General features: G+C 46.2%; 2 protein-coding genes across 11 annotated transcripts; one reads left to right on the forward strand and one right to left on the reverse strand.

Annotated features, from left to right (window-relative positions):
- Nucleotides 1-6656: 6656 nt before the first annotated feature.
- On the reverse strand, nucleotides 6657-108770 carry FER1L5 (fer-1 like family member 5). 3 transcript variants are annotated; one of them, XM_082229648.1, is made up of 53 exons: nucleotides 107945-108770; nucleotides 105306-105361; nucleotides 100202-100293; nucleotides 97512-97620; nucleotides 95744-95828; nucleotides 94935-95062; nucleotides 93478-93606; nucleotides 90100-90162; nucleotides 86244-86294; nucleotides 85011-85041; nucleotides 83653-83768; nucleotides 81868-81991; nucleotides 79925-80001; nucleotides 77628-77696; nucleotides 76797-76840; nucleotides 76387-76469; nucleotides 74687-74793; nucleotides 73964-74077; nucleotides 72669-72846; nucleotides 71007-71131; nucleotides 68926-69026; nucleotides 67954-68143; nucleotides 66672-66827; nucleotides 65699-65830; nucleotides 64369-64532; nucleotides 62841-62955; nucleotides 61540-61642; nucleotides 61263-61426; nucleotides 58569-58742; nucleotides 57751-57895; nucleotides 51217-51294; nucleotides 43927-44087; nucleotides 41776-41937; nucleotides 40598-40696; nucleotides 40053-40214; nucleotides 38983-39148; nucleotides 37686-37711; nucleotides 36434-36493; nucleotides 35649-35759; nucleotides 28959-29081; nucleotides 28181-28336; nucleotides 27926-28017; nucleotides 26679-26849; nucleotides 25933-26081; nucleotides 24913-25052; nucleotides 22743-22831; nucleotides 22190-22285; nucleotides 16560-16701; nucleotides 12408-12507; nucleotides 11110-11321; nucleotides 10329-10438; nucleotides 9219-9366; nucleotides 6657-7887 (listed from the first exon to the last, which is right to left on the reverse strand). In XM_082229648.1, exons 1-53 carry the CDS (start codon nucleotides 108027-108029, stop codon nucleotides 7054-7056), a joined length of 6897 nt encoding a protein of 2298 aa, XP_082085774.1. In that variant the 5' UTR covers nucleotides 108030-108770; the 3' UTR covers nucleotides 6657-7053. The 3 variants fall into 3 exon arrangements, with proteins under 3 accessions (XP_082085774.1, XP_082085773.1, XP_082085775.1); XM_082229647.1 differs by having other exon boundaries at nucleotides 43906-44087; XM_082229649.1 differs by lacking the exon at nucleotides 28959-29081 and having other exon boundaries at nucleotides 43906-44087.
- A 13407-nt stretch (nucleotides 108771-122177) lies between these two features.
- On the forward strand, nucleotides 122178-217753 carry LOC309536219 (neuropeptide FF receptor 1-like). Of its 8 annotated transcripts, none has more exons than XM_082230212.1 (6): nucleotides 122178-122347; nucleotides 204638-204762; nucleotides 204845-204914; nucleotides 213726-214055; nucleotides 215250-215349; nucleotides 216806-217753. In XM_082230212.1, the coding sequence occupies exons 2-6, from the start codon at nucleotides 204760-204762 to the stop codon at nucleotides 217692-217694; spliced, it is 1392 nt and encodes a 463-aa protein (XP_082086338.1). In that variant the 5' UTR covers nucleotides 122178-122347; nucleotides 204638-204759; the 3' UTR covers nucleotides 217695-217753. The 8 variants fall into 8 exon arrangements, with proteins under 8 accessions (XP_082086338.1, XP_082086342.1, XP_082086337.1 ...); XM_082230211.1 differs by lacking the exon at nucleotides 122178-122347 and adding an exon at nucleotides 122543-123137; XM_082230214.1 differs by lacking the exon at nucleotides 122178-122347 and adding an exon at nucleotides 210656-210871 and having other exon boundaries at nucleotides 204571-204762.
- The last annotated feature ends 19474 nt before the right edge of the window (nucleotides 217754-237227 follow it).

A 237227-nucleotide genomic window follows, 5' to 3' on the forward strand; every position in this document is an offset into this window, starting at 1 on the left:
ACATCCCATCGCCGCTCGCTTCGGCCGGCCTACTGGGCTGTCGCAGGCGGAAGGCCTGCGCATGCGCGAGGTTTTCACGCCTTCGGGATTCCCTTCACGCCTTCCTCCTCCCGGGGCCTTGAGAGCGCGGGAAGCGGCAGCGCGAGACCGGCCGTTGAGCCTGGCAGGTATTGCGCTTGCCAAGGCAGTCATGCAGATCATCCTTTATTATCCTTTTTAAAAGTTGCATGTGGGATTGTGGCATTGTGCAAAATGCATGAATAAATCTTTCATGGAAATGGGCAGTGACACAAATCCGTAGTCATCCAGGAGGTTCTGTAAAGCAGGCAGCAGTTGGGTTTGTTTGGGCGGACAGTCTCTTCCCATACTATGAAAGAAAATGGATAGTCAGCACAAGGAAAGCCAAGGCCAGGTGAAATAAGGATCACCTGGGAAATACAGAGAACTGGACTATCAGGAAATTATTGAAATCCTAATCACAGTGTCCCACATAACCTTTGTGGAGCTTTAAATAGATTTTATTTTATTTTATTTTATTTATTGCAATGCATTGCATTGCAAACCACTCTGTGGGGATTTCTTTATCCCGAAAGGCAGCCTAAATACTTTAATAAATAATAAATCAATTCATTATAAATGAAATTGAATTTAGATTCACAGTATAAGCAGTATAAGCACAATTTAAATCAGACTCATGCCAGCTACATTACTGCCCTGGAGATGTTTGGGTTGAAAGGTAGAATACTAATTCAATTAACAACGCCAACAACAACCTTTTTACAGGCCTATGTCAAGGGCGCAGCACCTCCTTTTAAGTATGTGAATCCGTTACGTTTACATGGATATTTCCCCAGCTTCTAATAACATTTGCTCTCTTCTCTCATAGGATTTTCCCATAGGATTTACTTTCTTTGTGTTTATTTGATTCCTATTAAAGAGAATTACTTTATATATAGTCAATATAGGCGCAGAGTTAAATTTTTAAACATTTTCTAATGGTGTGCCTCGAGATTTTTTTCATGAAACAGTGTGCCTTTGCCCAAAAAAGGTTGGGAAACACTGGACTAGAGGTCCCCCACTTCTCTCCTGTTTCCCCTTTAACTAGGACAAGTTTATGAACATAATATTTATTGCAGTTAATACAAAAGGTCAGTTGCATCAGAGATAGAGACAAGCCCATGTTTATCGCTAAATAGAAAAGGCTCCTGAAAAGCAATATAATTTGTTAACTAAATTGGGATGAGGTAACATGCAAACCAATAAGACACTTAGGCTCTCGCAAAATCCTGAGCTTTTCTTTTTAAGCATTGGCCTTTTCTGAGTTTTTGGCTTATTTGACTCCATCTTGGGGATCTTCTAAGCAGCTGGCTCATAACTTTTCACATTCCATTTTAAACTTATGTGTTAAAGAAAAAAAAACAGGTGTAGTGAATTATGAAAAATTTAACTCTGCGCCCACGGCACACCAGGCAACGTCTCGCGGCACACACCGGTTGGGAAACACTGCTCTAGGAGAGCCTTAAAGAAAAAAACCATGTGCGCTGCCCTGAATAATTGTGGGGTGGAGGCACATTGTGACCTTGCCCCCAAATGTCTCTGGTCCATGTTGTCTGCAGGGATCCTGGGCTAGATTGCTCTTTTGACCCGATCCCACTTGCCCTACCTGCAGGGAACACTTCTCATGAGGGAGCCTTTGGAGTATGCAGAGTGGTGAGCTTGACTTCATTATAAAAATGGATCCTTTGTGGAAAGAAGAAGAAACCACATGGGGGGGGGAGTCTTGTTACAAGGATGATTTTGAGAGTTGCTGTGCTAAGCAGCATCATCTCGTAATAAGTTTTTTTTTTTAATAAAAAAAACTTTCACTGTTTTAACAGCCTTCAGAGCTGGGATATGAAGTACAAATATTCCCTAGCTCATAAAGATTGGTAAAGTTGCTCAAAAGCAACTAGTGGATATTTGGGAACTGGTCTGAGGAACTCACAGGGATCTTGTGTTCTTCTCATTGGGGATGTGTTTTAAATCTTGCTGCTATCTGTCACAAGCTGCTTTTCAGAAACAGGCTGTAATTTTATAGGGTCCTTAATATAAACAAGTGAATGTATTTCTTATTGTTTAGGGAGGCACTTGGTGGTGGTCACATGAGACAACAGCAATTCTGTATTGGCCTGTATTGGTCTTGCAAGCCAAACTATGGCTTAACACAGTTACGCAGGCTGTGCAAGAAGAGCTTTGATCCTCTCTGATTCTGTTGATGCTGTGCTGTGCTGAGTGAATCCATAGTTTGGCATAGTGTGTTGTCAGATTTAACTCTCTCCTGGCTAACCACAAGCTGTAACCACGGTTTACCCTATGGTTTGCAGCTTATGGTTTGTCCAGGTGTGCTTAGCTGGGCAAAGCCTATCAGCAACGTGACCAGGCAGGCGCACAGTGGTTCGCAGAACCTGCATGCGCACACCCTTGTGCTAAGCCATGTTTTGGATTACCAGGCTGCACCTGATAGCAGCTCACCAAGGTGAGGTGCAGCTTCAGGCCCAAGACTCAACAGATCTTTGTGCAACCGGAGGAGTAATCAAGGGGGAGTCTCCCTGGTTGCCTCAAGTGGCAGTTGTGATAGTGAGCAGTGGAAGGAGGAAGAAGATGGCATGCTTTTCCCATTGTTTCAATAAGAGTTCTGGATTAGTGACAGTGGATCCCTAAGGGGTGAGACCTGCCACAAAGGCTCAAGTGGGTTGTGCAGTTTACTTCTATATCCGTGTTGCAACCTCCACAAACGATGGTAGAACTAGGGTTGCCATATTTCAAAAAGTAAAAACCAGGACACCCCAAAAGTTGAGCTTTTTTCATTTTTACAAAAACACAAAAACCCCGAGATTTTTCAATTGACTTACCTAAGATCCAGCAGGACAAAGCACCACCTTTAGGAAATTCCCCCCAGACATTAATTCCACCTTTGAAATCCTGGTAATGTCCAGGAAGACCTGGATGTGTGGCAGCCCTAGGGAGATCACATGCTCTGCATGCAGGAAGCATTGGATCAATTCCTGGCACCTCTAGTTTTTTAAAACAAAATGCTGCTTTAAGGCTTTGGAGAAACACTTCATTGGGTGGGCAGACTTCAAGCTTCCAGGATCTATTTTGTTTTAATTGGACTCCCCAAGATTCACCACCTGCACTAAGTGGAAGACTAGTGGCTTTAAGAGCTGGGTGCACTTGTATGAACAGGGTGCCTTTTGCTCACTGCACAGTGCAGTAATTTGAATTTAGTAACAAAAGTGAGCTTCTGGGTCTTGTGACCCACAAACTCCAAGTGTTCTTGAATTCAGTGGCCTAATTTGTAGTGAAGCAGCCTTTTGCATTTGTTGCTATTGCTAAAGGATTGAGAAGCAAACACTTGCCAAACCGCCCAGAGATCTACTCCCCCCCCCGCCCCCAGCCTAGACAGACTAATGCTCAGCCTTGGTATGAGGCAGAATTGGGGGAGTGTGTGAGCCTCCAGAAGCTGCTCCAACAATGCCAAGCGCCTTTCTGTACTTTGGTCCTGGGTGGTGGGCTTTTCATGTTGGTTCTAGAGCATCAAGCAAAGCAGGACACGAGGGACGCCAGTACCTTCCTTGCTAAAGGAAAACACCCACTGCAGTTTTTTTAATGTGGGGGCTTCACTTTCACTGGCGCCCAAATGCTGTGCTTCAGCAGGGTCGGCATTTGGCTGTGGGGCAGCTGCTGAGTTAGTGGCTGCAGGAGGACCCTTCCTCTTTCTGAAGAGAAGTTTCCTACATCAGCCTTTGCCAACATGGTGTGCCCTTTGGATATTTTGGCTGACATCCCTCATCAGCTCCAAACAGCATGGCTGGCGCTGATAGTAGATCTAGGCTCAAGGATCTACTGAACACCTGCTTGGTGAAGGCTGTTTGAAATAGTGATGAAGCAATATTGTAGCCAGGAAGCATTGCTTCTTTCAAAGCCCCCCCCCCCCCCTTTTGCCTGATCTGGTAAAAAGATTGTATGCTCGTCTGCCTTTTTCTCTGTATTTGTTTTTGTGTCTTGACAATAAACACAGATGCCGAAGGCTCTTTGCCGCTGTATGCATTGGTGGCTTCATTTAGTTCTCTTTTACTCTATCACAGTTGGGATCTCTAAACAGCTCACAGAATGAAGAATGAGATGTTAAAATACAAAAAGCCCAGTAATTAAAAATGCAGCAACTTGTAACATATAAATTTCACTTTCCAGTGGAGGAAAAATAAAACTAGTTAGCAGCTTGGACGATCAAACAAGCAGAACTCTAATGTTAAAAGAGCACAGATCTGTTTTATTTCCAAGTGTAAGTTGTTTACAAGGCTTGGGTGGATAAAAGGATCTTCATCTGGTGCCGAAAAGAGCAAAGAAGATGCCAGATGTGAGGCTATTTTGAAGCTGAAGGGCTGATCCCTTTGTGAGGGCCATGCGCCTCACTTCACTAGAGTGTTGGCACATGGAACAAGGGCTTTGAGGAGGATATTATGGTTTGGGTAAGTGTATGCAGGAGAATGTGATGTTCTGGCTAACCTTTATGCTGTTTAGGGCTTTGAACCAGGCCTGGAAGCAGCCTGGCATCCAGTGTGGCTGATCAGGTACTGGCATAAGATTGAACAGCTCCTCCTGAAGAAGCCAGAGGCCTTTCTCCTGGGCATGGTCGGCCAATTGGTGCTAAAGAAGGATAGAACCTTTTTTTTATGTTGCATACATAAAAAAAGTTCTATCCTTTAGCACCAATTGGCCGAACATGCCCAGGAGAAAGGCCTCTGGTTTCTTCAGGAAGGTATATTTAAATACCTTTTTCATTTCATTATAAATCATCTCCCAGAATGTCTAAAGCCTTGGGCATGTCCACCAAAGGTGAAAGAATGTACCTTCAGTCTCATTACATTTCCAACATTTATTATCGGGCAAATGGTAGATTTTTTGAAGCTTAACTGGTGTCATGTACCACCTATAAGTCATTTTCATTAAATTTTCTCTTAAGGCATTACATGCCGTAAATTTCATACCTGTGGTCCATAACCGTTCCCAGTCAGCCATCATTATGTTATGTCCAACATCTTGTGCCCATTTAATCATAACTGATTTCACCGTTTCATCCTGAGTGTTCCATTTCTCTCTCATTCATAGTTAAATTTTTCTCTAGAACCTTGGTTTTCATCTTATTCAACTTAAAACCTGCAACCTGTCCAAATTCTTGAGTCAGCTCCAACATTCCAAATTATTTTAAACAGCACTCAGTGTAACCTTGAATATAACAGCAGCAGGTAAATGTTTGCTTAAACAGAAGCCCATAAAGAAGCTGTCCAGAGTGGCTGGGGAAGTCCAGCCAGGTGGGTGGGGTATAAATAATAAATTATTATTATGTCTGCATCAGAGCCAGTCTGTAAACATTGCTCAATCTCAGATACAAATTCATGTAAATATGTTTCAGTAACAAGTATCACCTACCTGTCTTGTATGTTCCATCTGACAAGAGCAGTGAAGAGCAGGTAGGACTCATCAACCTGGGAATCTAGAAGCAGGAAAACTGATCCTGAACCTCCGCTGCTTTGCAGAACATCTTTGGGAGAAGAAAAGGCTCAGGAGTAAACCCTACGCAAATCTGGAGTCCCTAAGTCAGTTGAATGGTGCCTCGTACGCCGCCTTTCAGCAGCTCCTGCAGCCAAGCTGGTGCCAAACATCTTGCTCTTCTTGGGCCCCATCAGTGAGGCTGAGAGTATCACTTTGTCTTGCACCTTGGGGAGGTGACACTGGTGCTACTAATGCAATGGTTTGAACTCATCCCTGGAAGCACACTCCATTGTCTCTTGAGACACACAGATGCGGTCTGTGAGCGTGGTGGTGTAGGGGATCGGGTGTTGGCCTAGGGCCTGGGAGACCAGGGTCCAAATCCCCACCCAGCCATGAAGCCCGATGTTGGGCCAGTCACCTACCATCTCTCAGCCCAAGCCACGTTACGGGTTGTGGTGAGGATAATACAGGGAGAGGGAGAGCAAAATGTGACACCTTGAGCTCCTGAGAGGAAAGGGGGATTATTAAACAAACAAAAACAAACAAACAATAAATAGCTGCCTGCCCTCCAGTGCTGTAGAGGGAAGGAAAAGTCAGCTACCGGAATGAGGCATGTATGGACTTTCACCTCAGGCAGGAGGATGTCTCAGGCAGGTTTTTATGAGTGCAGAGGACCCTTCAGATAACCTGGTCCCAAACTAAGGTTTAAAGGTCAGTGGCAACACCTTAAACTGGGGTCAGAAGCAAATAGGTAAGCAACATAACTGGTGCAAACAGGTCCCGTGTGATCCAAGCATTTTAGCTCCCACATATGCCACCAAATAAAGTTTCTGAACTGTCTTCAAGGGTTACTCCATGTGATGCTCATTGCAGTAATCTAACCCCATCCTGTAGCACTGAAGCAAGGCATGCCTTCTCTTTAGTAAGGCCACAAATGTTGTTAGCAAGACATGGCTGAAGATGTTGCTCCACCCCAAAGAGTGCCAAGCCAATGACGCCCCCCCCACCGCAAGCTGCTTGCCTGACCCTTTAGGGGGAGTGCAGCCCCGCCCAAGCCAGTTGCACACCCCACAGGATTGCTCAGCAAATACCAACAATCCCACTTCTAGAAGCAGCGAGACTTAGGGCTTAACTTTTATTTTTTTTATGGGAATATTATAGTCTGTGAGAGTGAAATATGCTAAAATATATGGTGATGGATGGGCGGGAATTGAGCATAAGTCTGTTTGGATAGTCTGTTTCTACAGTGGTGCTTTACTCCCTGCTTCCCCACCCCAAGCTAGTTTTATTCAGTGATTCTGCTGTAAATTTGTGGTTGGGATCAGAAAGCCTTCATAATTGTAGGAAGGCAAAGATTAGGTGAGGATTGTCTGATGTAGGCTTATGATTTAGAAGCAGCTATGCTCCATTTTTGCCAGATATCTGGAGGCAAGATGGAGCATGAACAGAGTGGTCCTCTGGTGCAAGACATTATAAGCAACAGCATTTGGAGACATAATTTGCTTCCACTGCAGCTAACTACCAGGTGCGCCTCTTTTTGCGAATCAGTGGTGGCTTCTTGGGAGTGGATGGTTGCTTCTTGGGAGCTTTGGGTGGTTTCGTGGGAGCTGGAGGTGATTTTTTGGGAGCTTTGGGTGGTTTCTTGGGAACTGGAGGTGATTTTTTGGGAACTGGAGGTGATTTTTTGGGAGCTTTGGGTAGTTTCTTGGGAGCTTTGGGTGGTTTCTTGGGAGCTTTGGGTGGTTTCTTGGGAGCTGGAGTTGGTTTTTTGGGAACTGGAGGTGATTCCTTGGGAGTTTTGGGTGGTTTCTTGGGAGCTTTGGATGGTTTCTTGGGAGCTGGAGTTGGTTTTTTGGGAACTGGAGGTGATTTTGGAGGAACTGGAGGTGATTTTTTGGGAGCTTTGGGTAGTTTCTTGGGAGCCTTGGGTGATTTCTTGGGAGCTTTGGGTGGTTTCTTGGGAGCTTTGGGTGGTTTCTTGGGAGCTGGAGTTGGTTTTTTAGGAACTGGAGGTGATTCCTTGGGAGTTTTGGGTGGTTTCTTGGGAGTTTTGGGTGGCTTCTTTGGAGCTGGTTTCTTGGGAGTTTTGGGTGGTTTCTTGGAAGCTTTAGGTGGTTTCTTGGTAGTGGGAGGTTTGAGAGTAGTGGGTGTTTCCTCGGGAGTTGTGAGTAGATTTTGGGGAGTGGGTGGCAACTTATTGGGAGATGGGAGTGGTCTCTCAGCAACTGGAGGCAGTGTTTCAGGAGCTTCTTCAGGTGGCCTCTCAAGAGTTTCCTTCTTCTTTGGAGGCATTTGGTATATTATGGAGCGTCTCCCTCCCATCGGATTGATTATCTTCATTGCCAGGTAGCCCTGAAGGGGGAAAAACAGGTAATAGCATCCCACCCAACTGTCCAAATTTTACTGGGATATCATGGATTTACAGAAGCCACCTTGGCTTCTGAAAGTAATCCCATTTGTCCCATTTTGGGCACAGTATTATGGCTTCTGCCTGTGGCCCAGGCCACTATCTTTTCCAGAAGCATGGTGATGATGTGCTTCTGGCATGCTGTAGCCTCCGTTTCTACCACCCCATGGCCTTTGCCTGCAGCCACAGGCCGCAGTTGGCAGTGTGGGGAGAGGGACAGATGACCAAGGTAAGGTGGGAGGGGGGCAAGTGTTGGTGGCAGGATGGGGGGGGGGGGAGGCTGATGTCCCAAATTCCTCTCGGGAAATGTTGCCACATCAAGCAAAACTGTATTCTCAGAACAATGGACCACAACGGGCTTTCATTGCCTCCAGAGGCCCATTCCTACCGGCAGATGAGACCAGGTTTCAGACAAGCTGGAGCAGCTTTCCTGGACAATTACTTGAGGACACAGTGGAGGCCATGCCCTTGATACCACATGGGAGGTGTGATTATGCACTTTAATCGCTGCTTGCTAGCCCTTGGAACAAGATCTATACCACCAGCACTGTAGCAGTCATCTAGCCTGTTTCATTGCACACAACTCCGTAGAATACCGGGAGTATTCACCTGCTCTGTCCACCAGAAAGTGCCCCAGAGCATTCAGGAATCCACCAGAATCCGTTGCTCTCAGAGGGTGGAACACCTTGATTGCAGAGAGGGATAGCTGCTATGAGTCCAACCTTCATCAGGACGTGGTCCAACCATAATGATGGAATGACATACCCATTTCCAGATCACTTTTCATCCCTTTTGGAGCAAAGACCAAGTCAAGAGTAGGTCCTTTGTGCATTGGGTTGAAGATGACCTGAGACAGCACCATGGTTGCCATGGAATCCTGAACCAATGACCCAACAGCAGCATTGGCGTGAAAGTTGGTGTCACCCAGAATTATCGGGATTCCATCACACACTGCTCATGACTACCTCACCCAGCTTGGTCAGGGAGGATGTTGTTGGTGCTAGTACACCAACAGCACCCCTAAGTCTCTAAATCCAACAGCAGCCCTAAATCTCTAAGCCCAAACATGAGATGCAGGCCCTGTAGTCCTGCTCTAAGACAGAGAGATTTCCCACTGAGGACGAATGAAGCCTGGTGAACTACAGCAGCCCCACTCCCAGACAGTCTAGCCTGGATTGATGCTGCACCTAGTGGGGCAGAGCTGGGCAAGATCTAGCAAGGTATGTGGCTAAGCCCAAGCTGCCTGATCCCCTTTGTTCTTCCTGAGCAGACTCACAGGAGCTGCGTAGATGAAGGCTGCAAACAGCAGAATCACCAGCACACAGCAAAGGAAAATTAAGAGCTTCCATTTGCTCTTCTGCCACACAACGAAGTGGATGCTCTTCAGCGGGGCTGTAAACCACAGGAAAGAAGTCTCCGGCCTCCTGGTCACGGGGAGAAGGAAGGGGCAAGAAAAGTTAAGCAGATGTTGCCTACAGCAGCTGTCTCCATCTTCCCTGGCTTAAGAACATGGGGAGGTGACGTACACTGAGTTAGACTGTTGGCCCACCTAGTTCGATATGGTATACATCAGGACCTCTGGGACTCCAGATGTTGCTTAACTACAACTCCCATAATACCTGCCCATTAGCCACATTTGCCTGGGGTGTGGGAGTTGTACTTCAGCAACACCTGGAAGGCCAAAGGTTCCCTGCAACTGTTCGACGCCGACTGGCAGCAGCTCTCTAGGGTTTCAGGCAGGGGGTGCCCCCAGCAGGGGTGCCAGCTTGAATAAAACAACAATTTTAAAGTCAAAGACACAAAACAGTTATAAACAGTTACATGTGTAAAAACAATGCAAACATATACAAACTACACCATGTCGTTTCTATATGTTTGCATATAAAAACGGGATACCAAGCAGTATCCAGAACATCTTAACATTGCTCTTGTGGAAAATTCAAAGCGTGGCTGCACCTAGGCCTAGGTGCCCAGTGCTGCTTAGAGCGGTACCAGTACAGCTAGGAAAGGTCCTCAGGGCCCACACAGATGCCAGGCAGGCATGGGCACGGAGAGTGCCAGAGGGCACAGTGCTCAGAGCAGGCTAGCCAAACTGGGTGCATGTGGCTTAATTGGTGTAGCTCTCATACAGAAGCCTCCCAGCCACCAAATCTTTGGAAACATGCTCTGCCACAGCCTTTGCCAATCTAGTGCTCTCCAGATGTTTTGGACTGCAGTTCTCATCAGCCCCAGCCAAGCACAGGGCTGATGGGAGCTATAGCTCCAAACACCTGCAAGGTACTAGATTGGCAAAGGCTTCCTTCTTGACACAATGACATCTCCTTCCCCATTTCTACCTCCCCAGTAGTTCATGCAGCCGGGGGGGACCCAGGCGCTGCAGTCTTACTCTGGTGGCTTCAGAACTGGGTTCATGTTGGGCTCCTCTCTTCCTTTCCCAGCTGGCCGCTCTTCAGCCTCCTTTTCTGTCAGCAGCTCCAAGGACATTTCCACCTTGCCCTAAGAGAACGAGAGAGGATGGGCAGAGGGGTTTCCAGGGTGGTATTCAACGGAAAAGAGCAACGACTCAAAATTGCCAAGTGTAACTTCTACTTTCTCCCCACTCCCAACTGACTGGAGAAACCTGTGGATCAGATTTAGGTGGTGGTGGGGAGGGCAGGGAATGGGGGTGTTAAATTGCATAGCTGAAAGTCATTACATTAGTGTAACTCCTCAACTGAATACCCAATGTATGCATATTTTTCAATATATGGGGGTGGTTCTTCTGTTCATTGGGGTATCTTCTCTTCCAGCAATTGCATAGAGCGGTGTGTCTGTAGTGCCACCATTCTTAATTTGGCATCTCCTGTTAGTCCTGTTCAAGGCATGCCCAGCCTTGAATACTTGGAGGGAAGGAAATGTGGAGAATGGGACACATGGTACCTTTGGAAAACCTTTTGCTACAGCAGAGCTGGGAAGGGTTAGAAAAGGCCCAGAACAAGACAGGCAGAGCTGAGAGCCCTCCAGCCCCATGGCTGTTTTTCACAGACCAAAACTTCTGAAAGGCTGGCTTAGGAGGTCATGAAATGAACTCCTCCCCTCCCCTCCGTTCTATTTGCTATTCTTAGCCCCCAGACCCAAGTCCCAACATGCAGAGGTGTGGTCGACCTGGCACATGATGCCTTACGGACCGAGACGCGAGGCTTGTCTTTCTCAAAGACGATGCAGGGCCACCACCCCCTCATTTCCCTCTGCTTGAACAGGGAGACAGGTTTCCGTTTGCGGCGATGGAAAAAAGAGGTGGAGGTGGCGGCACCGGTGTCCTCCAGCAGCATCTTCACGGTGCAGTCGCGGGGGCGCTTGGCGGGTTGAGGCATGCTGTTCAGGTTCAGCTCCAGGATTCCTGCAAGTGGAACCGGGTGCTCAGTCCCCATGCTTTGTGAAGGGCAGGGACAGATGGCATGTTTGGTGGCAGGGGAACCTCAGGCCTGGGGGGAAATGCAGCCCTCCATCTGGACTCTCTTCAGGCCGCATCCTGGCCACAGCCACACTCCCCAGGCCACACCCTGCACCCTCCATGAGTGTTTTTGCCTGGTGTCAGGAGCAAACCAACAATAAATCACACTGTGCAAGTTGAAGCTAACTTTTTATTTGGAAGAACATGATCTGCACAGACTTGGTGGCGTATCAAGCCTAAAGAGCACAGCAGCCCATCCCTGGTAGGTCTTGCCCCATAGTTCAGTTGCCAAGACTGAAAGTCCACCCGTACCCCCCCCCCCATTGAGTACCCTCCTCTCCAAGGTTTTTCTCAAGCATTTAGAGACTCTGCCTGCATGCAGCCAACCTCTCTTCCACCCTTTTCATGCATCTTCTGCTTCTGGGAGACCAGGCGGGAGAAGAGCTTATCTCAGCAGAAGGGAGAGACCCCTTTGCTTCTTCAGCAACCTGACTTCTCTGCCTCTTGGCCTCCCTCCTCTCCTGCTGCAGCTCTTGCCTCTGATTCTGGACTTCTGTCTGCCATAGACTCCCTCCAGCTCACTAAGCCCTGTTACCTCTCCAGCTCCCCCCCCTCCAGTCTTCTCCCTCATCTCCCTCTGACCACCCATCGCTGTCCCACCACCCCTCCCTGGGCTCTGAGCCTTCTTCCCTTGGAGGTTCCCTCAGATGGCTCCTCCCACTGCGTCCAACCAGTCCATGATACCTGACTAGAATGCAACTAGTTTCTTTGTTAATGCTTCTTGCATCTCTGGGTGGAGCATAGTGTGCATGTGTGCATGTGCACAGGGAACCTCGCCGACTGTACAAGGCAAAATCCAAAGCTATGGCTTTGCCCACAGTTGGCTCTGGCCCTGCCTGCCACTTGCATGTGGCCCCTGGGAGGCTGCCCAGAAGGGAAAGCGGTCCTCAGGGTGAAGAAGCTTCCCCACCCTGAAATAGGACATGGGGTGAAAAGCCTTGTCTTGCCCCCCAGGTTCAGGATTCTTTTTACCTATAAAGTCGTCAGCTGAGAACTTGTCATTGTCCCAGATCTGGATGATGAGCTTGGGGGGCACTTTCTGCATGGTCTCGTCAAGGCTCCAGAAATGTTGCTGCAAACAGGGTAGAAGAAGGGCTGTTGAAATGGGAGATGCAGGACAGGCGTCAAGGCAGACCTGCTCAAGTCAGGACCAGCTCCACCACACTTGGGAGCTGGCGCCGAGGCTGTGGGGCAGGAGCACAGAGGAGGGCAAGCAAGACAACCAGGGGTTGGAAAGCAAGCCTTATGAGGAACGGTTGAGGGAACTGGGCATGCATAGCCTGGTAAAGAAGAGAGTGAAAGGAGATATGATAGCCATCTATCTAAAGGGCTGTCACATGGAAGGGGGAACAGGCTTGTTTTCTCTGACTCTGGAGGGTAGGTCTCAAACCAATGGCTTCAAGTGACAAGAAAGGAGATCTTGACTAAGCATCAGGAAACACTTTCTGACAGTAAGAGCTGTTTGACCGTGGAACTGTCTCCCTTGGGAGGTGGAGGACTCTCCTTCCTTAGAGGTGTTTAAGCCAAGGTGGATGACCACCTGTCATGTATAATCTCGTTGAGATTCCTGCATTGCAGAGGGTTGGACTAGATGGCCCTCAATGTCCCTCCCAACTCTACAATTCTGTGATTCTATAATTAACAGCATGAAACTGCTTTCCAGAGAAAGGAGTGTGGTAAAACACTTGACACTAGGTGGCAGCACCAACTTGGAGTATTATTTTCAAGTTTATTAGCTAGATAAGCCGGCCAGTTGCTCCAGGGCTATTCACTGGAGGAAGCACATTGGGCCCCCTGACTATTTTCACAGAAATTTAGATGAACCATCATTAAGCTAACCAGGGACATGGATCATATTCCTGGTGATGAAGCAAGTTTTTAGTTGCAACAAAAACGACCGCTGTGTGTTGGGCTGGGATGACACTAAAAATTCACAAGTGACAAGCCAAATAACCAACAACAACAGTATTAAAGTAAACTGATGAAATGGGGAGGGAATTGTTTCAAGATGAAGCAACAAGGGGGAAATGTGCATTGTGAAAAATTACCTAAGGCCCATGCCGCTGCTGCTGCTGCTGCTGCTGCCAGATTTCAATCTGTGGCCTGGGACTATTGGGAAAGAAGGAATTGGCAACAGCAACCAGAATGGAATTTTACTTTTGATGATATGTGCAGCGCACAATGTTGTTATTACCAACACACTCGTTCAACAACAACAACAAAAAATTTAAAACATCTTGGAGGCATCCTTGGTGAAACCACTGGCACCTCTTAGACTATGTTATTGTCCGTGCTAAAGATCGCCATGATGTGCTCCTTAGCAGAGCTATGACGAGCGCCGGCGACTGCTGGACAGATCACTGACTAATACGCTCCACGATGGCTATTAAGATTATACCTCAACGCTGGCTTCAAGGAAGGAAGCCAAGGCACAAAATGAACACTCAAGCCCTTCAAGATCCCATTAAGCGGGACTGCTTCCAGACAACTCTTAAGGACCATCTGCTTTCAGAATTCCCTGATAACATTGAGGAACACTGGACCAAGCTAAAAACATCCATTGTTGCCGCCTGTGAACAAACTATCGGATACCAAACCGAAACACCAAGATTGGTTTGATGAGAATGACAGTGAGATTGAACGCATGTTTGAAAAGAAAAGGAAGGCCTTTCAAATCTGGCCAAGAGATAGAAACTGTGCCACTAAGAAAAAAACCTATGCCAACGCTAAGGCTCGCGGATTAAAAAAAAAAAAAAAGCTCAGGAGATCCAGCACTTAGCCGACACTCATGATACACAGAGTTTCTTTAAAGCCACAAAGACCATCTATGGGGAGACTTCCGGGTTAGCGCCATCGGCAATGGCGGAGTTCCTCTGACCGAGAGGAACCCACTCTGTGAAAATCGGGTCTTGCCGCCGCAGCGAAGGCAGAGACCCCTTAAAAATCCCAGGCGGAGGAAGCCTGGGAACGTGGGATTCGGCTGACACCAACAGCGCTTCCCCTACTCGCAGGGAAACCCTTTTTCGGGGATCCGAAACGACGTGGGGTGAGCGGCGCGGTGTTTTGAATCGACCGCTACTTTTACGGAGTGAAGCCGCACAGCTGTTGCAGGAGAGCACTTTTTCCTGTGGACAATTGGACTCTAAACAAGTACCCGTGAGTAGAACGGAAAATTGGATTACGAAACATTTTAATTTGGCACTGAAGTGGGAAGGTTCTAAACAGGAAGTCCGCCTTCCGCTTTTGTAAGTAGACTGAAGCAAAAATTTTACAAGCTAAAGTCCAGAAAGTCGTATATAAAGGACTAAATTTCCTTCAGTTATAACCACCAAAACCCCTCTTGGAAGTAGGAGAAGAGGGGGGGGAATTTTAGATTGTTCAAGCCTGCAGGAAAGAGAGTAAAGAAAGATAAATTTCCACCGTCTCAAACCTGGGAACGGGGTGGCAGAGACAGAAATTTTTGGGGAAGTTCATTGACTGTGAATGGAACATCTTTTGACAGATAGTTAAAAAAGAGAAACAAATTGATTCCAATGTTGCCTTTTGCATTCAAAAGAAACAAAATATTTGAAAAATGAAAGTAATTTTCTTTTGTTGGACCTGCTTTCAAAAGATGGATACAAATAGAAACTGTTTCCTCTAGAGGGAGCTTGTTAAACTGTTGCTGGAGTCGATCTGGGGATTTCACAGCTGTGGAGATTAACCACCTATGACCCCACTGTGGAAGGACGTGTGGATCCAGAATTGGCCTCCACAGTCACTTACGGACTCATTGTTAAAACCGTGTTCATGGAAGACAATCCTACTCGGCTACCAGGGATCGCTGAAGAAGGAGAAGGAGGAGAAGAAGGAGAAGGAGGAGAAGGAGGAGAAGAAGGAGGAGAAGGAGGAGGAGGAGGAGCTTTCAACATAAAGTGCTTTGTGGGACTGGAGCATCCCCAGAGACAGAGCCCCTGTGTTTCACGAGGCAGCTCCAGATTCTCAGCAGCAGCTAATGGGAAAGATCCCCTGTCTGCCAGGGAACCCAGAGAGCTCTTGCCACTCAGTGCAGATCAGGGTTGAGGAGCCTTTTTCAATTCAAGGGCCAAATTCCTTAAAAATCAGTCTGTGTTTTTTTTTTTTTTGGGGGGGGGGGTTAGACTATGTCACATGAAAGCCAATGTTATTATCCCACACTTTCCAGGGCATTTTCCTGTCACTTCCTTTATTGCAAAAAGTCTGATCTTTTGGGGGAAGTGGTTTTATTTACTTATTTGTTGCATGGGACCTCCTAACCAGCTGTGATTGCTGCTACATGACTGAAACCCACTAGAAAATAGCAGCAGCCTGGAAGTGCCCCGCATCTGAGAACTATAAGTGCTATTAAATTTACGTGGACTAAGTGTGCCAGAATATGAATGAGCGTATCCATTAAAATGATGTGTGCACCACAGAGAGCCGTGTGCCTGTCAATGTGCCTCTGATTATCCTCCAGCAGATGATATGCAGAGAGAGGTTTTCTGTGAACCACCCTGAGACCTCCAGGTATAGGGCAGTATATAAATTTAAGAAATAATAATATAATCATAATCTCTTGAGTTGGATTTGCCAGATGGAGGATAGGAAGGCTTTGCTGGTTGTCCATACACAACCCTCCTTCATTCATTCATTCATTCATTCAAGTTTAACAAAATTTATGTACTACTTAGTCAAAACAAATAATAATAATCAAAGCAGTTTGCATAAATGAATATAAAATATTCACAAGAAAACACCAATAAAATAAACTGATTTTAAAAGCAAATAGAAATATTAAAATGTTAAAATGGGAGAAAAAAACTACATACTGTAAATTTTCATATCTGTCTAGGCGTGGCCTGCGCCCAAAGGATTTTTTAAAGGAGGCATCAACAAGAGAGCAGCAAAGGTGCCTGCAGAGAGTTCCAAAGAACAGGTGCTGCCACACATTAAGAGATTGATTCCTTGCAAGTGCAGAGCAGGCCTGATATGTCAATTGTAAAGACGCCAGTTCTGGCGGCCCACGTGGTGGAGGGCGCTCCTATGGGGTAAGGTAAGCTTTGAGGAAGCCAAGGCCACTTCCCCTTTTCTAAATTGGAGCAATGCTCTGTTTCAGTTTCCACCTACCTTCTTGGTGAGAACGCAGACCTGCTCCATGGGCAGGTACTCCAAGGTAAACACAAAGCGCCAGTTGAAGTTGCCTTCTCCTGTCAGGGACCTGTAATGGATATCTGTCTTCTGCTTGTCCTCCTCCAGGCCATCCATCCACCTGGAACCAGGGCAAAGGAGATGCTGGAGTTGCTCATAGGAACTCTTTTGCCCCATCCCAGATTCTAGGGCACACTTGGGTACATTGGCAATGAAAAGCTGCATCATCTAGTCCCGCTGGCAGCTTTGGGAGAGATGTCCCTCTTCCTCCATGACCCTTAGGCAAGGGACAGGCGGGAGCTGAATGCAGAGCAAAAAGTCCAGGTTCCCCTGACATCTCTGCTGCTGGAGTGTATCATCCAGCCCAATCTTCCCCAACCTGAGGCCTTCTGAATCTTTTGGACTCCAACTCCCATCAGCCTCAGCAACACAAGGCCATACAGGCTGGTGATGATGGGAGTTGCATTCCAGAACATCTAGAGGACACTAGGTTGGCAAAGGCTACTTTCACCCCTTTAAGGTGCCAGAAAACCCATCTTTTATTTCTTGCATCAGACTATTGCATTAGACTAAAGGGTTTTCTTGTGTGTGTGTTTCTTGTGGCTGATCAGCTGCTCTCCCTGTGCAAAGGTCAGAGGGGGCAGAGTTTCTGTTGAGTTTGATCCATCTTTTAGATTTAGGGGAGCTAGTCTCAAATGTTTGTTGGGGGAGACCTAGGTTTTTTTGGGTGGGTTATTTGTCCTGTCTTCACACTTTTTAAGATGGAGGACCACTGTAGCCACCCCCAACGACACGTTTTCAAGATGGAGGGTGAGGGAACAGCTGCAGTCGCCTGCAGTTCCTGTGCAATGTTTGCCATCTTGCCAAAGGTTGCAGGCAGCTTTACCTGCGGCAATTGTATGTTGATTGCCCTCTTAGAAGACAAAGCCCATCAACTGGAGGAACGTGTAGCTACACTCCAAAGAATTAGAGAGCTGGAGCTCTTCTTGGAAGCAACAGAGAACACCGTCTCCACCAAAGAGGAGACAGGGGACACCCATGAGAAGGAGGCTAGTTCACCAACACAGGTGCCAGATATATGGAGAAACGTGACTCAAAGAAGTAGGAGGCCCAGGGTTCGCTCTGATTGTTTAGAAATGCACAGTCGCTTTGAAGTCCTCTCCCCTAGCATGGAAGACGAAGAACAGACTCCATTTGAGGATCTCTCCCTCATTACAGTCGATCAGATATATGAAGACGGGCAGCAAAGTCAGTCCTCAGGGAATGTGCAGGCGACCTTGGAACGGACAGCTCATGGAAGAACCCCGACCAAACCTAAGAGGAGGTGTGTAGTGGTGATAGGGGATTCCCTACTGAGGGGAACAGAAGCAGTGATCTGTGGGCCTGACAAGATGTCTCGGGAGGTGTGCTGTCTCCCCGGGGCTAAGATCCAAGATGTAACTGAACGACTGCAAGGAATCATAAAACTCACTGACAAATACCCCTTCCTCTTGGTTCATGTGGGAGCCAATGACACTGCAAGCAATAGCCTCCAGAAGATCAAGAGACTACGAGGCTCTGGGCAGGAAATTGAAGCAATTAAATGCACAAATTGTCATCTCATCTGTCCTCCCAGTTGAACGACGTGGCCCAGGGAGAGAGGGAAAAATAGTGGAAGTGAACAGCTGGCTTCGCAAATGGTGTGAACAGGAACGGTTTGGATTCTTAGATCACGGACTGCAGTTTCTTGAAGATGGACATTGTTCAATACAATCTATTTCAGAGAAACAGACCAGACAAGAAAGGAGGAGGAGTGGCGTTATATGTCAGGGATGTTGTCAGGGGTTCAGGAGCAGAGGCAAGGGCAAGGGAGGAAACAGAGAGCGAGGGGGAGGAGGCAGAGGAAAAGATGAGTGATGACGACGACCCGAGATCTCCGAGTCTTTCCAGTGAATCAGAAGATTCACAGAAAGGAGCACCAGTGGCCAGGGCAAGGGGGGAGCCTAGGGGGACATCCCAGGAAGATAGAGCCAGAGGGGACTCAGAGGGGAGCAGTTGGAAATCGGGACCAGCGTCACCGCCAGAGAGCAGGGAAGAGGAAGGGCGCCAGGGATCAAGCGCTGGCAGCTCACAACAGGAGGGAGGGCACGAGTCAGGAGTGGCCACACCTCCATCAGGGAGCGAAGAAATGGTCAGACGGAAAGTGGAAGGTTGGGCGCGCACGCCAAGTTCAAATGCACAGGAAAGTGACGCAGTAGGCAGCCCGGAGAGGGAGCCAGGTCCTAAAGCCCGGCGCAAGGAGACAGGAGGGTCCGGGGGGTCGGCGTCAGAGGAATCCCGGAAGGAAGAGACCCCAGGGGGCAGAGGGACCCAGAGGAGAACAGTCAGGCGGAAAAGGTGGAGCAGGGCTAGGATATTAAGTTGGTGCGCAAGGGGCGGAGACTCAGACGGAGCTTCGCCGATCTAGCTATTAGACGTAGAGTTGCACGCAGCAGCTTGAGAATGGAAACTGTAACTCAATAAAGACTTTTACTTAATGATCGCTGGCTAGCGTGATCCTCTGTGAGCTAGGATCTGGAAGCAGCTCTGACAGATGTGTATACCTGTGAAGAGATCCAAGACTTAGAACCTCAAAGCCAAAGTGAGAGCATTTGGGTCAAAATTAAGGGAGAGAAGAATAACAGAGACCTCATTGTGGGAGTTTACTATAGATCCCCAAGCCAAATGGAGGACATAGATGATGCCTTCCTGGAACAGATGGCCAAGCATGCAAAAGGAAGGGAGATAGCAGTAATGGGGGACTTCAATTACCCGGATATTTGTTGGATGTCAAACTCAGCCAAGAGCATAAGGTCAAACAGATTCCTCACTGGCCTTGCAGACAACTTCATTGTCCAGAAAGTGGGAGAAGCAACAAGAGGAACAGCCATTTTAGATCTGGTCCTAATCAATGTTGATGACCTGGTTAGTGGGGTAGAAGTGGAAGGATCATTAAGCGCGAGTGATCATGCTCTTCTGAAGTTTACTATACAGCGGAAAGGAGCAGCCAAGTATACTAGGACTCAACTTCTTGACTTTAAGAAAGCCGACTTCATAAAACTTAGGGAAGTGCTGGGTGAGATCCCATGGACAGTAATACTAAAAGGAAAGGGAGTTCATGATGGCTGGGAGTTTGTTAAGAGGGAGATAGTAAAAGCACAACTTGAGGCAATATAAATGAGACGGAAACATGGAAGGTGCCTAAAGAAGCCAGGGTGGCTATCTAAAGAACCTTTAACTGAGTTAAGATTAAAAAAGGATGTGTATAAAAAATGGAAAAGGGGGGAAACCACCAAAGAGGAATTCAAACAAAGAGCCAGCACGTGTAGACACAAAGTCAGAAAAGCTAAAGCACAGCATGAACTCAGGCTTGCTAGAGAGGTTAAAAGCAACAAAAAAGGCTTTTATGGGTATGTCCGTAGCAAAAGGAAGAACAAAGAAACAGTGGGGTCACTCAGAGGAGAAGATGGTGAAATGCAAACAGGGGACACAGAAAGGGCTGAACTCCTCAATGCCTTCTTTGCCTCAGTCTTCTCCGATAAAGAAAACAATGCCCGACCTGAAGAATTTGGAGCAAATGATTCAGCAGAGGAAACACAGCCGAGAATAACTAAGGAGATAGTACAAGAATACTTGGCTAGTTTAGATGTATTCAAGTCTCCAGGGCCAGATGAACTGCATCCAAGAGTATTAAAAGAACTGGCAGATGTGATCTCAGAACCACTGGCAGTCATCTTTGAGAATTCCTGGAAAACAGGCGAAGTCCCGGCAGACTGGAGGAGGGCAAATGTTGTCCCTATTTTCAAAAAGGGGAAAAGAGAGGACCCAAATAATTATCTCCCAGTCAGTCTGACATCAATACCAGGGAAGATTCTGGAGCAGATCATTAAGCAAACAGTCTGTGTGCACCTAGAAAGGAATGCTGTGATCACCAATAGTCAGCATGGATTTCTGAAAAATAAGTCATGTCAGACTAACCTGATCTCGTTTTTTGACAGAATTACAAGCCTGGTAGATGAAGGGAACGCAGTGGATGTATCCTTCTTGATTTCAGCAAGGCATTTGACAAGGTGCCCCATGATATTCTTGTAAAGAAGCTGGTAAAATGCGGTCTTGACTCTGCTACCACTCGGTGGATTTGTAACTGGCTGACTGACCGAACCCAAAGGGTGCTCATCAATGGTTCCTCTTCATCCTGGAGAAGAGTGACTAGTGGGGTGCCACAGGGTTCTGTCTTGGGCCCGGTCTTATTCAACATCTTTATCAACGACTTGGATGATGGACTCAAGGGCATCCTGATCAAATTTGCAGATGACACCAAACTGGGAGGTGTGGCTAACACCCCACAGGACAGGATCACACCTCAAAACGACCTTGACAGATTAGAGAACTGGGCCAAAACAAACAAGATGAACTTTAACAGGGAGAAATGTAAAGTATTGCACTTGGGCAAAAAAATATATGAGAGGCACAAATACAAGATGGGTGACACCTGGCTTGAGAGCAGTACATGTGAAAAGGATTTAGGAGTCTTGGTTGATCACAAACTTGACATGAGCCAACAGTGTGATGCAGCAGCTAAAAAAGCCAATGCAATTCTGGGCTGCATCAATAGGAGTATAGCATTTAGATCAAGGGAAGTAATAGTGCCACTGTATTCTGCTCTGGTCAGACCTCACCTGGAGTACTGTGTCCAGTTCTGGGCACCACAGTTCAAGAAGGACACTGACAAACTGGAACGTGTCCAGAGGAGGGCAACCAAAATGATCAAAGGCCTGGAAACGATGCCTTATGAGGAACGGCTAAGGGAGCTGGGCATGTTTAGCATGGAGAAGAGGAGGTTAAGGGGTGATATGATAGCCATGTTCAAATATATAAAAGGATGTCACATAGAGGAGGGAGAAAGGTTGTTTTCTGCTGCTCCAGAGAAGCGGACACGGAGCAATGGATCCAAACTACAAGAAAGAGGATTCCACCTAAACATTAGGAAGAACTTCCTGACAGTAAGAGCTGTTTGACAGTGGAATTTGCTGCCAAGGAGTGTGGTGGAGGCTTCTACTTTGGAGGTCTTTAAGCAGAGGCTTGACAACCATATGTCAGGAGTGCTCTGATGGTGTTTCCTGCTTGGCAGGGGGTTGGACTCGATGGCCCTTGTGGTCTCTTCCAACTCTATGATTCTATGATTCTATTGGGGCAACCCTTTCTGAAGGCTGATGGGAGTTGCAGTTCAGCTACAAATGTGGCAGAGGAGCAAAGGTTCTCTATACCAGGAGAAGGAGTAAGTTCTGATGCAGAAGCACCAGCCTAATCTTTAGCTACTAGTCTCTCCTTTGTGAACTTCTGCTTCATTTGATTGTTGTGAACCACCTTGGTTCTTTGGGGAAAAGCAACACAATTGATGAATGAATTAATGAGTGGTTTTGTTATGCAAATGGGGCTATAACAGTTTGGGAATCATGGCGCTGACACCTCAAAGGAAATATGGCTAGGGCTGGTAGATAGCTCTCCATCTGCAAATAAGACCAGTTGTTGGTCACTTGCCACCACAGGAGTTGGGCTGCCATAAACCTTCTGCCTCTGTTCTCTCGTACCCTTTCACATAGATGTCACTCATCCTGTCTCCAAAAATGTTGGTGTCTTCCAGATCCACGTCTTTGGTGTTCCAGATGATGCAGCGAAGTTCGTGCCTACAGAGGAGACGAACAGGAGAGTCTTGGTGCTACTGGAAGGGTGCTTTAAGGGATTCCTCTTCCTGCTATATACAAGAACAGGGCAGGCTAACAAGGACTTTTACAGGAAAACTTTCTGTGCAACCCCGCTCTAGTCCAGTGTGGAGATGCCAGTGGGGTCTGGAGCTGGAACCTTCTGAATGCAAAGCAAATGCTCTGGCATTGAGTTGCAGCCCTTCCCTAAGAGCAGGGGCGCCACCAGTAGATGCCTTTGTGAACCAGCTTCCCCCTTGTGTCATGCTCTGGGATTAGAAACAATGACAAGTATGCAACAGCGGACACGGGGTGGTCAGATCCAGCATCCACGTCCACCTGCACCCTGACACTCATTCAACCATCCTGAAAATGTGGTACGCGGGTGCAAATAGTTCTGGGTCTTCAAAAGGGTTGGGGTGGTTGTGTTTGGTGCACCTACTTCTTGGGCTTCCTTGGGGTGATGTCAAAAGGAGGTCCTGGCTCACCTATGTTTTCTGGGAAGATGTCGACCCACATCTGCACTTTCCCCTGGATATGAAGAGAGGCACATTCTTAATGTTTTTCAGTTGGTACTTCAGTGATGTACATAAAGTATAGTCACAAAACAGACAGTGAACATAACAAGAGATAAAAAACAACAACCACATCCTCCTCCCTATGCCGGAAACCAGGCAAGTAATTGTAATCTCATGTATACTCACTGTTGCCTATTTCATTCATTTTCTCTGCTGTTCTTGCAGGGACCTTACAGAGCATATTGCCAGGATAATGTCACCATTTTAACTGGCCAGAAGAGACTGAGATGTCCAAGGACAAAGTTAGGAGCGGAAACATAACAATGACATCTGGATTTGTGCTGATGCTGGTGACAAGGTGTTTTGTAAACCTGATATGTTGGCCTATGTAATAAACTGCCACCAAACAGCCTGCAATGCAGCTGGTTTCTTTTTCCCTTTCAGGATTGCTACATCACATCTTATTTCTTCAGCAATTGCTAACTTCCAGACTTTCTTAAGCCACAATTCTAGTTCAATGCCCTGCGGGGTCCTCCAGGTTTTGGGCTATAGGCTACAAGTTTTATAAAGGAGTCTGCAAATTCAGACCTGCAGGCAAGAAGGCTGGACTTTCTTTCCAATTCCAGTGTGTGCCACTCTGCTTCAAAAGGCAGGTTCCATTTCATCTACCAGCACCTATTTAGGATATTATAGTACTTCAGCTTGTCTGAAATGTCTCCTGGGGGTCAGTGCCAAACTTATCCTTGCCTCCTGCAGCCAAATCAGGAGGAAATGGGTCTGGGGCAGGAGTATTTAGGGTAACATCTACTACACTGAAACCAGCTTTCAACTCTCACCCAAAGAACCCTGGGAATTGTAGTTCTGTTGGATGACGGATTTCTCACAAAACTATAATTTAGAGTAATCCATGACATATACTGGGTTCAACCAGATGTAGATTTTCTTGGGCACCATTAAAATTGCTGGTTGTGAGGCAAAATGGCCTGGGACCATCTTGGCTGAAGGATCAAGTTCTCCTGCACAAACCAACCCAAGTCTTGAGATCTTCTTGAAAGGTCCCCATCTCAGTCCTGCCTAAGGTATCTAGATAGCATCTAAACATACTGTCTAAGGCATGTTTGGCAAGGGTGAAATGAGAGGCCTTCCTCACTCACTGGCTGGGCCTTACCTCTGGGATTCTCTCCATAGGGTCTCTGCAGAAGACCTATTTATCAGGCATCCATCCTGATCCTCCTGCACAAAGCTTATGTGGACATTTGGTTTTGGTTTGTCAAGCTGCCTTGGCTTTTTAAATGCATGGCTTACTTTAATATCCTTTAACAGGGCAGTTCTTGTTGGTTTCACCTGTTCTTATTTTATCATCACACACTTTAAAAAATGGGTTTATAGCAATTTTAAAAATCATAACCATCATCACTTGGTAAGCCACTTTGAATGCTTTGCATAGAATGGTTGGATATATATTGCAATTATAATAAATGAACAGTAAGTTGGACCTGCAGGAAAATCTTGCTTCTGTTCAGATTTCCAGCCAGCCACCCCTTTTACAGGATACTATTCTTTTCTGTCCCTCCATCAACTCCCAGCATTCTGGGGTTTAGCCAACCAACTTCTACTCAGTGTGACCCATTGAAATTAATGAACATAATGAACATGCCTATTAATTTCAATGGGTCTGTGTTGAGTACGACTGGCATTGGACACAGTCTTTGCCCGCTGAGCATGCTCAGTCCTTATTGTGTTGTTTTGGAGACTCCTTGCCCCTGATCCTTGGGATTAAGCTCTCTTCTGAGTGGATGGTACTGTTTGGGCTACGTAAGTGTCAGCACTTGGAGAATGAGTTTGCTGTAGTTTTATGTAGGATAAATGAACATGTCAGCCAAGTGTGTAGCTGCTCTAAGCTTCCCACCTGTGAAGGGGAGCCAGACTACAGGGGCAAACAGTGAAGCTTCTCTCTTCCAGCAACCACCAAATGTGTAGGCTCAGCAGCATCTAACTTGGCACCCTCCAGCAGTTCTCAGGGATGGTGGGAGCTGCAGTTCACAGCAACTGGCTACTCCTGGTGCAGTGGGGAAATGGAGGCAGGGAATTTACCTGCTGGATCCCGGGATTGGTAGCGCTGTAGATGCCACGAGTCTCCACGTGTTCAGGCACCAGCCCACAGGTGTGGAGGAGATGGAGAGCCATGCGCTCTTTTGGAGGCCCCAGGAAGCCATGTGAAGGTAGTTTGGTCTCTGGAAGGGGAATGTCAAGTACAATAGAATCAGCACTTATTCAGCCAAATGTATCACAGACTTCCATGCAGGGCAAAGGGGGCCACAATTACAAATAAAATTCTGCTCTAAGGCAGCCTGTGTTCTACTATTTATACGCATTGTGCATCATGAGCACATTTGCAGAGTGCTTCTTCTGGGGGAGCATTTTTCCTTACATTATGCTCTTCCTACAAACCTTTGTGGGGATTTACTGGGTGGGGATTTATAGGATTTATTACTACTACTACTACTACTACTACTACTACTATCACCACCATCATTATTATCTTTGTTTGTTTATTGTGATTTTATGTTGTGACCACCCTGAGGCCTGTGGGTATAAGGCAGTATACTAATAATAATAATAATAATAATAATAATAATAATAATAATAATAATTTGTTGCTTGGTGAATGTCAGACAAACCATGGTTAAGGACAGGTGCTGGGTTCACACATAACGCCAAATTATAAATAAAACAAACCATGGGCTGAAAGCCACCAAATATCCATGGCTTCAGATCATGCTTTGTTGACAATAAACAAACCATTTTGTGATGTCATTGGGCAGGGTTCACACATAATGCTAAGGCATAGCGTAACAAACTATAGTTTAATTAATCTTCCTTTAGCATTAAATATGTGCCAAACCATTGCTCCCACACCCAGAGAGGACAGGTGAGCAGGAAGCGACAACGAGGAGGAGGAACAGCAAGCCAGAGCTTCAAAGGATTGGCAGTGGGCTCCCTTTTAGCAGGTGCTTAGTGATGCCAGTGGCAGGTGATGACCTCGGGCTCAACCTTCAGAGCAGCTCAAGCCCCCTTCTCTCTTGCTCCGTGGGAATATTTTGAAGTACTTACCAAAGTCAGACAGCTGATAAATCTTGCTTCGGAAAGTGGCTCTGCTGCCATCTTCACTTATATCCGGCTGAGGTATGTTCTTGGTCCGAGCATAATTCTCCAAGAGTTGGCTTGGAAGAAGCTGGTCTCGCCACTGGGTGGGGCCACATCTGTGTGGGAAAGGAGTGATCGGGAGGTCAAGCGGCATCTGCAGGGGGTGCTACCTGAGGGATGTAGTTTCTCCTAGACTGCAGAAAATCTTTATTTCATGAACTGGTTTAATGCCCTAAAAAATGCTAAAGGGCAATGATTTTTCTTCTCTGTTGGGTAGAAAGATTAGCTAACTGTTCATTTTCATTTCACCTACTTCATTCCTATCTCTGGAAAAGTAAATAGAGACTTTAAAGAGAAGGAACTTGTTAAGCTAATATTAATATTGCTTGCTAAAATGGTAAGATGAATACATAGTGGAAATATTTCTGGAGCTCCAGAGCAGTTATATTGTGGATGACAGAGAGAAGACAAACGTGACCTAAAAACCGAGTGCTTTGTTGATGAAACATTGATATGTAGCTTACGAAATGACCACTGGCAGTTCATTAGTTAAGCCTGGTGCTCCTGCCCTGCCAGGGGATGTGGGAATGGCACTGCTGTTGGGGAAGGCATCTCTGTGGGGCTGCCCCCTTGAACTGGCTACTCCCAGCTCTTGCAGCAAAACCATGAGTCCAAAAGGCACCCACTTAACACCTATGCTCATTGCTACTTACACACAGTAGGACTGTGGAAGGCCACAGTTGGCTCCATAGCGGGACAGGATCCGGTCCTCCAGGTCAATGGTGGTGTCTCCAATTACATCATCAGGGGAAAACATGTCAAAGTCATAGAATGAGATCTTCAACTCCTTTTCTGTTGGGATGTCGCACATAATCTCAAACATCCTGTGGCGGTCAAGGAAAAGAGTAGAGGAATAAATATGTATGTATGCCACTATTGCGGCCCGCGTTTTGTTAGACCCAAAATGGAAAATGAGCGAGGTCCCAACTAAAGAAGAATGGAAACTTAAGCTGATGGAATATGTGCAGCTTGCGGACCTAACATAGAAAAAGAGAACAAGAAGAACATACATTTAGAGAAGATTCGAAAATATTTATTGAATATATGGGGGGAAATTGTGTACACTTGAAAACGTTGGCAGCATTAAGATAAATTCAACAGTGTAAATAAGTTTTGATGGATGTAATAATGGAATATTGAATGGTTTATAGTTTATGTAAAATATGTAGGGACACGGGTGGCGCTGTGGGTTAAACCACAGAGCCTAGGACTTGCTGATCAGAAGGTCGGTGGTTCGAATCCCCGCAACGGGGTGAGCTCCCGTTGCTTGGTCCCCGCTCCTGCCAACCTAGCAGTTCAAAAGCATGTCAAAGTGCAAGTAGATAAATAGGTACTGCTGTGGCGGGAAGGTAAACGGCGTTTCAATGCACTGCTCTGGTTCACCAGAAGCGGCTTAGTCATGCTGGCCACATGACCCGGAAGCTGCATGCTGGCTCCCTGGGCCAATAAAGCGAGATGGGCGCCGCAACCCCAGAGTCGGTCACGACTGGACCTAATGGTCAGGGGTCCCTTTACCTTTAAAATATGTAGGGATTTATGGTATGCAAAATGAACCATAAAAGAAGAAGAGAAGTCATTGATATTTTAAGGATGTTTAAATGAGTATTTAAAATTGTAAAACAGAAAATTTAATAAAAATTATATATTAAAAAACGGAAAAGAGGAGAGGAAATAATCCCTTTCCCTTCCCACCTCTGAATGCTTGTTGTGCTCTGTACATTCCAAGGATAAGTCATGGTAGGAGTGCACCTGTCTCTTAACAACCCTCTCCTATCCCAGTAGCTTCCTGCCCTGTCCTGCCCTGTACCAGAGGTGGGGACAGGACAGCATCCGCAGGATGTGCACAACGAGATTAGCCTTAGCAGGCAGAGGCTCTGAGGGAGAAGTGTGCCAGACCTACCTCCCAAAGACGGGCTCCAGAGTGTTGGGAATATATTCCTCCCTCTCTCCAACCTTTTTCTTCCCGACCTTGATTTTGATGTAGGGGTCACACTGTAAGGGGACACAGTTCAATGCAGAATGTTAGGAGACCAGACCCTCAAACAGGGTCCAGCCACACCTGCTGTAGAGGAAGCCTCCTATCACATAACACAGGGAAGCCCAGAGCAGGAAGCGAGAACCGCAGGCAAGCAAAGAACACAGCTCTTGTGATTACCAGACCATTGTTGTCCTTTGGCTCTAGGTTAAAGGCTCGGATGATGTAAATCCGGACCAGACATGACTCGCAGACGTTGTCGGGAAGTTCCTGGAATTGGCGTGGAGGGGGTGGGACATTGGGATCTTCTGGTAAAGGATAGATCCGGAAAAGTCCCTGCCGGAGAAAGCACTGTTTCATTTAGTTACCAGCTCCACTGCCCCCACCCCAGAAGTAGCAGCTGGCAAGGCCACATTGTTCTCCTGGCTGCCCAATGCTCATTGCTCTGTGCTGCTGTGCCTGTTCCATGCTGAGTGCCCTGCTCTTGGCAAGGGGTGCAAGGTGTTGGGAAGCTGGGAGAGCAATGCAGCCCCACCTACACCCCCCCCAGCCACTACTGCCTGGAAAGGCTTCAAGAATACAGCTTGTTGTTGCTCGAAGCTGCCATAATCTCTCCCCTGATTTCCTGCTTCTCATGCAGATGCCAAGAGACCAAGAAGCCTTGCACAAAGAAAACTGGACTCTAGTCCATGAAAGTGTACACCACGACAATTTGTTAGTCTTTAAGGTGCCAAAGACGTTGTGCTGCTTTTGCTGCAACACTGGCTAGTCAGGCTTCTCCTGGGGGATGAAACCCACATGCAAAACCTGGCAACTCTGCTTCTGAAGACTATATGTGGTTTAATATACACCTGAAGCAGAGTGGGAAGTCAGTCTCCTGAAAACAGTCTCCAGGGTGGAATTTCTGTGGATTTTTATAGATGGCTAGAAAGCAGGGCCACTTGGGGCAGGCCCTCACCTTGAACTGACCCCCCACTCTGGGGTCGTCATCTTTCACCAGCCCTCGGTGCAGCTGAAAGGTCTGGCAGAAATCCTGTAGGCCATGGAATTCAGGCACTTCTTCCAGTTCACAGCTATACATCTGGGAGAAGGAGACACAGACGTTGGCTTAGCACCTTGGCTGGGCTCCCTGCAGCGTGTGCACCTGCTCAGTGGTTCAGCCATCTTTCTCCAGGCATTGAGTTAAATTCATTTTCTTACATTTAAGAACATCAGAATGTAAGAGCCTTCTGGTTTGTTTTTTTTAAATAATATTTATTACTTTTCCAACAATTTAAACACTACAAACAACAACAACAATACAATACCAAAACACTACATAACACTTAACACATTAAACTAACAAAACAAAACAAAAAACCCATCAAACGACATTGAACAACATCAAATCAACATCAAACAATTTCAATATCTTATCTTTCATTCACTTATTTCAACGACCTCCTCACACCTCCCTTTTTGTATTCCACTTCTGTTAATTGTTTCAGCAATTCCTTTCCATCTTCCTCTGTTTTCTATCCTATAATTATCTTAACACATTCTAACCTTATTTTTTCCTTTAATATACTATTAATCTATTTATACTTAATTCCTTATAACATTTCTACTAAAGCCAAGTAACTTCATTCCAACATTCTTCTAACATTCATTAATTTTACAGTATTTCAGTAAATAATCTTTAAACTTTTTCCAGTCTTCTTCCACCGATTCTTCTCCCTGGTCTCGGATTCGGCCAGTCATTTCCACCAGTTCCATATAGTCCATCAACTTCATCTGCCATTCTTCCCGGGTGGGTAAATCTTGTGTCTTCCAGTACTTCGCGATAAGTATTCTTGCTGCTGCTGTTGCATACATAAAAAAAGTTCTATCCTTCTTTGGCACCATTTGGCCGACCATGCCCAGGAGAAAGGCCTCTGGTTTCTTCAGAAAAGTATATTTGAATATTTTTTTCATTTCGTTATAAATCATCTCCCAGAATGTCTTAATCCCTGGGCATGTCCACCAAAGGTCAAAGAATGTACCTTCAGTCTCATTACATCTCCAACATTTATTATCGTGCAAATGGTAAATTTTTGCAAGCTTGACTGGTGTCATGTACCACCTATAAATCATTTTCATTAAATTTTCTCTTAGGGCATTACATGCCATGAATTTCATACCTGTGGTCCATAATTGTTCCCAGTCAGCCACCATTATGTTATGTCCAACATCTTGTGCCCATTTAATCATAGCTGATTTCACCATTTCATTCTGAGTGTTCCATTTGAACAGCAAGTTATACATTCTTGACAAATTCTTGATTTTTGGATCTAACAAGTCTGTTTCCAATTTTGATTTTTCCACCTGGAAACCAACTTTTTTGTCCAATTTGTATGCCTCCATTATTTGGTAATAATGGAGCCAATCTCACATTTTGTTTTTCAATTTTTCAAAGCTCTGCAATTTTATTCTGTCTCCATCTTGTTCCAGAATTTCCCAATATTTCGGCCATTTGGCCTCCATAATGAGTTTTTTCTGTGCCTTGGCTTCCATTGGTGACAACCATCTTGGGGTTTTCTTTTCTAACAAATCCTTATATCTTATTCAAACATTAAACAATGCTTTCCTAACAATGTGATTTTTAAACGCTTTTTGTGCTTTTACCTTATCGTACCACATATATGCATGTCAACCAAATGCATTGTTGAAACCTTCTAAATCCAACACTTCAGTGTTTTCAAGAAGCAGCCATTCTCTCAGCCAGCAAAAAGCGGCTGATTCATAATAAAGTTTAAGGTCTGGCATGGCAAATCCACCTCTTTCTTTGGCATCAGTTAATATCTTGCATTTTATTCGAGGCTTCTTGCCCTGCCAAACAAATTTGGAAATATCTTTCTGTCACTTCTTGAAACAATCCATCTTATCCAAAATTTGCAATGTTTGAAACAAAAACAACATTCTTGGCAACACATTCATTTTTATCACAGCAATTCGGCCTAACAATGATAACTTCAAATTTGTCCATATTTCTAAGTCCTTTTTCACTTCAGTCCAACATTTTTCATAATTATCCTTAAATAAGTTCACATTTTTGGCAGTCATGTTAACCCCTAAATATTTCACTTTCTTAACCAATGTTAGTCCTGTCTCCTCCTGAATCTTCTCTCTTTCATTCACAGTTAAGTTTTTCTCTAGTACTAGGTTCTGGCTCCTGTAGAGTCAATACTAAGTCATCAGCAAATGCTTTCAGTTTGTACTGTTTAGTTCCCACTTGTATACCTTTAACCTCTTGGTCCTTTCTAATCATATTTAACAAAACCTCGAGGACCGATATAAAAAGCAATGGAGAAATTGGGCAACCTTGTCGTGTCCCTTTCTCAATCTTAAACTCTTCTGTCACTACATTGGTCACAATTAATTTTGCCTTTTGTTCTGAATAAATTGCACCTATACCATTTTCAATGCCTTGACCTACCCCCACCCCCTGTAGATTCTTCTTCATAAAACTCCAAGAAATGTTGCCAAAGGCTTTTTCTGCATCCACAAATATCAAGACTGCCTTGGTATTGATGTTCACTTGTAACTTTTCTAGAATATGAATTATATTCCTCATATTGTCAGACAGATGTCTGTCCGGGAGAAAGCCCGCTTGGTCTTTATGAATTTATTCTACTAACACCTTTTTTAAATCTTTTAGCCAAAATATCTGCAAAAATTTTGTAATCCACATTAAGCAGTGATATGGGGCAGTAGTTCTTGAGCTGTGTCTTTTCAGTCTCCGTTTTCGGTATAAGTGTAATGTAAGCTTCCTTCCACGACTCTGGCGCCTTTCTCCCGTCCAATATTTAATTACAGACTTCCTTCAGTGGTTGTATTAACCATTCTTTCAAAGATTTGTAGTATCTTGAAGTCAAACCATCTGGTCCTGGAGATTTACCTAATTGCATGTTCTGGATAGCCCCTTCCACCTCCTGATCCGTTATTTTGTGATTCAACATTAGCTGTTTTTCCTGGGAGATTTTGTGTAGCCCATTTATTTTCAAAAATCGATCAATGTCCATTTCTTTCTGCTTCTCCTGTGTATAAAGTTGTTTAAAGTACCTCTGAAAACACTTCCTAATTTCCACTGGGTTCTGTATAGTCTTTTCTTCCACTTCCAAATTCGTTATAGTATTGAGTTTTTGTCTTTTTTTCATTTGCCAGGCCAACAATTTTCCACACTTATTTGCCGATTCAAATGTCTTTTGCCTCATCTGTTTAATCTTCCATTCTATTTCCTGATTCATCAGCTTCATATATTGTACTTGGTATAACTTTATCTCTTTCAGGATCTCCGATTTTCCTTCATTTGGTGCGTAAATACCTACAATCAGAAATTTCTCTCCTTGTGATTGAATTTCAATTGCAATAAATCTTCCTTGGTCATCTTTAAATATAAATTTTGGTGAAAGGCTCTCCTTTGCATAAAGGACCACTCCTCTTTTTTTAACTTTGTCTGATGAGATAAATTCTTGGCCCAGTCTTTTATTACTCAATATCTTCCTGTGTAGCCTTGTCACATGTGTTTCTTGTAAACAAATCAAGTCCAAATGTTCTTTTTTCAATAAATGAAAGACTCTCCACCTTTTTTCTGGAGAATTCAGTCCATTCACATTCCAACTCAAAACCTGCAACCCCATCATGTAATTACGCTGATGTTCCTCCAGCTGCACCTAATGCATGCTCTTCTTCTGTTGGTGGTTGTGGTGACACGTTCACTGGGAGATCCAATCCAAAGGATAATGCTGATATATCCAATATTCCCTTGTTTGGTGATCCTCTATCCGATGCTCTTTGCTCTTTTCCAAGTCCCTTCTGCAGATCTTCTTCGTATTTATACAAAAACTTTACTTTGTCTTCTTCTGATCTTATTTTTATTTTCCTTCCTTTGAAACTGAAGGATAAACCTTGGGGAAACTCCCACCTAAAGATGATTTTATTCCTTCTCAGCAGGGCAGCGATATCTTCATAGTTAGGCCTCAGATCCAGAAGATGTTTCGGGACGTCTTTAAAAGTTTCCACTCTTGACTGTTGTACTTCTAGGTTATTCTGGTAGTGCCAACCCAAAATTCTATCTCTCTCTTCTTTAGTTTGAAGAGACTAAAGAAGCAGTCTCTTATTCTATTCTTCTCTTTTTCCCCTCCTCTTCCAAGTCTGAAGGCCCTCACAATTTTAAACTCTTCTTGACCCAGGTCCAAGTTCCAAAAGTCAGCAAATTCCTGTGTAAGAAAGTCTGTCAAGCTTTCCTTCTCCAATTCCGGTAGGGCTCTGATCCTCAGGTTCGTCTGTTTTTCTTTAAGTTCAATCATAGCAAGCGTCAACTTATGTTCATCAAGTTGCCTCTGGAGGGCTGGGACTCTCTCTCTCTCCAGTTGTGTTACTTTACTTTCCGCAGCAACAGCTTTCTCCCTGGCTTCCTCCGCAGTCTGCCGTATCAAAGTAGATTCCTGTATCAATTTCTGGATGGTTTCTGTATTAGTGTCCACCTTTTGTCTCAGATTATTTATACTTTCTGCATTTAAGTCAATTTCAATAGTTGCAGCATCCACTTTTGCATTTGTCGCATCTGCTTTCTTGCTAAGTTGTTCTAATGAATCATTTATCTTACTTAATGCAACCGCTAAGGCCTCTTCTGTCGACATTCCTCTTGATTTTGAGTGTACAGGTGCAGAAGCAGCAGCAGAAGAAGCAGGAAGGCCTTGTGTTGAGCCTCTCCTGGGTTGCTGCCAAGTCCTCCCAGACCTTAAAGTTTTTTCAGCAGTTGACTGGTCTGTTTTTTTCCTTTTCATTTGCCATAACACTTAAAAAATTCAAGGTCAATCCCAGAGTCTCACAGTCTTTTTATCTTGCAGCTGGAAATTCCCCTAGCCCAACTCTTGTAAAGCCACCAGTTTCAAAGGCTTCCAGTAGGGGGAAACAGTTTCTGTTTATATTAAATAAAGTCCTCTTTTAAACACAGTTTAAACAATCCAAAGTTAGTTTCAGTTTTCAGTTACTTTTAGTCCTTTTTAAAGGCAGCCGGAGACAGTAGAAACAATGTATTTTCTCTTATACTAGCTGTCAGTGAACATTCTAAACACTGTCAATGAACATTTCACAAAACCTCAGTCCTGCTAGCAGCCCGTTCCCAGGGTCAGAACGGTGGTATTTTAACTCTCTTCACTCTCTCCTGCAGGCATACTCAGTCCACGACTCCCCCCCTTCTCCTGCCTCCAAAAGGGTGTGTGTGTTAATGTTCTTTACCGATGGAGGTTTAGTCTTTTACAAAAGGCTTTCCAAGACTTCAGCTTGCAGCCTCATTGCCTCAGTCTATTTACAAAAGGGGAAGGTGGACTTCCTGTATTGTACCTCCCCGTTACGATACCAAGTTAAACTTTTAAAAATCCAATTCTCCCGCTTCAGCTCTACTCACGGGTAATTACTTTAAAGTCAAACTGTCCACAGGAAAAGGTCAGCACTTTCCGACAACAGCTATGCGGCTTTGCTCCGTGGAAGAAGCAGATGATTCGAAGCACCGCGCCGCTCACCCTACGTCGCTCCGGACCCCCGAAACCGGTTTTCCCCGCAAGTAGGGGAGGCACAAAAGGTGCCCGCCGAATCCCACGTTCACAGGTGTCTCCCGCCTGTGATTTTTTATGGGTCTCCGCCTTCGCCGTGGCGGCCAGACCCAAATTCCCACAGGGCAAATTCCTCCCAATCAGAGGAATTCCGCCATTACCGGAGGCACCTCCCCGGAAGTCTTCCCTGGAATGTAAGAGCCTTCTGGGTCAGGTCCATCAGCCTGTTCTCACAGTGGCCAGCCAGAAGCCCATGGGAAACCCCCCAGCACAAGAACATCCCACACAAGGTCCAGCAACTGGTATTCAGAAGCAACTGGGATTCTGCCTCTTGACTGTAGAGGCAGAACACAGCCATCATCGCTAGTAGCCATTGATACTCAGCCATCTTTTAAATCCATCCAGATTGGTGGCCATCGCTGCCTCTTGTGGGAGTAAACTTCCTAGTTTAACTATGCAGTGTGTGAAGAAATACATTCATTTGTCTGCCCTGAATCTTTCAACTTTCAGCTTCCTTCAACATCCCTGAGTTCTCGTATTATGAGAGAGGGGGAAATACCTTTCTCTAGCCACTGTCTTCCCAGCACCCACAATTTTATATACCTCTATCATGTCTCTTCTTACTTGCCTTTTCTTTAAACTAAAAAGACCCAAATGGGTATTTTGTTGCCCTTTTCTAAATATTTTCCAACTCAACAATATCCATTTTGAGTTGAGGCATCCAGAACTGTACACTGTACTCCAAGTGTGGTTGCATTATAGATTTGCATCATAGCATCATGATATTGGCAGTTTTATTTTCAATTCCTTCCCTAATGATCCCTATGTGCATCATTCACTCTTGTTTACACAGAATGGCAGCGTTTGCCATTTTGCTGCCCATTCATTCATTTTGGAGAGATCCTTTTCGAGTTCTTCACAATCCCTTTTGCTTTAATAACCCTAAAAACAACAACTAGATCCCTGCATTATCTCTACAAACATGAGTTTGGGGACAGATGTTAGTTGAGAAAACTGCCGTTCTGCCTTGCATTCTGCTTGGGCTGCTACCCCTCCCCCCACAGCACAGGCACCTTCAAACTATCAAAGCCCTTCTCCAGGTAATGTCCACTCTTTGACAGATCTCCCATAGTCACGTAGTACTTGCTCCACCAGTCCACCTCCTCTTCCTCTTCTTCAATCTCCTATATGGGGAGAAGGAAATTCAGTTCACCTCCACATCACATGCTCTCAGAGCAAAACAACATTCGTTCGGATCCAAACTTGACTTGTGGGATCTGATCTGTAGAATATGTTCAGATTATAGGAGGCAGCACAATAACCCAAACATTTTGCGATGCTCAGCTACTGTTTCTAGAAGACTACACAAGTTTTTTACTAAAATTGGAAGAAGTCAGAGGGGTGGGGCATGTGGGTTTTATGATGGATCCTTCTACGCCCCCCCATCTGAAAAGTCACCAGTCTTTGTTTTGATGACTGAAGCGCGACATCACAATTTACCCCCTCCCTAATCAACAAGAAATCAAGCAGGGGAGTGGCTTGGGAGCCTCCAGATCTGTACGGATGCAGCACCCGCAATCAAGGAGAAGAAGAAGAAGCAGCGTTTGGAGTTGATATCCCGCTTTATCACTACCCGAAGGAATCTCAAAGCGGCTAACAATCACCTCCCCCCCCCACAACAAACACTCTGTGGGGTGAGTGGGGCTGAGAGACTTCAGAGAAGTGTGACTAGCCCAAGGTCACCCAGCAGCTGCATGTGGAGGAGCAGGGAAGCGAACCCGGTTCACCAGATTATGAATCTACCGCTCTTAACCACTACACCATACTGGCCCTTACCTTTGATGGCATCATGACTTACCTTCTCTTCTTTCCTAAAGGGCCTTTTCCAGAACCAGGCCTTGTAGGCTTTGCCCAGCTCCTGCAAGAAGCAGCAGAACAACTCTCACAAGCCCAACAGCCATCCGACTTTGTTCCTCCTTCCAGGGAACCCCATAGTTTCTCTCTTCCCTGGAGGACTGGGCTTTTTTGACTACCACTACTTACATGGCAGCATCTGTGCCATAGGCTGTGGCCTGAAAAGTGACTAAACCTATGGAAGTGAAATGTAAAACCAAAAGACAGAAGCCTTAAAAAGAGAGAAAAAGGGAAAGAAAAGCAAGGAAGAAGAAAAACTGGAAGTTTGGCAACGACTTAACCTGCTTGGATGAAGGACCTAGAAAGAATTTGCTCCATTCCACCTGCTATGGTGGCTGAATGAGAACTGAGCAGGAAGGTGTAGGATCTATGCTTTGGGGCATGCACACAACACAAATGTGTAGGCTACTCCGCAGAGCTCCTGAGCCAGCACAATCCTTAGGGGTTTGCAGCCCACCACTCCCTGTCCCCCAACATCTGCTGCCTGAGGTGGGTGTCTCACTCTGTCTAATGGTAGGTCCAGCCCTGAATGAAGAAGACCTGAGCTTCCCTGGATGAGGCTTTCCCTTCTGCTACCAATCCATTGTAGAGGCATGTGTGGTGTGCTGTTGGGGGATCACTCATAGTTGACACAACCCCAGCCAGCACCCCATGTGAACATGCTTGCAAAATTCATGCAACCAAGAATACTTTCAGAATCTCAGAGATACCGAAATACATTGATATAGAACATGGGAAGTTAGGGCTCACCCACACTTACCTTCCACCCCACACTTTCTAGGCACAAGTTTGTGCTTTAATAAATTGCAGTGTCCAAGCACTTTTTTTGGCCCACTGCTTTCCCCAGGAAAACCTGCTCTTTAACACTAATTGGAACGAATGACAATTTGGATGGTTGTTTGCTCCAATTCAGCAGTAAAGAGCATGTTTCCGGGGGGAAGGCACTGGGGAAACACACACACACACACACACACACACACACCACACACCTGTGCCTAGAAACATGGCTCAAAAGGAAGTATCAATTACCCCTTGGAAACCCACCACTGTAGGAGGAGACCAGGGCTCTTAAAGGTTCATTCTTTCCATTGGCCTGTGGAGAGCCTGATAAATGTAGACCTTCTTCAAGGAAGGAAGGAAGGAAGGAAGGAATTGAATCAAATAGTGGCAAGACAATGAGATGCAGCAACACTTACCTTCTTTCTCTTTGTCTTGGCAATGGCTGTTGGGAGAAGGGAAAAATTGAGAAGACGTGGAATTAATAATAGCAAACTTTGAAAGGTTTGACAGTGGAAACAAGCAGGAACAAAATCCGCCACTTTGCTTGCAAATGCTTTTAGGAGGTGGAGAGCCATTAGTTTAGTATAGCTTGCTCACCCTTTGGAAAGCTCAGAGAGGCTTACATGAGGCTCCCTGGTTCTCTCAGGCAGGGATCAATGTTGCTGAACTGAAACTCCCATCACCCCTGGCCATTGTCCATGCTTGCCGTGGCTGATGGGAGATGTAGTTCAGCAACCATCTGGAGGGCTACAGGTTTCTCACACCTGTGTTACAGCAACAGCCGGTGTTCCCAGACCATTCAGCTGGCATGCAAGGTCATTTAACCCACAACACAGATGTGGAAGCAACCCATAAGGCACTTCAGACCCGCCCTTCCCAGGCAGCAGGCGCAGCAGGAGTAGCCTCCTGTAAGTGGCATCGCTGCCGCTTACTGGGAAGGACAAGGTGGCAGTGAGGTCAGGGTTGTGCAGGTACACTGGCAGAGCCAATTCGGTCCTTTGGCACAAACCAAACCTTGCTAAGCGCCAGTGGCACTGCTGCTATGGGCTATTGCTGTGGCTCTGCTCCACTGGGCAAGGCACTCCTGTTCCCCGGAACTGACAAAGACATACATGAGGCTATCCTCTTTCTGTCCTTGCAGTGGCCTCGAGAGTGTGTGGCTGGCATGGAGACCTATATTTCCTGTGCTGCAACCAAAAGCAACGGGTGGAAGGAGGAGGAGACGCTTGCAGGGACAAAGTGACAGGTGGGAAAGGGTTAAGCACACCCTGCGGCTCCTCTGCAGCCTCTCTCCCCAATTGCCACTTTGCAGCTGTTTGGAGGGGTGTCCAGCGCCATGTTTGCAGCCAGGAATATAGCTCTGTTCAGCCCTAAGGATAAACTCTTGCAATGGAACTCAGCAGCACTTAGTTTGTTTTTGGTTGTTAGTTTGTTAATGTGGCTAATATTATAGATTATGAGCGCTGTAGTGCTTTGTGAATCTTATAGCATGACCTGTGTGGTGGCTGTGCTGCTTAGCTCTTTTTTGTTGTTGTTTCGTTAATAGTGTTTTATAGAAGGTGCTTGTTTTACTGATTATTTGTTAATTATTCTATAATTGTGGTGTTCTATCATGTTATTGTCATTGATTGTTTGTGAGCCACTTTGTGACTCATGTGAGTGAAAAGCAGCATAGAAAATGAAATGAACTCACTCCTGTAAGGTGGGGCCTACCTCTGACAGGGAGATTATGGGCCTTCCTTTCTTCCCAGGGGTCACAGTAGTACTGGCTCATGGATCTCACAGTCGCTTGGCCCACCACAGGCTTAAATCCAAACTCTCTGTGGTCTATCACCTTCAGTTCGATAGGAAGCGCATAATCTTCATCCACAGGCAGGTACTAAGAGAGATCAGGAGGGGCTGCATGAGGTTTTTCTAGGAGAGGAACACCTGGGGATCCATTTGAGGGATGATGAGACAAAGACAGCTGTGCACATACTGTCATGCTGTCCAAGTGAGGAGATGACACCTCCAAGGTTTCAGTCTAGCTAGTAACTAAAAAGATGCCTATTTAAATGAGCATGCCTGGCCTAAAGATGCTTCCTTAAATAAGCATTTGTGGCTCTTGACGACACGCGCTACCAGTTTGGCTAGAGGCAGGGCTGACCCAAGACATTTTGTCACCTAAGGCAAACCACAAAATGGCATCCCCTCTCTTCCCACGAGGGAAGAAAGGGTGAGAGAAGATCTACATCTGGAACAAGGGTGGGAGGAGACCAGCAGTGCCTCCCTTTCACTAAGATCCCATATGGGACAGCTGAATATTCCGGCATTGCAGGGGGCTTGGCTAGATGATCCCATGGGTCCCTTCCAACTCTACAATTCCATAGGATTCTAAGAAGCTCCTGTGGAGGTGGCATGGGAGGCCTGCTGAGGAGGCAGCAGACCCAGCCCCCAAGGAGCACGCTGCAACTGTTGGTAGCGCTGTGGGGGCAGCAGTGGGCAACGCATTCCTTGGAGGCCAGATTTGCTGCCCCTGTGAATCCTGCTGCTTGAGGCGCTCGCCTCACCTTGCCTCATGGGTGGGCCAGCCCTGCATAGAGGCTGGAGGGAAAGTATAGCTAGTAAAGGAGACATGAGGCAAAAGGTCACAGTGAAAATGTGGATTGCAAAATCTGATTAGCAAACTCTAAAATGGTGGAAATTATTCTTATTCTTATTATAGGAGGAGAGGTTAGTTTCATCTCAAGTCTTAAGATTCACCCTTGGAAACTGTCTCTGCCATGTGCTAGGGGCCCACTCACCACTTTCATGAGATAGATATTGATTGGAAAATTGGAGTGCTCTTGGAGATTCCTGATGACTGGCGTCTGAAGCGTTTCTCCTCCACACTCTATGATGAGACTCGGATTGCTGATGGCCAGCAGATTGTAGGTCTTCATGTCCCGCAGGCCCCAAGCCAGGATCTGTGGGAAGATTGTGATAAATATATATAAAAGCAACAGCTCAGCAGAAAGTGGGGCCACAGGGCCTGAGGCTCTGCTTTCTGGATTGGCTGCAGGGTTGGTCCAATCCATCCATTTTACTTCCCCTGAACCTTTGAAGAATTAAATGATAATTGTGGAGTTTACACCCCCCCCCGTGCAATCTTTTTAATTCATGATGTTTTATTATGCTTTATTCTCCCCCCCCCCCCCCAAATGCATGCTGTAAGCCACCCAGAGTGGCTGGGGAAACCCAGCCAGATGGGCAGGGTAATAATAATAATAATAATAATAATAATAATAATAATAATAATAATAATAATAATAATATCATCATCATCATCATCTTGTGGCTTTACACTCACCTCAATGGCCATCAGCCTTAAGATGGGCCGGATTCCTTTAGGGATTATGTATGTCCCATCCTTCCATGCAGGTGGTGGAAGCTTTCCTAAGGATCCATCCTGCAAGAGAAGATGAAGAGCTCTGTTGAACAGAGATCTACTTTTCTTTTTTTAGCCAGTGATGAATGACATTTTCTGGAGGATAACTATTGGCTTTAAGAGCCCCTGAGAGCAAATCTGGAGAGTAGAAATCTAGAGAGTAGGGTGTAGTAGACAAATTTCTTTTGCTGGGGCAGCAGGTTGCTCCTTCGAACCTCCCAGATGTTTTGAATTACAACTCCCATCATCCCCAGGGAAGGTGGCTGTGAGGAGTAGAACTGATGGGACTGTAGTCCAAAATATATGGCGGGCACCAGGGATAGTGAAGGCTGCTTTAGAGCCGCTGGGAAACTCAAAGAAAATTGTTGCTTGCGACTGCATGACTCTTTTATTCAGTCTTTTCAGGAGTTGTAGCTTAATTTGGGTTTATTCCGGTGTACCTAAATGTCAGGAGTGAGCCAGCGGTAAATCACACCGTTGAAGATGGAGTGAACTTTCTGTTAGCAAGAACAGAGTCTGCACAGATTTGGAGGAATGCCAGGCCCAATGAGCACAGCAGCTCGTGTCTGGTAGGTCTTGCCTCCTGGATCAGTTGCCAAGCCTGAAAGTCTCTGCCTCACCACAGCCATCTAAGTTCCCTCCTCTCCAGGAGTTTTCTCAAGCAATTGGAGACAATGTCTGCAATGAAGTCAACCTTTCCCCCACCCTTTTCATGCTTCTTGTGTTCCTGGGAGACCACAGGAGAGGGGAGCTTGTCGGAGCAGGAAGGGGGGGGGACGGACTCCTGTCACTTTGCACCAGCCTGACTCATCTCTGCCTCTTGGCCTCCCTCATCCCACTTTCCTGCTTAAGTTTATGACTCTGATTCTGGACTCTGCCACAGACTCTCCCAGCTCACTAAGCCCTGTTACCTCTCCAGCTTCTGACACTGCTTTCCAGGCTTCTCCCACTTCTCCCAGTGACCACTCACTGTTGTCCCACCACCACTGCCCAGACTCTGTGCCTTATTCCCTTGAGAGTTCTCCTGCTAGTTCCACCATTCCTCTGCATCCCACCAGTCCATGGTACTAACGCACCTGGCATAAGGTATAATTTGTTACCTTCTTGTCCAACAGAAGCTCAAAAGCAGCCAGGAGCTGACCGGAATCCTCCTGTTCTTTGATGATTGTATACTTCTGGAGGCGGGGTAGTCTTCGTGAGCTGAGATCCAGGTGTACACTTGGGATGCATAAGCTCCTTCCCATGAAATAATGGGAGTGGCCCTGAAAGAGACACAGAACAAGGGGTGAAGGTTTTCCAGGGTAGGTGTGCAAGAGGAGTGGTTAAAAGGCAATAGTAGATTTGGCTGCCTGTATGTGGGCAATAGTGTAGGGTGAGAAAGCAAACAGACAGGAAATGTTGGACATGCTGAAGACTGTACTTGGTGTTATAATCTAGTTGTTCCCCAATGTGGAAATTACAGTCCGAAGCAGCTGGAGGGCACCGGATGGGAAAGGACAAGTTTAAAAGAGACTAGGAATGGGTGAATCCATCAATTTCAGTTTCTCTCTTTTCTGATCTTACATTCAGTTCTCCCCATTTCCACATTAGTTTGTGGTTTTTTCATTTTCAAAAAAGTTCTCATGAAAATTCATATGCGTCTCAGTGCAAATTTCTCCTAACTGTATACATGTTAGTTGCCTAACACTTACATTTCTGCAAAGCAGTGTTTCCTAATATAATGCATTTTTCTATGTTATTTTCACATATATTTTTATGAACACTTTACTCAAACATATGCATTTTTGTACATGTTACATGGAGGGAGAACTACATTGCAAAATTCAAAGAAGTGTGAATTCTGAAGGGGGCATGTTTCTGTTTGTGTGTTGTTGAGAAGTGTGAATTAGGTAGATTTGCCTTTAAATGTGAACCAAATCAAATTTCTTCTCCATCCTTACCAGAGAGCAATCTCCATTTTGAACTGGACTTAAGGATATTTGTAACATTTAAGGATTATTGCTTGCCTGATTTTCATCAGTATAGCTCTTGAATTCTGGCAAGTATTTTGATATGAGTAAACATTGTCTTTTTCTTGTTTACTCAGTAGTCTGAGAGTGATTTCTTTGTTAAGAGGGAAACATAAAGTCTATCAAAAGCATCCTTGGAAATCACAATTATTCTAGAAGGTTACACTGACCTGTGGTCCCCAGCAAGTGGACCAAGAATGAATTTGGCTCCTGGGCTGAAAAAAAATCACCGTATTTTTCGCTCTATAGGGCACACTGGACTATAGGGTGCACCTAGGTTTTTGTTTTTTTGGGGGGGAAATGCGCAATGCACTCCCCGGGATTCGGGCTGCTGCCTGCTATCCGCAAGCCTTGGGAGCCCAGCGGGAACTCCCGCTGCGCTCCGAAGGCTTGCGGATAGCTTCCTGAAGCCTGGAGAGCGAGAGGGGTCGGTCGCTCTTGCTCTCCAGGCTTCAGCGAAAGCCTGCATTCACCCCACAGGATGCACACACATTTCCCCTTCATTTTTGGAGGGGAAAAATGTGTCCTATAGAGCGAAAAATACGGTAGTCACCCCAAACTAAAGCAAGTGTTTGTTGACATATGTTGCATGGAATTCACTGCTATGAGATGTGGTGTTTTGCCACATTTGCAATTTGACTAATTTATAGAGGAGGGGGGTCTTATCAGGGACTATTAAAAATGATACCCAAATGGAACGTCCACGTTCAGAGGTAGTCTACCTCTTAATATCAGATACTGGGGATAAATGAAAGAGGAGGGCTGTTGCCTTCCTGCCCTGCTTGTGGACTTCCTGGAGATGGACTAACTGGGAAACAGGATGCCTGAATAGGTGGGTCTTTGGTGTGATATAGCAGGGCTCTTAAGTTGTTACTCAAGTTAAAGGCTGGAGGGAAAGCACCCAGGAATGCCTTCTGGACTGTCCACGGTGCTGTTACCACAGGTTAATAATGCCAGAAAAGAGATGCCTGAATTTCAGTTGCCCTTTTCCTTGCCACCTTTTTCTGTTGACTTCATGGGCCTGTGGCGAGAGCCCCATGCCTATCTCAGGGTGAGGTCATCTGCTTTGCAGGCAGAAGGTCCCAGGCTCAATCCCTGGCATCTCCAGGTAGGGCTGGGAAAGACTGTGTTGGAAATCCGCTGCCAGTCAGCATACAGATAACATCATGCCAGGCAGGCCAATGGTCTGGCTCAGCGTAGGGAAACTTCCTATGCACATACACTTGCGTCAAAGTCAAAGACCTCCAAGGCCACCACAGGTGGATCTTGCTCAGTTGCTCGAGGGTCTCCATAGATCAAGATGTTTTCAAAGATAAGGGTCTGGTCCCAGCAGGGGTGCAGCGTGCCAGAGATGGTCTGGGTATGTTGGCTCATGTGAAGGAAGGAAATGTGGGCCAAAGGATCTAGCAGAGAGGAAATAACAGGAGATGGAAGAATTACCGATACGGAGTCAAATATCACCTACATGTTTCCCAAGACAACACTACGCTATAAGCTTAAAATGGATGAATTGCCATTCACCCCCCCTCTTTCTTGGGAACTCTAGTTTTAAGGTGGGTGAGTCTGGGGATCCCCAACAGAGAATTCTCAACATTTGCACTCCCCACCCACCATTGGATTGGCCCAGCTATAAGCATCAACTCTTTCCCCCAGGCCACTTTCCTGCTCTAAATCCCCCCCCTGCAAAAGCAGCTGTTAAAGCAAATGGGGAGGGAGAGGAGAGAGGAATGATCTATAGATAGCTGTACTTTTTCCTAAGTGGAGCTAAAAGCAACATTGGGAGGGTGTGGGGGGATGTTAGATGGGAAAATGGCGAAGAGGGGGGGAAGTGGTGGACTGAATATGCCTGTAGGAGAGAGTCAAGACAGTTAAAATACCACCGCTCTGACCCTGGAAACGGGCTGCTAGCAGGATCGATGTCTTTTGGAATGTTCATTGACAGCGTTTAGAACGTTCATTGACAGGTAGCTAAACAAGAGAATACATTGTTTCTACTGTCTCCGGCTGCTTTTAAAGAGGAGTAAAAGTAACTGAAAATTGAAACTAACTTTGGATTATTGGAACATTGTTTAAAAGAGGACAGTACTGGTTATACAAATAGAAACTGTTTCCCCTAGTGGAAGCTTTTGAAATTGGTTGCTCTATAGGAGCTGGGCTAGGGAAATTTCCAGCTGCAAGATAAAGAAGTGTGAGACTCTGGGATTGACCTTGAGTCTCTTAAGTGTTATGGCAAATGGAAAGGAAAAAACAGATGGGATGTTGACAGAAGAGGCCTTAGCGGTTGTATTAGGGAAAATAAACGATTCGCTGGAACAGCTTCACAAGAAAACAGACGTGATGAAATATTAAAATAGACTTAATGGTAGAAAGTTTAAAAAATCTGGGACAAAAGGTGAATACCAATACAGAAACCATCCAGAAATTGATACAGGAATCTACTCTGATACGGCAAACTGTGGATGAAGTCAAGGAGAAAACCCTTGCTGCTGAATTTAAAGCAATTCAACTGGAGAGAGAGAGAGCCCCATCCATACAAGGACAACTTGATGAACATAAACTGACATTTGTTATGATTGAACTTCATATCATAGAATCATAGAATCATAGAGTTGGAAGAGACCACAAGGGCCATCGAGTCCAACCCCCTGCCAAGCAGGAAACACCATCAGAGCACTCCTGACATATGGTTGTCAAGCCTCTGCTTAAAGACCTCCAAAAGAGGAGACTCCACCACACTCCTTGGCAGCAAATTCCACTGTCGAACAGCTCTTACTGTCAGGAAGTTCTTCCTAATGTTTAGGTGGAATCTTCTTTCTTGTAGTTTGGATCCATTGCTCCGTGTCCGCTTCTCTGGAGCAGCAGAAAACAACCTTTCTCCCTCCTCTATGTGACATCCTTTTATATATTTGAACATGGCTATCATATCACCCCTTAACCTCCTCTTCTCCAGGCTAAACATGCCCAGCTCCCTTAGCCGTTCCTCATAAGGCATCGTTTCCAGGCCTTTGATCATTTTGGTTGCCCTCCTCTGGACACGTTCCAGTTTGTCAGTGTCCTTCTTGAACTGTGGTGCCCAGAACTGGACACAGTACTCCAGGTGAGGTCTGACCAGAGCAGAATACAGTAGCACTATTACTTCCCTTGATCTAGATGCTATACTCCTATTGATGCAGCCCAGAATTGCATTGGCTTTTTTAGCTGCCGCGTCACAGTGTTGGCTCATGTCAAGTTTATGGTCAACCAAGACTCCTAGATCCTTTTCACATGTACTGCTCTCAAGCCAGGTGTCCCCCATCTTGTATTTGTGCCTCTCATTTTTTTTGCCCAAGTGCAACACTTTACATTTCTCCCTGTTAAAATTCATCTTGTTTGTTTTTGCCCAGTTCTCTAATCTGTCAAGGTCGTTTTGAAGTGTGATCCTGTCCTCTGGAGTGTTAGCCACCCCTCCCAGTTTGGTGTCATCTGCAAATTTGATCAGGATGCCCTTGAGTCCATCATCCAAGTCGTTGATAAAGATGTTGAATAAGACCGGGCCCAAGACAGAACCCTGTGGCACCCCACTAGTCACTCTTCTCCAGGATGAAGAGGAACCATTGATGAGCACCCTTTGTGTTCGGTCAGTCAGCCAGTTACAAATCCACTGAGTGGTAGCATAGTCAAGACCGCATTTTACCAGCTTCTTTACAAGAATATCATGGGGCACCTTGTCAAATGCCTTGCTGAAATCAAGGTAGGCTACATCCACTGCGTTCCCTTCATCTACCAGGCTTGTAATTCTGTCAAAAAACGAGATCAGGTTAGTCTGACATGACTTACTTTTCAGAAATCCATGCTGACTATTGGTGATCACAGCATTCCTTTCTAGGTGCTCACAGACTGTTTGCTTAATGATCTGCTCCAGAATCTTCCCTGGTATTGATGTCAGACTGACTGGGTGGTAATTATTTGGGTCCTCTCTTTCCCCCTTTTTGAAAATAGGGACAACATTTGCCCTCCTCCAGTCTGCCGGGACTTCGCCTGTTCTCCAGGAATTCTCAAAGATGACTGCCAGTGGTTCTGAGATCACATCTGCCAGTTCTTTTAATACTCTTGGATGCAGTTCATCTGGCCCTGGAGAATTGAATACATCTAAACTAGCCAAGTATTCTTGTACTATCTCCTTAGTTATTCTGGGCTGTGTTTCCTCTGCTGAATCATTTGCTCCAAATTCTTCAGGTCGGGCATTGTTTTCTTTATCGGAGAAGACTGAGGCAAAGAAGGCATTGAGGAGTTCAGCCCTTTCTGTGTCCCCTGTTTGCATTTCACCATCTTCTCCTCTGAGTGACCCCACTGTTTCTTTGTTCTTCCTTTTGCTACGAACATACCCATAAAAGCCTTTTTTGTTGCTTTTAACCTCTCTAGCAAGCCTGAGTTCATTCTGTGCTTTTGCTTTTCTGACTTTGTGTCTACATGTGCTGGCTATTTGTTTGAATTCCTCTTTGGTGGTTTCCCCCCTTTTCCATTTTTGGTACACATCCTTTTTTAATCTTAACTCAGTTAAAAGTTCTTTAGATAGCCACCCTGGCTTCTTTAAGCACCTTCCATGTTTCCGTCTCATTGGTATTGCCTGACGTTGTGCTTTTACTATCTCCCTCTTAACAAACTCCCAGCCATCATGAACTCCCTTTCCTTTTAATATTTCTGTCCATGGGATCTCACCCAGCACTTCCCTAAGTTTTATGAAGTCGGCTTTCTTAAAGTCAAGAAATTGAGTCCTAGTATGCTTGGCTGCTCCTTTCCGCTGTATAGTAAACTTCAGAAGAGCATGATCACTCGCGCCTAATGATCCTTCCACATCTACCCCACTAACCAGGTCATCAACATTGGTTAGGACCAGATCTAAAATGGCTGTTCCTCTTGTTGCTTCTCCCACTTTCTGGACAATGAAGTTGTCTGCAAGGCCAGTGAGGAATCTGTTTGACCTTATGCTCTTGGCTGAGTTTGACATCCAACAAATATCCGGGTAATTGAAGTCCCCCATTACTACTATCTCCCTTCCTTTTGCATGCTTGGCCATCTGTTCCAGGAAGGCATCATCTATGTCCTCCGTTTGGCTTGGGGATCTATAGTAAACTCCCACAATGAGATCTCTGTTATTCTTCTCTCCCTTAATTTTGACCCAAATGCTCTCACTTTGGCTTTGAGGTTCTAAATCTTGGATCTCTTCACAGGTATATACATCCCTGACATATAACACCACTCCTCCTCCTTTCTTGTCTGGTCTGTTTCTCTGAAATAGATTGTATCCCCCCATTATTACATTCCAATCGTGGGACTTATCCCACCAGGTTTCAGTGATGCCTATTATGTCATATGTAGTTTGCTGTACCAAGAGCTCAAGCTCATCTTGTTTATTTCCCATGCTTTGCGCATTAGTGTACAGACATTGAAGTCCATTAATCATTCCCCCGTGTCTCTTATTTAAGGATTTTTTCCTCCCACCACTAGGTCTGCGTGCTGTTTGCTCCATTTGGTCTATGACATTTGGATGATCATCTTCATCAATTGATAGACTCCTACCTTCAGGAGCACTGTCTCCCTCCCCCACATTAGTCAGTTTAAAGCCCTCCTGATGAGGTTTCTGAGATTTTTGGCAAAAACATTTCTCCCAACCGTTGTGAGGTGCAGCCCATCGCTTGCCAGAAGTCCATCTTCAAGAAACTGCAGTCCGTGATCTAAGAATCCAAACCGTTCCTGTTTACACCATTTGCGAAGCCAGCTGTTCACTTCCACGATTTTTCCCTCTCTCCCTGGGCCACGTCGTTCAACTGGGAGGACAGATGAGATGACAATTTGTGCATTTAGTTGCTTCAATTTCCTGCTGAGAGCCTCATAGTCTCTTTTGATCTTCTGGAGGCTATTGCTTGCAGTGTCATTGGTTCCCACATGAACCAAGAGGAAGGGGTATTCGTCAGTGGGTTTTATGATTCCTTGCAGTCGTTCAGTTACATCTTGGATCTTAGCCCCGGGGAGACAGCACACTTCCCGAGACATCTTGTCAGGCCCACAGATCACTGCTTCTGTTCCCCTCAGTAGGGAATCCCCTATCACCACTACACACCTCCTCTTAGGTTTGGTCGGGGTTCTTCCGTGAGCTGTCCGTTCCAAGGTCGCCTGCACATTCCCTGAGGACTGACTTTGCTGCTCGTCTTCATATACCTGATCGACTGTAATGAGGGAGAGATCCTCAAATGGAGTCTGCTCTTCGTCTTCCATGCTAGGGGAGAGGACCTCAAAGCGATTGTGCATTTCTAAAGAATCAGAGCGAACCCTGGGCCTCCTACTTCTTTGAGTCACGTTTCTCCATATATCTGGCTCCTGTGTTGGTGAACTAGCCTCCTTCTCAGGGGAGTCCCCTGTCTCCTCCTTGGTGGAGACGGTGTGCTCTGTTGCTTCCAAGAAGAGCTCCAGCTCTCTAATTCTTTGGAGCGTAGCTACACGTTCCTCCAGTTGCTGGACTTTGTCTTTTAAGAGGGCAATCAACATGCAATTGCTGCAGGTAAAGCTGCCTGCAACCTTTGGCAAGATGGCAAACATTGCGCAGGAACTCCAGGCGACTGCAGCTGTTCCCTCCCCCTCCATCCTGAGAACGTGTCATTGGGGGTGGCTGCAGCGGTCCTTCATCATAAAAAGTGTGAAGACAGGACAAATAACTCCCCCCCACAAGAAAAAAACCTAGGTCTCCCCCAACAAACGTTTGAGACTCGCTCCCCTAAATCTAAAAGATGGATCAAACTGCGCGCGTCGCCCTGCTAGGTCTGATAAGCTCCTCCCACAGCTAATCCCCTGCCTTAACAGAAACCCTGTCCCCTCTGACCTTTGCACAGGGAGAACAGCTAATCAGCCACAAAGAAACACACAAGAAAACCTTTTTTGCTCCTTCTTCAACTGCTGCCCTGCTAGGTCTGATAAGCTCCTCCCACAGCTAATCCCCTGCCTCAACAGAAACCCTGCCCCCTCTGACCTTCGCACAGGGGGAACAGCTAATCAGCCACAAAGAAACACACAAGCACACAAACTTAAAGAGAAACAGATGAATTTGAGGATCAGAGCCCTACCTGAGGAAAAGGAAAGCTTGACAGAGTTTCAGGAGGAGACAGGACTAACATTGGTTGAGAAAGAGAGGTATTTGGGGGTTAGTATGACCGCCAGAAATGTGAATTTATTCAAGGACAACTGTGAAGGACGTTGGATTGAAGAGAAGGGGGATTTGGAAATATGGTCAAATCTGAAGTTGTTATTGTTGGGCCGAGTTGCTGTGGTGGGGATGAGGGTGGCTGTGTTGTCGGGGATGTTGCTTTTGTTTCAAACATTGCAAGCTTTGGATGGGATGGATTGTTTCAGGAGGTGGCAGAGGGACATCTCTAGATTTGTTTGGCAGGGCAGGAAGCCACGAGTAAAATTTAAGATATTGACGGATGCCAAAGAAGGAGGTGGACTTGCTGTGCCAGACCCCTAAACTTTGTTGTGAACCATCTGCTTTTTGCTGGCTGAGAGAATGGTTGCTTCTTGAAAGCACTGAAGTGTTGGATAATGGCAGATGAATTTGATGGACTATATGGAATTGGCGGAAATGACTGGCAAGATCCGAGACCAGGGAGAAGAGTCGGGGGAAGAAGACTGGAAAAAGTTTAAAGACTATTTACAGAAATATGGTAAAATTAATGAATGTTAGAAGAATGTTGGAATGAAGTTATATGGCTTTAGTAGAAATGTTACAAGGAATTAAGTATAAATAGATTAATAAAAAATTAAAGGAAAAAATAAGGCAAGAATGTGTTAAGATAATTATAGGATAGAAAACAGGAAGATGGAAAGGAATTGCTGAAACAATTAACCGAAGTGGAATACAAAAAGGGAGGTGTGAGGAGGTTGTTGAAATAAGTGAATCTATAGGATAGTGAAAATGTTTGAGGTGTTTTTAAATTGTTTTTGTTTTGTTTTGTATGTGGTGTATTGTATTTGTATTGTTCTTTTTTTCTTTTTTCTTTTTTCTTCTTTTTTGTAGTGTTGTGTTGAAATTGTTTGAAAAGCAATAAATATCATAAAAAAAATAGATGGGGAAATGGCTTTTTAAAAACAGCACTGTTGCCCTGATCCAGTCTGAGCATGATTTGAGGATAAGATGAAGACGAAGATGAAGATGAAGATAATGCTGAAGAAGAAGAGGGCAGGAGATCCAATACTGGATCTCTTGCAACACAGCTTTTTTGCCCTGACCTGAGCTCCAGAAAAATAATAATCACCTGTGGTCTGAAATGGGAGGGGACACCAAGATTCTGCCCCTCCTAAATTCAAAGCGTAGCACAGGCATTCGAGTGCCTCTGGGGAAATGGCCTCTTGTGAGGAAAGAGATGAGGACAGGGAGGAGTGAATGAGAGGGCATGGGAGGGCAGAGGACTTGGAATCATAGAATGATTAGAGTAGCAAGGGACCCCAGGGGTTATCTAGTCCAGCCCCTGCAATGCAATTACTTGTTTCCATTGCACCTACCTGCAGAACTCTTAGCACTAGTTCCAACTAGGTCTCTTGCTTGGTAGATGTAGCAGCGCAACTGGAAATAGACAGGATCTGAAAGGAGGATGTCTTTTTTTTAAAGAAGAAGAAAGACCTGCACTTTCCTTCTAGTTTGGCTACAATATACCACCCAGACTTGCAAACAGGGATGCAGGAAGGCAACGTTTTTCCATTTCATTTCAATGCAAAGGAAATGCATTGCAAATGGTGGAGTGGGAAGCACCGTTCCAGACATGGGATAAATTCGCAAACACCAGCAATTTCTGCTCCTGCTTCTGTTTTTGTCCGAATTCTCTGCAAACTCCCTACTTGCTCTGTTAGAGAGTCTTCTTGTCCACAATATCATTCCATCTCAGGGGATGAGTTATGCCCCAGAATGCTTGGGAGAACCCCAAGGTTGACAGAAATAGAAAAGAATCTTTCAAAATACAACCACCCCGCTGAGGATGCGTCTGCCTCAATACAGCCCAATAAGTGCTGAGCATTCTCAGTGGCCATGGAATGCCGGGTGACCACTGAAAACGAAAAACAGAACAGGGAGAAAATATCCAGAAAATGGCACAAACAAGGACACTCTAGGCATTTTGACCCATCAGAAGATCAGCTTTCAATTCATATCAAAGTAACTTATATAGATTTAAAATACCGTATTTTTCGCCCCATAAGATGCACCGGCCCATAAGACGCACCTAGATTTTAGGGGGGGAAATAAAGGGAAAAAAATTTATTTCCCCCCCCAGGTGCGCTGCGCTACACCAGGAGCTTGGGGCGTGCGGAGCTCAGCGCGCCCCAAGCTTCTGCGTGTCGGCAAGGTCTCCGCTAGCGTGGGAGAGCCGGGCGCCTCTCCCAGGGCTAGCGGACCCCTGCGCTAATCCAGAAGCTTGGGGCAAGCTGAGGTCAGCGCGCCCCAAGCTTCTGCGTGCCGGCAAGCAGTCCGCTGCCGCCCCAAGCCTCCCGCACCCGGCAGGAGGTCCCGCCGGGTGCGCGAGGCTTGGGGCGGCAGCGGACTGCTTGCGCGCACCTAGAAGCTTGGGGTGTGCTGAGCTCAGCGCGCCCCAAGCTTCTGCATGCCGGCAAGCAGTCCGCTGCCGCCCCAAGCCTCCCGCACCCGGCAGGAGGTCCCGCCGGGTGCGCGAGGCTTGGGGTGGCAGCGGACTGCTTGCGCGCACCTAGAAGCTTGGGGCGTGCTGAGCTCAGCTTGCCCCAAGCTTCTTGGTGCGCGCAAGCAGTCCGCTGCCGCCCCAAGCCTCGCGCACCCGGTGGGACCTCCTGCCGGGTGCGCGAGGCTTGCAGACACTCGCACGAAGCAGGGGGAGCCCTCCAGAGGGCTCCCCGTGCTTCGGGCAACAGGCTGCCGCCCCAAGCCTCGCGCACCCGGTGGGACCTCCTGCCGGGCGCACGAGGCTTGCAGGCATTCGCCCCATAAGACGCACCCCGATTTCCCCTTCATTTTTGGAGGGGAAAAAGTGCGTCTTATGGGGCGAAAAATACGGTACATCAAAATTGGTTTAGCAAACTGGTTTTGCATTTGCTCTTGGCAGGCACAGAACAGCCAAGTGTCACATCTGGAGGTGATCCAGCAGTTTGGCCAAGTCCTGGAGAAAGGGGAGAACATCTGGGAGGGGTAACAGCAGGGGTGGACTTTGGCCTTTCATATTTCAGAAGTGCCCTATGTGAGCCCAAAGTTCAGCACTGCCCTCCTCTCGCCCTCCGTTCTGCTCAATTCACTATGTTATAATTGCGAGCCCTGTGTCACCCTCTAGGCTCAGCGCCTGGTGTGGTAGAAGCAGATGCGCTGCTTTAAATCTGTCTCTGGATAAACAGAGAAACCAGTAGGAGAACACTTCAATCTCCCAGGACATTCTATACAAGATCTCAAAGTAGCAGTTTTACTACAAAGAAATTTCAGAAATAGACTGGAAAGAGAAGCTGCTGAATTACAACTCATTACCAAACTTAAAACCATGGAAAGACCTGGGCTGAACAAAGACATTGGATTCTTATCTCACTATACATGACTAAACCATTTCTCACCCTCTCACCCCTTGCCTTTTCCTGTAAGACCTATTACAGTCGTTAAGAGTCATCAACAGGCTCATCTCAGCTATCTGCCAATCTCCTATTCCCACCACCCTTCTGAGTAACACCCCTCCCCACCTTCTCACTATATAGAAGGATCTGGCAACTTCTGTTTCAGTGTATCTGAAGAAGTGTGCATGCACATGAAAGCTCATACCAAGAACTAACTTAGTTGGTCTTTAAGGTGCTACTGGAAGGAATTTTTTTTATTCTGGATAACAGTCCTTTGTCTTGGATACCCCTAAAGCCCAAGCCTGGCTCATCATTTTACAGTTCCTAAATTCATATTTTATTAATTTTTTTACTTACTTTTATATTCCACCTTTCCTCCAAGGAGTTCAAGGTGGCATACATAGAAACCATGTCACGTATTCTATAGATTTATGATTGCTCCATGTAAGCTTTGAATGCACTATTTGCCAAAGAATTAATGATCATATTTGGGGAAATTTCTGGAGTTCAGGAATCAATGTGGGGTCAATCAGGGCTACCAGTGGTTTCTTAGAATCATAGAATCATAGAATCATAGAGTTGGAAGAGACCACAAGGACCATCGAGTCCAACCCCCTGCCAAGCAGGAAACACCATCAGAGCACTCCTGACATATGGTTGTCAAGCCTCTGCTTAAAGACCTCCAAAGGAGGAGGCTCCACCACACTCCTTGGCAGCAAATTCCACTGTCGAACAGCTCTTACTGCCAGGAAGTTCTTCCTAATGTTTAGGTGGAATCTTCTTTCTTGTAGTTTGGATCCATTGCTCCGTGTCCGCTTCTCTGGATCAGCAGAAAACAACCTTTCTCCTTCCTCTATGTGACATCCTTTTATATATTTGAACATGGCTATCATATCACCCCTTAACCTCCTCTTCTCCAGGCTAAACATGCCCAGCTCCCTTAGCCGTTCCTCATAAGGCATCGTTTCCAGGCCTTTGACCATTTTGGTTGCCCTCCTCTGGACACGTTCCAGTTTGTCAGTGTCCTTCTTGAATTGTGGTGCCCAGAACTGGACACAGTACTCCAGGTGTGGTCTGACCAGAGCAGAATACAGTGGCACTATTACTTCACTTGATCTAGATGCTATACTCCTATTGATGCAGCCCAGAATTGCATTGGCTTTTTTAGCTGCCGCGTCACACTGTTGGCCCATGTCAAGTTTATGGTCAACCAAGACTCCTAGATCCTTTTCACATGTACTGCTCTCAAGCCAGGTGTCACCCCTCTTGTATTTGTGCCTCTCATTTTTTTTGCCCAAGTGCAATACTTTACATTTCTCCCTGTTAAAATTCATCTTGTTTGTTTTGGCCCAGTTCTCTAATCTGTCAAGGTCGTTTTGAGGTGTGATCCTGTCCTGTGGGGTGTTAGCCACCCCTCCCAGTTTGGTGTCATCTGCAAATTTGATCAGGATGCCCTTGAGTCCATCATCCAAGTCGTTGATAAAGATGTTGAATAAGACCGGGCCCAAGACAGAACCCTGTGGCACCCCACTAGTCACTCTTCTCCAGGATGAAGAGGAACCATTGATGAGCACCCTTTGGGTTCGGTCAGTCAGCCAGTTACAAATCCACTGAGTGGTAGCATAGTCAAGACCGCATTTTACCAGCTTCTTTACAAGAATATCATGGGGCACCTTGTCAAATGCCTTGCTGAAATCAAGGTAGGCTACATCCACTGCGTTCCCTTCATCTACCAGGCGTGTAATTCTGTCAAAAAACGAGATCAGGTTAGTCTGACATGACTTATTTTTCAGAAATCCATGCTGACTATTGGTGATCACAGCATTCCTTTCTAGGTGCTCACAGACTGTTTTCTTAATGATCTGCTCCAGAATCTTCCCTGGTATTGATGTCAGACTGACTGGGCGATAATTATTTGGGTCCTCTCTTTTCCCCTTTTTGAAAATAGGGGCAACATTTGCCCTCCTCCAGTCTGCCGGGACTTTGCCTGTTCTCCAGGAATTCTCAAAGATGACTGCCAGTGGTTCTGAGATCACATCTGCCAGTTCTTTTAATACTCTTGGATGCAGTTCATCTGGCCCTGGAGACTTGAATACATCTAAACTGGCCAAATATTCTTGTACTATCTCCTTAATTATTCTGGGCTGTGTTTCCTTTGCTGAATCATTTGCTCCAAATTCTTCAGGTCGGGCATTGTTTTCTTTATCAGAGAAGACTGAGGCAAAGAAGGCATTGAGTAGTTCAGCCCTTTCTGTGTCCCCTGTTTGCATTTCACCATCTTCTCCTCTGAGTGACCCCACTGTTTCTTTGTTCTTCCTTTTGCTACGAACATACCCTAAAAAGCCTTTTTTGTTGCTTTTAACCTCTCTAGCAAGCCTGAGTTCATTCTGTGCTTTAGCTTTTCTGACTTTGTGTCTACACGTGCTGGCTCTTTGTTTGAATTCCTCTTTGGTGGTTTCCCCCCTTTTCCATTTTTGGTACACATCCTTTTTTAATCTTAATTCAGTTAAAAGTTCTTTAGATAGCCACCCTGGCTTCTTTAGGCACCTTCCATGTTTCCGTCTCATTGGTATTGCCTGATGTTGTGCTTTTACTATCTCCCTCTTAACAAACTCCCAGCCATCATGAACTCCCTTTCCTTTTAGTATTGCTGTCCATGGGATCTCACCCAGCACTTCCCTAAGTTTTATGAAGTCGGCTTTCTTAAAGTCAAGAAATTGAGTCCTAGTATGCTTGGCTGCTCCTTTCCGCTATATAGTAAACTTCAGAAGAGCATGATCACTCGCGCCTAATGATCCTTCCACATCTACCCCACTAACCAGGTCATCAACATTGGTTAGGACCAGATCTAAAATGGCTGTTCCTCTTGTTGCTTCTCCCACTTTCTGGACAATGAAGTTGTCTGCAAGGCCAGTGAGGAATCTGTTTGACCTTATGCTCTTGGCTGAGTTTGACGTCCAACAAATATCCGGGTAATTGAAGTCCCCCATTACTACTATCTCCCTTCCTTTTGCATGCTTGGCCATCTGTTCCAGGAAGGCATCATCTATGTCCTCCGTTTGGCTTGGGGATCTATAGTAAACTCCCACAATGAGGTCTCTGTTATTCTTCTCTCCCTTAATTTTGACCCAAATGCTCTCACTTTGGCTTTGAGGTTCTAAATCTTGGATCTCTTCACAGGTATACACATCCCTGACATATAACGCCACTCCTCCTCCTTTCTTGTCTGGTCTGTTTCTCTGAAATAGATTGTATCCCCCCATTATTACATTCCAATCGTGGGACTTATCCCACCAGGTTTCAGTGATGCCTATTATGTCATATTTAGTTTGCTGTACCAAGAGCTCAAGCTCATCTTGTTTATTTCCCATGCTTTGCGCATTAGTGTACAGACATTGAAGTCCATTAATCATTCCCCCATGTCTCTTATTTAAGGATTTTTTCCTCCCACCACTAGGTCCGCGTGCTGTTTGCTCCATTTGGTCTATGACATTTGGATGATCATCTTCATTAATTAATAGACTCCTACCTTCAGGAGCACTGTCTCCCTCCCCCACATTAGTCAGTTTAAAGCCCTCCTGATGAGGTTTCTGAGATTTTTGGCAAAAACATTTCTCCCAACCATTGTGAGGTGCAGCCCATCACTTGCCAGAAGTCCATCTTCAAGAAACTGCAGTCCGTGATCTAAGAATCCAAACCGTTCCTGTTTACACCATTTGCGAAGCCAGCTGTTCACTTCCACTATTTTCCCCTCTCTCCCTGGGCCACGTCGTTCAACTGAAAGGACAGACGAGATGACAATTTGTGCATTTAGTTGCTTCAATTTCCTGCCGAGAGCCTCGTAGTCTCTTTTGATCTTCTGGAGGCTATTGCTTGCAGTGTCATTGGTTCCCACATGAACCAAGAGGAAGGGGTATTTGTCAGTGGGTTTTATGATTCCTTGCAGTCGTTCAGTTACATCTTGGATCTTAGCCCCGGGGAGACAGCACACTTCCCGAGACATCTTGTCAGGCCCACAGATCACTGCTTCTGTTCCCCACAGATCACTGCTTCTGTTCCCCTTTTCTGTCACTTTTCTTTCCACTTGATTCTGTTTCTTGACCATTGTATCTGTCATGGAATCTGGTATTTACTTGTTATTTTATGTGCAGCAGGACAGCCTTCTTTTCCATGTGCTCTTATTTGTTGGAGAAAAGCATATGCATTTCCTTCTCTTGAGTTTGTAGTTAATGCATGAATTGCTTTAAACTACAAGAGGGCACTTTGTGTGTAGCTATTTAGCCAACAGTGTTTGTAAGCCTCTATGTCCAACCCTAAAAGATGTTTGTTCTTCTCTCCATAAAATATGTCTGCTGTTTCTCTCTTATATCCACTCATCAGGTAAATAGTTCCTGCATGAATAAAGCCTTCGAACTCCATAAACTGTAAGTCATTCTCATTCACCCAAGCTGCTAAGGCCTGTTAACACAGACTACTCACTCTTGAACATGCAGAAGATAAGTGGGGTGTTCTTCTTCAGGAGGGCTTGAGAGGGAGCCTTTTCTGGCTCTTTCTCATCTTTCTTTTCTTCTTTCTTTCCTATATCAATTTTCTTCTTTTTCCATTGGCTTTCAATTTCCACACCCTGAAAAAAGATGACATAAAAAAATTTAAATAAAAAAAATGCCATAAGTGTACACTTAAAAAACCCCCTGCTACCCATACAAATCATGCAAATAAAGCACAGGAGCACATTGCCTTTTAGCTATTTTGCCAAATTTATTCCAATTTTGCTAGTCATGGTATGTGTGTGTGCTCACCTGTGGAATTGGAACAAATGTCAATCCGTGGAAAACCCGTTTGACATTTGGTCCAATTCAGCTGTAAACAGCATGTATCCCTGGAGAAAGCGGTAGGACAAAAAAAAACCCCGCTCAGACCCTAGCCCACACATAATAATAATAATAATAATAATAATAATTTATTTGTACCCCGCCCATCTGGCTGGGTTTCCCCAGCCACTCTGGGCGGCTTCCACAGAAACCAAAAAACACTAAAATATCATACATTAAAAGCTTCCCTGAATAGGGCCGCCTTAAGATGTCTTCTGAATGTCAGGTAGTTGTCCATCACCTTGACATCCGATGGGAGGGCATTCCACAGGGCGGGCGCCACCACCGAAAAGGCCCTCATGAACCTGTGCCTAGAAATTATGTGGACGAGTCCTTTGAAAGCCAAAAGACTGGCTTCATGTCCTCTGAATGAATCACTTGCCAGCTGTGCTACAGCTGAGGCAGAAGGCACCTGCCTTTTCTTACCAGTGAACCCTCCAAGAGAAAAATGGAGGCCACACCGCTGGGCGACATCGGGATGAGCTTCCTGTGCCAGCATCGCCGGCGAAAGATGTCGCTGGGATGCCGCTGCAGGTGGAACCTCCAGCCATGGAGTGGAGCATATTCCCAAGTCTCTTCTTTCAGCCTTAACTCTGAGTGCTGCAGGAAATAGATGGAAAGAGAGGCATGAAGTGGGCTGGAGAAAAGATAGTGATTAGGTCACCACATATGATCCTGGTATCACGGCCATTTGAGACCCCCTGGATGGAATTGAAGGTTTTATGGGGGTTCACTTCAACGCTGGTCATTAACAGTAACAATGAAGATTGTGATTTGATTTGGGGCCCCAGTTTAGACAGCCATGTGTGTTACTACAATTTTGACACACACAATGTTACATTGCATTTCATTGTCATTGCGATATATTTGGAGGTTTCGTGTATGTTTTGTTTTTGTGGTTTTACTTAACTACACTGTTACTTCACATGTGGGAATTATTATGGTTAGTGCTAGTATTAGTAATGTTTGGTTTTGAATGTGGAATTTCATATTGTGATTCTTATATTGGTTCTTTTTTGTTGGGACAGCTTTAGAAATGCTTTCACAATCCCCCCCCCAAAAAAGAGAGAAATATTTTGGAGCACATGCAGTTTTGCATCCTAAACTCACCATTACAGTAATAAAAAGGGGGTTTGTTCCTTGATGCTACAGACTTGATGCTACAGACATTAATTAGTTGTGACTAGGCACCATTTTAAAATAAGGAATGAGAAGCTGTAACCATGTATGTGCTGCCCCCACTCAACCATAAAAAAATCTGTTAAAATGAAGAAGAAAGGAGGCTGCCCTACCCAGCCCCACTGAGCTCTGGCGTGGCCCATGTGATGATGCTTGGGTCTGTTTGCCACAGCCCGACCACCTGCCACTTGCTGGGCGGTCACTTGGGGGCCCTTGTTCTGTGGGGCCTTGGGATTCACCCCCCAGGATCCATAAGAATGCAAGAAGAGCCCTGCTTGATCAGGCCCGTGGCCCCTTCTCCTGTTCTCACAGTGACCCCAGAGATGCCCCAAAGGGAAGCCCACAACCAGACACTCTCCTTTCCTGCTGTTTCCAGCAACGCTTATTCCTTAGTCTTTAGCTGCAAGACTGGGCACTTTATTGCAACATTTAACACAACCTTGAGGGTTTCTAGCTCAACTACAAGCTCTCTGGAACCAATATTTAGTGTCACCTCACCCGTGCTGTAGAACACTTCCAGCAGAGATGTGACATGTATTGGTATTTTGTTGTATTTTGGTTAAAAGGGGAAAAAATACAAGAAAACAATAACAAGTAGAATTCCCTGGAGGCCTAGATCCAGGTTTGTGGCAAGTGCTCTTTGGTGCGAATGCCCTAGCAGAGGTTTAAAACCACAAAATATGTAGCAAAGTAAAGTGAGGAAATATAGACTGTTAGACTTTTAAAATATCCTCTTCTAGGTTGCTTCCAAAGTTCCCCTCTACCCTTAGCACAGAAAGAGACCACATGATTGGTAAGTTAAAAATGGTTTACTTACAAACTCTTCAAAGGTCACATTCATTTGGTTTCCCATATAGCAACCAGAAAAGATAGGCAGTTTAACTTATGTTCCAAAATGGTAAATGTTTCTAAATTATTTGTATTGAAACACAAAGATAGCTTGCTAAAGCCACATGATCTAAGTTTGGAGCATCCAGCTTAGACCTCCTTACTGGTAGGTATCAGGAATGTGGGGCCCCTGAGCACACCGAGAGAGTCAGCCTCGGAAGTTGAGCTGAGTGAGGAAGAGGTTAACTCTTTTGAGAGATGTCTGTCTGATTTCCGAGAGAGCAGCCCAGGGCCCCTCCTCATCTCCAGTGAAAGAGCGTTTAGTTCCCAGGAGGAAGAGGAGGAGTTGGATCCTGACCAAGACATTGCCAGGCAACCATCAAATAAGACTTCCTCTCAGGCTGGATCTTCAGAGGGGGATTGCATTGAATCCGAGAGTCCAAGAACTCGTAGGTTAGAATGAAGGAGGGGGAAGAGAAGGAAGGCGGGATTTTGGCATTCCTCCTGTAGGAGAGGGCGGGATGATGACTCGGACTGGAGCAACTAATGAGATCATGGCTGTCTGCCCTGCTCTGAATGTGTTTCTTTCTTTCTTTCTTTTTAATAAACTTCTAACAAACTGACAGGAGAGTCTTCGCTGCTTTATCAGGCTGCTCGCCTGCAGAGGTCACTATAGTAGGGTTAACATGGAGGAAGAAGAGTGATAACAAATAGTTTGGTAACCCTTCCTAGCAGGACAGCGTACTCTATGGTCTTAATCCCTTCATGGATTAATTATGTTGGTTATATGAGGCTGGACAGCAAGCACCCTCCCTTTTTACTAGCAGGCACCTCTTGAATGCCTTTTTATGTCCCTTATCTCTGTGTCAGTAATTTTAATAATCATTTTGTACCCTTTCCATGAAGTATTATATTTTATTGTTTTTATTGTTTTGTGGGCAGTGTCTAAGCTGCAGTTGGCACCCCCCCAGGGGTTGCCAATCCCTGTCCACCTGGTCCCCATAAAAGTCCTGGCCTCAAGAGTTTGCTCTGCATTTATGGCTGACTTTTAATCCCCGACATTCTCTGAATAAGCCCTTGGGCACAACAGCTGTGAGCACCACTGCCAGTTACCAGCCGAAGGAAGGCGGCCATTTTTCCTTCTTGGTTCTCGCTGGCCAGGTTACGGCAGCGTTTCCTGAGCCAGCGCCGGCGGCGGTGGGTGTGGTAGGTCTTCTCGGCTGCATTCCAAGAACGGGGGAACTCAGCGGGCGGGAGAGCAACGCCATACTCCCAACCTAAGGGAGGAAATGTATTCTCATGAGGCTCCAGGCAGTGACCCCAGAAGATATACAGTCATTGTTCTCAGGAGTGGCCCCAGGGCCAAGACAAACACAAATGGAAAACTTGCCAGCATCGTCCACAGCACGATTTTCCTCCACTTTCCAGTCTTCCACAAAGAGCCAGCCTTGGGGGCACAAAATCTCTTCCTTTGGAGGGGCAGGGGAACCACTCTAAAACAGAGAGGGCAGGGGGCAAAATGGGTGTCTAAGCAGCAATATTTAAAATGTGCAGGGCATTGCAAATCTTGGGGGCTCCAGTGCAGGAGAGGGTTTTGACCTTTTTAGGCTTGAGGGCATGTTAGAATATTCGAGTGAGTGCCATAGCACCCCTGCCCTCACTGACCAGCTCTCTTCGTCCCCCTTGCTCAGTCCCTCCCTCACGAGACAGAAAGAGAGTCCGTGTACACCTGCATGCACACACTTCACTTTCCCAAGGGATCTGGGTAAAAGTTGGTTAAGGCAGAATTAACCTGAGACTTGAAAATCACATAAAGCTGAAAGAGAAACTTCCTAAGCATTTTTCAAGGGAGGAAAAGATAGTCATCTTCTCCATCTAATGGCTAAAGGGGCAGTGGTGGTACTTGGAGGCTTTGGGGCACCAGGGGAAGACCACAAGGGTGCCATCGCATTCCTGGGCACCACACTGTTGGTCCCTGAGTCTTTCTTCAGATTATTGACCCCCAGCCTCAGGAGGATATGAAATTTAGGAGTGATGGTGGTGTGTGTGTTCCTGTGGTATAGAGGTATCCTGCTCAGTAGTGTGGCAAGACTCACCCAGGGTGTAGGACAAGGTGAGGTTCATGCTGGACACAAGGCAGGGTTCCAGCTGTGCTCTGGGAAACACAAAGCTCTAGCAAGGGACAACCTGAGCCCATTTGTAAAGGCAGCAGCAGGTGTAGTCTAATTGCTAGCACCATCTGTGCTGCAAGAGGCTGCCTTACTTAAAAGGGCCCACCTGTCCCTCATAATCTCCTACTGCGAAGGAGCCAAGGAGGACCCAGTCTTCTAGGGTCTTATACGATGAAGTCCTTGGAGTTGGAGGATGGCAGAGACATATCCTTGGGCTTGGGGGTGGCACTGGCAGCAATGGTTCTGGAGCTGGCCCTGCATGATCCCAGGAATGGGGTGCTATAGTATGTGTGCCTTGCAGTCTCCAGGGATGTTCTGTGGGGGTGGGGGGGGTCTCCTCCTTCTTTCGGAAGTTTTCACCCATTTTGGATATGGCAGGTTCTGACAGGCGGGGAATCTACGGGGAGAGCATCTCCCAAAGGTAAGTTTGAAAACCACTGGCATCTCCCAAGGGTGTCCCAGCCTCAGAGGGTCTGCCCTCAGTCCCAGGCTGAAGCTGTCTGTCTCTCCCCTCACTCACAGCATTGCTATAGGGGACTGGGGCCGGTCTCCATCGACGCCCAGGTTGCCGGATCTGGTTCTCATACACTTCCTCTAGCACTTCGGTGTGGTTTGTCTCTCTGTCCAGCAAGAGCCTGGTCAGATGCAGAAGGGGCAAAGGTCTGGTATGTTTTTGGTATGGTGTGGTTTATTTACATACTGTTTAGTGGCCCAAAGGCCCCAGCAGGGTGAACCACATTAATACATTGCAAAAGGAATAAACAAAGTTTGTATCTACGTAATCTGTGTAGACATATTCTATTTTAGTATCAATGGAGACCGAGTGCTTTTCCCCAGTATGTAGTCCATGCGTCACTGAGATCTGTTGCATATTCTTTGCCCTTGAAAAGTGATCCTTGAGAAACTGGTTTCATTCTGAAAATGAAAGCTAATTGCAGACTGATTCTCCTTTGCCCTGCTGTGGGCCTATTTGAAAACAGAAGTTGGTGGTCCTGGCTTTGGGGTGGGTGTATCCACGCCTACCCAAATAAAATTATTATCATTACTATTTATTAAATTTCTATACAGTGGTACCTCGGGTTACATACGCTTCAGGTTACATACGCTTCAGGTTACAGACTCCACTAACCCAGAAATAGTGCTTCAGGTTAAGAACTTTGCTTCAGGATGAGAACAGAAATCATGCTCCGGTGGCACGGCAGCAGCAAGAGGCCCCATTAGCTAAAGTGGTGCTTCAGGTTGAGAACAGTTTCAGGTTAAGTATGGACCTCTGGAACGAATTAAGTACTTAACCCGAGGTACCACTGTACTGTCCTTCATCTGAAGATTACAGATCAGTTTACAATCATAAGTTTCTCTGGAGAGAGGGTCAGAGCCATGTTTTGGAGCATGTTTGATTTCTGTTGGAATTCAGGATTGGGCCTATGGGAGAAGAAAGACACCTGGGGCATGTGCAGTGATAAAAAGGCCTGCATAACCCAAAGAAGGGGGCATCCAACAGCCCCACCCGCCCTTGTGGAGGGCAGGGTCCAAAATCACAATTTAGATTGAAAGCAAAATGCTGAGGACGAGCGCGAATGATTCCAGACCATGTGTCTGCAACCTTAGTTATCAGATCTTTCCTGCCCTTCCTCTCAAAGCAGCCCAGCGTGGCAAACATCTAAAGGTTAAAACATCACTGTTTAAAATAAAAAACAAAGGCACATTTAAAGCATTTAAAAACAACTGGAAAACATTTAAAAGCAACAGCGTACCCTCACAGTTGCTAATGTCAAGGTTGTCATGGCCAGTAGCTATCAACCATCAAATGCCAGCGTTAACAGGAAGGTCTTTAAATTCCTATTTTTAAACACCCTGTTTTAACATTCTGTCTCCCACTCCCCCATCTGATAGACTGTTGGTTACTGAGTCCCCCCTGCTTTGCTTTAGGCTGTCATTTGCACTTTAGATTCTACTGAAAGCTATTTTGATGTTTTTCTAAGAAAAGAGTGGCATTTAGAAAAGAAGAACCTTGTAAATAATCTTGAAATTATTATGCGCACACTCACCTTCTCTGGGGCTCCACGACCCACTCGCCATCCCACTGCCATCCCACAGGCGGTTGGAACTTTTCTTTGGGAAGGCTGACCTTCCCAGTGACATCTGAAAAGGCGGGGTGCTGCACCAGGTCCCTGGTCCCCCATATTCCGTGGGTCTTCTTTTGATTTTCATACTGCAAGCATGAGAGTTAGAAGCATGGTTATTTTCCTCCCCCTCAGGGCAGCATCCATGGTGTCTATCAGCACAGCCAATCAAATGGCCCAAGCATAGTCCAGAGAGAGAGGTCTGGAGGAAGGGGGCCATTGCTCAGGGGTAGAGCATTTGCTTTGTATGCAGAAGGTCCCGGGTACAAGTCTCTGGTATCTCCAGGTACGGCTGGGAAGGTCCCCAGTCTGAGCCCATGGAAAGTCACTGCTACCCAGTGTAGGCAGCCATGAGCCAGATGGTCCAAAAGTCTGACAGCTTCCTACAGTCTTAAAAACATGCTGGTGAGCAAACTGAACAAAAATAGACTATGAGAAAGGAGTCTAAGGAGTCTAAGGAGAAAGCAACAGATAAGTTATGTCTTTCTTAGTTCAGGCTTTGTACATATCATGGAGGCATTCAACCAAACATACAGAGAAAAAATTCTCTCAGAATTACACAGCCAATCAAAGCACATGATGCCTCAGTGATGTCATGCCACCCTCTTTGCTTGTTAAGCAACACCTCCACCTGTTTTCCTCTTGGCTAGCTGACATTGACAAAATTAACCTTGAAATTACAAACAGAATGATCCTTACGACTGCATTTCCAACAGTGCCTCCCCCACTCCCATATGGCCTCCAGCATAAACCTGTGAGGAAAGGTTATGCTAGGAGATAGTAACTGCCCCAAGGTCACTCGGTAAGCACTGTGGCTCAGTAAGGAGGTTTCTCCTGGAATCAGGTTGAAACTGGACCCTTCCCTTGCAGCTGCCTGGCTTCTCTCTCTCTTTTTTTTTTATAAATTTTTTTATTGGTTTTACAAATTTTTTATAAACAATACACACAAATAAAAAGACAAACAAACATGTATAATTTCATATCCTTTTTTTTCATAAACCTCACTTCTCGGACTCCCCCAAACCTCCCCTTTCTACATCCCAAATTTCAAAATTATTTCAGCAAATCCTAAATTTAATCTTATCAAATATATTCGTTCATTGTTATTTTCTTTAACTTAATCTTTTATCGCTGTAATCTCCTTTTTTCCCCTGAAAAACTTCAACATTTTAACATTCATCAATTTTATAGTATTTCTTAAGATAGATTTTAAATTTCTTCCAATCTTCTTCCACCGGCCTGGCTTGTCTCTCACCGTCTCAGCGTAGATAAGGATTCTCCCTTCACAACATTTCAAGAACTCTGCACTATCAGCCAGCTCTCCAAGCCACATTCGCACCCGCAGCACAACAGGAATGGGAGCCGCCTTCCCTTTGTTTTGTGCACTCTGTGGGATAGAAAGGAAAAGAGTTATGCATATGCATTCCTTCCACCATCATCAGGACTGCAGACATAACAGTGGACATAATGGCTAGATGAAGGTCTACCAGGCTTAGGTGATGCTTAGGTGGGTATCCAATAATGTGGTACCATATGAAGAGTCCTTTTTGGCTGATGAAGCCGGTTCCTGTGACACAAGGGCAGTACTGTAAGGAGGAGAGAAAGCACAACAGGCAGAGCTAGAGGAGTGCCAGCAGCTCCCTTGGGCAGACTCAGAGGGGAGGGCATGAGATGGGGACAGTGCCTCCTGGGTGACCCCAACAGCTTTAATTCCTATGGTTTTTGCTAAGAGAATTGGCAAACAAATGAGCCAAGCTACATATATCTATTTGTTATTTTAATTTTATTTAAAGCATTTGTGCTCTGCTTTTCAGACAAAAAGGACTCCTAGAATGGCTATTGTAAGACCAGTAAAAACAAAACAATTCCAGCCTGCAAGCTTACAATCTAATACAGTGGTACCTCGGGTTAAGTACTTAATTCGCTCCGGAGGTCCGTATTTAACCTGAAACTGTTCTTAACCTGAAGCGCCACTTTAGCTAATGGGGCCTCCTGCTGCTGCCGTGCCGCCAGAGCACGATTTCTGTTCTCATCCTGAAGCAAAGTTCTTAACCCAAGGTACTATTTCTGGGTTAGCGGAGTCTGTAACCTGAAGCGTGTGTAACCTGAAGCGTATGTAACCCGAGGTACCACTGTAGACACAGCAGAAAAGAAAAAAGGAAAGAGGAGGGAAGAGGAAAACAAGCAAACAGACTCCATTTTCAATGTCAAAAAGTAGTTCTTTTTACCTGCAGGAAGATGGTCTGGGTTTTGCCACACATCCTGCCCCTGGCATGGGGGCCAGCTTTGGAGAACATGATTGTATGAGACCTGACCCGGGTGTGGGCCACCCGCTTGTCATCACACAGCATCCAGATCATGACATCCGGCATGCTGATCTGGGCCTAAGGGCAGCAAGAAGGACAGGGAGCCAGAGGTCACTTACTGTGGTCGTGTTTGTACTTATAACACTTAGGGTATGTTCATATTAACAGCCTAAAACACAGCACAGGTGTTTCCACCCTGCATGTTTTCAAGTCACATTGGCATGGTGTTGGTCACATCAGAGAGCATACCCTCCAACATTTCTCCAATGAAAGTAGGAACATCCTAAGGAAAAGTGGGACATTCCAGGATCAAATCAGAAACTGGGATGGCTTCTCTAAATCAGGGACGTCCCTGGAAAATAGGGGCACTTGGAGGGCCTGCGAGAGTGAATGGGGATGTCTTCACCCAACAAGCACGACCTGTTTGGCTCCTGCAACCCCCTTCCCCCAAACTCCTATTCATGAACCTGTCATCTGCATATGTGCTCTTCTCTGTGGATGCGCAATGAGTGTCTCAAATGTACACACCATTCTTAAATTGGAGGTGAATGCAGCTTAAGTTTGCTAGTTGGATAGAAGCTGGTTTGAGGGGGAAAACACATTAGATAACAGCATTTGTCAAGAAACTACAGGATGGCCATGGATTGTGGCTAACATCATGCAACTGTGGCTTTAACTAGCACTGGGAGTGCACGAGATGTGAAGAAGATGCTACAGCTGTTCCGCTGGCTACCAGTTGCTTTCCAGGCACAATTTTCTATGTTATTACCAGTCCTTATTTTTATTTGTAAGCCACCTTGAGTCCCCTCAAGGAAAAAGTTGAAGTATAAATAAATATATCAACAACAACATTTTATACCACACATATTCTGGGTTTTTTTCTTCTTCTGTTGCTTTTGTAGCACTATAGTGCAAGAGTGTCCCTGCAGCCAGCAATAATGCAGAAACATTGGGGAAGCATCACATAACAACCAATAAACTGGAATGATGTGTGAATGTTCCAGTATCAATCTACCACTAATGCACTATTATGGCATCCATTACATGATGTACGACACACACACAACACCCCAAGCCTTCCTTCTCTTTTAAGGCTCAGTGCAGAGCACCTTTGTCCAAGGAACATGAGGGACTACCCCAGAAACATCTGAGAAAAACAGCCCTTGAGCTTCCATTCCTTACAAGAGTTGTCCCCTGGAGGTACCTCGGAAGCGACTGAAGCAATCCTGTTCAGCCAGATCTCTGCTTTGGCAATCAGTTTCTGCAGGGGTGTCTTCCAACTTGTCTTCTCTGCTGCCTTGCTGGTTTTCAGGAGGAGTTGGCTGCGTAGCTTTCTCAGCTGCAGATCCAGCAAGGTAGGGACTGTTGGGGCTTCCCAGCCAGGAAGAGGTCTCCTGAGCATGGAGGAAGTGGAAAAAGTTCAGTGCTCCCCGCGGGAAAAGAGGTGGACAAAAGCCGTTCATTGCAACTGTGGCTCTGGGTGCAGAACTGAAGGGAAGGTAAAGAATGGACACTACAGTAGTGGCCAAAATTGTGGAAACCTTTAGGAAAAGTTATATATGAAATGCCCTTTATCATGGTTTTCCGTGTATAACATCTTTTATTTTGGCTATAACTTTTGATAGGATAAAAGTAATGCAACACAGCAGAATATATTGCAACAAATTGACTTTCTAATGATATACAAATTTATGGCATTATTCTAAAAAAGGCTTGTGGTGTGAGTCATCATACCTCAGAAATACATATTTTCCAAAAAGTTCCCACGGTTTTGATCACTAGTGTCTCTTTCTCCCGAGTACTGACAGGCTCCAGGTTTTGAGGGGACCTTCTCACCAACTACTCACTGCAAGCTAGGAGGAGATGGCAGTGGGTATATTAAGAGAAGCCTGGAGCCAGTGGAGCAGCTGAGGGACTCACTTTAAACATTGGGAAATTTGAATGCACCCACTGAAGAAATAGGAGATTCAAGTGTTTGGAAGTAGTTGCAAGGACACAGAACATGCTTTTGGGATGACTAGTGCCACTTTAAAGTCTCATGCTCTCTATAAAAGCCTGGTTTGGGGAGGGGACACCTTCTGCCTGGGTGTATGACCTCCCCTGCAGACCAGGAACACACCAGCTCTGCGGCCCACTCCCCTGCCAGAACTTCCACGGCCTTCTTCCCATTGCTCACTTGCAGTCTTCCACCAGTTCTTTCTGGAGCATTTTCCAAACAGCACCCACAACTGGGTCTTTGGGAGAGCTGATGGCTTTAAGAATGTCCAGGTTCTTCTTCTGGTAGGGAAGGAAGCACATGGTGATAGCTGGGCAGAGCAGCCCATAAGCCAAAACCAACAGCATATCATAATATAAAGTATATGTGTCTTCTACAATAAATAATACTAATTATGTAAGCCATCTTACTAGGCAAATATGGGCCCTGAGAAGAAGGGCAGAGATGCATTACATTACAACAACAACAACAACAACAACAACAACAACAACAACAACAACAACAACAACAACACAAATAAAAGAAGAAGAAGAAGAAGAGTTTGGATTTGATATCCCGCCTTTCACTCCCCTTCAGGAGTCTCAAAGCGGCTAACATTCTCCTTTCCCTTCCTCCCCCACAACAAACACTCTGTGAGGTGAGTGGGGCTGAGAGACTTCACAGAAGTGTGACTGGCCCAAGGTCACCCAGCAGCTGCATGTGGAGGAGCGGAGACACGAACCCGGTTTCCCAGATTACATGACTACCGCTCTTAACCACTACACCACACTGGCTATCCAGTGCTATTTCTACTCATAGTAGACCCACTGAACTGAATGGACATGACTAAGGTCCCATTCACACCATTCATTCAGAGCACAATGACACCACTTCAAACAGTCATGGCTCCCCCCCCCCCGAGTCCTGGGAGACAGAATTCAAGACTGTTGAGAATTGTTCAGAGAGCACCCTCTTTCCCCCTAACAAAGCTACAATCCTCAAAATGGTATAACAATCGATCCCTTTTTGCATGAGACTCTGGGAATCATAGGAGACCCCCAGTCCCACCCAAGCTATCAATTCTCAGCACCCTTCAGAAACCACAGCTGCTAGAATTCTTTGGGGGAAGTCATGAGCATTTAAAGTGGTATAATGGATCATTAAACATGTGGTGTGAATGTGGCCTAATTTAAGTTCCTTAATTCCAATGGGTCAACTCTGAGCAGTGCCTACTTGCATCCAGCCCAGCAGTCATTGGCCTGTTTCAGTGCTTTACCATGGCTTTTCACACTGGAGGTGCATATTTTTAGAAACCACTGTATTTTTGTGGTTGTAAGTTGTTTTAAACTTCTTTAACACCATGTTTTATTTAATGTTTTAACTCACCCTGTGACTCTAGGGTGAAAGGGGGTAAATAATAGTTATAATAATATGGCCCAGAATCACACTATATCTGCTCTGCTTCTTCCTTACAAGATTGCCAGTTCTTCTTACTAGGTTATCGGCACCAGGATTTGATCACCTCTGCCAGGTCACTCTGTCCAGAACTCAGGAATCTCCTGCGGCTGAGCTCTGATAAGAACCCTATGAAACAACAGTGGGACTTCCTACCCCGCCCCCGGCATATGTACCCTCATCTGACGGGGCACGTGCAACCTGTGGCTTCTTCTGCAGGGAAGCTGTTGCTGTTCTTCCCTCTTCAAGCCCCTTCTGGCTCTAGGAGACAGCAGTGGGGTGGGAGATGGCAGGGATTTGACTGCCTCGTCCCTCACCTGCACAACCTCTTCCTCTGCTTCTGACACATCCTGCATGTTTTCCTCTGTCTCTGATGGCTCTGACCCTTCCTCCCCCCGGCTTGTCTCACAGGCAGTGCCAAATCCCATAAATTGCTGGCCCCCTCTTCTGGGTCAATTCCCTGGCCCCCTGCCTCCACCACAAACTGCTCAGAGCCTTACCAGTCCCTGGCACAGGGGCTTAGACGAGAAGACCCTTGATGTCACTCTCAACTCTATGCATCTATGATGCATGGAGATAAGGCAAACCAGAGGCTATGGTCCATGACAGCTAAGGACATACCCTCCATGCTCAGAAGCACTATGACGCTGGTATTGTGGGTGGCGGCTTCCATCATGCAAGGGGTATATAATTGGCAGCCGTAGGAAATGAGAAAATAACCTGGGATACACATCCCTCTTGCACACAGGCCATTCCACCCCACCCCCCTGCTAGCTGGTTCATCAGAAACATGCCTGCTCCCTCCAATCACTGGTTCCTGGACTTACCAGCCTGTTGTGAATGAATAGCATGGCGTTCATACTGGCAATTCGGTAGCTGATGTTCTCCCAGAATGAGGTGATGGCAACCATGGGCTTTGTGTCATACCATGGCAAGTAGTAGTAGTGGTTACCTGGAAAGGAATTGCCTGGTTTTGCACTGGCTCTTGTCTTGACATGAAGCTGCTTCATGAGCAGTCAGACTATTGCTCCATCTAGCCCAGTGCTGTCTACTCTGACTGGCAGCAGCTCTCCAAACTTGCAGACAGAGGCCAGCCACTTGAAAACCTTTGTGCTCAGACCAGTGCTCTCTTCAGCTACAAAGCTAACTGGGAAGACAACAAAGAGTCTTGTGGTACTAACAAGTTTATTATAAGCTTCCATGGGCTATGCAGATAACAGATGACTTGTGTCATAATGAACTGGTTAACTCTTGATGGTGCCAGAAGATTCTTTGCTCCAAGACACTAGCATGAGCACCGCTCTGCAAAAAGTTTATTCAGTGAACTTCTGTGTATTGGTCCCAGCCTCCAACCTTCCTCACAAGACTGTTGTAGGGCTACATGGGAGAAACCATGTCTGAGCCCTTTGGAAGAAGGAAGGGATTAAGATGCATGGAACACACGACACTCATAGCATATGCTCTACTCACTGAGCTCCTGTACCTTCTACCTCCAAATAGCATTTCCCTTCCCAGTGAATCCTTTCTTTTCCTGCCCACCCCCATCTGCCAGTTCATTTCCAGGCCCAATTCAAGGTGCTTGTGTTAGTGTGCAAAGCTTGTAAATGATTCAGGCCCCCAAATAGCTGAAAGACTGCCTCCTTTCCTACAGATCCTCCCAGGTGCTAAGCTTAGCAGAGAGGGCACCTCCTCGCTTTGCTAGGATCATAGAGATGGAAGGGACCCAACCCCTGCAGTGCAGGAATATGAAGTAGTCCTTTACAGGAACCAAACCTGCAACCAAGCTTTCCAGCTCCCTCAGAGGTTTGGGGTAGATGGGTGTGATGGCCTAGGAGAGGGCATGATCTGTGGTGGCCCTTAAGTTGTGGAATTTCCTACGCAGAAAGGTGTGTCTGACTTCTTCACTATGCAGCTTTTACTGAATGCTGAAGATCTTTACCCTGGTCTTTGGCACATGAGATGTGTATTTTCAAGACCCACCCTATTTGGGGGAATGTAATATGCTTCATCTGTTTTTAATTCTGAATTTTAAATTGTTGTAATCCAGCCTGGGATCTGCTGGTGAAGGATAACTAATAATTTTCACCATCATCTCCTGGAGAAGAGGAGGTTAAGGGGTGATATGATAGCCATGTTCAAATATATAAAAGGATGTCACATAGAGGAGGGAGAAAGGTTGTTTTCTGCTGCTCCAGAGAAGCGGACATGGAGCAATGGATCCAAACTACAAGAAAGTAGATTCCAGCTAAACATTAGGAAGAACTTCCTGACAGTAAGAGCTGTTTGACAGTGGAATTTGCTGCCAAGGAGTGTGGTGGAGTCTCCTTCTTTGGAGGTCTTTAAGCAGAGGCTTGACAACCATATGTCAGGAGTGCTCTGATGGTGTTTCCTGCTTGGCAGGGGGTTGGACTCGATGGCCCTTGTGGTCTCTTCCAACTCTGATTCTATGATTCTAGGATTCTATGATCTCTTAGTCACTTGTTCCTTACCATCATACACAGCATGGCTGTACTGAGTGGTTGAGGCAGAAGGTTTGCAAGTCCCATCAAATTTGTTGCCGTAGTTCCCAATGCTGACCTCAAACTGGATCTGTTCCTTGATATCAGCCAACATAGTAGCTGAATAAAAGATGACACATAACCCATACCGGATTTGAGGCAAATAGCGCTGCAGAAACAAACAAACAAATCTGTGGAACTAGCACAGTAACAAATCAACCTCACACACTTTGGAACTCCTATTGACATCAGACAGACACCTTCACTGGACTCTTTTCAGCACCTGTTGAAAACATTTTATGTTTAGACAAGCTTACTAAAATATGTAGTATGTTGACATCTGAGCACAAAACTATCTATATTCTTATATATAATATAATAATCTTGAGAAGCAATTAAAGTGCCTACAAAAGATCCTCAAAATTTTAGCAGCAGAAGAACCACCATCCTGTTCTTACAGTGGCTGACGAGAGGCCCCAGTGGAAGCATGCCAGCAGAACTTGGGCACTCCAGTCTGGCACAGCTGGCATGGGAAACCCTCCAGGTCTTCTTGGCCTGCACCTCCCATCATCCTTGGCCACAGGCTGCGCTGACTGGAGCTGATGGGGGTCCAAGAACACCTGGAGGACCCAAGTGACCCAGTGCCTGGATAGAACTTGGGTTCTTCAAGCTCTTGGCCTTGCACTTTCCAGGCAGCAGAGAAGGCATGCCAGGTGGGCAGGGAATGACAGGTCAACAGGCCTTCTCTTGCTGCATGGAGCTCACAAGCAGATCTATCATGTTATTCATTTACTAGAATAATTTATGCCCTGTCTTTCCGCTAAAAAATATAGGAAGCAATCACTGGAATATCCTGGTCCGAGAGTTTTGAGGGCCCACTTGAAAAGTTTAGGCCAACATTGTGAATTGGGCCCAGAAACAAAATGGCAACTGGTGACACTGTGATAATACTGTGGTAATATGGTCCAAACATCTCACACCACATAGTCCAGCTTCTGCATTCTGGGCCATGTGAAGTTCCTCAACATCCTCCAAAGACAAACACAAGAAAGCTTCATCTGTAACTAAATAATAAAGACTGTTCCTGTTGCCTGCTGCCCGAATCCTGTGTTTCCATGACACTACAGTCTTCCAGGAGAAACATGGGAAAGTAAGAAGGGAGGAAACAACTACTGCTCCTGAAAGGTCCACATCTTCATGGTCTTATGAAACACCCCCACCCCACCCCATACTCCTGTTTACACATGGCAAGAAAACAACTTGTATAGATTTTGTTCTTTGGTTACCTCCATTCTTGTAATATATTGTTCAGGAACAGCTTCTATTCTTTGAACGGGGTCCGGATCCATGTAGGTAATCAGCTCCACTAGGACTCTTCCCCGGTAAATTATCCCTTCCTTCTAAAAGAGAAGAAGAGTTCGTGATAGAAAGAGCAGAACAGACAATGATAAGGAAGAATTGAAAAGAAAGAGCAACATTGTGATGTCTGTGTTACCCTTTCCTTACACTCTTTAGCACAGCCTAAAATAGCCCAGCTTGACAAGAGTGTGCACATTCTCAGTGTTAAGAAAGAGACCCTTGGAACACAAAAGCTTGTTCTTGCCAAGGTGTACATGAGTGGCACTTTACACCGGGGAAATTATCCCTGATAAACCCTATTCTTTCTCCTTCCACATTTGAGAGGCTGTGGTATGGTTGGTACCTCCACATGCCCCAGGGATTGGGATTGCCCCCAGGGACAAGGGTTTTGGAAGCTCGTGTGCCAGGAGATCAGTGAGGCTACTGGTCAATGGGTACATCCATCTCTGACACTGGTCTTGTTAAATATGTTTCTGGATAGAAATTGATATCTTAATCACAAAGAGCGGATGTGTCATTCACTCTTGGTAATTGTTGTAGCTCAGCATTAGAAAACTATTTTAGGTTTGCAGTGTTGGTGCCTTGCAGAACAATCACTCTCTTGCTACAACTCCTAAGAAGTTGAACGGACAACCAAGAGACAGACTTACACTCCCAACATTCTCTAAATTGTCCTCTTCGTTCATGAGCTCTGGTGGCGTCCTGTAGAGGGTCACAAAGCTTGGCCCGAAGCATGGCAGGAAGCCTGGGAAATTCTCTGAAACCAACAAGAGCTTGAGGGGAGGAGGAGTCTGTGCACCACCAGCCTAGTCACAAGGCAAGGCAAGGTGGCCAGTTTTGGGTGCTCTTCAAGAGGACATCAGACAGATCTGATCCCCAGGGCACAATCCATTGGGAAGTCTTCCTGCATAATCTTCCACTGAAACCAAGGAAGCTAAAAGGCAGCAGAGGGCTTAAACCTGGAGCTCTATGGGACTCCATGCCTCTGGGGTCGAAGACCAGGGGAAGGAACTGGAGGCAGCTCAATACTGGACACCACTACCCAGAATCCTCTTGGTCCTTGATATCATGTGATTGTATAGAGCCAATCCCGTAACATTATCTGCTCTAGAGCATGCCCTCCAACAGTTTCATTCCCCAAATCGGGACATCAGGAGGGGTGCAACCGTCTGGAGAGTTGGCAGAGTCTTGCCAAAGTACTGGACCAGAAGACGCTTTGGCGTGACCCTGCTAATGAGTGCCAGAATGCATGTCTTTAACAGGACATTCCAGGATCCAAACAGAAGCCAGGATTGCCTTCTATGATGTGGGATGTCCCACGAAAGAAGGTACAGTTGGGGGGTATGATATAGCTCTAAGACAGGTGGGGAAACTGTGGTCTTCCAGATGTTGCTGGACTCAGGAGCAGACTTTGGTAATATGGTGCCTTGAGTGAGGACAAAATTTTGTGCCTCCATCACATATTTCATGTTTTCGCAGTAATACCTTTTGGTACAGGTGCTTTTTAAATGGATCTTCTCAGTAGGTACCCATAAAAATAATGGTTTTAGTATTATGACTATGGCTATTATTTTCTGCCCCATTGGCTGGGCACCCTGTGCGGGGAACCAACCACACTGCCCTAAAACCCAGTGCTGCTGGACTACAACTTCTGGCATCCTTGACTGCTGGCCATGATGGCTGGGACTGAAAGGGCATGCAGTCTATTAATACCTCCATGGCCACAGATTCCCCACCCAGTCTCTAAGAACTGCTAATCTTCCTCATTCTGGGCAACTTGGTCACCAGGTGGTCCCTCCAAGCCAACGATTATCCTTCTCAGACTCAGGACCTGGACCTCACCTGCCTCTGGCTCTGAGGGGGACGTAGGATAATGTGTTTCCACTATTCCAATACATTTCAGTGGGGCTTGCACCAGTGCACAGCAAATGCCAGAGGCCCTGTGACCTGGGAGGGCCCATTGTGACTGGTGCCAAGTCCCAGGCCGTCCTTTGAATTTCACCAGAATGCAATATGATGTACATGCAACGGGCATTGCATTTTGGGCAAATTAAAATGGTGGCTATAGCAGTAAGTCCAGTCACACAGCCTTGGAGTCTCTGACAACAAAGCCAGGAGGCCATCCCCTGTTGGTGCCTGCCATCGCCCAGTGAAGGGCTTGCTACCAGTGGGGAGGGGCCATGGAAGGCACTTCCTCCAGGATCTTCTGAAACCTGGAACCAGCTCTGCTTGCATAAGATCAGAGCTTGCACCGGAAGATTGTGCCTTATGCTAATTGAAAGGAGTGGGTTGCTGTCAGGTGGCCCAGATTTGCGGGGTGTGTGTATGTAAAGAATCAAAGCTTGCTTACTTCCCATGTCATTCCCAGCTGAAGAGATCTGGGAAAGGCTGAGAAATGCCGTCCCCAGAACACTGCTATCTTCATTTTGTTCCCTAGAAAACAAAATAGAAGGCTCCGTGGCAGCGGGGAGGGGGACACGCCTCCCCACAGTGGCACTCCAGGTCTCTTCCTAGGCCCTGGAACTCTTCTCAACTGCACCCCATCTCCCCAGAACAGACTCCTCACTGCTCTGCTCTGTACCCTCTCATGTGTCTCTCACTTGCTTGGCTGGGGGCTAGAGCAGGGCATCCATGTGCAGAAAACTTTGATCTTTGCATGACTGGAAAGCAGCAATATATCTTGGACTGGCAATGTCTTTGGGGGGCATAGTATGTGGCCTAGATACTGTCCCGCATTTGAGGTGCACTGGCAGCACTCACCCTTCAAGAGCACTGAGTTTGATTAGATCACACATGGAAGGTATCTGCAAAGGAAAAGGCAAGTTGGTAAGGAAACCTCTCTGCATCTGTGCTCCATGGACCACCTAAGATTCCATCACCATCTCACATGACCAAATAACAGAGCCCAGCTTCAGTCAATGTAAGTTAGAGATGATGGGCTGTATGATTAGTTTTACCCAGCTCAGGGAACGAACTTCTCATGCTCCTAATGTCCATGTGTCCCAGACAAGTTCTTCTCCAGCTCAGAAAATAAAACAAGCGGTTAGGCATGTGCAGATCAGAAAGTAATCAGTGATGAAGTTCAGGTGCCATGGAATTGACACGTCCCAAATCTCCTTGCACCTGGGATACCAATGAACATGCTCCCATTTCAGCACCCCAGGCATCAGGGATAAATGGGGGCCATTATAGCAGCTAAGTAAAGTTTGCATGAGGGAGAGGTGGTGGCTGAGGTCTTGGGCTTCTATTGCTGTTATTGGGAACCTAACAATATTCTGCATTTTGGAAAGCAAAAGGACTGAGCTAATTTCTGGTTTTAGGGCCAGAAGGCCAATTCCAAACTGAGCCAGAGCCAGGGTTTGCATGTCAGTGGTGCAAACAGTAAACAGTAGAAGACATTTCATCCTGATAGGACAGAGTAGCAGACTGCAATCTGGGAGGACACAGACAGGAGAGGGGGTTAAGTAACTAGCCCTCCCCTCCCCAATGAAACATGGTGTCATAAGTGCTAGGAAGGAAGCTCAGCCCCAGCCACAAGTGCACCCCTGTGCTCTCTCTCTCCTCACCCCATTTCTGCATAACAATACTCACCTGCATAGGAAAGAACATCAGCTGGTTCCACACAGGGTTGGCGTCTCTGAGCACAACTCTGGTCTTTAGCTGAACATGTGGGTAAAGGGAGCAGGTCACTAAAGAGCCACCATTCTGTAGAGGGCTTAGCTTTCAGCACACGCTAGTGCCAGGTAAGATACCCACTTCTAGATGACAGGGGATAGCTCAGTCGGTAGAGCACGAGACTCTCAGTCTAATGGTTGTGGGTTTGAGCCCCATGTTGGGAGAAAGATTCCTGTATTGCAGGGACTGGACTAGATGATCCTTGTGGTCCCTTCCAACTCTACAGTTCTTTGATCCTATGACTATCTTATGAAACAGGATTATGTATATTCACTTGTCTCTGACATGTAAGGCTGAGCTGCAGGGAACCAAGCCTGAAAGCTCTGGAGAAATGAATGAGCAGTGGTTCTTGTGTCTTCAGGCTATGAGTGTACTATAGATGCAGGAGTAAGTGTGGGCAAGCAGCAGCTGATCAAACTCCTTGAGATCTGGTAGCTTTCAAGGACTTATTTCGAAGGCTGAGACGCACCCATTTTGGTTCATGGCAAGTTCTCCAATGTGGTGATCAAGGCAAAGAGAAGGCTCCCTGCTATTGTCAGTGTTGCATGGTCAGTCAGTTTGGAACTTAAATTGTTATTCATGGAAATGCATTGCTAGGTTTTTTTTTTAAAATGAATGACGGTTGGTTTTTGCTTTGTGCATTTTGGAGAGGGAGAGGGAGTACCATGGGGTCAATGTGCCAAATATTACAGCAAGAACGATGGAAAGGAGATGTATTTAATTTTTAGCTGTATAGAGAGAATATGTCGCATCATCTTTTATGCAGATTATGATTAGAGCTGTCATTCAATTAAATAAATCTTAGTCGATGAAGAAATCAGTTTCTTGTTTAAATCTGCATATAGATAAAAGCAATGGTTCTGAAGCAAACTTCCCGTGTCTTTAGAAGATAGGTTCCTCTATCATCAATGGCAGCTAATGCCTTCAAAAAGACGTTCCTCCTATGTGAGGGAGAAAGAGAGGGTCTCCCTTAAGTTGTAACTTGCCCTGGGATCTGCTGGTGAAAGGCATGTAATAATTGATTAATTAGCCCCAGCTTGGATAGCTCAATTGGTAAGAAGCTTTAATTATGGTTTTAGTTTATAATTTTCTAGATCTTAAGTTTGGTTTGCCACAAAAAGTCAGCAGCATTTCTACTAAGACTGTATACACATTTTTTAAAGGAAATTTCTCTAAAACAATGTACTGCACTTTGGTATTATTTTCAACGATATATGCATTTTTATGCACACTTTTCTCCAATACACACATTTCTGTACACATTTCTTGGGGTTGGAGAACTGCATTGCAAAATTCAAAGAGATGCAGATTTCAAAGCATAGCTACAGTTTAGTTTGTGTATAATTTCAGGAAATATGAATTAGGTAGAATTTCTCCCCCATCCACAATTATGAACCATGTACATTGATAGCGCTCCATAAAAATATTAATATTGGAGAGATATTAATAGCCAGGCTCCTAGGTGTCACTGGTAGCTAAAAAATGGCACCTAGCCCATGCTGAGGGTAGCTGGAAGGAGGGTGAATTGCTTTGTGTGAGACCTGCTTGCCACCACCTCCCCAATTTCCTTAGGGTCCCCAATGGCAACCAGAAGCAGCTCAGCTGCAGAAGGTGAGTCCAGTGCTATGATTTCCAGCTAAGCCTGAGGCTGAGCATGTGTCAATGAAGCACTACCTGGAAGAAAATCTCTCTCTGTGTGGAAACACCAGAACCTGCCAGCAAGGCACTCGCGTCACTGGCATGCTTGGGTTTCTGTGTCAGCCTCCTTCCAAACTGGCGCCAGAGTTTTGCAAAATGCACCCTTTGACAATTCTACCAGACACACCTTCAAGTCATTCTCAAGTTGCATCTTTCCATGCAGGACATAAAAATGAGTTCCCAGGTAAATAGGAAGTAGTTACCCTCCTTCTGTTTTGCATTACTGCAACTTGTCATTTCCACCAAACACTAGGCTTGCAAACAACCTTTGGCTAGGCTATTTCTGGTGAGCATCAGGGGCCTCAAGGTGATCAGGCAAGGATGGATTGCAATATTGGCCCTTTCCTCCTTTTATGCTACTAGAGATTAACATAGCCTGTATAGGCTAGTAAATTCAAAGACTGTAGAATACAGTACCTTATTGTATTGTTTGTCAGTAGCAGATGTTAGTTTCTTAAGATGCTACTGTCTTCCTTTAAGGAAGAATAAAATAATTAGGGCTGCATTTTACATACCAGTTTCCCTGCAAAATCAACTTCCAGAGAAGGGTCAACTGAACCGCCAGTGGGATCAACATCCATGTTGCTCTGCACTGTTGAGGAAAGTAAGAGCCCTATTAAATCTTTTTTGATGATCCCATTTTACCAGGGTGGGTGGGTGTTTCAGGTTGGCAAACTATGTTTGTCTGAGGCCACCAATGACATAAAGACGAAATTTGAACTTAGCCCTTCCTTACTCTCTTATCTGCTAGACAGCTCTAATGGGAATGTGTTGACCGCATAAGGGAACCCGGAGGAACATGAATCTGAACTATCAACCTGAAAGATTCAAGCCCTCTCACTCATATAATAGCCTAACAGAAACAAACTCTTGTCTGGCTGTGTTTTGACCTCTGAGACACTTATTTGAATGTTCTATGTTAAAAATGGAAATTGGAGTAGCTATGGGTTTCTGTTTTGTTTTGTTGGGTTTGTTTTTTTGAAAAAATTATTGATTTATTTAAGTAAATCATTTTTACCACCCCTTGTTCTTCAGCCAAAAAGCTGCCAGTTGAAATTTTAAAAAAACAAAACAGCGATTATCCTGTTTCTCAAGTTTTGAGAAAAGGTCAGAAGAAGCACTTTTACTTACTGTGCATGCTTGAACTGTGGAGGCCATGCGTGCACACTAATGCACCACTGCAATGCATGCCGCGGTGGCTATGTCCTCCCTCCATGGTTGGAGACAGTAGGTCTCTAAATACCACTTGCTGGGAATTGCAGGTGTGGAGAGCGCTAGTGTACTCAGGTCTGGCTTGCAGGCTTCCCACAAACATCCAGTTGGACACTGTGAGAATGCTGGGTCAGAATGGGCTTTTGACCTGACTCAGCAGGGCTCTTCTTCTGTTCTTAAGCCAGGACAAAGCTTAAGGCGATTCCTCGGCTATTGCCTTCTCCCCCTGCCCCTTCACAAGCAAAGGCTCAGTCCACTGTGTCCACCAACACAAGAGCAAAACTGTGCTACTATCCTCACTTTCTGACCCACCAGTATAACTGGGACTCCATTGTCTGGCCCAGCCCAGGCACCAGAATTTCTGAAATTAAAAATTAACAAGCATTTTTGCTTTCAAAAAGCAGCAAAGCTCATTAAGTTCTTTATAAAGCCTGGCATACTGCAAAGACCAAGGCAAAGTCATAGCAACACGTGGGGAAGGATGTGGGCTTAGCTCCTGAAAGGACATCCCAGTCCTACTGCTACCCTAGGTACTTAATTAATTGCAAATGCATATGAAAAATTCAAAGACTTCCCCCCACTGACCAGGGCTACTTCAAACATTTGTCCATAATAAGTGTGTGGTTTGTTTGTTTTTGTGGGCGGGAAGTTTTGTGGTGCTTAAATCTGTTACATAGCTTTTAAAAAAACATAGCTTTGTTTAAAAACAGCCTAGTATAGAAAGGCAACATTTATATCCACTGCTCCACCATCTTTTACCTGGGACCCTGGCACACGGCTGCCAGGCAGAAGGCTCCCCAAAGGAAACATGGCTGAAAAGGGCTCCCCATCTTGGTTGTACAGCATAGGAAGCTAACCCATTCTCACGCCACTTTCAGTGCTCTGGAAATGCTAAAGAGAAAGGGGCCACTGTCTCTATCTTGGTTTGGCACTGCCACCCCACTGTGACAAAGAGGGCACTTTTTGAGTGTGGTACAGAGATGCAGAGTCACCAAGAGGTTTTTCCTTTGTCCATTGTTTACTGCTGAATCAGAACAAACACCCATACTCAAAAACCCGATTGGGGTTTCTTCTGATTCAGCAGTAAACAGTGAGTTTTCTGGGGAAAGCAGATGGGCAAATGAAAAACTTCTCGAACTTGTGCCTAGAAAGCACCGGCCAAACAGAAGTAATATTGTGTGTGTGTGTGTGTGTGTGTGGAGAGAGAGAGAGAGAGAGAGAGAGAGAGGGGGGGTGGCAAACTTACTTGGAGACAAATCTTCTGCTCGGTATACAAAGAGCTGGAGCATGGCTCTGCGTGCTGCTGGCATTACTGCTGCCTGCAGGAGGTTGGCTTCCAAATCGCCACTGTCTGGCAAATGGGCTGCATCCTTGGAGAAGAGAAAGGCGCAACTTAAACCTGTGACCCAGATGTGGCTGGTGGCCCTCTAGATGTTTTTGGCTCACACCCCCCCATCAGCCCCAGCCTGCCCCAGCTGTGCTGGTGGGGATGGATGGGAACACAGGAAGCTGCCTTGTCATGGATCAGGCCATTGGCCTACCTGGCACAGTGTTGTCCACACTGACCAGCAACGGCTCCCAAGACTCTGGATGGGAGACATTCCCTGCCCCACCTGGAGATGCCGGGGGGGGGGGCAGGACTTCCTGCAAGCAAAGCCGGCGCTCTGTCAGGGAGCTCCCTTCCCCATAATCCTTTTTCAGTCTCAAATATCGGGAGGGCCCTAGGTGGGTGAAAGCTGTCACAGATCATCCCTACAGGACACGGAGGGAGTTTCAGATTCAAACAGGGCATTTTCTGTGTTCATTTCACTGGCAGCTGCAAAAGGAGCACAAACCCTGTAGCAGGAACAAATGCAATGTTGGAACCAGCCCACAGTTATGCAAGGAAAGCTGTGGAAAACTCAGCCCAGTTTAACAGGCATGCCATCTCCCAAGAAAACAGTAGATCTGGCATGTGGGATCTGCTGTCCTGTAGCTTCTTCCTGTGGTGAGCCACACAGGAGGGTCACACGGGGGCAGGCAATGGTGTAAGGTGGGCCTTTTCGATTTGGCCAGGTACTCAGAGTAGAATTCATGGTTCTGTTTTCAAAACAACCTTATGAGGTAAGGTAATGAATTAATTATAGGTCTTTTTCCGCTGCTTGTTCATGTTCCTGGAAAAGTCTGCAACAGTTCAAATATAGGCACAAATAAAACTTAAATAAAGCTAAAGACCACAGAATTGCAAGAGCAATTAAAATTATCTGCAAAAGGTGAGAGAAGGAAAAGCAACGACAAACAAAAGGCAGGCTTCAGGCAAACTTCTCTGGGGAGGGTGTTCCATGGCTGGAGTGCTACTACCCAAAAGGCCCTTTAGATAGTGGGGGAACCCCAAGCAGCTTTCCTGTGAAGTTCTTCATGTAGGGGCAGGTGCAAACCGAGACAGGTGGTAAGGTCAAGATGGAGCAACTGGACCCCATTCACGCACTGAGCTTCAGGGCAAAATAGGAGTTTGAACCTTGTTCCCCAAGTCTAACACTCCATATCCACCATCCCAGTCTGGCATAGGAATTTGGGTGGGCACCCCACATAGAAGAATCATGGAATCATAGTTGGAACGGATCCTGAGGATCACCTACTTCAGGAATATGCAGCTGTCCCTTACTGAACCCGCAACCTTTATGTTCTCAACACCACACTCTAATAACTGAGCTATCAACTGAGCTGATGTTGGCATCCTGTAGCAGGACCCAGGTATAGATAATATTTATCTTCTTAAGAATGTTGCTGCTAAAACCCCAAGTTCTTCCTATTTAGGCTGCTGGTACAAGGCCACCAAGAGTTCTGCTTGTCTAGTCAGCCTGTCCTGCTCTACTAAACCATTTAGCAAGTTGGCGTCTGACCTACCAGTCTTGAAAAATGATGCTTTATTCCATTATCCAAACAAGGCACCCCATCATTTTAATAGCTGCCAATGGCATCACATGAACTTGAATGCCCGTGACAAGCCTCTGTTGAGGTGGTGAAGATGTTGTAATGTAAAGATTTTTACCGGTGCCTGATCTCCAGCTCCAAGGACACAGAGGTTAACTTTCACATAGCCCCTTAGTCCGGCATTGAGATTATCTGGGTCATAGAGGCTCAGCCATTTGCCCATCAGAGCATGACCTAGGGAAAAGAACAAGAGCCAACATTCACACCACCCAGAAGTGCCATCTAATTGTGGACAGACATTCATTTTAAAAACATTAGACGATCCTGCTGGATCAGGCTTGGCCAGCATCCTGTTCTCACCAGGGCCTGTCAGATCCCTGTGGGAAACCTGCAAGCAGCACCCGGGGCCAAGAGCCCTCTCTCCCCCGGGGTTTCCAGCAGCCGGTCTTCCGAGGCCTTGCTGCCTCCAGCCCTGGAGGCAGAGCATAGTCATCATGGGCAGCAGCCACTGATTGCCAAGGACAGCCTTTTCCTCCATGGATTTGCCGCATCCTTTTTTAAAGCCATCCTCGATGGCGGCCATCACTGCCTCCTGTGGGAGTGAGTTCCACAGTTCAATATTTTAACTGTTTAACTGCTTTGTGAAGAAGGGCTTTCTTTTATCTGTCCTGAATCTTCCAACATCATTGGTTGTTCATGAGTTCAGGTGTTATGAGAGAGGGAGAAAAACGTTTCTCTGTCCACTTTCTCCAGGCCAGGCATCATTTTAGACACCTCTGTCATTTCACCTCTTGCTCACCTTTTCTCTTAACTAAAAAGTCCTCGCAGGGGAGTTGCTATGAGTAACAGTATCACAAGGATGCTTCCTTTATGTCAAACGTCAATATAAAACTGTGTGACCTGGTCAGAGTCCCTCTTTCCTTACTCTGTAGGTAATATAAGCTGTCAAGCCCTAAATCTGAGGTCTGAGCTGAAACTTTTCACAAGTTTCCATGAATGGTTTTGGCCCTTCCTTTTCCAATTCTTTTAGGCACTCCTTGTGAAAAGGTTAATCTGATTGCTTACATTGCCTCACTAGCTCTCACTCTCAATTGCCTTCAATTGCCATCACCATATACTCAAATCTGACGGGCTCTATAGCGTAGTAATACCATCCCATGTCCTACAATAGCCGGTTTACATTTCATTTCCCACAAATATACATAGAAAATAGGCAATTTAAATATAGTAGTAGCACAACAGCTGTAATATGTAATACAAATATAACGCACTACAATATAAAAAGCATATTAGCACAAAACAACCAGTAGGACAATTAACAGGATCTGACACCGAAAACATCCATGGAGCTTGTGATGTGAGGATGGAGCACAAAGCCCAATGGAGGGCGGAGGAAGGGAACAGTGGCTGAAGGGTCTTGGACACCCTGCCTCCTAAGAGCCCTTAAACCCGCCACTGGGCTCTAGACAAAAGTACCTGGAGATTCATACACAAGCCCGATCTCAATCTGCAGAGAGAGAAAAACAGAAGGAGTTAGAGGAATTGTCAAGGAAAGGAAAAATTGAGCTGTGGGAAAATTTCAGGGCAATTCAGAATATTGCAAAGAGTTTGTGGTTGGACTAAATTGTGGTGGTTTTTCCTTTTTGCGGGAGGTGGGGTTCCCTTCCAATCCTGTGATTTTATAACTAAAATGGGGTTCCACAGGAATAGGGGAGATTGCTAAAATGGTCAAATGCTTCTTTATTAAGGAAATAGCATAGGCAGGTCGATTAAGTATCTGTATTGTAATGTATGCTAATGTGTTGTCACAGAAACTCTAAATCTCTGGAGGCTCTTCTGGGTGGTCAGTGGAAGAGGGTGTGTCTCCCTCCCTCTCCCTGGCTAAAGGGGATGTCTTCAAGATATCTCTGTGTGGAAAAGGACACAGGAGAATGGCCGTCTTGGGGCTGGAGCTGCAGAAGAGACACAGAGGCCTGACTTGCTCTCTGCAAGAATCCAAAGCTAGGGCTTTGGTGACCCACCCCAGGAACCTAAAGTAGGAGGAAGAGATGATCAGCTGGAAGATTAATACTGTAAACCTTCCAGAACATGCTCAGCCTGTGTTTATAAACCTTCTACCACAGAAATCACCATCAGCCTTCCGTGGCCTTCACTCCAAGGAAACTAACCCAAGGTATGAGCTGGGTCTAGGGATTTACAAATTCTGGTTTTCTAAGTTTCTCCTTTTTCCAATCTTAAATTCAGTTCTTACATTTCTGCAGCAATTAGTATGAATTTCCCCTAATTCTTAAATGCAGTTTTAACAAATATAGACATGTTTGCAAGCACTCTCCCCTATGATAATGCATTTTTGTATGGCATTTTCACTGATGTATGCCTTTATAGGCAAACGATACCCTAATATAGCATTGCATTTAGTAGTTGTTGCTCTAATGTAATTAGCTGCCATAAATAGAGCCTGTTTAAGTGTTGGATGTTGCCAGATGTTGAGTGCTACCAGTGGTAAAACAACAAACAAACAATGAATGAATGTCAAAAGCTTGGCTGAGAGATCAGAACTTCTAAAAAAGACTCTTTCCCTTCTCTTGGGGGCCAGCCCAGAGCAGCTCAAGGCCCAGTCCTGAGTTCAGGCCCACTGAGCATCACCAGCAGGGAGGCACCTCTTGATTTCTGCCTCTGTAGATATCAGCCAAAATTGCATCTGCTCACCCTGAAGACCCCAATGAGGGAATCGGCCCGTATTGCCTTGGAGTTCAGCACCTAAAAAAGAAACACACATAAATTCCCCTCCCCTCCCACAAAGCTGCCTTGTTCATCTAGTATAGGGGTTGGCAATGCAGTGCCTCCAGATGGTGAGGACTACAATTCCTATCATCCTTGATCATTGATTCAGCTGATGGGAGCTGAATTCCAAAATACTGTATGTGGAGGGGCCCCCACCACACTGGTTGTGTCTGGTCTGAGTAAGAGGCAATTGTGGCCTCAGTCGCAGCTCCACTCTCCCCCAGGCAGTGACTAAAACAAGGAGTGATAAAATAAACTCAACCAGACAACAATCTGGATTAAAAATGGCCACAGCTTTATTGGCTACAGAAGTAGGTGGAATTTTGGCTCAGGCATCGGGTGTATATTTGTCCTAGCCTCCTGTTGGAGGGCTGAAACATTTTCAGGGTTATGCCAAGGACTTTGGCCTCTCCGAGACACCAAGCTCCTGAGGTGGCCACACTAAGGCCATTTGCTGGAAGCTCTAAGGCCCGCCTGCCCCATGCTTGGCTTCTGGACAGAGACTTCCACCCTCTAATGGGGTGCCCTGAATACGCTGCTGGTACTGGACTGGGCGATGCACCCTCACCCAAAACATATGGAGGGCACCACACCACATGGGTTGCCCCTAGTCTAAGTGAGATACATTTAGCAGCTGCGTTATCCTTTTACCACTTGCATTGGGGCTTCTTTTGTATCTCTGAGGAAAAGGAATAGATTTAAGAGTTTAAAATTCAAAACAGGCAACCCAGCAACAACCAACTGTCTGCGCAGAGGGTGCGGAAGAATGGAAAACATAATCAATGGAAGCTGGAGGAAGGTGACTCAAGAGCCACCAGCCCACACCACTTCTTCTGGTGTACACACCACACTTGCCTACCGTCGGGCTAGGCGGGGAAAGGGCCACAGTCCAGAGGGAGACTACCTGCTTTGCCTGCTGAAAGTCCCAGTTTCAGGAAACTCCAGGTAAAGCTGAGAAAGACATCTGTTTGAAACCCTGAAGAGCTGCTGCCAGCCAGTGTATAAGAAATACACCAGCAGCCTGATTTGATACAAGACAACTTCCTATGTTCCTGATTTGAAAGAGCTAACAAAAAGTGTCAGGGTCAAGCTTGGACTTCACTTGGAAAATGGTGTGTTGGTTTTCTATCCTTATTTCTGGTTCCGCTGCCTGATGGCATCTTCTTAGATGGCATCCCAGCCAGATGGGCGGGGCGGGGTATAAATAATAAATTATTATTATTATTATTATTATTATTATTATTATTATTATTATTATGCCTCATTCCCAGGAATGGGTGTCTCCTGCTTTTGCCCTGCTAGCTCTCTCAGCCCACATCTACATAATAAAGTGCCATGATACCACTTTAAACAGTCCTGGCTTCCCAAAGGGTTCTGGGAGCTGTAGTTTGTTAAGAGTGCCAAGAGTTGTTAGGAGACCCCCATTCCCCTCCTAAAGCTACAGTTCCTACAGTGGTTTAACAATCCCTCTCCTCAGGGAAGTCTGGGAATTATAGCTCTGTGAAGGGGAGAGGGGCCTCCCTAATGGCACCCTTAATGGTACAGCTCCCAGAACCCTTTGGGGAAAGTCAGGACTGTTTAAAGTGGTATTGTAGTGCTTTAAATGTATGGTGTGAATGTGGCCTAACAAGTGAAGGAATTCCAATGGGTCTACTCTACTAGTTGCTTAACAGTCATTTGTGGCCTTTTAGGTGTTGTGACCTCTTGTGAGAAGGAAGCGTGGCTGGGGAGTGGCAAAGAGTGCCCACAGCCTGCAGCGTCTCAGAAGCAGGTCATGCAACCTCTCACCTGGCCAGGTTCCTTGGAGCTGCGATGAATGACCCTGGGACCTTGCAGTGTTTAGCTGAGGATGTGGCTGGAGGACAAGGTTCTAGCTACTTGCTGGGGACGGTGGTGGGATGGCCTTGTTCCTACCGTATTTTTCGCTCTATAACACGCAGATTTTTTCTCCTAAAAAGGAAGGGGAAATGTCTGTGCGTGTTATGCAGCGAATGTGAGCCGAAAAATAAGGCAAAAATCAAACCGCGCTTCAGGGAGAAGGGAGCTCCGTGAGACAGGAAGTTGCTGCTTTCCTGCATTCTGCCTCAGGGTCTTACTGCCCTCCCTGCTCTGTTTCGTTGCTGTGTTTGCTCAAACGGAACAAAGAGCAGGGGAAGCCCCTCCCCTCCAGGCAAGTAGAGAGGAAAGCAGAGCGTCGCTCTATCCTCTCTGTGCTCCGGAGGAACAATGTTTGTGAAGGGAAGAGAGATTACAGGTTCGGCTTAAAATTCTGATTTGACTTCCTGCTTTTTGTTTTTGGAGACACACAGCATTCAAATATGCTTTCTTCCATTTAAAAGGATGAAATCCTTAAACAGTGGCTGGCTTGTGTGGGTGGGTGGGGGGGAACTTTTGCCTTCCTTTCCTCACGTTATAGCCCTCTCCTGCATTCTTAGCCTTCTGTGTTTTTCCTTCCCTCCCCACTTAAAATGTGGTTACAAAGCATGGATCCACATGGATCCTCAGGATCTTTGCATTGGGTCACCCCAAATTCACCATCAGAGCACACAGCATGTCCATGGCTACAGCCTGCCCCACCAAAATCACACACCCATTGTTGCCTGGGGCTGCAATGGTGCAAAAACGTGGTTACAAAGCATGGATCCACATGGATCCTCAGGATCTTTGCATTGGGTCAGCCAAAATTCACCATCAGAGCACACAGCATGTCCATGGCTACAGCCTGCCCCCCCCCAAAAAAAAATCACGCACCCACTGTTGCCTGGGGCTGCAATGGTGCAAAAACGTGGTTACAAAGCATGGATCCACATGGATCCTCAGGATCTTTGCATTGGGTCAGCCAAAATTCACCATCAGAGCACATAGCATGTCCATGGCTACAGCCTGTCCCCCCCAAAAAAAATCACGCACCCACTGTTGCCTGGGGCTGCAATGGTGCAAAAACGTGGTTACAAAGCATGGATCCACAGGGATTCTCAGGATTTTTGCATTGGGTCACCCCAAATTCACCATCAGATCACATGTCTGTGGCCACAGCATGAAGCACAAAAATGATACGTCCACTGTTTCATTCAGAATATTTTTTCCCTTGTTTTCCTCCTCTAAAAACGATGTGCGTGTTATGGTCAGGTGCGTGTTATAGAGCGAAAAATACGGTATATGCTTGGGAATCTCTGTGTTTGTTTTTGTATCCACTCCTCAGTTTCTGCTACGGCTCCTCCTGCCTCCTTGTTCCACTAAGACTCTCTGAAGATTCTGGACTAGAAGTCACTTTACGTCTGGCCTGCTTCTTCCTTTACAAAATTGCCAGTTCTGCAACCCAGGTTATCAGCCCTGAGTCCGAATGAAGCCTGCCAGAGCTACAATTCTCAGAGTTCCCTGTGAAGAGGGATTGATTGTTAAAGCACTCTGGGAATGGTAGCTTTGTGAGGGGAACAGGAGTCTCCCAATAACTCTCAGTGTCCTTAGCAAACTACAGCTCCCAGGATTCTTTGGGGCTGTTTAAAGTGACACAATAGTGCTTCAAATTTATGGTGCTAATGTGGCCCCAGTTGCCGACAACCCAATTTGCTGCTTCTTTACAAGAATCACAAGGTAATGCAATCGCAAGACGTGTCTAACCTTTTGTCCTCCAGAGGCTGCTGGAATCCAACTCCTATCGTGCCAGACTTTGGGGGCTGCTAGGAGCTGGAGCCTGGCAGCCTTTGGAGAGCACCACATGGGCTACTCTTGAGGACATGGGATTCTGTTGAAAAGGAAGGACCAGATGTCGCTTTCTCACCTGGATGTCAATGAACTGGTCAAATAGTTGCATAGGTCTCTCATCAAAAGTCTGAACGAATGTCTAAGGAAAATCAAACAAATGTAAATGAAGAAGAGAAATACCCAGGTTTCAGTAAGACAGGCATAGGCAACCTCAGCGCACCAGATATTTCCCTAGGTAACAGGACTAGTGGTCAGGGATAATGGGAATTGTAGTCCCAAAACATCTGGCGGGCCGAGGTTGCCTATGGCTGCAGTAAGATGACAACCTTGCAGCAGAGGCAATATTGTAAAGTCCTTGTTACAGCTTCAAACCCATTAAAGGGCATTCTACATGAGTAATCATTCATGCGTTTAGTTTCTACTTTTATGCAGCTATACTATAACAAGAGTTCTCTGGGTACTCACAGGAAGCAAACCAAAACAAACCTAATAAAACAACAAGAAAATAAAAACACAGAAGCACAATTTAAAACTCAGTTATAAATAGAGTGGCCCAGAAGTAAAATGTATGTCTTTTAAAAGGTCTGGGTGAATAGACTTGTCTTCAGCAGGTGCAAAAAAGGACCATAAAGATGATACCACCATCATGCATGTTATTGAATCCCCTCCAAAACAGTTGTTTTACGTGCTGATAAAGAAAATAGAATATTGTTAGAAGGAGATGCTGTGTTCAGTCAAGCCATGGAGCTTGCTTTCCAGGAGGCAGTGATGGCCACCAGCTTGGATGGCTTTAAAAGAGAATTAGAAAAATCCACGGAGGAGGAGAGGGCTGTCAATGGCTCCTAGTCATGATGGCTTTATTCCACCTCCACAGCTGTAGGCAGCAATACCACTTGCTGGAAACCATGGGAGGGGAGAGCGCTACTCTTGTGCTCAAGTTCTGCTCCCTCGTTCGCCACTGTGAGAACAGGATGATGGACTGGATGGGCCAATGGCCTGATCCAGAAGATTAGTCCTATGTTCTTATGTTAATACTTTATTTTTAAAAAACTTCTCCTTTACAGAAGCATATCAAAATCAAAACAGTCCCCAAAAGCAAAGGTGTGAGCATTTAACTCTCACATCCCCAGATAGACCTGAGCTCGTTTTTTGACAGAATTACAAGCCTGGTAGATGAAGGGAACGCAGTGGATATAGCCTACCTTGATTTCAGCAAGGCATTTGACAAGGTGCCCCATGATATTCTTGTAAAGAAGCTGGTAAAATGCGGTCTTGACTCTGCTACCACTCAGTGGATTTGTAACTGGCTGACTGACCGAACCCAAAGAGTGCTCATCAATGGTTCCTCTTCATCCTGGAGAAGAGTGACTAGTGGGGTGCCACAGGGTTCTGTCTTGGGCCCGGTCTTATTCAACATCTTTATCAACGACTTAGATGATGGACTCAAGGGCATCCTGATCAAATTTGCAGATGACACCAAACTGGGAGGGGTGGCTAACACCCCAGAGGACAGGATCACACTTCAAAACGACCTTGACAGATTAGAGAACTGGGCCAAAACAAACAAGATGAATTTTAACAGGGAGAAATGTAAAGTATTGCACTTGGGCAAAAAAAATGAGAGGCACAAATACAAGATGGGGGACACCTGGCTTGAGAGCAGTACATGTGAAAAGGATCTAGGAGTCTTGGTTGACCACAAACTTGACATGAGTCAACAGTGTGACGCGGCAGCTAAAAAAGCCAATGCAATTCTGGGCTGCATCAATAGGAGTATAGCATCTAGATCAAGGGAAGTAATAGTGCCACTGTATTCTGCTCTGGTCAGACCTCACCTGGAGTACTGTGTCCAGTTCTGGGCACCACAATTCAAGAAGGACACTGACAAACTGGAACGTGTCCAGAGGAGGGCAACCAAAATGGTCAAAGGCCTGGAAACGATGCCTTATGAGGAACGGTTAAGGGGGCTGGGCATGTTTAGCCTGGAGAAGAGGAGGTTAAGGGGTGACATGATAGCCATGTTCAAATATATAAAAGGATGTCACATAGAGGAGGGAGAAAGGTTGTTTTCTGCTGCTCCAGAGAAGCGGACACAGAGCAATGGAACCAAACTACAAGAAAGAAGATTCCACCTAAACATTAGGAAGAACTTCCTGACAGTAAGAGCTGTTCGACAGTGGAATTTGCTGCCAAGGAGTGTGGTGGAGTCTCCTACTTTGGAGGTTTTTAAGCAGAGGCTTGACAACCATATGTCAGGAGTGCTCTGATGGTGTTTCCTGCTTGGCAGGGGGTTGGACTCGATGGCCCTTGTGGTTTCTTCCAACTCTATGATTCTATGATTCTATGATTCTAGATTTTTTTCATCAGTTCCAACTGGTCCCAACTGCTTGAGCAACTGAAGGTTAATTGGTTAGTCTCCCAATTATATCTAATCATTTTGGACAAATGTAGTTGCCTTATGCTGAACCAAACCATTGACCTGTCTATCCCAGGCAAGAAAGGGTTTTTCCTGTCTGTTGTTTAAATGCAGGAGGGAGGAAACTGTTTAACTGAACACGCCAGTTTGGATCAGATATCTGAATGAACAGGTTGTTAATATTAATGTTTGATGTTTTATTATTTATTTATTTTAAATGTGTGTTTGAAGCCACCCATGTTATAAATATTAAATAATAATAATAATAATAATAATAATAATAATAATAATAATTATAATTATAATTATAATTATTTTTATCCTTAAGCTCAGTGACAGAGAATGTTATGAGTGCAAAAAATCCCAGGTTCAATCCTTGACATATCTAGGTATGAACGGGAAAGATTGGAGAGCTGCTGCCAGTCAGTGTTGACATTACTGAGCTAGGTGGACCAACGGGCTGACGTGACATAAGATCACTTCCTTTGTTGCTTTACCAATGAGCTATAGGCTCTCTTTCATTTTCTTTGGATTGCAGTTGACTATGGTCTGGACAATAACACCATTTACTTATATTGGACCAGGAAAGTAGCTTTCCTCTGTCCAACTGGCTTCCTCCACTCGATTTGTATAGTTATTGAGCTATTGCTGCTGGACTGTAGATAGGAGGAAAGCTGTTCCTCTTACCCTCTACAGCAGGGGTATCAAACATGTTGTCCCCCAGATGTTGTTGAATTACATCTCCCATCATCTCTGAGCATAGACCATGCTGGTTTGGGCTAACGAGGGACAGAGTCCAGCAATGTCTTGAGGACCACAGGTTCCCCAACATTGCAGAAATGACTGCAAACAGCCTCATAGTGTGTTCATTCTAGGAAAGCAGGCAGTTCAAATATTCCTTTTAGGAAGCCAGCACCTTCAAGTCCTAAGATCCTGCTACTGTACAATGACTTTTTCATTTGAGCCCCAGACAGGAAAGCCCCTGTCAGCCAAGGACAGTGTTTGTGCATGCCACCCGAAAGCTCACAGAATACCAACCTCATTGTAGTAGGGGCTGATCCCAAATTTAATTCTCGTCCTGAACACGTAATCCCCAATAGAGACTTTGACCACCGGCTTGATGTTGTTTTCTTGCAGCTGCCGGCACTCTATTATTCCAACCCGCACCTAGGAGGAGAGAGACAACATATTGGCCACACTCTGAAGGCACCTGTGATCTGTTGTCATAGTCTATGGCCAACAGGCAGCTGAGCAACACCCAGAATGGAGACATGCTTGGAGAAAGGGCCAAAATAAGAGAACAAAGAGGTGAAGGTGACAAGGGGTAGTGGAGCTCAGACTCCAGGATGTAAGCCAGTGGGTAGGAATGGAAGAAGGCAGCATTTTCTGGTTCGCCATGTATATGTCACACGCTACACTGTTCCACTGCAGCTCATCTTCTGCCCAAGCCTGCATTACGTCTCTCACTGTCCACTGCAGTGAAATTGCGTGGCTATTCCCTCCCCCCCCCACGGTGGAATAAATAAAGACACTGGACACAAAGATTTAGGTTAATGGGCGAAAATGGCCACAACTTTATTGATTACAGGTAAGAAGGGTATTGGCTTTAGGCATTGGCCCCTATCCGACTATCCGGTCTAACCGGGAAGGGTTAAACACCAACAGGGGGAGCCACCCGAGATGCATATCCCTAGGCGCTCCCCGAGGGGTTACCGCTCGGGGGCGCGCTTTAGGCCCTAGCCTCCGTAGGTTTCGGACGAGGCGTCGCCCCTCGGAGTCCTTTAACGAACTACCCTTCAAGCCTTGGGGGAGGTGATGGCGTTCCTCCCCCCCAACCTCATTTGCATGACAATACCCCGGCCAATGCCTACCGCCAAAACCGAGGGAGTTGTGACAGTTTGCTACGAGGTAGGCGAAAAAACCAAGTGGCTCCAAACCAGCCAATTAGCCAAATGGAAAAACTCCTACCAGGCCCCTTGCGGCGACCAGCCGAAGCCCATAGCAATGTCAATGGCAAAACCTAAACCTTACATAACAAATGTAATCTACATAATTAATTAACTAAATTGCATTGTCACCACATTATTACCCCCTATTCATTCTGATGCAAAGGATATGTAGTGCAAATGGGGAAGAAATGTAATCAGTGATGTATCATTGGTGGACTGAAAGCAAAAGCAAATACTGATTGTATTTACTAGATTGATTTACTGGTATGTCCCAGATATGGGACAAATAAGTGAACACTGACAATTTATGGTCCCACTTCCATTTTTGTTGCAATTCTCTGATATCTTTACCAGTGAGTTACATCCAAGGGAAAATAGTTGAGATAGAAAGAGGAGACTAACTAGACATCATCCAGATTTTGTTGCACCTGATCTCCCATTAGTCCCAGCCAGTATGGCTGCAACTGGATGGCATCAGGATGGCATCAGATGTCTTAAAACAATGATTGTTCCTACATTTTGACCTCAGCAACTGGACCACCTTACCTGAAAGACTTGCTTCTTGTCGACCAACACTTTCTTGGGTGTGGGCATTGGTGTTGCCTCTTGGATATCTGTTTCCTTTGGAACCAGTTCTTCCGTTTCAGAATCCTTTGCAAAGATGGGGCAGCAAACTGGTGAAGACCAGAAATAACAGTGCTGTAACGTCTATTGTTTCCATAGCTTTCCCCCCTAAATATTTGAAGCAATATCATGCACAGAATCTCTGAAATGATACAAGAATTAATCAAAGGCAAACAGAAATATTTCCTCCTGGGGCTAATGTGTGGTTCAAACACAAAGGAGTGAAGGTGGTGTTGCTTACATTGCAGCGCAGTCTGCTGCACACACATGGAATGTGCAGACTTATGTATGAAAAATGCAGACAAAGTCAATGGGACCCATAAGGGGCATAAGAAGGTGAGCAGAATCACAGAATCAGAATCATAGAGTTGGAAGAGACCACAAGGGCCATCGAGTCCAACCCCCTGCCAAGCAGGAAACAATATAATCTCTGAGCAATATAACTGATAGAAATAATAATACAAAGGCACAGCAATTGTACATAAAAACACAAGCAAAATAGACTCACCTTATAGGAAAAAAAAATCAAATAGACTGAAAATATAAATTTCCTTAGGAAGCTAATGAGGTGTTAAGATTTCATTGCTTCATCAAAATCATCTTAGAAATGATGACTTTCTCATGGTTGGCAGTTCAGTATTTAGAGGCCCATCATGGAATGAGGAACCAAGCTTGTGGGCTGGTAAGCAATACTAGGTGGGCATCAGTCCCCAAGCCAACTGTATACTTACTAAATTTCCTGAAATCATGTTTTTTTGATGGCAGATCTGTTGCAGGTTCTGCAGGCGAAAAGCAGATCTTCACAGTGATGGTACACTGAAATGTTGAGTCACATGAATGTGTATTAGTCAGTGGCGTAGCGTGGGGGGGTGCGGGGGGGCAGCTGCACCGGGCGCAACATCTGGGGGTTAGGGTTAGGGGGCGCAAATCCACAGGTTAGGGGGCACAAATCCACGGGTTAGGGGGCGCAAATTACTTGCCTTGCCCCGGGTGCTGACAACCCACGCTACGCCACTGGTATTAGTTTGCAAGCAGCTAAAGTGAAAACAATAAGGGGTTCCCAAGCAAACCCCACCTGAAACCTAAAGAAGGCAGCCTGGCCTGCTCACATCCCTAGAACAACAGCCTGAACTGCAGAAATCACTGGGCAAGTTTTTAACAGTTTGGATATAAGAATCCTCATCTTCTTATGTCTGCTTTAGCCAGTGTGCACCCACACTGTAGATACCAGGCCCCCTAAGAAATATTTGTGGATTCTTCTCTGAATGTTACATTTTCCTTTAGAAATAATTATTTTAGCTTATCTATGCAGGCTGCTATATAGCTATTCACTCATGGTAAGGAAGGGTTTTCTCTGGGCAACCAGACGAGAATTTTCTGTACGTCAGATGAACGTCAGCTTCTTCTTAATTTCTTCCAGGCTGCTGGTGTGCCTCAAATATCTTCCACATTGTGAGTTTTGGTTGCCTTTATAATTACTTAGAGGGCTATTAATTTTGTGGATTTATCTGCAAGACTGCCTTCTGCTCTTTTTCTCCAGCCACACTTGATCCGGCCTGTCACTATTTTGGCCATTGCCAGAAAAGTTGCTGGAATGGCTGACAAGCACTGAGGCTCTTTCACAACTGGGTCTATGGCTGCTTTTAGCCTTTTACTCTGGGACTGCCATCCTTCACTCACTTAAATTTATGGATAATACAGATCCCATCACCACATAATTGCATTTCAGTGTTTTTATTCTACTTATCCTACCTTTATAGACCCAATTTGTGGGTTTTGTGTGTGTGCAATAATAAGAAATTGCAGCACTGTCCTGTCCTGTATAGACAGGCAAAATGCTACTGAGGTGTCTTGGGACTCCCGTGCCTTTAATAAACCTTTCTGTGTGCACTTTCCGGCCTTTTTAATCATTTCTGTTCAATTAAAAAGTTGGGCCTACAAAGAGGACATTTTAAATCAACATGGAATGGACTATTGCTGAATAGACTTGTGACTAAATATTATAGGAAGATTTAAGTTATGGGAAGAGCATTGCTGGACAATCTAATGCTATCTTTCAGTGCCATGCCCTTCTTCATGACCAGTGTTTACAAACTTCTAAATAAGTGCACTTCAGCAAAGGTCCCTTCTAAGGCTATTTAAAAGCACCCTGTTAATTCTACTTCTAAATAATTATGGAAAAGCAACACCACAGCAGGGAACCCTAGATGGGAGGCAAGCCACATCAGCATTGTTCAAAATCTAGCAATCTAGAGCAGTATTTTCCTATTAGGTGTCTTCCAGATGTGCAGCCAATTCCTATCAGCCCTTGTCAACATAGCCGATTCAGGGATGATAGGTGCTGGAGTACGGAACATCTGGAGGGCAGAAGGTTGAGGAAGGCTGATCTAGAGGGAACTCAATGTAATCTTGTCCTGGGCCCACTGCCTCTCACTACCTCTCAGATGGACACCCAGATCCCCTCATCCTTCACACACAGACTCCCCTTTCCTGGCATACCCCAGTTGGTTTCAGATTGTCATCCCTCAGTGCCAGGTTCTTGATGTTGATCAAAGTTCTGGGTCTTTCAGAAGCAGCTCCTAGGGCTATGCTAGCAAAGCCAAAATTCCTAGAGTAGGAGATATAAGGGGAAGTCGTCAAAGAGCTTCAAAGCCAGTGCAAAAGTTAGCAGTGTGTTAGAAGGAGACCCCCTTCCCAACATGGTGCCCCCCAGATTTTTTGGACTACAACCCCACAGCATCTATGCTGCCTATGCTGCCTGGGGCTGATGTGAGTTGTGGTCCAAATCATCTGGAAGGTTCCATGTTGGGCAAAGTTGGGTCAGGAGGAAGCACACAGGAGTCAGACCTCCCAGCCCACCAAAAACCACATCCTTCCACAAAGATGCAAATATTTTGTAACACGTAAATGGCTGTGACATGCCAGGTTCCCCTGGCACTGTCAAGAAGATGCTAGAGTCAGCTGTTAATTTAATAATAATAATAATAATAATAATAATAATAATAATAATAATAATAATATATTTATACCCCACCTATCTGGCTAGGTCCACCCACTATCCACTGGAATTTGATGGCAGTGTCTGCCTGAGGGTCAAACCGCATGAGGCATTAAACATTTTACCCTTTTGTACACCTTTCGTAGTACTGTAATAACAATAATTTGTTATTTGTACCCTGCCCATCTGACTGGGTTGCCCCAGCCACTCTGGGTGGCTTCCGGCATATATGAAAACATAGTAAAACATCAAATCTTAAAAAGCTTCCCTATACAACTCAGTAGTTGTCCAGATGAGGACTGGGGTCATGGTGGGCATGGAGGGGCTTGAACTCTGCCACATGCCTGACAAAAGCCCATGACTTACTTGCACCAGGAAAGAAGCTGCTGTTGTTGCAATGTGTAGCTGCAGGGGGATGGCAAGATTTGTAAAAACTTTGGCAGGGGAGGGAGGGGTTAATGCACCAACCCATGCACCATTCCCAATTCTTCTCTCCATCATAGAAGTTGCGTATTTTAAATTTTTATTGGATTTTATTGCGCTAGCTAAAGGCCATAGCAACATCCAAAGAAGGAAAAGGAAAGAAAAGGAAACAAAAACAAACAAACAAAAACACAGCAGTCTCTAAATACTACAGTTCCATTAGATGGTACACTTCATGTGACCTGCAGTTTTGCCCTGAAGGTAGATGGGTCTTCATTCCAGTTTACACAATTAGCAAAAACAAGAGATAACCCTCCTACTTCTCCCTAGACCTTTGCAGGTGTAGAAGAATATACCACATTTGAATACCCCACCCCCTCAAAAGACACCTGGAAAACTAGCACACCATGAATAAAGCTTCAGTCTGATGCCTGAGGACGAGATGGAACAAGTGCTCAAGTTAAGAAACAAAACAGAAACCGGGGCTGGATGACTTTGAGAACACACTAGAACTCAGGAATGGGTTCTTAGCTTCCTTCCTTCCTTCCTTCCTTCCTTCCTTCCTTCCTTCCTTCCTATTTATATACCACTGTAGCATAGAAATATACCACAGCAGTTTACAGCAATAGAACTATATTTAAAAACATCCAGTAAAATAATAATAAATTAAAAGTAGGTTAAAAGCAAACAAATTAAAAGCAAACATCTGTAGACTGGTGTGGAGGATGAGGAACTCTGAATTGCCTGTATAGGCCTGATGGAATAGAAAAGTTCTTAGCAGGCATTTGAAAGTACAAAAGGCACCTGCTGAATCTCTATTAGCAGTGCTAGACTGATGACACTAAAGGACCTGTTTCCTGTTGTTGAGCCCCACCAACTCTGGGAGTAGTCAGAGATGTTCCTGTAGATGATTGTGGTGGGATACAAGGGTTCAGGCAATCCCTGTGGTATCCTGAACCTAAGATGTTCAGGGCTTTGTAAATTAATACAAGAAGACTGAATGTGGCTCAGTATTAGACGGGCAGCTCATGCAGCTGTTTTAACAATGGTGCCACATGTTTTCAACAAAAAGCTCCCACCAGTGCTCTGGCCACAGCATTCTGCACTACCTGGAGCTTCTGAACGAGGCCCAAGGGCAGCCCCACATACAACACTTTACAGTAATCTAGCCTCAGAGTTACCAGTGCATGGATTACAGTGATCAGGAAGTCTATTGATGTGTAAAACTAACATTGGGGTGTGTGTGTGCAAATGCTCAAAGGTCCGTCTTCCCTCATCATCCCCTCCTGCACTGTGAAACCTCTCTGCACAGTTTAGGACTCTGATCTTCCAGGGTTCTAAATCACCTGGGGAGGCTCCACTAGGGATGGATGAATTACTACCAATTTCAGGTTCTATCAGTTTCTCCTTTTCCCACTCTTAAGTTCAGCTTTGCACATTTCCACATCTATTTGTGGTTTGGCTTTGTTTTCCTCGTGAAAGTTCCATGAGAATTTTAGTGCAGCGTTTTCCTAATATACACATTCTTGTATGCAATTCTGCCTCATATGCCCAATTTTGCAAAACAATTTCTCGTGGTATAATGCATTTTTTGGGTTATATCCCTAATATATACATTATTATGCATATTTTACCCAAGAACATGCATTTCTGTACGCACGACTTAGCTAGAGAATAGCATTGCAAACGGGTCCTTCAACAGTGCATGCAAACAAGAATGGCCCCTGACCCCCAGATGCTCCATTTTGGCTTTCTTCTGGTGACTCACCTGTCAACAGCTTTAGTGCTCCACTCTCGGAGGTGGACAGTCACAAAAGGGTCGCTGTCCAACAACTCTCCATCCAAATACCACACCAGGGTCTGTAGGGAAAGCAAGAAAAGCAGTCAGTGGTTGATGGTGCTAGTCACTCACCTTGCCCTGGACACGGCGGTCCTGGGTGGGTGGTCCTGGCTCCTGCGCGATGTGTCAGTTTTGAATGGGAGCTGAGTCATTGCTCAGTTTGTATTGGAAATGTGGTGTCTGCCTGATGTATTTTATCATGCAAAATGCCGTGCCCAACTTGGTGTTGCTGCTACTGTGGCTATTCTCTAAAGAACCTCTTTGTTTAAGGGGGTGGGGTGGAATGAGGTGGGCAGGAAAAGTGCTATGTTGCGTAAACTGACAGGCTGGCTGGGTTGGAACTGGCTGGTGATGAATCCTTCTGAATCATAATCATAATCATGATAATACTGGGCCCTTAGCAGATGCTTGATTATTTGGGTTGCTGATACTGGGCCTGAGCAAAAACATACTTTATTTTTGTTAAAAAGTTTTTTGATACGAGTTCCTAGAATAGTCATTCTTGCTCCTTGGGGTCTCTAGAAGTTTAATCCCAAAGTGCTGGGTAGATGCATCTGATCTCTGAAGCAAGTAAACAGGAACAACCACCCAACAGTTGTGATCTGTGGAACTGTCACAGTCACATGTGCCACAAAATAGTCATTCCTTAATTTTATGAAATTGATCTTTTAGTGTGGCACCACTCACACTTCAGAATTTCTTGCTTCCTCTAGGTGCCTGCTTCAAACATGTTTGTTTAGGCAAGTCTATCCAAACATTTTCTTTTATTGTTTATTAGGTTTTAATAGCTTTAAGCATTTTCAACTGTTTTTATTGTTCCTTTTAATATTCTGAGTAAATCAGTTAAGAGTTTTACTACAATCAAGCAGTGTGCATTATATATTTTGTTAAATATAAATGAATGAATAAATAAAAACCCTTATTCTAGAAGGTCTGCTTGTCTATGGTCAGGTGCCAGGGGGTTTGGATCAAAAACTCCCTGGATCTAGGTTCTGTGCTCACTCCTAGGATGCTTGAACAACAAACCAGCATCCCTCTGGCCTAGGGAATCGGGTGGTCTTAGAGGGACAATCACATGCTCCTGGGTGATGGGAGGAGCTCACCCAAAGGTTCAACTGCTTTCCCTCAGTTTAGATAACTTATGAGTGAGGGAGACCACCATGCTGGTCAGACTAGCAGTCTTTGGGATGGCCACTTGCGTCGCTGCTTCATAATGTAGTTTTATGGATGGGAAAAACAGACCACATTGTTTTTAACTATGCTTCATTTTTTAAGCAACTCTTGGTCCCTACCCCCCATTCCAAACACATTTTATAAATCTGTACTGCCAATCTTTTAATATCTTTGGTGACACTCTGAAAGGTGTATTCAAAAACAGGAATTAAATTTCAGGAAGCGCTACCATTTTTAAGGCAGCCATTAAAGGTTCTTTAGCTTTAAACAGGGCAGCCGGCAGCCCTTCAAATGTGTCCGTGTGGGCTGCCGTGTGGGACTGTTTACAATGGTATCATAGCACTTTAAATGTATGCTGTGAACACGAGCAGACTGGTAGGAAGACTGCCTGGGAGGCCATGTGCCCTCACACCATACATTTAAAGTGCTATGATACCATTGTAAACAGTCCCATCCCCCGCAGGTCTCCTAGAAAAACCATAGAATAGAATCATAGAGTTGGAAGAGACCACAAGGGCCATCGAGTCCAACCCCCTGCCAAGCAGGAAACCCCATCAGAGCACTCCTGACATATGGTTGTCAAGCCTCTGCTTAAAGACCTCCAACGAAGGAGACTCCACCACACTCCTTGGCAGCAAATTCCACTGTCGAACAGCTCTTACTGCCAGGAAGTTCTTCCTAATGTTTAGGTGGAATCTTCTTTCTTGTAGTTTGGATCCATTGCTCCGTGTCCGCTTCTCTGGATCAGCAGAAAACAACCTTTCTCCTTCCTCTATGTGACATCCTTTTATATATTTGAACATGGCTATCATATCACCCCTTAACCTCCTCTTCTCCAGGCTAAACATGCCCAGCTCCCTTAGCCGTTCCTCATAAGGCATCGTTTCCAGGCCTTTGACCATTTTGGTTGCCCTCCTCTGGACACGTTCCAGTTTGTCAGTGTCCTTCTTGAATTGTGGTGCCCAGAACTGGACACAGTACTCCAGGTGTGGTCTGACCAGAGCAGAATACAGTGGCACTATTACTTCACTTGATCTAGATGCTATACTCCTATTGATGCAGCCCAGAATTGCATTGGCTTTTTTAGCTGCCGCGTCACACTGTTGGCTCATGTCAAGTTTGTGGTCAACCAAGACTCCTAGATCCTTTTCACATGTACTGCTCTCAAGCCAGGTGTCACCCATCTTGTATTTGTGCCTCTCATTTTTTTTGCCCAAGTGCAATACTTTACATTTCTCCCTGTTAAAATTCATCTTGTTTATTTTTGCCCAGTTCTCTAATCTGTCAAGGTCGTTTTGAAGTGTGATCCTGTCCTCTGGGGTGTTAGCCACCCCTCCCAGTTTGGTGTCATCTGCAAATTTGATCAGGATGCCCTTGAGTCCATCATCCAAGTCGTTGATAAAGATGTTGAATAAGACCGGGCCCAAGACAGAACCCTGTGTCACCCCACTAGTCACTCTTCTCCAGGATGAAGAGGAACCATTGATGAGCACCCTTTGGGTTCGGTCAGTCAGCCAGTTACAAATCCACTGAGTGGTAGCATAGTCAAGACCGCATTTTACCAGCTTCTTTACAAGAATATCATGGGGCACCTTGTCAAATGCCTTGCTGAAATCAAGGTAGGCTACATCCACTGCGTTCCCTTCATCTACCAGGCTTGTAATTCTGTCAAAAAACGAGATCAGGTTAGTCTGACATGACTTATTTTTCAGAAATCCATGCTGACTATTGGTGATCACAGCATTCCTTTCTAGGTGCTCACAGACTGTTTGCTTAATGATCTGCTCCAGAATCTTCCCTGCTATTGATGTCAGACTGACTGGGCGATAATTATTTGGGTCCTCTCTTTTCCCCTTTTTGAAAATAGGGACAACATTTGCCCTCCTCCAGTCTGCCGGGACTTCGCCTGTTCTCCAGGAATTCTCAAAGATGACTGCCAGTGGTTCTGAGATCACATCTGCCAGTTCTTTTAATACTCTTGGATGCAGTTCATCTGGCCCTGGAGACTTGAATACATCTAAACTAGCCAAGTATTCTTGTACTATCTCCTTAGTTATTCTGGGCTGTGTTTCCTCTGCTGAATCATTTGCTCCAAATTCTTCAGGTCAGGCATTGTTTTCTTTATCGGAGAAGACTGAGGCAAAGAAGGCATTGAGGAGTTCAGCCCTTTCTGTGTCCCCTGTTTGCATTTCACCATCTTCTCCTCTGAGTGACCCCACTGTTTCTTTGTTCTTCCTTTTGCTACGAACATACCCATAAAAGCCTTTTTTGTTGCTTTTAACCTCTCTAGCAAGCCTGAGTTCATTTTGTGCTTTAGCTTTTCTGACTTTGTGTCTACATGTGCTGGCTATTTGTTTGAATTCCTCTTTGGTGGTTTCCCCCCTTTTCCATTTTTTATACACATCCTTTTTAAATCTTAACTCAGTTAAAGGTTCTTTAGATAGCCACCCTGGCTTCTTTAGGCACCTTCCATGTTTCCGTCTCATTGGTATTGCCTGAAGTTGTGCTTTTACTATCTCCCTCTTAACAAACTCCCAGCCATCATGAACTCCCTTTCCTTTTAGTATTGCTGTCCATGGGATCTCACCCAGCACTTCCCTAAGTTTTATGAAGTCGGCTTTCTTGAAGTCAAGAAATTGAGTCCTAGTATGCTTGGCTGCTCCTTTCCGCTGTATAGTAAACTTCAGAAGAGCATGATCACTCGCGCCTAATGATCCTTCCACTTCTACCCCACTAACCAGGTCATCAACATTGGTTAGGACCAGATCTAAAATGGATGTTCCTCTTGTTGCTTCCCCCACTTTCTGGACAATGAAGTTGTCTGCAAGGCCAGTGAGGAATCTGTTTGACCTTAAGCTCTTGGCTGAGTTTGACATCCAACAAATATCCGGGTAATTGAAGTCCCCCATTCCTACTATCTCCCTTCCTTTTGCATGCTTGGCCATCTGTTCCAGGAAGGCATCATCTATGTCCTCCGTTTGGCTTGGGGATCTATAGTAAACTCCCACAATGAGGTCTCTGTTATTCTTCTCTCCCTTAATTTTGACCCAAATGCTCTCACATTGGCTTTGAGGTTCTAAATCTTGGATCTCTTCACAGGTATACACATCCCTGACATATAACGCCACTCCTCCTCCTTTCTTGTCTGGTCTGTTTCTCTGAAATAGATTGTATCCCCCCATTATTACATTCCAATCGTGGGACTTATCCCACCAGGTTTCAGTGATGCCTATTATGTCATATTTAGTTTGCTGTACCAAGAGCTCAAGCTCATTTTGTTTATTTCCCATGCTTTGCGCATTAGTGTACCTGGGATATCCCCTTTTGTCTTGCAAGAGAATGGCAGTCATTTTGGGTGCTGTGATCTTGTGTGATTTTGTGCTGTGATTCCATCTGAAAAAGCACTTTTTTCAGGGTTGCGATTTTGCGCAGCACCCCAAAACACATGTTTTTGGGCACAATGCCCCTAATGGCCACCATTCTCTTGTGAGAAGGAACAGGCAGATGGTGTCTGGGAAGATGGCATCCTGGTTTTTACCTTCAAGGAGTTGAGGGATGTGCAGTCCTGGCTTCCTCCGAAGCATCAGGGAAAATGTAGCTGTTAGGAGAACCCTATTCCTCTCATAGAGCTACAATTCCAGGAGTTCTTTTTGAAGAAAGATTGAGTGGTAAACCACACAGAGAACGGCAGTTATGTGAGGGGAAACAGGGATGCCCTCAGAACTCTCAGCACCCTTAACATACTACAGCTCCCAGAATTCTTTGGCGAAACTGTGACTGTTTAAAGTACTTTAAATGGATGGTGTGGGTGTGGCCACAGACAAGTGACTGAGTCCATCAACAGGATTAAAGAGTTTACCTCATTCCAGACAGGATTCTGTTCCTTCTGCACAACTCTGGTGTCCCTGTGAATATCTAAAGGGGGGGGGGAGACACTCTGTCAATGAATATGACTAGCATAGGTCTCCTTGCTCAGTACACCTGACAAACAGCCATGTCCATGGATCATCCCCATGTTCTTTTGAGAGAAACCACATCCATTTCCAGGGAGCCTACTGGCCTCTGGCCGCGTTGGGTTGTATTCAGAGTAGCTCTGACTAATAAGTCCAGTCAGTACATGGATTTCCACTTGCACCATGGGATTTCCTCCTGGTTTTCTCTTCTGGGTCCCCCCTAAACCTGTTTTAGGGAGCAGGAGCAGATTTGGGGCAGGTGAGTCTTGTTGCAAAAGTGGAAGTCCTTGTGTTGGTTGGAGACTGCCCATTCTGTCCTAGTGTTTGGCAGACCCCAGGATGGAAACAAAGTTATACCCAATGAGGATTCCAACTCACAATAATGCCAACAAGACCTGGAACTTTGTAAAAATGTAGTGTTGTGCACACCCCAGTCTCTCTGAGCAGCAAGAATCCCAAAGTTCAGCTTTGGGTCCAGCACAGAGCAAGAGCTGCTTCTGGGTCTCTAGCTTCCAGTGTCAGCTAAAACCTTCTTTGAAAAATGTTTTTTTTAAATGGACAGGGCAGTTTGTGAGAAATTTAGCAAAGTAATGCCAAAGTAACATTTTGTCCACCACCTTGTGTCCAGGCATCAAGAAAGGCAGCCTCTGCCACCTCAGGAACCTGCATGCCAACTTTGGCAATAGAGCAATTTGTGTGGGATATGGGATAACGTGGGATATGAATGGCAATGAATCAATCAATAATCAAACATTTCTTGGCCTCTTCTCTCTTTTTTCCTATACCTCGGAATAACTGCTAGCAGAATTTGGACACTGCTTTAGACACTTGTACCATGGTGTTACCTTTGTGACCTTCAGTTCATGGGCTATTACCTTTAAATATGTAGTTTTATATGACGATAATCTACTATATTGGGAAACTTCACTCCTCCTTCAGCTCCGTCATTAGAGTTTTTTTCCAAAGGTTGCCATGGGAACGCTGGCTCTTTTTATTATTATTCCACACAAAGTTTGAAAGTAGTTCTTGCCAGTTCAATAATAGCCCTTTGTCATTCTTTATAATGACAAGTAGAAAAAGCATCCTAGAAATTATAGTCATTTTTTCTTAACCTTAACCTAACCATGAAAAATCAATCTGGGACTATTGTTTAAAATCTTCTGTCGCTGCGGCCATCATTGGTTCATAATTTATTTTTAAAGCAGTGCTTTGCTTATGCTCTATAAACTTCCTTTTACAGGACTAGCAGGATTGCAAATGAGATCTGGAAGTTTGACTAGCTCAAGGGAGAGGGAGTTCACTTGCATGTAAATCAGCAATAATCAGAGATGAATGTAATCTGTGTTTTAAACATGAAAATGACATTTTTGCTCCTAAGTTCCTCCACATAGGGACGCGGGTGGTGCTATGGCCTAAACCACTGAGCCTCTTGGGCTTGCCGATCGGAAGGTTGGAGGTTTGAATCCCTGTAACGGAGTGAGCTCCCGTTGCTCTGTCCCAGCTCCTCCCAACCTAGCAGCTTGAAAGCACGCTAGTTCAAGTAGATAAATAGGTACTGCTGTGGCAGGAAGGTAAATGGTGTTTCCGTGCACTCTGTTTTCCGTTACAGTGTTCTGTTGCGCCAGAAGCAGTTTAGTCCTGCTGGCTGCATGATCCGGAAAGCTGTCTGTGGACAAACATCAGCTCCCTTGGCCTGAAAGCGAGATGAGCGCCACAACCCCATAGTCGCCTTTGATGGGACTTAACCATCTGGGGTCCTTTACCTTTTCACCTTTTACATCAGCCTTCATCAACCTGTTGTCCTCCAGGTGTTTAGGACTACAACTCCCATCAGTCCCAGTTAGCAAGTTGTAGCTTGGACACCTGGAGGGCCCAGGTTTGATGAAACACAAAGCTGCCAGACCATCAGTTCATCTAGTTCAGGGTTGTCCACATGGATTGACAGTGGCTGTTCCTTTCACCTGATACTGGAGCTTTTTAAAACGGGGGATGCCAGGGACTGAGTCTGAGACCATCTGCTTTCAAAGCATGGGCTCTGCCACTGAGATGTGGCCCCTTCCCACACTCAAGATGTGTGACAAGAAAAGCTGGTTTGTTGTTGTTGTTGTTTAAAAAACCCTGTATTATGCAAACAGCACATTTGAACAATCTCTCCTCAAACCTTTTATCACCCAGATGTCACCCAGCTATTCCTCTGGGTGCTGGGATTCTATCTGGCTGTTTCCCCACACTTTCCAGTACATGTTTGCACAAGGCCAGCCCAATGCATTTTGACACCTGAGCTGGATCCCAAAATGGCACCTCCTGCCCTAGTAAATGTTGCTGCCAGAGGCAGTCACTTCACCTTGCCTCGTGGGTGGGCTGGCCCTGCGTTTGCAGTCCTAAGGTCTAGAATCTTTGTTTCAAGTAATCAAGCTGAGATTCTTAGCAAGCTGAATTCTGCAGCTAACACAATATTCAGACGTCCCATGGTAACATGACTTACTTATAACCTTGACAAGAATACAATTGTTCAAAGGCAATTGGAACTGCATTACTGCTTTACCTCTGAAGGAACCAGTCACATACGTATCAGGGCGATCTTCCTGTTCAAGCTGTAAATGAGCAGACATAACAAAAACACGCAACATCTTGTGCAACCTCCTGCTTTCCCCTCCAAACTATATTTCTGAAAAAAGCTGATGATGATCCCTTTTGGTTATTTGCCAGGGATCCTATAAACTATAGATGTCCCCTTAAGTCTCCCTCTCTTTCTCCACTGTTAATAGTCTGCTAATGAGGACCCCAAACCAATCCAATGGTTTATTCCAAAGCCCCCTTTAAAGCCTGTCACTCAATTTTCCCTTTTCAAAGGGAATGGAGCCTTCTTTAGCATCCAGATCTGACTGTTGACATCATAAAGGAGAAAAATGGAAGGAAAACTTCTAAAAAGTGAGGTCACAATAGGAAGGCAATAAATATTCCATATGTGAACTGCTCTAAGGATGTAACCTTTATGCTTTTAACTTCCTGTTTGGCTGCCATGGCGAATGGCTGTGCCCATAACAGCAGAGCCCTTTTCTGTGAACAATGAGGATAATATGGGAGTAATTATCCTCCCCAAACCCCTCAGGGCCTGGGGTCTGATACCTGCTGCCTGTTCTGAAGGAATGTGGGGGGCAGGGGGCACTGGGTACAATGCACCGAGCATCTCAGCAACTCTCCAAAGCCAACGCCATGAGCAGAGGACACCTGTTTTTTAAGATAAATATTCAGATTTAATTAACAGGCATTCTCTGAACTAGTGGAGATAAAATAACTTGCTAATTTAACCAGCCACTGAGAAGGATTCGATCTGGAGAAGAGACTTTTGTCGCAACTAAAGAACAACTGAAAGATTAAGGGCACAAGGAGAAGGGGACGGCAGAGGACGAGATGGTTGGACAGTGTTCTTGAAGCCACAAACGTGAGTCTGACCAAACTGCGGGAGGCAGTGGAAGACAGGAGTGCCTGGCGTGCTCTGGTCCAGGGGGTCACGAAGAGTTGGACACGACTAAATGACTAAACAACAACAAAGAACAACTGTTAGAAATACATGAGTGGACGCTAAGCATAATTACGAAATGGGCTGTGCGAAATTTTGACCATGATTCTGGCAATGACCATTAACAAAAAGATGAAAGGAATTCCTGATTGGAGCTAATGTGTTAGTGCAGAGGTACCATCTCATTAGAAGTTGGTAGGAGACCAAAGAGGAGAATTCTGGATATCTGCCACTAATGGTGGACTGTGATGTAGTTAAAATTATCCCTGTGAGCAGAAAACAAAAGTATGTGAGCAGAAAACAAAAGTAGCTTCGCTGAGGAGCAAGACAGCACAAAGGACTGGCCCATTTGCTGAATTAACTGATGGGATTAATTGTATAACCCCAGGGGGAGGTGAGCCTTTATTATTCTCTTTTGATATATTTGTACTTGCAGTTTTACCTGGTAAACCTCCCCCAAAGGGCAACTGTTTGAAATATGCAAGCGGGCTTGAAAGAGCATTCTGCTGCCATTATGGCTTAAATATAATACTGACTGGGTGACGGTTTTGGCAGCTACTCTCAGCGGAAGGATGGAAAGAATTCTGGACTGGAGTTATAGTGTTTTTGCAGAGGTACCAGCATCCTGGGAGATGGAGTGAGATTACAAAGGGGAATTCTGAATGTCTGTCCGGGACTAATGGTGTCTCTTTGTTTGGGATGTGGCATATTACGGCTCCTGAGAGCAGAAACTGAAAATGGAATTTCTGGAGTGTGGATTACAACAGGGAAAAATATTTCACACAGAACTACGAAGGCAAAAGTTGAACAGACCAGTGGTTGCAAAAATAAATGAAAACAAAATGAAGGATTAACATCGGAATGGTTTATTGACTAATTAAGATGATCAGCACTTCGCGAAATTCAGAGCGTGGGTCATCCAAAGATATATAATTTGCCACCTATATCTGGCTTTTTTATTGTATTGTAATTTGGAATGTTTTAATGTGGTTTTTATTGGATTATTAAAATGGAAAACTTAATTATTATTTTTTTAAATAAAGCTTTTAAACTATTTGGATTGGCTGAAAAGGTCCCCTGAATGGTCACATTGTGTGTGTGTGTGTGTGTGTACACAGACGCACACACAAACTTGTAGAATTTACACAGCTAATCTCAGAAGAGGGAAGTGACCCCTTTAAGATTATATCTGCTGTGACATTTAAATGAAGTAGACATTTCCCCCCTTATAATTATCGCTTTTATCTTATGCAAATGTGATCAGTCAGTTGACTAAAAGCCATGTGATTAATGGACTTAGGACTGAACTATGCATCAAGTCGGCTGTACCCTTTGGCCTTTTTAAACTTTAAATGGGATCCTGGGGAGGAGGGTGCTGATTAGGAATCTCAAGTAGGATCTTAGGCACCATTTCCTGTTCTGCCCTGTGTTTGTTGCATTCCACTGCAGTTCCTCTTCTGCCAAAAAACTACTTGCTGGCTGCTGCAGCACAATTGTAATTGCATTATTCTGCTCCATTCATTTCAGTGCAAAGGAAACACGGTGCAAATGACTCAATCAGTGGTGTATTATTTGTGGACTGAAAGCAGCAACAGTGAATACTCACTGGACGGATTTCTGTTCTAGATGTAGGATGAACCTGAACATAAGAAGAATGGTTCAGGCCAATGCTGCATCTAGCCTAGCTTCTTGTTCCCAGTGGCCAGAAAACTGGCAAGCAGGACCAGTTGGCACAAGCTCTCCCTCCTCTCCTGTGGTTTCCAGAAGCATCACTGCCTCTGCCTGTGGAGACAGAGCCATGGGAACACCAGCATTTCCCACTCTAGTTTCTGTTTTCATCAGAATTCTCTGACATCACTAATTTCAGGTCTTTCCCACCTGATCCTTTTAGATATCAGGCATGGGTTGCTGGTGGTCACTATTGGGGGCTCTCGGGGCAGAGGTCAGAGCAACAGAAAGCATACCCTCCAACATTTCACCAATGAAAATGGGGAGATCCTTTTCAATAATAATAATAATAATAATAATAATAACCATAATAATTTTATTATTTATGCCCCAGCCATCTGACCGGGTTGCCCCAGCCAATCTAAGCAGCTTCCAACATATATAAAAACATAGTAAAATTTAAAACATTTTTAAAATTCCCCATACAGGGCTGCCTTCAGATGGCGCATAACTCCATGCCCTCCAACATTTCTCTAATGAAAATAGGGACAACCTAAGGAAAATCTGGGATCAAATCAGAAACTGGGATGGCTTCTGCAAATCTGGGGCTGTTCTTGGAAAACAGGTCTGCCAAAAGTAGACAGAGCCAGGAGTAACAAAAGGCAGAGGTAATGGTAGGCAGAGGAAGCCCCAATGAATTTAGGCCTCAGCCAAGGAGGTTCTTAGCTCAGGTCCCTGCCGATACATCAGCTGACATAGAGCCTTATGACGGAGTGCAGTGCAGGCAATGATCATCCCGGCCTGGAATGAAACAAACTGCTGGCCTGTTTTTTGCTGCAGTGTTTTGCCACAGCTGTTGCACATCAGTCAAAAGTGCCGCCCAGGTGCATTTTCAATGCTGTGGGTGGGAATCTATTGAAATGGAAACAGAAAGGAGTGACAGGCTCTATGACTCTGTGAGGTTTAATGGAGGGTGTCAAATCTAATTGGACCTGTTCCTTATGGTTCTGTATGCTGTCAATAAGGCATTCAATTAAATCAGGGAATAATAATCCCTTGGTAGGTGCTGTAGAGAACTGCAGTTTCCCCAGCAAAAGAGAAAAATCTTGGTTGTGCACACTCAAGGACATAAAGTTGTGGAAAGATGTGGAGCTGGGCTACTTTAGTGCCTAAGGAAGAAAATCCAGGTGGCCCCCTCCCTTCCCACTAGTTGACAAGGGGCATGATTCACTGGGATGGGCGGGTTGTCTCTGCCCCCCCCTACAGCTCCCATTCATTTCAGAAGGGTCTGTTCAGCACAACTTCCTGGAGAAGGAGCACAGTGCAGAGAACCGAGGATCTGCTTTGATTGCAGAAGTTCCCAGTCTCTGGCCTCCCTAGCTAAAAGGAAAGGCTCAGGAAGCAGATAATGCAGAAAGACCTCTCTCTGCCCAAGACCCTGGAGAAAAGCTAGCTGCCAGTCTGTGTAGGCCAGGGGTCTGCAACCCGCGGCTCCGGAGCCGCATGTGGCTCTTTTACACCTTTGCCGCGGCTCCGGGACGGATACTAGCGAGGGGAGGAGGCGCATTGTGCGCCCCGACACTCCCCACTGTGGCGGGTGCTGTACTGGCTGTGACGTCGCATTGGGGCGGTGCGTGCGTTAGTCACACACTGTCCCGACATCACCTTCCCGGTTTTGCGGCTCCCAGTTGTTTTTCTTCAGAAACGGGTCCAAGTGGCTCTTTTTGTCTTAAAGGTTGCAGACCCCTGGTGTAGGCAATCTTGGCAGGGGCGTAGCACTGTCCACAGGCACCAGGGGCAGGTGTGCACACACACCGCAACCAGGGATGGAGCGTGCTCACCCAGTCCTTGCTGCTGCTGCTGCTGCCAGGCAGGAACAGGGCACGGAGGGTGAAGAGCACCCTCCCCACCTGGTCTCTGCCCAGTGTGTGAGCACCCGCCCATCTGGGCCTGTGTCCCAATGGTATGGTTACCAGATTTTTTTCAATGCATCCGGGGACCCCCCCTTTTTTTTTTTTGAAGCTGAGTAGCAACAGGGAGTCAGTAGTGGGGATGGTGAGGGAAAAGACCCTGGGCCCAAGCACACATGCATATTGTATAAAGGTGCAAAGCCCTTCTTTTCCACTCCGTGAAACATAAATGCACAGGTTTGTTTTTTTTAAAAAAACTGGGCAACGGCGCATCACCCACCTGTGACTCCCGAGCCCCCCTTCCCCCTTTGTTTTGACAGATCAGGGGAGGTTCAGGAGTCATGGGCGGGCGGCCATTGCCCAGGAGAGGCCAGCCTGGTAGTGCAGTTGGCTCTGGCTGGCTTCAGGAGCTGCTCACTGCTCGCTGCCGTGGTGCCCACCATTTTTCCTGCACCACGGCAGCAAGCAGCTCCTGATGCCAGCCAGAGCCAACTGCACTACCAGGCTGGCTCTGGGCTACTGAGGCTGCTGCTGCCACATTTCCCGAGGACAGATTTGCAAATCTGGGGACTGTCCCTGGGGACATCTGGTAACCCTACCCAATGAGACATATGTGCTTTATTTCAGACCAGACATGTACAGGATTGTGCTGTTGTGGAGATAAACTTGAGGCCGAGTCCAAAACGGGGTTTCAGTCACTTGGTAAAATGGTTGCTAGTCAGACTTTAGAACTCAAGGCAGTTGTTCTCAGGGCAGTTGATAAGAAGGTGTAACAAAGGAGTGGCTTCAGATATGGGGGGGCAGAAATGGGGCACATAAAGAAAAGAGGTGACTGTGACAGAATAGAGAGAGGTCAGAAAGTGAGGATAATTGAATAAGCAGGAAAGAAAATGCATACCGGCACCTTCCCCCTCCCCCATGTTGAAAATGTGGAACTTACAACTTCATGGTGAGTACTGGCACCATTTTGTTCTAAAAAAAGAGAAAAGCACTGCAAAGTAGTATGTCCACCCAGAAGCGTCTGCTGGTGCAAACAACGTTGAAAGCACAGAACTGCTCTTAAACCCTAATTAGCACAAATAACCACAAATACACAAAAGAACGAAAGAAGATCCCGATAGATCAGTCCAATTGAGGCATCTGATCAAGGCCTGTATTTTAAAATGAGCTTAAAGATATATTTGCAAATGTTTGTATGTTTCATGCCAGGCATAAAGCAGCTGGCTAAGTACTATGACAGTTGTTTATCTTCCTGCTCTCCTGAAAAGGGCCCCCCTGATTTATAGCAGTACCAGGAGACAAGTTTCTCAAGGTTGTAAAAGGGAATTACAGGCTGGGAGCAAAGGTTACAGTGACCCTACATATTACAGAATACAATCAAGCTGCAAAAACACTAATTAAGAGTTGGTAAATAGTAAGATTTATTGTTTAACAGAAAATAATACCATGTGCCTCCCATTAGACTCGAGTCATATTTTCCTAAGGTTAAAGGGCAAGAGCTAATGGGGAAAGCAGCTGGCTGGGAAAGAGGGGTGTAAATTGAAGAGGCTGCTTTTGAAGCTGTTTTTACTGAGTTCCTTTTCTTTTAAAAAGCTATCTATGTTATGTATGAAATTTATTGGCTTAATGTAATTATGCAAAGGATTTAGAAAGTAAGAAAGGTTAGATTCTTTTGTTAGATTCTTATTTCATTGATGGTGTGTGAGAAGGTGAACCCAAGATCTCTGTTTAGATTGAATTTAAAATCACGAGCCATCTGTTTTAGCCATTTGCCCCTGTTGCCAGAGGCAACAGGGCAAAAGGTGATCTGGTAATTAAGGTGCCTTGTCGAGGCAAATTTAAGATATATGGCTACTTGTCTGCCATTTATGGATAGAAGGAAATATAGCTCTTTGTCTCCCATATAAGGTAATAGGAAATGGGTGTATCTTTTATGATTGGTTCTAGCAAACAGCCAATAGGAATTTCAACCAGGCTGATTAGACAGAGGCAGCCAAAGGAGGAGCAAGGGGGCTGGGCTGAGGAAATATAAGTGCTGGCCATCAGGGCTGGAGGGGGACAGAGCTTTTGGTAACCATATACCACTGTGCCTATCATTTATTTGTCTGACAAATTATTATTTTAATTTCTCTATTGCTGCGTTGAATATTTCATTCCAGCTAAGCGTTAATCACAATCTTTACGCAGGAGATTTACACCTTGAGGACCCATTTGAGACAGCCTTAGAGGCTGATTTAAAGATCCAGAAGAAGAATTTGGTGCAGTCATGGTGGGGCTGTACCACTTTGAAATGTGGGTGAAAATTAGGCCTGTAGGAATACAGGTGTGGCCTAGCTTTCTTCCTGGCATGCCAGTTTTCTCTCTGCAGGGATCGTTTTTTTAAGAGGAAGCATTTGACCAAGTCACTCCACGTTTGCAACCTAAACTTGTACAGCAAAGAAGTAGAATCATAGAATCATAGAGTTGGAAGAGACCACAAGGGCCATCGGGTCCAACCCCCTGCCAAGCAGGAAACACCATCAGAGCACGCCTGACATATGGTTGTCAAGCCTCTGCTTAAAGACCTCCAAAGTAGGAGACTCCACCACACTCCTTGGCAGCAAATTCCACTGTCGAACAGCTCTTACTGTCAGGAAGTTCTTCCTAATGTTTAGGTGGAATCTTCTTTCTTGTAGTTTGGAGCCATTGCTCCGTGTCCGCTTCTCTGGAGCAGCAGAAAACAACCTTTCTCCCTCCTCTATGTGACATCCTTTTATATATTTGAACATGGCTATCATATCACCCCTTAACCTCCTCTTCTCCAGGCTAAACATGCCCAGCTCCCTTAGCCGTTCCTCATAAGGCATTGTTTCCAGGCCTTTGACCATTTTGGTTGCCCTCCTCTGGACATGTTCCAGTTTGTCAGTGTCCTTCTTGAATTGTGGTGCCCAGAACTGGACACAGTACTCCAGGTGAGGTCTGACCAGAGCAGAATACAGTGGCACTATTACTTCCCTTGATCTAGATGCTATACTCCTATTGATGCAGCCCAGAATTGCATTGGCTTTTTTAGCTGCCGCGTCACACTGTTGGCTCATGTCAAGTTTGTGGTCAACCAAGACTCCTAGATCCTTTTCACATGTACTGCTCTCAAGCCAGGTGTCCCCCATCTTGTATTTGTGCCTCTCACTTTTTTTGCCCAAGTGCAATACTTTACATTTCTCCCTGTTAAAATTCATCTTGTTTGTTTTGGCCCAGTGCCCTAATCTGTCAAGGTCGTTTTGAAGTGTGATCCTGTCCTCTGGGGTGTTAGCCACCCCTCCCAGTTTGGTGTCATCTGCAAATTTGATCAGGATGCCCTTGAGTCCATCATCCAAGTCGTTGATAAAGATGTTGAATAAGACCGGGCCCAAGACAGAACCCTGTGGCACCCCACTAGTCACTCTTCTAGTAGTTTGTTTGCTTTATTTATTTATTTATTGTATTTTTAGCTGATAAGGCTCTCAGAGTAGCTTACAAATATCAGTTCTAAGACAGTCCCTGAACATATATTTAGGCTGCACATATACCATCCATTTAAAGCACACACCCTACAAGAATCCTGGGAACTGTAGTTTCTTAAGGGTGCTGGGAACTGTAGTTGTAAATGAGGGGTAATTACAGTTTTTAGAGGAAGTCTTCAGAGAGGGTGTTTTAAATGCATGGTGTGTACACAACCCTACTAATGATTCTTAAAACAATGGCGGAGGGACTCCAAGCCATTAGGGATGTAACCTTACAGGGTTTATGATCAAAATAAAAAAAATTCCTTCCAGTAGCACCTTAAAGACCAACTAAGTTAGCATGCACACGAAAGCTCATACCAAGAACTAACTTAGTTGGTCTTTAAGGTGCTACTGGAAGGAATTTTTTTTATTTTGACTATGACAGACCAACACGGCTACCTATCTACTACTGGAACCATGGAAGGGTTTATGATATTATTCTTTTTTTACACACGTTAATATGCAATGGAAAAGCACTTTAATATGTGACTAAGGCTTGATACTCAATGAAGCCTTTTGTTCAGAAAGTTTTGACCATAGTATCACCTCAGATATTAGTGCACCTCATCTAATCCTCTCAGTGTTATTAGGGGAATCTCAAATGGATGCAACCTCTTTGACCTTAACTTTTCCCATTAAGTTACTCAGGCTTACGGACAGAATCTGCTCTCTCTTGGAACATTGTCTTTATCCCCTAGACCAGTGTTCCCCAGCCTTGGGTCTCCAGCTGTTTTTGGACTACAATTCCCATCATCCTTGACCACTGGTCTTGCTAGCGAGGGATTATGGGAGTTGTAGTCCAAAAACAGCTGGAGACCCAAGGCTGGGGAACACTGCCCTAGACCACATAAATTAGGGATCTGCAAATGTCTATCATTACCCATATTGATGGAATATATAGTGAAGGTAACAGATTTATTTGGAGTTTTAGGTTGTTGTTGTTGCTGCTGCTGCTGCCGCCGCTGCCCCTGAAGTAATTTCAAATCCTTCTAAGGTTTTTCATTGTTTTTGTTCATTAGTAATAGTAAATAGAATAGAAAAGAAAAAAACATCAGCACAAAAATCTGAGATTTTTTAAACAGACATCTTAATCAACTATAATTTCATAAAATGAATTTGCTGTTTTGTGATTGAATGCCCCCTGCTGTCCAGCCCTGTTCTTAAGGTTCTGATTATGTTCTGATTATGTTCTGTTCTGATTATGGAACACCAGAGATCTTCTTTTCTCTAACTGGGGAAGTTTGCTCTTCTGCAGATTTCCAAACTGTTTAGCTTTTTGGAGACCTGCTGCTTCTTCCTTCTTCAAGGCGGCTCTACCCTAATGACACCTGAGGGAGCAGACCTCTCTCTCTGCCGCTCCAGAAGATTCTTGATGTTCCACAATCAGAAGGCAATTACCACAAGAACAAGGCTGGACAGCAGGTGACATTCAATCACATTCCTGCAAGTTCATGTCATGAAATTATAGTTGATTCAGATGTCTTGTGCAACAAACCTGCTTCCCCAAAACCTAAGACTTTTGTGCTGATGTTTATTTTATTTCAATTGCAAATGAAAGCCCCACCCTCTCCCTCCTTTGAAATTGCATGAATGGAAGGACCAGAGTAAGGAGAGAGGGAAGGGGAGACTGAAAGGGTTTTGTGGTACAGGGCACCCTTCTCCAGGGCAGAGGTGAGAAACCAGTGGCTCCAGTTCCCATTATCCTCAACCCCTGATGGCTGGGACTGATGGGAGTTGGAGTCTAACAATATCTGGAGAGCCACAGGTTCCCCACCCTTGCTCTAGGGACATGCTGTGCTCTTCTGCATCTGTAAATAAAATGGCATTTTCCAATAGTTTCATGAGTCTCTCCTGAAGGGGAGGTTTTCCTCTCTATTTCTGGACCGTTTTAGGGTTGGTAGTCATTGAACATTGACTCAAGGGCTACCTTATTGGCCATCCCATAACTACCTAAGCCTTGAAGTCTTTTTCAAAAAGTACTAACTTACTAGCTGCCTTGCAGTCACAGAGACAACCACAGAGTTTGTGGTTGAGTCTCCAGTGAAGACAGCTATGATTGTACAGTAGGTCACAATGAAACAAAGGCAAACATCTTCCATCCTCCCTCTTTTGGGGCAGGTAACTTTTAGTGTTTCATTCCAGTCTTTGTAGACTTCTACCTTTCTCTTTCCCCCAGTCTGGCTGCCTTTCTGCTCTTATGTTAAGAAGGCAAGAGTAGCCTGCTGGATCAGATCAGTGGCCCATCTAGTCCAGCATCCTGTTTTCACAGTGGCCAACAAGATGCCTCCATGTGAAACCTGCAAGCAGGATTCAAGCACAAGAGCATTCTTCCCAAGATTCCTTGGAGGCCCCAGCTTGCCCCGCCCCCAGGAGCAGGGCATGCACACCACCCTGGGCAACGGAGTGGCTAGCTACGCCACTGGCACCACCACCTGAGCAGAAGAAGAGCATAGCTGGAGGCCAACAGCAAGTGCAGCATGTCTGTAGAGCAGGCAGGGGGGATTTGTTGGACCCCCCATCAGCCCCAGCCAGTGGTGGTGAGGATAATGGGAAGTGGAGCCACAGCTTCCTCATCCAGTCCTTAGAGAGGGAGGCCCTGTATCATAAGACCCTTTCAGCCTTCCTCTCTGTCTCTCTCTCCTCCCTCCCTCCTTCCTTCCTTCCTTCCTTCCTTCCGTCCTTCCTTCCTTCCTTCCATCCGTCCTTCCTCCACCCCTCCACCCCTTATTCAGGTGTTTCCTTTCATACAATTTCAAAGGAGGGAGAGGATGGTGACATTCTGATTCTGCCCCCTCTGTCACTTCAATCTCTTTGGCTTTATTGTCCTCCACATGTTAGGGGCTGAGATCCTGTAGCAATCCAGTGAAATTTTGTACAGGGGTGAGCAGACTTCAGACTTCTGAGATTAGCTTTGCTTTAAACACACACACACACACACATAGAAATCCCAAGGTCGCCCAATAGTGGGCCAGCCAGCTAGGAGTACATTAAGGATTCAGGAACAGGATGCCTCAGAGCATATGTTCAGCTCAGGTATTTCCGAACAGTACCAGCAATGAGCTAGACAAGTCTTTTTCACATAAAAATCCATACCTGGTTTCCCCTCAAGAATTCTTTTCCACCAACCTAATTATTTGCTAATCTTCTGCAAATCACTCAGAGGTCAACCAGTAGATGCTGATTTACCCTGCTCACGCCTGATTTCGAACTCTGGAAGATCAGGCTTCTAAACTGAGTGGGGGAATCTGTACCATAGAGAAGCCCCCCCCCCCGCCCCCCCCCGCTACCAACAGGAGAAGTTCAATGCAAAACACTGGTTACTAATACGCAACCTCACTTTCTGAGTCTTTAGATCTGTCAACTGGTGTCAGTTGGGACTGGTAGTGTCATGAGCTCCATGGAGATTATTTTGAGCAGGACTGGTCAGAAGGGGAGGAGGAGGAAGAATGGGATGAGAGTGCTGAGCTCAATGTGAGGAAGGGCTCAGAAATCTTCCAGGAGGCACCCCCACCTGCTGGGACTGGATGTTCCAGCAGAGGAGGGGGAGACTCAACCAGCCGCTGTCCTGCTCCTGCCAGTGTGAGCCACTTCCAGATAAGCCCCAGAAGGTTATGCTTCTCGCAGAATAAAGTTGGAGATGGAGTCATATTCCCAACTTCCACTGGGTTTGCAGCAGCGTCTTACAGAATCCATTTCTGATGAAGACATATTATTGTACGGACTCTCGCACTAATTTTTTTTTTATAAATTTTTTTATTGGTTTTACAAAAATTTTTATAGACAACACAAACAAACAAACAAACAAACAAACATGTATAATTTTATATGCTTTTTTTTCATAAACCTTACTTCGTCGACTCCCCCAAACCTCCCCTTTCTACATCCCAATTCCCAAAATTATTTCAGCAAATCCTAACACTTAATTTTATCAGATTTATCCCTTATTCTTTTCTTTTACTTAATCTTTTACAGCTGTAAACCCCTTCCCCCCCCTGAAAACCTCAACATTCTAGCTTTCATTCATTTTACAATGTTTCTTAAGATAAATTTTAAATTTCTTCCAATCTTCATCCGCCGTCTCTTTCCCCTGATCACGGATTCTGCCAGTCATTTCAGCTAGTCCCATGTAGTCTATCACCTTCATCTGCCATTCTTCCAGAGTGGGTAGATCTTGTGTCTTCCAATACTTTGCGATGAGTATTCTTGCTGCTGTTGTAGCATACATAAAAAATGTTCTATCTTTCTTTGGCACCAATTGGCTGACAATGCCCAAGAGAAAGGCCTCTGGTCTTTAAGTACCTTTTTCATTTCATTATATATCATTTCCCAGAAAGCCTTAATCTTCGGGCACGTCCACCAAAGGTGATAAAAGGTACCTTCAGTTTCTTTACATTTCCAACATTTATTATCAGGCAAATGGTATATTTTTGCAAGCTTGACTGGGGTCATGTACCACCTGTAAATCATTTTCATAATATTCTCTCTTAGGGCATTACATGCCGTAAATTTTATACCGGTGGTCCACAACTGTTCCCAGTCTGCAAACATCATATTATGACCAATGTCCTGTGCCCACTTAATCATAGCTGACTTGACTGTTTCATCTTGTGTATTCCATTTCAGCAACAAGTTATACATTCTAGACAAATTCTTAGCATTGGGCTCTAGCAATTCTGTTTCTAATTTTGATTTCTCCACCTGGAAGCCAATTTTCCTGTCTTGGACTCTCCCACTAATAAGGTTGGTTTGTCTTAATACAGCAGGGTCTCTGTATGGTGCTGAGTTTTTTCTCCCTCAAGACTAATCTCCTATTTCAAGGCTTAGTTTTATGGCAGTATTAAAGGCAAAACTGATTGGACTTTTTTCTCCTAAGTGAGCTGGTGATTCCAGAAGACTGCACTGAGTCTTATGATGGAAACAAGCATGCTTTGGGACTGTGGAATTCAGCTTAATGCTATGATGTTCATGTGATACCAGTAACTGAGGAGGCTCCTGAACCTTGATCAGATAATGAGCCGGCTGGGCAGGCTCTGAGGCTGTCTCCAAGGATGCGCCACTGGGTGCGCCAGTGGGAGCAGACCCAACCTACTTGCAGGAGTGCCCGCTTGCTTGTCCCATTGGTTTGGACCTGAAAAATACAAATGACCGTGTCCTCCCTGATCTTCAAAAAGAGGGCAAAGGGTGCTGAGACAACTTTCATTGTGTCTAGTCATGTATGTTACATCTCTGCTTTGAAGCACTGAACTGTGTAACCTGTATGTTTAAGCCATGTAGTGACTTGTGTAATAAAGCCTTGGGGAATAACTGAGCCAAGAGTCTGAGTCCTATGCCCACAAAAGGGAGCAAGGACAGGGAGGGGGTAAGGCAGGAGGCCAACAGTAGGTGGCACCAAAGCCAGTGACAGGCAGCGCCAACTAATTCTAGCTTTGTCTCCCTTCTCCTTCCTGCTGAGTTCTTTGTGGGCAACAGTGACACTAAGGAAGAGGAGGTTTACAGGCAGATTATATGTAAGAAGGCAGGAAGCTGGGGCTGGCTGTTCTGCTCTCTCTCAGTGGCAATGTTTTCCTTGCACAATGCAAGAAAGAAGTGCACCCAACAAGGCAGATTCCTTTAAATGAATGCTTTTGATGAGGAGAGTTTTAAATCTATTGGCAATGGCAAATGGATTAATGACACCATGCATTACACAACTGGGGGTACAGCAGGAAAAAACCATATCCAAAGCAGTTTCACATGGTCTTTCACCTATACCTGCTTTCTTGTAAAAGAACAGTCCAACTTCAGTGATGATTATCTGGAAAGTGACTTTACACATTGTGCTAAGATTCACCCAGTTTACAAGCTACAATAATTATGCAATCATGTCGTGGCGGTTAAAATTAAGACAGAGATAGAACAGGGAAAAGAGCACTTTAAACCAAAAAAGGCATTCTTAAGCATCAAACATTGAGGTTTTTAATCCTCAAATGAAATGTATTCTGTAATTAGTGGAGCTGTACATCTATTTCAGTCACTCCAAGCCTTTCCCATCCACCAACCAGGTATTATATTTCAACAAAGCAATTTTCAAGGGAAAGACGGCCAGTATGCTACAAACAGGAGCAATGATGTAAAATTACACACACACACACCCGCTTTCTTCCTTTTGGTCAACTTTTTTAAAAACAAACACCCAGTCTTCATTCATTCTATCATAGAACGTTGCAGGAGTGAGAAGCAACTGCTGTCCTTTCCAACTGTGCCCCAGATTGCAGCCCATTTACTTTGCTCCACAGATTTCAATGGGGGCCACTGAGATCCAAGCCAGCCCCTCCTCACATAAGGTAAAGGTAAAGGGACCCCTGACCATTAGGTCCAGTCGTGACCGACTCTGGGGTTGTGGCACTCATCTCGCTTTACTGGCCAAGGGAGCCAGTGTACAGCTTCTGGGTCATGTGGCCAGCATGACTAAGCCGTTCCTGGCGAACCAGAGCAGCACACGGAAATGCCGTTTACCTTCCCGCCAGAGCGGTACCTATTTATCTACTTGCACTTTGACGTGCTTTCAAACTGCTAGGTGGGCAGGAGCAGGGACCGAGCAACGGGAGCTCACCCCATCGCGGGGAATTCGAACCGCCGACCTTCTGATCGGCAAATCCTAGGCTCTATGGTTTAACCCACAGCACCACCCGTGTCCCTCTTCACATAGTCTTTCCCTTATTTTTCACATAGTCTTTTCCTTATTTTCCTGTGCAGGTCATGTTCCTGTAGTTTGTAATCCATGAGATTTGGGTGGATTACTAATTCAGTTCCCTTGTATTACCAGAATGTATTAATTTGGAAAGTATGTAAATTTTGACGTTTCCCATCAAAGCCCTGAAGTGACCCCATGACGAAAGTAAAGACACCTGCACCCACTGTATTAACGCCGCAAGGGACTTTTTTATGTGTTCTTATGACCTACTGGTGGCGGAAGGAGCGAGCCACATTCCAGTGAGTGAGCCTGTCCCTGGCTGTAATACTAGTGTTAGCCTGCTCACTGGTCAGAGCTGAAGGAGCTAAAGGGCAGAGAGATTAGGAGAGGTGGCTGGGGAAGATGAAACAGGTTTGAAAAGGCAACTGAAACCAGCTTAGGTAAGATTGCTTAACAAAACAATTGGGAATTTGGGGCAATTTCTTTTGGGGTGCTCTCGTGCTGTGGATTCTTACTCCCTTCTTTATGGTGGAAGTAATTGGTGATTTTACTTTGCTTCCTTTGGGTCTCCCACTCCCCCTGAGGTGATATTGGTGCAAATCCCAGGTCCATATAATTCTTTCTTGTAAGGACCATGTTGAGCGTGGAAAAAGGTAACTGGGAGCAGTTTGCTGGAGTCTCTTAGTCCTGGGTTTTTTGGCTTCACTTGTCTCAAACACAAGACAGATTATGCAGTGGCGTAGCATGGGGGTGCAGGGGGGCCCGGCCGCACCGGGCGCAACATCTGGGGGTTAGTGTTAGGGGGCACAAATCCACGGGTTGGGGGTGCAAATTACTTGCCTTGCCCCGGGTGCTGACAACCCACGCTACGCCACTGGGATTATGTTTATCTTCCAGTTTCCCACCTTCGAAAGGTGGGGAGGGTTGTTTTACAAGCAAGGTTTCATGCTTGCCCCTTATCTCGGTGGGCCTCTAGGGTTTCTGCTCCCTTTTCCGTCTTTAGTTCTCAGCTTTAAGGCTTTCAACGCTCACCGTGGAAATATTTCTGGGAAGGGGAATAATTTACCTCAGCCTTGATGATACAGCAGGTTCGTGCCTCCCTTCAATGGATGAAATTTGGATTGGATTGGATTGATCTTTATTACGGCCATTGGCCCGTCACACGACAGTTTCCCATACCAACATAATGTACTTGAACCTCCAAATTTAAAACCGTCAAAACTTACAAAAACCAGACAATAACCAAAGCAGAACAAAAACAAAAGACCAACATCATACATTACAAAAAAATTGTAACATAAACATCACCCTCTACTCTTAAATTAATAGAAGACATCAATGGTGATTCACCTAGTTACATCCTAAAACATAGATCATGGTTTAAAGGGATTTTCCAAGCCACACAGGAGTCTGTTTCTCTTCTTTAGGGATAGGACGCTGATCAGGAATCTGGCAACCGTGAGTGATCTTAGGGGGTCATCATCATTTAATAGATATCTCAGTTTGGCTTCATTCGTATCATCGGCAATTCCCTTTAGATATTGAGCAAGAAACTTGCTCCTGGCCGATGAGTAAAAAGCACAATCAAGAATTATGTGATGCAACGATTCCTGATGCCCCACAATTACAATCACATAAGAGCGATATCTGTCCATTGGAAAATCTATTTCTCAGCACGTTCAATGGGAAGGTGTTGAATCTTGCCTTTACAAAGGCATATCTATGAGCCGAAGAAGTTAAGGAATTCAAATAGTTTGGGAGCCTTAAGAGGGGTAATAAACCAAGGTTTAGAGGTGAGCAGGTACCATTGCCCAAGACCATTTTCTGCTGCAAGTCCATCTCCTCTAGTTTACAGGTTACTGTTCTTTTAACTGGAACTATGTCCTGCTCTAGTAATTTGGATGGGGAGATTCCCATTGCCGTAATTTTCAGTTGTAAATTTTTTACCCATGGGCTCTGGAAATCATCTCTCCACATACATTGTATCAAGTACAAGTTTGGGAGATTGTGCCATAGAGATAACCAGTGACAAAGTATGTGCTTCCACAGAGCGTTTTCCAGGGATACAGTATTAAGTTCCATGCGTAACGCTGTATTACTTACACAGTTGGGCAGTTTCAATATCCCTCTTAAAAACTGATTTTGAATAACCTCTAGGTGAGATAGATTGACAAAGTCCCCCAAATTGAGATGGCATAGGCAATTGTCGGGATCACCTTGGCCTTGAAGACTTTCAACGCCGATGGGATGTGAAGGGCCCCGTCGGTGAAGAAGAATCGCAAGATCGCCAAGGAGATAGCTTTGGCTCTGTTTGTAACATAAGCTACATGGGCCTTCCATCTAAGGTTATGTTGTAACCAAACTCCCAAGTATTGGAATCTATAGATTTGTTCGATGACTCTCCCATCAATTCTCCAATTGTGGAGTTTCCGGCTCTTTGAGAAAATTAGGATCTTAGATTTTCCATAATTAATTGTAAGGGAATTTGCGTTACAATATGATCCAAAAATTTTTAAGGCCCTCCTGAGACCTACTCTAGAAAAAGAAAGAATGACTGCGTCATCCGCATATAGTAACAAAGGGCAGCGATAAAGTGCTAGGCGGGGTGCATGAATCCTTTCTTGAGCCTCTATTAGGGGAGTCCTCATGTCGCTTATGAACAAATTGAACAGGAATGGAGCCAGTATACAGCCCTGTCGGACACCTCTGTTAATGGGAATTGAATTGGTGAGATCACCCTCCGGGGTGAATCTCACTCTGGCCGCTGAGTTCTCATGGAGTTTGATTATTAGCCAGAGAAGCCTTCTGTCAATGCCCCAGCGGGTGAGTTTTCCCCAGAGGATGCTCCTGGGGATACTATCGAATGCTGCCTTTAGGTCAATGAATGCCACACAGAGTTGGCCACCCTTTGGGGTGGAATATTTCCAGGCAAGATGCTGTAAAATTAGAATATGATTAATTGTTGACTGTTTTGGGCGGAATCCAGCTTGTTGGGGCCCAATTAATTTTTTCTCTTCGGCCCATTGGTTAAGTCTGTTCAACAGGAAGCGGGCATACAGTTTCCCCACTATTGAGAGCAGACTGATATTTCTGTAATTCCCCGGGTCATCTGGTGAGCCCTTTTTGTGGATTGGAACGATAACAGCGTCCTTCCATACTTCCAGGATCTTTCCAGAGTTGTTAACAGCATCGAAGATGGTCGCCAGAACTTTGGCCCACCAGTCCGCGTGGTATTTTATAGCTTCTGCCGGGATCAGGTCTGGCCCAGGCGCTTTCCCTGTTTTGAGTTTAACAATCAAGTCATGGATGTCTTCCGGATCGGTGGGGGGCCAGAGGGGAAGCTGATCTTGAAATTCATCTCTTGTGTTAGCAATACAGTCAGTTGTGGCAAAGTAATTTTTTAAGTAGGATTCCCAAACTGGGGCAGGAATAATAGTCAAAGGGTATCTTTTAGTTCTTTTATTTACCAGGAGCCAAAATTGTCTGGAGTTCCGTGATGATGAGGGTTCTATGATTGCTCGCCATTGATTCACTTGCCATTCCTGTCTGGCTCCCTTTTGAATATGCTTGTAGGCCGATTTTGCTTGGAAATATTCTTTTGGCAAGACCGTTGCCCCGGAGGCTTTATACTCTTTGTAGATGTTACCAAGAAGTTGTCTAGCCTGTTTACAAGCACTATTGAACCACAATGCACCTATCTTCCTTTGTGTTCGATTTATTTTATGCGTCGGGACAGAGAAAAAAGACGTTAGATCTTCCGACAGATTCGAGAATAGTCTTAGAGTTTGGTCATAATCATAATAATCCTCGATTAAGCCTGAGTATGTTTGTTTTAGTCCTTGTTGGAAATATGCTGAGTATTTTTGGGCCTGTAGTTCGGACCATTTTACACTTTTGATTTGCACTACTGAGTTCGTAATCAGATGTGTTGGGTGCCTGTCTCCATCTGGGGTCCAGTCTATAGTCATTGTGGCGACCAACGGTAGGTGGTCGCTCAGTTGAATATTTTCGACATTAAAATGGGAAAATTTGGGGAATATGTCATGAGATACTAACATATAATCCAGGACACTGTTTGCAGAGGAGCTTATGTGTGTAAACTCACCTGGTATGTCCGGCGGGCAGTTCCCGTTTAGAATCACTAAGTTTAGACGTAGTACCAATTGGTAAAGAAGGGTTCCTGCTTCATTTACCCTTTTGTCTTTGGAAAGTCTTTGATTATGGAGAGAGAGGTCATTAATGAATTCTGGGGTTATCCACCATTTGGCTTTGATTAAAGACTCCCAGTTTGTTGCAATGCGAGCATTGAAGTCCCCTGCTATAACATTGGGTATATTGGGGTATTTGGAGTGACAAAGAGTGAGATGTTCCTCCAAGATTCCCCATTTATTGTGTAAGTGTGCAATATTGCCTCCAAGAGGAAGATAAACATTTGTTATAACAAGTTCAAAGTTTTTCCCCGTAATCAGGGCTGTAATTGCAATCAATGGATGAAAGCTGTGCGTTAGTTGCAAAGACTGCAATCTATCTTCTTTAGCGTTCCTTGTTACGCTAAATCAAGTTGAACCATAAAACAGTAGATAATAAAACAGTAAAACAATAAACCATTAGGCTAAAAGCAAAGGAAACAAAATGACAACTAAAATATAAACATAGGGTCAGAAGATGGCTAAAACCTAATTAAAAGCTTAATTGAAGACGGGAGGTTCTGGCTAGTCTGCTACCTCCATCGTCATTTTGGCTCCCTCCCCCCAAAGGGACAGTAAATTGTACACAGATGATGGTCCTTGAGAAAGTCGCGCAAAAAACAGCTTAGCCAAGAAAATTTAAACTGAAAACTCAGAAAAATACCAAGATAAGATTGCCTTGGATGGAGAGAGAGATAGGTAAGTTGAAAACTTGCTGGAAAGGCAAAGAAAGCATTTGGAGGATGAAGCTGCTGATGGCGACTGGAGAGGGACTGCTCAGGGACACGGCCAGTCCAGGATCCTGTGGGAAAGTGCTTTCTCTGAGGGAAGTTGCTGAGAGTGGCTAGAGTGGTGGATTAGGACCTGGGAGACTAGAGTTCAAATCCTCCCTCTGCCATGAAGCAGCTCTCTATCTCTCAGCCTAACCTACCTCACAGGGTTGTTGTGAGGATCAAATGAGGAAGCAGACGAGAAGATCAACTCCACTAAGCCTTTCCAGCAGAAGCTGCAAGATTACGAAAAGAGATGGGAAAGGGAGCTTCAAAGGTAACTATGGAACAGGCCAGGCAAAATTACCCCTCATGCGTAACGTGGCTCTCTGGTGCTAATACCCAAGGTTTGGGGATTTCATCTTCTTCTTTTTTTGCTACATAGCTCAGGCAACACAAAGCGTTGACTCTCTGCAAAAAACCCTGGATCCTCCAGCACTGAAGGTAATAGGTTTGAAATACGCCCTGTTACCATAAAGGATTCTTCTGTATATGCTCATCTTAAAATGGAGCCCTCAACTCTGGAAGATGTCTCCAATGTGTCCTGCAAGTGGAGGATTCCAGTGGAGGTAGAACGAATGCTAGGAGGTTAGAGCTGTACTGAAAGGCCTGGCCTTTCTGCCAGCAGCAATGACCAGATGACAGAATAAATGGGAAACAGACGTCAAAAGGTAAGTATGCAACAGGGCAGGCCAAACTATCACAATACGTGATGTGGCTGTGGGAGTAATAACTCGAAAATCAGGGCCTAGGATTTCATTGTCAAATGTGTTAAGGGGGTGGATTCTACTGTATCCCTCAGCGCTCCATGTGCGTCCCTCCCCAAGCGGCGCGCTCGGTGGAAGAGGACGACCACCCCAGATCGAAGGAGGGTACCCTTCTTCGGTCAAGGGTATGCGATAGTTGCGCTCCCCTGCTAGAACCTGCAAACTTTTGGCTAAGCATCTTCCAAGAACACCATTTGAGACATAGTGCATCACTGCCTTACTTGGATGTGTCTGGAGTCTTGGAAGCTGGACTACCCTACGTTCTCCTACAAATGGACCTTCAGGGGTTTGCAGCTTCGAGCAGGGCAGCACAGCTCTCGCATACCCTTGACTGAAGAAGGGTACACTCCTTCGATCTGGGATGGTCCTCTTCCACCGAGCGCGCAGCTTTCGGAGGGACACACACGGTAACTAGAAAGTCCTCTTGAATTTGAAGAGGCGGTGACAGGCTCCGATACCTCCCAAGTCAAGCCAAAACGCTACATCACAATGATAGCAGCAGTATAGATGGAGACATTCTGCCTGAAGGACATCTAGGTGAGTATCCCTTGCTCGCCTGGGAAGAAAATTAATTTGTATTGTGTTCCTTCTGCAACTTTTTGTGCTAAGACTCTTTCAGGTGGCGGTGACCGAGTCGTCAGAAGAGGCCCTATTTGGTGTCACCACAATGAAGCTCACCTGCAGGTAGGAGAACACTTCTTCTTTTGTTGCAGCTCCTCTTTTCTTCCGGCTTCGCAGAGCTCACTGTACCTGAAGCAGATCTGTTCAGTTGACGAGAAAGAAGATGCAATGTGAGGAAGAGCTCTTGATACATCAAGAAAAAGCCTGCAGTGAGAGTCACCAGCATCGGGACAGTGCTGCTTGAGGTAAATTCAAGTTCCACCACCTCGTTGGTTTCTTTTTATTCAGGCAATGTTTTTTGGATTGGTCTCCCGTTTTTCCCATTTTCTTTTCTGGTTTTCTCTTCCCAGTTCTCTCCAAAGATCCTGCAAGGCTCAAATGAAATGAATGCTCTGCCAAAAAACAAGACACTATTTTCTGGAGGATTGGTGGAAGGCGGCTGGGGATAAGCTAGTGACTCTAGATCGCAACGCAACAGAAGGAGCTGCCAGACACATGAAGTCACCAACACTCAGATGAAGCCACCTCTTCCTGCAGAGTCACAGAAGTCACGGTGGACGTATTTTACAAACAAACAAGCAAACCAAGAATCAAAAAACTCTTTCCATGGAACTGGTGTGGTGGGGCTGGGGAGAAACTAGGAACTGTGGATTGCTTTTCACACCCCAAGAGAAGGAACTGCCGGGCGCACCAAGTCACCCTTCAAACAGAGAAACTCAGAAAAATACCAAGATGGAGATGTTAAAGAGAATCCAGAAAACGAAAAATACTTAACGGGAAAAGCCAAGAGAAAAGGAAGATAAATGAAGGAATATGAAGGGGGAGCTCAAGTTTGATTTACCTTTCAAACTAGTCTTTGGATGAAAAGAAGGAGCACATGGATACGAGGTCTGCTTCAAGCAGAGGGAAATTGAGTAGGGAAAATAGAAGGCCTTTCTTTGACGAGGCAACTAGAGAAGTCATTTGCTGACAAGAAAGTTGGGGTTTTTTGCTGCTGAAGCTAGAAATGTGCAGGTGGAGAGGAAAGAAAGAAGACAGGGAGAGGACAAAACCACGCCTTCTAATTTCATGTTGGCTCAGGTTGCCTTGGACGGAGAGAGAGATAGGTAAGTTGAAAACTTGCTGGAAAGGCAAAGAAAGCATTTGGAGGATGAAGCTGCTGATGGCGACTGGAGAGGGACTGCTCAGGGACACGGCCAGTCCAGGATCCTGTGGGAAAGTGCTTTCTCTGAGGGAAGTTGCTGAGAGTGGCTAGAGTGGTGGATTAGGACCTGGGAGACTAGAGTTCAAATCCTCCCTCTGCCATGAAGCAGCTCTCTGTCTCTCAGCCTAACCTACCTCACAGGGTTGTTGTGAGGATCAAATGAGGAAGCAGACGAGAAGATCAACTCCACTAAGCCTTTCCAGCAGAAGCTGCAAGATTACGAAAAGAGATGGGAAAGGGAGCTCCAAAGGTAACTATGGAACAGGCCAGGCAAAATTACCCCTCATGCGTAACGTGGCTCTCTGGTGCTAATACCCAAGGTTTGGGGATTTCATCTTCTTCTTTTTTGCTACATAGCTCAGGCAACACAAAGCGTTGACTCCTTGCAAAAAACCCTGGATCCTCCAGCACTGAAGGTAATAGGTTTGAAATACGCCCTGTTACCATAAAGGATTCTTCTGTATATGCTCATCTTAAAATGGAGCCCTCAACTCTGGAAGATGTCTCCAATGTGTCCTGCAAGTGGAGGATTCCAGTGGAGGTAGAACGAATGCTAGGAGGTTAGAGCTGTACTGAAAGGCCTGGCCTTTCTTCCAGCAGCAATGACCAGATGACAGAATAAATGGGAAACGGACGTCAAAAGGTAAGTATGCAACAGGGCAGGCCAAACTATCACAATACGTGATGTGGCTGTGGGAGTAATAACTCGAAAATCAGGGCCTAGGATTTCATTGACAAATGCGTTAAGGGGGTGGATTCTACTGTATCCCTCAGCGCTCCATGTGCGTCCCTCCCCAAGTGGCGCGCTCGGTGGAAGAGGACGACCACCCCAGATCGAAGGAGGGTACCCTTCTTCGGTCAAGGGTATGCGATAGTTGCGCTCCCCTGCTAGAACCTGCAAACTTTTGGCTAAGCATCTTCCAAGAACACCATTTGAGACATAGTGCATCACTGCCTTACTTGGATGTGTCTGGAGTCTTGGAAGCTGGACTACCCTATGTTCTCCTACAAATGGACCTTCAGGGGTTTGCAGCTTCGAGCAGGGCAGCACAGCTCTCGCATACCCTTGACTGAAGAAGGGTACACTCCTTCGATCTGGGATGGTCGTCCTCTTCCACCGAGCGCGCAGCTTTCGGAGGGACACACACGGTAACTAGAAAGTCCTCTTGAATTTGAAGAGGCGGTGACAGGCTCCGATACCTCCCAAGTCAAGCCAAAACGCTACATCACAATGATAGCAGCAGTATAGATGGAGACATTCTGCCTGAAGGACCTCTAGGTGAGTATCCCTTGCTCGCCTGGGAAGAAAATTAATTTGTATTGTGTTCCTTCTGCAACTTTTTGTGCTAAGACTCTTTCAGGTGGCGGTGACCGAGTCGTCAGAAGAGGCCCTATTTGGTGTCACCACAATGAAGCTCACCTGCAGGTAGGAGAACACTTCTTCTTTTGTTGCAGCTCCTCTTTTCTTCCGGCTTCGCAGAGCTCACTGTACCTGAAGCAGATCTGTTCAGTTGACGAGAAAGAAGATGCAATGTGAGGAAGAGCTCTTGATACATCAAGAAAAAGCCTGCAGTGAGAGTCACCAGCATCGGGACAGTGCTGCTTGAGGTAAATTCAAGTTCCACCACCTCGTTGGTTTCTTTTTATTCAGGCAATGTTTTTTGGATTGGTCTCCCGTTTTTCCCATTTTCTTTTCTGGTTTTCTCTTCCCAGTTCTCTCCAAAGATCCTGCAAGGCTCAAATGAAATGAATGCTCTGCCAAAAAACAAGACACTATTTTCTGGAGGATTGGTGGAAGGCGGCTGGGGATAAGCTAGTGACTCTAGATCGCAACGCAACAGAAGGAGCTGCCAGACACATGAAGTCACCAACACTCAGATGAAGCCACCTCTTCCTGCAGAGTCACCGAAGTCACGGTGGACGTATTTTACAAACAAACAAGCAAACCAAGAATCAAAAAACTCTTTCCATGGAACTGGTGTGGTGGGGCTGGGGAGAAACTAGGAACTGTGGATTGCTTTTCACACCCCAAGAGAAGGAACTGCCGGGCGCACCAAGTCACCCTTCAAACAGAAACTCAGAAAAATACCAAGATGGAGATGTTAAAGAGAATCCAGAAAACGAAAAATACTTAACGGGAAAAGCCAAGAGAAAAGGAAGATAAATGAAGGAATATGAAGGGGGAGCTCAAGTTTGATTTACCTTTCAAACTAGTCTTTGGATGAAAAGAAGGAGCACATGGATACGAGGTCTGCTTCAAGCAGAGGGAAATTGAGTAGGGAAAATAGAAGGCCTTTCTTTGACGAGGCAACTAGAGAAGTCATTTGCTGACAAGAAAGTTGGGGTTTTTTGCTGCTGAAGCTAGAAATGTGCAGGTGGAGAGAAAAGAAAGAAGACAGGGAGAGGACAAAACCACGCCTTCTAATTTCATGTTGGCTCAGGTTGCCTTGGACGGAGAGAGAGATAGGTAAGTTGAAAACTTGCTGGAAAGGCAAAGAAAGCATTAGGAGGATGAAGCTGCTGATGGCGACTGGAGAGGGACTGCTCAGGGACACGGCCGGTCCAGGATCCTGTGGGAAAGTGCTTTCTCTGAGGGAAGTTGCTGAGAGTGGCTAGAGTGGTGGATTAGGACCTGGGAGACTAGAGTTCAAATCCTCCCTCTGCCATGAAGCAGCTCTCTGTCTCTCAGCCTAACCTACCTCACAGGGTTGTTGTGAGGATCAAATGAGGAAGCAGACGAGAAGATCAACTCCACTAAGCCTTTCCAGCAGAAGCTGCAAGATTACGAAAAGAGATGGGAAAGGGAGCTCCAAAGGTAACTATGGAACAGGCCAGGCAAAATTACCCCTCATGCGTAACGTGGCTCTCTGGTGCTAATACCCAAGGTTTGAGGATTTCATCTTCTTCTTTTTTGCTACATAGCTCAGGCAACACAAAGCGTTGACTCTCTGCAAAAAACCCTGGATCCTCCAGCACTGAAGGTAATAGGTTTGAAATACGCCCTGTTACCATAAAGGATTCTTCTGTATATGCTCATCTTAAAATGGAGCCCTCAACTCTGGAAGATGTCTCCAATGTGTCCTGCAAGTGGAGGATTCCAGTGGAGGTAGAACGAATGCTAGGAGGTTAGAGCTGTACTGAAAGGCCTGGCCTTTCTTCCAGCAGCAATGACCAGATGACAGAATAAATGGGAAACGGACGTCAAAAGGTAAGTATGCAACAGGGCAGGCCAAACTATCACAATACGTGATGTGGCTGTGGGAGTAATAACTCGAAAATCTAGGGCCTAGGATTTCATTGACAAATGCGTTAAGGGGGTGGATTCTACTGTATCCTTCAGCGCTCCATGTGCGTCCCTCCCCAAGCGGCGCGCTCGGTGGAAGAGGACGACCACCCCAGATCGAAGGAGGGTACCCTTCTTCGGTCAAGGGTATGCGATAGTTGCGCTCCCCTGCTAGAACCTGCAAACTTTTGGCTAAGCATCTTCCAAGAACACCATTTGAGACATAGTGCATCACTGCCTTACTTGGATGTGTCTGGAGTCTTGGAAGCTGGACTACCCTACGTTCTCCTACAAATGGACCTTCAGGGGTTTGCAGCTTCGAGCAGGGCAGCACAGCTCTCGCATACCCTTGACTGAAGAAGGGTACACTCCTTCGATCTGGGATGGTCGTCCTCTTCCACCGAGCGCGCAGCTTTCGGAGGGACACACACGGTAACTAGAAAGTCCTCTTGAATTTGAAGAGGCGGTGACAGGCTCCGATACCTCCCAAGTCAAGCCAAAACGCTACATCACAATGATAGCAGCAGTATAGATGGAGACATTCTGCCTGAAGGACCTCTAGGTGAGTATCCCTTGCTCGCCTGGGAAGAAAATTAATTTGTATTGTGTTCCTTCTGCAACTTTTTGTGCTAAGACTCTTTCAGGTGGCGGTGACCGAGTCGTCAGAAGAGGCCCTATTTGGTGTCACCACAATGAAGCTCACCTGCAGGTAGGAGAACACTTCTTCTTTTGTTGCAGCTCCTCTTTTCTTCCGGCTTCGCAGAGCTCACTGTACCTGAAGCAGATCTGTTCAGTTGACGAGAGTCACCGAAGTCACGGTGGACGTATTTTACAAACAAACAAGCAAACCAAGAATCAAAAAACTCTTTCCATGGAACTGGTGTGGTGGGGCTGGGGAGAAACTAGGAACTGTGGATTGCTTTTCACACCCCAAGAGAAGGAACTGCCGGGCGCACCAAGTCACCCTTCAAACAGAGAAACTCAGAAAAATACCAAGATGGAGATGTTAAAGAGAATCCAGAAAACGAAAAATACTTAACGGGAAAAGCCAAGAGAAAAGGAAGATAAATGAAGGAATATGAAGGGGGAGCTCAAGTTTGATTTACCTTTCAAACTAGTCTTTGGATGAAAAGAAGGAGCACATGGATACGAGGTCTGCTTCAAGCAGAGGGAAATTGAGTAGGGAAAATAGAAGGCCTTTCTTTGACGAGGCAACTAGAGAAGTCATTTGCTGACAAGAAAGTTGGGGTTTTTTGCTGCTGAAGCTAGAAATGTGCAGGTGGAGAGGAAAGAAAGAAGACAGGGAGAGGACAAAACCACGCCTTCTAATTTCATGTTGGCTCACGTTGCCTTGGACGGAGAGAGAGATAGGTAAGTTGAAAACTTGCTGGAAAGGCAAAGAAAGCATTAGGAGGATGAAGCTGCTGATGGCGACTGGAGAGGGACTGCTCAGGGACACGGCCAGTCCAGGATCCTGTGGGAAAGTGCTTTCTCTGAGGGAAGTTGCTGAGAGTGGCTAGAGTGGTGGATTAGGACCTGGGAGACTAGAGTTCAAATCCTCCCTCTGCCATGAAGCAGCTCTCTGTCTCTCAGCCTAACCTACCTCACAGGGTTGTTGTGAGGATCAAATGAGGAAGCAGACGAGAAGATCATCTCCACTAAGCCTTTCCAGCAGAAGCTGCAAGATTACGAAAAGAGATGGGAAAGGGAGCTCCAAAGGTAACTATGGAACAGGCCAGGCAAAATTACCCCTCATGCGTAACGTGGCTCTCTGGTGCTAATACCCAAGGTTTGAGGATTTCATCTTCTTCTTTTTTGCTACATAGCTCAGGCAACACAAAGCGTTGACTCTCTGCAAAAAACCCTGGATCCTCCAGCACTGAAGGTAATAGGTTTGAAATACGCCCTGTTACCATAAAGGATTCTTCTGTATATGCTCATCTTAAAATGGAGCCCTCAACTCTGGAAGATGTCTCCAATGTGTCCTGCAAGTGGAGGATTCCAGTGGAGGTAGAACGAATGCTAGGAGGTTAGAGCTGTACTGAAAGGCCTGGCCTTTCTTCCAGCAGCAATGACCAGATGACAGAATAAATGGGAAACGGACGTCAAAAGGTAAGTATGCAACAGGGCAGGCCAAACTATCACAATACGTGATGTGGCTGTGGGAGTAATAACTCGAAAATCTAGGGCCTAGGATTTCATTGACAAATGCGTTAAGGGGGTGGATTCTACTGTATCCCTCAGCGCTCCATGTGCGTCCCTCCCCAAGCGGCGCGCTCGGTGGAAGAGGACGACCACCCCAGATCGAAGGAGGGTACCCTTCTTCGGTCAAGGGTATGCGATAGTTGCGCTCCCCTGCTAGAACCTGCAAACTTTTGGCTAAGCATCTTCCAAGAACACCATTTGAGACATAGTGCATCACTGCCTTACTTGGATGTGTCTGGAGTCTTGGAAGCTGGACTACCCTACGTTCTCCTACAAATGGACCTTCAGGGGTTTGCAGCTTCGAGCAGGGCAGCACAGCTCTCGCATACCCTTGACTGAAGAAGTGTACACTCCTTCGATCTGGGATGGTCGTCCTCTTCCACCGAGCGCGCAGCTTTCGGAGGGACACACACGGTAACTAGAAAGTCCTCTTGAATTTGAAGAGGCGGTGACAGGCTCCGATACCTCCCAAGTCAAGCCAAAACGCTACATCACAATGATAGCAGCAGTATAGATGGAGACATTCTGCCTGAAGGACCTCTAGGTGAGTATCCCTTGCTCGCCTGGGAAGAAAATTAATTTGTATTGTGTTCCTTCTGCAACTTTTTGTGCTAAGACTCTTTCAGGTGGCGGTGACCGAGTCGTCAGAAGAGGCCCTATTCGGTGTCCCCACAATGAAGCTCACCTGCAGGTAGGAGAACACTTCTTCTTTTGTTGCAGCTCCTCTTTTCTTCCGGCTTCGCAGAGCTCACTGTACCTGAAGCAGATCTGTTCAGTTGACGAGAGTCACCGAAGTCACGGTGGACGTATTTTACAAACAAACAAGCAAACCAAGAATCAAAAAACTCTTTCCATGGAACTGGTGTGGTGGGGCTGGGGAGAAACTAGGAACTGTGGATTGCTTTTCACACCCCAAGAGAAGGAACTGCCGGGCGCACCAAGTCACCCTTCAAACAGAGAAACTCAGAAAAATACCAAGATGGAGATGTTAAAGAGAATCCAGAAAACGAAAAATACTTAACGGGAAAAGCCAAGAGAAAAGGAAGATAAATGAAGGAATATGAAGGGGGAGCTCAAGTTTGATTTACCTTTCAAACTAGTCTTTGGATGAAAAGAAGGAGCACATGGATACGAGGTCTGCTTCAAGCAGAGGGAAATTGAGTAGGGAAAATAGAAGGCCTTTCTTTGACGAGGCAACTAGAGAAGTCATTTGCTGACAAGAAAGTTGGGGTTTTTTGCTGCTGAAGCTAGAAATGTGCAGGTGGAGAGGAAAGAAAGAAGACAGGGAGAGGACAAAACCACGCCTTCTAATTTCATGTTGGCTCACGTTGCCTTGGACGGAGAGAGAGATAGGTAAGTTGAAAACTTGCTGGAAAGGCAAAGAAAGCATTAGGAGGATGAAGCTGCTGATGGCGACTGGAGAGGGACTGCTCAGGGACACGGCCAGTCCAGGATCCTGTGGGAAAGTGCTTTCTCTGAGGGAAGTTGCTGAGAGTGGCTAGAGTGGTGGATTAGGACCTGGGAGACTAGAGTTCAAATCCTCCCTCTGCCATGAAGCAGCTCTCTGTCTCTCAGCCTAACCTACCTCACAGGGTTGTTGTGAGGATCAAATGAGGAAGCAGACGAGAAGATCATCTCCACTAAGCCTTTCCAGCAGAAGCTGCAAGATTACGAAAAGAGATGGGAAAGGGAGCTCCAAAGGTAACTATGGAACAGGCCAGGCAAAATTACCCCTCATGCGTAACGTGGCTCTCTGGTGCTAATACCCAAGGTTTGAGGATTTCATCTTCTTCTTTTTTGCTACATAGCTCAGGCAACACAAAGCGTTGACTCTCTGCAAAAAAACCCTGGATCCTCCAGCACTGAAGGTAATAGGTTTGAAATACGCCCTGTTACCATAAAGGATTCTTCTGTATATGCTCATCTTAAAATGGAGCCCTCAACTCTGGAAGATGTCTCCAATGTGTCCTGCAAGTGGAGGATTCCAGTGGAGGTAGAACGAATGCTAGGAGGTTAGAGCTGTACTGAAAGGCCTGGCCTTTCTTCCAGCAGCAATGACCAGATGACAGAATAAATGGGAAACGGACGTCAAAAGGTAAGTATGCAACAGGGCAGGCCAAACTATCACAATACGTGATGTGGCTGTGGGAGTAATAACTCGAAAATCTAGGGCCTAGGATTTCATTGACAAATGCGTTAAGGGGGTGGATTCTACTGTATCCCTCAGCGCTCCATGTGCGTCCCTCCCCAAGCGGCGCGCTCGGTGGAAGAGGACGACCACCCCAGATCGAAGGAGGGTACCCTTCTTCGGTCAAGGGTATGCGATAGTTGCGCTCCCCTGCTAGAACCTGCAAACTTTTGGCTAAGCATCTTCCAAGAACACCATTTGAGACATAGTGCATCACTGCCTTACTTGGATGTGTCTGGAGTCTTGGAAGCTGGACTACCCTACGTTCTCCTACAAATGGACCTTCAGGGGTTTGCAGCTTCGAGCAGGGCAGCACAGCTCTCGCATACCCTTGACTGAAGAAGTGTACACTCCTTCGATCTGGGATGGTCGTCCTCTTCCACCGAGCGCGCAGCTTTCGGAGGGACACACACGGTAACTAGAAAGTCCTCTTGAATTTGAAGAGGCGGTGACAGGCTCCGATACCTCCCAAGTCAAGCCAAAACGCTACATCACAATGATAGCAGCAGTATAGATGGAGACATTCTGCCTGAAGGACCTCTAGGTGAGTATCCCTTGCTCGCCTGGGAAGAAAATTAATTTGTATTGTGTTCCTTCTGCAACTTTTTGTGCTAAGACTCTTTCAGGTGGCGGTGACCGAGTCGTCAGAAGAGGCCCTATTCGGTGTCCCCACAATGAAGCTCACCTGCAGGTAGGAGAACACTTCTTCTTTTGTTGCAGCTCCTCTTTTCTTCTGGCTTCGCAGAGCTCACTGTACCTGAAGCAGATCTGTTCAGCTGACGAGAAAGAAGATGCAATGTGAGGAAGAGCTCTTGATACATCAAGAAAAAGCCTGCAGTGAGAGTCACCAGCATCAGGACAGTGCTGCTTGAGGTAAATTCACGTTCCACCACCTCGTTGGTTTCTTTTTATTCAGGCAATGTTTTTTGGATTGGTCTCCCGTTTTTCCCATTTTCTTTTCTGGTTTTCTCTTCCCAGTTCTCTCCAAAGATCCTGCAAGGCTCAAATGAAATGAATGCTCTGCCAAAAAACAAGACACTATTTTCTGGAGGACTGGTGGAAGGCGGCTGGTATAAGCTAGTGACTCTAGATTGCAACGCAACAGAAGGAGCTGCCAGACACATGAAGTCACCAACACTCAGATGAAGCCACCTCTTCCTGCAGAGTCACCGAAGTCACGGTGGACGTATTTTACAAACAAACAAGCAAACCAAGAATCAAAAAACTCTTTCCATGGAACTGGTGTGGTGGGGCTGGGGAGAAACTAGGAACTGTGGATTGCTTTTCACACCCCAAGAGAAGGAACTGCCGGGCGCACCAAGTCACCCTTCAAACAGAGAAACTCAGAAAAATACCAAGATGGAGATGTTAAAGAGAATCCAGAAAACGAAAAATACTTAACGGGAAAAGCCAAGAGAAAAGGAAGATAAATGAAGGAATATGAAGGGGGAGCTCAAGTTTGATTTACCTTTCAAACTAGTCTTTGGATGAAAAGAAGGAGCACATGGATACGAGGTCTGCTTCAAGCAGAGGGAAATTGAGTAGGGAAAATAGAAGGCCTTTCTTTGACGAGGCAACTAGAGAAGTCATTTGCTGACAAGAAAGTTGGGGTTTTTTGCTGCTGAAGCTAGAAATGTGCAGGTGGAGAGGAAAGAAAGAAGACAGGGAGAGGACAAAACCACGCCTTCTAATTTCATGTTGGCTCACATTGCCTTGGACGGAGAGAGAGATAGATAAGTTGAAAAATTGCTGGAAAGGCAAAGAAAGCATTAGGAGGATGAAGCTGCTGATGGCGACTGGAGAGGGACTGCTCAGGGACACGGCCAGTCCAGGATCCTGTGGGAAAGTGCTTTCTCTGAGGGAAGTTGCTGAGAGTGGCTAGAGTGGTGGATTAGGACCTGGGAGACTAGAGTTCAAATCCTCCCTCTGCCATGAAGCAGCTCTCTGTCTCTCAGCCTAACCTACCTCACAGGGTTGTTGTGAGGATCAAATGAGGAAGCAGACGAGAAGATCAACTCCACTAAGCCTTTCCAGCAGAAGCTGCAAGATTACGAAAAGAGATGGGAAAGGGAGCTCCAAAGGTAACTATGGAACAGGCCAGGCAAAATTACCCCTCATGCGTAACGTGGCTCTCTGGTGCTAATACCCAAGGTTTGGGGATTTCATCTTCTTCTTTTTTGCTACATAGCTCAGGCAACACAAAGCGTTGACTCTCTGCAAAAAACCCTGGATCCTCCAGCACTGAAGGTAATAGGTTTGAAATACGCCCTGTTACCATAAAGGATTCTTCTGTATATGCTCATCTTAAAATGGAGCCCTCAACTCTGGAAGATGTCTCCAATGTGTCCTGCAAGTGGAGGATTCCAGTGGAGGTAGAACGAATGCTAGGAGGTTAGAGCTGTACTGAAAGGCCTGGCCTTTCTTCCAGCAGCAATGACCAGATGACAGAATAAATGGGAAACGGACATCAAAAGGTAAGTATGCAACAGGGCAGGCCAAACTATCACAATATGTGATGTGGCTGTGGGAGTAATAACTCGAAAATCAGGGCCTAGGATTTCATTGACAAATGCGTTAAGGGGGATTCTACTGTATCCCTCGGCGCTCCATGTGCGTCCCTCCCCAAGCGGCGCGCTCGGTGGAAGAGGACGACCACCCCAGATCGAAGGAGGGTACCCTTCTTCGGTCAAGGGTATGCGATAGTTGCGCTCCCCTGCTAGAACCTGCAAACTTTTGGCTAAGCATCTTCCAAGAACACCATTTGAGACATAGTGCATCACTGCCTTACTTGGATGTATCTGGAGTCTTGGAAGCTGGACTACCCTACGTTCTTCTACAAATGGACCTTCAGGGGTTTGCAGCTTCGAGCAGGGCAGCACAGCTCTCGCATACCCTTGACTGAAGAAGGGTACACTCCTTCGATCTGGGATGGTCGTCCTCTTCCACCGAGCGCGCAGCTTTCGGAGGGACACACACGGTAACTAGAAAGTCCTCTTGAATTTGAAGAGGCAGTGACAGGCTCCGATACCTCCCAAGTCAAGCCAAAACGCTACATCACAATGATAGCAGCAGTATAGATGGAGACATTCTGCCTGAAGGACCTCTAGGTGAGTATCCCTTGCTCGCCTGGGAAGAAAATTAATTTGTATTGTGTTCCTTCTGCAACTTTTAGCACTCTTTCAGGTGGCGGTGACCGAGTCGTCAGAAGAGGCCCTATTTGGTGTCACCACAATGAAGCTCACCTGCAGGTAGGAGAACACTTCTTCTTTTGTTGCAGCTCCTCTTTTCTTCCGGCTTCGCAGAGCTCACTGTACATGAAGCAGATCTGTTCAGTTGACGAGAAAGAAGATGCAATGTGAGGAAGAGCTCTTGATACATCAAGAAAAAGCCTGCAGTGAGAGTCACCAGCATCAGGACAGTGCTGCTTGAGGTAAATTCACGTTCCACCACCTCGTTGGTTTCTTTTTATTCAGGCAATGTTTTTTGGATTGGTCTCCCGTTTTTCCCATTTTCTTTTCTGGTTTTCTCTTCCCAGTTCTCTCCAAAGATCCTGCAAGGCTCAAATGAAATGAATGCTCTGCCAAAAAACAAGACATTATTTTCTGGAGGATTGGTGGAAGGCGGCTGGGATAAGCTAGTGACTCTAGATTGCAACGCAACAGAAGGAGCTGCCAGACACATGAAGTCACCAACACTCAGATGAAGCCACCTCTTCCTGCAGAGTCACCGAAGTCACGGTGGACGTATTTTACAAACAAACAAGCAAACCAAGAATCAAAAAACTCTTTCCATGGAACTGGTGTGGTGGGGCTGGGGAGAAACTAGGAACTGTGGATTGCTTTTCACACCCCAAGAGAAGGAACTGCCGGGCGCACCAAGTCACCCTTCAAACAGAGAAACTCAGAAAAATACCAAGATGGAGATGTTAAAGAGAATCCAGAAAACGAAAAATACTTAACGGGAAAAGCCAAGAGAAAAGGAAGATAAATGAAGGAATATGAAGGGGGAGCTCAAGTTTGATTTACCTTTCAAACTAGTCTTTGGATGAAAAGAAGGAGCACATGGATACGAGGTCTGCTTCAAGCAGAGGGAAATTGAGTAGGGAAAATAGAAGGCCTTTCTTTGACGAGGCAACTAGAGAAGTCATTTGCTGACAAGAAAGTTGGGGTTTTTTTGCTGCTGAAGCTAGAAATGTGCAGGTGGAGAGGAAAGAAAGAAGACAGGGAGAGGACAAAACCACGCCTTCTAATTTCATGTTGGCTCACGTTGCCTTGGACGGAGAGAGAGATAGGTAAGTTGAAAACTTGCTGGAAAGGCAAAGAAAGCATTAGGAGGATGAAGCTGCTGATGGCGACTGGAGAGGGACTGCTCAGGGACACGGCCAGTCCAGGATCCTGTGGGAAAGTGCTTTCTCTGAGGGAAGTTGCTGAGAGTGGCTAGAGTGGTGGATTAGGACCTGGGAGACTAGAGTTCAAATCCTCCCTCTGCCATGAAGCAGCTCTCTGTCTCTCAGCCTAACCTACCTCACAGGGTTGTTGTGAGGATCAAATGAGGAAGCAGACGAGAAGATCATCTCCACTAAGCCTTTCCAGCAGAAGCTGCAAGATTACGAAAAGAGATGGGAAAGGGAGCTCCAAAGGTAACTATGGAACAGGCCAGGCAAAATTACCCCTCATGCGTAACGTGGCTCTCTGGTGCTAATACCCAAGGTTTGAGGATTTCATCTTCTTCTTTTTTGCTACATAGCTCAGGCAACACAAAGCGTTGACTCTCTGCAAAAAACCCTGGATCCTCCAGCACTGAAGGTAATAGGTTTGAAATACGCCCTGTTACCATAAAGGATTCTTCTGTATATGCTCATCTTAAAATGGAGCCCTCAACTCTGGAAGATGTCTCCAATGTGTCCTGCAAGTGGAGGATTCCAGTGGAGGTAGAACGAATGCTAGGAGGTTAGAGCTGTACTGAAAGGCCTGGCCTTTCTTCCAGCAGCAATGACCAGATGACAGAATAAATGGGAAACGGACGTCAAAAGGTAAGTATGCAACAGGGCAGGCCAAACTATCACAATACGTGATGTGGCTGTGGGAGTAATAACTCGAAAATCTAGAGCCTAGGATTTCATTGACAAATGCGTTAAGGGGGTGGATTCTACTGTATCCCTCAGCGCTCCATGTGCGTCCCTCCCCAAGCGGCGCGCTCGGTGGAAGAGGACGACCACCCCAGATCGAAGGAGGGTACCCTTCTTCGGTCAAGGGTATGCGATAGTTGCGCTCCCCTGCTAGAACCTGCAAACTTTTGGCTAAGCATCTTCCAAGAACACCATTTGAGACATAGTGCATCACTGCCTTACTTGGATGTGTCTGGAGTCTTGGAAGCTGGACTACCCTACGTTCTCCTACAAATGGACCTTCAGGGGTTTGCAGCTTCGAGCAGGGCAGCACAGCTCTCGCATACCCTTGACTGAAGAAGTGTACACTCCTTCGATCTGGGATGGTCGTCCTCTTCCACCGAGCGCGCAGCTTTCGGAGGGACACACACGGTAACTAGAAAGTCCTCTTGAATTTGAAGAGGCGGTGACAGGCTCCGATACCTCCCAAGTCAAGCCAAAACGCTACATCACAATGATAGCAGCAGTATAGATGGAGACATTCTGCCTGAAGGACCTCTAGGTGAGTATCCCTTGCTCGCCTGGGAAGAAAATTAATTTGTATTGTGTTCCTTCTGCAACTTTTTGTGCTAAGACTCTTTCAGGTGGCGGTGACCGAGTCGTCAGAAGAGGCCCTATTCGGTGTCCCCACAATGAAGCTCACCTGCAGGTAGGAGAACACTTCTTCTTTTGTTGCAGCTCCTCTTTTCTTCTGGCTTCGCAGAGCTCACTGTACCTGAAGCAGATCTGTTCAGCTGACGAGAAAGAAGATGCAATGTGAGGAAGAGCTCTTGATACATCAAGAAAAAGCCTGCAGTGAGAGTCACCAGCATCAGGACAGTGCTGCTTGAGGTAAATTCACGTTCCACCACCTCATTGGTTTCTTTTTATTCAGGCAATGTTTTTTGGATTGGTCTCCCGTTTTTCCCATTTTCTTTTCTGGTTTTCTCTTCCCAGTTCTCTCCAAAGATCCTGCAAGGCTCAAATGAAATGAATGCTCTGCCAAAAAACAAGACACTATTTTCTGGAGGACTGGTGGAAGGCGGCTGGTATAAGCTAGTGACTCTAGATTGCAACGCAACAGAAGGAGCTGCCAGACACATGAAGTCACCAACACTCAGATGAAGCCACCTCTTCCTGCAGAGTCACCGAAGTCACGGTGGACGTATTTTACAAACAAACAAGCAAACCAAGATTCAAAAAACTCTTTCCATGGAACTGGTGTGGTGGGGCTGGGGAGAAACTAGGAACTGTGGATTGCTTTTCACACCCCAAGAGAAGGAACTGCCGGGCGCACCAAGTCACCCTTCAAACAGAGAAACTCAGAAAAATACCAAGATGGAGATGTTAAAGAGAATCCAGAAAACGAAAAATACTTAACGGGAAAAGCCAAGAGAAAAGGAAGATAAATGAAGGAATATGAAGGGGGAGCTCAAGTTTGATTTACCTTTCAAACTAGTCTTTGGATGAAAAGAAGGAGCACATGGATACGAGGTCTGCTTCAAGCAGAGGGAAATTGAGTAGGGAAAATAGAAGGCCTTTCTTTGACGAGGCAACTAGAGAAGTCATTTGCTGACAAGAAAGTTGGGGTTTTTTGCTGCTGAAGCTAGAAATGTGCAGGTGGAGAGAAAAGAAAGAAGACAGGGAGAGGACAAAACCACGCCTTCTAATTTCATGTTGGCTCACATTGCCTTGGACGGAGAGAGAGATAGATAAGTTGAAAAATTGCTGGAAAGGCAAAGAAAGCATTAGGAGGATGAAGCTGCTGATGGCGACTGGAGAGGGACTGCTCAGGGACACGGCCAGTCCAGGATCCTGTGGGAAAGTGCTTTCTCTGAGGGAAGTTGCTGAGAGTGGCTAGAGTGGTGGATTAGGACCTGGGAGACTAGAGTTCAAATCCTCCCTCTGCCATGAAGCAGCTCTCTGTCTCTCAGCCTAACCTACCTCACAGGGTTGTTGTGAGGATCAAATGAGGAAGCAGACGAGAAGATCAACTCCACTAAGCCTTTCCAGCAGAAGCTGCAAGATTACGAAAAGAGATGGGAAAGGGAGCTCCAAAGGTAACTATGGAACAGGCCAGGCAAAATTACCCCTCATGCGTAACGTGGCTCTCTGGTGCTAATACCCAAGGTTTGGGGATTTCATCTTCTTCTTTTTTTTGCTACATAGCTCAGGCAACACAAAGCGTTGACTCTCTGCAAAAAACCCTGGATCCTCCAGCACTGAAGGTAATAGGTTTGAAATACGCCCTGTTACCATAAAGGATTCTTCTGTATATGCTCATCTTAAAATGGAGCCCTCAACTCTGGAAGATGTCTCCAATGTGTCCTGCAAGTGGAGGATTCCAGTGGAGGTAGAACGAATGCTAGGAGGTTAGAGCTGTACTGAAAGGCCTGGCCTTTCTTCCAGCAGCAATGACCAGATGACAGAATAAATGGGAAACGGACATCAAAAGGTAAGTATGCAACAGGGCAGGCCAAACTATCACAATATGTGATGTGGCTGTGGGAGTAATAACTCGAAAATCAGGGCCTAGGATTTCATTGACAAATGCGTTAAGGGGGATTCTACTGTATCCCTCGGCGCTCCATGTGCGTCCCTCCCCAAGCGGCGCGCTCGGTGGAAGAGGACGACCACCCCAGATCGAAGGAGGGTACCCTTCTTCGGTCAAGGGTATGCGATAGTTGCGCTCCCCTGCTAGAACCTGCAAACTTTTGGCTAAGCATCTTCCAAGAACACCATTTGAGACATAGTGCATCACTGCCTTACTTGGATGTATCTGGAGTCTTGGAAGCTGGACTACCCTACGTTCTTCTACAAATGGACCTTCAGGGGTTTGCAGCTTCGAGCAGGGCAGCACAGCTCTCGCATACCCTTGACTGAAGAAGGGTACACTCCTTCGATCTGGGATGGTCGTCCTCTTCCACCGAGCGCGCAGCTTTCGGAGGGACACACACGGTAACTAGAAAGTCCTCTTGAATTTGAAGAGGCAGTGACAGGCTCCGATACCTCCCAAGTCAAGCCAAAACGCTACATCACAATGATAGCAGCAGTATAGATGGAGACATTCTGCCTGAAGGACCTCTAGGTGAGTATCCCTTGCTCGCCTGGGAAGAAAATTAATTTGTATTGTGTTCCTTCTGCAACTTTTAGCACTCTTTCAGGTGGCGGTGACCGAGTCGTCAGAAGAGGCCCTATTTGGTGTCACCACAATGAAGCTCACCTGCAGGTAGGAGAACACTTCTTCTTTTGTTGCAGCTCCTCTTTTCTTCCGGCTTCGCAGAGCTCACTGTACATGAAGCAGATCTGTTCAGTTGACGAGAAAGAAGATGCAATGTGAGGAAGAGCTCTTGATACATCAAGAAAAAGCCTGCAGTGAGAGTCACCAGCATCAGGACAGTGCTGCTTGAGGTAAATTCACGTTCCACCACCTCGTTGGTTTCTTTTTATTCAGGCAATGTTTTTTGGATTGGTCTCCCGTTTTTCCCATTTTCTTTTCTGGTTTTCTCTTCCCAGTTCTCTCCAAAGATCCTGCAAGGCTCAAATGAAATGAATGCTCTGCCAAAAAACAAGACATTATTTTCTGGAGGATTGGTGGAAGGCGGCTGGGATAAGCTAGTGACTCTAGATTGCAACGCAACAGAAGGAGCTGCCAGACACATGAAGTCACCAACACTCAGATGAAGCCACCTCTTCCTGCAGAGTCACCGAAGTCACGGTGGACGTATTTTACAAACAAACAAGCAAACCAAGAATCAAAAAACTCTTTCCATGGAATTGGTGTGGTGGGGCTGGGGAGAAACTAGGAACTGTGGATTGCTTTTCACACCCCAAGAGAAGGAACTGCCAGGCGCACCAAGTCACCCTTCAAACAGAGAAACTCAGAAAAATACCAAGATGGAGATGTTAAAGAGAATCCAGAAAACGAAAAATACTTAACGGGAAAAGCCAAGAGAAAAGGAAGATAAATGAAGGAATATGAAGGGGGAGCTCAAGTTTGATTTACCTTTCAAACTAGTCTTTGGATGAAAAGAAGGAGCACATGGATACGAGGTCTGCTTCAAGCAGAGGGAAATTGACTAGGGAAAATAGAAGGCCTTTCTTTGACGAAGCAACTAGAGAAGTCATTTGCTGACAAGAAAGTTGGGGTTTTTTGCTGCTGAAGCTAGAAATGTGCAGGTGGAGAGGAAAGAAAGAAGACAGGGAGAGGACAAAACCACGCCTTCTAATTTCATGTTGGCTCAGGTTGCCTTGGACGGAGAGAGAGATAGGTAAGTTGAAAACTTGCTGGAAAGGCAAAGAAAGCATTAGGAGGATGAAGCTGCTGATGGCAACTGGAGAGGGACTGCTCAGGGACACGGCCAGTCCAGGATCCTGTGGGAAAGTGCTTTCTCTGAGGGAAGTTGCTGAAAGTGGCTAGAGTGGTGGATTAGGACCTGGGAGAGAAGAGTTCCAATCCTCCCTCTGCCATGAAGCAGCTCTCTGTCTCTCAGCCTAACCTCCACTAAGCCTTTCCAGCAGAAGCTGCAAGATTACGAAAAGAGATGGGAAAGGGAGCTCCAAAGGTAACTATGGAACAGGCCAGGCAAAATTACCCCTCATGCGTAACGTGGCTCTCTGGTGCTAATACCCAAGGTTTGGGGATTTCATCTTCTTCTTTTTTTTGCTACATAGCTCAGGCAACACAAAGCGTTGACACTCTGCAAAAAACCCTGGATCCTCCAGCACTGAAGGTAATAGGTTTGAAATACGCCCTGTTACCATAAAGGATTCTTCTGTATATGCTCATCTTAAAATGGAGCCCTCAACTCTGGAAGATGTCTCCAATGTGTCCTGCAAGTGGAGGATTCCAGTGGAGGTAGAACGAATGCTAGGAGGTTAGAGCTGTACTGAAAGGCCTGGCCTTTCTTCCAGCAGCAATGACCAGATGACAGAATAAATGGGAAACGGACATCAAAAGGTAAGTATGCAACAGGGCAGGCCAAACTATCACAATATGTGATGTGGCTGTGGGAGTAATAACTCGAAAATCAGGGCCTAGGATTTCATTGACAAATGCGTTAAGGGGGTGGATTCTACTGTATCCCTCGGCGCTCCATGTGCGTCCCTCCCCAAGCGGCGCGCTCGGTGGAAGAGGACGACCACCCCAGATCGAAGGAGGGTACCCTTCTTCGGTCAAGGGTATGCGATAGTTGCGCTCCCCTGCTAGAACCTGCAAAGTTTTGGCTAAGCATCTTCCAAGAACACCATTTGAGACATAGTGCATCACTGCCTTACTTGGATGTGTCTGGAGTCTTGGAAGCTGGACTACCCTACGTTCTTCTACAAATGGACCTTCAGGGGTTTGCAGCTTCGAGCAGGGCAGCACAGCTCTCGCATACCCTTCACTGAAGAAGGGTACACTCCTTCGATCTGGGATGGTCGTCCTCTTCCACCGAGCGCGCAGCTTTCGGAGGGACACACACGGTAACTAGAAAGTCCTCTTGAATTTGAAGAGGCGGTGACAGGCTCCGATACCTCCCAAGTCAAGCCAAAACGCTACATCACAATGATAGCAGCAGTATAGATGGAGACATTCTGCCTGAAGGACCTCTAGGTGAGTATCCCTTGCTCGCCTGGGAAGAAAATTAATTTGTATTGTGTTCCTTCTGCAACTTTTTGTGCTAAGACTCTTTCAGGTGGCGGTGACCGAGTCGTCAGAAGAGGCCCTATTTGGTGTCACCACAATGAAGCTCACCTGCAGGTAGGAGAACACTTCTTCTTTTGTTGCAGCTCCTCTTTTCTTCCGGCTTCGCAGAGCTCACTGTACATGAAGCAGATCTGTTCAGTTGACGAGAAAGAAGATGCAATGTGAGGAAGAGCTCTTGATACATCAAGAAAAAGCCTGCAGTGAGAGTCACCAGCATCAGGACAGTGCTGCTTGAGGGAAATTCACGTTCCACCACCTCGTTGGTTTCTTTTTATTCAGGCAATGTTTTTTGGATTGGTCTCCCGTTTTTCCCATTTTCTTTTCTGGTTTTCTCTTCCCAGTTCTCTCCAAAGATCCTGCAAGGCTCAAATGAAATGAATGCTCTGCCAAAAAACAAGACATTATTTTCTGGAGGATTGGTGGAAGGCGGCTGGGATAAGCTAGTGACTCTAGATTGCAACGCAACAGAAGGAGCTGCCAGACACATGAAGTCACCAACACTCAGATGAAGCCACCTCTTCCTGCAGAGTCACCGAAGTCACGGTGGACGTATTTTACAAACAAACAAGCAAACCAAGAATCAAAAAACTCTTTCCATGGAATTGGTGTGGTGGGGCTGGGGAGAAACTAGGAACTGTGGATTGCTTTTCACACCCCAAGAGAAGGAACTGCCAGGCGCACCAAGTCACCCTTCAAACAGAGAAACTCAGAAAAATACCAGGATGGAGATGTTAAAGAGAATCCAGAAAACGAAAAATACTTAACGGGAAAAGCCAAGAGAAAAGGAAGATAAATGAAGGAATATGAAGGGGGAGCTCAAGTTTGATTTACCTTTCAAACTAGTCTTTGGATGAAAAGAAGGAGCACATGGATACGAGGTCTGCTTCAAGCAGAGGGAAATTGACTAGGGAAAATAGAAGGCCTTTCTTTGACGAAGCAACTAGAGAAGTCATTTGCTGACAAGAAAGTTGGGGTTTTTTGCTGCTGAAGCTAGAAATGTGCAGGTGGAGAGGAAAGAAAGAAGACAGGGAGAGGACAAAACCACGCCTTCTAATTTCATGTTGGCTCAGGTTGCCTTGGACGGAGAGAGAGATAGGTAAGTTGAAAACTTGCTGGAAAGGCAAAGAAAGCATTAGGAGGATGAAGCTGCTGATGGCAACTGGAGAGGGACTGCTCAGGGACACGGCCAGTCCAGGATCCTGTGGGAAAGTGCTTTCTCTGAGGGAAGTTGCTGAAAGTGGCTAGAGTGGTGGATTAGGACCTGGGAGAGAAGAGTTCCAATCCTCCCTCTGCCATGAAGCAGCTCTCTGTCTCTCAGCCTAACCTCCACTAAGCCTTTCCAGCAGAAGCTGCAAGATTACGAAAAGAGATGGGAAAGGGAGCTCCAAAGGTAACTATGGAACAGGCCAGGCAAAATTACCCCTCATGCGTAACGTGGCTCTCTGGTGCTAATACCCAAGGTTTGGGGATTTCATCTTCTTCTTTTTTGCTACATAGCTCAGGCAACACAAAGCGTTGACTCTCTGCAAAAAACCCTGGATCCTCCAGCACTGAAGGTAATAGGTTTGAAATACGCCCTGTTACCATAAAGGATTCTTCTGTATAGGCTCATCTTAAAATGGAGCCCTCAACTCTGGAAGATGTCTCCAATGTGTCCTGCAAGTGGAGGATTCCAGTGGAGGTAGAACGAATGCTAGGAGGTTAGAGCTGTACTGAAAGGCCTGGCCTTTCTTCCAGCAGCAATGACCAGATGACAGAATAAATGGGAAACGGACGTCAAAAGGTAAGTATGCAACAGGGCAGGCCAAACTATCACAATACGTGATGTGGCTGTGGGAGTAATAACTCGAAAAGCAGGGCCTAGGATTTCATTGACAAATGCGTTAAGGGGGTGGATTCTACTGTATCCCTCAGCGCTCCATGTGCGTCCCTCCCCAAGCGGCGCGCTCGGTGGAAGAGGACGACCACCCCAGATCGAAGGAGGGTACCCTTCTTCGGTCAAGGGTATGCGATAGTTGCGCTCCCCTGCTAGAACCTGCAAACTTTTGGCTAAGCATCTTCCAAGAACACCATTTGAGACATAGTGCACCACTGCCTTACTTGGATGTGTCTGGAGTCTTGGAAGCTGGACTACCCTACGTTCTCCTACAAATGGACCTTCAGGGGTTTGCAGCTTCGAGCAGGGCAGCACAGCTCTCGCATACCCTTGACTGAAGAAGGGTACACTCCTTCGATTTGGGATGGTCGTCCTCTTCCACCGAGCGCGCAGCTTTCGGAGGGACACACACGGTAACTAGAAAGTCCTCTTGAATTTGAAGAGGCGGTGACAGGCTCCGATACCTCCCAAGTCAAGCCAAAACGCTACATCACAATGATAGCAGCAGTATAGATGGAGACATTCTGCCTGAAGGACCTCTAGGTGAGTATCCCTTGCTCGCCTGGGAAGAAAATTAATTTGTATTGTGTTCCTTCTGCAACTTTTTGTGCTAAGACTCTTTCAGGTGGCGGTGACCGAGTCGTCAGAAGAGGCCCTATTTGGTGTCACCACAATGAAGCTCACCTGCAGGTAGGAGAACACTTCTTCTTTTGTTGCAGCTCCTCTTTTCTTCCGGCTTCGCAGAGCTCACTGTACCTGAAGCAGATCTGTTCAGTTGACGAGAAAGAAGATGCAATGTGAGGAAGAGCTCTTGATACATCAAGAAAAAGCCTGCAGTGAGAGTCACCAGCATCAGGACAGTGCTGCTTGAGGTAAATTCATGTTCCACCACCTCGTTGGTTTCTTTTTATTCAGGCAATGTTTTTTGGATTGGTCTCCCGTTTTTCCCATTTTCTTTTCTGGTTTTCTCTTCCCATTTCTCGCCAAAGATCCTGCAAGGCTCAAATGAAATGAATGCTCTGCCAAAAAACAAGACACTATTTTCTGGAGGATTGGTGGAAGGCGGCTGGGATAAGCTAGTGACTCTAGATTGCAACGCAACAGAAGGAGCTGCCAGACACATGAAGTCACCAACACTCAGATGAAGCCACCTCTTCCTGCAGAGTCACCGAAGTCACGGTGGACGTATTTTACAAACAAACAAGCAAACCAAGAATCAAAAAACTCTTTCCATGGAATTGGTGTGGTGGGGCTGGGGAGAAACTAGGAACTGTGGATTGCTTTTCACACCCCAAGAGAAGGAACTGCCGGGCGCACCAAGTCACCCTTCAAACAGAGAAACTCAGAAAAATACCAAGATGGAGATGTTAAAGAGAATCCAGAAAACGAAAAATACTTAACGGGAAAAGCCAAGAGAAAAGGAAGATAAATGAAGGAATATGAAGGGGGAGCTCAAGTTTGATTTACCTTTCAAACTAGTCTTTGGATGAAAAGAAGGAGCACATGGATACGAGGTCTGCTTCAAGCAGAGGGAAATTGACTAGGGAAAATAGAAGGCCTTTCTTTGACGAAGCAACTAGAGAAGTCATTTGCTGACAAGAAAGTTGGGGTTTTTTGCTGCTGAAGCTAGAAATGTGCAGGTGGAGAGGAAAGAAAGAAGACGGAGAGGACAAAACCACGCCTTCTAATTTCATGTTGGCTCAGGTTGCCTTGGACGGAGAGAGAGATAGGTAAGTTGAAAACTTGCTGGAAAGGCAAAGAAAGCATTAGGAGGATGAAGCTGCTGATGGCAACTGGAGAGGGACTGCTCAGGGACACGGCCAGTCCAGGATCCTGTGGGAAAGTGCTTTCTCTGAGGGAAGTTGCTGAAAGTGGCTAGAGTGGTGGATTAGGACCTGGGAGAGAAGAGTTCCAATCCTCCCTCTGCCATGAAGCAGCTCTCTGTCTCTCAGCCTAACCTCCACTAAGCCTTTCCAGCAGAAGCTGCAAGATTACGAAAAGAGATGGGAAAGGGAGCTCCAAAGGTAACTATGGAACAGGCCAGGCAAAATTACCCCTCATGCGTAACGTGGCTCTCTGGTGCTAATACCCAAGGTTTGGGGATTTCATCTTCTTCTTTTTTGCTACATAGCTCAGGCAACACAAAGCGTTGACTCTCTGCAAAAAACCCTGGATCCTCCAGCACTGAAGGCAATAGGTTTGAAATACGCCCTGTTACCATAAAGGATTCTTCTGTATAGGCTCATCTTAAAATGGAGCCCTCAACTCTGGAAGATGTCTCCAATGTGTCCTGCAAGTGGAGGATTCCAGTGGAGGTAGAACGAATGCTAGGAGGTTAGAGCTGTACTGAAAGGCCTGGCCTTTCTTCCAGCAGCAATGACCAGATGACAGAATAAATGGGAAATGGACGTCAAAAGGTAAGTATGCAACAGGGCAGGCCCAAACTATCACAATACGTGATGTGGCTGTGGGAGTAATAACTCGAAAATCAGGGCCTAGGATTTCATTGACAAATGCGTTAAGGGGGTGGATTCTACTGTATCCCTCAGCGCTCCATGTGCGTCCCTCCCCAAGCGGCGCGCTCGGTGGAAGAGGACGACCACCCCAGATCGAAGGAGGGTACCCTTCTTCGGTCAAGGGTGTGCGATAGTTGCGCTCCCCTGCTAGAACCTGCAAACTTTTGGCTAAGCATCTTCCAAGAACACCATTTGAGACATAGTGCATCACTGCCTTACTTGGATGTGTCTGGAGTCTTGGAAGCTGGACTACCCTACGTTCTCCTACAAATGGACCTTCAGGGGTTTGCAGCTTCGAGCAGGGCAGCACAGCTCTCGCATACCCTTCACTGAAGAAGGGTACACTCCTTCGATCTGGGATGGTCGTCCTCTTCCACCGAGCGCGCAGCTTTCGGAGGGACACACACGGTAACTAGAAAGTCCTCTTGAATTTGAAGAGGCGGTGACAGGCTCCGATACCTCCCAAGTCAAGCCAAAACGCTACATAACAATGATAGCAGCAGTGTAGATGGAGACATTCTGCCTGAAGGACCTCTAGGTGAGTATCCCTTGCTCGCCTGGGAAGAAAATTAATTTGTATTGTGTTCCTTCTGCAACTTTTTTGCTAAGACTCTTTCAGGTGGCGGTGACCGAGTCGTCAGAAGAGGCCCTATTCGGTGTCACCACAATGAAGCTCACCTGCAGGTAGGAGAACACTTCTTCTTTTGTTGCAGCTCCTCTTTTCTTCCGGCTTCGCAGAGCTCACTGTACCTGAAGCAAATCTGTTCAGTTGACGAGAAAGAAGATGCAATGTGAGGAAGAGCTCTTGATACATCAAGAAAAAGCCTGCAGTGAGAGTCACCAGCATCAGGACAGTGCTGCTTGAGGTAAATTCACGTTCCACCACCTCGTTGGTTTCTTTTTATTCAGGCAATGTTTTTTGGATTGGTCTCCCGTTTTTCCCATTTTCTTTTCTGGTTTTCTCTTCCCAGTTCTCTCCAAATATCCAGCAAGGCTCAAATGAAATGAATGCTCTGCCAAAAAACAAGACACTATTTTCTGGAGGATTGGTGGAAGGCGGCTGGGGATAAGCTAGTGACTCTAGATTGCAACGCAACAGAAGGAGCTGCCAGACACATGAAGTCACCAACACTCAGATGAAGCCACCTCTTCCTGCAGAGTCACCGAAGTCACGGTGGACGTATTTTACAAACAAACAAGCAAACCAAGAATCAAAAAACTCTTTCCATGGAATTGGTGTGGTGGGGCTGGGGAGAAACTAGGAACTGTGGATTGCTTTTCACACCCCAAGAGAAGGAACTGCCGGGCGCACCAAGTCACCCTTCAAACAGAGAAACTCAGAAAAATACCAAGATGGAGATGTTAAAGAGAATCCAGAAAACGAAAAATACTTAACGGGAAAAGCCAAGAGAAAAGGAAGATAAATGAAGGAATATGAAGGGGGAGCTCAAGTTTGATTTACCTTTCAAACTAGTCTTTGGATGAAAAGAAGGAGCACATGGATACGAGGTCTGCTTCAAGCAGAGGGAAATTGAGTAGGGAAAATAGAAGGCCTTTCTTTGACGAGGCAACTAGAGAAGTCATTTGCTGACAAGAAAGTTGGGGTTTTTTGCTGCTGAAGCTAGAAATGTGCAGGTGGAGAGGAAAGAAAGAAGACAGGGAGAGGACAAAACCACGCCTTCTAATTTCATGTTGGCTCAGGTTGCCTTGGACGGAGAGAGAGATAGGTAAGTTGAAAACTTGCTGGAAAGGCAAAGAAAGCATTTGGAGGATGAAGCTGCTGATGGCGACTGGAGAGGGACTGCTCAGGGACACGGCCAGTCCAGGATCCTGTGGGAAAGTGCTTTCTCTGAGGGAAGTTGCTGAGAGTGGCTAGAGTGGTGGGTTAGGACCTGGGAGACTAGAGTTCAAATCCTCCCTCTGCCATGAAGCAGCTCTCTGTCTCTCAGCCTAACCTACCTCACAGGGTTGTTGTGAGGATCAAATGAGGAAGCAGATGAGAAGATCAACTCCACTAAGCCTTTCCAGCAGAAGCTGCAAGATTACGAAGAGAGATGGGAAAGGGAGCTCTAAAGGTAACTATGGAACAGGCCAGGCAAAATTACCCCTCATGCGTAACGTGGCTCTCTGGTGCTAATACCCAAGGTTTGGGGATTTCATCTTCTTCTTTTTTCCTACATAGCTCAGGCAACACAAAGCGTTGACTCTCTGCAAAAAACCCTGGATCCTCCAGCACTGAAGGCAATAGGTTTGAAATACGCCCTGTTACCATAAAGGATTCTTCTGTATAGGCTCATCTTAAAATGGAGCCCTCAACTCTGGAAGATGTCTCCAATGTGTCCTGCAAGTGGAGGATTCCAGTGGAGGTAAAACGAATGCTAGGAGGTTAGAGCTGTACTGAAAGGCCTGGCCTTTCTTCCAGCAGCAATGACCAGATGACAGAATAAATGGGAAACAGACGTCAAAAGGTAAGTATGCAACAGGGCAGGCCCAAACTATCACAATACGTGATGTGGCTGTGGGAGTAATAACTCGAAAATCAGGGCCTAGGATTTCATTGACAAATGCGTTAAGGGGGTGGATTCTACTGTATCCCTCGGCGCTCCATGTGCGTCCCTCCCCAAGCGGCGCGCTCGGTGGAAGAGGACGACCACCCCAGATCGAAGGAGGGTACCCTTCTTCGGTCAAGGGTATGCGATAGTTGCGCTCCCCTGCTAGAACCTGCAAACCTTTGGCTAAGCATCTTCCAAGAACACCATTTGAGACATAGTGCATCACTGCCTTACTTGGATGTGTCTGGAGTCTTGGAAGCTGGACTACCCTACGTTCTCCTACAAATGGACCTTCAGGGGTTTGCAGCTTCGAGCAGGGCAGCACAGCTCTCGCATACCCTTGACTGAAGAAGGGTACACTCCTTCGATCTGGGATGGTCGTCCTCTTCCACCGAGCGCGCAGCTTTCGGAGGGACACACACGGTAACTAGAAAGTCCTCTTGAATTTGAAGAGGCGGTGACAGGCTCCGATACCTCCCAAGTCAAGCCAAAACGCTACATCACAATGATAGCAGCAGTATAGATGGAGACATTCTGCCTGAAGGACCTCTAGGTGAGTATCCCTTGCTCGCCTGGGAAGAAAATTAATTTGTATTGTGTTCCTTCTGCAACTTTTTGTGCTAAGACTCTTTCAGGTGGCGGTGACCGAGTCGTCAGAAGAGGCCCTATTCGGTGTCCCCACAATGAAGCTCACCTGCAGGTAGGAGAACACTTCTTCTTTTGTTGCAGCTCCTCTTTTCTTCCGGCTTCGCAGAGCTCACTGTACCTGAAGCAGATCTGTTCAGTTGACGAGAAAGAAGATGCAATGTGAGGAAGAGCTCTTGATACATCAAGAAAAAGCCTGCAGTGAGAGTCACCAGCATCAGGACAGTGCTGCTTGAGGTAAATTTACGTTCCACCACCTCGTTGGTTTCTTTTTATTCAGGCAATGTTTTTTGGATTGGTCTCCCGTTTTTCCCATTTTCTTTTCTGGTTTTCTCTTCCCAGTTCTCTCCAAAGATCCTGCAAGGCTCAAATGAAATGAATGCTCTGCCAAAAAACAAGACACTATTTTCTGGAGGATTGGTGGAAGGCGGCTGGGGATAAGCTAGTGACTCTAGATCGCAACGCAACAGAAGGAGCTGCCAGACACATGAAGTCACCAACACTCAGATGAAGCCACCTCTTCCTGCAGAGTCACAGAAGTCACGGTGGACGTATTTTACAAACAAACAAGCAAACCAAGAATCAAAAAACTCTTTCCATGGAATTGGTGTGGTGGGGCTGGGGAGAAACTAGGAACTGTGGATTGCTTTTCACACCCCAAGAGAAGGAACTGCCGGGCGCACCAAGTCACCCTTCAAACAGAGAAACTCAGAAAAATACCAAGATGGAGATGTTAAAGAGAATCCAGAAAACGAAAAATACTTAACGGGAAAAGCCAAGAGAAAAGGAAGATAAATGAAGGAATATGAAGGGGGAGCTCAAGTTTGATTTACCTTTCAAACTAGTCTTTGGATGAAAAGAAGGAGCACATGGATACGAGGTCTGCTTCAAGCAGAGGGAAATTGACTAGGGAAAATAGAAGGCCTTTCTTTGACGAGGCAACTAGAGAAGTCATTTGCTGACAAGAAAGTTGGGGTTTTTTGCTGCTGAAGCTAGAAATGTGCAGGTGGAGAGGAAAGAAAGAAGACAGGGAGAGGACAAAACCACGCCTTCTAATTTCATGTTGGCTCAGGTTGCCTTGGACGGAGAGAGAGATAGGTAAGTTGAAAACTTGCTGGAAAGGCAAAGAAAGCATTAGGAGGATGAAGCTGCTGATGGCGACTGGAGAGGGACTGCTCAGGGACACGGCCAGTCCAGGATCCTGTGGGAAAGTGCTTTCTCTGAGGGAAGTTGCTGAGAGTGGCTAGAGTGGTGGATTAGGACCTGGGAGACTAGAGTTCAAATCCTCCCTCTGCCATGAAGCAGCTCTCTGTCTCTCAGCCTAACCTACCTCACAGGGTTGTTGTGAGGATCAAATGAGGAAGCAGATGAGAAGATCAACTCCACTAAGCCTTTCCAGCAGAAGCTGCAAGATTACGAAAAGAGATGGGAAAGGGAGCTCCAAAGGTAACTATGGAACAGGCCAGGCAAAATTACCCCTCATGCGTAACGTGGCTCTCTGGTGCTAATACCCAAGGTTTGGGGATTTCATCTTCTTCTTTTTTGCTACATAGCTCAGGCAACACAAAGCGTTGACTCTCTTCAAAAAACCCTGGATCCTCCAGCACTGAAGGCAATAGGTTTGAAATACGCCCTGTTACCATAAAGGATTCTTCTGTATAGGCTCATCTTAAAATGGAGCCCTCAACTCTGGAAGATGTCTCCAATGTGTCCTGCAAGTGGAGGATTCCAGTGGAGGTAGAACGAATGCTAGGAGGTTAGAGCTGTACTGAAAGGCCTGGCCTTTCTTCCAGCAGCAATGACCAGATGACAGAATAAATGGGAAACGGACGTCAAAAGGTAAGTATGCAACAGGGCAGGCCAAACTATCACAATACGTGATGTGGCTGTGGGAGTAATAACTCGAAAATCTAGGGCCTAGGATTTCATTGACAAGTGCGTTAAGGGGGTGGATTCTACTGTATCCCTCAGCGCTCCATGTGCGTCCCTCCCCAAGCGGTGCGCTCGGTGGAAGAGGACGACCACCCCAGATCGAAGGAGGGTACCCTTCTTCGGTCAAGGGTATGCGATAGTTGCGCTCCCCTGCTAGAACCTGCAAACTTTTGGCTAAGCATCTTCCAAGAACACCAATTGAGACATAGTGCATCACTGCCTTACTTGGATGTGTCTGGAGTCTTGGAAGCTGGACTACCCTACGTTCTCCTACAAATGGACCTTCAGGGGTTTGCAGCTTCGAGCAGGGCAGCACAGCTCTCGCATACCCTTCACTGAAGAAGGGTACACTCCTTCGATCTGGGATGGTCGTCCTCTTCCACCGAGCGCGCAGCTTTCGGAGGGACACACACGGTAACAAGAAAGTCCTCTTGAATTTGAAGAGGCGGTGACAGGCTCCGATACCTCCCAAGTCAAGCCAAAACGCTACATCACAATGATAGCAGCAGTATAGATGGAGACATTCTGCCTGAAGGACCTCTAGGTGAGTATCCCTTGCTCGCCTGGGAAGAAAATTAATTTGTATTGTGTTCCTTCTGCAACTTTTTGTGCTAAGACTCTTTCAGGTGGCGGTGACCGAGTCGTCAGAAGAGGCCCTATTCGGTGTCACCACAATGAAGCTCACCTGCAGGTAGGAGAACACTTCTTCTTTTGTTGCAGCTCCTCTTTTCTTCCGGCTTCGCAGAGCTCACTGTACATGAAGCAGATCTGTTCAGTTGACGAGAAAGAAGATGCAATGTGAGGAAGAGCTCTTGATACATCAAGAAAAAGCCTGCAGTGAGAGTCACCAGCATCAGGACAGTGCTGCTTGAGGTAAATTCACGTTCCACCACCTCGTTGGTTTCTTTTTATTCAGGCAATGTTTTTTGGATTGGTCTCCCGTTTTTCCCATTTTCTTTTCTGGTTTTCTCTTCCCAGTTCTCGCCAAAGATCCTGCAAGGCTCAAATGAAATGAATGCTCTGCCAAAAAACAAGACACTATTTTCTGGTGGATTGGTGGAAGGCGGCTGGGGATAAGCTAGTGACTCTAGATCGCAACGCAACAGAAGGAGCTGCCAGACACACGAAGTCACCAACACTCAGATGAAGCCACCTCTTCCTGCAGAGTCACCGAAGTCACGGTGGACGTATTTTACAAACAAACAAGCAAACCAAGAATCAAAAAACTCTTTCCATGGAATTGGTGTGGTGGGGCTGGGGAGAAACTAGGAACTGTGGATTGCTTTTCACACCCCAAGAGAAGGAACTGCCGGGCGCACCAAGTCACCCTTCAAACAGAGAAACTCAGAAAAATACCAAGATGGAGATGTTAAAGAGAATCCAGAAAACGAAAAATACTTAACGGGAAAAGCCAAGAGAAAAGGAAGATAAATGAAGGAATATGAAGGGGGAGCTCAAGTTTGATTTACCTTTCAAACTAGTCTTTGGATGAAAAGAAGGAGCACATGGATACGAGGTCTGCTTCAAGCAGAGGGAAATTGACTAGGGAAAATAGAAGGCCTTTCTTTGACGAAGCAACTAGAGAAGTCATTTGCTGACAAGAAAGTTGGGGTTTTTTGCTGCTGAAGCTAGAAATGTGCAGGTGGAGAGAAAAGAAAGAAGACAGGGAGAGGACAAAACCACGCCTTCTAATTTCATGTTGGCTCAGGTTGCCTTGGACGGAGAGAGAGATAGGTAAGTTGAAAACTTGCTGGAAAGGCAAAGAAAGCATTTGGAGGATGAAGCTGCTGATGGCGACTGGAGAGGGACTGCTCAGGGACACGGCCAGTCCAGGATCCTGTGGGAAAGTGCTTTCTCTGAGGGAAGTTGCTGAGAGTGGCTAGAGTGGTGGATTAGGACCTGGGAGACTAGAGTTCCAATCCTCCCTCTGCCATGAAGCAGCTCTCTGTCTTTCAGCCTAACCTACCTCACAGGGTTGTTGTGAGGATCAAATGAGGAAGCAGACGAGAAGATCAACTCCACTAAGCCTTTCCAGCAGAAGCTGCAAGATTACGAAAAGAGATGGGAAAGGGAGCTCCAAAGGTAACTATGGAACAGGCCAGGCAAAATTACCCCTCATGCGTAACGTGGCTCTCTGGTGCTAATACCCAAGGTTTGGGGATTTCATCTTCTTCTTTTTTTGCTACATAGCTCAGGCAACACAAAGCGTTGACTCTCTGCAAAAAACCCTGGATCCTCCAGCACTGAAGGTAATAGGTTTGAAATACGCCCTGTTACCATAAAGGATTCTTCTGTATAGGCTCATCTTAAAATGGAGCCCTCAACTCTGGAAGATGTCTCCAATGTGTCCTGCAAGTGGAGGATTCCAGTGGAGGTAGAACGAATGCTAGGAGGTTAGAGCTGTACTGAAAGGCCTGGCCTTTCTTCCAGCAGCAATGACCAGATGACAGAATAAATGGGAAACGGACGTCAAAAGGTAAGTATGCAACAGGGCAGGCCAAACTATCACAATACGTGATGTGGCTGTGGGAGTAATAACTCGAAAATCTAGGGCCTAGGATTTCATTGACAAATGCGTTAAGGGGGTGGATTCTACTGTATCCCTCAGCGCTCCATGTGCGTCCCTCCCCAAGCGGCGCGCTCGGTGGAAGAGGACGACCACCCCAGATCGAAGGAGGGTACCCTTCTTCGGTCAAGGGTATGCGATAGTTGCGCTCCCCTGCTAGAACCTGCAAACTTTTGGCTAAGCATCTTCCAAGAACACCATTTGAGACATAGTGCATCACTGCCTTACTTGGATGTGTCTGGAGTCTTGGAAGCTGGACTACCCTACGTTCTCCTACAAATGGACCTTCAGGGGTTTGCAGCTTCGAGCAGGGCAGCACAGCTCTCGCATACCCTTGACTGAAGAAGGGTACACTCCTTCGATCTGGGATGGTCGTCCTCTTCCACCGAGCGCGCAGCTTTCGGAGGGACACACACGGTAACTAGAAAGTCCTCTTGAATTTGAAGAGGCGGTGACAGGCTCCGATACCTCCCAAGTCAAGCCAAAACGCTACATCACAATGATAGCAGCAGTATAGATGGAGACATTCTGCCTGAAGGACCTCTAGGTGAGTATCCCTTGCTCGCCTGGGAAGAAAATTAATTTGTATTGTGTTCCTTCTGCAACCTTTTGTGCTAAGACTCTTTCAGGTGGCGGTGACCGAGTCGTCAGAAGAGGCCCTATTCGGTGTCACCACAATGAAGCTCACCTGCAGGTAGGAGAACACTTCTTCTTTTGTTGCAGCTCCTCTTTTCTTCCGGCTTCGCAGAGCTCACTGTACATGAAGCAGATCTGTTCAGTTGACGAGAAAGAAGATGCAATGTGAGGAAGAGCTCTTGATACATCAAGAAAAAGCCTGCAGTGAGAGTCACCAGCATCAGGACAGTGCTGCTTGAGGTAAATTCACGTTCCACCACCTCGTTGGTTTCTTTTTATTCAAGCAATGTTTTTTGGATTGGTCTCCCGTTTTTCCCATTTTCTTTTCTGGTTTTCTCTTCCCAGTTCTCTCCAAAGATCCTGCAAGGCTCAAATGAAATGAATGCTCTGCCAAAAAACAAGACACTATTTTCTGGAGGATTGGTGGAAGGCGGCTGGGGATAAGCTAGTGACTCTAGATCGCAACGCAACAGAAGGAGCTGCCAGACACATGAAGTCACCAACACTCAGATGAAGCCACCTCTTCCTGCAGAGTCACCGAAGTCACGGTGGACATATTTTACAAACAAACAAGCAAACCAAGAATCAAAAAACTCTTTCCATGGAATTGGTGTGGTGGGGCTGGGGAGAAACTAGGAACTGTGGATTGCTTTTCACACCCCAAGAGAAGGAACTGCCGGGCGCACCAAGTCACCCTTCAAACAGAGAAACTCAGAAAAATACCAAGATGGAGATGTTAAAGAGAATCCAGAAAACGAAAAATACTTAACGGGAAAAGCCAAGAGAAAAGGAAGATAAATGAAGGAATATGAAGGGGGAGCTCAAGTTTGATTTACCTTTCAAACTAGTCTTTGGATGAAAAGAAGGGGCACATGGATACGAGGTCTGCTTCAAGCAGAGGGAAATTGAGTAGGGAAAATAGAAGGCCTTTCTTTGACGAAGCAACTAGAGAAGTCATTTGCTGACAAGAAAGTTGGGGTTTTTTGCTGCTGAAGCTAGAAATGTGCAGGTGGAGAGGAAAGAAAGAAGACAGGGAGAGGACAAAACCACGCCTTCTAATTTCATGTTGGCTCAGGTTGCCTTGGACGGAGAGAGAGATAGGTAAGTTGAAAACTTGCTGGAAAGGCAAAGAAAGCATTTGGAGGATGAAGCTGCTGATGGCGACTGGAGAGGGACTGCTCAGGGACACGGCCAGTCCAGGATCCTGTGGGAAAGTGCTTTCTCTGAGGGAAGTTGCTGAGAGTGGCTAGAGTGGTGGATTAGGACCTGGGAGACTAGAGTTCAAATCCTCCCTCTGCCATGAAGCAGCTCTCTGTCTCTCAGCCTAACCTACCTCACAGGGTTGTTGTGAGGATCAAATGAGGAAGCAGACGAGAAGATCAACTCCACTAAGCCTTTCCAGCAGAAGCTGCAAGATTACGAAAAGAGATGGGAAAGGGAGCTCCAAAGGTAACTATGGAACAGGCCAGGCAAAATTACCCCTCATGCATAACGTGGCTCTCTGGTGCTAATACCCAAGGTTTGGGGATTTCATCTTCTTCTTTTTTTGCTACATAGCTCAGGCAACACAAAGCGTTGACTCTCTGCAAAAAACCCTGGATCCTCCAGCACTGAAGGTAATAGGTTTGAAATACGCCCTGTTACCATAAAGGATTCTTCTGTATATGCTCATCTTAAAATGGAGCCCTCAACTCTGGAAGATGTCTCCAATGTGTCCTGCAAGTGGAGGATTCCAGTGGAGGTAGAACGAATTCTAGGAGGTTAGAGCTGTACTGAAAGGCCTGGCCTTTCTTCCAGCAGCAATGACCAGATGACAGAATAAATGGGAAACGGACGTCAAAAGGTAAGTATGCAACAGGGCAGGCCAAACTATCACAATACGTGATGTGGCTGTGGGAGTAATAACTCGAAAATCTAGGGCCTAGGATTTCATTGACAAATGCGTTAAGGGGGTGGATTCTACTGTATCCCTCAGCGCTCCATGTGCGCCCCTCCCCAAGCGGCGCGCTCGGTGGAAGAGGACGACCACCCCAGATCGAAGGAGGGTACCCTTCTTCGGTCAAGGGTATGCGATAGTTGCGCTCCCCTGCTAGAACCTGCAAACTTTTGGCTAAGCATATTCCAAGAACACCATTTGAGACATAGTGCATCACTGCCTTACTTGGATGTGTCTGGAGTCTTGGAAGCTGGACTACCCTACGTTCTCCTACAAATGGACCTTCAGGGGTTTGCAGCTTCGAGCAGGGCAGCACAGCTCTCGCATACCCTTGACTGAAGAAGGGTACACTCCTTCGATCTGGGATGGTCGTCCTCTTCCACCGAGCGCGCAGCTTTCGGAGGGACACACACGGTAACTAGAAAGTCCTCTTGAATTTGAAGAGGCGGTGACAGGCTCCGATACCTCCCAAGTCAAGCCAAAACGCTACATCACAATGATAGCAGCAGTATAGATGGAGACATTCTGCCTGAAGGACCTCTAGGTGAGTATCCCTTGCTCGCCTGGGAAGAAAATTAATTTGTATTGTGTTCCTTCTGCAACTTTTTGTGCTAAGACTCTTTCAGGTGGCGGTGACCGAGTCGTCAGAAGAGGCCCTATTCGGTGTCCCCACAATGAAGCTCACCTGCAGGTAGGAGAACACTTCTTCTTTTGTTGCAGCTCCTCTTTTCTTCCGGCTTCGCAGAGCTCACTGTACATGAAGCAGATCTGTTCAGTTGACGAGAAAGAAGATGCAATGTGAGGAAGAGCTCTTGATACATCAAGAAAAAGCCTGCAGTGAGAGTCACCAGCATCGGGACAGTGCTGCTTCAGGTAAATTCACGTTCCACCACCTCGTTGGTTTCTTTTTATTCAGGCAATGTTTTTTGGATTGGTCTCCCGTGTTTCCCATTTTCTTTTCCGGTTTTCTCTTCCCAGTTCTCTCCAAAGATCCTGCAAGGCTCAAATGAAATGAATGCTCTGCCAAAAAACAAGACACTATTTTCTGGAGGATTGGTGGAAGGCGGCTGGGGATAAGCTAGTGACTCTAGATCGCAACGCAACAGAAGGAGCTGCCAGACACATGAAGTCACCAACACTCAGATGAAGCCACCTCTTCCTGCAGAGTCACCGAAGTCACGGTGGACGTATTTTACAAACAAACAAGCAAACCAAGAATCAAAAAACTCTTTCCATGGAATTGGTGTGGTGGGGCTGGGGAGAAACTAGGAACTGTGGATTGCTTTTCACACCCCAAGAGAAGGAACTGCCGGGCGCACCAAGTCACCCTTCAAACAGAGAAACTCAGAAAAATACCAAGATGGAGATGTTAAAGAGAATCCAGAAAACGAAAAATACTTAACGGGAAAAGCCAAGAGAAAAGGAAGATAAATGAAGGAATATGAAGGGGGAGCTCAAGTTTGATTTACCTTTCAAACTAGTCTTTGGATGAAAAGAAGGAGCACATGGATACGAGGTCTGCTTCAAGCAGAGGGAAATTGACTAGGGGAAATAGAAGGCCTTTCTTTGACGAAGCAACTAGTGAAGTCATTTGCTGACAAGAAAGTTGGGGTTTTTTGCTGCTGAAGCTAGAAATGTGCAGGTGGAGAGAAAAGAAAGAAGACAGGGAGAGGACAAAACCACGCCTTCTAATTTCATGTTGGCTCAGGTTGCCTTGGACGGAGAGCGAGATAGGTAAGTTGAAAACTTGCTGGAAAGGCAAAGAAAGCATTAGGAGGATGAAGCTGCTGATGGCGACTGGAGAGGGACTGCTCAGGGACACGGCCAGTCCAGGATCCTGTGGGAAAGTGCTTTCTCTGAGGGAAGTTGCTGAGAGTGGCTAGAGTGGTGGATTAGGACCTGGGAGACTAGAGTTCAAATCCTCCCTCTACCATGAAGCAGCTCTCTGTCTCTCAGCCTAACCTACCTCACAGGGTTGTTGTGAGGATCAAATGAGGAAGCAGACGAGAAGATCAACTCCACTAAGCCTTTCCAGCAGAAGCTGCAAGATTACGAAAAGAGATGGGAAAGGGAGCTCCAAAGGTAACTATGGAACAGGCAAGGCAAAATTACCCCTCATGTGTAACGTGGCTCTCTGGTGCTAATACCCAAGGTTTGGGGATTTCATCTTCTTTTTTTGCTACATAGCTCAGGCAACACAAAGCGTTGACTCTCTGCAAAAAACCCTGGATCCTCCAGCACTGAAGGTAATAGGTTTGAAATACGCCCTGTTACCATAAAGGATTCTTCTGTATATGCTCATCTTAAAATGGAGCCCTCAACTCTGGAAGATGTCTCCAATGTGTCCTGCAAGTGGAGGATTCCAGTGGAGGTAGAACGAATGCTAGGAGGTTAGAGCTGTACTGAAAGGCCTGGCCTTTCTTCCAGCAGCAATGACCAGATGACAGAATAAATGGGAAACGGACGTCAAAAGGTAAGTATGCAACAGGGCAGGCCAAACTATCACAATACGTGATGTGGCTGTGGGAGTAATAACTCGAAAATCTAGGGCCTAGGATTTCATTGACAAATGCGTTAAGGGGGTGGATTCTACTGTATCCCTCAGCGCTCCATGTGCGTCCCTCCCCAAGCGGCGCGCTCGGTGGAAGAGGACGACCACCCCAGATCGAAGGAGGGTACCCTTCTTCGGTCAAGGGTATGCGATAGTTGCGCTCCCCTGCTAGAACCTGCAAACTTTTGGCTAAGCATCTTCCAAGAACACCATTTGAGACATAGTGCATCACTGCCTTACTTGGATGTGTCTGGAGTCTTGGAAGCTGGACTACCCTACGTTCTCCTACAAATGGACCTTCAGGGGTTTGCAGCTTCGAGCAGGGCAGCACAGCTCTCGCATACCCTTGACTGAAGAAGGGTACACTCCTTCGATCTGGGATGGTCGTCCCCTTCCACCGAGCGCGCAGCTTTCGGAGGGACACACACGGTAACTAGAAAGTCCTCTTGAATTTGAAGAGGCGGTGACAGGCTCCGATACCTCCCAAGTCAAGCCAAAACGCTACATCACAATGATAGCAGCAGTATAGATGGAGACATTCTGCCTGAAGGACCTCTAGGTGAGTATCCCTTGCTCGCCTGGGAAGAAAATTAATTTGTATTGTGTTCCTTCTGCAACTTTTTGTGCTAAGACTCTTTCAGGTGGCGGTGACCGAGTCGTCAGAAGAGGCCCTATTTGGTGTCACCACAATGAAGCTCACCTGCAGGTAGGAGAACACTTCTTCTTTTGTTGCAGCTCCTCTTTTCTTCCGGCTTCGCAGAGCTCACTGTACATGAAGCAGATCTGTTCAGTTGACGAGAAAGAAGATGCAATGTGAGGAAGAGCTCTTGATACATCAAGAAAAAGCCTGCAGTGAGAGTCACCAGCATCAGGACAGTGCTGCTTGAGGTAAATTTACGTTCCACCACCTCGTTGGTTTCTTTTTATTCAGGCAATGTTTTTTGGATTGGTCTCCCGTTTTTCCCATTTTCTTTTCTGGTTTTCTCTTCCCAGTTCTCTCCAAAGATCCTGCAAGGCTCAAATGAAATGAATGCTCTGCCAAAAAACAAGACACTATTTTCTGGAGGATTGGTGGAAGGCGGCTGGGGATAAGCTAGTGACTCTAGATCGCAACGCAACAGAAGGAGCTGCCAGACACATGAAGTCACCAACACTCAGATGAAGCCACCTCTTCCTGCAGAGTCACCGAAGTCACGGTGGACGTATTTTACAAACAAACAAGCAAACCAAGAATCAAAAAACTCTTTCCATGGAATTGGTGTGGTGGGGCTGGGGAGAAACTAGGAACTGTGGATTGCTTTTCACACCCCAAGAGAAGGAACTGCCGGGCGCACCAAGTCACCCTTCAAACAGAGAAACTCAGAAAAATACCAAGATGGAGATGTTAAAGAGAATCCAGAAAACGAAAAATACTTAACGGGAAAAGCCAAGAGAAAAGGAAGATAAATGAAGGAATATGAAGGGGGAGCTCAAGTTTGATTTACCTTTCAAACTAGTCTTTGGATGAAAAGAAGGAGCACATGGATACGAGGTCTGCTTCAAGCAGAGGGAAATTGACTAGGGAAAATAGAAGGCCTTTCTTTGACGAAGCAACTAGAGAAGTCATTTGCTGACAAGAAAGTTGGGGTTTTTTGCTGCTGAAGCTAGAAATGTGCAGGTGGAGAGAAATGAAAGAAGACAGGGAGAGGACAAAACCACGCCTTCTAATTTCATGTTGGCTCAGGTTGCCTTGGACGGAGAGAGAGATAGGTAAGTTGAAAACTTGCTGGAAAGGCAAAGAAAGCATTAGGAGGATGAAGCTGCTGATGGCGACTGGAGAGGGACTGCTCAGGGACACGGCCAGTCCAGGATCCTGTGGGAAAGTGCTTTCTCTGAGGGAAGTTGCTGAGAGTGGCTAGAGTGGTGGATTAGGACCTGGGAGACTAGAGTTCCAATCCTCCCTCTGCCATGAAGCAGCTCTCTGTCTCTCAGCCTAACCTACCTCACAGGGTTGTTGTGAGGATCAAATGAGGAAGCAGACGAGAAGATCAACTCCACTAAGCCTTTCCAGCAGAAGCTGCAAGATTACGAAAAGAGATGGGATAGGGAGCTCCAAGGCGACGTACTCCGCGACCTCCCCTCGCATCTGGGGCCACCAAAAGTCTCTGGCCACTAATTCCGTCGTCTTTTCCTTGCCGAAGTGGCCAGCGCTGGGTGCGTCGTGCAACTGCTGCAGAACCTTCGCGCGGAGATCATCTCCCGGAACGTAGAGTGCACCTTTACGGGTCAGCAGGCCGTCGCGTATCTGGAACTCGTCATCCTTCGCTGTGCCCCTCCGCACCTCTTCCATCTTGGACTGTGCGAACGGATCCGCCTGCAACGCGCGACGCACCGCCTCCAGGTCCACGGCGGCTGAAGTGCACGCCCACGCCTGCGGTGCAAAAATGTGCTTGGCTGCCACCGGTGCCGCTGCCTCGAGATACTGCGGTTTCCTGGAGAGCGCATCTGCTATGACATTGTTGTCGCCTGGGATGTACTCTATCCTGAAATCGAAATCCGCAAAGAACTCCGCCCAGCGTATGTGCCTCTGGCTCTGTAGCTTCGCCGTGCGCCAGTACTCTAGGTTCTTGTGGTCTGTGCGGACCTGCACAGTGTGCTTGGCTCCGATGAGAAAGTGCCTCCACGCCTTGAAAGCTGCGTGGATGGCCATCAACTCCCTGTCCCAAATGGTGTAGTTCTGCTCCGACTTGCTGAGCTTCCGGGAGTAGAAAGCACAGGGCCTCCAGTTTCCCTGCGGGTCTTCCTGTAAGAGGACGGCCCCCACCGCTCTGTCAGATGCGTCAGTCTCAACCCTCATGGGCCTGCCAGGATTCACGTGTAGCAGCTGTTCTTCGGACGCGAAGAGACTCTTAAGTCTCCTGAAGGACTGCTCCGCTTGGTCCGTCCAGGTGAACTTCTTCTTCTTGGAGCTGAGAGTGTCCGTGATAGCTGCCGTCTCCCTGGCGAAACCCCTGATGAACTTGCGGTAAAAGTTGGCGAAGCCGACGAACCTCTGGACCTCTCCGATTTCGCGGGCTCTTCCAGTCCAACACCGCGCGGACCTTGGCGCTGTCCATGGCTAGTCCCCTGTCGGACAGGCTATAGCCCAGAAAATCCACCTCCGTCACGTCGAATTGGCACTTCTCCAGCTTGGCGTAGAGCCTGTGCTCCCGTAGCCTCTGCAGGACCTCCTTCACGTCGCTCTCGTGAGCCTCCGGCGATTCTGAGAAGATCAGAATGTCGTCGAGGAAACATACGCACTTCTTGTAGAGGAGTCCCGCTAGCACGTGATGCATAAAAGCTTGGAAAAAGTGGGAGCCATTTTGGAGACCAAACGGCATAACTCTGTATTCGTAGGTGCCCAACGGCGTGAACATGGCCGTCTTCCACTCATCACCCTCTCGCACGCGTATGAGATTGTAAGCTCCGCGGAGATCCAACTTGGTGAAGATCTTCCCTTTCCGCACCGTCGCGAGCAGGTCGTCAATCTTGGGCATGGGAAAGGCCGCGGGCTTTGTCTTTGAGTTTATGAATCTGAAGTCTACGATCAGCCTCTTTTGGGGCGTGTCCTTCTTCTTCACAAAAAACACAGGACTGCCCCCTACAGCCTTCGATTCTCGGATGAATCCCCGCTGCAGGTTGTGATCTATGAACTCCCTGAGCTCCTGCAGCTCCTCCTCGGACATGGAATACAGCTTCACAGGCGGCAGCGTTGTCCCTGGCAAGAGGTCAATAGCGCAATCGTAGGGCCAGTGAGGTGGCAACTGGTCAGCCTCCTTTTCGCAGAAAACCTCCAAAAACCCCTTGTACTTGAGGGGCACTGCTTGCGCCATGCTGAGACGTAGCTGCTGCCCCTCCTCTTGGCCCTCCTCCTCCTGACCGGTTTGGATGCAATGCTGCGCGCAATAGGACGAGCCGAAGGTGAGCTGCCGCTGGTACCACGCCATGGTCGGGCTGTGCCTATCCAGCCAACTCATGCCTAACACTATAGGCGTGTCTGACAGGCGGGTGACGTTGAAACTGATGACTTCTCGGTGATTGCCAATCTGCATCACCATGGGCGGCGTCTGTTGTACCACTTGCCCCCCCAGCAGCTTCCTGCCATCCACTGTGACGACGTTCAATGGCAGCGTGGCTGGCAGAAGCTCTATGCGATGCTGCTTGACGAACTGCACCCCCACGAAGTCTGCGTTGCTCCCACTGTCAATTGTGATGGGGACCTCCAGGGTGCGTCCATTAGGTAGCTGGAGGGTTGTAGTGAGCTGCACTACAGGTTTGGGTGGCAGGGGGTCTGTAGGCTGCAAAGGCGCTGGGGACTGCTCTATTGACTTGCCTGGCTGTGCCCCAACATTGCTGATTCCAGCCAGGCATTGTCGTTTCCCTGACACAGCTCTTCATGCTGTGCTGCTGCATTTACTGTCGCCAAGGCTGCAGTGTGCTGCCGGAGCCTCTGGGGACACTCTTTCGCCATGTGCGTTGCACTGTCACAGACGTAACACTTCCTGTTCCCTCTAGGAGGCTTCTTCTTGACTGTTCCGGACGCTGGGGCTCCGGCCACTGACTGAGCCTTTGCACTCCCCAGTTCCATAGGCTCCTCCCCTGGCTGCAGCTGAGGGGAGAGACGCGGACGTCCTGGATCTCTGGGAAACAAAGGAGGCACTCTAGACGGTGCGTGAAGCTGGCTACCCCCCTCATTGCGCCAAGGGCGTTCTTCCTGGCGCACTCCAATGGCAAGCGCTCGCTGCACCACGTCTGCCAGGGTTTTAGGTCTGTCCCCCCTAGCCAGTTCGTCTTTCACAGGGCCAGAGAGTCCCTCCCAAAATAAGTCTCTGACAGCCAGAGAATCTTTCTCCCATCGCAGCACATTCAGCAAGGCGAAAAAGCGAGCATGGTACTGACGTACTGAAGCCTTGCCTTGCCTTAAACCATGGATCTGCTGGCGTGCCACATCCACATTCACGCTAGACTGAAAGCAAGCGTCCATGCATTTGATAAATTCATCAGAGTCCCTTCGAGCAGGGCAATCCTCGCGCCACAGATTGCGCAGCCAAGCCCTCGCTTCCCCATGCAAGTGGGACACAATGAAACCCACCTTCTCCTCCTCATCTTTAAAGTCGTCGCGAAGCAAATGCAACGCATATTCTACGTCTGCTTTAAAACTGGGGTATTGCTGCAGGTTCCCATCGAAGTGGGCTACCAAGTTGCCCCCTCTTCTGCCCAGTGCTACTCCAGCAGCTTTGGTCCCCGGGAACCCCACTTGGCATGCATGATCCCACCTGGCTTGCAGATCTTGGCACCGCTTTTCCGCCTCTTCCCCCTTCTTCTGGGAGACCACTACCTCAGTGGTAAGCCGGGAGACTGCGTTGCGTAGCTCAGCTATCTGCTGCTCCATACTCATGGCTGCCAAACTTCGTGAGCTTTGCAAAAAAAAAAAATTCGCGTAGTTTTGGAGGGGACTTACTGTCAGGGGCTGCCTCAGGTCTCAGCTCACAAAAGACCAACGCCAAGCTCTTCTTATATACAAGGATGTTTATTGCAGTTCATTATTGGTTCCACAACCGAGGCGCGCAGCCCCGCGTCTCTAACGTCAGACATTTGAAGTCCCCTCTGAGTCGGTCCCGCCTCTACTCCAACTTAAGAGGCTTGTGCTAGACCACCTCTTCCTGTCTTTCCTTTTCCGCAGGGTCTTTCTGCCCCCCTGGGTTCCTCCCCCCCTGCTCTCTCCTGAAGCGGATTCCTCAGATGCCTGTTCCCCCCTCCTTCGTGCTTTGGGGCTAGGCTCCTCCTCCGGGCTTTCTCCATTTCCGCGCGCCTCCACATTTGAACTTGGCGCGCGTTTGCTACCCCTGACCTTCCTTTTGACACTTACACTACTCCCTGTACTACTCTCCGCCTCTTCCGGCAGGACGTCCTGCCCCGATCTCCTTCCCCTGTCTCTTTCCTGCTCCGCTCCGTGTGTCACACTGGGAACTCCCCTCTCTTCCCTTCATTCCTGCTGGGAAGCCGGCCCCGATCTCCCACTCCCGCTCGGGGTTTCCCTGCTGCTTCCCTGCTCCTGGCAGGTCCCCCCTGTGACCCCCCTTGTCCTGACTAGGGGCGCCCCCTCCTGAGAATCCTCCGATTCACTTGAGAGACTCATGGAAGATCTCAAGTCATTGTCATCCTCTTCCTCACTGTCCTGGGATTCTTCCTCGTCGCTCTCCGTCTCCTCCCTCACCTGTGCCTCTGTCTCTGAACCCCTGACACCTACGTTCTCCTACAAATGGACCTTCAGGGGTTTGCACCTTCGAGCAGGGCAGCACAGCTCTCGCATACCCTTCACTGAAGAAGGGTACACTCCTTCGATCTGGGATGGTCGTCCTCTTCCACTGAGCGCGCAGCTTTCGGAGGGACACACACGGTAACTAGAAAGTCCTCTTGAATTTGAAGAGTCGGTGACAGGCTCCGATACCTCCCAAGTCAAGCCAAAACGCTACATCACAATGATAGCAGCAGTATAGATGGAGACATTCTGCCTGAAGGACCTCTAGGTGAGTATCCCTTGCTCGCCTGGGAAGAAAATTAATTTGTATTGTGTTCCTTCTGCAACTTTTTGTGCTAAGACTCTTTCAGGTGGCGGTGACCAAGTCGTCAGAAGAGGCCCTATTCGGTGTCACCACAATGAAGCTCACCTGCAGGTAGGAGAACACTTCTTCTTTTGTTGCAGCTCCTCTTTTCTTCCGGCTTCGCAGAGCTCACTGTACCTGAAGCAGATCTGTTCAGTTGACGAGAAAGAAGATGCAATGTGAGGAAGAGCTCTTGATACATCAAGAAAAAGCCTGCAGTGAGAGTCACCAGCATCGGGACAGTGCTGCTTCAGGTAAATTCACGTTCCACCACCTCGTTGGTTTCTTTTTATTCAGGCAATGTTTTTTGGATTGGTCTCCCGTGTTTCCCATTTTCTTTTCCGGTTTTCTCTTCCCAGTTCTCTCCAAAGATCCTGCAAGGCTCAAATGAAATGAATGCTCTGCCAAAAAACAAGACACTATTTTCTGGAGGATTGGTGGAAGGCGGCTGGGGATAAGCTAGTGACTCTAGATCGCAACGCAACAGAAGGAGCTGCCAGACACATGAAGTCACCAACACTCAGATGAAGCCACCTCTTCCTGCAGAGTCACCGAAGTCACGGTGGACGTATTTTACAAACAAACAAGCAAACCAAGAATCAAAAAACTCTTTCCATGGAACTGGTGTGGTGGGGCTGGGGAGAAACTAGGAACTGTGGATTGCTTTTCACACCCCAAGAGAAGGAACTGCCGGGCGCACCAAGTCACCCTTCAAACAGAGAAACTCAGAAAAATACCAAGATGGAGATGTTAAAGAGAATCCAGAAAACGAAAAATACTTAACGGGAAAAGCCAAGAGAAAAGGAAGATAAATGAAGGAATATGAAGGGGGAGCTCAAGTTTGATTTACCTTTCAAACTAGTCTTTGGATGAAAAGAAGGAGCACATGGATACGAGGTCTGCTTCAAGCAGAGGGAAATTGAGTAGGGAAAATAGAAGGCCTTTCTTTGACGAAGCAACTAGAGAAGTCATTTGCTGACAAGAAAGTTGGGGTTTTTTGCTGCTGAAGCTAGAAATGTGCAGGTGGAGAGAAATGAAAGAAGACAGGGAGAGGACAAAACCACGCCTTCTAATTTCATGTTGGCTCAGGTTGCCTTGGACGGAGAGCGAGATAGGTAAGTTGAAAACTTGCTGGAAAGGCAAAGAAAGCATTTGGAGGATGAAGCTGCTGATGGCGACTGGAGAGGGACTGCTCAGGGACACGGCCAGTCCAGGATCCTGTGGGAAAGTGCTTTCTCTGAGGGAAGTTGCTGAGTGGCTAGAGTGGTGGATTAGGACCTGGGAGACTAGAGTTCAAATCCTCCCTCTGCCATGAAGCAGCTCTCTATCTCTCAGCCTAACCTACCTCACAGGGTTGTTGTGAGGATCAAATGAGGAAGCAGACGAGAAGATCAACTCCACTAAGCCTTTCCAGCAGAAGCTGCAAGATTATGAAAAGAGATGGGAAAGGGAGCTCCAAAGGTAACTATGGAACAGGCCAGGCAAAATTACCCCTCATGCGTAACGTGGCTCTCTGGTGCTAATACCCAAGGTTTGGGGATTTCATCTTCTTCTTTTTTGCTACATAGCTCAGGCAACACAAAGCGTTGACTCTCTGCAAAAAACCCTGGATCCTCCAGCACTGAAGGTAATAGGTTTGAAATACGCCCTGTTACCATAAAGGATTCTTCTGTATAGGCTCATCTTAAAATGGAGCCCTCAACTCTGGAAGATGTCTCCAATGTGTCCTGCAAGTGGAGGATTCCAGTGGAGGTAGAACGAATGCTAGGAGGTTAGAGCTGTACTGAAAGGCCTGGCCTTTCTTCCAGCAGCAATGACCAGATGACAGAATAAATGGGAAACGGACGTCAAAAGGTAAGTATGCAACAGGGCAGGCCAAACTATCACAATACGTGATGTGGCTGTGGGAGTAATAACTCGAAAATCTAGGGCCTAGGATTTCATTGACAAATGCGTTAAGGGGGTGGATTCTACTGTATCCCTCAGCGCTCCATGTGCGTCCCTCCCCAAGCGGCGCGCTCGGTGGAAGAGGACGACCACCCCAGATCGAAGGAGGGTACCCTTCTTCGGTCAAGGGTATGCGATAGTTGCGCTCCCCTGCTAGAACCTGCAAACTTTTGGCTAAGCATCTTCCAAGAACACCAATTGAGACATAGTGCATCACTGCCTTACTTGGATGTGTCTGGAGTCTTGGAAGCTGGACTACCCTACGTTCTCCTACAAATGGACCTTCAGGGGTTTGCAGCTTCGAGCAGGGCAGCACAGCTCTCGCATACCCTTCACTGAAGAAGGGTACACTCCTTCGATCTGGGATGGTCGTCCTCTTCCACCGAGCGCGCAGCTTTCGGAGGGACACACACGGTAACTAGAAAGTCCTCTTGAATTTGAAGAGGCGGTGACAGGCTCCGATACCTCCCAAGTCAAGCCAAAACGCTACATCACAATGATAGCAGCAGTATAGATGGAGACATTCTGCCTGAAGGACCTCTAGGTGAGTATCCCTTGCTCGCCTGGGAAGAAAATTAATTTGTATTGTGTTCCTTCTGCAACTTTTTGTGCTAAGACTCTTTCAGGTGGCGGTGACCGAGTCGTCAGAAGAGGCCCTATTCGGTGTCCCCACAATGAAGCTCACCTGCAGGTAGGAGAACACTTCTTCTTTTGTTGCAGCTCCTCTTTTCTTCCGGCTTCGCAGAGCTCACTGTACATGAAGCAGATCTGTTCAGTTGACGAGAAAGAAGATGCAATGTGAGGAAGAGCTCTTGATACATCAAGAAAAAGCCTGCAGTGAGAGTCACCAGCATCGGGACAGTGCTGCTTCAGGTAAATTCACGTTCCACCACCTCGTTGGTTTCTTTTTATTCAGGCAATGTTTTTTGGATTGGTCTCCCGTGTTTCCCATTTTCTTTTCCGGTTTTCTCTTCCCAGTTCTCTCCAAAGATCCTGCAAGGCTCAAATGAAATGAATGCTCTGCCAAAAAACAAGACACTATTTTCTGGAGGATTGGTGGAAGGCGGCTGGGGATAAGCTAGTGACTCTAGATCGCAACGCAACAGAAGGAGCTGCCAGACACATGAAGTCACCAACACTCAGATGAAGCCACCTCTTCCTGCAGAGTCACCGAAGTCACGGTGGACGTATTTTACAAACAAACAAGCAAACCAAGAATCAAAAAACTCTTTCCATGGAATTGGTGTGGTGGGGCTGGGGAGAAACTAGGAACTGTGGATTGCTTTTCACACCCCAAGAGAAGGAACTGCCGGGCGCACCAAGTCACCCTTCAAACAGAGAAACTCAGAAAAATACCAAGATGGAGATGTTAAAGAGAATCCAGAAAACGAAAAATACTTAACGGGAAAAGCCAAGAGAAAAGGAAGATAAATGAAGGAATATGAAGGGGGAGCTCAAGTTTGATTTACCTTTCAAACTAGTCTTTGGATGAAAAGAAGGAGCACATGGATACGAGGTCTGCTTCAAGCAGAGGGAAATTGACTAGGGAAAATAGAAGGCCTTTCTTTGACGAGGCAACTAGAGAAGTCATTTGCTGACAAGAAAGTTGGGGTTTTTTGCTGCTGAAGCTAGAAATGTGCAGGTGGAGAGGAAAGAAAGAAGACAGGGAGAGGACAAAACCACGCCTTCTAATTTCATGTTGGCTCAGGTTGCCTTGGACGGAGAGAGAGATAGGTAAGTTGAAAACTTGCTGGAAAGGCAAAGAAAGCATTTGGAGGATGAAGCTGCTGATGGCGACTGGAGAGGGACTGCTCAGGGACACGGCCAGTCCAGGATCCTGTGGGAAAGTGCTTTCTCTGAGGGAAGTTGCTGAGTGGCTAGAGTGGTGGATTAGGACCTGGGAGACTAGAGTTCAAATCCTCCCTCTGCCATGAAGCAGCTCTCTATCTCTCAGCCTAACCTACCTCACAGGGTTGTTGTGAGGATCAAATGAGGAAGCAGACGAGAAGATCAACTCCACTAAGCCTTTCCAGCAGAAGCTGCAAGATTACGAAAAGAGATGGGAAAGGGAGCTCCAAAGGTAACTATGGAACAGGCCAGGCAAAATTACCCCTCATGCGTAACGTGGCTCTCTGGTGCTAATACCCAAGGTTTGGGGATTTCATCTTCTTCTTTTTTGCTACATAGCTCAGGCAACACAAAGCGTTGACTCTCTGCAAAAAACCCTGGATCCTCCAGCACTGAAGGTAATAGGTTTGAAATACGCCCTGTTACCATAAAGGATTCTTCTGTATAGGCTCATCTTAAAATGGAGCCCTCAACTCTGGAAGATGTCTCCAATGTGTCCTGCAAGTGGAGGATTCCAGTGGAGGTAGAACGAATGCTAGGAGGTTAGAGCTGTACTGAAAGGCCTGGCCTTTCTTCCAGCAGCAATGACCAGATGACAGAATAAATGGGAAACGGACGTCAAAAGGTAAGTATGCAACAGGGCAGGCCAAACTATCACAATACGTGATGTGGCTGTGGGAGTAATAACTCGAAAATCTAGGGCCTAGGATTTCATTGACAAATGCGTTAAGGGGGTGGATTCTACTGTATCCCTCAGCGCTCCATGTGCGTCCCTCCCCAAGCGGCGCGCTCGGTGGAAGAGGACGACCACCCCAGATCGAAGGAGGGTACCCTTCTTCGGTCAAGGGTATGCGATAGTTGCGCTCCCCTGCTAGAACCTGCAAACTTTTGGCTAAGCATCTTCCAAGAACACCAATTGAGACATAGTGCATCACTGCCTTACTTGGATGTGTCTGGAGTCTTGGAAGCTGGACTACCCTACGTTCTCCTACAAATGGACCTTCAGGGGTTTGCAGCTTCGAGCAGGGCAGCACAGCTCTCGCATACCCTTCACTGAAGAAGGGTACACTCCTTCGATCTGGGATGGTCGTCCTCTTCCACCGAGCGCGCAGCTTTCGGAGGGACACACACGGTAACTAGAAAGTCCTCTTGAATTTGAAGAGGCGGTGACAGGCTCCGATACCTCCCAAGTCAAGCCAAAACGCTACATCACAATGATAGCAGCAGTATAGATGGAGACATTCTGCCTGAAGGACCTCTAGGTGAGTATCCCTTGCTCGCCTGGGAAGAAAATTAATTTGTATTGTGTTCCTTCTGCAACTTTTTGTGCTAAGACTCTTTCAGGTGGCGGTGACCGAGTCGTCAGAAGAGGCCCTATTCGGTGTCCCCACAATGAAGCTCACCTGCAGGTAGGAGAACACTTCTTCTTTTGTTGCAGCTCCTCTTTTCTTCCGGCTTCGCAGAGCTCACTGTACATGAAGCAGATCTGTTCAGTTGACGAGAAAGAAGATGCAATGTGAGGAAGAGCTCTTGATACATCAAGAAAAAGCCTGCAGTGAGAGTCACCAGCATCGGGACAGTGCTGCTTCAGGTAAATTCACGTTCCACCACCTCGTTGGTTTCTTTTTATTCAGGCAATGTTTTTTGGATTGGTCTCCCGTGTTTCCCATTTTCTTTTCCGGTTTTCTCTTCCCAGTTCTCTCCAAAGATCCTGCAAGGCTCAAATGAAATGAATGCTCTGCCAAAAAACAAGACACTATTTTCTGGAGGATTGGTGGAAGGCGGCTGGGGATAAGCTAGTGACTCTAGATCGCAACGCAACAGAAGGAGCTGCCAGACACATGAAGTCACCAACACTCAGATGAAGCCACCTCTTCCTGCAGAGTCACCGAAGTCACGGTGGACGTATTTTACAAACAAACAAGCAAACCAAGAATCAAAAAACTCTTTCCATGGAATTGGTGTGGTGGGGCTGGGGAGAAACTAGGAACTGTGGATTGCTTTTCACACCCCAAGAGAAGGAACTGCCGGGCGCACCAAGTCACCCTTCAAACAGAGAAACTCAGAAAAATACCAAGATGGAGATGTTAAAGAGAATCCAGAAAACGAAAAATACTTAACGGGAAAAGCCAAGAGAAAAGGAAGATAAATGAAGGAATATGAAGGGGGAGCTCAAGTTTGATTTACCTTTCAAACTAGTCTTTGGATGAAAAGAAGGAGCACATGGATACGAGGTCTGCTTCAAGCAGAGGGAAATTGACTAGGGAAAATAGAAGGCCTTTCTTTGACGAGGCAACTAGAGAAGTCATTTGCTGACAAGAAAGTTGGGGTTTTTTGCTGCTGAAGCTAGAAATGTGCAGGTGGAGAGGAAAGAAAGAAGACAGGGAGAGGACAAAACCACGCCTTCTAATTTCATGTTGGCTCAGGTTGCCTTGGACGGAGAGAGAGATAGGTAAGTTGAAAACTTGCTGGAAAGGCAAAGAAAGCATTTGGAGGATGAAGCTGCTGATGGCGACTGGAGAGGGACTGCTCAGGGACACGGCCAGTCCAGGATCCTGTGGGAAAGTGCTTTCTCTGAGGGAAGTTGCTGAGAGTGGCTAGAGTGGTGGATTAGGACCTGGGAGACTAGAGTTCAAATCCTCCCTCTGCCATGAAGCAGCTCTCTATCTCTCAGCCTAACCTACCTCACAGGGTTGTTGTGAGGATCAAATGAGGAAGCAGACGAGAAGATCAACTCCACTAAGCCTTTCCAGCAGAAGCTGCAAGATTACGAAAAGAGATGGGAAAGGGAGCTCCAAAGGTAACTATGGAACAGACCAGGCAAAATTACCCCTCATGCGTAACGTGGCTCTCTGGTGCTAATACCCAAGGTTTGGGGATTTCATCTTCTTCTTTTTTGCTACATAGCTCAGGCAACACAAAGCGTTGACTCTCTGCAAAAAACCCTGGATCCTCCAGCACTGAAGGTAATAGGTTTGAAATACGCCCTGTTACCATAAAGGATTCTTCTGTATAGGCTCATCTTAAAATGGAGCCCTCAACTCTGGAAGATGTCTCCAGTGTGTCCTGCAAGTGGAGGATTCCAGTGGAGGTAGAACGAATGCTAGGAGGTTAGAGCTGTACTGAAAGGCCAGGCCTTTCTTCCAGCAGCAATGACCAGATGACAGAATAAATGGGAAACGGACGTCAAAAGGTAAGTATGCAACAGGGCAGGCCAAACTATCACAATACGTGATGTGGCTGTGGGAGTAATAACTCGAAAATCTAGGGCCTAGGATTTCATTGACAAATGCGTTAAGGGGGTGGATTCTACTGTATCCCTCAGCGCTCCATGTGCGTCCCTCCCCAAGCGGCGCGCTCGGTGGAAGAGGACGACCACCCCAGATCGAAGGAGGGTACCCTTCTTCGGTCAAGGGTATGCGATAGTTGCGCTCCCCTGCTAGAACCTGCAAACTTTTGGCTAAGCATCTTCCAAGAACACCATTTGAGACATAGTGCATCACTGCCTTACTTGGATGTGTCTGGAGTCTTGGAAGCTGGACTACCCTACGTTCTCCTACAAATGGACCTTCAGGGGTTTGCACCTTCGAGCAGGGCAGCACAACTCTCGCATACCCTTCACTGAAGAAGGGTACACTCCTTCGATCTGGGCTGGTCGTCCCCTTCCACCGAGCGCGCAGCTTTCGGAGGGACACACACGGTAACTAGAAAGTCCTCTTGAATTTGAAGAGGCGGTGACAGGCTCCGATACCTCCCAAGTCAAGCCAAAACGCTACATCACAATGATAGCAGCAGTATAGATGGAGACATTCTGCCTGAAGGACCTCCAGGTGAGTATCCCTTGCTCGCCTGGGAACAAAATTAATTTGTATTGTGTTCCTTCTGCAACTTTTTGTGCTAAGACTCTTTCAGGTGGCGGTGACCGAGTCGTCAGAAGAGGCCCTATTCGGTGTCACCACAATGAAGCTCACCTGCAGGTAGGAGAACACTTCTTCTTTTGTTGCAGCTCCTCTTTTCTTCCGGCTTCGCAGAGCTCACTGTACCTGAAGCAGATCTGTTCAGTTGACGAGAAAGAAGATGCAATGTGAGGAAGAGCTCTTGATACATCAAGAAAAAGCCTGCAGTGAGAGTCACCAGCATCGGGACAGTGCTGCTTCAGGTAAATTCACGTTCCACCACCTCGTTGGTTTCTTTTTATTCAGGCAATGTTTTTTGGATTGGTCTCCCGTTTTTCCCATTTTCTTTTCTGGTTTTCTCTTCCCAGTTCTCTCCAAAGATCCTGCAAGGCTCAAATGAAATGAATGCTCTGCCAAAAAACAAGACACTATTTTCTGGAGGATTGGTGGAAGGCGGCTGGGGATAAGCTAGTGACTCTAGATCGCAACGCAACAGAAGGAGCTGCCAGACACATGAAGTAACCAACACTCAGATGAAGCCACCTCTTCCTGCAGAGTCACCGAAGTCACGGTGGACGTATTTTACAAACAAACAAGCAAACCAAGAATCAAAAAGCTCTTTCCATGGAATTGGTGTGGTGTGGCTGGGGAGAAACTAGGAACTGTGGATTGCTTTTCACACCCCAAGAGAAGGAACTGCCGGGCGCACCAAGTCACCCTTCAAACAGAGAAACTCAGAAAAATACCAAGATGGAGATGTTAAAGAGAATCCAGAAAACGAAAAATACTTAACGGGAAAAGCCAAGAGAAAAGGAAGATAAATGAAGGAATATGAAGGGGGAGCTCAAGTTTGATTTACCTTTCAAACTAGTCTTTGGATGAAAAGAAGGAGCACATGGATACGAGGTCTGCTTCAAGCAGAGGGAAATTGACTAGGGAAAATAGAAGGCCTTTCTTTGACGAAGCAACTAGAGAAGTCATTTGCTGACAAGAAAGTTGGGGTTTTTTGCTGCTGAAGCTAGAAATGTGCATGTGGAGAGAAAAGAAAGAAGACAGGGAGAGGACAAAACCACGCCTTCTAATTTCATGTTGGCTCAGGTTGCCTTGGACGGAGAGAGAGATAGGTAAGTTGAAAACTTGCTGGAAAGGCAAAGAAAGCATTAGGAGGATGAAGCTGCTGATGGCGACTGGAGAGGGACTGCTCAGGGACACGGCCAGTCCAGGATCCTGTGGGAAAGTGCTTTCTCTGAGGGAAGTTGCTGAAAGTGGCTAGAGTGGTGGATTAGGACCTGGGAGAGAAGAGTTCCAATCCTCCCTCTGCCATGAAGCAGCTCTCTGTCTCTCAGCCTAACCTCCACTAAGCCTTTCCAGCAGAAGCTGCAAGATTACGAAAAGAGATGGGAAAGGGAGCTCCAAAGGTAACTATGGAACAGGCCAGGCAAAATTACCCCTCATGCGTAACGTGGCTCTCTGGTGCTAATACCCAAGGTTTGGGGATTTCATCTTCTTCTATTTTTGCTACATAGCTCAGGCAACACAAAGCGTTGACTCTCTGCAAAAAACCCTGGATCCTCCAGCACTGAAGGTAATAGGTTTGAAATATGCCCTGTTACCATAAAGGATTCTTCTGTATATGCTCATCTTAAAATGGAGCCCTCAACTCTGGAAGATGTCTCCAATGTGTCCTGCAAGTGGAGGATTCCAGTGGAGGTAGAACGAATGCTAGGAGGTTAGAGCTGTACTGAAAGGCCTGGCCTTTCTTCCAGCAGCAATGACCAGATGACAGAATAAATGGGAAACGGACGTCAAAAGGTAAGTATGCAACAGGGCAGGCCAAACTATCACAATACGTGATGTGGCTGTGGGAGTAATAAATCGAAAATCTAGGGCCTAGGATTTCATTGACAAATGCGTTAAGGGGGTGGATTCTACTGTATCCCTCAGCGCTCCATGTGCGTCCCTCCCCAAGCGGCGCGCTCGGTGGAAGAGGACGACCACCCCAGATCGAAGGAGGGTACCCTTCTTCGGTCAAGGGTATGCGATAGTTGCGCTCCCCTGCTAGAACCTGCAAACTTTTGACTAAGCATCTTCCAAGAACACCATTTGAGACATAGTGCATCACTGCCTTACTTGGATGTGTCTGGAGTCTTGGAAGCTGGACTACCCTACGTTCTCCTACAAATGGACCTTCAGGGGTTTGCAGCTTCGAGCAGGGCAGCACAGCTCTCGCATACCCTTCACTGAAGAAGGGTACACTCCTTCGATCTGGGATGGTCGTCCCCTTCCACCGAGCGCGCAGCTTTCGGAGGGACACACACGGTAACTAGAAAGTCCTCTTGAATTTGAAGAGGCGGTGACAGGCTCCGATACCTCCCAAGTCAAGCCAAAACGCTACATCACAATGATAGCAGCAGTATAGATGGAGACATTCTGCCTGAAGGACCTCTAGGTGAGTATCCCTTGCTCGCCTGGGAAGAAAATTAATTTGTATTGTGTTCCTTCTGCAACTTTTTGTGCTAAGACTCTTTCAGGTGGCGGTGACCGAGTCGTCAGAAGAGGCCCTATTTGGTGTCACCACAATGAAGCTCACCTGCAGGTAGGAGAACACTTCTTCTTTTGTTGCAGCTCCTCTTTTCTTCCGGCTTCGCAGAGCTCACTGTACATGAAGCAGATCTGTTCAGTTGACGAGAAAGAAGATGCAATGTGAGGAAGAGCTCTTGATACATCAAGAAAAAGCCTGCAGTGAGAGTCACCAGCATCAGGACAGTGCTGCTTGAGGTAAATTTACGTTCCACCACCTCGTTGGTTTCTTTTTATTCAGGCAATGTTTTTTGGATTGGTCTCCCGTTTTTCCCATTTTCTTTTCTGGTTTTCTCTTCCCAGTTCTCTCCAAAGATCCTGCAAGGCTCAAATGAAATGAATGCTCTGCCAAAAAACAAGACACTATTTTCTGGAGGATTGGTGGAAGGCGGCTGGGGATAAGCTAGTGACTCTAGATCGCAACGCAACAGAAGGAGCTGCCAGACACATGAAGTCACCAACACTCAGATGAAGCCACCTCTTCCTGCAGAGTCACCGAAGTCACGGTGGACGTATTTTACAAACAAACAAGCAAACCAAGAATCAAAAAACTCTTTCCATGGAATTGGTGTGGTGGGGCTGGGGAGAAACTAGGAACTGTGGATTGCTTTTCACACCCCAAGAGAAGGAACTGCCGGGCGCACCAAGTCACCCTTCAAACAGAGAAACTCAGAAAAATACCAAGATGGAGATGTTAAAGAGAATCCAGAAAACGAAAAATACTTAACGGGAAAAGCCAAGAGAAAAGGAAGATAAATGAAGGAATATGAAGGGGGAGCTCAAGTTTGATTTACCTTTCAAACTAGTCTTTGGATGAAAAGAAGGAGCACATGGATACGAGGTCTGCTTCAAGCAGAGGGAAATTGAGTAGGGAAAATAGAAGGCCTTTCTTTGACGAAGCAACTAGAGAAGTCATTTGCTGACAAGAAAGTTGGGGTTTTTTGCTGCTGAAGCTAGAAATGTGCAGGTGGAGAGAAATGAAAGAAGACAGGGAGAGGACAAAACCACGCCTTCTAATTTCATGTTGGCTCAGGTTGCCTTGGACGGAGAGAGAGATAGGTAAGTTGAAAACTTGCTGGAAAGGCAAAGAAAGCATTTGGAGGATGAAGCTGCTGATGGCGACTGGAGAGGGACTGCTCAGGGACACGGCCAGTCCAGGATCCTGTGGGAAAGTGCTTTCTCTGAGGGAAGTTGCTGAGAGTGGCTAGAGTGGTGGATTAGGACCTGGGAGACTAGAGTTCAAATCCTCCCTCTGCCATGAAGCAGCTCTCTATCTCTCAGCCTAACCTACCTCACAGGGTTGTTGTGAGGATCAAATGAGGAAGCAGACGAGAAGATCAACTCCACTAAGCCTTTCCAGCAGAAGCTGCAAGATTACGAAAAGAGATGGGAAAGGGAGCTCCAAAGGTAACTATGGAACAGGCCAGGCAAAATTACCCCTCATGTGTAACGTGGCTCTCTGGTGCTAATACCCAAGGTTTGGGGATTTCATCTTCTTTTTTTGCTACATAGCTCAGGCAACACAAAGCGTTGACTCTCTGCAAAAAACCCTGGATCCTCCAGCACTGAAGGTAATAGGTTTGAAATACGCCCTGTTACCATAAAGGATTCTTCTGTATATGCTCATCTTAAAATGGAGCCCTCAACTCTGGAAGATGTCTCCAATGTGTCCTGCAAGTGGAGGATTCCAGTGGAGGTAGAACGAATGCTAGGAGGTTAGAGCTGTACTGAAAGGCCTGGCCTTTCTTCCAGCAGCAAGGACCAGATGACAGAATAAATGGGAAACGGACGTCAAAAGGTAAGTATGCAACAGGGCAGGCCAAACTATCACAATACGTGATGTGGCTGTGGGAGTAATAACTCGAAAATCAGGGCCTAGGATTTCATTGACAAATGCGTTAAGGGGGTGGATTCTACTGTATCCCTCGGCGCTCCATGTGCGTCCCTCCCCAAGCGGCGCGCTCAGTGGAAGAGGACGACCACCCCAGATCGAAGGAGGGTACCCTTCTTCGGTCAAGGGTATGCGATAGTTGCGCTCCCCTGCTAGAACCTGCAAACTTTTGGCTAAGCATCTTCCAAGAACACCAATTGAGACATAGTGCATCACTGCCTTACTTGGATGTGTCTGGAGTCTTGGAAGCTGGACTACCCTACGTTCTCCTACAAATGGACCTTCAGGGGTTTGCAGCTTCGAGCAGGGCAGCACAGCTCTCGCATACCCTTCACTGAAGAAGGGTACACTCCTTCGATCTGGGATGGTCGTCCTCTTCCACCGAGCGCGCAGCTTTCGGAGGGACACACACGGTAACTAGAAAGTCCTCTTGAATTTGAAGAGGCGGTGACAGGCTCCGATACCTCCCAAGTCAAGCCAAAACGCTACATCACAATGATAGCAGCAGTATAGATAGAGACATTCTGTCTGATGGACATCTAGGTGAGTATCCCTTGCTCGCCTGGGAAGAAAATTAATTTGTATTGTGTTCCTTCTGCAACTTTTTGTGCTAAGACTCTTTCAGGTGGCGGTGACCGAGTCGTCAGAAGAGGCCCTATTCGGTGTCCCCACAATGAAGCTCACCTGCAGGTAGGAGAACACTTCTTCTTTTGTTGCAGCTCCTCTTTTCTTCCGGCTTCGCAGAGCTCACTGTACCTGAAGCAGATCTGTTCAGTTGACGAGAAAGAAGATGCAATGTGAGGAAGAGCTCTTGATACATCAAGAAAAAGCCTGCAGTGAGAGTCACCAGCATCAGGACAGTGCTGCTTGAGGTAAATTCACGTTCCACCACCTCGTTGGTTTCTTTTTATTCAGGCAATGTTTTTTGGATTGGTCTCCCGTTTTTCCCATTTTCTTTTCTGGTTTTCTCTTCCCAGTTCTCTCCAAAGATCCTGCAAGGCTCAAATGAAATGAATGCTCTGCCAAAAAACAAGACACTCTTTTCTGGAGGATTGGTGGAAGGCGGCTGGGGATAAGCTAGTGACTCTAGATCGCAACGCAACAGAAGGAGCTGCCAGACACATGAAGTCACCAACACTCAGATGAAGCCACCTCTTCCTGCAGAGTCACAGAAGTCACGGTGGACGTATCTTACAAACAAACAAGCAAACCAAGAATCAAAAAACTCTTTCCATGGAATTGGTGTGGTGGGGCTGGGGAGAAACTAGGAACTGTGGATTGCTTTTCACACCCCAAGAGAAGGAACTGCCGGGCGCACCAAGTCACCCTTCAAACAGAGAAACTCAGAAAAATACCAAGATGGAGATGTTAAAGAGAATCCAGAAAACGAAAAATACTTAACGGGAAAAGCCAAGAGAAAAGGAAGATAAATGAAGGAATATGAAGGGGGAGCTCAAGTTTGATTTACCTTTCAAACTAGTCTTTGGATGAAAAGAAGGAGCACATGGATACGAGGTCTGCTTCAAGCAGAGGGAAATTGAGTAGGGAAAATAGAAGGCCTTTCTTTGACGAAGCAACTAGAGAAGTCATTTGCTGACAAGAAAGTTGGGGTTTTTTGCTGCTGAAGCTAGAAATGTGCAGGTGGAGAGAAATGAAAGAAGACAGGGAGAGGACAAAACCACGCCTTCTAATTTCATGTTGGCTCAGGTTGCCTTGGACGGAGAGAGAGATAGGTAAGTTGAAAACTTGCTGGAAAGGCAAAGAAAGCATTTGGAGGATGAAGCTGCTGATGGCGACTGGAGAGGGACTGCTCAGGGACACGGCCAGTCCAGGATCCTGTGGGAAAGTGCATTCTCTGAGGGAAGTTGCTGAGAGTGGCTAGAGTGGTGGATTAGGACCTGGGAGACTAGAGTTCAAATCCTCCCTCTGCCATGAAGCAGCTCTCTATCTCTCAGCCTAACCTACCTCACAGGGTTGTTGTGAGGATCAAATGAGGAAGCAGACGAGAAGATCAACTCCACTAAGCCTTTCCAGCAGAAGCTGCAAGATTACGAAAAGAGATGGGAAAGGGAGCTCCAAAGGTAACTATGGAACAGGCCAGGCAAAATTACCCCTCATGTGTAACGTGGCTCTCTGGTGCTAATACCCAAGGTTTGGGGATTTCATCTTCTTTTTTTGCTACATAGCTCAGGCAACACAAAGCGTTGACTCTCTGCAAAAAACCCTGGATCCTCCAGCACTGAAGGTAATAGGTTTGAAATACGCCCTGTTACCATAAAGGATTCTTCTGTATATGCTCATCTTAAAATGGAGCCCTCAACTCTGGAAGATGTCTCCAATGTGTCCTGCAAGTGGAGGATTCCAGTGGAGGTAGAACGAATGCTAGGAGGTTAGAGCTGTACTGAAAGGCCTGGCCTTTCTTCCAGCAGCAAGGACCAGATGACAGAATAAATGGGAAACGGACGTCAAAAGGTAAGTATGCAACAGGGCAGGCCAAACTATCACAATACGTGATGTGGCTGTGGGAGTAATAACTCGAAAATCAGGGCCTAGGATTTCATTGACAAATGCGTTAAGGGGGTGGATTCTACTGTATCCCTCGGCGCTCCATGTGCGTCCCTCCCCAAGCGGCGCGCTCGGTGGAAGAGGACGACCACCCCAGATCGAAGGACGGTACCCTTCTTCGGTCAAGGGTATGCGATAGTTGCGCTCCCCTGCTAGAACCTGCAAACTTTTGGCTAAGCATCTTCCAAGAACACCAATTGAGACATAGTGCATCACTGCCTTACTTGGATGTGTCTGGAGTCTTGGAAGCTGGACTACCCTACGTTCTCCTACAAATGGACCTTCAGGGGTTTGCACCTTCGAGCAGGGCAGCACAGCTCTCGCATACCCTTCACTGAAGAAGGGTACACTCCTTCGATCTGGGATGGTCGTCCTCTTCCACCGAGCGCGCAGCTTTCGGAGGGACACACACGGTAACTAGAAAGTCCTCTTGAATTTGAAGAGGCGGTGACAGGCTCCGATACCTCCCAAGTCAAGCCAAAACGCTACATCACAATGATAGCAGCAGTATAGATAGAGACATTCTGCCTGATGGACATCTAGGTGAGTATCCCTTGCTCGCCTGGGAAGAAAATTAATTTGTATTGTGTTCCTTCTGCAACTTTTTGTGCTAAGACTCTTTCAGGTGGCGGTGACCGAGTCGTCAGAAGAGGCCCTATTCGGTGTCACCACAATGAAGCTCACCTGCAGGTAGGAGAACACTTCTTCTTTTGTTGCAGCTCCTCTTTTCTTCCGGCTTCGCAGAGCTCACTGTACCTGAAGCAGATCTGTTCAGTTGACGAGAAAGAAGATGCAATGTGAGGAAGAGCTCTTGATACATCAAGAAAAAGCCTGCAGTGAGAGTCACCAGCATCAGGACAGTGCTGCTTGAGGTAAATTCACGTTCCACCACCTCGTTGGTTTCTTTTTATTCAGGCAATGTTTTTTGGATTGGTCTCCCGTTTTTCCCATTTTCTTTTCTGGTTTTCTCTTCCCAGTTCTCTCCAAAGATCCTGCAAGGCTCAAATGAAATGAATGCTCTGCCAAAAAACAAGACACTCTTTTCTGGAGGATTGGTGGAAGGCGGCTGGGGATAAGCTAGTGACTCTAGATCGCAACGCAACAGAAGGAGCTGCCAGACACATGAAGTCACCAACACTCAGATGAAGCCACCTCTTCCTGCAGAGTCACAGAAGTCACGGTGGACGTATCTTACAAACAAACAAGCAAACCAAGAATCAAAAAACTCTTTCCATGGAATTGGTGTGGTGGGGCTGGGGAGAAACTAGGAACTGTGGATTGCTTTTCACACCCCAAGAGAAGGAACTGCCGGGCGCACCAAGTCACCCTTCAAACAGAGAAACTCAGAAAAATACCAAGATGGAGATGTTAAAGAGAATCCAGAAAACGAAAAATACTTAACGGGAAAAGCCAAGAGAAAAGGAAGATAAATGAAGGAATATGAAGGGGGAGCTCAAGTTTGATTTACCTTTCAAACTAGTCTTTGGATGAAAAGAAGGAGCACATGGATACGAGGTCTGCTTCAAGCAGAGGGAAATTGACTAGGGGAAATAGAAGGCCTTTCTTTGACGAAGCAACTAGAGAAGTCATTTGCTGACAAGAAAGTTGGGGTTTTTTGCTGCTGAAGCTAGAAATGTGCAGGTGGAGAGAAAAGAAAGAAGACAGGGAGAGGACAAAACCACGCCTTCTAATTTCATGTTGGCTCAGGTTGCCTTGGACGGAGAGCGAGATAGGTAAGTTGAAAACTTGCTGGAAAGGCAAAGAAAGCATTAGGAGGATGAAGCTGCTGATGGCGACTGGAGAGGGACTGCTCAGGGACACGGCCAGTCCAGGATCCTGTGGGAAAGTGCTTTCTCTGAGGGAAGTTGCTGAGAGTGGCTAGAGTGGTGGATTAGGACCTGGGAGACTAGAGTTCATATCCTCCCTCTACCATGAAGCAGCTCTCTGTCTCTCAGCCTAACCTACCTCACAGGGTTGTTGTGAGGATCAAATGAGGAAGCAGACGAGAAGATCAACTCCACTAAGCCTTTCCAGCAGAAGCTGCAAGATTACGAAAAGAGATGGGAAAGGGAGCTCCAAAGGTAACTATGGAACAGGCCAGGCAAAATTACCCCTCATGCGTAACGTGGCTCTCTGGTGCTCATACCCAAGGTTTGGGGATTTCATCTTCTTCTTTTTTGCTACATAGCTCAGGCAACACAAAGCGTTGACTCTCTGCAAAAAACCCTGGATCCTCCAGCACTGAAGGTAATAGGTTTGAAATACGCCCTGTTACCATAAAGGATTCTTCTGTATAGGCTCATCTTAAAATGGAGCCCTCAACTCTGGAAGATGTCTCCAATGTGTCCTGCAAGTGGAGGATTCCAGTGGAGGTAGAACGAATGCTAGGAGGTTAGAGCTGTACTGAAAGGCCTGGCCTTTCTTCCAGCAGCAATGACCAGATGACAGAATAAATGGGAAACGGACGTCAAAAGGTAAGTATGCAACAGGGCAGGCCAAACTATCACAATACGTGATGTGGCTGTGGGAGTAATAACTCGAAAATCTAGGGCCTAGGATTTCATTGACAAATGCGTTAAGGGGGTGGATTCTACTGTATCCCTCAGCGCTCCATGTGCGTCCCTCCCCAAGCGGCGCGCTCGGTGGAAGAGGACGACCACCCCAGATCGAAGGAGGGTACCCTTCTTCGGTCAAGGGTATGCGATAGTTGCGCTCCCCTGCTAGAACCTGCAAACTTTTGGCTAAGCATCTTCCAAGAACACCATTTGAGACATAGTGCATCACTGCCTTACTTGGATGTGTCTGGAGTCTTGGAAGCTGGACTACCCTACGTTCTCCTACAAATGGACCTTCAGGGGTTTGCACCTTCGAGCAGGGCAGCACAGCTCTCGCATACCCTTCACTGAAGAAGGGTACACTCCTTCGATCTGGGATGGTCGTCCCCTTCCACCGAGCGCGCAGCTTTCGGAGGGACACACACGGTAACTAGAAAGTCCTCTTGAATTTGAAGAGGCGGTGACAGGCTCCGATACCTCCCAAGTCAAGCCAAAACGCTACATCACAATGATAGCAGCAGTATAGATGGAGACATTCTGCCTGAAGGACCTCTAGGTGAGTATCCCTTGCTCGCCTGGGAAGAAAATTAATTTGTATTGTGTTCCTTCTGCAACTTTTTGTGCTAAGACTCTTTCAGGTGGCGGTGACCGAGTCGTCAGAAGAGGCCCTATTCGGTGTCACCACAATGAAGCTCACCTGCAGGTAGGAGAACACTTCTTCTTTTGTTGCAGCTCCTCTTTTCTTCCGGCTTCGCAGAGCTCACTGTACCTGAAGCAGATCTGTTCAGTTGACGAGAAAGAAGATGCAATGTGAGGAAGAGCTCTTGATACATCAAGAAAAAGCCTGCAGTGAGAGTCACCAGCATCGGGACAGTGCTGCTTCAGGTAAATTCACGTTCCACCACCTCGTTGGTTTCTTTTTATTCAGGCAATGTTTTTTGGATTGGTCTCCCGTTTTTCCCATTTTCTTTTCTGGTTTTCCCCTCCCAGTTCTCTCCAAAGATCCTGCAAGGCTCAAATGAAATGAATGCTCTGCCAAAAAACAAGACACTATTTTCTGGAGGATTGGTGGAAGGCGGCTGGGGATAAGCTAGTGACTCTAGATCGCAACGCAACAGAAGGAGCTGCCAGACACATGAAGTAACCAACACTCAGATGAAGCCACCTCTTCCTGCAGAGTCACCGAAGTCACGGTGGACGTATTTTACAAACAAACAAGCAAACCAAGAATCAAAAAACTCTTTCCATGGAATTGGTGTGGTGGGGCTGGGGAGAAACTAGGAACTGTGGATTGCTTTTCACACCCCAAGAGAAGGAACTGCCGGGCGCACCAAGTCACCCTTCAAACAGAGAAACTCAGAAAAATACCAAGATGGAGATGTTAAAGAGAATCCAGAAAACGAAAAATACTTAACGGGAAAAGCCAAGAGAAAAGGAAGATAAATGAAGGAATATGAAGGGGGAGCTCAAGTTTGATTTACTTTCAAACTAGTCTTTGGATGAAAAGAAGGAGCACATGGATACGAGGTCTGCTTCAAGCAGAGGGAAATTGACTAGGGAAAATAGAAGGCCTTTCTTTGACGAAGCAACTAGAGAAGTCATTTGCTGACAAGAAAGTTGGGGTTTTTTGCTGCTGAAGCTAGAAATGTGCAGGTGGAGAGGAAAGAAAGAAGACAGGGAGAGGACAAAACCACGCCTTCTAATTTCATGTTGGCTCAGGTTGCCTTGGACGGAGAGAGAGATAGGTAAGTTGAAAACTTGCTGGAAAGGCAAAGAAAGCATTTGGAGGATGAAGCTGCTGATGGCGACTGGAGAGGGACTGCTCAGGGACACGGCCAGTCCAGGATCCTGTGGGAAAGTGCTTTCTCTGAGGGAAGTTGCTGAGAGTGGCTAGAGTGGTGGATTAGGACCTGGGAGACTAGAGTTCAAATCCTCCCTCTGCCATGAAGCAGCTCTCTGTCTCTCAGCCTAACCTACCTCACAGGGTTGTTGTGAGGATCAAATGAGGAAGCAGACGAGAAGATCAACTCCACTAAGCCTTTCCAGCAGAAGCTGCAAGATTACGAAAAGAGATGGGAAAGGGAGCTCCAAAGGTAACTATGGAACAGGCCAGGCAAAATTACCCCTCATGCGTAACGTGGCTCTCTGGTGCTCATACCCAAGGTTTGGGGATTTCATCTTCTTCTTTTTTGCTACATAGCTCAGGCAACACAAAGCGTTGACTCTCTGCAAAAAACCCTGGATCCTCCAGCACTGAAGGTAATAGGTTTGAAATACGCCCTGTTACCATAAAGGATTCTTCTGTATAGGCTCATCTTAAAATGGAGCCCTCAACTCTGGAAGATGTCTCCAATGTGTCCTGCAAGTGGAGGATTCCAGTGGAGGTAGAACGAATGCTAGGAGGTTAGAGCTGTACTGAAAGGCCTGGCCTTTCTTCCAGCAGCAATGACCAGATGACAGAATAAATGGGAAACGGACGTCAAAAGGTAAGTATGCAACAGGGCAGGCCAAACTATCACAATACGTGATGTGGCTGTGGGAGTAATAACTCGAAAATCTAGGGCCTAGGATTTCATTGACAAATGCGTTAAGGGGGTGGATTCTACTGTATCCCTCAGCGCTCCATGTGCGTCCCTCCCCAAGCGGCGCGCTCGGTGGAAGAGGACGACCACCCCAGATCGAAGGAGGGTACCCTTCTTCGGTCAAGGGTATGCGATAGTTGCGCTCCCCTGCTAGAACCTGCAAACTTTTGGCTAAGCATCTTCCAAGAACACCATTTGAGACATAGTGCATCACTGCCTTACTTGGATGTGTCTGGAGTCTTGGAAGCTGGACTACCCTACGTTCTCCTACAAATGGACCTTCAGGGGTTTGCACCTTCGAGCAGGGCAGCACAGCTCTCGCATACCCTTCACTGAAGAAGGGTACACTCCTTCGATCTGGGATGGTCGTCCCCTTCCACCGAGCGCGCAGCTTTCGGAGGGACACACACGGTAACTAGAAAGTCCTCTTGAATTTGAAGAGGCGGTGACAGGCTCCGATACCTCCCAAGTCAAGCCAAAACGCTACATCACAATGATAGCAGCAGTATAGATGGAGACATTCTGCCTGAAGGACCTCTAGGTGAGTATCCCTTGCTCGCCTGGGAAGAAAATTAATTTGTATTGTGTTCCTTCTGCAACTTTTTGTGCTAAGACTCTTTCAGGTGGCGGTGACCGAGTCGTCAGAAGAGGCCCTATTCGGTGTCACCACAATGAAGCTCACCTGCAGGTAGGAGAACACTTCTTCTTTTGTTGCAGCTCCTCTTTTCTTCCGGCTTCGCAGAGCTCACTGTACCTGAAGTAGATCTGTTCAGTTGACGAGAAAGAAGATGCAATGTGAGGAAGAGCTCTTGATACATCAAGAAAAAGCCTGCAGTGAGAGTCACCAGCATCGGGACAGTGCTGCTTCAGGTAAATTCACGTTCCACCACCTCGTTGGTTTCTTTTTATTCAGGCAATGTTTTTTGGATTGGTCTCCCGTTTTTCCCATTTTCTTTTCTGGTTTTCCCCTCCCAGTTCTCTCCAAAGATCCTGCAAGGCTCAAATGAAATGAATGCTCTGCCAAAAAACAAGACACTATTTTCTGGAGGATTGGTGGAAGGCGGCTGGGGATAAGCTAGTGACTCTAGATCGCAACGCAACAGAAGGAGCTGCCAGACACATGAAGTAACCAACACTCAGATGAAGCCACCTCTTCCTGCAGAGTCACCGAAGTCACGGTGGACGTATTTTACAAACAAACAAGCAAACCAAGAATCAAAAAACTCTTTCCATGGAATTGGTGTGGTGGGGCTGGGGAGAAACTAGGAACTGTGGATTGCTTTTCACACCCCAAGAGAAGGAACTGCCGGGCGCACCAAGTCACCCTTCAAACAGAGAAACTCAGAAAAATACCAAGATGGAGATGTTAAAGAGAATCCAGAAAACGAAAAATACTTAACGGGAAAAGCCAAGAGAAAAGGAAGATAAATGAAGGAATATGAAGGGGGAGCTCAAGTTTGATTTACTTTCAAACTAGTCTTTGGATGAAAAGAAGGAGCACATGGATACGAGGTCTGCTTCAAGCAGAGGGAAATTGACTAGGGAAAATAGAAGGCCTTTCTTTGACGAAGCAACTAGAGAAGTCATTTGCTGACAAGAAAGTTGGGGTTTTTTGCTGCTGAAGCTAGAAATGTGCAGGTGGAGAGGAAAGAAAGAAGACAGGGAGAGGACAAAACCACGCCTTCTAATTTCATGTTGGCTCAGGTTGCCTTGGACGGAGAGAGAGATAGGTAAGTTGAAAACTTGCTGGAAAGGCAAAGAAAGCATTTGGAGGATGAAGCTGCTGATGGCGACTGGAGAGGGACTGCTCAGGGACACGGCCAGTCCAGGATCCTGTGGGAAAGTGCTTTCTCTGAGGGAAGTTGCTGAGAGTGGCTAGAGTGGTGGATTAGGACCTGGGAGACTAGAGTTCAAATCCTCCCTCTGCCATGAAGCAGCTCTCTGTCTCTCAGCCTAACCTACCTCACAGGGTTGTTGTGAGGATCAAATGAGGAAGCAGACGAGAAGATCAACTCCACTAAGCCTTTCCAGCAGAAGCTGCAAGATTACGAAAAGAGATGGGAAAGGGAGCTCCAAAGGTAACTATGGAACAGGCCAGGCAAAATTACCCCTCATGCGTAACGTGGCTCTCTGGTGCTCATACCCAAGGTTTGGGGATTTCATCTTCTTCTTTTTTGCTACATAGCTCAGGCAACACAAAGCGTTGACTCTCTGCAAAAAACCCTGGATCCTCCAGCACTGAAGGTAATAGGTTTGAAATACGCCCTGTTACCATAAAGGATTCTTCTGTATAGGCTCATCTTAAAATGGAGCCCTCAACTCTGGAAGATGTCTCCAATGTGTCCTGCAAGTGGAGGATTCCAGTGGAGGTAGAACGAATGCTAGGAGGTTAGAGCTGTACTGAAAGGCCTGGCCTTTCTTCCAGCAGCAATGACCAGATGACAGAATAAATGGGAAACGGACGTCAAAAGGTAAGTATGCAACAGGGCAGGCCAAACTATCACAATACGTGATGTGGCTGTGGGAGTAATAACTCGAAAATCTAGGGCCTAGGATTTCATTGACAAATGCGTTAAGGGGGTGGATTCTACTGTATCCCTCAGCGCTCCATGTGCGTCCCTCCCCAAGCGGCGCGCTCGGTGGAAGAGGACGACCACCCCAGATCGAAGGAGGGTACCCTTCTTCGGTCAAGGGTATGCGATAGTTGCGCTCCCCTGCTAGAACCTGCAAACTTTTGGCTAAGCATCTTCCAAGAACACCATTTGAGACATAGTGCATCACTGCCTTACTTGGATGTGTCTGGAGTCTTGGAAGCTGGACTACCCTACGTTCTCCTACAAATGGACCTTCAGGGGTTTGCACCTTCGAGCAGGGCAGCACAGCTCTCGCATACCCTTCACTGAAGAAGGGTACACTCCTTCGATCTGGGATGGTCGTCCCCTTCCACCGAGCGCGCAGCTTTCGGAGGGACACACACGGTAACTAGAAAGTCCTCTTGAATTTGAAGAGGCGGTGACAGGCTCCGATACCTCCCAAGTCAAGCCAAAACGCTACATCACAATGATAGCAGCAGTATAGATGGAGACATTCTGCCTGAAGGACCTCTAGGTGAGTATCCCTTGCTCGCCTGGGAAGAAAATTAATTTGTATTGTGTTCCTTCTGCAACTTTTTGTGCTAAGACTCTTTCAGGTGGCGGTGACCGAGTCGTCAGAAGAGGCCCTATTCGGTGTCACCACAATGAAGCTCACCTGCAGGTAGGAGAACACTTCTTCTTTTGTTGCAGCTCCTCTTTTCTTCCGGCTTCGCAGAGCTCACTGTACCTGAAGTAGATCTGTTCAGTTGACGAGAAAGAAGATGCAATGTGAGGAAGAGCTCTTGATACATCAAGAAAAAGCCTGCAGTGAGAGTCACCAGCATCGGGACAGTGCTGCTTCAGGTAAATTCACGTTCCACCACCTCGTTGGTTTCTTTTTATTCAGGCAATGTTTTTTGGATTGGTCTCCCGTTTTTCCCATTTTCTTTTCTGGTTTTCCCCTCCCAGTTCTCTCCAAAGATCCTGCAAGGCTCAAATGAAATGAATGCTCTGCCAAAAAACAAGACACTATTTTCTGGAGGATTGGTGGAAGGCGGCTGGGGATAAGCTAGTGACTCTAGATCGCAACGCAACAGAAGGAGCTGCCAGACACATGAAGTAACCAACACTCAGATGAAGCCACCTCTTCCTGCAGAGTCACCGAAGTCACGGTGGACGTATTTTACAAACAAACAAGCAAACCAAGAATCAAAAAACTCTTTCCATGGAATTGGTGTGGTGGGGCTGGGGAGAAACTAGGAACTGTGGATTGCTTTTCACACCCCAAGAGAAGGAACTGCCGGGCGCACCAAGTCACCCTTCAAACAGAGAAACTCAGAAAAATACCAAGATGGAGATGTTAAAGAGAATCCAGAAAACGAAAAATACTTAACGGGAAAAGCCAAGAGAAAAGGAAGATAAATGAAGGAATATGAAGGGGGAGCTCAAGTTTGATTTACTTTCAAACTAGTCTTTGGATGAAAAGAAGGAGCACATGGATACGAGGTCTGCTTCAAGCAGAGGGAAATTGACTAGGGAAAATAGAAGGCCTTTCTTTGACGAAGCAACTAGAGAAGTCATTTGCTGACAAGAAAGTTGGGGTTTTTTGCTGCTGAAGCTAGAAATGTGCAGGTGGAGAGGAAAGAAAGAAGACAGGGAGAGGACAAAACCACGCCTTCTAATTTCATGTTGGCTCAGGTTGCCTTGGACGGAGAGAGAGATAGGTAAGTTGAAAACTTGCTGGAAAGGCAAAGAAAGCATTTGGAGGATGAAGCTGCTGATGGCGACTGGAGAGGGACTGCTCAGGGACACGGCCAGTCCAGGATCCTGTGGGAAAGTGCTTTCTCTGAGGGAAGTTGCTGAGAGTGGCTAGAGTGGTGGATTAGGACCTGGGAGACTAGAGTTCAAATCCTCCCTCTGCCATGAAGCAGCTCTCTGTCTCTCAGCCTAACCTACCTCACAGGGTTGTTGTGAGGATCAAATGAGGAAGCAGACGAGAAGATCAACTCCACTAAGCCTTTCCAGCAGAAGCTGCAAGATTACGAAAAGAGATGGGAAAGGGAGCTCCAAAGGTAACTATGGAACAGGCCAGGCAAAATTACCCCTCATGCGTAACGTGGCTCTCTGGTGCTCATACCCAAGGTTTGGGGATTTCATCTTCTTCTTTTTTGCTACATAGCTCAGGCAACACAAAGCGTTGACTCTCTGCAAAAAACCCTGGATCCTCCAGCACTGAAGGTAATAGGTTTGAAATACGCCCTGTTACCATAAAGGATTCTTCTGTATAGGCTCATCTTAAAATGGAGCCCTCAACTCTGGAAGATGTCTCCAATGTGTCCTGCAAGTGGAGGATTCCAGTGGAGGTAGAACGAATGCTAGGAGGTTAGAGCTGTACTGAAAGGCCTGGCCTTTCTTCCAGCAGCAATGACCAGATGACAGAATAAATGGGAAACGGACGTCAAAAGGTAAGTATGCAACAGGGCAGGCCAAACTATCACAATACGTGATGTGGCTGTGGGAGTAATAACTCGAAAATCTAGGGCCTAGGATTTCATTGACAAATGCGTTAAGGGGGTGGATTCTACTGTATCCCTCAGCGCTCCATGTGCGTCCCTCCCCAAGCGGCGCGCTCGGTGGAAGAGGACGACCACCCCAGATCGAAGGAGGGTACCCTTCTTCGGTCAAGGGTATGCGATAGTTGCGCTCCCCTGCTAGAACCTGCAAACTTTTGGCTAAGCATCTTCCAAGAACACCATTTGAGACATAGTGCATCACTGCCTTACTTGGATGTGTCTGGAGTCTTGGAAGCTGGACTACCCTACGTTCTCCTACAAATGGACCTTCAGGGGTTTGCACCTTCGAGCAGGGCAGCACAGCTCTCGCATACCCTTCACTGAAGAAGGGTACACTCCTTCGATCTGGGATGGTCGTCCCCTTCCACCGAGCGCGCAGCTTTCGGAGGGACACACACGGTAACTAGAAAGTCCTCTTGAATTTGAAGAGGCGGTGACAGGCTCCGATACCTCCCAAGTCAAGCCAAAACGCTACATCACAATGATAGCAGCAGTATAGATGGAGACATTCTGCCTGAAGGACCTCTAGGTGAGTATCCCTTGCTCGCCTGGGAAGAAAATTAATTTGTATTGTGTTCCTTCTGCAACTTTTTGTGCTAAGACTCTTTCAGGTGGCGGTGACCGAGTCGTCAGAAGAGGCCCTATTCGGTGTCACCACAATGAAGCTCACCTGCAGGTAGGAGAACACTTCTTCTTTTGTTGCAGCTCCTCTTTTCTTCCGGCTTCGCAGAGCTCACTGTACCTGAAGCAGATCTGTTCAGTTGACGAGAAAGAAGATGCAATGTGAGGAAGAGCTCTTGATACATCAAGAAAAAGCCTGCAGTGAGAGTCACCAGCATCGGGACAGTGCTGCTTCAGGTAAATTCACGTTCCACCACCTCGTTGGTTTCTTTTTATTCAGGCAATGTTTTTTGGATTGGTCTCCCGTTTTTCCCATTTTCTTTTCTGGTTTTCCCCTCCCAGTTCTCTCCAAAGATCCTGCAAGGCTCAAATGAAATGAATGCTCTGCCAAAAAACAAGACACTATTTTCTGGAGGATTGGTGGAAGGCGGCTGGGGATAAGCTAGTGACTCTAGATCGCAACGCAACAGAAGGAGCTGCCAGACACATGAAGTAACCAACACTCAGATGAAGCCACCTCTTCCTGCAGAGTCACCGAAGTCACGGTGGACGTATTTTACAAACAAACAAGCAAACCAAGAATCAAAAAACTCTTTCCATGGAATTGGTGTGGTGGGGCTGGGGAGAAACTAGGAACTGTGGATTGCTTTTCACACCCCAAGAGAAGGAACTGCCGGGCGCACCAAGTCACCCTTCAAACAGAGAAACTCAGAAAAATACCAAGATGGAGATGTTAAAGAGAATCCAGAAAACGAAAAATACTTAACGGGAAAAGCCAAGAGAAAAGGAAGATAAATGAAGGAATATGAAGGGGGAGCTCAAGTTTGATTTACTTTCAAACTAGTCTTTGGATGAAAAGAAGGAGCACATGGATACGAGGTCTGCTTCAAGCAGAGGGAAATTGACTAGGGAAAATAGAAGGCCTTTCTTTGACGAAGCAACTAGAGAAGTCATTTGCTGACAAGAAAGTTGGGGTTTTTTGCTGCTGAAGCTAGAAATGTGCAGGTGGAGAGGAAAGAAAGAAGACAGGGAGAGGACAAAACCACGCCTTCTAATTTCATGTTGGCTCAGGTTGCCTTGGACGGAGAGAGAGATAGGTAAGTTGAAAACTTGCTGGAAAGGCAAAGAAAGCATTTGGAGGATGAAGCTGCTGATGGCGACTGGAGAGGGACTGCTCAGGGACACGGCCAGTCCAGGATCCTGTGGGAAAGTGCTTTCTCTGAGGGAAGTTGCTGAGAGTGGCTAGAGTGGTGGATTAGGACCTGGGAGACTAGAGTTCAAATCCTCCCTCTGCCATGAAGCAGCTCTCTGTCTCTCAGCCTAACCTACCTCACAGGGTTGTTGTGAGGATCAAATGAGGAAGCAGACGAGAAGATCAACTCCACTAAGCCTTTCCAGCAGAAGCTGCAAGATTACGAAAAGAGATGGGAAAGGGAGCTCCAAAGGTAACTATGGAACAGGCCAGGCAAAATTACCCCTCATGCGTAACGTGGCTCTCTGGTGCTCATACCCAAGGTTTGGGGATTTCATCTTCTTCTTTTTTGCTACATAGCTCAGGCAACACAAAGCGTTGACTCTCTGCAAAAAACCCTGGATCCTCCAGCACTGAAGGTAATAGGTTTGAAATACGCCCTGTTACCATAAAGGATTCTTCTGTATAGGCTCATCTTAAAATGGAGCCCTCAACTCTGGAAGATGTCTCCAATGTGTCCTGCAAGTGGAGGATTCCAGTGGAGGTAGAACGAATGCTAGGAGGTTAGAGCTGTACTGAAAGGCCTGGCCTTTCTTCCAGCAGCAATGACCAGATGACAGAATAAATGGGAAACGGACGTCAAAAGGTAAGTATGCAACAGGGCAGGCCAAACTATCACAATACGTGATGTGGCTGTGGGAGTAATAACTCGAAAATCTAGGGCCTAGGATTTCATTGACAAATGCGTTAAGGGGGTGGATTCTACTGTATCCCTCAGCGCTCCATGTGCGTCCCTCCCCAAGCGGCGCGCTCGGTGGAAGAGGACGACCACCCCAGATCGAAGGAGGGTACCCTTCTTCGGTCAAGGGTATGCGATAGTTGCGCTCCCCTGCTAGAACCTGCAAACTTTTGGCTAAGCATCTTCCAAGAACACCATTTGAGACATAGTGCATCACTGCCTTACTTGGATGTGTCTGGAGTCTTGGAAGCTGGACTACCCTACGTTCTCCTACAAATGGACCTTCAGGGGTTTGCACCTTCGAGCAGGGCAGCACAGCTCTCGCATACCCTTCACTGAAGAAGGGTACACTCCTTCGATCTGGGATGGTCGTCCCCTTCCACCGAGCGCGCAGCTTTCGGAGGGACACACACGGTAACTAGAAAGTCCTCTTGAATTTGAAGAGGCGGTGACAGGCTCCGATACCTCCCAAGTCAAGCCAAAACGCTACATCACAATGATAGCAGCAGTATAGATGGAGACATTCTGCCTGAAGGACCTCTAGGTGAGTATCCCTTGCTCGCCTGGGAAGAAAATTAATTTGTATTGTGTTCCTTCTGCAACTTTTTGTGCTAAGACTCTTTCAGGTGGCGGTGACCGAGTCGTCAGAAGAGGCCCTATTCGGTGTCACCACAATGAAGCTCACCTGCAGGTAGGAGAACACTTCTTCTTTTGTTGCAGCTCCTCTTTTCTTCCGGCTTCGCAGAGCTCACTGTACCTGAAGCAGATCTGTTCAGTTGACGAGAAAGAAGATGCAATGTGAGGAAGAGCTCTTGATACATCAAGAAAAAGCCTGCAGTGAGAGTCACCAGCATCGGGACAGTGCTGCTTCAGGTAAATTCACGTTCCACCACCTCGTTGGTTTCTTTTTATTCAGGCAATGTTTTTTGGATTGGTCTCCCGTTTTTCCCATTTTCTTTTCTGGTTTTCTCTTCCCAGTTCTCTCCAAAGATCCTGCAAGGCTCAAATGAAATGAATGCTCTGCCAAAAAACAAGACACTATTTTCTGGAGGATTGGTGGAAGGCGGCTGGGGATAAGCTAGTGACTCTAGATCGCAACGCAACAGAAGGAGCTGCCAGACACATGAAGTAACCAACACTCAGATGAAGCCACCTCTTCCTGCAGAGTCACCGAAGTCACGGTGGACGTATTTTACAAACAAACAAGCAAACCAAGAATCAAAAAACTCTTTCCATGGAATTGGTGTGGTGGGGCTGGGGAGAAACTAGGAACTGTGGATTGCTTTTCACACCCCAAGAGAAGGAACTGCCGGGCGCACCAAGTCACCCTTCAAACAGAGAAACTCAGAAAAATACCAAGATGGAGATGTTAAAGAGAATCCAGAAAACGAAAAATACTTAACGGGAAAAGCCAAGAGAAAAGGAAGATAAATGAAGGAATATGAAGGGGGAGCTCAAGTTTGATTTACTTTCAAACTAGTCTTTGGATGAAAAGAAGGAGCACATGGATACAAGGTCTGCTTCAAGCAGAGGGAAATTGACTAGGGAAAATAGAAGGCCTTTCTTTGACGAAGCAACTAGAGAAGTCATTTGCTGACAAGAAAGTTGGGGTTTTTTGCTGCTGAAGCTAGAAATGTGCAGGTGGAGAGAAAAGAAAGAAGACAGGGACAGGACAAAACCACGCCTTCTAATTTCATGTTGGCTCAGGTTGCCTTGGACGGAGAGAGAGATAGGTAAGTTGAAAACTTGCTGGAAAGGCAAAGAAAGCATTAGGAGGATGAAGCTGCTGATGGCGACTGGAGAGGGACTGCTCAGGGACACGGCCAGTCCAGGATCCTGTGGGAAAGTGCTTTCTCTGAGGGAAGTTGCTGAAAGTGGCTAGAGTGGTGGATTAGGACCTGGGAGAGAAGAGTTCCAATCCTCCCTCTGCCATGAAGCAGCTCTCTGTCTCTCAGCCTAACCTCCACTAAGCCTTTCCAGCAGAAGCTGCAAGATTACGAAAAGAGATGGGAAAGGGAGCTCCAAAGGTAACTATGGAACAGGCCAGGCAAAATTACCCCTCATGCGTAACGTGGCTCTCTGGTGCTAATACCCAAGGTTTGGGGATTTCATCTTCTTCTTTTTTGCTACATAGCTCAGGCAACACAAAGCGTTGACTCTCTGCAAAAAACCCTGGATCCTCCAGCACTGAAGGTAATAGGTTTGAAATACGCCCTGTTACCATAAAGGATTCTTCTGTATATGCTCATCTTAAAATGGAGCCCTCAACTCTGGAAGATGTCTCCAATGTGTCCTGCAAGTGAAGGATTCCAGTGGAGGTAGAACGAATGCTAGGAGGTTAGAGCTGTACTGAAAGGCCTGGCCTTTCTTCCAGCAGCAATGACCAGATGACAGAATAAATGGGAAACGGACGTCAAAAGGTAAGTATGCAACAGGGCAGGCCAAACTATCACAATACGTGATGTGGCTGTGGGAGTAATAACTCGAAAATCTAGGGCCTAGGATTTCATTGACAAATGCGTTAAGGGGGTGGATTCTACTGTATCCCTCAGCGCTCCATGTGCGTCCCTCCCCAAGCGGCGCGCTCGGTGGAAGAGGACGACCACCCCAGATCGAAGGAGGGTACCCTTATTCGGTCAAGGGTATGCGATAGTTGCGCTCCCCTGCTAGAACCTGCAAACTTTTGGCTAAGCATCTTCCAAGAACACCATTTGAGACATAGTGCATCACTGCCTTACTTGGATGTGTCTGGAGTCTTGGAAGCTGGACTACCCTACGTTCTCCTACAAATGGACCTTCAGGGGTTTGCAGCTTCGAGCAGGGCAGTACAGCTCTCGCATACCCTTGACTGAAGAAGGGTACACTCCTTCGATCTGGGATGGTCGTCCCCTTCCACCGAGCGCGCAGCTTTCGGAGGGACACACACGGTAACTAGAAAGTCCTCTTGAATTTGAAGAGGCGGTGACAGGCTCCGATACCTCCCAAGTCCAGCCAAAACGCTACATCACAATGATAGCAGCAGTATAGATGGAGACATTCTGCCTGAAGGACCTCTAGGTGAGTATCCCTTGCTCGCCTGGGAAGAAAATTAATTTGTATTGTGTTCCTTCTGCAACTTTTTGTGCTAAGACTCTTTCAGGTGGCGGTGACCGAGTCGTCAGAAGAGGCCCTATTTGGTGTCACCACAATGAAGCTCACCTGCAGGTAGGAGAACACTTCTTCTTTTGTTGCAGCTCCTCTTTTCTTCCGGCTTCGCAGAGCTCACTGTACCTGAAGCAGATCTGTTCAGTTGACGAGAAAGAAGATGCAATGTGAGGAAGAGCTCTTGATACATCAAGAAAAAGCCTGCAGTGAGAGTCACCAGCATCGGGACAGTGCTGCTTCAGGTAAATTCACGTTCCACCACCTCGTTGGTTTCTTTTTATTCAGGCAATGTTTTTTGGATTGGTCTCCCGTTTTTCCCATTTTCTTTTCTGGTTTTCTCTTCCCAGTTCTCTCCAAAGATCCTGCAAGGCTCAAATGAAATGAATGCTCTGCCAAAAAACAAGACATTATTTTCTGGAGGATTGGTGGAAGGCGGCTGGGGATAAGCTAGTGACTCTAGATCGCAACGCAACAGAAGGAGCTGCCAGACACATGAAGTCACCAACACTCAGATGAAGCCACCTCTTCCTGCAGAGTCACCGAAGTCACGGTGGACGTATTTTACAAACAAACAAGCAAACCAAGAATCAAAAAACTCTTTCCATGGAATTGGTGTGGTGGGGCTGGGGAGAAACTAGGAACTGTGGATTGCTTTTCACACCCCAAGAGAAGGAACTGCCGGGCGCACCAAGTCACCCTTCAAACAGAGAAACTCAGAAAAATACCAAGATGGAGATGTTAAAGAGAATCCAGAAAACGAAAAATACTTAACGGGAAAAGCCAAGAGAAAAGGAAGATAAATGAAGGAATATGAAGGGGGAGCTCAAGTTTGATTTACCTTTCAAACTAGTCTTTGGATGAAAAGAAGGAGCACATGGATACGAGGTCTGCTTCAAGCAGAGGGAAATTGACTAGGGAAAATAGAAGACCTTTCTTTGACGAGGCAACTAGAGAAGTCATTTGCTGACAAGAAAGTTGGGGTTTTTTGCTGCTGAAGCTAGAAATGTGCAGGTGGAGAGGAAAGAAAGAAGACAGGGACAGGACAAAACCACGCCTTCTAATTTCATGTTGGCTCAGGTTGCCTTGGACGGAGAGAGAGATAGGTAAGTTGAAAACTTGCTGGAAAGGCAAAGAAAGCATTAGGAGGATGAAGCTGCTGATGGCGACTGGAGAGGGACTGCTCAGGGACACGGCCGGTCCAGGATCCTGTGGGAAAGTGCTTTCTCTGAGGGAAGTTGCTGAGAGTGGCTAGAGTGGTGGAGTCGTCAGAAGAGGCCCTATTCGGTGTCAACACAATGAAGCTCACCTGCAGGCAAGAGAACACTTCTTCTTTTGTTCCAGCTCTTTGCCGATTCTTACTGAAAAGTCAAATAAAACATTTTGAGGATGAAGCTGCTGATGGCGACAACTGGAGAGTGACTGCTGTCAGACACATGAAGTCACACCTCAAATGAACAAAGAAAATGGTGAGCATTGAGCAATCTTCCCTCTTTCCACATTAAGATAAATTGCAGAGATTGAATCTCATCTCTCTGTACTGCGTTGTAGATCATTGGCTTATCCAGCTTCAATCAAAAATCGCAGTCAAAATGGTATTCCATGGTTGAACGTCATTTAGGTGAGTATCCCTTGGTTGGCTAGGGAGGTAATCTGTATGGTGTTCTGTATGCAACTGTTTGTGCTCTTTCACGTTGCAGTGAATCAGTCGCAGAAGTTAAAACCTATCGTAGCAGATTTCTTCATAACTCTTAACGGGTGTTTTTTCCCCATGAGAGAATATTTGCAAACTGTTCTCTCAGGTTTTGCTTTTCGCCTTGTTGCATCACTCAAAAAACAGAGCAAAGGCACCAGTGGTTGGCACTCCTGGTTCCCAGGTTGGGGGTAACGTCCCTGCGGTGTCCTCGCTAACTTCCAAGGCCCCTATCATGCCCCTCTATTTTCACCTATACCCCTCACTTCCCAAACTATTAGCATGGGAGGTTTTTTTGCGTAGTGATTTCAGTGAATAAGCTTGGTTCTGGAATCCACCACGGCATCTAAAGACCAATTCAAGCCACCGTTGCTCTGTGCCTGCTGCTCTAACATCCCAGGTAGGTAGGCATTTAATTTCTATACCGCTTTATATTTTTAAGAAATATCTCAACGCGGTTTTTTGGAATACTACCAGTCAGCTCCTGTTTTCAAATGGGTCAGTGGCTGCTAAAATGTTAAAAGAAAATACCAGTTTACCATCTTATATAGATCAGCCTTCTGCTCAGGGCCGTAGCTAGAGGGTGGCAAAGTGGGCCCCCGCCAGGGGCACAGGCAAGGAGGGGGCAAAATCAGCTTTAAAAATGTCCATAAATATGTCTATAAATTAATTGATTATTGCCTCATAAGGAAAGGTTTTTAATAGGTGACTTGAATGGGTTGGGGGATGGAGGAGAGGCGGAAAGAAGAGCTACAGTAATTTGTCCATGGCGAGGGGGGGTGCAACCTGGATGGTTCCCCCAGGGGCGCAAGATCACCCAGCTATGGCTCTGTTGACAACAGACCGATCTTAGTTGAGCAGGGCTACCTTTGTCCTCATAGACTAGCCTCTACCAGCTTAGCGGCAGATGGTGGTATATTTCTTGCAAATGTTTCTCTGTTTATTGGTGCTTTTGCAGCTCAATCCCACTAAGTAGCCATCAGGTTATAACATCTTTTTTATTTTATTTTTTAAAAATGACATTGGTTGCTTTTTAACAACAGCTTGCTACTTCCTCTCTCATTGCCTCCACATTTGGGGAGGAAGCATCCCCTGCTCAGTTGTTTCTTCTTCTTCTCCGAAAGGTTATAATTTTTTTTTTTTAAAGGGAAAATTCAAACAAAATTGAACTTACCAATACAAAAGGGGAAGAAAAGAAAAACTAGAATGGGTAAAAAGGAGCGGAAGAAAAGGGAAAATAGTTTAAAGAAAAACAACGAGACAATAACCCCCACCCACAAACATACTGAAAAGGCTGTAGGATATTAATCAACCTTATAAAATCAAAAAACACAAATACAAAATACATACTAACATATAGCACTTAAGAACAGTTTCAAACAGCCCTCACCCCAATAAACAGCACCCTCCCAAGTTAAAGTCCCACCCCCATTAAAACAAGAATTTTAGCCAAGGGGGCTGGCCCTGGTTCCTGTCAGTGTTTGGGGTGGGAGGGGAAAAGGTTCTGACCTCCTTTGCCTGCTCCTCGGACCTTAGGCAGCCCCAAGAGTCCTTGAGAAAGGGCACTTGGCAGAATGCTGCTTTTATTCTAAAAATAACTTCTTCTCCAGTTACGACTGACAGCTTTCATACATAGCAAACACATCCAGGTTTCGACCATCCGACCAGCCCAGCCCAGTCAATGGCCGCTCTGTATAGTCAGGCATATGTAGCTGAGAGGGTGCGTGAGGCAGGCAGGCTTTGCCCATTCATTGTAGGCTGCAGACTCAGGCTGACTCCGTTCCTTTTGTATTAAAGAAACAGAAGCTAATTTTAAGCCATGAGAGTTCCGCCCCCAAAGGAACAAGGCCTTTTTGTGTGGGTCCTTCAGGGGCAGCCCCACTCCTAGGGCAGGCGGGCAGGCAGGCAGCTTTTATACAGCTCCCTCAGCAGCCGGTATTTCCAATGCTGCCTGCCTGCTCAGAGTCCTGGTCTGTGCCCCACCTGCTCAGCTGCAGGCAGGTGCTGGTCGGCAGATCCAGGAGGTTGCTATGCAAAAGAACTACAGTGGTACCTTGGGTTAAGAACGTAATTCGTTCCGGAGGTCCGTTCTTAACCTGAAACTGTTCTTAACCTGAAGCACCACTTTAGCTAATGGGGCCTCCCACTGCTGCTGCCGCGCCGCCAGAGCACAATTTCTGTTCTCATCCTGAAGCAAATTCTTAACCCGAGGTACTATTTCTGGGTTAGCAGAGTCTGTAACCTGAAGCGTCTGTAACCTGAGGTACCACTGTAATTGATTTGTATGTAAGGTGCTCAGGGAGTACAATAGATCCCCAATAAATAATCCTGACAGGAGTTTACAGTACCGATGGCATGCCAATGGTGTCAGAAGCCCAGCTGGAAATTTGCTGTATGTATCAGTGGCTCAGACTGTTGAGGATTGAAGCTTAGCTTCACTGATTAATCCAAATATCTACAGGACTGAAATGTTCATATTTTACCACCATTTGGAAATTTTGTTCTCCACACCCCCACCAGTCACTCTCTTTTGGGAGAGAAAAAGCTTATAGGGTATTACACAGTCATTGCAATTAGAGCCCATATTTCACAGCCTCCTCCTCATGTGAAATGGCATATATAATTGCACAAATTACTTTGCTGTCTGTGCCGCTGATGTCAGAACCCACCACTGTGGCTCGACATTCTATTAAATGACTGTAATGCACAGCGACTTGTTAGTATTTGAGAGTGGGCCAATTCCATTCACACTGCATGCCTCTTCCACTAGCACTGTAATATCTAGCAGCTGGAAAATGAAGTTTAAAAGAAGTACTGGAGGGGGATTGAGATCATTACTGCTGCTAGTGATTCTCTTGAAATGCCCTTTTGATTTGGGCATCATGTGGGCAAAATGCAGAACCTTGCTTTCTACCCACATTTGCTGCAATCTGGGGTGGGGACAGGTGAGAAGAAGGTGTGAGAATGGAGCTGTAAATAAAAACAGGCTGTGTGGGTCACATTCAGATCCACAAGCACACTGTTTGAGCATGAAAAAGAGTAGGCACGTGTGCAGTGGAGGAGTCCCTCTCCGAACACCCTGCCCTGGATGCATCCAAAACAACATCTATGTCTGGGTTGTAGAGTGAATGACATTTTTTGTGGCATTAGGCCCTGGTACCAGAAATTTATCCCACAATGAGGCCACAATAACTGTCATTGATCCTTCATTGATGCAGAAAACCAAAGTGCTGCACCAACAGGCACAAAACAACCCCTCTGCAGCGCCACAAATCCAACTCAGTGGTGTAACGTTGGAAAATGTCAGTCACTTCTCCTACCTGGGCAGTTACCTTTCCACAAGAGCTGACACTGATGCCGAAATCCAGCATTGCCTGAGCTCTGCGAGTGCAGCTTTCTCCCGATTGAAGTGCACAGTGTTTGAGGAGCAGGACGTTCGCAGGGAAACCAAACTGCTTGTTTACAAAACTATTATACTACCAACCTTACTGTATGCTTGTGAAACATGGACCATTTATAAACGCCATCTCCAACTCCTCGAAAGATTCCATCAATGGTGTCTCCAGAAAATTTTACACATCACTTGAGAAGACAGGCAAACTAATGCCAGTGTACTGGAAGAAGCAAAGATCACCAGTGTTGAAGCAATGATTCTTCAACATCAACTTTGTTGGACTGGTCATGTTGTTCAGATGCCTGATTATCATCTTCCAAAGCAACAACTTTATTCTGAACTTAAAAATGGAAAGTTTTAAAAAAGAATTTTAAAGACTTTCTCAAGTCAAATCTTTAAAAAGTAGTATAAATGCTGACAACTGGGAAACACCTCCCTTGAGTGCTTCAATTGGAGAACAGCCTTTGCCAAAGGTGTCATGGACTTTGAAGATGCTCAAACTCAGGAAGAAAGGGAGAAACATGCTAAGAGGAAGGCATGTTTGGCAAACCCTCACTGTGATCAACTCCCACCCGGAAACCTCTGTCCCCACTGTGGAAGGATGTGTGGATCCAGAATTGGCCTTCACAGTCACCTACAGACTCACTGTTAAAACCGTATTCATGGAAGACAATCTTATTTGGCTACAAGAGATCACCAAAGAAGAAGATTGATCCTACACAGCAGGATTAGATGCTGCTCAGGACATATTCATAGGCTTAAATGCTGAGCTGAACTAGTAGAGTCAAATGCAAGAGAGTCTGCCTTCAGAGCACTTAACCAACATGCTATGCAATGCAATTTGGTTTGCTCTAGGATGCTTGGTTCTGAGAAAGCCTGCTTTCATTGTTTACAAAATCTTGACAAAGGTGGAATTGATCAGCAGTGAAGCAAACATCAGTTTTCAAAGCAGAAGGGAAAGAGAAGTTCTGACTTAAAAGAGGTTGCTGTTTGTTTGTACTATGGACTCCATCAAATAAAATTGGCCTACAAGGAAAAGGCAGCAGGGTAGTGGAAATTGTACACTGTAAAAAAAGAGAAAATTTTCAAAGTGCTGTCACAATAGGAACCATGATCAAAGGAAAACTAAACCTTTTGCTGCAAAGACAACAGTTTGTTTTTGTTCTAGCCTATTGTGAATGAATCTCCCACAGAACATTTATGATGGCTTTCCGTATTCTTATATACATATTTGGTTTAATTTCAAAGGCGGAGATGAGAGTGCAAAACCCACCGTCTTAACTAACTGAGGTCTAATGAACTCTGAGTTCCTGTCCAGAATTCGTCTACTCCTGCAGCCAGTCTCTGTCCTATCCCCTCCCTTGGGGTCCCAGTGCTGGCTTGAGGAAGACTGTGATTCAGATGATGCAGCAGTCACGCCACTCAAGGGGGAGCCTCACCACCCCATCCCACCTTGCTCTGGTCTGATGCTGTTGCTCTTCCATCCTCCTCCCAGCATGTGTTCTTGCAGTCTCTCCTGCCCCGTAGTCCAACTGCATGAAGAAAGGCTTTCTTTTATGTGCCCCGAATCTTCCAGAATTCAGCTTCAGTTCTAAAGGTAACGGTAAAAAGGCTTCAGCATCTCTTCCCTTGGAAAGTTGTGTACTCTGGTTCATTGGAGGCTTTTAAGCAGAGATTGGACGGCCATCTATCATGGATGCTTTAGTTGAAATTTCTGCATTGCAGGGGGTCAGAATAGATGACCCTCAGAGTCCCTTCCAACTTTAAAATTGTATACTTCTGTGATTCTATGATATGCTATGGTGAATCTGAAGAAAACTATTGAGGAAGGAAGGTCGGTTGGAGTGTTAATGCTGTGAACCTTCCATCTTCTGCTCAATCTGTATGTAGGCATAAGTAAAGGCAAATTACACTGCTTTTGATGCAATTTGCACTCATATCTTTCTACAATGGGAAAATAATAGTTCACTTTATCCAACATACATTTCCAAAGCAGCTTCATCATTTGTTTTGCAGGGATCTGTGTTTAGTTGTTGTTTTTAAAGCTCCTAACTCTTTCCAAGAAGAGGGCCAGCAAATGAATGAATTAAAGCAGATTCTTCTCTGCAAGCAAGCTAATGTTCTATGTGCAGGTGCGTCAGGATCTGATCAGCATATGATGCAAAGTTGGGTGGCAAGTGTGTTAATGACCCAGAAGTATATTAAGGTATCTTTTGTGGAAGCAAATGCTGATAGATTGTGGGTGGCAATGACATCATATGTTACCTGCTCCCAGGTTTACGAAGTGAGGAATACAAGGCTGAGAGAATCCACAAATGCCATTCAGGAGAAAACATCGGATTTCAGCAAGGAGCAAATCTTCCTGTATCCGTGGAAACAATGTGATTCCTTTTTTTGCTGGGCAAATGGAACTGTAAAACCTGCTTAAGAACCTCCAGATAGACCAGAGTAGGGGACAGATATTACAAATGGAATGACCTCGGTTTAACAGGTAAGAGGTGCAAAGTGTATGCTTTCTGGACAAACTGGGGCAATTTTTGCAATTTTCTTAGTAAGCTGCGTTTTCCTGAACTGATGCTTCTGGCCTCTAATATTATGTGTTAAACAAGCCTTGAATCTGAATGTGCCAATAATGAAACATATTGAAAAAGAGTTTGGCTGGGGGTGTGTAGGAAAAGGGACCCTCTGGGTCATGAGTATTACAGATTAGGAAAAGCTAATATTTAATTATCTCCAGGATCTGGAAATATTGATCAGGTACAAAAAGCTGCTTTGAATTCAATTGCTGCCTCTACAAGACGCTTTAAAACAAGCTGCATGTTGAAGATTCAGCTTTGAAATAAATGTGATTTATTTGTGAGAAAGATGTTGTTCTTAAAAGCCCAGCTGCTGTACTTTTGTTTCTGTGTCCCCCTTCTCTCCCCAACCCAGTTTATAGAGAGAGAGAGCTCCCAAATTCTTTCCTATGATACTTTTTGGACTAAGGCTTATGCAAAAGAATGATTGCAGTGCAACCCTTTATATTTCTACTCAGAAGCAAGTCATATTAAGTTCAAAAGGACTCCTTCCCAAATAAGTGAATATAGGATTGTAGTCTAAATGTTTATTTTTATAATTTTAGGGTCAGACAAAGACATATTTGCTTTCACTGGCATTTTGGCAGCTTCAGTTATTTGTTATTATCCTGTTAAGTTGTTTTTAAATAATGTTTCTGTGAATTTTTAACTTTGGTTGTAAAACACTTTGAAACTTTTTTTAAAATGAGAAGCAATGTATTCATTTAAGAACCCTAAACCAAAAGCTTATCTGAATACAGAATGTGGGATCAGGCTGTGATTGTAACTTTCCTCCAAGACCCTCAAAACAAAAGGGCTATTGGAGACAATAAAGTTATTTATTTATTGAACAAAATGCATATATTGCTTCTCTGTATGTGAACCTAAGTGGTTTACAAAAATGTAAACTCAAACATTAAAATTATTGACTAAAAAACAGTAAAACCTGGCAATTAAAATGTTCACAATGTGCTTAAAATCAACAGTAGCTAAAAAGAGATAAAACACATGTAACTTCTACGTGTTTACATGTTTTAGGCAGGTACTAAAAACAAGACAGTGAAGGTCCCTGCCTGATGTCGAGAGGCAAGGAGTTCAAAGTGCAGGTGCTGCTGCACTCAAATATTGATTTCTTACCAGTGCAGAAGGAGTGTTGTGTGGCGCCAGTAACAGTGTCAGTTCAGATTTCCTGATATCTCCCTACAATTTGAAATTTGGAAAGTTATGTAAAAATTTCCTTTTTTTATATAATTTGTATTGGTTTATCACAATTTTATACATTTTAACTTTAACTATTTCAAACATTAATATAAAACCTTCTTTTGAACCTTCGGACCTCCTTCCCTCCCTCTATGCGTTCTATATTTAAGATTAAATTTTCTGCATCTTTTACCATTGTCCATCTGTTGTATGTCCATAGTTACCATAATTAATTCCACATTACAAGTGTCATTACATCCCTGCCAATGATTTTAACGGTTTACAGTGGTCTTTTAAATAAATTAAGAATTTACTCCAGTCTTTTAAAAACACTTGATCTTCCTGGTTTTGGATCTTCCCCGTCTCTTTCCCCATCTCCGCATACTCCATCAGTTTTGTCTGCCATTCTTCTTTTGTTGGTACTTGTCCTTCCTTCCATCTCTGGGCTAGTAGCATTCTCCCTGCCGTCGTTGCATACATAAAAAGTCTTTTGTCCTCTCTTGGTATCTCTTCACCTATTATACCTAACAAAAAGGCTTCTGGTTTTTTAACAGATGTATTTTTAAACATTTCCTTTAATTCATTATATATCATTTCCCAGAAAGCCTTTACTAGTGTACATGTCTACCACATATGATAAAAAGTACCATACCTTCCTTCCCTTTACATTTCCAACACAAATTTTAACTCGTTTTGTACATTTTTGCAATTTTACTTGGTGTTAAATACCACCTATGCATCATTTTCATAGTTTTCTTTCAATGAAGAGCATGCAGTAAATTTTATTTCCTCTTTCCATAACTTTTCCCAAAATGCAAATTGAATATTGTACCCAAAATCTCAAGCCCAGTGTATCATCACTGCCTTAACTTCTTCATCTTTTGTATACCATTCTAATAGTAATTTGTATATTTTTTATAACACTTTCACGTTATTTTCCAACAGATCTATTTCAAACCTTGATCTCACTGTATCAAAACCTTTTTTATTTGGTCTACCTTAAAAACATCATTTAATTGGTGATACTGTAACCAATCCATTAATAATTCTCTTATATCTTTTATGTAAGAATTTCCACATGCAATTTTGAAATGAGATTTTTTCCCCTGTCCAAATTTAGTTTGGGTGATATTTTTGTATGCATGTCTGTGTGTGCCTCTGTTGCTGCATGCACCCTAATCTCCAAGCAGTGAGACACTCCAGAGGTTCCTGTGCTTACCCAGAGTCCAGTTTCCTTGGAATGAAGGGCCATGGAAACTGTGGCATCTTCAGAATATGTGGTTTTATTTGCACATCTATACAACTTGAGCATAGGATGGAGGGGTTCACAGCATTAACACTCCAGCAGATCTTGCTTCCCCATTTGGTTTCCAAAGAAGCTCACAACTTTAGTTCTAGCACAGATCAAGGTGTCCTTTCTCTCCCTCTCCCCCCCCCTCTCTCTCACACACACCCTTGGCCTATTATTCATCCTAGGATGAAGTGGTATCCAGCCAGCTGAGGTGGGAAAAAGCCCACCCACTTATCTCTATGGGAGCAGGGCAACCTCTTTGGATATAGATTTTTAAAAGTGTTTTGGTTGCTTTGTAGGTGAAGCTGCTAACAGTATGGAGATGAAGAACATTATCCAAAAGGAAACCTTGGCCAATGAGACTGAAATATGGATTGCAGGAAGCCACATCAATAGCACTTTTCTCCCTTACTACCAACATTCTCCTACTGTTGCTGCCATTTTCATCATGGCGTACCTAATTGTCTTTCTCTCATGCATGACTGGGAACGCCTTGGTTTGCATGGTGGTGGTGAATAATGAGCGTATGCGCACTGTCACCAACTTCTTCATCCTCAACTTGGCCATCAGTGACTTGCTGGTGGGCATCTTCTGTGTTCCACCCACTCTGATGGACAACCTGATCACAGGTGAGGGCCATTCTATGAGAGAAGTGGGGAAACTGGGCTTTCAGAAGTGGCACGCTGTTGCCTGCCAGGAAACCAGTTTAGGAAGGCTGGTCTAAGACTCCTCTCCTCTGCCACTTCAGTAAGCCCTCTCCCTATGATGGTCTAGAATCAAGTGGCAGAATACAAACTTTGCACGGAGGGACTCCATTGCACACATTTCCATGTGAAAGGCTCTCTTCTGACTGGGACCTTGGAGAGCTGTTGCCAGTCAGGTGCTATCAATGTTGGACTGGGTGGACTTGGAGGGAGGCAGTTTCATAAGTTCACAGTGAAAAATGGGGTTTCTGGTGGAGCCTTAGGACCCGTTTTTTTACACTAGCCTTTGGCATAGTTTGCTGCACTTCTAGATCAGATGTATTGGGAGTGTTTTTGGTTGCCTTAAGGTGATTATTGCAAAGTATTGAGCAAGGTTTAAAATGGTTTGGTTGAATGTATTTTTTTTAATTATGTTTTTGTACACTGATCTGCGATTCTCACTGACAAGGGTGATTAACAAATTGAACAAAGACAAAATAGAATAAAACACATCTCTAAAGTGTTGGAATACCACTGCAGAGAAGCAGTACTGCCTTGCCTGTTTCTTATGCTCAGGAAGGCAGAATGCTCAGCTCTGTGATTTCTTCCCATTGTTCTTTGGTGTGGTAAATCTGCCCTAGAAATACCGTACTTACTCGAGTCTAATGCGCCATCGACTCTAATGCACACCTCAATTTTCTGAACCTTGAAACCCCAAAAAAGTATTTGCTGGTGAATGTGAATGTGCCATCAAATCGAATGTGCGCCTTAATTTCCACAACATAATTTGGCCAAAAATGGTGAGCATTAGATTCAAGTAAATACAGTAAATGTTCAGAGGTACTAGAGCTGATCCTTGCCTTCTAGACATGCCTATTTCCTCTTGGTTTTAATGTATCTATGTGGAGTTTATTGTCTGGTTGTAATTTGCTTTGGGTTGCCCTGGGCAAGGTAAAATGAGTAACAAATTCAATGACAGATGATAGATAGATAGATGGATAGATAGGTAGGTAGGTAGTTATTCAGGTTTATCAATAATGCAGCACTGGGTTCCTGTGATAATGGAAACCTCTTTGCAAATTAAAAATGCCCTATGAATCACAGGAAGTTGACTTATTATGTGTATCTCCTACATGACAGGCTGGCCTTTCAACCAGGTTATCTGTACCATGAGTGGCCTGGTCCAAGGAATGTCCGTCTCTGCTTCTGTCTTCACCCTCGTGGCTATAGCCATGGACAGGTAAGGCTTTTGGTTTCATTGTGGGTATTGCAACAAACGAGAATAAATTTGCTTTTGCTTTGCACACACTGGATATCCATGGGTCACTAGTGGACGTGTTCCTCAGCTGAAGGTTGACTTGCCTCTTGACGTTGCAGCATGTTAGCCAATCAACTGTTGGCTCAGCCCCCAATTTTGCCTGCCATGCTTTGGAAGGGCTGTCTAAACTTTTAATGGTTGTTGAAGATGCTTTGCAGTGACATTATAAATAAAAAGATCAATTTTTAAGAAGTGCAAACCTTCCCCTTTTCAGGAGAGAGTTTTCATGCTGACCTTGTGAGTAGTCAGACAGCTGATGCAGCCAGCTTCTGGTTCAAGCTTGCTTGTGCTCAGAGATGAATAGGCGAGCAATGAGAGCACTCTTGGAACAGCTCCCTGTCTCTAAAGTTTTGACATGTGGTATCCTTTAAATCAGGACACAAATTCAAAGTTGGAATCCCTAAGCTATAGATGGAAAACCAGCTCTTTGTTGCTGCCACCATCAAAACTCAAGGGAGTCTCCATGCTAGGAAGGATGATGGTTGCTATAGCAGGCCTACCCACCCTTATCGAACGTTGATTATTCAGAAGTGCATTCCCTGGAGTGAAATCAACATCTCAGAACTACTCTTGAATTTACACTAGACTCTAGCAAGGTTGAAACTGACATTTCAAAGTGCTGGTTATGACCTGTAAAGCCCTACACAGCTTAGGTTCAGGCTACCTGAAAGACCATCTCCCCTTATACAAACCTGCCCAGGCTCTGAGATCATTACACGGCAGGAGAAGGAGGAGCTGCCACACTGAAGTTGTGCCCCGCTTGGCTCCACAATCGGCCTCCTCTTCCTCCTGCTGCCATCACCATTGGCTGTGGCTGCTTCCCCCCTCTTTCCCCTCCAAGGCAGGAGCAGGAGGAGGAGCCACACCATGCTAAGCTCCATGCTTGGCCTCCTCCATGCCCTGATTTTTTTAAAACATGGGAGCACCTCTCCAAAAATATTGGACTCCTAGGAGTTGGCACCTGTACAGCATCTCTGTGGGGTCTCCCCAACTGTGCAACCTGATATGCTCTTTAACCAGACATGGCAGCGATTGAATGGAGGACTACCTGCATGCAACACATGCGTTCTCCCACTGAACTGTGGTCTCTTCTGTGCATAGACTCAGGTCATGTAGTTAGCAGGCTGCTGCCATCCTCCAGCTAAGGGCAATGAAGGTGTGCCCTCCCTCCTGGTACACATGATATTAATGTGTGAAATGGGCCTATTTGAATGGAAGTCCTGCTTTAAAACACATTTATTTATTTAACACATTGGTGCCTTGCATTTCTCCACCAGACCCAAGAGTTATTTACACAGCTCTTCCTTCCCCAGTTCATGGGAGGATGACGTGTCTGTGGTTTGCTCTTGCTAATGCTTCCTGCTTCTTACTCTTCCAGATTCCACTGCATTGTCCTGCCTTTCCGGGAGAGGCTCAGCCTTGTGAAGGCTGTGGTGATTATTGTTGTGGTGTGGCTCCTGGCCATCGCCATCATGTGCCCTTCTGCCATCATGCTCACTGTTGGTCGCGTGGAGGACCACTACATGGTGCTGAGTGATGGCAAGAATACCACCTACCCGCTCTATGTGTGCTACGAAGCCTGGTCTGACAGTAGCATGAGAAAAGCCTATACCACCATCCTATTTGTCCACATCTACCTGGTGCCCTTGATGCTCATCTTGTTCATGTATGGAAGCATCTGCCTGAAACTCTGCCGTTCCACAGCGCCCATCACCCAAAACCTGACTTGCCCTGTCAAAGCCAATGGCACGCCTAAGAAGAGAATCAAGGTCATCAAGATGCTGGTCTTGGTGGCCCTCCTCTTCATGATCTCCTGGCTGCCCCTGTGGACTCTGATGCTGCTGGTGGATTATAACAATTTGGATGATCACCACCTAGACTTACTGACTGGCTATTTCTTCCCTTTTGCCCACTGGCTGGCCTTCTCTAACAGCAGCATCAACCCAATCATCTATGGCTACTACAATGAGAATTTCAAGCGGGGCTTCCAGGCAGCTTTTAAGTTCCACCTTTGCTCCCAAGAGATGGTGCACCAGGAAACTTACTCTGAGCAGTCACAGGGGCCCACCAGTTTTAGGATGTGTAACAAAGTCTTTGCAGAGGCAACTTCTTGTAACTCGGTGTCCTCACGGCACACTCAGAACACTGGCCCTCTCGTCTCCAGGAGCATTCAGCCCAAGTGCCCCGGCCTCAGCTTAGAGGACATTGATAAGATAATGACTTATCGTGGAATTAATCAGACTTGGGAGAAGACAGAAAACTGCTAAAACATTGAGGGGTGTGTTTGTGTGTGTGGAAATAAGGCAAAACAAGAGAACAAAACTTATCATGGACTATTATGTGATTAATTTGAGGGGACAGAGAGTAACTCGCAACTTGCAGGCATTTAAGTTGTGCCATTCAGTTTTATGCACTTGGCAATTTAAAAATAAATAAAAGGGGGGTGGAAAGCGGGTGGGCATGCAGGGGGAAAACCCTAAAAGAGATATCAACTTGCAGGTTTAGAAAAGGTCCCAAAGAGCTGCTGCTAGTTAGATCCCTGGTGCTGTGGGGTCTGATCCAGTGCACTCTCACCTGCCAGGCTCAAGTTCAGGGATCCCTTGATCACAGGGCCAGCCCCAGACATTTTGGCGCCTGAAGAGAATCAGAACTTGGTGCTCCCCGCTGTAGTTTGTTAAGGGTGCTTTTTATATTCAGTCAAGGCTCCTCACGCCCCTCCATCCCCTCCATCCCAACACGAATCTTTCTTCTCCCCTGAGCTTCACTCTCCTGAGCTTCACTCCCCCCTCCCTTTATTTCTGATTCTGATCTTCACTTGAGGAGTATTAGAAATAGCAGGGAGTGGAAATCAGCACCAGAAACAAGTGGGGAGTGAAGATCAGCATCTTAAACAAGGGAGGGAGTGGAGACCTTCCCGCCCCTCTTTCCCCCCATGCTGATCTTCACTCCCCACTTGTTTCTGGTGCTGATCAGACTAGCAGCTGTTGGGAACATAATGCAGGTTAGGTGGACCTTTGGCCCCATCCAGCAGCACACTAATGTTCATTCATTACTCTTCAGGATTTGCCTCCTTTGGGGTGGGGAGAATAATTTGTTATATTTTGTTAATTGCTTCCCATAAAACATTCCAAAGTGATAAAAAGACAAAACATATCTCCCTATATATATAAGAATATAAGGCTGCCATCCTGCAGCCTCCACTGGAGGATCTGTAGGGCCGCATCACAACCCTGGCTTTTCATGAAGTGCATTAGTGGAGCAAAAGAGAAGGCAAGTTGCACAGCTACAGTGGCCATGACGTGGGAGTGAGAAGGGAAGGACACTGGCAGGGTGAAAGAGGTGCTTTAAAACAGTGACAAAAGTCTGAACAAAGCAGGGATGAAGGAAAATGAGAGGGAAATAACTGAGAGATTTCAGTAATATTTGCGTATGGGAAGCTCAAGCGGATTTATGTGGGGGGAATGGCGGTGGGTTGGCAAGCAGAGTGAGCAGGGATGCATAATATACTGTAAATACCGGTAGGTACAATTTAAAACCCAATACAAATACAGATTGGGATTACAAGCTTCACTTAATAGGCTTGAAAGGAAAGAAGGGTGTTCATTAGGTGATGAAAAGATAGCACCTGTGTTCCAAAGAGGAGGTGCCACCACACTGAAGGTCTGACGCCTGTATTGTGGAGAAAGCACTTCCTGATGAGATGACGTCTGCAGGAGGCAGAGTACTGGTTGTGCAATAGCTGGCTTGGTATACAAGGCATGAGATCATCTTTTGTGCCTCCAGTTTTAATTTGCTAAACAAAAGTTGTTTCAGCTGCTTGAGGTTTCTAACAGCAAACAATTCTTTTCCATAAAATAGAAATAATCCCCAAGAAACTAACAAACTTTGTTACTCACTGAACAAACTTACTAAATGGGTAACAAAACATAGTCATGAATCATCTGGATCGACAAAGCTTGTACCAAGTCCTGTATTAAATAAACAACCCAAAAGGAGCCGTGAAAACAAAACATAAATCTAAGATTCTATAAGGTGCTAAGTGACATGTCAATTTGCAGATGGTGACACTGTGGTCACTAATCCCCTTGCCAGAGAAAAGCATGTTATTCCCCTTCCTAATCTCTTGTCACGCTGCCTAGATGAGAAAGGACAAATCTGAAACCACCTGAAGGTGACACAATGTCCAGATGGTAGTGCCCACATTGGTGTCTGCCTTTGTGACTCCATCTCCTGGAGAGAAGAAATGGGTTGATGGAGGATTAGAGGCGCACAGGGATCGTTCCCATAGTTAAGGCGAGCAGAAAAAGCAAGACCCCATCATTACAAGTCTCAACATCCGATAGCTTATAAAGATGGCCACTTTGAGGCAAATAACTTGAAATTTGCATTAAGTACTTGCATTATGTACTTGAACACTCTATGCATATGCTAAACTTCAGACTGATCCAATAAAAGCTAAGAGAGATATAGCAAGTTATAAAGTGGTGACATTCAACACTTTGGCCCCTTATTTTTTAGTTATTAAGCCAGCTAATTTAAGTGAAAACTACTGGTGTACACTACTCAGGCTTGTTACAGAACAGATCTTTTAACTGGTTTGGTAGTGAAGTTCTGATCAATGTTTGGGAAGTCTATGGAAAACAAGTAATTGCAAAATAGTATTACACATGACTGAAATCCAAAGTGAAGCCAAACTTTTACAATGAATACAGTTTTTAAAGTTTAAATCCATGTGAGGGGGTGAGCTCCCGTTCCTCTGTGCCAGTGTCTGCCAACCTAGAAATTCGAAAGCATGCCAGTGCAAGTAGATAAATAGGGACCACTGTGGCAGGAAGGTAAACGGCGTTTCTGTGCACTCTGGTTTCTGTCACGGTGTCCTGTTGTGCCAGAAGCGGTTTAGTCTTGCTGGCCACATGACCAGGAAAGCTGTCTGCAGACAAACGCCGGCTCCCTTGGTCTGAAAGCAAGATGAGCGCCGCAACCCCATAGTCGTGTTTCACTGCACTTAACCATCCAGGTATCCTTTACATTTACCTTTTAATAAACACACACCACACACACACACCCCAACGATGAAACCCCTCTCACAAGCACCTCACCCCACACTGAAGCACACAAAAGTACACAAGAAGTACCCAACACATAGGTGAGGCCATGGGCCCATCTAGCCCTGCGTCCTGTTCTGGGATGACCAACCAGGTGCCCCCGGGAAGCCCACAGACCCACCGACCACTCCACAATGGCAATGCACCCCCATCTGATATTCATGCTGTGTGTTTTTAATCAGTTCAGTGATCAAAACACCACAGGCAATCCTACCCCACAACCATGCATTTCCCTTGTACAGCAAACCCCTAATCCCACCTCATGCTGCAAGCCCCTAAACACTCTGCCCCACACTGAATCCCCCACTGGTCCTCTGCACACCGAAACCCCCACACACCCCACACCGCCCCAAACAACCCCCACATACCCCACATTTCTCTGATGAAAATAGGGATGTCTCATTCCAGAATGATAATTTTACTATTTATACCCCGCCCATCTTACTGGGTTGCCCCAGCCACTCTGGGCAGCTTCCAACATACATAAAAACATACGAAAACATTAAACATAAAAAACTTTCCTATGCAGGGCTGCCTTCAGGTGTCTTCTAATGGCTGTATTGTAACTTATCTCCTCGGCTCGGAGGTTGCATAACTCCATACCCTCCAGCATTTCTCCAGTGAAAATAGGGACAGCCTATGGTGGTCTAAACCACAGAGCCTAGGACTTGCCAATCAGAAGGTCGGCGGTTCGAATCCCCGCAACAGGCTGAGCTCCTGTTGTTCGGTCCCACCTCCTGCCCACCTAGCAGTTCGAAAGCATGTCAAAAGTGCAAGTAGATAAATAGGTACCGCTCAGGTGGGAAGGTAAATGGTGTTTCCGTGCGCTGCTCTGGTTCTCCAGAAGCAGCTTAGTCATGCTGGCCACCTGACCCGGAAAAACTATCTGCGGACAAATGCCGGTCCCCTCGGCCTATAGAGCAGGATGAGCGTCACAACCCCAGATTTGTCCGCAGCTGGACCTAACAGTCATGGGTACCTTTACCTTTAAGGAAAAGCAGAATATTCCAGGATCAAATCAGAAACCGGGATGGCTTTTCTAAATCAGGGGCATCCCTGGAAAATAGGGACACTTGGAAGGTCTGTTCCACCCCACACTGAAACCCTAGACACAGACCAGGCCCCTGATGGAACCCCCACCCCCACCCCACTGCTCCACAGTGAAAAATATAGCTTGTCCCATACTGAAACCTGCCCCATAATGAAGCCCTCACGCTGAAACCTTTTTCCTTTAACCCTGCTCTCTTCCCAGCCCTTTTTAATTTTTAAATTTTATTTTGCCATGCACTGAATGTGCAAAGTTTAAATGTGCTTAAGTTGCTGACTTGCTGTACTACAAAGAAGCAAGAAGAGCAAAAAAAGGAATTACGGGTCAGAGACTGGGATGCACTTAACTCCTCTGGAAGTGAAGCCCATGGAACTTTCAAAAAGAGTTGGCTAGCCTGTGCTCCTGCGCATCTTCACTCTCCCATAAAACCTGATCATTGGCCATATTGCCTGGGGTTTCAGGAGGTGCAGGATAAGGACAAAAGCAATTTCAGAAAGAGGGTTGGGAAGAGGGAAGGGGAGCTTAGTGTTACATGGGGGAGGAAGGGGGGTTGGCGAGTGGAGTCAGCAGGAGGGCAGCGCCCCCTGGTAAAAACATAAATACATGAAGACCCAGAGGGGGGGAATCCATATGGAGCGAGGCGGCTGGGCAGGCAGGCAACCTGAACACTAATGAGAAACTGCGTGAAGGACACATAGGAGGGGGGGAAATAAATGTAGCCTGGAGAAGAGGAGGTTAAGGGGTGATATGATAGCCATGTTCAAATATATAAAAGGATGTCATATAGAGGAGGGAGAAAGGTTGTTTTCTGCTGCTCCAGAGAAGCAGACACGGAGCATTGGATCCAAACTACAAGAAAGAAGATTCCACCTAAACATTAGGAAGAACTTCCTGACAGTAAGAGCTGTTCAACAGTGGAATTTGCTGCCAAGGAGTGTGGTGGAGTCTCCTACTTTGGAGGTCTTTAAGCAGAGGCTTGACAACCATATGTCAGGAGTGCTCTGATGGTGTTTCCTGCTTGGCAGGGGGTTGGACTCGATGGCCCTTGTGGTCTCTTCCAACTCTATGATTCTATGATTCTATGATCCAGTGGCACTGTGAGGGGCATCAGGGTCCCACCCCAAACACAGCTGGGCCAGCTTACTGCATTTGAAGAGAGTGCAATACATCACCATCTAAAGAGCATCCCCCCACTCCCCCAGTAAGACCATTAAGTTCAGAGCCTAAAATAACTGCACTCCCAGCCCCATGGAGGCCGTCTATAGAGAATGCAAATCTGAAAGTCTTTTATCTAACTGTGTGCTTTTCAGTATCCACCCACCCCATACTAGAGACACTTCTCCACTGATCCAGGCAAATAGGCAGGCAGATCGACATTTCCCCTGAGGTTAATGGCATGGAAGAGAGATTAATGTGCTCCCACAGGGCGCAGCGGGGCGCATCGAAGCATTAGTTTGGTGTGAAAGCCCGCTGTTTATGCTTCACTGCAGTGACAGCTTTTGCTCTTCTTTTGCAGCTGTTTGGCAAGCTCAGGGGAAAGTGATACAGGAAGCTCTGTCAAGCCTGTGAGAAGGAGTCCTTCCAGAGGCAGCCAGGGAAGGTGGACTGTGACGCTTGTATTCCTTGGGAAACATGTGCCCCATTCCCAGCAACAAAGCAGAACTTCTGACACTGGCAGGATATCAGGATGGGGCCAGGAAGTGCCCCACATCAAGTGAGTCATCTCATTTGAAGACTGACTTTACCAAGGGTCTAGGATGGGCATGCGTAGCTCAAAAGGTAGAGCGTTAGACTTTTAATCTCAGGGTTGTGAGTTGAAGGCCCACACTGGGGGAAAGATTCCTGTATTGCAAGGGATTGGACTAGATGACCACTGTGGCCCCTTCCAACTGTACAATTCTATGATTTGATTACTTTAATTTATTTATTTATTATATATATATAAAAGCCCACCCTTCATCCAAGGATTCCAGGGCAGAAATATACACCATCTAAACAAAATTTAAACAATAGAATTAAATAATTACAATAATGAGTTCCAGGACCATGGAAAATACCCTCTGTCTTGCCAGCCTCTGTCAGTTCCTCAGGGGTGGGGAGTCTGTGGCTGCTGGGCCACCCTTTGTCCAGCAGGGGGCAGTCCAATCTGGTCAGTGAGACCATTTCCCCCAAACGACATCCACCTGTCAATCAGCCAACATCAAGTGCTATGTCAGGGAGAAAGAAGGCTGCTTATCGGAAACCCTGTCAATCATGTGTCATAATGCTGTTTTGTGATTGACAGCTGGGTTGTCTTGCCAACCTCACAAAGTTGGCCTAGGGGGTGGAAAGAAAATAAATGAAAAAGGTTCCCAGCTCCTGCTGTAACTCCTCTCCCTGCGCACTGCATGGGATCATCATTCTTGGCTCATTCCTAGAGGTGGTGGTTGACTCCCCTGGGTCAGAGAAGGAACCACCTGATCCCTGTCAGAAAACACTCTTCAGGGGAGTGAATCCAGGAGATGCAAAATCTGGACAACTCACTTGGTAAGGGGTCTGCATTTTGGAATGCTGTGGAATTCCAGGAGAAATTGCCAATCTCTCTCTGTGTGTCCTGTTTTGAAGGGCTGACCTATCCAAGTTCTGTTTAAATATAAAAACGACAAGAAGAGAGATGGGGTAGGGAGTGGAAGTTATCCCACAACAGTTTGCTGCTCACTCAGTCAGTCTTCCCCACAATGGTGAGCTGCACTGCATTCCAAGTTCAATTGTAGCTGCCACAATCTCTAAATCTGCACGTATGCATACATGTGAGCATACGCATATTTTGCTGCTCTGGGCTCCTTTGAGAGAAAGGGTGGGATACATATTTAATGGGTCAAATATATTGTTTTTTAAATGCAAATCTCCACCGACTTTTGTCCTCTTCTGGGGACAAATGTATCCCTTCACTTCAGGCAATGTGAAAGTGGCCAACTGAGGACAATCAAATCGCACAAACCATGAATGGTCTTGTGTTCAAGCTGTTTTCCAGTTTCTTTTTACCATCCTGAATTACAGGACAGTGCATAAGGACTTGCTATGCCAAATCACTCCAAAGCCTCATCTGGTCCCATGTTCTGTTCTCAAAAGTAGCCATGAAGTTCCTCCAAGAATACTCACAGGCAGCGTGTGATGGGGATGGCCCGGCCCAGCATTTTTAGCATCTGGTACGCAGAGATAGAGTGCCTCTGTGCATGGAAGTTTGATTTCCATTTTCATGCCCAATATCCATTGGTTGACCTCTTCCATGAATGTGTCCATTCCCCCCCCAAAAGCCCCTAAGCCAGTGGCTATCGTGATATCATAGAATCATAGAATCATAGAGTTGGAAGAGACCACAAGGGCCATCGAGTCCAACCCCCTGCCAAGCAGGAAACACCATCAGAGCACTCCTGACATATGGTTGTCAAGCCTCATATGGTTGTCATGTGGCCTCATATTGTCACAGGTATTAACCAATAGGCACCTTCGCACAGGAACTTAACTCTTTCCATAGAAAGCTGCCTTACACTGAGTGAGACAATTGATCTTGTGGGAGTGAATTCTGTAGTTTAATTATGTACTGTTTAAAGAAGCACCTCCTTTTGCCCATCCAGAATCTTTCAATATTCAGCTTCATTAGATGCCCCCTAGTATTATGAGGGAGAAAAACCTCTCTTGCCACAGCATGCAAAATCTCATACACCTCCATCATATGCCCCTTTGCCTGTTTTCTAAACTTAGAAACCCCAAATGTTGTACTTGTCCCTCATAAGATCATTTCTCCAGCCCCTGTACACTGTCCAAAGTATTTCAAGTGTGGTTGCACCACATCTCCTTTTGAGAATCAGGGATGCAAATCCAGTCTTGGCATCCTCACACCCAGAAGGCCGGCAGACCTGGAGATACACCTGCAAATTGCAAATTTTGGATAAGATGGATTGTTTCAAGAAGTGGCAGAAAGATATTTCTAAATTTGTTTGGCAGGGCAAGAAGCCTCGAATAAAATTTAAGATATTAACTGATGCCAAAGAAAGAGGTGGATTTGCCCTGCCAGACCTTAAACTTTATTATGAATCAGCCGCTTTTTGCTGGCTGAGAGAATGGCTGCTTCTTGAAAACACTGAAGTGTTGGATCTAGAAGGTTTCAATAATGCATTTGGTTGGCATGCATATCTGTGGTACGATAAGGTAAAAGCACATAAAGCGTTTAAAAATCACATTGTTAGAAAAGCATTGTTTAATGTTTGGATAAGATATAAGGATTTGTTAGAAAAGAAAACCCCAAGATGGTTGTCACCAATGGAAGCCAAGGCACAGAAAAAACTCAATATGGAGGCCAAATGGCCGAAATATTGCGAAATTCTGGAACAAGATGGAGACAGAATAAAATTGCAGAGCTTTGAAAAATTGAAAAACAAAGTGCAAGATTGGCTCCATTGTTACCAAATAATGGAGGCATACAAATTGGACAAAAAAGTTGGTTTCCAGGTGGAAAAATCAAAATTGGAAACAGAATTGTTAGATCCAAAAATCAAGAATTTGTCAAGAATGTATAACTTGCTGTTGAAATGGAACACTCAGGATGAAATGGTGAAATCAGCTATGATTAAATGGGCACAAGATGTTGGACATAACATAATGATGGCTGACTGGGAACAGTTATGGACCACAGATATGAAATTTACAGCATGTAATGCCCTAAGAGAAAATTTAATGAAAATGATTTATAGGTGGTACATGACACCAGTTAAGCTCAAAAAAATTTACCATCTGCCCAATAATAAATGTTGGAAATGTAATGAGACTGAAGGTACATTCTTTCACCTTTGGTGGACATGCCCAAGGATTAAGACATTCTGGGAGATGATTTATAATGAAATGAAAAAGGTATTTAAATATATTAAATACCCATCAGGGAAGAATGGCAGATGAAGTTGATGGACTACATGGAACTGGTGGAAATGACTGGTAGAATCTGAGACCAGGGAGAAGAGTCGGTGGAAGAAGACTGAAAAAGTTTAAAGACTATTTACAGAAACATTGTAAAATTAATGAATGCTAGAAGAATGTTGGAATGAAGTGATATGGCTTTAGTAGAAATGTTATAAGGAATTAAGTATAGATTAATAGAGTATTAAAGGAAAAATAAGGTTAGAATGTGTTAAGATAATTATAGGATAGAAAACAGAGGAAGATGGAAAGGAATTGCTGAAACAACTAATAGAAGTGGAATACAAAGAGGGAGGTGTGAGGAGGTCGTGGAAATAATTGAATGAAAGATAAGATATTGAAATTGTTTGATGTGTTTTAAACTGTTTTTGTTTGGTTATGTTAGTTCAGTGTTTCCCAACCGGTGTTCCGCGGCACACAAGTGTGCCGTGAGATGTTGCCTGGTGTGCCGCGAGATGTTGCCTGGAGGGAGGCGGGCGAGGGCGTTTGCTTCCCAGAGGACTTGTGGGAAGCCGCCCCTTCCCTGGGCGACGCGCCGCCTCGCGACTCCGGAGTCAGTCCCGAGAGCTCTCGGAGGGACTCGCGAGCGACGGCGCGGCGGCTCCGGGGCGCACTCAGCCGGGCCGCCGCATGCCCCCGCTGCAGCTGCCCGGCGTGGAGCGTGACGCGGAGCCGGCCGGGCTTGGAGGCGCCCAGGTAGGGCCGAGCCGGGCGGGGGCGGGGAGGTCTCGGTCTACTGCGGGCGCAGGAGGGCGAGCGGGAGAGGGGGAGCCGTCGGATCTCCTGGAAGGAAGCGAGGCGGCGGCTGAGGGGGATGCAGCCCCGTCCCCAGCAACAGGCGCTCCTCGAAGTGAGGCCACAAGTCGGGGCTCGGACAGGGCCTGGAAGCAGTGGCTCCGGCTCTTGGGAGCGGAGAAGGGGACTTCAAAAGCGGCCTGGAGGAGAAAAGCCCCGATGCAGCGAGAGTGGGGAGCGTGCTGCCTTGTCCAGGCCTCCTCGCTTTGTGCCTTCCGCTGCCGGGAGCAGGACACGGGGGCTCCTCGTTCGCATGCTTTCCCGGGTGATCGGTGAGGGTTAGGGTTAGGGTCCCTCAGTCCCTCGCTTTGCTGCCTCCTCCCCCCCCACCCCCAAAGCTTGGAGGTTCCCCGGCAAGGGGGAGGAAAAAAAATTGAAAACTTTCACTTTCGTGCGTCCCTCCCGGCGTGACGCTGCGCGCTGACGTCACGGGGCTGTAATGGTGGTGTGCCGCGAGATTTTTTTCATCAAACAAGTGTGCCTTTGCCCAAAAAAGGTTGGGAAACACTGTGTTAGTTTAATGTGTCAGTGTTATGTAGTGTTTATATGTAGTGCTTTTGTATTGTATTGTATTGTTCTTTTTTTTCCCTTTGTAGTGTTGTGTTTAAATTGTTGGAAAAGTAATAAATATCATTTTTTTTTTAAAAAAAGAGAGATGCACCTGGAGCTGCAGGTGGACCCCATGCTCTGTCAAGGTAAAAGGAAGGATGGAAACGACCCATTTCCTTGCTCAGAAGTTACTTTTAGTCTTTCCTTTGGCGATCCTGAGAAGAAGAATGAAGCTGCTGGTCTTGTCCAGAGCTTTCTTTGGGAAATTTGTCTTCTATTTGGGGTGGCTAAAATGCCTTTTAATCCAGCTCAGTGTCCAGGCTGTGGGTGTGAATATGCAGACCAAAGTACAGCATGTTCAGCCTCATCTCTCTCTCCCCCCCCATTTAGAACAGCAGTTTCACTTCATCTCGCCCACCAGTGCATCAGGACATGCAAATGACCACCTGTGAACCACATCTTTTTCTTTAATCCACTAAAGGGAGGCTTTGGGAGTAAAGAAGTCATATAAACCCATAACAGCTGGAGGAAGATGGTGCAGCTTTCTGATATGGAACAAGCTGTGCCCCCCCCCAGCCTTGGGAAAGATAAATGGGAAGAAAAGGTAGGTGGTACTTTATGGCCATCAAAGCCAGGCGTTTGACTCCTGCTCCTTAGTGGGGAGGGAGAGAAAACTTCCACTGAAGCTTTGCCGTGCTTAGAAGGCAGGCAAACCAAAGGACAAAAGTTGCCCAAGGAAAAAGAGATGAGGAGGGAATAAGAGCAAGCTCAGAGACCAGTTCTTTAAATTACAGTTCTTTCAACGGCCAGCTGGGAGGGAAGCCTTTCGCCTGGTGGAATGGCTGCTGCTATCTGACAGCTGAGGGAGGGCCAAAGGCCGTTGGTCTCTCAGCAGAGCCGGTGGAGAAGCCCTGCTTCCCTTCTCTCGTTGCTGGTCTGCCGCCTGATGGATATGATGGAAGAGATGTGGCTGGTGCAACTGCCAAGTGGAGGTGAGGGAGAGAGGAGGAAACACATCCCTAAAAAATGCCATTTCAAGGAGAGGAGACAATACAATCTATATACAAAAAAAAGGGGAGTGAGTGGGTGGTGGGGCTCATCAACCTGGGAAGGAAGCTCATATAGGAGAATCATGTGGCTCTGTCAATTCCAATTCTGAGTCGAGGACCCGCCACCCGCATAGGATTATTTTTGGTTAATGGGCAAAATTAGGCCACAACTTTTATTGGTTACAGCATGTGAGTAGTATTGGCTTAGGCACTGGATAAAACAGCAATACATGACTCCACCCTGCTCAGCAGGGAGTCATTTCAGGGTTAACGACCAGTGGGAGGAGCTTGTTGATGCAAATACAACTGGAAGCTTCCCCATGATGTCACCGGGGGTCGTGCCATGGCCCTAGCCACCAGCAGGGCATTGGACAGGATCCACGACCGCCGGATTCCTTTAACGGAATACCCAAAAGAGAGGGGTAGATAATGGCCCATACCCAATCCTCCAACACAGCATACATATTCCAATGCCTTACTGCCAATACCAGAAAGTTGTGAGGAACTGCTACGAGGTAGGCAAAAAAACCAAGAGGCTGGTGCCAATTTGCCAAATGGATAAAAAAGTCCTACCAGGTCCCTTGGGCAACCAAGGCAACCAACCGAAGTCCATAGCAAGGTCAATACTCAAAAGAAGCTGACCTAAGAGGGAGGGAAGGCAGGAGATCCAAAGAAAGCAGGAAGAGACTGGGGACAGAGCGCTGTCGCGGCTGCTTAAATGCAGCTAACCCCGCCCACCAGCCAGCCCTATTGGCTGACTGAAGGGCTTGGTCGTGGCAGCGGGGCAAATCAGAAGCAGGGAACCGAATACGCCTCCCTGCTGCTGCGGGAAGCTGCTCCCACTCACAAGCCCTCCCCTCCGGGAAGAGGAGAGGCCTTGTTCCACTGCTGAGACAGAACGGAGGGGCAGAGTGTTGCTGCAACAGCAGAAGCCCCCTGCTGATCTCATTACATTATGTTCCCGGAGGAGTTACTTTTAATTGCCTTAGTTGTTGCTAGTCTATGCCTCAAAATGACTCAGTTTCAACTGAAACAAAAGCCTGCTTGTCTTGAAACCAGAGCTCGAGATGTTCCAGGAAATTGCCCTGATTTTCATCTCCAGGGATTTCATGGATTAGCTTTAAAAAGAGAGAGAGAGAGAGAAGAAAATAATATTTACGGTAGCTCCCATTCATTCATGGATGTGACTGCGTGACCTTCCCCAAGGGATGAGCAACAGAGGTGATTTGCAAGTGTGTTTGGCAGAGAGGTGAGCTTTTTGAAATCCTCAGAACATGTTTCCTGAGTACATACATCCACGGAAGCTGAATTCCTTCTAGCACCATTTTTTCAAGTCATATTTTTCATTGTCTATCCCCATATGAATATACATATGTCTTAAAACTGAACAACGGTAGTTAAAGCACCACCAGAAATTAATAAAAAGCAAGCTGGTTTCCCCCCAAAAAAAACAACAACACATTTAGATTGTTTCTCAAATGCTTCCAGTGGTGGGGCCACAGGAACAACTGAGACCACCATATCCTGAGTCAGACTATGGCCCACTAAAATTCAGTGTTGTCTTCACCAGGGGTGGGGAATCTTTTTGGGACTGAGAGTTGCATGAGGGCTGTATGTGGTCCTTGGCCTACTGGCTAGCCACTGCTGGTCTGCACTGACTGGCAGCTGCTCTTCAGGGTTTCAAACACAGAACCTCCCTAAGTGGAGATGTTGGGGAAATTGAACTTGGAGGAGGGCTGGCCCAAGACATTTAGGCACCTCAGGCAAACTCCAAAATGGTGCCCCCTTCCCACCAGGGAAGAATGTGTGAGGGAAGATCTACATTAGGAAAAAGGGAGGAAGAAAGATTGACATCAGAATTTTCTGGCCCAGTAGATCCTGCTGCTTGAGGCAGCCATCACACCTTGTCTCTTGGGCGAGCCGGCCCTGGCTTGGGGCTTTTTGCATGTGAAGCAAATGCTCTGTCACTGAACCAGTGACTTCCATATATATGGGGCCACTGCTGAAAAAAACCATTCCCTGATAATGGTTTGCTTCATATCTCTCATAGATGGGCCAGAGACCTGAACGGGCAGCAGTACAGCCTGCATAGTTTTGTACTGGTGTAGGCTGCGGTGGGGAACCATGCAAGGGTTTGGGTAGCCGCATTGACCCACAGATATCTGGCACATGGGGCTACTGGTTCCACAACTCCCAGTGTAGGCGCTCCTTCTGAGATCCTGGTCCCAAACTGCTAAGGCAAGGATGGGGAACCTGTGGCCCTCCAGATGCCATTGGACTCCAATTCCCATCAGTTCCAGCCAGCATGACCAATGGTCATAGATGATGGAGACTGCACTCCAACAACTTCTGCTTCCATGGCTTCCCCACAACTGCATTAATGACCAGACATAAAACTTTAAATTGGGCCTGGGAGTGATCAAGCAGCTAGCATAAGTGGCGGAACTGGTATAATCTGTTCTGAAGGTTCTTGATTAGCACCAGCCTTCTTGATGCCATATTTTGCACCCACTGAAGTTTCTGAACAGTCCCAGTGGCCACCCCAGCCCAGATGTATGCCTCACGGTGGCAAGGTCATTACTCTTTAGATAGGGTCACAGATGGTAAAGCAGTCAAAACCAGTAAGTCATTCCTGGCCACTGATGTGACTCGTGTCTCCGCTGAGAGGGCCAGTGCAGGAGCAGACTATGCAACTGGCTCTTCCGAAAGAGTCTACCCCATCAACACTTTAACCATAGCTCAATCCAGAAATGATCATATTTCACTGATGGGTGAAATAGCATTTCATGTCACCGATGATGAATCTGGGATTCCAGATGGAACAGCAGAAATGCCAACTCATCAGTCATCGAACTGTCAGTGTTCCTGGTACTGCGGCCCACAGCTGACACATCTGTTTTGGACTCAGCCCTATCCTGCTAGTTTATGAGAATATCCTGCTTGGACTTTGGCCTATCCTTATCAGCAAATGAAGGTAGTATGACTCTGCCAGGGACCACAAGTATCTTTGCACAAAATAAACACCAGATTAGTCAGAAACAAGTATATAATTTGCATGAACAGTTTTGTTTGCATTCTCCACAACAGTAGAACCAAATGGTTGTTCAGTTTATCTCACCAGCTTCTGAGCTGAGTGGCCAAGACCTGCTGCAGAAGTGTCTCTATGCACTACAGCACAGTCCTGTGTGTTGAAAGTACTTTAGAAATAAGTAATCAAAGTAGGCACCTACAACAAAATGTTGCAGTGTATCCCCAGCCTCTGAGAGCATGACTTCTGTTTGGGGGGACAGCCAGCTTGCAACAGCTGGTTGTATCGCTGATTGGGCAACAGGAGGTTTTCAGGAGGAGACCCCTGCACCCTGCCACCCTTTCCTACTCATTTACAATTTCCCCTGCTGTGGTACATAGTGCTAAAATGCTGTTTGGGTCTGGCTGTCAGTCTAGAGCCTGCATTTTTGTGACAAAGTGAGGAAGAGGGGAAGGAAAAAGATATTGTCATGGGCACTCCCATCTTTGAGTGGTGGCAGGTTTCGAGGATCCCAACTCCTACCCAAGGGTGAAGGTCACTGGAGACTGATGACATTTGTGCTGGCAAGGGTTTTGGGGGCAGTTTGAGGGGAAGGTCAGGTGTGCCATCTCATGGTGTGCATAGGTCCAAGAGACATGAATGGCGAGGGAGTTGCTGCCGTGACTTGCAACACCTGTGCCATGTTTGCCTTCCTTTCTGGGAATGTGCAAAACCACATCTGTAGCAAATGGTAAAGGTAAAGGACCCCTGGATGATTAAGTCCAGTCAAAGGTGACTATGGGTTGCAGCGAACATCTTGCTTTTCAGGCTGAGGAGCCGGTGTTTGTCCACAGACAGCTTTCTGACACACAGAGGACCATGACAAGTGCCAGAGCACATGGAAATGCCGTTTACCTTCCTGCCAGAGCAGTACCTGTTTATCTACTCGCATTGGTACGCTTTTGAATTGCTAGGTTGGCAGAAGCTGGGACACAGCAATGGGAGTTCACCCCATTGTGCAGATTCAAACTGCTGACCTTCCAATCGGCAAGCCCAAGAGGCTCAGAGGGACGCGGGTGGCACTGTGGTCTAAACCACTCAGCCTCTTGGGCTTGCTGATTGGAATGTTGGCGGTTCAAATTTGCACGACAGTGAGCACCTGTTGCGCTGTCCCAGCTCCTGCCAACCTAGCAGTTTGAAAGCATACCAGTGCAAGTAGATAAATAGGTACTGCAGTGGTTGGAAGGGAAACAGCATTTCTATGCATTCAAACACTTGTCACAGTCCTCTGTGCGCCAGTAGCAGTTTAGTCATGCTGGCCACATGACCCAGAAAGCTGTCTATGGACAAATGCCAGCTCCCTTGGCCTGAAAAGCGAGATGAGCACCACACCCCATAGTCGCCTTTGACTGGACTTAACCACCCGGGGTCCTTTACCTTTTTACCTGCAACAAATGCAAACTGGTTGTCTTGCTGGAAGAGATTGTACAACAACTTGAGGCCCACTATGCACACTTTGAGTTATTAGGCAAGATGAGGAATTTATTGAGAGGGCGGAGCAGGCTGTCCTGGAACAGTGAAACAAGGAGGTGGGGTACCCTGGGGGGAGGAAGATTGCCCAATGCAGGAAACATGCCACAGAGAATCAGGACTATCTGGAACCATGCTGTGTCCCTGGAGTTGCAAAATCGATTCCATGACCTCACCTCAGACACTGCTTCTGGAAGAGAAGCTGCAGATCTCCGAACACACTGAGGTGGCTGTGGAAGGTACAGGGCCCTGAATGAATCCTGCCACTCCTCGGAGGAGGAGGAGACGAGTGGTGGTGATAGGTGACTCCCTACTGAGGGGAACAGAGGCAGCTGTGTGTGGAGGTAACAGGTTGTCCCAGGAGTGCTGCTGTCTTCCAGATGCTGAGATTCAAGATGTGACAGAGAAGTTGCCAAGTCTTAACAAGCCTTCTGACCAAAACCCCTTCCTTCTGATTCATGTGGGTACAAACGATCCAGTCAGACACAGCTTTCAACAGACAGCAAGCGACCATGAAACTCTGGATAGGAAGCTGCAGGACCTTGGGGCAGAGGGGTGGGGAGCCATGAGGTTCAGGCGAGAGAGGGAATGAGGAAAGAGAAAGAGGGGGAGCGAGAAGCCATACAATTGCATTCAGTAAAATGGATCCTCTTTAATCAAATCAATCTGATTCGAAAAGATTTGACTTGATCCTCCTGAAACTGCGTGTTTTGTTCATTCCTCTCCACCCCCCCCCACCCCCAGTCAAATCAAACATCACCATCTGTTTCCAATGGCTGAACTGTAGAAATCAAGGATTGGGTAAGTTTCCAGTGTTGCAATGGTAGAAAAACATAGACAAAAGTCATGGATTTCTACGGATCCACATTTTTTTTACAAGTGATCTGTTGGTTATGATTGGCTTAAAGAAGAACCCCTGGATCCCTAGATCCAGATGTGCGGCAAACATTCTCTGATAAGAGAGCCCCAGCAGTGGTTTAAATCACAAAGCATGCAACTTAGTAAAGCATGGAAATAGAGGCTGTTAGACCTTTAGAATATCCCATTTCTAATTCACTTTCAAAGCTTCCCCTTTAGCATAGAAAAGACCACAAAGTTGATTTTATTTCTATTTATTTAGATCTCAGGGCAGTTCGCAGCATTGAAATACAAAATAAAAAAGACATAATAAAAAGAAGAACAAGAACAAAACAAGCCCATAACTGCCCTCCCACAATTTAATGATAAGTATACAGTACATTTAATCTCAAACTTGTTAAAAGTCAGATTTATGTGCTTTTCCATACAGCAGCAAGAAAAACACTCGTAGAAAAACATAATTACAGAACTTGGAAAAGGGTTTCTAAGCACGTGGTCTGGGCTTGGAGCAATTAGCCCAATGTCTTCTCTGGTTGGATTCACATGGTGGAAGAAAGTGGACAGCAGCAAGAATTTGTTGACCCTTCGCCACTCAGTGAGAGGGGGTATGACCTAGCTCTGGCAAAACAGCTTACGCTATGCTTTTAACCCTTTCATGCATTAACTAGAGCTAAGCATGTGGGTTAGATGAGGCTACATTTCCCACAGGATCTCCTCAAAACCACCCTCAAATCATAGGTCACATGTCCACAGATGTTTTGTTAGCACCTTTATTGTTAATCAATCTAAAACTCTGTGAGCAAAGGTGGATTTAGGGCAGTGAGAGTGGTGGGGTTGCACCAGGCGCACAGGCGAGGAGCGTGCCTTCTCAAAGCCCAGTAAGATGGCAAATGCTTGCCCGGCTTCAGCGTGAGGCCTCTGACAGGAGTCCTCCCACCTCCTTCTCAAAGCTGCAAGGGCTGGTGGGGGAGGGTGACAAATGGTCCTGCACAAGCTGGCAAAATACCAAGGTTCGCCCCTGCTGTGATCACATGACTCAAAGTCATATTTTTGGTTTGTCACTTTTCAAGAAAGTCAATGAGCAATATTCCAATCTGGGCACAACCACTTGGCAGTTGCATTCAGCTGAGCGGCACCCTGTCAAGAACATAGAGGGATAATATGCTTCCTGTTCCTCCCATTGCCATTACAATGTGACACATTTGGACACATTCACCACAACTCAATCCAGAAATTACTGAATTTCACAGACGGGAGAAATTATATTCTGAGTCACTCATCAGTGAGGCCAGTCCAATCTCTAAGCCTGCCTCCCTTGTCCCATCTGGCTTTATCATGCCTGACCAGCTCACCACCACCACATTCCCTGGATTATTTACAATCCACACCTTGCCTGGGTATGTTTTTCTCAAGTATTTGTGAAGGAACTCAAAGCCTCCCATTTATGCAGATATTTCTCCAGAAAACAAACTTCAAGTGAGTCAGGTGCCAACATTTTCTTCCAGTCAGTGCTCTTTAAAAAAAGGTGTGTTTGCTTTGGCACATTAGTTTACCCAAACAGCCATGCAAGGGAGGCGTTTCCATGTTTCCCTTCTCCCATGTCTGCATAAATTTGGGGATGTGAGTCCACTCCAGGCATTGGAAGGGAACACAGCTGTAGGTGTCATTTCCCACCAAGAAGAGTTTCCCACCAGCTGAGGACAGAGAAGCCAGGATGGTAAGTCACACTCTATTTTTTTGTCCCACTGTTGCTCTGATGTGGATTGGATGAAAAGGTGTGAAAGGATTTACTAGAGAGGCAGATATATGCAAAGAGCAGTCAAAATTACAAGGATGAGGTTTTTGAAAAGTTCCTTGCCTTCTCTGACCCCTGATCCACCTAGAATGCACCTCTTTCTCCTTCTTGACCCATTAGCAGTCACTGCAGCTTCCTCTGGAAACCACAAAAAGGGACAGAGCAAAGTAAACCACCATATTTTTCGCCCTATAGGACGCACCGGCCCATAGGATGCACCTAGTTTTTTTTGGGGGGGGGATAAAGAAAAAAAATTACCCCCCCCCCAGCCACGGCTTCAGCATGCCCCGCGCTCCGAGCAGCAGGCTGCTATCCGCAGCCTAGGGAGCCCTGTGGGAACTCCCGCGGGCTCCCCAGGCTTGCTGATAGCTTCCTGAAGCCTGGAGAGTGAGAGGGGTCGGTGCGCACCCACCCCTCTCGCTCTCCAAGCTTCAGTGAAAGCCTGCATTCGCCCCATAGGACGCACAGATTTCCCCTTCATTTTTGGAGGGGAAAAAGTGCGTCCTATAGGGCGAAAAATACGGTATATTCAAAACAAATTAAAACAATTCTTTAAAAAGATAGTTAAAAAGACTCTTCTTAAAAACCTAAAAACGCCCTTAAAAGAATCAAGTCTTCAAAAAAGTTATATGATCTAAGAAAGTCTTTAAAAGAATCCTTCCAAAAGAATTTAAAAATTAAAATGTAGCACCTTAGAGACCAACTGAGTAGTTTTAGGTATAAGCTTTTGTCTGCATGCACACTTCTTCAGGTATCTTAAAGGTAAAGGACACATTAATTTCAGTAGCTCTGCTCTGACTCAGATTTAGTCAGATGCAATCCATTTTAAACAGAAAAGGAAGCTCTAAATATAAATATTTGATAACACCCTCTTGAACGATATTGTGTGTCTGTTTTGCAGAAAATCCTCTTGAGCCTGACTGCCTTGTCTTTGACACTTGCCTTGTGTCAGGGATACTGCATGTTTAGCCAGCACGAAGTAGAGATTAAAGATGGTAAGTAAACAGCAACGTAATGTTGATAAGTGGGACGCGGGTGGCGCTGTGGGTAAAACCTCAGTGCCTAGGACTTGCAGGTCGTAAGGTCGGCGGTTCGAATCCCCGCGGCAGGG

The sequence above is a fragment of the Podarcis vaucheri genome (assembly GCF_965113315.1).
Source record: "Podarcis vaucheri genome assembly, chromosome: 7".
Lineage (NCBI taxonomy): Eukaryota > Metazoa > Chordata > Lepidosauria > Squamata > Lacertidae > Podarcis > Podarcis vaucheri.

What these genes read in the sequence shown, in the direction of transcription:
- FER1L5 (XM_082229647.1), bottom strand. Translation starts at nt 108,029, where the DNA reads ATGTTGCGTGTTTTTGTTATGTCTGCTCATTTACAGCTTGAACAGGAA. An exon ending in ACATGATTTCAGGAAATTTA is followed by an intron (nt 95,063 to 95,743) that starts GTAAGTATACAG and finishes GGTCTTCACCAG; the next exon opens with TTTGCTGCCCCATCTTTGCA. An exon ending in TGGCCGCCTTCCTTCGGCTG is followed by an intron (nt 58,743 to 61,262) that starts GTAACTGGCAGT and finishes TATTTCCTGCAG; the next exon opens with CACTCAGAGTTAAGGCTGAA.
- LOC309536219 (XM_082230212.1), top strand. An exon ending in CATGGTTGAACGTCATTTAG is followed by an intron (nt 204,915 to 213,725) that starts GTGAGTATCCCT and finishes GTTGCTTTGTAG; the next exon opens with GTGAAGCTGCTAACAGTATG. An exon ending in GTGGCTATAGCCATGGACAG is followed by an intron (nt 215,350 to 216,805) that starts GTAAGGCTTTTG and finishes TTACTCTTCCAG; the next exon opens with ATTCCACTGCATTGTCCTGC.